We start from the raw sequence: 251,448 nt of genomic DNA, 5'->3' as shown, positions 1-251,448 counted from the left end.
ATTTCTTGCCAGGCAAAGACCGTCGGCGATGACGCCACAGATCTCACTGTGCAGCATCCCTTGGGCAACCTGGAGTTAAAAATAACTTTCCTTTGTGTGGTGGGAGGCAGCAGAGATGGGGTAATTTTAACTGCAGTTGTTACACCTTGTTCTGAGCCTTAATGAGGAAATCATGAAGTCCTACCCACTTCAGAACTTTTTGCTCCTAGTGATGAGGGTGGTGAATGCTGCATTTGAGACAGGTGACCCCTTACTGCCACATTATCTGGATGAGGTGCAGGGATTTCCCAGTTAGACAAAATCATTTCACAGCCAGGAAGTCCCACGGCTTTGGGAGAGCTGGTCCCAAGCTCGTGCCTCGGCTCCCGCATCCTGGCAGAGATCTGGCCCAGGCTCCCTCCCGCACCTCAGCCCTGCGAGTCTGGCTGAGACTCACGGTCCTGGGCTGGCAGTTCAGAAACAGAACTGCTCTGGGAACAGCACAGAGGAAAGGACTACTCCTTCAGGCCGTGTTAAATAGCTGAGCACATGGTGTCTTCCCTGATTGAATTAAATATAACAGTTAAATAGATAATTAAATATACGAATAGCTCAGTTGCTGAGCTACAAACTCAAATCCCTGTCTGTACCGAGATTGGACTGAAGCCAAGGGGCCTCGCTGCAAAGTGTATGTGCAGCTGCTGGCACTTGCTGGACTATGGCTTTGAAAAGCAAGTATCTTCCCAGCACACATGAAGGGAATCATAAGCATAACTCATAGAAGAGCTGATGACACCTCCCTGGGGAGATACCACTCAGGAGCACAGCACCAGTTTCTCTTCCCACTTTCCCAACAGCGATGCAGGGCTTGCCGTGCAGCCTTGGGCTGCTGCAGACTTAAATTGGTGCTTCCCTCGATGAAGCGCCAGCCTGGTGCCACCAAAGCTGTGAGCAGCGAGTTCTTCCTCATCGTGCACGAGTCCAAGAAGTGGGAGGTGCCAGGGCCAGGAGCAGCCCGTGCACCCGTCACACGGGTAGCCGGTAGCGCTGGCTGTGCCGCCCCCTGCTCGTCACCACCCATCACCTGGGCATCACAACCCTCACTGGCGGTGGTGAAAGAGATGCTGTGGATGTGCCCCAGTTTTGGCAGTCACCTGGGGCAGGCTCACCATCACCCCCTGCCAGCGGAGCGGTGAGGGTGGCAATGGCAAACACGGGCGTCCCAGCTTGGCCTGTGTTACTGGGGACTCCCACCCACGGCCAGGCAGAGAGGGACATGCAGCGGCACAGATGCCATTCTGCAGCTCTCCTGACACCGTGAGGGACAGGCGGAGGTAGTCATCTACCACCTCCTACCTTCCAAAGGGCCCCAGGACTTCAGGACTGCCTGGAAAACTGCAGATCAAGCTGCTCCGCTCCCGCAGCCAGAAGGCAGCTCACTGCGGTCTGCGGGAAGTGTAGGGGTGAGGAGTCTGGTTAAGATGTAGGTTGCTATCTTAAAATAATTTTTGCTAACACAGTGTTTTGTTTGCTACCGGGTGTGATTATTTGAAGATGCTTTGTTGTCAGCATCTGTCCCCGATCACAAATGAGTCTCTCTGTCCTTCTGGGACTCCACCATCACAATGACCTGGAAGAGAGACCGGACCTGGCTCCAGGCTCCGCCAGTCATCCTCTCCTCTGCCTTCCCTAGCACAAGGTTGTGTAATTATTTGTGTGATATGGAACAGCTTTAGCAGAAAAGCTTGGGAGACCTCTCCTCACCCACCACAAGAGTCTTGGGGAAGCAGAGCTCTCCCGAGGTGGGGGCACTCTGCCTTCACAGCCATGCAGCAAGCAGATCGTCCCACCTGCAAACTAGTTGAGATCAGACGATGTTGCCAAGGAGCTGTGCCCTGGGAACCACGGCCTCACTGCAGCCACCCCAGACACATGCAGCCCTCGGCGGGGACTTCAGCCCGTCCTCCCTTTGCGTTTCTGACAAGCTTCGACATGCTGGTCCCTGGGGTATTTGCTCCTCTCACTGCTTCCCTCTCCATCAGCGTATGGGGCCAGGCACTGATGAGGGGTCATGCCTTTCCCAAGGGAAAAGAGGACGTAGAAGACTAAAATGACCCTCTTGGGCTTGCGCAGGTATTTGAGTCCTTGCGCACGACCTTACTTTATTTTCCAGCCAGAATCATAAGTTGGGAAGTAACAGGAGCCGGCTCTTGCCCTCCACAAATACCCGCACACCAAACCTGGAAAGCTCCTTGCCGGAGCAGGGGGTGAAAGTGTAAATGTTCCCATCCTCATTTCTCCCTCAGCTGTGAATGTCAGAGCAGTGGCATAAAAATGCAGTAATATCCAGAGCCATCGCTGTGGTGGTATTTCTGACCGCCTGGAGCAGGATGGACCATAAATCTTGGGAGATAACACGTTGCCACAGAGACTTACAGCCAATTTTTCAGGCCTTAAAAGTCCAACTGCTGCTGGCACATCCAAACCAGCCCAGCCAGGGCTAGGCATTGCTAGCACAGAAAGCAGGAGGTTTGTGTTGTACCCATGAACACGGGGTGAGTATTCACTGCTTCCCCTACCGTGGTATTGTGGGAAACCCTACCAGGATCCAATCCACAACACAGTGAAATTGGGGTATTTGTTGTCAGGAGACTGAAAATATAACTGGTCTGAAGGGGAGACCGGGAAAAATTACAGATAGTAATTTTTGAACAGAAGCTTTGGATTATTGTTGGTGTATCACCTCTGGATCTGCAATGAGTTTATATCACTGAGGAAGATTTTACTCCCAGATAGATCATCAGGACCTGACCAGCCCCAGCTGGGATCCCACACCCTGCCCATGCCCCAGGATCCTATTTCAGCCCTGCCTGGGGCTGCTCATCCCTACTAGGGTGGGGAGAGGGGATGCTGGTCTTCAGCCCCACTGGGCTGGATTGACACCCCCACCCCCCACAACACTTGCCTACCCCTCTCCCCAGTGGGCAGAGTCCATGACCCTACTCAGGGGTGAGGGATGGAGCTGCCCTGATGGGGATGCTCCTGGCAGCCCTGACACTGCTCTCACTCAACCTAATGCTACTTGGGAATGGTCCTGGTAGTGCCAGGAGGTCACCTCCTCCCTCCTTGTCCTGCCTCTGCTTCATGACCCTGCTGCTGCTTCTCACTGCTGAGGGGTCCCTGCTGTCCCCTGTGGCAGGTCCATGTGCCTCTGGCTGGGTGCTGGCCCTCAGCAGAGGGTGCTGGATCTGCAGGAGCAGAGGGAGCTGCTTTCCTCTGGCTGGCCAGCACTTTCCCTGAAGCTCCTCTGGATGCCACCCTGCTCCTGTTGTGCCTCTCTGAGCCTGCCCCGTGGGGATTAGTCATGCTTGGCAGAGACCTTCACAGATGTGGGAATTACCCTCCACCCCACAGAGACAGGGACTTGTGTTGTGTCCGCTAACGCTGCGGGCCAGCTCTGCCTCTGTGTTACAAGCTTTCTGCAGCGCTGAAACCCTGAGCAAGGAGCAGCGTGCTGTTCTTCCAGCTCAGCTGTGGTGGAGCAGCACTTCTCATGAGCAACGCCGGCATGCCTGGAACGCAGGGCCTTACTTAGGAGAGAGGGGGGCAAACCCCTGGCACAGCCCAGCCCTGCCCGCACTGCGGCTGCTGGGCAGCATCCCCCAGGGATGCAACCCTTCCTCCTCCTCATCCCTCGCTTCCTTCTGACCCTTCCTTTGTTTCTCAGCTCCTGGGAGACCCTGCAGGTTAATTGCTTGGCCAGATCAATACACTTCCAGCTGTGCTTGGGCACTAATTGGCGAGGGGCTTGGTGGGTTGAATGTCCCGGGGGGGGCAGCAAGCGGCTCCTGGGCTCCTCGCGGCAGCAGTCGTGTTTTTGTCACCATGCACGTGGCTTTGTGCTGGGCCAGGCTGACCCCGCTCTGCATCGGGGGGCTTGCCAGCGTGGGAGTAAGTGCTGTGTGGGAAGCCCTGGCAGGCACAGGGGAGAGGCCAGCTCCGCTGTGTGGGGTGGCGTGTTCAGGGCTGGGGACTCGGTGGCCTGGGGGTGACTGCAGGCACAGGGATGCCCCTCTGTTTTGCAGCATCCTGTGCCTGTGGGGCTGCCCAGTCTGCATTTTGTTGCTGAAGAGCAGACAGACATGGACAGGCAGGTGCACAGGGTCTTTTGAAAGATTTAGCTCAGCTGTAGTTTGCCATCCAAAATCCTTTCTGTGCCTGGGGGACGGTGACCATCCCTGGCTGAGGTCTCTGAGCTCTCTGCACCAAAACCCAGAGACGCACCCGCAGTTGGAGCTGGTGGCCCCTGTGCTGGGGAAGGTGAGCTGCTGGCAGGGACATCAAAGGCACCTCAAGAGGTTGGTAGACTTTTTTTTCCCTTCTTGTTCTGCAAAGCAAATTTCCCTCGAAGACTCAGCTGGGCTGGGACCACGGTGCCGACGGGAGGCGTGGGTGGGTGTGCCGTGGGAGCAGCACGGCACGGGGGTGCTGTGTGGTGACACGGGCACACAGGGACGTGGCAGGGGTGCCACAGGGGACAGCATGGCATCTTGGGGAGGCTACAGGGCACAGGGCAGCTTGCCGCAGGATGGGTGTGAGTGTGTGTGGCTAAACAGTGAGTTGCTGTGCACTCCCAAGGGGTTCGGAACCCTGAAGCGGCTCTGCCTGCAGCCCCGCCGGTGGTGGCAGGGAGCAGGCTCACCCCGAGAACAGCTTTCCCATGTGCAGCGTTTCCCCCTGGCCGGAGCAGCCCTGGGTCCGTGCCGTGCTGATGCCAGAGGCTCCCACCCCAGCACTGCCAGGAGTCACTTGGCTCTAACGCGCTGCCGAAAACAAGACAGCACTGCAACCTGAGCAGATTTGCCGCACTGCCCCTAGCCAGCTCCTGTCCCGGCTGCCATGGGAGGGCTGTGGGGTGGGAGGATGGGAAAGTGCTGGTTCAGACTGAAACCCCTGGGGCCCTTCCAGCCGCCCACCGTCTGCATGCAGAGGGGAGCTGGCAGGGCATTCCTGGCTCCCAGGACAAGTATACAGTGAAGCCCCTCCTGCGCATCAGCTCAGCCCTCCTGTGTGGAGGAGGTTGTGGGAATGAGGTGGGCAGAGACCCGGGGTCCTTGGCTCTAAGCATTAAGCCGTTGCTCATCCCTCTCCCAGGGGTGTTTTAGCGTGTCTGCAAGCCCAGGCACCCGCTGGAGCCCCAGGACATGGTGCCTTACAGCTGTGCTGTTCCCTGCCGTCCCCCCACAGATGCAACGGGTGTTGGTGCTATGGCCCTGCCGGATGCCACAAACACCGGGTGCCCCAAGTGCGGGCAGAGGTGAGCCGCCACCCCGCGGGCCCAGACAAGGTCCCTTTCAGCCCTGGGAGAGGGAGAACAACGGGTGATGCCTCTGTCAGAGACGATTCAGCCGCTGGCACAAAGCGCAGACAGAGCCGAGCCGCATGCCGGTGCTGCCGCCGGCCGTGCACAGGCTGGTACCGGGCCACCGGGCTGAGCCCCAGCCGCTGCCTGCTGCCCTGAAAGGCTCTTTGTGGCCCTGGCTGCTGCGGCCGGACCCTGCGCCACCCATCTCTGTGCCCGCCACCGCAGCATGTGGATGCTTTGTGACTCTGACGCACTGCAGTCGTGCTCTGGTTTGCACCGTAACTGAAACCCATGCTGAAATCCTCCAGAAATCCCTTGGAGTGAAGACCAGAACACCAGCAACATGGGCTTTTTTTGGTTTGCTCTAGATGTGCCCGCTCTTGACCTATGCTGGGCAGAAGACCTGGTGTGACAGTGTCTGTGGTGTTATGCTCTCCCAGGACACTGCTGCCCCTGCATGCACATGTCCCATCTGGATGCCACACGTCCCACATGGTGCTGAGGGTCACCAGCTCCGTTCCCTAACAAAGCCACATGCCAGAGCCGCTCGTGTTGCCCTGAGGTCTGTGTCCAGGAGCTAACCTTGCAGCTTTGACCAGTGGCTTTGGGGCTTTGTTGCTGTTTGTTCCTCCATGGGATGGAGGATTTACTGCTAACCCTGTCGCTTGTGAGTACATGGGGCCTTACGTGGTCCTAGGCTGGGCTCAGTGGTGGTGTGTGCCTGGCACATGCAGGGGATTGCATCGGGGAGCAGAAATGGGGCAGATGTTCTGGTATCTGAGAATAACACTGGGCATTTTTCTGTCCCGTTTCAGGAAAATGTTGGTGCCCTGGAGGACTGTGTTTTCTGACTGCTGTTTCCCCTCTTCTGTAATTCTTTAGAAAAATCCAGGCATGCTAACTCCATTCCAGAAATGGAAAAAATTCGCCTGGATTCCCAGCCCAGCTGATAGCCAGGTCTCCAGGGAGGCAGGACACACGATACAGCCCTTGTGCCTGGCGTCTCGGGGGGGGGGGGATGCCTGCCAGGCTGAGCTCCTGCTCCCGGAAAACACTGCTCGGGTGCTGCCTCCCAGCCAGCGGAGACAGGACTGCCGACGTCGCAGAGATCTTTGAAATGTGCTTTTCAACAGGATTCATCCCGGTTCGATACAGCAGAGAGAAAGGGAATCCGCAGGGAATTACCCAGGGGCCTGTAGATGTCTGCTAGACTGCAGGGAGGATGAAAGCAGATGAGCTTTTTTTAGGACTCTGCTGAAACGCTGCTTAAGATCCACTCTCAGCAGTGCTTTGAGCTGAGCAGGCGGCTTTGATCCCGAGTGCGGTGGGAGAGCTCGCAGGAGCTCCTGTAGCACTGCAGCAGCGAGCAGCGGGCAGACAGGAGGTTTTGAGCTAATACCAGCATTCCCAAAGCGATCGCAACTGTTTTGGAGGATTTCTGTAAGCGAAGGCAACAAACAGGCAGAGCTGGATTTTCAGCCAGCTGGTAACCCGGTGGTGGATGTGTCTCAAGCTGTAACCCCACCAGTGCACATCGCACTCCCACAGCAGAATTTTTAAAACACCACATTCCTTAAAAGACCTAATTTTGGAGGTGTTATACGTGCTGGCAGTGGCAAAACCTACTGAAGCTTCTGCAGCAGCAGCCCGGGAGCAGCCAGGGGAAATGCAAGCATGGCTGCTTGGAGATGCTCCCCCCAGCCCGGGGGTCTGCGCCCTCGGGGACGAGCTGTGGGTCACCTCGCTGGGGCTGTGACCCCCCTGAAAGCCAGATCCTTGTCACCCTCCCACCCTTATGGGATCAGCCCTTTTCCAGCCTGATTACAGGCCTGGCTGGAAATGCAGACGACTCATGGTTTCGGTGTGAGTCACAGAAGGTTCGGCGGCTTTTCTCCCCTTGCAGCTCCAGGCTCTCAGGGCTGAAGCGGTTAGCTGGCAGCGTCAGCCTCCTCACCCCGAGGAAGCAGATCTGCAGCCCTTGTACTCGTGGAGGGAGGTTTGGATGTGTCCTGAGCAGGCTCAGGGGGAGCAAGTAAGAGAGCCAAGTGTTATTTTTAAGACCTTTCCTCTTTTGGGGGAAGAGCCCCCTGAGGTGGGTGGTGGGGAAACCGGGCTCCCCAGGGACCCCCAGCATGGGGAGATCTGCTCCCAGGGGCCCGGGCTTGGTGCCTGCCATGCTGCCTTGCCCGGCATCAAGGCGGGCAGAGCCGCTCGCCTCTCCTGGGGAGCGCAGAGACCTGCCAAACTTGCTCCCCTCCACCGGCAGGAGTTCTTGCCATGCCGGGTTTGCAGAGAGGAGGGTTTTTAATTCAGCAGACTGTTACAGCTGAGGGACACAGACAAACGCTCGCGTAGGCAAACCCTTCCTTGCGTCTGTCAGGCCAACGCAAGACCTCAGCTCTCCCTGCAAGCGTTGCCTCGTGCCGTTGGGGGCAGAAGCAGCAGTTCTGGTATGGAGAGAGTTGCCCCGGAGGTCGTGTAACATCTGGGAGGTAAGGGGAAGCCTGACTGGTCATGAAACACTTCAGAGAGGAAATGTCTTATCTGTGTGATACACGCCGCTGCCTTGTATTTGGTGTGCTGTGTTTGGTGAAAGCAGGGTGCTGTGCCAAGACAGAGACCTGCAGCTCTGTCCCCCAGCACGCAGGCACTGCTGTCAGACGTGCCCTCTGCTCCCCGGTCTCCTAAGCCAAGCGCCCAGCCAGCCACGCGTTCGAGCACTGAGCGCCCGCGGGGCTGGGCTGGGTGCTGGTGCTCCGGATGGACGAGCGCGGTTTGCTCGGGTACCACTGTGTCTGGGCTCCACAGCGTTTGCAGCATCTCCCAGCTCTGCAGCAGACAGGACCGTGCAGGAGTCCAGATGTCCCCCCATCCATCCTCCGCTTTGTAACCCTCCCTGCCTTTCCTCTGCCCATCACCCTGCTGCTGGCTGCCTCCCAGACCAGACCGCAGCAGAGATGGGCACCTCGGGCTCGGCTGGCTCTCCCAAGCTCCCTGCTCAGATTTGTCACCAAGGCTTCTGCATCCTCCAAGATTGTTCCCAGCCTTCAAAAATGCTGATAATACCCCTTAGGACTCAGAGGCTTAAAGAAGCTTGCCACAGTTGTAAACTGTGGGACCTGTCTTTTGTGTAAAACATTATTATTTTATTTTGTTTGTACTAAAAATAGCTTGGAAATGCTGTCGATGAATAGCTATGTAAACACATCCTGAAGCAACATGAAATATCTCAGGGTGAACCTCTGCAACAGGCACCACCGACGTCCTGCGTGGAAGCCCAGTGACCCCAGCACCACTTCTCCAGCTTCAGCATCGGTTTGTAACGTCATCACAACCCTCTGGTATAATAGCAGCCCTGTTATTTATGCTTAATCATCAGTTTATTTATAATATCTCTAAGCAAGCCCATTATTTATTGGGATAAAATTGGCTATCCAGAGAGGCTGAAGTCTGCACAGGATCAGGAGGAACGCATATACTCATTTTCTACTTCTGACACTATAAGCCTCCCAAAGGCGAAGGCTGTCAGTACCATTAGCAGACATTACTGCGCCACAGGAAGGCAATTACTGTGGGAGAACCATTTCTCCTGGGCTTAATGATTCACCAGCACATGTGAGTGCCATTAATCCCAAGGGAGCGGGGGCAGGTGCCCTCATGAACATGCTATTCCCTGCTCGAGCATTGCAGTGATGCTGGCGATGCTGTAGAGAGGTTCTGCCCTTCTCTGGGTATCTCAGAAAACACCCTGAGCAGGCACAGGGCTGCTCTGCAGCTCACGGGGGACAGGCACTTGAGCCGGACCGTGCTTTGGGCTTTTCCTGTGATACCTGCTACCCTGCAATGGGAATCCTTGCTCCCCTGGTGGGGTCTTTGCCGTTGAGCAGCAACAGCCATGCCATGCAGAGTCAGGAGATAAGCTCAGCACATCCACTCTCCTTTTAGGTGTTCAGGTAGCTCCTTAGACCCTCAGTGGTTCCCCGCAGGAGACATCACAGCTAGGCTTCACGGACAAAGTATCTCGAGCCCTCCCCTAACGGCAGCGCTGGCTGTGCCGCAGCCCCTGTGCTGGCTGCTGGGGCAGATCCTCCTCTCTGCCTTTGTGGCCATGGAGTATCCCGGCTACAGCAGTCGGGTCCTGCACGGGGCTGTTCTGCGCCGGCTGGTCCAGCACGCACAACACAAGCTGGAGCGGGCCGTGGAGTAGTTGGTTTGTAATGGAAATGTTGCCTGCAGAGCTCCTTCTGCTCCTCAGCAACACTCTGAAACTTCTGTACCTTGTATTATACATTTTGTATGAAAGCCTAGGTGATTTCTGAGCATAATAGCACAATTAAAGGTACGATGATACACACAGTAGCTTACACTGGGGCTGCAAACTGAAGAGATTCTCCTTCCCAGCAAAGGCTTGTACATTGGATTTACCGACTGCCTTCACAGAGTGAAGGTTTATAAGAAAAAATAAATAAAAGGCCTTTTTTCCCCCAAGCTTGAAAAGCCTGGTCAAAATCTGTGCTTCCTTGTTATTTATTGCCACAAAACATTTGTCTCACGTTTGTAATCACTGTTAGTGTCTTAAAGCCTAATTGCCTGAACTTTTCTGTTAGCAATGAGATAGTGCAATGACTCGTGCATCAACAATTAATTTATCCCATAGCAGCTTGTGGTGCCTCCTGCCTCCTCCTCCAGCTCCGTGTGCCCAGGAAGGGCCATTTGCTGGCTCACGGCGCATACAGCGGAGCTGTGGTGTGGGTGGTGATGGAGGTGAGGAAACCCGGGGGAGGAGTGGCTGTGGGGACCAGGAAGGCAAGCAGTGACACAGGGGAGACGAAGAGTTACACCAGCACGAATCTTTCTGCCACAGAGATCACGCCCAGGTAGGGAGGAAGTGCCCGTGGGCTGTTTTTCAGGGTTTCCAGGGCAGAGTGCCCTTGGGGCAGGCAGGGAGCTGAGATGCTGCTGCCCCTGGACACAGGGCTCAGCTGAAGGCTGTGGGTACACCCTGCTCGCCCCGTTGCGAGAGATGCTCTTGGTCATGTAACCCCCCAGGGCGAGCGGGTGCTCACACAGCCCCTGCAGCAACTCGATCTCGGGGCTCCCTTGGTAACAGCAAAGCCACGAGAAGGAGGAATTGCCCTCTGGCACGCTCCAAAAGGCAGCATGCCATAAAATTAATTACCCTCAGATTAGTTTTATTCCCCCTGTAAAATACATTTTGTGTCTAATCTTGGTAACGCAATGTCTCTTCACCAAGAGCCTGGCAGCGCGTTTCACTGCTGATGAGTAACGAGAGAGGCCTCGCTGTGACGGCGAGAGCTGCCCTGCTTGGCAGGCACATATGGTACCCTTTTTCTGGAGACATATTTTCCCCTGTCAGGCTGTTTTGAGCTTCTTTAACCTGAAATCACCAGCCCTTGTTTTACAACGCATCACGCGCTGCGTGAGATGCCGCCTCTCTGGCTCTGTAGCTGGTGGATGTGCCCTGGGGACGACGTGCCAGGCTGAGCTCAGGGTCCAGCCCTGGCTGCCCGCAGCCTGGGGGTACGTGTGGGGCTTGGCGCACTTCAGGAAAGCCTTCAGCCCACGGTCAGAGATTCATTGACATGTCTGCCCTCCAGAATAAGCCACAAGAGCCGTGTTAGACCAGGACAGGCTTCATTTCTCCTCATGGGCACCAACAGCCCATTTAAATCTATTTAAACTAGTCTGCAGAGAGGAGCATCTCTCCGTGCTACCTACAAAGCAGCCAGTGCTCTGCCGGCCCCATGTACAGAAAACCAAACAGTCATCGTTTCTTCACCAAAGGAAGGCAGACGAAATATTATTGCGTATGGGAAACCTTTGCTGAGAAGGAAAGACAAGCTTTTATGCATTGTATCAGGAAAGCCAACCCCCAAGAGAGGCTGCAGAACCAGCAAAACCGCTGCTCGCCCAGAGCTGCGGGGCAGAAGCTGCCTGTGCTCCTCGCACCCTGTGCCAGCTCTGCCTCCGGCCGTGCAGCATCCCCGGCCTCTGAGCCCCGCTGCTGCCTTCCGGGCTCTCCTCTCTGGCTCTGCTCACTGTCCCCTGCCATGAGACGATCCCAACCACAGATTACAATTTGGTTCACGTTTCGGTGGAGGGGGAGGAGGTTGTAGCGTCCGCGTTTCACTCCCGTCCTTGTTCCAGGATGAGTCACCAGGATGAAGGAGCTGAGCAACAGGCAAGAGGATAATTCGCCTTGTGATAGTGATTCAGTCTCTGCGGGGTGGTGACAGAGTGAGCAGAGCTATTGTTTCTCCCCATCAGCTGATGACAAAAGCATTCTTGCCCCTCTTATGACATTTCATTGTAGAAGAAGAAATACAACAGAGTGATGTGTAAAACAGTGATGAGTGAAGTCCCTGGTCCAGGGAACCTCCCCCGGCTCTCAGTCTCCCCTGAATGCCAGGGCAGCTTGCAGTGCAAACAGCCAGCCCCTCTCTTGCCCAGGGCTGCTGCTGCTGCTGCTGCTGCTGCTGCTGCTGCTGCACTGCGGGTCCCGGGAGCAGCTCGGTGCCCACGAGGGACAGGAGTTAGCTCAGCACCTGCAGACGGAGGAGCGTTCTGCTGTGGCAGCCCAGGAGTGCCACACCAGCTGCTCGTGCAGACTGCATCAGCAAATCCCTGCATCTGTATGTCACCCAGCATCACCTCAACGGAGTGGTTTATTAGGGACATGGCGCGGTCGTGCACTGTGAAGATGTTCTGGGGTTTGAACGGCTTCCCCACGAGGGATGGTCAGTAGCTTAGGATGGTTCTACAGACTGCAAAAATTAATGACCCAGGGTGAATATTATAGAAGTCTACTAAATACTGAGTGCTGTGACAAACAGGGAATGATCGTCCTGTGCCTCTTCTCATGTGAGGTTTGGAGGCATCAGGTGAAACTAGCAGCAGCCTGTTCACAACAACAAATGAGGAGTCTTTTTACAAAACCTGTAGAACTTTTTGCTGTGTGGCATAGAGGCTACTAAAATTTTACAAGGATTCAAAAAATTATTAATTGGATTCATGGAAGAAAATACCCAGTGGTCACTAATTCTAATACAATTCCACTATGAAGTGCCTGAATCAAGTGCCAGCAGATGTGGGGAGGACATGCAGGGGTCAGTTTTGCAAGCTCCCCTGGACACTAGCTCTCCCCTTGGCATGTGCTGGGGCGACACACCACTGGTCTGACTCACTGTGACTGTTTCCACGTCCCTTTGCCCAACATACGTGTGACGTTTATAGTTATTCATATAGTTACATATGCATAAATAATATGTGGACTTTCAAAAAAATACTGTCTGATCAGTTACCACTCCAAAATCCAGAATGACAAAATGAATATGAAGCTGAACTGGGAAAGCTTAAATCAGCATTTACCGACTTTAGCCTTTTCTTCTCCTGGTTCTTTACATTTTACATATTTTGCATTTGCATTTTAGATGAAGTCCTAGGAACTGCATGTAAGATTAATGCATGATTGATAGCAGCTTCAGGATATTCAGGCAGCAGTAATAAGTGTATTATTGACAGTGAATATTCATAGGGATAGATCAGCTTGGAGGATTAAAAGACACATCCTAGAGGGGTGGATATAATGGAAGTGGGGGCAATCAAGTAAATGAAGCAGAAAAGGTGTAGCTTTATTGGCCCTTCACAGTCACTGTCTGAGTCTCCTTCAGTTCACAATTACTGCTGTGGGAAGATAACAGCTATTAGCGGTGACTACAGATCCCTGGGCTCTTTGAAGTCCTGAACAATAGACCACAGGAGGTGCTATGGGACCTTCTTCATCTTCTCCCTCGTCTACACCATCCTGGGTCACGCAAACTGCTGACGGCTGTTTCCACCAGCGCTTTCCCAGCCGCCTTTGATCGCAGCTGCCCTTGTAATAGCTTCGAGGAATGGGTTTCATTTTGGTGGAATAAAAATAATTTGTTGCCTGATCGTATCAAAACAACCGCGAGGAAGGCAGTCCCTGTATTGGAGCGGAGAGCGGAGGTGAGCTCGTTCGGGCAGTGCCGAGATCCCGCCAGGGACCTTTCTGCCCTCCCGACCACCTGGTTCTGCTCAGTGACAGCGGCACCCCAGAGCCCAGGCTGGGATCGCCTCGGCCGTGGCTTTGTGTGAGCGTGACATAACGCTTTGGGCTCATCCTCAGATCCAACAGGCACAGTGAGATGCAGAGGGCGCAGGCAGCCAGCACTTATCTCTCAATTAAACCTGTAATCTAATAATAAAATCTCAAAATTAAAACCAACATGGCTCTTCAGTTCAAGTGTGTTTTCCTTAATTGCTAGCGACTTACAAAGAGATTCATCTTGTACACAACAAGAGCCAAAGATACACTTTAATTTCTCCATAACAGAAAACCACCATTTAACTGTTTGCCATGTGGTTTTGCTCTAATTTCATACCATTCCGATGTTAGAACACGGCAGCCCCATTTTTGCACGCCACATGGGTACAAGCAGATGTTTTGTTGGCATGCCCACTGCCAGCTAATTTAATTTGTTTTGTCTAAGGCTTTGCAGCACCGGTAATAAATGACTCATGCTGAGCATGGGGTTTTTGGGCTTTCCACGTGCAGAAACCATAGGAAGGCTGGAACTCTCCCTTCTACGTACCTGACACCTGCCAGGTGCTGCTCAGGACTTCCTGCACCCTTTTTGCACAACGTCCTTGTTATGGTCTAGGAGCCTGCATGAGTGCCTTTGCGGATAGGGAGATTGCTTTGGCCTCTTCGCAGGTGCTCTCTAAATTAGCCGGCTCTGAACGCAAAGGCAAAAACACCCTCTCCTTGGATCACAGAAAATAAGTCAGGAGGAAATTCATGGATCCTCAAACCTGATCGCTTAGTATCTCAAGCAACCGGATGAAGTAATCCCTTTCATAAACAGCGGGGCTTGGCCTGCACTGATGGATAGAAACCTTGTTTTAGAAAAAAAAATAAATCACAGCCTGAGTTTTAATTGTGGCCAGATGATGTCAATTTGTTCCTGCAGCAACACCAGCCTTGACAGCCCCCCTCACTCCTAGCTGCTCAGGTACCCGTGGGTATATAACCACCCTTGCTCTCACTTTTGTTTCTGTAAGTGAAGGTGTGAGACTGGTGGGAGCTTATCTGGGCTACCAGTTTGCTGTCTGGGTGAGTATGTGATGGGGTGACAGCAGCATTGTACAGTGCTGTAAGTACCATGGGAGGTAGCAGAGGGCTCTGCAACAGCCAGAAGTGGAACTGCCCCGTTGTGGTGTAATGGGGAGGCAGAAAAAGGTGTCTGACCCCTAAAACAGTGCTTTGCTGTAACTAGAGCAAGGTTGCCCTTTGAACAGTGCAAGTACAGATCTCCCGTGTGAGTGAATTGGTTTTAGATGTTGTTTGATTTACCTCCCCTTGCTATGTTCTGTGGAGTGATAGAAGGCATTTAACTCCAATTTTGCTTTCAACTTCAGCAGATCTCAGTGCCTCCTGAGTTGCAAGAAACTCAGAAACAAGCCCTTTGGGTCTCTAGGAAGTCTCTCCCCTGCCCCATCTCTGGGGCTGGGCTTGGGCCTGTTTTGTGCTGTGGGTGTTGCTTGTTCCCTCAGGGTCTCCCAAACCATGAGCCTGGAGATGCTCGGTGCATCTCTGACTCTGCCTGTCCCATGTTGCACCCCAAAAACTTTCTGAGCCTGATGGGTTCGGTCCCTTCCCAGGAAAGGGCTGCCTCCCTGGAGAGGACCGCAGGGAACGGGAGCACAGCAGTGCTGGCAAAGCCCCTCTCCCTCCTGGAGAGGGAAGCACTGGGTATACAGCTCCTCCTTGGCTAGCACCCACATTATTTATGTGTGTCTTTGCAGTATGCAAAGCTGGAGTTTGTGGGCAGAGCTGTATTGCAGTGTCTCCTTGCCTGAACCTCTTCTGCACCTCCCTGGACCAGCTGGGTCCCATGCGACCCTGTTTGCTCCTGTTCATCCTCCAGCCCCTGTGCTGGGTGCTGCCTATGTCACAGCTCTGCTCCATTCCTGCTGGGGGAACGGAGGAGTTAAGTGGGTAGAAAACAAGGATCCTCATCCCCAGCCATATAGCCCCAAATTTTGAAAACTTCAGGATAAGACAAACCATCTGTTGGAAGCTACTCGTACACCATAGCCTTGACTTTCAAGCTGAATCTACCTGTGTTTAGCCTGGAAAACTGTTCTCCTAGCCATCTGACACGATGTGAGTTCATGGCTCTGCTGGGAATCCTTGCTGTCAGACTTGCAATTCAATATGTTGGCTTCTAGCTCTCCAGGATAGTCATTGCCTGGCCTCCCCGGTCTCGTATGCTGCACTTCAGAATTTTCCTTCTGCCTCCACTTGCTCAACTGTTCAGCCATGCCTTTTCCCACACCCAGCATTGTTGTTCTAGAGAAATTAAAACTGCTTCTTTCTTGTGGACCTGGAAGACCTTTAGTTCTATCCCAGCGTCACTGTGGTACAGCCTTGCTTCTTTCCTTGTGCTCTCATGGCCAAAAATCCCAGTGTTATTTACTGATTAACTCTCGCTGCGAACCCAGCGCTGCCCACTGCTCCACCCCTCCATCTGGCCCTGGGCTGTGCAGCTTGGCAGGGTTCCCTCCCCCACTAGTTGGAAGTGGCTGTGTGGAATTTTTTGTGCTACCAGCAAGTGTGTTTTCCTCTTTATTTTGGGTTCGGTTTTCTCTAGGTTGTGCAGCACAGAGCTGCTTGGCTGCTGTCGGTGCTGCAAACAGCCCCTGTGGTCTGGAGCCGCCTGCAATTCTGCTGTGTAAGAGGTTTCCTCACATCCGTGTTACTCTGACTCTTCCCTGCTCCTGTTACTTTGCCAAAAGCCTGCCTTGCTTGAGAAACCAAGAGGATCCCGTCTTGTCCCGGGAAGTAGGACGTGGCAGGGCATTGGTGACCCTGCTCTGTGCTGGACCTGGCTTGGGGCACGTGCTGTCAGTGACCTGTGAACTAGCTGAACGTGGGCAGGTCTGTGGGTGGATGTTTGCCAGGAGGAGATAGGTGAGGAGCTGTTGGAAGGGGTCTGAGCTGTGATATGGTTTCTTGATGGGTAGCACTTGAGCTGGTCCCAGCAGCTCCCAACCTGGGGCAGGAGCTCACCCCTGGTAGCCTATACTATTATTAGTATTCCCTTCTTGAACCTTCTTCATCAAGATCTCTAGGTCTTTTCTTTGATTTCTTAGTACTGTGTGGACTTACACTTCAGTTTCTGAGTGGTATAAAGCTGTGTTTTGCTGAAGCATTTGAAAGCTTTGAGATGTTGCAAAAGCTCCTGCTGCCCAGGTGTGAAGCAGGTGGGGAGGACTGCCGCAGGTCTGGTCCTCCACTGTGGCTCCATGAGAAACCTGGCTCGCAGGGGATGGTGTGGAGCATGCTAGGCTGACAGCATGCATGCTGGAGGGCAGAACTGGGGTTCAAAATAATGACAAATTGGAGAAATCTGCAAATCTACACAGTATTTCTGCAATAGACTTGCAAAAACAGAAACTTTACTCAGACTTTGCTGACATCTGTTGCTGTCAAATGCCTTTTTGGCTTTGTGCTCCTGCGTTGCTGTAGGTGCTGTCCTGCAGGCAGGAGAACCTGTCCCTGATGGCAGCACGAGAGCTGTCTGGGGCATATGTTGTAGTGGGTGGCTTGTTGCGCAACCACCATGAGATGGCACAGGTGTTGCCTTCTGCACAGCTTTTGATTTTGTTCTTTTCACTGCCCTGGTGAAGAGCCTTGTGTTTCCTGGCACTGCTTGGGCTTTGCTACAGCACTCACCCTTCAAAATGCCCTGTTATTTCCAGGTTGCCCATCACCTCCCAGCTCAGTGAGTCAGACCCTCATTAGCTCCTGTCCCCTGCTGCTTTTTCCCCACTCTGCTGCTCTAATCCTGCTCTGAGCTGACAAGCAAAGCATGTTGAAACAGTGACTAGGATACGCTCCAGAAATAATGCTTCCCTTTTAAACCTTTGGTAATTTTCTTTGGTCATTCCCCAGAACTTCTGCTAAAGTCTAGTTGAGACCACAGTCTTCCCAGGATACTGACTACTACAACCTGCTGCCAGAAACCTCCCCATTAAAACCATTAGTGCTTGTATCTTCCATGCTGTATAAGTTAGGAACACAAAGTTAAAGTACATCTATGCTGATTGCAGTCAAACCAAAGGGAGGAATTACCTACTGTGTGTGCCTGAGCTCCTCAGCATGCTTGCTGGCAGGTGTGCAACCAGAAAACAGGCTGGGGGTTGTCCTGTGGATGTGGGGTGGCAAAGGACTGCAAGTGGCTTTACCAGTTGTAGGCACAGAGTTGTTTTTACCTGCTTACATTTGAGGGCTCACAGTCTGGGCTGGAGTTTTTTGTGACCCTTCTGGCTTACACCCGTTTGAGCGAGCGTCGCTCCAGCAAGGCGACTGCTGGCAAACTCAGTTTTGGCAGGAAAAGTTAACAATATAATTTCAGCTTTGTGGAGAGTTTCCTGGCAGGGTCTATTGGCTGTTTGAACCTAGAGAAGCTTATTAAAAGTGAGGGCTATCTGACAAGGCTGGTGTTGGTGTGATAGGCAAACTGAGCTTGTGTTCTCAAGAATGCTATGGAGGGGCCCAAACCAACATCCTTAAAATTTAGAATAACCTTTACCTGTATTAAATCTTTAACTGTCACTTTTATCAGCTTTGAGTTTAGCCTGAACCCCAGATTTAATTGCTTCCACACTACTTCAGATCTGTTAGCTTGTAGTTGTACATTGTTCAGAAAAAATAGTGCAAAAATCAGGATGTGAACTATTCAGCTCAAAGGCCTTGGCTCATTCTCATTCAAAAGCAACATGTGCTGACAAACATCAATGCACAATCAGAGCAAAGACCTGGGGAGTCACAATGCATTGCAGATGGGGCTGTGAGGCAGGAGGGGAGCAGCTTTCACTGGAGGGGATGCTGAGTTAGAGCCCTGAAGGGAGCAGCTGGGGGGGGAGCACTGCTCAGAGTCTCAAACTTTGCAGGTTTTCGTAGAATTTTGCAGCTCTGATATTCAGACAGTCACTGATTTCTGCTTGTTCACTTGATGTCTTAGAAGGTATTGCAAAAAAACTTATGTGGAGTGCTGCTTTGCTTAAAGAACAATACTAAGTATTCATGTAATAGTGACAAAAATGTGTTAAAGCATTCCTCTAGCATCATCTTACATATGCTAGTCCAGAAATGTCCCTTATTACATGGAGAATCCGGTGGTGGTACCTCTGCCATGTGGCATCCTGTTCCTGTGCGTTCATTATTTGCATGCTTTTGAGTTCTCATTCTCTTCAGTGTCTGTGTGAGGTAGGAGAGAAGGGGGAGAAATGAATAAATCAGAATAATGAGGAAGAAAATTTGCTCTACTTGCATTCAGAGTTTTGAACAGCCTATATGTAAGCCTTTTTGATGAAACCCAGAATGTATGAGTACTAGTTGTCAGCAAGGAACTGTATTAATAGACAATTGCAAAATATTCTTTCCACAGGAAAGGGCCTTGCAGCCTGAGGCAATATTTCCACAGTTTTCCAATGGCTCTGGTCACTTATAACGGGTTTTCTCTATTTTATGCAGCTGTGGTCTGGCACATTGTATGACAGGGAAAATTTTCAAGTTATGTTTTGCAGACACTGGGTTATTTAATAAGTCCTGTACAGACAGAATAATAGCTGCCTGTGTCTTTTTTTCTGAGTTGGAACAATTTCTTTCTCAAAACAGCAGGCTTTGAATGTCTGGTTTTTCTAAATACAGGATGATTCTGTCCTCTCTGATGTGTGAAAACATGCAATGAGTCTTTCCACCTCTGCTCTTAGCACACAAGACAAAGCATAAAGGCTCCTGGATTTTGTTTTCAGCTGACTTCTGCAGAGGTCAGGTAGTCAAGTCTTCTAATCCTTTTTGTGCCTCTATTTATGCCTGGGACACTTACCTACTTCCCACATGTTCTGAAAATAAGCACGGCAGGAGTTGGGATACTTGTGTTGAAGGTATAAAGAGCAAACGGCTGCTGCTTCCTTGTTGTGCTGGTCTGAGAACAGGCGCAGTGCCTGCGAGGGATGGCTTTGCGTGCAGCACCAGAGCGGTGTGCGTTCAGATCTGATGCTAGCGATGTGTGTCATCCTTCTAAGGTGTAGGTCTAGCTTTCAATACTGAGCTTTTATTTTATGACTTGATGAACGGAACTAACTACACTCAGTGCTGTAGCCAGCAGAAAATAGATGAGTAAACCCTGATCATGGCCAGATGATGGCCAAGATACGGTTTGCATAACGCTACAGCCTGCACCGGCAATTTTCTTAATGTGTGGGACATAACTATATCTTCAGGAAATCTCTCATTCCAACAAGGCAAAACCCCTAGGCAGTAATGCAGAAATAACAGGCCTGTATTGATCCAGGGAAGGGCAGCTCACCTCCCCGCAGGCTGGTTTGGTTTGTGCTTTGCCACGGCAGCTATTTGCTCCTGATCCTCCCTCCAGCATGTCAGGTTCCTGGAGCCCATCCTCAAAGTTGCGTGGGTGTAAGAGTGCAAAACCCTTATGTGGAAGAAAACTCCAAGGAATGAATAAATTAACAGGAATTCCACTACATCTTGATATGAAAACTTTTCTAGGGGGTAACTCCCCCTTCTTCTGTTTAAACTCACAGGAGAATGCCCCTGACTGGATTTGGGACTGATGTTTATCACTAGAACTGTCTTGAACTGTTTCCCCAGGCACTGACCCTCAGCAAGGTCCTGTGTCTTTGCCGGCAGGTTTGGATGTGCAATATACCATCCATCTCTAGTGCCATACTAATATGCAGTGAATGGCAAAACTATGCACTAAACCCACTGAAAATCCAAAGCAAAACATCCTCAAGGGTGTCCAGTTTCACCTGGTGTCAGAAAGGGAGTTTCTAAGTCAACACCAGTGCTGCTTGTCTAGAAAAAAAGAGCAAGTTAATTATTCCCTGCCTGACACAGAACTGGTTTTGCGTGATTTGCAGATTCTGATCCTTGTCTCCTTAATCTGCCTTTTTTCTCTCTCACCACCCACACAAAGCTTCTCTTTCTACCCACTTCTAGCTCCTGCGTGATGATACTAGTTATTACCTCCATTCATAGTGTGAGGCTCAAAATATTCTCTGACATCAGTCTCCTGCCGCGGTTGATGGAAGCAGCCCTGTGTGCTGGGCAGCTGGTGAGTGGCCCGTATCCCAGCAGCTGTCCTGACCTGCTGCATGGCCGCAGGCACTGACCACCAGCGAGGTCTATCCATCCAGCAGCACGGCAATTGCTGCTGTGCCCAGGGTGCTGCGCAGGCAGCGCAGCTGTATTGCCCTAGACAGGCAAAACTGGCAAAAAAAATAAAGTTAATTGACTAGCAGCCCTGGAGAAAGCCTTATTTTATGGATTCTGTTCAAAACTAATCCTTCCAGTAAAGACTTCTTTTTGTGAAAGTTCTTTAAAATGCCCCAGTGCATCGCTCCTCTGTGAACCAATGCCTGGAGGAGTGTGCCGGTATCTGTACAAATATGCACAGATACAGCAGCAAACAAATTTCAGTAGGAATAAGATTCATATACTTCTGTATATGTGAATTTTTGCTGACTTTAGTATACACCTCTGGTCAAAAAATATAGCTTATGGCTTGGACAAACCAGAAAACCCGTTTACTGTGGATTGCACAAAGGTGTTTTTCCATGAAAAAGCCATGGCAGAAGAGCATTTCTAATGGATCATTCTGCAGCTACTTCCTGTGCTCAGAACAGCTGAGTAAGCCTGTTTTATCTGTGTACAGCAGTTCAGAAAATGCATGTCACCTGGGAAACAATCTTAAGATACAGTATGGTCAGGCCAAATTCCAGGAGCAAGATGCTGATGAGCCTGTACCAGGGCAGTTTGTTGGAAGAGCTGTGTCTACCTCTTTGCTTCCAGAGAGGTGTGATGCTTCTGGGCTTAGACTAAAGGAGACCCTTGTTCACAGATGCTCTAACTTTAGAAGAAACTCCTCCAGCTGGAAAGTCAGATGGGAAGGGGACTGAGGTGGGAAGCAGGCAAGCAACAAATGATATTGCTATAGGAATCCAGGTGTACAACCTGCACTGCTGCTGTTGGCCCCAAAGAGCCGTGCTTGGATGGGGGAGATGATGCTTTGGTGTGAAAAGACTGACTGGACTATGGAGTGAAGCCTGAACTTGACTCAAATTTGTCTGTTTGGAGACTGGGCCAGTTGCACACAGCTGGCTTTGCACACCCACTCAGTGGTCTCTAAAAGCATCCCTCTTCAGATGTGATGAACCCCTCAGCTCCTGTTAGCTTTAGTGGCTGTGTGGGGGTTTGGGGCTTGATATTTTTTTTGACAGGGACACTGGGCTTCATGTTTCAGGTATTGTTATTGCATACTTAATGAAGTGGACTTTCAAGGTGCTACTTTTAATATTTATCCCACTGCAAACAGGTATGATCCTGTTCTGCTTTTTAAAGTCAACTGATAGAAAAGCTATTGCATGCACTTATGAGGTCCTCATCTTCAGTTTGTGTTTCTAGTGGGAAGTAAATGGTGATTCTAGTAGGAAGCCCTTGGTGATTCAACTCAAAGGTGTTTCTCTACCTGCTACCTTCTCATGTCTACTACAGACCAGAGTCAAGTTGCACTGATTTTGCCAAGGAGTTGCTTCTTCAGACAAAAATTAAAAGGAGAACTGGGGCTAGGACTTGAAGTTATTAATGTGAATTTACATACGAAAACTTGTTTTTAATAGCTTTCCACATCACAAAAATTTCTCACTGGAGAAATAGGTAACTTGATGAAATCACCTATTTGAATATTTTTCTGGTTCTCTGGGAGACTTAGTAGTTTGACATTGTAAAATATTTTGATATTAATTCAGCTGGCACTGCAGTGACTTACACATTGTTGAAGTAAGCACACAAGAAGGAAAATAAAAGAACAAAGATGCCTTGATGACATATGCAATTCTGTGAATACAATTACTAGAGGAGACCAATATGAAACTAAATTTCTCTATAAAGTAGATTTTTATTATTTTGCGAGATGGTTCTTTTACCAAAACCAACACATACCAGATTTTGTTTCCCAGATGTTTCCAGAGGCCTCTGCCAAGGTCATTCCTGCTGAGTGCAAGACAAGTGATGCAAGGAATTAATGGGCAGCAGAACAGAAAAATGCCGTGGTGCTTGCGGGGAAACACAATTACCCTGGACAAACCCTTGCTCTGCCCCACATGCTGCATGTGCATCTGCCTACTGGCTCCTGAAAAAGCAGCAAATGTTTCTCTTCCAAGAAGTGTTTATGTAACTGCTGCTCTAAGGGAAAGAAAACTTGTCACCAATTTAGAAACAAACCTGCAATTTCCATTTCCCCCTAGCCCTCTGAGAAAGGTTCAGGCCTGTTTGGGGAGGAGGGGGCAGCTCGCTTTGGTTTCTGGCACTTGCTGTTGCTGCAGAAATCTTCCCCTGATGTGTCCTGTCCTCAGGGAGTCCGGCCAGAGCAGATGGGACCCTCATCCTCTGTCCCATGGCAGGCTGCAACAAGTGCATTATGGAAACAGAGAGGTGATACCTGCTGAGTTTCCTTGTGTTACTTTTCCTTGTTGAAGCCTTTTGGCACTTTTGAGCTCCTCTGCATTTGCATTCAAGGCCTCCTGAAGGGTGGGTGCTGCTCTGCACCAATGGCTGGGAAAGCAAAATCTCTGCTCCGATGCTTCCCTAGCTGTCTAGCTTGTGCTTTGTCAAGTCTGGATGTAGTGTCACAGTGGAAGCTTGTGTACTTCTGATCATTGCTGTATCATTTCCAAAACTGTTGTTTCCCCAGCTGTTTGGCAGTTTCACTGTGACCACGAGAGATGGAGGCTGTTAACCAGCAGGAACAGAGGCATTGCCAAGAGATGGGGCTCAGGAGGTGGAAAACTTGTCCCAGATTGCTGAGTTTATAGATTAGGAGAAGAATTAATGTATGTATTTAATTGTCACTTCATTCTTCTGCCTGGGAGAGCTAAAGCTATGTATGGTATCACAGGCAAAGACAGCTCTGCCAGATGTGGGGGGGCCTTGGGGGACACAGCTTGGGACTGATGCTTGGATTGAAGGGCTTGAAGGCAGGGAATAACTGAGGGGCAAGTCCTACAGGCACACACAGCTTGCTGACCAGACCTTCCCACAGTGAGCTGCCTCACTGCAGCAGCAAAAGGACCTGCTGCTCAGACCCTGAGGACAACCTCTCATCAGATTCATAAACTGAATGCAGCTTCTCCATTGCTACCCTGTGCAATCAAGACCTGAAGAGACCTGGTGTGGGCAACGCCAGGAAAGGCTGAGGAAAGCTCAGGTCTCCTGCCTGAGTGTGGCAGTGGTGCTGGTATTACTAGCAAAGCTTTGCACTGAGGTTCTTGAGCTCTGGATGCTGCTAGCTCGTAGTTGCAGGAGCAGTGCAAGAGCTCCAGGCTGCCTTGACCAAAATCAAACTGGTTGAGCAGTGCTAGGTGTCCTGGTAGCTGCCTAATAGAGCAGAAGTGCTGGGTTTTTTTTTTTAAATGTTATTATTTAGCACAATGTTATTATGCTCAGTCTCTAAAAGCACTAGTGCTGGTGGAGCAAAAAATGTGAGTGCTCCTGCTCTCACCATTGCTGCGGCGCTGCAGGGATGGCTGCAGGACCACGTGGGGACACACAAAATGGCCCCATTTAGCTCAAACCCCTTTCTGCATATTAATGTCTTCTGTAGGACTGTACTTTTTTTAGGCTCAGTTCTGTAATTCTGAATTGTCAAGGCGTATTCATGACTAACTACATTTCTACTTAAGGCTAAATTATGATAGTAAAAGGCTTTTAAGTTACTAGCCTGACACAAAACACTACACCACTAGCAGGCAGCAGAAGGCTTAAATGAGCTTTGCAGACTCATGGAGATAAAAAGATGGTTACAAAGGGGATATAGCTTTTTGGATAAGGAGTGGACAGTCTGTATGACCACATTAGTTAACTCAATATGGCAAGCAACTGGCAAATATCCACAGCAAGCCATGAGGGAAGGACTGGGTGGTCAAAGATGTTGGGAAGTTTGGTCTCTGAAGGAGATGCAGAGGTCTCTGCACAGTTCCCACGCTTGTTCCAGACCAAGGATTGTTAATTTTCTGGCTATGCAATTAGCCTTGCTGCAAAAGCTCAGTGATGGATATTTTACCATGTCCCTTGGGAACCTGGTTCATTAGTTTATAATTTTAATTAAAATTGTGCTGCTTAATTTCTTTGAACTGTACTGACTTCACTGGAGTGGTGCCATTATCTCGCAGAACAGAAGGACACACCTGATGCTGGCTCAAAGCATTACTGTGTGCAGTCCCTAAGGAACGCCAGAAGGCCCATGCACATGCTGTTTGTGGGAGCATGTTCCTGCTACATGACTGGTGCCACCTCCTGCACCCAGCCACTGCACCTTTGGGTCCCTTTGCTGCTTCTCACCCACAAGTCATTAACTTCCTCGGTGCTGCAAGACACTTGACATGTCTTCAGCGGTGGACGAGCCAGATCAGAGACGCAAGGGGTGGCATGGCAGGCTGGGGTTGGGTGACCCCAGAGTGTGTTGCTGGTTGTGGACATGGGGGAGAGAATTAGCATACTGGTAAGGAACCCTCCTACACCTTAACTGGTGGTGCCTGGCTGATACCCAGCCACATCAGTCAAAAACTTTGCTGGAGATTAACAGGGGAGAGATGTATTAAGTGCTCTGCAGAGTCTGAACAATGAAATTAACCTACAAATGAGGAAAGAGCCTGTGCCAAGAGATTTTTATCTTCCATGAATGAGCTGGATACTGAAGGGCTCCTGGCTTTTATGAAAGGCAGGAAACTCAAGCTACTACTTTGAGCCAAGAGATCCGACCACTGTGAAGTGAGGTCTGTGTCATTAACTTGGCTAGATGGTCCAGAATGTGTCAGGACAAGGGCGGTGACTAATGCTGCTATAGAAATGCTCCCAAATTACTCGGGAGCAGCCACTCCTGGAGCACCCCCTGTCACCAAGGGGTCTGTGCCAGCAGCACCGGGCAACAGAGCACCTCTGCTGCTCACAGCCTTTTCCTGGCAGTGCTGCAGGTGCCACGGCTGTACCAGTGCTTTGGCACAGATTGAAGTGAAACCCTGCCCAAATGCAGGTGGAAAGAAGCAGGCAAGAAGAGCAGAGCGGTGTGTTTCTAGGGAATGGGATGACTTTGCCAGTGTGGGGGTGTCTGTGGCACTGTACCCACTACCCCACCCCTGCTCTTCACAAATGAATCCCTTTTGGTCAGTTTGGCTTCTTGCTCTTGCGGTGAGTGGGCTGCTGATGCACACCAGGTGTACCCCTGCCAGCCTGTGCTGCTGCTGTCGGTGGCTGAAATAAATGTTTCCTCTCTTGTGCATTTTTCCTTGTCTGTTTTAGAGAGGAATGAGGTCTCCTCTGTTTTTCTTTTGTAGCCTGAACTACCCAGCTGTTTAGTCCTTGCTGAAGCAGGCTGGGTTCCTGGTGGTACCCTCTGTCTGTTGAAATTAATCCAGCTCTCTTGAATGTAGGTGGCAGGAGCAGACTTCACTTACTGTGCTGGAAATACAAAGGAAATATCAAACTCAATGGCAAACCCTTAAGGACCTGTGGTAGTAATTCCTCTTTAGGCTCTCCTGTCTCTGCCAACGCTGTTTTTCATTGCCTCCCTTGTAGCCAGCACCTTCCTACTTTGTATCTTGTCTTTTAGCAGAAGCATCTTCAGTTTGCTAATCTCCCTTTGATGCTGTGGCTGCTTCTCTGAAGTCCAGAGAGATGAACTTTAAGGGGCTTCCTTTGGCCTTCAAAGGAAGAAAGAACAAAGTCTGACAAAATTTCTCTTTGCAAAGTCCACATTTAATGTTATTGTCTTTTTCATTATCTTGCACTATTTCAAACTTTGGTTTAAGACCTAGCTTTCCACTGCAGTTAGGCTAGTGGGCCTCAAGCTTACCTCATCACTTCTCCCTTCTTAAGTATAGGTATTGTTTTGCATTTCCCTAGCCATATGGTAATGTCCCAGACATCCTCAAATATTCTTCAGCTTCATGTGTCAGTTCACTATGTGAAACTGCTTTTTTCCTCATCTCTGGGCTGTGAAAAATAGCCAATTACATTATTTATTACATTTGTCCTATTGTTCATCTTGCCTTTTACCTCACTTTTCAACAGGAAGACAATAATGTTGAACATAAGCAAAGAGTTAACCTAGCTTGGGGTCATCCTGAGATCGGTATTTACCCTGTTTTCTCTGTAAAAAGATTCTCCCTTCTCCTTTCTTTGATCTACTTTTTCCTCTTCTAGCTGACTGAACTTTTCTGTTTGTTTAGTACTGTGAGGTGTCGTTTGATCTGAGGATTGCCAGAGGTGATAACCAAATGTTTTTGACCTGCTGTGTATTGGTACCTTTGCTTTTATTCCCTGTTCCATTCCACTTCAAGTCTCTGCATGCTCCAGCTACTCTTCTGAGGTGGTGGAGTGGGGACATGGGCTTGCAGTGCTGCTCCAGACCTTACCCCTTTTTCCATGAGATGTGAGTCCCAGAGCAGTTCAAGAGCTTTGCTTCTACTTTTTGGTCCCTGAATGCCTCAGCCTAGCTGATTTCTCATTTTCTAGAGTTGATAAATTTGCCTTTTGGAATTGGGCATTTGGAATCAGACCTATGTTTCTTAGAGGTTTGGTCTCAAATAATATGTGCTCAATTGATAATAGCTTATTTTTATCCATTCCCTTTTCACAAGTTCTGTCACTGGCATTATTGCTAGAGCGACTGTCACCATGTGTCCCTCTCACAGGTTACGTATACCTCATGGCATTGCAGTCTCCTGTCTTTGCAGTTCTTTGCATTCCCTTTGCGCTGCCTTCAGAACTGTCCTCATCTTTGTCTCTGCTTCCCAGGCAGATATATCCCCGTTCTCCTGTTCACTGCCCTCGGCTGGTGATTGCTTAACTCCTTTACTCTCCTGCCTGCACCAGCCCTGCCCTTTCATTTAGGGCTCAGCAGTTCATGGTCCATCAGCTGAGAGTGAAGCTTAGAAAGGAAAAGGCTTATTCACGCGGATCAGGTGATGGGGCACTCCTGCAAAGCCTGGCTTGGAGAACAAAGCATTTTTGGGGCTTGCCAAGTTGCCTCTAAGGCTGCAAAAACCACCTCCTGTGCAATTCCTTCCCTTAACAGAGGGGATTCAAACCTCCCCATGTAGCCATGGGGTGCACGTGGTTATGTAGGCACAGTGACATGTTTGTGGCTGCCATGCCTGTGGAGGAACTGGCAGAGAGGTTCACAGCTGGTTTTAGCTTCCTATCTATCAGCTTTAGCTAAAAATTAATATCATACAAGCTCGCACTGTACCCTCAAACTTGGGCAGCCAAAGCCTTCCCTTGTTGCACTTTGCAGATATTCACATTCTGGTTAAATAATTAATTGAGATGTTTCCATTGATTTAAAAGACTTCTGACTAAGCTGTTGGCATAGAGGGGGAAAACTGAAAGCCAGAGTCAGGGGGAATCAAGAATTCAACGGAAGCCTTTGAACCAGCTTTTGATTTACATATGAATAACGTTGATCTGCAAAGGGAATTGTGTCCAGCCATCCCCAACAGAGGCGCCAGGCAGGAGCTGGTTCCTTGCTGGGACTGCTCCCCCAGTTCCTACTAGGATAATTTTCCCTACCCTGCTTTCATGACTACCCTGCTTTCATGACCGTGTGTTTCTGCCCAGTTTTGCAGGATCTAATCCAGATATAAATTCCCTTGATCTCAGGGACACTGAACCACAGAGTCCAGAGTGACTGTGGTGCATAGAATAGGGACGGATGTGTAGTCCTGGAGGCCTGGGAGGTATCCCATGCTGATGTAGAAACAGATGCAGCAAGGAAGAGGTTAAGGTGCCTCAGTGCTTGTGCTGGTGGTGGGACCATCTTGCAGGGCCATTTGCTCTGCTGCGCTGGGACAAAGTGGTACTTCAGCTTCTTGTATGGCTGGTTGTCAGTTCTGTTGCTCCCAAAAGCAAAGGTGTCAGAGATGAGGGATCTTGCGGGTTTTTCCTTTACTTAGGAGGCACTCGAGCATAACGTATAGCCTATAAACTGCTTAGGAGACTCTAAGCTTTACTTACTGTTCCTTCTGGGGTAACCAGCGTCACATGCCTAGTCTGACTAATGCTTTTTAAAATGCAGTAGATTAAAGGTGAATGTGTTGTTTTGGATTTAGCAATGAAGTGACAGCATTTCTCATAGCTGTTCATGTACAGCTTGTCAGGGAAGATGAATACTTCCTCTTCCTGAAACCTGCCAGTCAGCCCTGAACGTGACAACAGCAGTTCAGTGATTACGTCTCTGCCCTCTTCACAGGCATCTGTACAACACATCTGGGTGCTGTTGTCCTAGCTTTGTGCTATGTGAAGATATATTAGCAAGTCAAAGCTATGAATTTTCATATACAGGTGTTTTTATTTTTCTGAATGTCACCTAGAAGATGTAGTCAGTAGGCTGGTTGTTTGCATTGTTACCTGGTAACATGAAATGGGGAAGTGGCCAAAGTTGTTTTGAGGAGTGTATGGGAAAAGAAGACTTGCAAATTGTCTGCCTGTCCCTGCGCAGGCTGGCGATCCCTCCCGAAAGGGGACTCTGCAGCTGTGTGCCTTAGCTCCCGGTTGCAGTAATGTTAACATTAGTGTAACCGAGGCTTCAACTGTGCTTTAATTACCAAATGGTCTGTGCAAGCCTTGTTTGCATCTGGATGTTGCTCCAGATCCCTCCAGTGCTGTGGGACGCTCAGCGTCATGTTTCCGAGTCCCAGCGCAGAAGGTAACAACCAGCGTTTTCAGACTGCACAGGCACCCTGCGTACTTAGCTCTTTCCTTTGTCGTCTGCCTTTTGCTGCTTCAAACTTTTCCACTTGCCCAAAAAATATTTTTGGTACTGATAGCTTTTAACCAAACTAAGTTTTGATTTGGGATTCCTTGCTTTGGTTGCAAGAAGAGTTTTTACTTAGGAGCACTCTGTGCCTACGGTGCGCTGCAGGACATCTCATCCCTGTCTTGCTGGAGCTGGTTCAGACTAACCCCACATTCACAGCAATTTATATTTAATCTGCTGTCCAGATCTAGTGCTTCTGAGCCACTTCAGCCCATGCGCCTCCTTCTCCTTCCTATTTTGGGCTTCTGGGTGTGCTTTGACGCTTCTTCTATGTAGCTCAGCCTTCCAAGCTTCAGCTTATGTGAAATCCCCAAGGCAGCCAGCTTATGTCACCATCATCCATCAGGGACAGCCACGAAGAAATCTGCAGCTCAGCAGAGCTGCTCTTGCTCCCATTCTTCTGGGAAGGGGTAATACAAGCTTAGTGAGAAGGCAGGCACGCTGCAGAGTTCCATATGCAACACTGTGACGTTTGGATGAAAGAAAATAATGTAAAACACAGATTTGTTACAAACCCTGCTTTTGGATATGTTACATAAAGCAATTATTTGCTCTTCTGTTAGAATAAAAAAATTAAGCCAAGCATCATGTGCAGAAGTGGTTCTTCTCTTAGCAATAGGAAATTACTTTGAGATGATGTGAAAGTGTCCTGCAGAGCTTGCCTGAGCATATGTCCAGGATACCGGACACAGACAATGCATGTCTCCTGCCTCTTCCTTTGGCGGAGCTTGACCTCATCCCATTCCCCTTCTGGCAGGGCCGCTGGAGGCTCTAAGTGACAAATCGCAGTTTTTTCTTGTTCTGCCAGAACTCTGAAGGGTGTTACCTGAAGGGCTGTTGTGCAGAAAGCCTAGCAACTTCTGTGTCCAGCTACAAACGTGCTGTCCCCGCACCTCGGCGAGCTCAGAGGACCATGCCCGGACCACAGTCACTCATTTCAGTGGAGTTTCGCATGCTGGAGGTCTGCTGGGTGGCCTTGCTCAAGTCACTTTGTGTCTCGGGTTGCCTCTTTCCCGCTCCTTGCCCTGCTAGCGTACAGGACAGGACTGCTCGGCAGTACAGAGGTGAGACAGCCCAGAGGTTCAGCTGGCCCTGTGGGCTCCTTGGCAGGTACCAACGAGAGCAGAAAGAGAGCACAAGACCGAGGCGTCGTGCAGTGACTCTTCTGCCTGTGTTGTCTAGTGCAGCAGAGACCTGATCTTCACAGGAGCAGGCTGCCACCACAGCAGAGGTGATGGAGTGTAACACCTCATGCTACAAATCAGGTAGCTATTATCTGCTTCTCAATCCCTTCTGGCCCTTACCAGATCTGTGTGCTATTTGTTTCCTAAACAGCCTTGTACCATGCTGTTAAATAACATGAGAATTTCATGCTTGAAGAGCTGGATGCAGGGCTGCTCTCTTAAATGACTGTTGTTCTGTGTTGCAAATTAACAAGATTGCACTGGGTTTGTAATCAACAACAATTAATTTGCCACAGAGATTGCAAGAGAAATCTTTAGCCCACATCACAGGCTCTCCTGATTCTTTTCACAGTGCAGAAAGCCACAGCTGCCAGTGCCTTGCACAGAAACACTCGCACAGCTCTTTTGCTCTACAGAACCATGAGGTGTCTGCAGGGCTCTGTCCCCCGAGCCAAAGGGAATAGCCTGGAGTTGAGTCCCACAGAAACCCTCTCTGCCCCCTGCAACCTTTGCATGCAGGCTCAGCCCCCACCTCCCCTCACTGGTGGGAGGATGAGCGGCTCCTGGGGTGCTCCCGGTAGCAGTGAGCTGCAGACAAGCCCGAACTCCCTGCAGATCCCACAGGGAGGATCACAGCATGCCCATTGCCTTCTTACCCTAACCTGGCACTTCTCTTTTCCTTGTGATGGAAAAAGCGACTAGAAATGCACCCTGCATCTGAGCCTCCATCCAGGGACCTACTGAACTTGTGCTGAGTTTCCTTTTAAAAAGGTTTGACATCCCTTCTGCCCCTCTGATCCTGCCCTTCCTGGGCCATGCTTCTGTAGCGAAACCCCTCCGTTAGCTCCACATTGAATCAAGGAGGTATCTACCCCCTGGATTGAAGGCACTTGTTAGTTTTGTTGCTTTGGGAACGTGCCATCCCTGGAGCAGGGCTTGGTGCTCTACCCCTCTGACAGCAGGGACCCAGCTGCTCAGCCAGCTGCTTGTGCAGATAAACATAACTTAAATATATCTCACTGCTATTACAATTATTTCATGATCAGTTATGTTCAAGTCCTTACAGAGACATCTTTATTATGTTAAATTAAAATTAATTAATTAAATCACTGATTCTGGGGAAAGATTAACATCTAAAAGCTGTGTAAGACTTACAGGGCTTGTCTGTTTAGTAGTGCTTCACTTGTTTGTAAAGACTTGATCTTGCGAAGTCAGGAATGAAACACGAAGTGCATCAGCCACAAATGAACTGGATGTAGGACCTGCACAGAGTTTGTACTCACTTCACCCATTGCTGGTAGTTGCCTGCTTCTTTTTTACTGGTGTGCCTGAACTGTCCTCAATATAAACTGGCTCAGGTGTCATAGTTGTCCAGGGAGCTGAAAGAGTCTCTAATCTATGTTCTCTATACCCACTAACTACAAAAGATGGAGCAGCACTGCACCTGAAGACTCTAGCTAAAATTGTACCAGCAATATGTTTGAAAGCAGATAATGTTGCTCCTGCAGAGGCCAACAGGAGATAATGGACAAACACCCTAATCAGCTTCTGAATGTGACTATTCAGTGTCCATGCTTTTCAAAGGGCTTTTGGAAGGAAACTTTCATGGTTGATCACTGTTTTTGTAACCTGCTCTCCTTCTGCTGTCTTCCTGCTTGTTCCCATATCAGCATCGATGTTCTGACAGCTCACAGGCTAGTGTTTTATTTCTGCCATTCCAGTTTTTCTCATGTACTGTTAGATCAAGGTGGCTGTCTGTCTCTTCCTTCACTGAATCTGCTATAATGTAAAAGTGACACTGACAGAAGGGTATTACCTCATCTATAAGTATTTATCAGCAAAATTTTCACTTACCCCAAAAGCAGAGTAACTCTCTGCTATCTGTGGGTGTCTGCACTGTGATGAGAACAGGGTTTTCTATCACTGTGAAAGCCACACACTGCAGGATGTGACATAGGTCAAATGCCCCAGAGTAATTCCGTCTTTACAGATCTCAAAAAGAGATTTGCATCCCACTGCACAGGCTTTCTCCAGGATTTTGATGCTTTCAGGCAAAACAGTCCCCATTTCTGGTGGAAACTTTCTTTGGAGAGGAACTCCAAGTAGCACTTGCACTGTGCAAAGGAAGCGTTACCCCAACTCTGCAGGAGATCAGGTTTGTTGTAAGCATGGGTAAGATCAGCTCAGTGCCACTTCCAGACACCCAGCACCCATGAGATCCAAACCCAAAGCAGGATCTATGCCTCCTGTCCTTGGGTACCTTTGGCTGACAAAAAGAAACATGAATTTGTTCTGATTTCCTCACGTGTCTCCTGCTTGTGTCAGACTTCAGACTGAAGCTGCAAATGCACCATGTCCACCAGATGTGATGTTGCACTGATACTGACTTTTAACTAAAAAAGTCTCCATTTGAGTCCCATAACCTGTAACTGCTATTTATCCCCTCATTTTCAGTTTCTTTATGGGCTTTGAAGTGGGGGAAGAACTTGCTACAGGAAGAATAATGGGGGAAAAACATCCACTCTTTCCCTTCAATTTACTTTTATCTCACAGGAAATAAATGACAGGCTGCAGCTGTCGGATAAGAAGGGGCAGTGTGTATTTATCATGTGTACGTCCCCTTTGATCGATAGTGTCTGCCCTGGCTCATGCTACTTGTGCAAAGTCACAAAATCCACGTCTCTCTTTTACCACCTTGTTTCTTCCCCCTGAGGGAAAACAACCTTGTAAATTCTTGTGGCTCTTTGGGGGGGGGGAAGGGGGGAGCATTGAATTCCCTGGTGGTGCAGCTGCTTTTCAGACTTCCCTCGTCCTCAGCAATGGTGGGTCTGTGCGCTGTTCAGCGCCAGGAACTGACAACTGCAGCACACCTGTTCTTTGACTGCAGAAGTTCACCTGAATATTTAATTACAGTATTTCATAACACATTTAGACAGGGCTAAGCAGGTACAGCTCCTTTGGCTCTGTGGGGTAGGTGTCTTGCTCTGGATCCAAGCTTGGCTGTTCATTTTTAAACATTAGAGTTCAGATGAAATTGCTTCCAGCTGCTTTCACAAAGCCCAAATATTGCCAGGGTCCCACATGATGTCCCTTTTCTGCCAGACTGTGGCCTCCTATAGAGAGTTCTTCAAAGACCAGTTTCAACAAAACTAAATTATTTTGGAATATAATTGCCTCTCACCCCCTTAAAATTCATTGTGCTCTAAAGAGTTTCCTGTAAATAGATCCCATTCTTTAGAGGAGCCACGTTATTCTGCAGTGCTGATGGAAGGCAGCCCTCGCTGGGCTCTGCTCCATTAGCAGTTCTTGGACAGGCAGTGCTTAAGTAGCTGGTTATGTGATAAAACGTCACGTTTCTTCTCCCCACCACTACCGCTTGTGCTGATATTCAGCTCCTGCAGGAAACCATATGGCTTCCAGCAGCCTACCCACATACCTGTACATGCCTACGCAGTCCATGAGTCACACTTACTGTTTGGATGCTCCCTGAGTCATGCTGAAAATCTGTGAAATTTCCACATCTATTTTCCGTGCAATCTTTTAAGAACTTTAGACAGTTATGCATAACCATTTGCATATGCATAGTTTTTCCCATTCTGCTCTTAGTTTCATGGGTAGAAATGCAATGGCACTTCTTATTTTGAAGAAAATCAAATCTAGAAGATTGCAGAGCACTGACTGCAGCTGGCTATGGGATCGAACTGCTAAAGCAAGAGCCTTTTGAAAATGTGCGTGTGGGGGGGGGCTTTAGGAGCAGAAAGTCCAACGCAAAAACCCATGAACAGGGTCAGATTCCCCACCTTGCTTGGTGGGTTTCTGTGTCCGAAGGCAGCTGCTGCGCTGCCTTGGGTGGGAAGCGGGCAGCCCGGAGCCTTTGCTGCTGCTCCGCTGAAGCCTGGAATGGACGGGGCACACTTGGAGTGCTCCAGCACATCCCAGGGACTGACCCACGCCAGAAGGGCAGGTGTCTATCTTCATGCTGTCAGCTCCTCAATTGCATGGACTCTAGCCTCAGACAAGTCTATCTGCCCCTTATCGGTTTCATTACGTGGTAATTTTCCCTCCTCAGCACAGTGTAGGCAACCTGTAAACTTTGCCTGTTGCTTTTTGCTGATGAAAGTAGAGGAAAGAGAGATTTTCCATCTTCTTCTGCAAAGGGCCAGCACTGGAGGTGCATTATGGCCCAAATTAAGAACAGCAGCCCTGAGGTTTGCTGCAGCAGTTATGAATGATGTCATGAGCCTGCCAGAAATGGAGCTATTTTTGCAGCTGTACCCCAAATGCTAGCAGCATTAGGTGTTAAGCAGAAAAATTTCACAGCTAATCTAAGGGAAAGGAATGTGTAGGTACGTTGTTCTGCTGCAGAGCACGTGAGTTGGCTGTTTACATTAAAACCATCCATGTCCCCTTGTAAGTGTACCCCAACTTAATGATAATTCTGTGGTCTAATACAGCCAGAAAAAAGTGGCAGAGGCCCCATGTAAGCATTTTGAAGAGCTGGAAGAAGCAATGTGAGATTGTAGAAAACTTCTTGCTGTAATTTAGCATAGTAAAATTGCCAGAAATATTCATTAGGGCAAACAATCTAGCTGCCTCCTCCGCTGTGAGAAAATATGTTATTTTACTCATCTGCCCAAAATGTTGCTCAGTGGAGGCAGGGACTTTCCTAGTGTTGCTGTACTGTTGTGAAGTGTGTCTGACCTGGAAAGCCGCACACGGGCACACAAAAACATTGTTACTTTAGACCCTTCCCACCCTCTGCTCAGATTGGTACTGGTTCAAAAAATTCACTCTGTGGAATTAAAAAAAAACCCAAACAAACCCATAGATGTTTTGAAAGAGTGTGCTTGTAAACCTGGATAACTTGCAATATAGTATTTAATCAAACAAGATTGATAATCAATAGTGACTGCCAGGAGTTACAGCGTGATGGCTGCTCTGGAATAAGTTTGTTTCAGCCCATTTCCCAGAGGGCAGGTGGAATGAGGGTAGGCAGTTTTGGTATTTCTTATCAATAATCTTATCTGAGACACTGAAGAGGAAGTGTTCGCACCATTCCATGGCAATGTTCAGGTGCTTTGTAAAAGAGCTTGAAGAAAGCTTTATTTTGGCTGCCTGCACGGCATCTGTTGTGGGAGATTACTGAGTTCAGAAATGGCAATACAGAGTCTTTCAAAAACTTTAAAGGCATTTTTATTTATATTTTAAAATCAGTTTTAATATTATTACAGTGAGCTGCAAGGTATACTATGTACAAATAGTTATAAGGACCACGGGTGCATGAGATGACAGGAGAGCTTCAAAAGAAAGCTTCACTGAAACTGCTTTGGTGCAGGGGGTGCTGGTGTGCTGAACCCCTGGTACAGCACTGCCAGGGGAACCGTTCTGCCTGCAAATGGTATATCACCACCAAATATACCGCTTCTTGAAATACTGGCAATAACATGCTAGCCAATAAGAAGAGGAATAAGATGTTGAAGTGTAAGCAGAGATGATATATCCTATCTCCTTTCACACGAGCAACAGAAATTTAGCTGAATGGTTGCTTTTAGGAAGAGCTGTTCCGCCAGTGCTGCTGGAGGTGTCAGTGTAACGTATGAGTCCACGTAACGTAGCTCCTTAGTAAGAAGAAAGTTTACAGGTTGTTTCTGGCAGAGTCAGCGACCACTTACAGAAAAATAAATGCCGTGGTGGAGTGCCCGTGTCCCAGGAAGCCTTCTGGCCGTCCCTGAGGGTCCCCGCTGTATGAGAGCGCACTGCACTTACCGGGCTGCCCAGGCACCGGGGCTGTTCCCATTCCCAAGGGGCATTTCTGAAACTGTCTCTGGGTCAAGCTGACAAAGCTTCAGTCATCTCAGCTGGTCAGGGGAACTTGGTCCCCAGCTGCACCTCCCAATAACTCCTAAGAAAAGCTGGTGTTCGCCTGCAGCCTTCCAGGACGAAGAGGCCACCAGGAGCAGCAAGCCTGGTACACCGTGTGTGCTAAGCCTGGGTGCCCCAGATCCCTGCCAGCTTGTGCTGCTCCATCAACACAAACTAACAGGGACTTATTTTGCACTTCCCACATGCCACCTCATCTCTCCTTCTAGCTGAGTGGTTTTCCTAAAATGGTCTGTGGAAGTCCTGGGCTGCTTTTAAGGGTATTGTAAAAGTGAACCAAGAAATTAAGGCTATTGTTTTATGAGCCTAAAAGTGACTCCCCGGGTCTCCACAGACATTGAAAAGCTTTTAGGGTCTGTAAAATGAAAAGCTGCGTTCTGCTTTCAATATATACGTTGCTGAAACTGGCGTGGTACGAGGCTGATGATTTAGCTCTGACTGTGGTGATTGTGGAGTGATTTCCTCGGCTTTAATAGTGACGCTGTTGTGAGTGAGGGATTGGACTCCGGCTGCCTGGGGCTGGCGGTCTGCTTTCCATTGTGGACACCAGCAATGAAATGGAGTTGGTCCACGTGTGGGCTGTTAAGACCTGCAGGGTATTTGGAGGAGTTTTATGTGTTTTCCACATTTTCAAAAGTACTTTTCATCCATCCAAAGAGTTTACAGAAATAACTTGCCGCAAAAATGTAAAAAGCAGCAAGTGTTTGTATTGTGTGGAAATGTTAATTTAAACTTACTGGGGCTAGACCACATAGTTTACTTACTAGCACTTACTGCATGGGTAGTGAAATTTCTGAAGTGCCGTGAGTCAATAAGGGCTGACAGGCAGCCGAGTCTCCTTCAGTCCCCTCGTTGGTGCAACTGGCCAGCAAGATGCCGTGGCCCAGCGCGGAGAGCACAGTGCCCAGTGTGCTGGGGCAGCATGGAGCAGGGTAGCAGCAGAATCAAACGCTTCCTGACTGCAGAAACACAAATGAAGTCCACAAGCAAGGAATGAAGCGAGTGAGATCTGAGGGGACCACTTTATTCTCATGCAACATCCCTTTGATGCTTGCAGTTCTGCAGGCCTGTATAAAAACCAGCCACGATGGGTATCTAGCAGTGAATTCTGGCCACAGATAGAAAGTAGCACACTTCAGTTGCTAATTCCTTGAAGGTATGAGCTGTTTCTGATATAAATATAAGCATGTGGCTCACTGTGCAGGGTCTACCCACAAAATTATCATTTTTAGTTACATTAAGCCAAAGCAGAGAAAAATGAAATCCGCAGAGGCAGAGATGCATCAGAAATTCACTGGAACTATGCCGAAGATGTACCCTGCTTAAGTAGCCTTAACAAACGATAATTAACACAGCCAGCATGTTTCATCATATTATTAAAAATATTAGAAACAGAGTTAGTTAATCCCATCTGAATTGTAATGTAATGCCATAAATAACGATATAGTTTTCTTTCTTTGGACTGCTGGTTTTATTTTAAATGATGGAACGCCTTCAGAGAGTCTAAATTAACTGTTCGCAATAAAACTGGATACTTCCTCCAGCATGTGATAGAATCATAATCAAATGAGATTTTAATTAATAATTGAGTAAATCCTTAGTGAGTTTCTGAAATGTGCGGCATGCTCTGCATCTGCATGATGCCAGGAGATCTGTCAGACTACTGAGCTGTTTCTGATTAGGAAAGTAAGTAGGAGTCCTTGAATCCAGACCAACAATGGTGGACTGAGCTCTCCTCTCAAGTCTACCCTTAGTGCACAGGCCTGGAAGTTCATAGCAATTCTGGAGCAAAAACATAAATTCAGCGCAGCTTTGATGTGTGTGTGAGAGAATTTACTGGAATAAAGCAAAACCAAAATCTACATCTTTGTACCCTGTTTCCCCTCAATACAGAGCAATTTCAATGCGGATGCAGCGTGAATCTGGCCGTGAAATCTACTTTTCTTGTTAACTTCATGATGCAGTCTTTGAGCATCCAAAGTAAAAGGCACCAAGCCTGTAGGACATGGAATTGAAAGGACACTGTGATGTGGGGCTTCAAGTCCCACCTTGAAACCAGCCTGGTGACTTGTCTACGCTTTTCTAGTTAGGAAGCAGCTCCAAACTTCACTGCTCTTGTCCCAGGAAGCCTTCTGCTTTCTGGGGGAGCCTTGTTCTTTTTCCTCAACAGCCCAGCCAACCTTAGGCCATCCTCTAAGGCACTCCACTCTGGTCATTATCCCAGGAGCCTTCCTGTGCATTCTCGTGTGAATTCACCTTTGCTGAACACAGATGGCTATGGCTATATGTTACTCTGGGCGAGGTCTCACTAGTGTTTTGTACAGGGCCATCAGGATAACGGTACCTGCTGAAAATTTCTCTCCTGAAGCCTGCGTCAGTCATCTCCCCTTTCATGGTCACATCTCAGTAAGGGCTCACAGTCATCCTGTGTTGAATACCCGCATTTCCTACCTTCCCACCTGCCTGGTACGACTTTGATCTCTACACTACTCAACTTCACAGCATTTCTTTTGCTATAGCTCTTCATGTCACCCCATGCTTCTTCTATAAGTCTGTCTCTGCAGAGTGTAAAGTATTTCCTGATGAAACAAAAGGGAAAATATTTTACCTCTAAGTCCTAGTCCACATGGTCTCTGCAACCAAAAATAAATAAAGGAACTTTGCTGCTGTTGGCATTAAGCAAATAGATAAATGTAAACCATTCCAAAAGAGGGGCCTGCACATCACCAAGTTAATGTTTTCTTCTGCCATGTTTCTAAATTATCAAGGGAATGGGATGAGAACTGCAAGCATACACCTGTCTTTCAACTTTTCTTGTCCTTATGAGTCAGTCTTGGTATCAGACAAACTAGTTACTCAGTGGACTCTGCTGTTGCAATAGTGTAGATCTGAGAAGGAATGTGGTACGGCCTCTGGTGATATCACTTTTTACCTTGCAAAAACCACAGTTGTGGTTAGTGGAAGATTCCTCCCCCCACCAAATGAAAATCCAAAAATAAGAAAGATTGATATATTATTTCAAAAGATGCTGTATTTTGAGGAGCAAATCAAATGGAAGGAACAGAAGCTCTCTGAGTATGTTTGATTATTGCACCCAGCTTCCCTGTAGCTTTCTGTAGCACACAGAAATCCTAGATCCTTGGACCCACCTGGAGAAGTTAGCTGTCCATGTCAGCCTTTGCCAGCAGCAGCAAAATGCTTAGGTCAGTGTGTTCAGAAGTAGTTCTGATTCTGAGAGTCTAATATGAACTCCCTGGGAACTTACCATCAGAAACTGTTAAAACTTCCATTGACCTCAACTTGCAATTTTATTTGATCAGGGAATTGGGACAAGATAAGTCATATGCAAGTTACAAAGCTTAAATGAGCTATGTATCATAGAGGATTTACGGAAGGGACGTTCTGGAATCTGCACGTGAATCAGTAACAGGTTCCTTTGGACTCTGGCAATCTCTTTTCTATTCAGTAAGAGTATACACAATACCAATAGGATTTAAAGGGTGGTTTTTACAAAACCCACATGAGGGCTCTCTGCAAAGTCCTTTCTTGGAAACAGAGCGTGTTTGCAAGGACTTTCTACACCTAAACACATAGGAAAATATAACAGACAAGCTGTGTAGGCGCTGCAGGATGCTTGCTGTTAAAAGGAGCTCAGCACCGCTGACTGCTCACTTCACCTGGAGCGAAGGGCAGGATGCATTAACTGTGGACAATTTCTGCAGCCCCTAGGTCCTCTTTATCAGTAGATCCCTGCATAGCTGGACACAGTTTTCCTGGTTTCCTCACTTCATCCAGAGTTGCTCCAGCTCTGCAGTTGTTCACTGGAGGACTCACCCCTCAGCTACAGTCACTGGCAGCCTCTCCCTCCTACAATGTAAATTATTCATTAAATTCCAAGCAAGACGAAACTTTTCTTGAATTCTCTAGCTGTATTCCCTTTTAGCACTACTATTTTCTTTCATATAGCTGTGAAACATACTCACCTTTATCCTCCCAAAGCTTCCACACAAACAGGGAGGAAGAAAAGCCATTAAAGGGAAGGTGTGCCTGATAATTCAATTACCTGCTCGAGACCATTGGTAATGCTGAGGGCCAGCTGAGCATGCTGGCTCCAGCAACAACTCTTCTCAACCGATTTCTTTGCAGAAAACTTCTACAATCTTGAGCAGAAGGGTGTGTGGAGGGACAGGAGAGAAGAAGCTTGTGACTTGGGTACCCATAGCTAGTAGCAGGCAGGGTGCTACAGAAGAAGCTATAGTTTGTGAAGCTACAGTTTGTCTGCTGTGCTCTTGCTAACAGCTCACAAATATGTGTTTCTCCAATTAGCTGGTGAACTCAAAAGGGAGGTGTTAGCATAGGAAGAGGGAACTTTAAACAAGCTGTCTGTCATTCCAGGAGAGAGAGAGAGAGAGGGGGGTTACTGTAAGAGCTCCACACACTCAGTGTGTTCCTGCAGTGTTTGGAAATACTCAATGTTTGGTGTGAGTGAGAATGTCTTAATACCTTGCAAGACAACTCTGTTTATTTGGAGAGAGATTCTTAGTTGTTAAAAGAAGGTACTTTCTGACAAGTAGGATTTTGATGACTATAAAACTCACTGGCAAACTCCCTTTCTAGTTTTTCTGCTCACGTAATCTAGCTATGTGTACCTGTCATCCCCAAATGCAAAGACTATTTGTTTCTTCAGGTGCATGTGATGGACAACGTGGTGGCAGCAGCCGTATGTAGATCTCGCCCTTGAGTAAGAGGCGCAATCCCATGCTCTCTGCTACAAATACTACATTGTTTGGGTTGGGAAAACAAAGGTATCTTGATGTGATATGCTGTGATGTCATTTTGCTGTGCGCTACTGGATCATGTGGTTCAGGCGCACCACTTTCTGTACTCCAGGGGTGGTTAGGCTTGTACCTAAGGGTCTGAGCTGGCACTAAGACAGTGGAAGGACTCCGGCCGAGGTGGCTCCTCCTGAGAGCAGCTGCCTGGAAATTAGCGCAGAGTAAACAGAGCTGTGGGTAGCGGCTCCACTTCAAGGCGTGCTGTGGACTGTGCCACGGAAATAAAGAAAAGGCACTAGAGTAAAAGGGGCTTCTGCACGTTCTGGGAGGTGGTGGTGCTTTGCATAGCCTGTGTCTGATTCCTACAGTGAGGTTTATCAGCACTTTCTTGTGTTTTTTCTGAATTAGATAATCTTGCTCTTTGGGGTGGATTTGTTATATGATCATGTGATGTGAAGAGTTAAATTTATTTTGAATAGATTTTGGTTGAATTGGGTAACACTTGACCAGTGTTCAATTCCCAAATTCCCAAAATTCCCAAATTAACTTTCTAAACACACCTCTTAGCATTTCATCAGGCAAAACCCAAAGCAACCGCTGCACTCCCAACAGGAAAACACTGCTGAAGAGCTTCTAACCCGCTCTTTGAGGGTTCACTTCTTGGGTCGGGTTTTCACACAGACAAACTCAGTCCATACAATACACCAACCTCTCTGCTTAATTTGCCTGGGAAAGTTAAAATAGGCAGGTTATATAATGATGTTTATCTTTACATCAGGAAGTCAACTAAGAAGCTGTTAAGCTGATATTATATAACACAGCCCTGATTATAGAAAGTGTGGAGGAAGATGATCTAGGTTGATGCATGTCATATTGGCAGTAATTGTTAATGGTTATAATTAATATTGTTTTGTACGCTTTTGTTTTTGATGTTTTGCGGCTTTCCAGAAGGCGTTGGAGCATTAGCAGCCAGGCACTGAACTGTAATTGTTTATAGAAATTCCAGTGACACTATTTGATGCATTAGGTAAATATATTTAAATAAAACATTCTAAATAATGAAATAGAACTCACACATAATTTCCTATAATGCTCTAGTTCCTGAGGTTGCTAGAATAACAAAACTCACTCTTTTGCAGGATTGTGAACTGTCCCAAACTGAATACATCTACCTTATTAGAAGAGCAAAAGAAAGATGACATGTCTTTATACACATGGCATACAATCCCTACTTGAACAAGAGCTCAAACAAAAGCACACAAACTGCACAATGATAGGAAAAATAATTGTTTGGGGTTTTTTTATTTAAAAAAAAGAGACCAGTTCTCTCTTATTCTCTCTGTAAACAGGAACACGTTCATCCTACTAGTCATACTCAGCTGGACTCTCTAACCCTACGAATAAAGGCATCCTTGTATTCTGATCCAGATCAAATTAACCTAAGACAAGTTTCCGTTATGAGGACAAACACTGAATATAGAGTTCACAAATTAAAAATATGAAGCTTGTATTACTGGGGAAACGATCTTCTCTGTATAAGAAAGATTAAAATCTGACAGAGATGTGTAAGATGATCCCATAAGAATTCTGTTGAGTAGGTTTAATTAAATAAGTTAAACTATGATTTTTAATAAAACTTTGATTTTAACAACTGGAATAAAATTGGATCTTTCTGTGTGTGATAGGCAGCAACTTATTTTACCCACAAGAACAAAGATGATAGAAAACAGTGAGCTCATATTTTGACTGTTAACAGTGTGTATGACAGGCACACGACTCATTGGGTTGTGTGACACAATAACTGCACAATGTAATGAAAAGAGTAGCTTTAATCTTTAGTAGCCTCAGGAAAATTAGCTATATGTAGTAGCTCTTGCAGAAAAAAGACATATGCCTCCACGCTTTCATTCAAGCAGAATGCTTCTGTAAGAAGTTTTTTGCATTTCTTACAACCCACAAAATTACGGATGATAAAGAAAAGGCACTCTCCTGAAACAGCTCCTGGAAGGTAAGGCTGTAGCACGTGATCCAGTCTTATCAGACAATCCAGATGAGTGGAAGCATAATGAACAAGCTAACTTCACTCAGGCTTCATTCCTTATTAGCCAGGGGAAATTAGGCTTCATTAGTTTTATTGCTTCCCCAGTTAGCTGTGAAGCGTTGCATTGAGTCTGCAGGGGAAGTGAAGTGAAAGCTTTTCTGCAGCTGTCAGAGATCCTTTTATGAGTAACAATTCCTAGTTCTGTATGAAAAAGGGAAATCATCTGCTCTGTATACTATGTAGTGACTTTGGGCATGAAACAGATGACAAACATAAGATAGGGTCAATTTTCTTGTGTTTTATTAGTAAGCCCAATATAAAAAAACTCTTGAGTTTTACTCATTATTCTTCAACCAGCAGCAATTCTTTTTGCTAAAGTTCATATTATTGATTCTAGCAATATACCACCTTATACACCAGTGTCCAGCTTGAATATGAATACATGTACCAGCACTTAATGATTTAGTCTACCTGCCTTCTGCTGTAACAGAGTTTGTCTGAGCTCGTTAGTATTGTATTTTCTTGGCCATGCTGGTAACTGTAACCTCTTGCAACATGCTGATGTCTGATGTCCTTTTTGTCCTGATTTTCAAATGGTTGTTGCTGTGTTGATTGGTGTGTTATGTGTGAATCTAGTGCATGTTTCTTGAAGTCTCCTGATGTGAGTTCATCATACTTCTCCAGTTGCTGTGTGGGGTGCCAGCTACAACACATCTTCTTACACTGTCATTTTGAGCAGTCCACGTGGTTGTCAACTTGTTCCAGTGGGACCCAAGGGGTCCACCAGGGAGCTGGTGTGAAGTCAGACCCCTCCACGTTGTGTTGCTCAGCCTGCGGCCAAAGCGTGACTGCTGCAAGACGCAAGAGCCTGACAGCATTCCCGTTCCTTGCGGTGGGGTGCCAGCCATAAAGGTGACATTTCTAGAGCGTAAAGAGCCATTTTCAAAGTGGGAGCTGGTGTACAATCAGGTACAAATCCCTGGCAGGGGTCACTCCTGTGACCATTTTCAGAGCAGGCAGCTGCCAATGAGCCCTGATGTAGTTTCTCAAAATGGGAAAGCACTGTCTCTGTTTTACTGTGGGTTTGTAAACTGGGTTTATTAGCCTCTCGCACAGGGCCTGCTCTTCCCTGTGTGCATGAACAGCATGGGCTAGGATCCGGTGGCTGTTATGGAAGTTCTTCCACATCTGGGCGACACGCACTGTGCTGGCCTCCTTGCTGTCAACAGCTGCCTGTTCCCATATCGCAATGCCCCCTAAGCACCCTCTCCTTGAAGAGGCAGAGCAACACTGTGTTGTAGCAAGCTGCCTGCTCCTGCCAGAGGTACCGAGGGTGTCACACAGGCTGCTGGCGGGGGTCACAAAAGAAGGGTTTTAACGGTGAGAGAGTGGCCTGCCGGTCAGATCCTCGTCCACTTCTGGAGCCAAGAGGGCTACAATGGTGACAGACTGCTTCTTGGTGTAATTGTGTGGAGTTCCTACGCCAAGGGTCTTTCTGGAGCACAGCCAGGATGCGTTGAACACAGCATAATGCTGACTTGTACGCTGACCACACCAGTGGTCAATTTAAGTACAAGCCTTTCTGTATGCTGCCTGTAATGGTTTGATTTAAATGATACTGCTTAAGCTGTGGCATAAATGACGCTCTGGTTCATACCCAGTTTTCCCCACACCTCCAAGGGAACGACACAATTTTTTGAAAACTGGAGCCTGAAAAGACAACGTGTAGTAAATGACGGTTTTGCAACACTGACTCTTACTGCAATGTGCTAGTAAAAATGCCATTTTCCACTCATGGGATATTTTCTATATGCACTGGAATTTCAAAACCACTTTATATACTGAAGTTTAACACTGTGCTTTCTGGTTCAACCATTTTCAATCAACAAATACACTCCTAGAACTGAAACAGAAGTGCCGGGAACTAACACCACTCTCTGAGGTACAATAAGGCTCACCTAATTGCTTCCTGGCTTGCTGATCCATCATCCTGACCCCCTCTTTGATGTTTTCTTTTTTTTTTCCTTTCCTGGAGCATTAGTAACAAGTGAGAAATGCTGTCTCAGGGTGTTATATATGGGATTATTTCTCTATCCTCAGCACAATGACTGTATGTAATGGGATTATCTCTTATTTAAAATAAAAAGCCTTGGAAACATCAAATCCTGTTTATGAAAAAGTAATTTCTTTATGGTGGTTCCTTTAATTGCAAACAAATTTTTTTTTGTTTTTTTTTGCTTTGTAATAATACCTTTTTGTCAGTCAGCAAAACCAACTTAACTGCTGCAGATGTCTCTTTTCTGCTAGCTAAATTTAGGCTGTTCTTCCTCTTCTTCTGTATATATATTTCTCTGGCATCAAGAGGACTATGGCCCCTTTAGAGTGCATTTATTGCTGTTGTAAACAGTGAGAACTGATGAGGCCAGATGATGGAGGCTTCTGCCAATGTTCGTTCTTAGCATGCTTCCATTTCAAAATATATGAACTGGTACCAGTTAGTGCCAAAACTCTGAAAGTACGAAAATACAACTAGAAAGGAGAAAATGGGAAATGTGTGTCAGCACTAAATGTATATTCTGTTTTTCTCAATGAGGTATGAGAACAATTTCGTGGTACATAGCTGTGGGAGGAGGAGAAACTCCTGGTGCAAATCTAAGTACAAAACATGGGAGTCAGTGGGGGTAGAGGGGGAGAAGAAGGTCCTTTTCTAGATCTGGGTTAGATTTGTTGCAGTGTAAGTTTTCTTTAAGATCAGGACTTTGCCACAGCCAAATCTAGTCCTGATTTTTAGACTTCCAATTTGCAAGAGTTGCCCAGAAGATTCTTTTTAGGTACCTGGGGTAAGCTCTTGTACATTTTTAGTTGTGTCTAAATCAAAAAAGTGTAAATGGAGATGCAAACATGGATCAAAAAAATCATATCAGCAGGATTTGCTTTGAACTTTCAAGTCTCTATCTGCCTCTCATATGCGCATACATACAGAGTTTGAAGTGTTTCAGATCTGAGGTTCTGGCTGATCATGGATCTGATTGAGAAATAAGTAACATTCCCCTCAGTACAAGCATTTGAGTTACCCCTAAATTCAACAGTTTTAATATACATTTTCCCTTTAATGGGCATCTAGAATATGCTGCAAAGATCATTTACCTCGTGCATGTTTCTATCCAGGTCACCCATTTCTGCGCTCTGTCTCCTCTTTACTATCGTGTAAAAAATTAAGCCGTTTGTATTGCCTTTGGAGGCACCTCGTTACCATTTCCATGCCAGTTTTGAGAAAGTAGCTTTCACGATTCTGATCGGTCCGTTACGTTAGCCTACACAGACCATTTCTTAAATTTTCAGATAAGCAAGGTTTTTCACGCTTTCTCCCATGACGTCCTTACGTTAACCTTATGCCCTCTACAGCAAAGCTATTTCTTTATCTTCCTTCAGATAAGCCCTTCCTCTCCATCTCATGCTGTTCTTCCCCAGGATGACCGAAGGAAAAGACCAGCCACAGGTGGATGCCCACGCTCCGTGTATTGCTTACGGCGTGGGCCGGTACCGTCCGTGAGGTACCTGCGATCCTGCCTGTCCCGTCGCCTCAGGCCATGCGAGGAGGCTGTCAGCTCCCTGGAGGGAGGAACACCTCCGGCTGTCTGCTCTGCAGTCCGCAGCACAACGGGCGCTGATCCCCGCCTGGGACTCTGCCGGGGTCAGTGCCAGCGCGGTTATTTAATCCGCTTTTGCCCATTAACTCCTACTAGGGGCATCTGGTCAACGGCAGTTGAAGGGGGATAACCGGTACTGCCAGGTAACTTTGGTGGCACACCGGGAGCTGTCCCTCCCGCCCGCCCGGAGCACCCGGGAGCGCCTCACGCCCGCAGCGGGGCGGCGGCCATCAGCGCCGGGGATGCTCGAGGGTGGGATTCGTCGGCGGGACCGTGCCGGTCCCGTTCCCGCCGGGGAGGCCGCACCATCTGTGCCGGTGGGAGGGAGGGACCTCGCCGCTGCCGGCCGCGGTCTGCCCGCCGCTGAGAGGCTGGGCGGAGCGGGGGAGGCTCAGCGCTGGGTAGCGGACGCCCCGCTCCCCGGGCCCCGCCGGTGCGCAGCGGGAGCTCCAGGCCCGCCGAGGGGCAGGGCGGCTCTCGGGGGCCACCGCCCCTTCCCAGGGGGCTGGGCGGAGCCAGGCGCGGCGCGCCGGCCCCTTTAAGGCGGGCGGCGAGCGCTCACCTTGCCTCCTCCCCCCCCCCCCCGCCCCGTCGACTAGGTACCGGCCCCGAGCCGAGCCGAGCCCTGATTGGGCGGCCGCTGGGCCCGGTCACGTGGGGGGGGGGCGCGCTCCCCACAGCCTCCAGGCCGCCATTTTGGCTGGAAAGTTTGGAATTTCCGAGCGGTGCGAGCGGGAGGCGGCGGGCGGCGTGAGTGCCCCAGCCCTGCCCGCCCCGGTACCGGCCCGGCCTGCCCCGCTGCATCGTCCGCCCCGGCTCGGTCCGGTCCGTGCCTCGTGGAGGCGCCGCGGCGGGCGCCGGTGGGAACCCCGAGCAGAGCCGCTTGTTCGCCGGCCGGCGGCTGTGCGGGTCGGTCGGTGGGTCGGTCGGTAGGTCGGTCAGGCGGGGCGGCCGCCCTCCCCCCCCCCCCCCCCGCGCCCGGCCGGCAGGGGGAGCCGCGCCGCCGCCCCCGCCGCGCCGCCCCGAGTCGGGCTCAAAGTTTGTGAGGCGGAGCACCGGCTGTCGGCGGAGCGCCGCGGCCCCGGAGCGCCATGCCCGTCAGGAAACAAGGTGAGCGCCGCACGCCGAGGGGCCCCGGCAGCTGCCGGAGTCGCTGCCTGACAGCTGCTGCTGCGGTGGCGGCGGGACGGGCGAGGAGGGGCGGCTGCCGGGAGTCGCCGGTCCGCGGGCTGTGCGAGCCCGCCGAGAGGCACGGTCCCGCCCGCTCTCCCCAGCTGCGAACAAAGGAGCTGCCGGGCCGGGCCGGGGCGGTCCTGAGCGCGGAGGCTTGTTGCTTCCCCGGCGCGTGCATCCCCGGTCCTCCTACCTGGTGCGCCGGGGTCACCGGTGTGTCTGGTCTCCGCTTGCAGATACCCAGCGAGCCCTGCGCCTCCTGGAGGAGTACCGCTCCAAGCTGAGCCAGGCGGAGGACCGGCAGCTGCGAAACTCCATAGAGCGTGTCATCAGCATCTTCCAAAGTAACCTTTTCCAGGCTTTGATAGGTAAAGGCTGACTTCTCTCACTTTGTGCTCAAGCCGATCGGTTCTTGCTTTTGCTGCTACTTGCAGTGTTAAGAAGGAAAGGTATTTTGCCTTTACGTTAGAAGCCATGTGCTTTTTGTCATTGTGTTTTTGTTTTGCATAGTAACACACGTGCTGTTACAGATCAGCAGTTTACTTGTTTCACATACTTTGAAGCTTTTGAGTGGCCCTAACTGCTTAAAACAGTTTTTTCTTCTGTGATTTGTTGTTGTAGATTACTTTACGTAGACTGTTTTTCCATGTACCTTTACTCACTTGAACAATTTTTAAGAAGTATTTTTTTTAGTCCCGTTGTAACAGGTTAATGAATGAGTTTGAATGGTTTTAATCTAAGGTAGGACTCGGGCAAATGTTTCTGCTGAAAAATCTCTGAAACATCACAAAGTGTGTATCTAAAGTGCAAAGTTAACTTAAAGTAAATGAGAAGAAAGCTCTAATGCTACAGTGATCTCTTTCTCCTTTGTTTGTTGCATATTAAAGTGTAGTAAAACACTACTAATTCTTAGTTTAGAGTACTTGTAGTGCTTCACTTAAAATGTTCCCATAAGTCTTGTTGAACTACTTACATATAATTTTGAATTTCCTGCATGGCTGTCTGCAAAAAAAACCCTGAGCTTAAATACAGAATCCTGACTTCATTTGGAAACTTCTGCAGGGAAGCAGTGAGAGTGGTTTCTCCTTGATTGATTGTCAGGATCTGCTAATGGCTGAAAGTGGTTTGTTAGTTTACCTTTAGGAGTAAAATTTGTAAAGTTCTGCATTCTCATCTTTTAACAAAGTAACCTGTGTCTGAATTGTGCTAATAACAAACACTGTTGCTAAACTTATTTGGCTTACTGCATAGTTAGTGTCATACAGATGTACTTTTTCCTTCATAGTACCAAAACTGCTTTGAATTTATGTTGTAGTGGAAACACAGGTACAGGCAAAACATAAATGTGCATTGCTGCGTGTGGAGTGTTTTCTTCTCCAGCATTTATTTCATCTCCTTATGCAGGTTTTCAGAAAATAGTACTCTTGCTATGTTTTTTTTTTTTTTTTTTTTGCTGTGTGAGTTCACGAAAGGTAGTTGTAAAAATAGGTCAGTTACAGAAGTCTTTACTTACAGGAACTCTGTGTGTTTCCCTTCAATACTCAGTTGATGCTAACCAACTCCATGATGAAAAACTAGACATAATCTTTGTGGGACATGTATGAACAGGATTCACTCATTGGTGGATCAGAATGTTGAAGTCTTACATCAGAAGCTTAATATACTGCAGTTGTGCTTTTTATTTTTACCTGGTAAATTTCAATGTTGACTACAATTTTTCTTATTCTGGGTGTGTATTTGTTTTGTTGGTGTTTATTTTTAAACTGTCTTGAAGATCCATTCAGTATTCCATTTTCTCCCTGTCATCGAATCAAATACTGATATATTAGCCTTTGATATTCTAACCTGCAAGGCATAGTTTCTTCTCATATCCACATATGGATTTTCATTGTTTTAATAACTCTACACCTAGTAGTAGTAGTAAACTTGAAACAGCAGGCAACTTCATGTGTGCTGGCTTCATTCTGCAAGAGCAGAAAATGGGAATGTGGTGTTGCCTGGGTGGGCCATGTGGCCTGTTTCCCGGTCTTGTAAGAAGTTTTATGTTGTGACCATATGACCCTATTTTTTGTTGAATTCAGTTCATCTGTGTGTGCATAATAGGTGTCATGATTCTTGGGTGTGTTGCATTAACTTTGCATTTACTAGTTCACTGAGTGATTGTTTATTACAGAGTGTATGTGTATGTTCCCAAACTGTTTGTCTGAAAGGTGATAACGCAGAAGGCTAGTACTTTGCAAGCAATTTATGCTGTCAGCTGGAGTCTCTAATTTTTAACCTGCTCCTTTCCACAGAAATATGTCAGGGGAGTTCTTGTTCATGGCAGGCTGCTCCTGGCTGTTGTTTTCCTGGAAAAATCTTTTTATGGTGTGACCACTGCATGATGGGGGTAAAGAGTGAGGGGACTCCTTGGGAAAGATGCTTTGGAGGCTGGCTGCAAGTACTGGGAAGACCTTCAGTCTGCTCCTGCCTGTCCTCTTTCCATGAAGATTTGGGAGCAGACTGGATGACTTAGTTGTGCTGCAGGTTCATATTACTTCATAGCAGATTTTTAAGTGTGCGTTTTAGAGGAGTTGTGATGTGTCCCCAGCTTAAATAGCCAATACTGTTCTGCCAGAAAGTTTCAAGCTCAACTTGCAAGTTATTTCTCATATGGATATTTCTTCCAGAAAGCATGCTACTTTTAGTTTCTGTTTGTTTTTTTTAATAATACTAAAAAAGAAAAAAAGCTTCATACATTTATTTTCTGCTTTTTCTGCCAAGTTACTGCACTATATCCAAGACCTGCCTGTCCATGATAGGTGAGAATGTTTGTGAAGGCTGCAGTCAGGATCTGCTGTCAACTTCGTGTATCTTTTTTAGCAGAATTTTTAACTTGGCAATCAAATGCTGTTCTTTCGAGGAAAAAATAGACATTACTTTATGCAAAGAAATGCATCTTTAGGTTTAAAATGGGGGAAACTAAATATTCCTGAAAACTATGCATTTTATCAATATTTTGCATATTTAGATATGTATGAAGGAATTAAAAGTTTGGGGTTTTTGGTGACTTTCCATTCGGATGCAGAAGAATGAATGGTGCTTTTTTTCTTATTTGAGCCTTTTTAATGTTGTCCTCTCTTTTATAATTCTATCAATAAAACTTTAGTTCAGCTATCTACAAACTTGACCTGGTTCTTAAATCATTTAAAGCCATAATTATATATTTGACTTAGAGCAGTAACTAGTCAGTGTGAACATCCAGTGTTATGAAATTGACGTTATTACAACAGTGTTAGATTTTAAGTGAAATAACTCTAAGAACTTCACATTTGGTTACCAATTTTGTTACTAATTTGACCTCCTTAAAACACTCTGTGAAAAAGCTCTTTTTTTATTTTCTATGTCTTCTGTAATGTGGTATTTCCCGTTGCCGTTGCTTCAACCAGCCAAGTGTAATGATGCCTAGTACTTTAAATGGATAGCAGTGGCCTGTAATTAAAATCAGCTTGAGACTAGTGACAGTTTTAAGTAAATTTCCTCCTGTGCAGTCTCAGAATTGTGTAGTATGTTTTGTGCTTGTGATTTCTTGGTTGTAGTTAAAATAGCTTGTTATTGATATTCTGATAATTGGTAAGGTGAGTCAGTTTATTAAGAGACCAAAGAAAGATATCTGCATACGGAGACATGGGATAGACTTAATTTCAGAATATTTATCTTCAAATAGTGTGGTAACAATTTTGCAGATAAGTTCTGCTTCTAATCTAGGCACTTCATTACCTTCTTGAAAAGGTACAGATATATGATGTGTTTATCTTTTTGAAAGTATAAGAGGAGGAACACTTGCATGCGTAAGTCTAACACTTCTGAGGGAAAAACATGAAGCAGATTTCTGTTTATACACATAATCTTTTTGTGTATTTAAAACCTGTTTTTAATGGGTTGTGTGCTGCAGTTGACCATATTGAAATAGTGTTCTAAAATTAAAAATATTACTAGTTATAGCTAGAAACATGAAGTAGTTTACTACTACAAAGATACTCCTTTTCCTGGCAATAATGAAGTCCATTTGCACAGGTATCAGAAAAAGGGAATTCTAAAAGAGTCTCTACAGACTCTGGCAATGGAGTTGGCTGTGCTGCCTTTCTTGCCTTGTCTGTGTTAAGTGTTGGTTTTTTGGTTGGGTGTTTTTTATATATTATTTTATAGCTATCTGTATAAAGACTTTTTGGTATAAAATGGCAACTTTGACTAGAGGAGGTTGAATGTGTAGAATTTCATATATGTAAGCAGTCTAATTTATTTCACTTGGAGTGCTTTTGCATGAAGGTTGCCTCAAGAATTGTGCTTGCATGCTGGCTATTCGTAATACTAAATATCCAGTGTGGGAAATTTTGAAGAAAAAAATGTAGTGGTTTCGGTAATCCTTACTGAACAAAAAACCAGCTCTCCCTTGGTAATCATTAAGGTTTTTTAACCATAACTTCAATTCATGACCTTTATGAATTGGACAGAATGTATTAAAAATGCTGTTAATATGTTTTTACACTCCAAAGAAAGAAGTCCTGTCTCTGAATTTTTTTTAAAATTGATGGCTGCATTAAGATAAACTCTTGCTCAGATTTATCAGCAGTCTGACTGGGACTGAAACGTCTAGGAATATAAAACATACTGTTCATCTTTCTCAGCTCTGTCCACGCTGGCTTTCTGAGCTGAATTAGGGAAACAACCCTAGATTTTAGTCTGAAGTAGACTGGATTGGGTCAGCACTCCTCAAAGTTAGTACCCTTTGGAGTGGGTTGGCCACATTTCTAATAGATGGCATGTGGCCCCGCTTCTCTGCACTGTGTGGCATCTCTAGACTTTCTTGCTCTCTTAGCTGCCTCTCAGTTATCCAGCGTGGAAATATTTTTTCATTCTTGCTAGCTAAATTAAAATAAAAAACAGTTAAAGCAGAAGCTCGTCTTCATAACAGAAACCAAAAGTACTTGCTCTGGGGGAAACTTCAGTATCAGTTTTTATTTCAGTGATATAGTTAGCTAATAGAACATATGGCATGATGACACAGTTAACTTTTAAAATCAGCGCAGGCCTCAGAATTTCATTTGTGAGTATGTGTCACTGCAAGTCAGCTCTTCAGTTAACTTGAGGAAGGCCACTTTGCGGACTGCTTCCCATTTTCTAAATATTACTGAGGCCCTAGTACAAGTTCTTTCAGACTCAGTTGAATAATATTTACATTAAGAATCCAGAAATTCTTGACAGTAAGTTGAGGATCTGGTTAGTAAGTGAATATTGGTTTTTGTTTTTTTTTCTTTTATTAGATGAAAGTTCAGAGAGAATTGGATCTTCTGTTATATTGGATACTACTGAAACTGTTTTACGTGCTAAATAGGGTGTTTTCCCATTGAAATCTTACCCTTGTTGCATTTTTGTGACTTTTGCCTCAGATTGCAACTTCTGTAATACCGTATCTTTGCTCGTATTTGAGGCTGAAACATCCATGGATATAATTCTTGCAACTTTGAGGTGTTTGCTTTTCAGACAATTTACCTAAGGATATACTATGGTTATGCTTACTATGGTCTTTTGAAACTTACGCAAAAGTTGGTCAGTTTTAGAGAGATTTGACCTGGGGTTGTGTCTTCAAAGGTAGTTAAGTACTTGATGATTTTAATGTATTTTTCTTTATCCAGATGAAGAGGAGGATAAAACATTTTAGTTGGTGTCTAGATGATTGGAATGTTAAGTCATTGTTAGTGTGCTTCTGCCATGTAGCTTGTTGTTACTTCAGAATATCCCAGTTTTTGGAAGAACTTCACTACTTCTTCAAGGAACCTAATAGTGAAACAACCTCATTGCTCCTCCATTTTAAAGCATTATTTACTGTTTTGTATGTATGTAATGCAGTTTGATAGTGTAGTAAGTTCTGGTGTGGTTGTGTGCTTGCTTTAAGTGTTTTTCATGCAGTATACGTGTGTGCCTGTGACAGTGTAATGTATTGAATTTTTGGGATTAGGTGCTGCTTTTGGTAGCCTAAAATAGCAAGTAAGACTAGTGTAAGTTGAGTAGCTAGTGGTATGCAGATAAATGGTATAGTGGCAACAGATTATCCTTGTGGTTATTATACTGACTGTGTATTCAGTGTTGAATAGCTGCACTGTAGAATTTATCAATTACAGTATTATTCTCTTCATAGGGTTACCATTAAAAGGGGCTATTGACTAGAAAACTTTGTCAATATATCTGCTGTTCATCAAGGGGCTGAAAAGAAAGTTGAAGTTGGGAATAATTGGTATCGTTTCCAGGTTCTGGGCAAGTTTATCTTCTGTCCTGTTCTTGCTTCCCTTTCTTTCCTATGTTCTTTCACCTGTGTTCCCTAGTTCTGATGTCTGTCTTCTCCTGTGCTGCTGCATACCTGGCTTTGCTCCTAATCTCCCTCAATGTTTGCTTTGGTGCTTGGGTACAGTGTAGAGGAAGGGGGGAAAGCTCAAGAGAGGATATTTAGTCTTAATCTCGGGCCTGCTTCCATGGTGATCCCAGCAGCAAGGGCGGAACATCTTGTTTAGCTCTGCAGCTGGAATGCCACGTGCCTCCTGTGCATCTGGCTGCCTGCGTTTTGAGGGGTGGTGTTTGTTTTGGTGCAGGTGGAATGAATTTTCAAAGAAACTGAACTCTAGCAGCTGACTAGTAGTCTCCTTGCACAGATGGCTTCCTCGATTATAACTGGGCCAAATCTGCAAGAAAGTTAAGAGACCACAGAAAGTGCAGGGCTGACACTAGAATAACCTCCTTACATTGATGTTCCTGCTCCAAATTATAGGAGTTTCTAGAGCTCTTTCGTAAAGCTTTTAATAGGAATCTTGTCATGTGTAAGTATCTTCCCAGCCATGTCCTCAAAAAAACTGATTTATTTTGGCTTGGAATTAAAAGGTTAGCCTAAGACAGAGGTGCAGTGAGGAAAACTTGTGGACAAATTGTAAAAGCATTGCAAATTGGAGTCCTGTTTTCAGATCCGTGTTAGAGTTTGGCTGCAGGAAATGTACAAGTGTTACCGCTGGTGGAGATGCCATCCTTGTGTTGCCACCAATGTCAGATAATTATCTTGGCATCTATGAGCTTACTGGTGGCAGAAGAAACCAGTGATTGTGCTGTCTCCTTTAAGCAGAGCTATGCACCTGTATGAAAGCCCAACTTGGAGTGTTGAGTGAACTCATCCCAAAAATAGTTTGAATTTCTTTTAATGCATTCATCTGGAGAGAAACCTCCACAGTCCTGTACTGGCACTATTTAGACGACATCCTGCAAATAAGATTTACTAGTAACACTTCCTTTGTCCCTGATGGGTTTTTGTTACCACTAAAGACAGTAGTGAAAACATCCTTTTAAGAAAAAAAAGTACATTGTTATACTGGCTGCTGATTTGCAACTGGGGTTGAGATATTTGGAGAGGCTGGATAACTGGGAGTTCACTTATAATTTGGGTTTGTTTTTTACACTTAGGTTGGTGACTAAGCACACATGAGGTGGTATTAAATGGAAAAGAGTTTGGACAGCAGAAGATCGTTGTGCCAATTTCTGGCTGTGCGATGACAACTTTAAGGTTTTCCTACCTCAGTTCTGAACATAGAGGAGAAGACACTGTGGATTTCTGAAGGAAAATTGGAAAGAGACCATGTAAAGATACGGTGAAGGAGTGATTAGTAAGCGAAGAGGAAAATATGAATGGTTTGGAAAACGCAAGTGGACAGGCTGGCAAGGAGTTGAATATGTCTCATTGTAAAAAGCAGCCAGAGGAATAAAAGCAAACAACTAGATTGGAGGTTAGATGAGGGTGGTTTCAGGAGCGTTTGTGTTAGAAGTGGAAAATAGCATCTTCTGGAATTTGAGCTAAGCAAAGAAGTGTGTGCAGAAGGGACACTTAAAGGGTAGGACACAACTACTGAAATGAGTCGAAGGGCTGAGGATGAGTAGTTGGGATGCTGCAGCTTGTAGCAAAGGATCTTGTAGAACAGAACACATGTGGCGAGAAAGTTGCACTGCAACTTGCAACTTTCACTTTTAAGAAGTCTTGATTGTACACAGCAGAGTTGGTTTAGGTTTTTACAGAAAAAAAACCTACCCTGAAAGGGGCTTTGCGTGAGTTGTGATGAGGCTGTTTTTCACTTTTCATAGTACGAATGCAAACACTTAGACTGGATACATGCATACTCCATGGCACGACACAACCAATGAATACACAAAGAGAATACTTAATTGACTCTAATCGTTGGCTTGGTAGATGGATATGAAGCTTTTCTTTGTGTTTGTATTTTCTTGTTGATTGCTAATCATATACATTTCAAGTCTTGTGTTAAATGGATATCTTAGTTTGATATAGCAGGTGAAGTAAGCATGCAGGATTGAGAATTCCTTAGAATTAGTAGAAGTTGCTTTACAACTGGAGAATGAAAGTCTGTAGCATTGGCAGACTCTGTTGCCTGTTCTGACAGTAATTATAATTCTACTTAAATTTTGTCTATGCATTCGTTATGTAGGGCTGCTAAGAAGTTGGTACATCTCAGATTGCCCTGAACTGAAATAACATGTTGACCTTTGTTTTCCTTTCCACTAGTGTTAAGACTTAAGTTTTTGGCACTTCAGGTGCTTTGGCAGGAAGCTCTAAAAAAGACAGGTGACTTTTCCACCCCCTTGGAATTAGAGAAGTACTTAATTTGTAATGGGATGACACCTCTTCCTGGACAATGCACAGATAGTCAAATTCTTAACAGACCTGTTTGTTTATGAAGTTACCCATATTTGAAAAAAACCAGGCACTTGCATGTGCCATGTTTGGATAAGCAAGTGTCTGAGAAGAGGCAAACCAATGAGAGATGACAAAGGGATTGCTTGCATGGATGGATTTTCAAGTGAAATACTAAACTGAAAGAAATCAATTTCTGAAAGAATTCATAAGCTCCTTGATTGCTTGCAAGCCAGAGGGAGCATGGTTACACTGAAACGTTCTTCTGAGCAAAGCTGATATTTAAATGCTTTGTGCTGTAAAGTCTGTATGTTGATGCAAATGTATCTAATGTTTTTTCTGACTTGCTGACTTTGGCTGAAATTGGTTTTGCTGTTGGAACACCTATCGGAAAGGAATACCTCATTGATGCCAGTGCAGAATTAACTATATAGCTGGAGCACATAAATCCTGGTCCTGCTGCCATGCAGATGGACTTCGACAGGCTGGAGAAATAGGCTGACAGAAACCTCATGGACTTCAACAAGGAGAACTGCAAAGTCCAGCACCTGGGGAGGAACAATCCCACGTACCAAATATGCTGTGTGCCACTCAGCTGGAAGGCAGCTTTGCAGAAAAGGACCTGGGGGTCCTGATGGACACCAAGCTGAACATGAGCAAGCAGCGTGCCCTTGTGGCAAAGACAATGAGTAATATCGTGGGCTGCATTAAATAAAGTATTGCCAGCAGGTTGAGGGAGGCGACCCTTCCCATTTGCTTTTTAGAATGCAAAATATGGATTTAGTGTTTATAAAAAAAAATGAGTAAACAGAAAACAAACACAAACTTCCTGAACTTGCTCATGCACATAGATGTTAAATACATTAAAACTGAAAATCTTCAAATGAGGATACAATTCATACAGCATATAGAAATGTGGTTGTTAACTTCATGTATTTTGTGGTAGCAATTTACAGCTTCGTGCAGCGTGTGATGTACAGGCAACAGTTCACTGTTTTACATGCACAGTGTCCAGTGCAGTTTGTTGTAGTAAATGTGTCAGTGTTTTAGTCCATGAAATGTTAAGCTTGTGTGGAATTTCCTGGCATTTATTTAAGAAAAAACACCTATAACCCATGAATGGTCAAGATGCTTAAAGTGTAAAAATGCAAAGCCTAAAACTAGTAAGTTACTGTGATGATCAAAGGACTGCTTTTAATTTTTTTTAAAAATACTTTTGATAAGTAGTAAATGCCAATGAAATTTTAGTGATTCTCTTTATACCATAACATTAAAGGTTCAATATCAGAAACCTAAAGAACAACATAATGTAAAAATCGAAGTGAGTGGCTTAATACTTGTTAGAAAGCCAAACCTTATTAAAATATGGGCAGGAAAGAATGGGGAACAGCAGATTGAGTGGCACAGGGAATCCTTCCTGTGGAGATGTATGGTGTTGATGGTTTCTTGCTCCTCACTGCTATGTTTTCTTGAGGTTATTTTTGTTAACATACTCTGTGCTTCATTCTTTCTTCATTACTTTGCAGTTCCATGTTAAATTTGAATTTCTTGTATTTTGTGTGTGTGTTACATATACTGGATGCTTGTTCTTCATTCTGTTTTTGCCCAAACTGTTTTTGCCTAGTTCTCAAGGTTTGTTGCCTTTGACCAGTGATTAGCAGTTGGTGAGTTGTTTATAGCCTTGAGGCCTCTGATATCACCCTTTGCCTTTATTTTCAAGCCCTCTGCTGTCATTCTATGCTTGTGCTCCTCCATGCGGCTTTTTATTCTGAGGTCATATGTGATTCATTCCCTACAGAATAACTACGTGTTGTTGGTATCAGTTACAGAAATACACAGACACTCTTATTTGTATATACAATCTGTGTGTGTGTGTACTTATGTATAGTTTTTCCTTAGCTTCAAATAATTGTGTGATATAACACCTATTGGTTTTACATATATTTATGTGTAATATATATGGAATATATAGCATTTATATTCAAATTTATATATTCAAATATTATGTATAAGCTATGTGTATTTTATATTTATAAAAATAGGTGTTACATCACACAATTGTCTGAAGCTACGTAAAAGGTATACAAATTAGATAAGTCAACTGGTCTTTAGCTTGTCCAGCTCTAACAGCAGTTATCTAAAACAAAGCTCCAGGCAGGTCAAGACAAGTCCAGAGGTCTGGTTATTAGCTTAGCTCGAGGCTTGTGGCCTGTTGAAAGCAAAGCCAACATCTTGTTTATGGGGTTACACCATTCTCTTAAGAAAATGCAAGTATAGATATCCCATCTTTGACTTGCTAAGTTACAGTTGTCAGAAGGTTCATGCGTAAGTGAATGCAGAGAATAATTCTGCTCAGTTTTATTAATAACTAGCTGACTATACTAGAATAACATATTCCTTTCTGCAGGAAAGGTATAGGTGGAAAGCTTGGCTTGACAATGAGATTTTTAGGACGTGCACTGATCTTAAGTTATCCTGATTACAAGTGTACTCTCTGTTGAATTTATAGCAGAAAGTATCAGATGCTCCACATACCAGTAGAAATGGCAAGCAGAGGCCTTATGTCTGATTTCTAAGGAGCAGGGAAGAAATCTATCTGAAGGAATGGTGTCATGTTGCTGGTTGGAATCCTTGTCCTCGGAGACAGATAATCTAGTCAGGATTGATGTAGGCTCCTGAAGTGCCATCAAATATACTTAATTTAGGAGACGTTTTAAGAATTTGTTTGCTTCTGCTGTTGTTTTAATTACTGTGTTGTGGTTTTTAGGGAACCTGAAACTCCCTTGTGAAGTTGATTAGGGTTTCAATTTATGTTCAGTAGATAAGTCTTGTTTGCTTTAAGAGTGAACGGTTTTAGCTTTTAGTGTATCGCATTACTGGTGAATGAGCCTGTTCGAAGACAAAACTGAGTGGAGAATATGAGAAGGGGGGGAAAAATACGCACCAGCAAACTGCTTGTAGTTGGTCAACTTCTCCTGTAATGAATACTGAAAAAAATGCTGTGTTTGTCAACACTGCTTAGTTTTTCGCATTACTAATAAGAAAAATAATTTTCTTTTTCATCTCTTAAGTGTTCTTTTCAGAACTGGGAATCTGTCACTTGGTTTGTATAGACTTTTATTCTTGTTGCAATCAAACATATTGCCGATTTGGCTTCTTAATGTGGTTTTACTTCTAAGCTGACATAATTCCAGCGTGATTTTCTGTGTTGCCTACCATTCATCGCTTTTTATCACTTTGGCTTTCCCGCAATTTTGTGCTCCTGTTTTTTGAGTGTCAGTCAGCTGCTCTTTTAAAGTTCCCCTCTAGTTAGAAATGTTCCCCATCTATGTTTTCTTTTACTGTTGTGTGATAGCTGATTTGAGCTATTTTTCTGTAACTCAGTTTTCTGTAACTCAGTTTGAGAGATGATCTGTCTTGGAATTAATATGGGAGGAAGGGGTTGGGATATGAAAAAAACACATCTAGGTTGAAGAGGGAATCTAAATATAAATGTAAACTAAAAAAAATAGTATTTTATCACCTGGTGTTTGTAAGAATTAGGAAAATGTTAGAACTTTTCATATGCTAATAATGCATTCCCAGTTTAATATGACTTCAGTAGGTATTTAAGTGTGTTCATGTGATGAAATATTTTTGTGAGCTGATAGATAGCAGTAGACCAGAAGAAGAAACTTTTTAGGTTGAATTTAGTATGACCTGAGTTTCTGGCTGTGTAAAAAAAAAAAAAAAAAAAAAAAAAAAAAAAAAAAAGTAAATGTCCAGCATTCATTCCTTGTGGACCTATCACATTCAGGGTGCGTAGACCGCTTGTCTGTACTCATAAGTACTTAATGTTTGCATTCTGAATAGTAAAAATGTAATTTTTTTTTTTTTTTTTTTAAATAGGAAGATATCATTTAGACACTAAGTTCATAGGAACTGTTTCTGTGGCTTTGGAGCAAGTTCAGGATAAACAGAAACCAATCCCCATATGAAGTGGTGTATATATTTCTGACCTCTTTCAATAGTAAGTCTATTGTGGTGCTCTTCATAGAGGAGTAGAGAAGATGTATGGGAAATAATGTGCTTTTTGAAACAAGTCATTCTGCAGTATGAATAAATGGCTACCTCCACTGGCAGGGACTTAAAAGAACAGTAGCAGAATTGAGAATCTGTGCCCTAGATTTCTGTTGCAAAACAGTCGCACAAATAACCCCTTCCCATAAATAATGTAGTACTCTTCCTGGCTTGGTTGCTGTGGATTGCAGCTATAGAATCAACTTAAACCACTGCCTATTTTAATATACAAAGTACTCTCTGTTGGGGGGGGATCTTTACTTGCTGTACTTGATTGATGTATTAATGTTAATGCAGCTACAAGACCAATTTGCAACTGAGGGAGCTAATGTGAAAGATAGATTTAAAGGCAATTTGTATCTCTTAGGCTGCTTTGCTCCTGTATATCTAGGTCATTTAACATCTTCTGCAACCCTCACTGCTATTTCTTCCAATCAGCAGCGCTAAGAGCAAGTATAACTTTAAAAATTAATGTAAGCAGTTGATAGGAATTTGACTCTTGCTCAGAGAAAAGATACAAATGGAATTTGAGAATTGCAGTTTTCTGAACAGGTAGAGAGGAGGAGTGCAATGTCTGCATAAAAAAAAAAAATCTAAGACTGGAACACCAGCAACAGTAAGACTTCTCTTATTTGTGTGATCTTTCTTTTGTGGTGCAGCTCTATAAAGGAATTATTGTGCCTCTGTTATTGACTGTGGGCAGCTGCTGAAAAGCTACAAGATTCTGCAGATTAGAGTCCTCCTTATTCATGGCTGGGTCCTATTTACTTCTTGAGCTAACAGTATCTGTATGTTTGTCTTCTATGAAGCTGGTGTAATTAAAAACATGAGTTTTCAACTCCTGTTCAGCAGATTTTTACTTTGAATAAGAGACTAAAAGGTTTATAAGACAGCTTCTTCATTTGTCTGCTCTTCCCTTAGCTTATACCTTTACAGATTTTTTTTTTTTTTTTAGTGTGAGTGTTTACGGATGTGATTACAGCTGTGGTAGCAAGTTTCATAGGCTTATACTTCCATAGAAAAGCCTTTGATGCTTCTTTAGACTGTTATTTGTATTAGTGCTTCATGTAGTGGATAGGATGTCAAGAAAAAAAACTATCGCAGTCAGATTCTTGTTCCCCAGAAGTTTCCAGTTGAGTCTTCAGAGTTATAGAAAAAGCTGTTTATTAGTTCATAACTATGACTTGTAATTCATACTGTTAAAGCTTCATCCTATTTGCAGATGACCCATCCTGATCAATCTCCTTTTCCCTAACTTCTTGCCACTTCTCTCTTGCTGATTTCATCGGTATACTTATATTTTCCACAAAAAATATATACACCACAAAAATGGCCACCTAAAATGCCTTTGAACATTAGATTTCAGATAATCAAAGGCTATATTGGCTGAAATTATGTATACCATAACTTGAAGCATAGACACCCCTCCCTTCCAGTATTCCACTGCAGTTATTCCATATGCTTCTGTTGTTCCTGCTGCAGAAGCCCAAAGTGAGTGGGGACACGTAGACCCTGAGATATAGGGCATAGAGAGTGAGTTGTGTATCCTGTGGGGAGGTTCATGTGATGTTGGTCATACAGCTTCATCTGTAATAGGTAGAGTAGTAGATATCTAATTTATTTTGCAGGAGGAAGATGATGTTAAAATCAGAATGTTATAGTAACTATAAAGCCTGACTGCTCAATTTTTTCATATCTTTAGATATTCAAGAATTTTATGAAGTGACCTTATTGGACAATCCAAAATGTATTGATCGCTCTCAGCCATCTGAACCAATACAGCCTGTGAATACCTGGGACTTCTCCAGCCTTCCAAGCACAACAGTGACATCAGAAACACTGCCGAGCAGCCTTAGCCCAAGTGTAGAGGTATGATACAGAAATCGCTGTTTTATTTTTCTTGTTGAAATTATTAGCTCAACATTGTTTTCTACATTTCCTTCATTTTATAAAATATTTATTTCTGTAGAAAACTTACATTAAGATCAATAATCATAGGGGATTTAATTATTGAAATGCTTAATAAGATGTGTGCATTTTGCTTAGTCAAAAATTTATAAACTTGTTTGTCAAATATACCATTAAGTGACAATTAAATTGGATTTATGCTCTGAATTTGGAACCTTCCTGACAGACTTAGTATGCCTATTCTCATCCATACTGATGACTCTTCAGTCATCACTTCATTAATAATTTGAGAAATGTGAAGCTGTATCTTTCTGATTGTAAACTTTTCAATCTGTTCATAAGAAATTCTCTGCTACTTAGCTGTGTTTTGGAAGGACTTTTTTTTTTTTTTTTGAAAACTGCATGAATCCAGTTGTCACTAGTGAGTGGTGAGAAAGCTGAGCAGGGAAATACACTTTGATGTATATTTTCACTAAATCAACATCTCCTTGCCCAAGTTCAAGTTACAGTGTTGATTGATGATGATTTTTTTTTGCATCAGGACTATTATTTGTCTGCAGAGAGGTGAACTTTGTTTCGATTGTGCCCTCAATACTGACAACATTGGAAAAGGTGTATGAACTTCTCAGTAATAAGCGAAGGCACTGTGCTGTGATGATACATTTTGATGAGATGGTAATAGAGCTCAGGAAGAGCACTGGGGGAGACCAGCCAAAAGGACTAGTGCTGCAGCCTGTAGGGAAGCTTGTACTACCCAGCAAGATAAAGTGGTTAGGATGCCTTACTGAGTCAGCTTTATCAGAGGCTGTTTGGACTGTATAAGAAAGTCTGCTTAGCTGCAGAACGTAAACAATAGTGTGCCATGCTAGTGAGTTTGTGCAGTTAAAAAAAAAAGTTCTTGTGCTTATTGTAGCTTTCTGAAATTTGTTATATTGAAGCTAGTATGAAATATGTCAGAAATGCCTTAAAAGAAACTGTAGAGGAAATCCAAGAGTTGTGCTGTGTTCGCTCAGAAAGTAGAAAATGGCTAGTAGGTAAAAGATCAGCTTTTTAGCCTAGCCAGGGACAACAGTTATATATTGCCAAGAACACTCATTAAGATGTCTACATGAAAAAAGCTGAGCAGCCTAGGTATACTATATTTTTCAGGTTTGTAGGTAATTGAGTACTAAGAGATTAAAAGTCTAGTTGAACTTGCAGTGTAGGAATGAATTATTTTCCTTTGACTTGTGTGAATCTTGATTATACACTGAAAAACTTAAATTATATGTCTCTTTGGAATCTTAGTTACCTGAAATTGCATTAAGAAGGCCACTGTCATCATAGTCACCTTAGGGAAAATTTTCTCTAAGAATTGTTATCTCTGGACAAAATGGAGTAATGCAGGGTAAATTGGAAATGGAAAACACCATTGTGCTATTTATTTGTATGACATCACCTAAATCTTAAGCTTAGAGCTGTAGAACTTCTCTTTTTGAATATATGGTGAAAACGGAGTTTCTTAGAAGCAGAAGCAAAATGGACTAGACAATAGGGTAGGCAAGGATAGACAAAGTTTATTTTGTCTACTGAGGTGTTTTGAAATAAGCTGGCTCTAATACATTTCTCGTTTGCATGTGCAAAGAACTTAATGGGGCAATTTAAGAGTCATTACAGTTGCCCTTAGTCACAGAGGATGGACACAGTTCCAAAAAATTGCAGATGGCCAAGCACTATCTTTTAAAAAGGGTGTCTATAGGAGCAAGGCAGGAAGGGAGGATCCAAATTTAACAGGTACAGGGAATGATTCTTCAGGATTTTTGTAGCTCCTTGAGAGCAATAAAGGAGCCAGATAATAGCTATTATAGTTGTTGATAACAGTTTTGTCAAACTTAGTTTCTTTCTAATGTGGTGATAATTCTTGTGGTAGAAAGAAACAGTAAATGTGGTAAATTCTGACTTCAGTTAGTCTGTTAAACCATGCCAAAAGTTTATCTCTTGATATATCTGTTAAAGTTTCTAAAAAATGCATTCTAGTTTGAGTTATTAGTGAAAATATCCTGATTAAATTGTAAATTAAACCATGGGAGGAGCATGGTGTGTTGCTGCTTCAGAAGCTAAAACTGGAATGAAGCCTTGAGCAGTTGAACTAATTAAAGGGCAGGCTCTAGTTGAAGTACAGTGTCCTGCACTTCGGTTGTACTTCAGTAGTGCCCATAGAAGTTGAATAGTTAAGAAGTGGTTTCTCAGGAAAGATCTGGGTCATTTTTCAATCTCAAGGTGAGTCAACCATGTCGTGTTAATACATGAAAAGAAACACTTTATTGACTTAAGAATGTGGTGTAAAACTGTTCTGTTCTACTTGGTCTGCATAAGGCTTTGCTGGAGATATTATTAAATTTAAGGTAGTACAGTGCAAAAAAAAGAAATCTAGAGGCATTTAAATGCTTGGAAGAGATTGACAAGGAAGATCTAAATCTTGAAAAGAAATGGTGACTGGTGAAAAGATTTCGTGCTGCTTAAAAGAATTGAAGACTTCATTGGGAAACAGAATTTTCCTGTGTTTGTAGGCAAATGTAAAAAAGGAAGATAATATTCTGTGTCTATACAGTATGTATTAGACTTACACTATAGTAATGGGCTTAGGAAAAATGTTTTAAATAGCTGCACATGGGCAGTCTCCCTTATTGATGGTCTTTAAAGGCAGCATAACTGTCTAAAATGGCTTAAATGTGGGGTTTTTTTTTCTTTCCCTCCCCCTAATACACCTTGGAACAGTGTAATGGATTTGAGGATTTATGTCCCCACCAAGCCATTTTGTTGTTTTTAAATGTACTCCTAATTCCAGCAGGTAGGATTGTGAAGCAAATATCTGCTGCTGTGAGATTTGTGTTAGTTTTCCAACTGCAGCACACAATTTGTGTTTCCCCTACAGGGGAAACCTGCTGAAATCTGACGTACAGGATAGGACATACTATTAAATTCAGGCTTTATGATTATTCTCCCCCTGGCCCCCTCCAGAAACTGGGAAGTTTGTCCTATAGAAGTTTGCTTATTTTGCTACCAAGAAGTCCACAATAAGAAAGACTAACTTACTAGCTAAAAGGGTAGTGTTGTTCTGTGTTGTTCTAAATTTTACATGAAGACGCATGTGAAGGTGTAATTTAATTATGAAGCTGCATCTTTAGTTTTTATTTTCATGTGTTAGTAGACTGCCAGGAGTACAGGGACTTGTCCATGACAACAGGCACGTGATCGTGGCAAGATCACAAACGTGTTGAAGAATGGCCTAATTCGGGAAATCTCACCATAGACATAAGTGTATGTTCTCAGCTGAACTGTTGGCTTGGTGATGCAACTGCTCCTCCAGTACAGTCCGGTGGTCATGGTGTATAGTGTTACCTAACAGAAGCTGATATAGTGTGGATTACTTTGTTATTTTCCTAAGTGGCTCAGATTTGAACATTTATGACAAATCCACCTGTCTTCCTTCAGATTTTTTTGTCTCAAGTATCATGTGAAAGACAGTTGTTTGACCTTCAGTATGTGAAGGTCAGATGTTATATTTACTGTTAGTATTTAAAAGCATAATTGCATATATTGGTGTTGTTGCTAGTTTATGTGAAAATGAACCCAAACTTTTCTCACAGTCTCTCACCTACAGTAAATGTTACCTTGTATTTAATTAGTTAGAATGCTGGTTCCACATTATGGTTGTAAAGGTGGACAATTTTGAAGAGTTATAGTTCAATGTTGGTTTCATTAGCTTTTTCTAGTATCTGTGAGCGTCTTAGTTTAGCTTTCAAATATATATGAAAATTGTTACAGTAAACATATAATCTTGTACATATTATTGTCCTTAATTCTTTCTTCAGTGGCTGAGGTTTTTTTCTTCATATACCTGTAAGGCAATACCTTTCCCTTAATGTTTTGAAATTGAATAAAAATTGAGGAGAAATTCTTATGTATTGACAGTTTATATTCCACATACTTATGTGTAGTACAGGATAAATGATGTTTTTATCCTGTAAAACCTAATGCATTTTGGTTTCAATAATATGCTTATTTTTTAGATACTTAGGGGTGGGGTTTTTTATATTTGGCTTTAATCAACCCAAGGGCATAACAATTCTAGTACAGCCTATGTTTTATCTGATGATTTGTTTTGCTTGCTGAAACTTACTAGAAATTGGAGGGAACTTGAATTTAGTATATCTTATTTTGTTCACTGCCAGTTTTTTTTTAACAGAAACTGTCACTTTTTAGATTTAAAGTGCTGCTGCCCAATTCAATATTAGTTCATTAACCAGATATAACCTGATCTGCATACCAGATGCACTTTGAGGTTATTTTCACTCTATTCTATTGCTTGCCAGGCTGGTAGGACTGTAGTTGATGAGAATGGGGACAGGTTTTTTCTTGCTTGCAAATTGTTAGCCTTGCAAGTAATACATTTCAACCCTGTTTCTTTTACCTTAATGATATATTTTTGCTGTAGTTACTCTGGGCCAAATGAGTATTCTTGCAGCTGACACTTTGATGGTATATGTGAGAGTTGCTTGAGAGTGAGAATATAATGCTTCCCTAAAGTGATTAAGGATTGTATTACAAGAACTTTCTGCACAGCTGACTTTGGGAATGACTTTTTAGCAGTGTGTGCTTGTGTATATACATAGAATAGTGGTATACAAGCTTTGGTTGCCTGAGGACTTTTAACGGGATGTAGCCTAGTTCTGCTTTTGCCTTCCTACTTCTGGATCAAAAGACTGGAGTTTGTAATCCCCATAGGTATTGTATTAGAGAAAGTTAGAGCAGCAGATTGCAGTTTTACTGTTCACAGCAATCTGTTTTCTTCTCCATGCTTTGTATTTTCTGGAACCTTATTTGACAGTTTTATTTGTTTTAATCTCCAGTACAAGATGATGAGGCCAAAAAAAAAATATATTCAAGGCAGTGATAAGCATGAAAGGAATGTTAATCCTTTCAGTACTAGGGACTAGCAAAAAAAAAAAAGATTCAGTTTCAAAAGGACAGAAGGTGCATACCTTTTTCCTCATGTGCATTAAATACTGAGTTTTAAGTGTGCGTTGGCAAAGCAGCTAACAGATCTAAAGCAAGTTCTCTTAACAGTAGTAGTCGTGTGGGAGAATGTGTGCACGAGGGAGCAGTCTTCTAAGCTGTTTGCTGTGATCTGTAGTGCCATCTGTAGGTGGGACAACTTGTGTTTGAGTGAAGCTAATCTGTTTCACCTACAATGTGGGAACTGGTTTTGTTTGCAAAGCAAGCAGTAATGTCTTTTTAACCTTTGCAAGATTTTGATAGTTTTGTGTAACTTAGTAAGATGAGCTGACATAGTCTATAGGACAGAACTTTGGATGTATGGTTTCTAGTGGAATGAAAAAATCTGTGTTTAATCAGTAGCAGTTTGTATTCAAAATGGAATGGTGCATCAAGCAGTTAATCGGGATCTTAGAAGGAGATACCTGCAAATGTAGAGCACATTATTAAAGCAGCAGGATCCTCTAGTTCTGTTTTTCTGTTTCTGAATTTTAACTGCACTATCCTCACTTGACCTTAACAACTACAGTCAGTCATATCTGTCGTAGTAACGAGATGTTCATGGGAAAATCCCAGATCTGTTGCACTGTCTTCAAATACCTTCTTTGCCTTAATATTTATAAAGATTCAGTACTGGCTAGCTTGATGATATGCTGTGTCTGCTTGCTGTACTCCCTGTTACTATACTGTTCCTTTATGCTTGTATCTGTATGTGTGTATCGCCCATTATTTATATTGGTGCCTTTTCTGCAAAAATGGTGTCCTTGTTTTATCTGAGCACCTAATAGTATATAGTCTTGGGTCACTCAGAGCTCAATTGCTTTCTCTGTGTTAATTTTACAGTGGGAAAATTATATTCACCTTGCTATGTATTTTGCATTCAATTCTTGAAATCTAAGCTGTTTGTACAAATAGAAGAGTATAAGTCTTGAACCAAAGCTAAGAAAGTCTTTCAGGGCAGGCTTCTGGTCAAACTGAATGCAAAAGCAAACAAACCAACCTGCCCCATTCTACTCAGTTCAGAATGCATACAGAAGCAATAAAACCCTGCTATTTCTAAAAAGTTATCTTTCTCAATTCAGAAGTAAATAGAGAATTTACAAAAAAATTATCTGAATTTGGTATCTAATTACGTTTTTTCATTACTTGTAATAATTACGTCTTGCAGCCAGGTTCAAAGGTAGCTAGGTAAATTAGGTTACAGCATCTTACAACTTTAATGCTTCCTTTACTAAAGGAGCTGAGAAAATGCTTACAGTGATGATAGTGCTTGATCTTTACTGAGTCTTTGAAATGTCTCCTCGAATATGCCGAGGTTGGGCAATTGACGTACCCTCGTACAGCTGAGCTGAGCTTGCTTCTCTGGTTACACTTGTGACAGCTCTGTGTTATGCAGGTTTTTCCTCATAAAATCTGAGAGCAAATTAGCATTTCAATAACAATATGTACTTTTAAATTTGTGGATAGATGAAGAAATTATTTATCTGTAAAATCAGTATTTTCCAAAGCATTGCTTTCATTTGCATGATTTATTTCTATGTATGGTTTATCTGTGCCTGAATTTTCCTTGAGTTATCTGATGACTTTGTAGATAGAATCTCTCACACTGGAAAAATAATAAGCCTGTGAAGGCACAGAAAGTGACTGCCAAACATAACTTGAAAGAATTGGTAGATCATTTAAGGCAAGAAAAAGTCTTTGTGTTTCTCACATGAAAATCATCCTTTGTTTCTTAATGCCACAAATAGTGGTGAATGAAAATGCACTTTTTCATTCTTGCTAGACTGTATAGAATAGCTGTTGCTGATTGTTACTGAGAACACTTGAAGCTGACAGGACAGAAAGGTTTGTTTTCAGTAAGTATGAATAACATGAACAGATCACAATGCTTCTTGCAAATTCAGTGCAATAATAGTGATTTTAATGGCTAACAGTACTGTGTGGAAATATCTTACTCTTTAGTGCATTAAAAATGAGGCTTTTTGTATGTTTCATTATTTTGATTCTAGTTCTGGTATGTCCTTTAATATTGTTCTTTTGCTCCTCACTATACAATTTAAAGAAAAGAAGGTCCTAAGTTATTTTATTAAATCGTTTAATTGCAGTATTTTTAGTTCTGGTTTTCTTACCTACTTCTCATTTTGAAAAAAACCTGTTTCTTCTGATCTCCAAAATTTAACACATGCTCGCTCATTCAAGGAGTTTTAAAGTTTGTCTTCAAGAAGCTATATTATTGTTTCTTATGACAAAGCTAAACCTCATGAATGTTTGAGTCAGTCTCTTTTGGATCTATTTATTCTATGTGCAGTATTTCCTATGAAAAGTCTGCAGAAACTGCTTTTGGGCTAGGAAAAACTTCTTTATTTACAGTGCTGTCTTCTTTGACTGCTTATCCATCTGTTTACTATATGTATGAAAATGTGTATTGGTATTTGCTACAAATTTTTTTGCTCTGTCAGTGTGATGTGTGATTGGTGTGTCTCTTTTTACCCTCATTTTTTCTTTCCTGTGTGGAGAAACTGTTGTTTGTGCTTAGCTGAAGGAGAGTCTTGACAGAGCTGTGCAGGCAGTTACCAGGAGAGGCTTTTAATTCATCACGGTGGTGCACTGATGGGTAAAGGACTCTGATGTAGCTTGGTTGTACATGCTATTCTGACTTGTGCAGTGGATGTGTTACTACTTTTCAAGCATGCTTGTTGAGACTTTCTCTCTGTGCCCTCTGCTCTGAAGTGGTTAGAGTGCCTGTTCATGGTGCGCAGTCAGACCCATGAATCCTCAACCTAGAAATGCCTCTTCCCCACCTCTCTGGATTGGTTGCTTTTCCTTATCTCATAGTCTTCATTGGCAGCTTGAAAGAAATTGTGTGCTTTCTGTGATAAGAGTAATGGGCCTCAGGTCTTGTTAAAGGGATGATAGTGAGTGGGAGGGGGAAGAAAATGATGTAATGATCATCCTTAGTTCTGAAAGAATCCCACAGAAGGCAAGAGAATAAAAAATTGAGAGAAAAGAAGAAAGTGATTGACCCTGAACGTAAGCAGTTGTAGCCAGGATTAGTCTGAAGAAGCTTAATCTTGAACCAAGGTGGCTGAGAGAATTTTGACTGATGAGAAAGTATCACTGATCTTCGCCCTTCACAGAGTGTGAGGGACAGACAGAGTTTGTGTGTGCTATTGGGGCTCCTAAAGCGAAGTTTGCGCAAGAAACATGTGCAGACTAACTGTGTGTCTTGGACTAGTCATTGAAGATGTTTCTGGGTGAGACACTGAACATGTGTCAAGTCACCTAAAAATGCATTTCCTCAGTTTCCCTTACATTTTGGATGCTCGTGCTTTGTTATTCTCTGAACTTCAGTCTTCCCTACAGAACGCTTGGGAAATTCAAGGATAATTTGTATGTGGGGTAGCATTCAGCTATGAGAGTAATATTTTTTTTCTTCCCCTTTTCTGACCAAGAGGAAAATTCTAGCAGCTTAAGTGGTGCTTTTCTGCTTTCTGAAGTCAGAACTTTTAGACTTCTGAGTTGAGTGTTATCAATCTAAAAGATGCATTTTTTTCCCATTGATGCTTTGCAGCAGTGAAAACTTCACCTAGGTGTTCATAATAGAAATTCTTCACAGACTGTATGGACAATGTAAAAAGGAAAAGTATCTGACTTGACTTGACATACAAGGTAAAAATCCTGGTCTTGATGGCTGAATGGTATAAGATTTACCTTGAATATCCATTCAAGCTGAACGAAGTTGTTTTTAATAGCATGCAATCAAACTTTTCTTCTTTAATGGTTGGGGGTTTTTGGTGTGTGGTTTGGTTTTGGCTGTGGGTTTTTTTTTTTTTTTTTTAAATTGGAGAAGGATTTTGTAATGTCCTCATTTTCCTTCTTATCCTGCAAAGGTACCACCTGCCCACAAAATAAAATGGATAAGAATAGTTCCTTATTTCTTAACTTTTTCTTTTCTGGCCTCTACCCCCACCCCTCTACTGTATATGTGGTAGAGCCAGGGAATCAGGTGGAGTAAAGTGGCAGAAAACCTAAAGGGAGTAGTAAAAATGCTCTAGATACATACTTAGTATACTCTAGAGTTGTTTGCTGATGCAAAACATAATCAGTTTGATTAGTTGTACATCTCGGGCTAAAAGCAAAATGATGCAGATGAGATTTAATAGTTTTGAAATTATGTATTGAATTTTTTTCAGTATACTTCATTGTGTTTGTAGTGAAGGTGTTAGTGGGAGACCTAATAGGACAAGATAGTGGAAACTGAGTTAACTAGTTGCTTTCAATGCCTCTTGTGGGAAATGAATGTAATAAGGTTTTTACTGATGTATGAAACTGTCAATTTAGTGTTTCATAGTACATAGCAGGTTTTTTTGTGCCCAAGTGTTTGGCTTTTCCCAGCTGTGCTAATTAGGCTGAGAAGACAATGCCTGTGCATACAAACTTTGCCTTGTGACTGCATTACAGCCTTACAAAAGGAAATGAAATTCTAGGTTAATTCAAGGCTCAAAATAGCGTTTCTCTTGTAATATGCATTACTCTTTCCTTGCCACTTTCTTCTCTCCCTGTTCTACATGGAATATTCCATTCATTACAGCCTAAGAAATCAGTTATTTTGCAGTCTGCAAATGCTGAAATGACGTTAGAGGAGGAATACTTGCTTGCAACCAAAACTATTTTTGAACAAACGCTTCTTTTTAGAAATTGTAACCAGCTAAGAAAAGCTGAATTGAGATTTTTTTTTTTTTTTGCTGCAAAATAATTTTGTATTGCATTTCATCAAATGATTCCCTGTGATGCTCATGTGTTAGGTAATCCTGAAAGAGGAGTATATGAAATAGAATATGAGGAGGTACTTAACTGGTATGGAATAGGATTTGGCATCTTTTGTAGGATATTTTCAAGGATAAGTTTAAGTTTTTCAGACATAGATAATCAAAATAGGTTAAGAATCTTTCATGAAACTTAAAGTGTTTGTATTTTAGCCTGCTTTTTTTTTTTCTCCATCGTGTTTCTACCTCTGAATGAATCCAAAGGGAAACCTGGCATGCATTCTTCTGTTTTGACTATTAAATAAGTGTGCTTTTTCTCATTCTGTTGAGATGGTGTTTGGCTGTGATTGAAAATAAACCTTTTAAATGTTTGGAAAGTACCTGCTATGCTGAAACAATGGATTGCTTATGCATTGTAACAACAAAGGTAAGATGATAAAGCTTTTGATTAATGCCTACAATCTTGGAAGTTCTTGTTGAATCTTTCTTCCAGTTTTTGTCTACCGGTAATGAAAATGCCTTGATGGTTTTCTAGTGTTGATTTTTTTTTTAACTTTAACTGCACAGATTGCCAAAACAAATTCTGTAGTTGTTGCTAAGAACAATCATAGATATTAATTCTTCTAGGAGCTAATTATGCACATATTGAAAAACTCAAGTGTAGTAGAATGATGAATTTTTCTTGTAATTCTGCATTAAGACTCTTTCCTATAAAAATTCACTCTCTTAAATAATAGTTTGCTCTTTATTCCAGAATGAGGAATTCCAAGTGATGTTTTACATAACCTTTATCAGGACATGTTTAAAATAATCATCAAACAGAAGATGATGAATCTGGGAAGTCCTGTTGGGGATGGATATGTTTCAAGATGCTTTGTTATTTTTGACATCTTGCTGCTTTGAGATGAAGACACCCAGATAGCTTAGTGTCATTATTTCTGTGCTAGATAAAGTGTTATGTCTGATTGTTTTTAATACAGTCCACTTTTAACTGCTGAAGATAAAATCTGATGCATAAACAGAATGTATTAGTAGTGTACTTGTGAAATATTGACTTGGTGAGTTTGGTTTTTGGAAGCTTTTTATTTTCCTGCAAGTGGCAAACTGTTGTTTCATATTTCTACCTTTTCCCTGGATGATCAAATAGTTGCAGGTTTAATTTTTTTTAATAAGCTACTTCTAGCATTCTTCTGGATAATTTGAAACCGTAAAACTTGTTCATATAAATATCCTTCTAAAGAAGTATAATAAAATTGAATATCTTTGAGAATATTATGTAGGTTTAGTGATAGCTTTTATAAAACAAAAGGTCAAGATGCTTATCGGTCTGTTTGACACAAGGAAGCATAGGCTGATTGGAATGGGTGAAGTTATCTTGTCTCTCACCAGCAAATGAGTCTTTCTGGTGTCTGAACTGTCAGGGTGTTTTCTGGAAGTGAAACATACCCTTTTAAATCATGTTTGATTAATAACATTCATTCGTGGCATTTCTGCTTTATTTCTTTTAGAATATTCTCTTTTATACTGTGAGATTTGGATTGGATATTAATTCCTCGACTTCGGTTATATATGAATCTTAATTTTGTTGTACTAATTTTTTTAAAGAAGGGAGGGGCAGTGCTGTCACTTTTATAGTTAAACTGTTCAACTTTAGGGTTTTCTTGTGCATTTGTTTACCTTCCTATATCTACTTGTCTAAGAGCAAAAAGACAACTTATGGCAAGTTAAGCCAACAGAAAACATACTCTGAGGGGGGGAAAGTATTGTTTTTCTAGTATGATTAGCCTAGCTCTGAGTGCTAAGCAAGTAAGACTGCTCACAGAAATGCAGATCTTCCTCTCTGCATAGCATAGTCTTAGGTGGGCTTAGACTGATCATGCATTTCCAGCTGGAGTTATCAGCACTTAATCCTTCCTGCCTGTTTCATGGGAAGTTTTGGCCTCATTTAACTAAATGCTGCTGTAGTACCTTGCAGCTTCAACAGAAGCTGTTTATTTAAAGTGGGTCTCATAAAAGAACTGTTTGCTTCCCTGTGAACATGTGTGCATCTGATGACTTGAAAGGTGTTGTATAATGAAAAATACATTCATTGGTTTTATGTGTAAACCTATTTCTCAAACGTAAAGGAAAATGAATGCATATAAGGCAATTTTGAAATCACTGTTAAATGTACGATGTGATTAGTAATAGTGTTAAATGCTTCACCTTTCTCCACCTTGAGTCAAGGAGCACATGAAACAATTCATTGTTGCTCTTTATTTCTGAATAGAGAAGAATTTGGTCATCGAGATCAATTTTTTTCATGAATTTGAGAAATCTTTTATAATTTGATCTTTGATAATTCTGTTTTACTTAATTCAGAATTAAGATCTAGTCATGATGGGTGAACAGGTCCTTAAACTACGTTGTCCTGTCTTCTGAGGTCTAACTGGTTTACCCTAATCTAGCGCAAAGAATACTGATTAATACAGTATTTTTTTTTCTCCTTATGTGGGCACATTTGGTTTGATGTAGGTAGGCAAATTTGCATCACTGCAACCATGGATACTATTAAGAGCAGGCACGTGGGCTGAGCTTACAGTAATGATTTTTATTTAAGTAACAGTTTTAAATGAGTTCATGGCACTTAATGATTTTTCATATTCTATATTTTTAATTTTTCCAGAAAAGGAATTTTTGAGCAGACACTCTTACCTTGCTTGTTCAGTAGTATACTTCCAGTAAAACAGTTTAAGTGATATCAAATTTCTTCAAAAAATATTTCTAGTAAGACTAGTGCAAAAGAATGATTGTTTTATACCATTTTTATTTCAAAATACTAAGCAGCACGCTGCTTGGACTATATCAGAGCAGTATCGGTCTAGTCCAGTACCTTGTGTTTCTGACAGTCTAAGGTATCTTGGGAGAGGGGAAGCGTGTATGATGCATCAGCCTGTTACCAAGGGAGAAAGATGAAGGTTTTTTCCAAATTGTTAAACTTGTCATGAGTCCCCATAGATTCTGGGTCACCTCTGTTCTGGGTGAGCACGGTGACGTGGCTGTGTAAGGTTGGGAGGCTGCATGGTGCCTGAACACAGGAGCACAACTACAGCCAGCATGGCTGAAATTGGAAAGATGACACCAAATTTGTGTGATTCATGCACATTTCCTCACTTGGTTGTGCAGTGTACTGTAGCTCAGAGTCCCATTGTTATTGTCAGTTTTAAGAATTTCCCTCAACTTAAGTGAATTATGCCTCCTTGCCTACCAGTTGCAAGTGCAAAAGGGTGTGGCAGTTTTTTGCATTGGAAGCAATCTAGTCCAACTACCTGCTTAAAGCAGGGTCAGCATCAATGTCAGACCCCGTTACTTAAGGCTTTGATGAGGTTTTGTAAACCACCTCACCCTGTCTTAGTTTAAGGTTGTCTCTCTTCCTGCTGTGCACAACAAGGGTCAAACTTTTTCTTGGTAACCTCCTCTTAGACATTAGAAGGCTTCTACTAGCTCTTGCAAAGCCATCTTTTGTCCAGGTTGAACAAGGCTCGTTCCCTGAACCTCATTGGGCTTCAGCCACCTGACCCATATTGGTGACTCTCCACTGTACTTACTCCTATATTCTAGATATGATCTAACAAGTGCTTGAAAAAGCATAAGGAGATGTTACAATTCAAGTTCTAACCTTCTGGAGGTACTGTGTGCGTAAAAAAACCTGATATTGGTAGGAAATAAAATGCGATACAGGCAATTGTGTGAAAATGGAAACAATTAAAACTTAAGCTTTTACTTATAAACTTGATGCAGATCTTACTTGGTGGACCCAAAGGAGGGTGCTGTCTTAAAGTGGAGGAACAAAATATAGAATTTTGTGAATTTAAAATTCTAGAAGAGATGGAACCACAGTTATATGGGAAATTATTACATTAAAAGCTTAAGAAATACCATGAGTGCTAAATAGTCCAAAACAGCTCTTCCAAGTTGGCATATGTGAATTATGTGTCATGATGGGTTTTGGCAAGGAACTTAATTTTGCCAACATTCCACGACCTCACTAAAAAGCAAATTGCTTTCCAAACGTATTTGATTGGATTGCATAAAATCATAGTTATCTGGTGAGCCAATTGAGTTGTGCTAATAATACACCACTTGGCTTTGATACACCATCTGGTTATAGTGTTGAAGAAATGTGTGCAGAATCAGTCATGATTAAAAAAAGTGAAGAAAAAAAATGGTGCATTACTAACATTGGCAGTATCAGCAGATGGTATGACGTTGCTGTTGTGTATAATCCTGAAGTATAAAGCAATGCCAAAGAGAAAGCTGCCTACTAGATAGTTGGTAAGTGTCAAAATCAAGGGTGGTTGTCTGCAGACTAAAGGATTGGCTAACTTTCATTTGGAATAGGAGACCAAGTATGTGAGTAATGTGTGCTATAGATGAGTTTAAAGGGTATTTTACAAAACCAATGAGGAGTACAAGTAGAGAATACTGATCTTGTGGTCATGCCAGGAGAAACAATGACCCAACTGTGTGTATTTGTGGTTGTGAACAAGCCTTTAAAAAGTTTCACATTTTAATACACAGAATGGACCTTGGCAGGGGTGATGCTTCTAACCCCTACGTGGCAAATAAAGAAGCCAGCGCAACACAAGATAGCACGAGAGTGGTTAAATCTAGAGGTTGTAGCTAAAGAACTTAAGAAATACTAGATTTTGGATTTCATGGATGGAACTGAAGGTGGCTTATCTGAGTTTTGAAGATGAATAAGCCTGAAGGTGATGAGCAAGGACACCAAGAGTGACGAAGAAATTAAAGGTGGTAGAGAGTGACACTGGAAATGATATGCAAAATCTGAAAAGCTGTATTAAGAAAGCATGAGAAAATATAATTAGTAAAAGTTTATGTTCTTACTGTATATTGATTACAAGGATATAATGAGCTTTCTGAATTTAACTTCTTTAAGGGCTTCTCTTAAATTCAGAGTTATGTTTCTCTTAACGTCTTGTTTAGTACTCTCCCAGCCACCAACAGTTTAGGACTTAAGGACTTCATGTAGTAATCTTCAGGTCTCTTACATGGTTTGTCTAGTCTCACCAAAATGCATGTAAAATACAAAACAAAGGTGTAAATTTGTGGCATATTTGTGCTTCATATGCAGAGCCTCTCCAGCTATAATCTTTGTTTACATGTGTTTGCTCTTTCTAAATGACTGCAAGTATGCAGGGTAATTTCATTGGTAAACTAAAAGCTATTAGAATTGTGTAGTTTTTCAGGCAGAAACATCAGTGAAACTTATATTTGTTTGAATTTGTGTGCTCAAAGAAACTGGATACCACATATCTGAGGTGTTTATATGAGGGTGATGAATTTTACATGAAGCTCTTAAGTATGAGCTTAAGCACAAAGACTCATTTTCCCTCCTGTTTTAAAAGTAAAACCTGCTAATTAATGCTAGAAATAAGTGACAAATGAGTTGTATTTGGTTATTGCACCAGTTCTGGGCATGTTTGGTTAGGAATTGATTGAAGAGCAGATAAAACAAATGCCTGTAAAATATCAATATTTCTAGCAGTTGAATTGTACAACTTGTGGACCGATTCTGAGAATATGGTATGGAATATCTTTAGGTTGGAGATGCTGAATACAACAGTGAAAAAGGAGAATAACTCTCTGAAATGAATCCTATAAATAAGATCACTTCAAAACATTTTCGCAACTCCATTTGCCTTCCTGGAACTGTGTGGGTTTATTTCAGAGGAGCTGATGATCATAACCTGACTAATTTTCCAGGTAGGATTAATGGGAACAGAGCGGCGAAGCATTCATTCCTGATCAGTTTTGCTTTTTTGTCCTTGTATACCATGGGAGAAAAATTCAGTCTGTGCCTTCATGAGTGTCAGTGAACTGATCTGTCAGGTTGCTGCTACTGAGAGTGCTTCTACCTCCTTCACTACTTGCCTACTAGGAACCTAGTAGAACCTGGTGTGCTTTTCTGCTGGCTAATGGGTGAAAGCAGCTCATCGAAAAATCTAATGAGTGCTAGAGCTATTAAAAGGTAGCTGCTGGGATGGAGAGTTGGAAAGTATTGAGCAGTTACATTGACTCAGTTGCCTGTGAAAAGGCAGGTAAAATGGTAAGACTTAACAGCTCAACACTTCTGGAGGGAGAAGGGGAAGAGACTAGTGATTCTCTCTGCAGTGGAATCAAAATGTTTGATCTGTTTGGCTGCTCCGCATGAAACTGGACCCTCAGAATGAACAGCTTTGGCGCAGTTTCCTGTTGTAATGAAAACAGTGGGAGAAAACAGTGGGTGAATAAACGTAGGGTTGTTCATAGTTGGACATATGGTCTCCAACATGATTCCTTCAGTAGGCAGAGGTATTTAGATTTCTTGATGGCAAAAACCCAAAAGGCTGCTTCTCTTACTTCAAGTGAGATTTCAGGATGGCTGAGCTCACTGGCTGATTATCTGGTATGGCACTAGTCAGTTTGGTTTTACTAGCTGGCACTGTGCTTGATCACTTCTCTTGTGAACATAGGAAGTTGCACCGGGGCTTTGTTAACATGAGGTGTGGTTTTTTTGCACTTTATTCGAGGCTTAATCATAGCCTGATTTATTGTCAGTGGGCATTACTCATACTTTCATAAGTGGTGATAACATCACTTGAATCTTATTCCTAGGACTGGTATTTACCAGAACAATAAAAGTAAAACATTGAAGACCTATTCAGGTAAAGACTGTGACTGTTTAGGTGATACTCAGCCTTGTAAGTTTTTTGATTTTTTTTGAAGAGGTGATTCTTTGAAGACCGTACCCTGCCACGTCTTGAGTTTGGAAGAAGGAAGGACACACTTTAATGAAATTCTAATGTATACTAAAAGTGTAACTGAGGGCTGCTGTCTTAAAGGTCAATGTGGGCAGGAATCATCAGCATTTTCTGAACTCATCTAAATGCCCAACAGAGAATGAACAGTCCTTGGGGTGTTCTAGTGGCAAACCCATATTGCTTGGAAGAATGATTCCCTCCCCTCCATTGTGTAAAAACACAAGAATGATAATTACTTCCTTCTTTCAGTCTTTGTGTGTACTCTAACAGTGCGTTTACTTGTGCCCACATATGTGTTGAGGACATTTTTGCTCCTTCCTTATCTTGGTGGGGCCGAGTGTGCCAGCCACCATTCAGTTTATCTCAAATGTGCCGTTGAGATGGAGCACTCCATTGCGGTGAATTTTCATTGCTGTGTGGTCTATTCTTTCTTTTCTATTAGAAAAATAGTCAATGTGATTGTTGCATTTAGCCACCCACATTTGGGGTGCCTTTATTACCTAGTGAGACACCACTGCTGAGGAATGCTTTGTTTGCATGTTGTGTAGTGATAGATGATGTGTAAGTGCTGTAGCTCAGGCTCCAGAGCTTTTACCTTAAGCAGACTCATAAGGTTCTCCTGGGCTCTCAGCTGCTGGGGTGGTGGGTTGGCCAGATGTGGTAGCAGTGAACATGGAACTGAACAGTCATGCTTCTTGCATTCTTGCACTTGGTTTTTATCTATGTTTGTAGTAAGTCTGTTGAAATCGTTGGACTGTTATAATGATGAACTTGGTCCATTTTTCTTTTGTAATTAAAAGATGGCCTTTCACTATTTTACACTCATTACTTCCTTGAAAATACATGGTAATTCAAAATTGTGCATGTTTGACTCGTAGTATATTCCTATGTCTCTTTCTAAATGTTTTACCCAGAAGGAGACTTCTTTCTTATTCTTCAATTTGCTATTTTTCTATTTGGGGAAAAAAATTTAAAATTCATTCACGTGGTAAAAAGCACCTATTTATTACATGGCTGAGTCTGAATATCTACTTTGATTGCTTTAGTTTAGAAAAGTGCAATAATAGTTAAATCATGTACAGTTTTCAAAAACCAAAACAAACAACCCCCCAAACAAAAACCCAGCCCAAAATGAGAAGAAATGTCTGTTATAATCCTGCAGTTTATTTGAAAAAAAACAAAACAAAATAATGAAAAAAAACCCAAACACAAAACCAAACCACCTTTCTGCTGCTACTTGTAATTAAGATCGATAATAACTTAACTCTCACTCAAGAAGGCAAAAATAGGACCATTTTATTACATGAAACTTTTTTTTACGTGCTGCTTTCATTTTCTTTCAGTCTAAGAAAATGGCTAGGGAATACTTTAGCTAGCCACTGAATTTTTAATTGAAGCTTGACTCTTTATATGCTATAAAAATCCTAGTTAAGATGAGGAGGAGTGGTTAACTTAGTGACCTGTTATTAGTAAATGCATCTTAAAAGCTGGTTGTAGAAAATTTCCTGGAAATAAGCATCACTTCTTGTGTGGCAAGAAATGCATCAGTTTTTCTATTTCCTCACTTCTAGTAGGTTGTTTATAGATCAGGTGTACACAACTGGTTTTATGCAAGTAACTGGAATTCAGGTGACTGGAGAGAAGCTTGAGGTTGCGCTAGAAGCAGCATGGTCTTTATAACTCTGTTCCTGATCTTATTTTGATTGGTTGTGAAATACTCTTTGGAGACCATCAGGGTATTCTGAGGAGATGGAAGAGTACTGTTTTCTACAGTGTTACATGAGTGCCACTCCAAACTGTGCGTGTGTAGCTGGAAGTACTATCAGAGCAGTAAGGGAAGTGCTGTCGGGGGGGGGGGGGGGGAGAAGCTGGAAGAGCTTGTCTTGAATGACATAGGGAATATGTTTCCAAAATGGAAAGATGGCAATAACTTTTCAAATGAGGAGATGTTGAAATGGGAACAATAAGAGTTAAGCCAAAATAAATTAAAGCTGGAAATCAAAAGGTTCCTTGCTGCTAAAGTAATTGGTTCAATAAAAGCCTTTTATAACAGTAATGTAGATAACAAGCTCATTATGATGTAGCTGGATGACTTTAAAGATCATATGAAGTTGTTTATTAAGGGCTTAGGTTGTTTGAGAGACCTAGCAGAAAAATCTGTCTCACTTTACATAATTTTGAAGGAAAAGCATCAGATTGGGTTGCGTCCAAAAACGAGGATTGCTAGTCTTCTAAAATAACGTAAGCACTGTTCATAGCTTATTCTAATGTAACTCTCCTGTCAAAAGGATTGTGAGAGTACATATCTGATAATGTTAAACAGGAAAGTTAATTTCAAAATAGGATTGTTTGAACTGCCTAAGTACTCACTGGCAATCTAAACCCCTTTACTTTTTGCTCCCATTAACTAAAGTGTTTCTTTATGTATTCATTCAGAGAATAATATAAAAATGAGGTTTTGTGCATCAGTTCACCAGTGCACAGCGATTTAGAAACAGCATGTTGGAACAACTTTGGTAGCAGATTGTGACTATAATGCAAGAAATTAAAAACTTCCTGGCAGAATCAACTTGTACTTTTTCTGGTTTTGTCTTTGCTTCGGTTCTGATGCTTGGATATCGTAGTGGATTTTTTTTTTAAGTTTGTCTTTGTAGGCTGTGAAGTGTATTTCTGTAAAATGAAGACTTTGGAAAGAGGAATAGAATTGCTTTTCTGTTGCAATGCTGCTGTTAGCAAGCGGAGACGCTTTGGAGCAGAACTGGAGAAACGCTGCCCTCTGCTGCTCGCAGAGTGCCTGTCTCGGGTTAGCAAAAGCAGGACAGTGCGGGGATCTACACTGCCGAGAACTTGGCAAGGCGCTCTCAGCCTTACGAGATCTGAAATATGTGAGGAGGTACTTCTGAAAGGTAGGGAAGATCACAGAATTGTGGTATTAGCTTTCAGATTACAGAGCTAGAATTAAGTTGTTGGTTTGCTGATCGTGAAGCTGTAAAATCTTGGTTGATCTTACTGTATTTTTTTAATATTCCTGTATTATTTTGGGAATTCTTTTATAAAGTTACTATCTTTCCAAATCTGCTACAAAAATATGCATGTTGTAATTTTTGTTAAAATTGGATTATTCCAGCCCTCATTAGCCTAGGTAATGATTTCCTGTAATATCAGAACTGACAACACTAAACCATTTTTGTTTTGGTGATCTGTTTGTTTTTTTCTAGGAAGTGTTTTAAAGGGCTTTTGCAAACTGACATGTACTGTTTGTATCCTTTTCCTTAATTTAAACTTGTGTGTCCTCAGCAATCTGAGTACTATGACAGTGTCTTCAACTCTGTGTAATGAATTCCCTTATAACATCAAATAAATATACTAGAAATGTGAACACTTTGACCTGCCTTTTGTACCGTATGGCTTATGTGGACGCTACAGTGCACAAGTGTGTTAAACCTTTAGTAATTTTCTTTCCCTTTTCCCTTTTCATTGTTCCTGTTTGTCATTGTATTAGCATCTCTTCAACCAATATTCAAGAGGCTCAGTGGAAGCCTTGAGTTGATCTGAGTCTCTGATGTTCTGCCAGTAGTAGGTGATGCAAATTCAATCCTTCAGTGTACAAATACTCTTTAAAAATTAAGCATGAGTTCAGATAGCAAGGATCTCTCCCATCTTGAACTTCCTACTCTCCAGCTGATTTGGTATTGCTAAAGGAGCTGAGTGTGCTGTTGCCCATAATGTAAGTAGCAATAATTATGCCTTGGTTAACTCTTTCTGCTTTTCTTTGTGCCGGAATGTTCTCCGGAAACCACTGATATATCCCATCTCTCTCATGTGCAGCAACACTTTTCTTCCTCTTTACTGCTTTCTGTTGGTTTAGTTCAGTTGTCCCCTGTATTCGTATTGGGCAATATGTAACAGAATTTGCAGAAATGAAGTCTTAGCTGATTTCACAACAGATAGCTTGTACAGGTTTAAAATATGCTTCAAGCAAAATACTTTTATTTTTTTCTAAGAGTTAATCTCTTAGCACTGGTTTAGTTGACAGAAGTCCTTCTCACATTTTTTGGTTTTCATGCTTTTGCTCAAGTACCAAGCATTAAGACCACCACTTTGACCAGAGTTGGAAATATAATTTGGAAAGGAAATTATAGGACTGTACTGGACATGAGTTTTTCAGGTTCAGAGTTGCTCTTTAAAGATTTTTCTTGGGTTTTTTTTTTAAAAAAAAACAACCCCCCCAAAAAACTTCCCAAAAACTCTTACCTGAAATAAGGATACTATCTTTGAATTCCTTGATTGCCTCACAGCCTCTTTTCAGTGGTGGAAGTGGCATAAAAACCGAAATGAAGGGAACTGAGGTTTGCTTTGTTGTGACCTGACTGCTTCATTGATGGATCAGATTGTGATGCTGTGGGGAGAGAAGAAAAGTGTTCTGCTTCCGAAGTGCCCACACTCCTATCAAAAGTACGTTTTCCATTAGGTTAGCGTGAGATGTAATTCTTATGTACTACCTGAAGTCCCCTTCAGATATATAAAATGTCTGGTTAATGACTAAAAAGGAGTTCTTTGAACAAAATAACAATAATGCAAAATTCTTCATTTCCTCTGAACAGTTGGTTCACGGAAACTGAGGAGAGTATAATGTATGGAAAAACATGTATAGGATGAGACCAACAACTTCAGGTAGCTTAGGATTCTGTTTCTGAGTGTGACTGGTAATTGATTTTAAGGAAAATATTGTAGTAAAGGACAAGTGCCCACTTCAGCTGCTGTCCCACTCCAGTAGGCAGCTTCTTAAAGATTTCCTGAGATAGTGATTGCACTTGTACATTTTTATTAGACTTTGGTCTACATTTGATTTACTGTTTTGTAGCTCCTTTTTGAACATTCAATGACCTTGGCAATGAGTTCTACAGTAGTTTCTTTTGTTTGCTTTAAAACATCTGCTGGATAATTTAATTGTCTGCAAATGCCTGTGTTGTCTTAAATAGTTAATTGCTTGTTATTTGCCTCTTCTATGCCATTCATCTTTTTGAAGATCTCCTATCCTGTTCCCATACTCAGCTGCTTGCTTTATAAGGCGGAGAGCTGTGTCAGTTTATTCTCAAATGGACACCACTGAGTATCTTTATCCTTGCTGTTAGTCTCTGTACTTTTTTGATTTTTGTTGCTACTTTTCTCAGAGGAGATGACCAGAAATGTTTTCAGCAGGCAAGATTTGTGAACACCTCAAAAATTATACAGAGAAATAATACTTTCTGGCTTTCTCGAAGTTTGTTTCTTGAAAATTAGAACTCTGTTCTTCTGAGCTAATAGATTTTCTCCACTTGATGGTTTAAAAACTCCTCTATCTTTTTAGTTAAGATACTCTTTTCTAGGTGTTTTAAAGGCAACAGAGGTGAGAGGGAAGGGGAGAACGACCTACATTTGCTGTAACATACTGTCACATTCACTCAGGTATTTGGGTCCTAACTCTGAAGTAATTTCAAACCTGAAATAGGGCACTATTTTCTGCAGCAAGGTATTGCATCTTGCTAAAATGTACTAAGAAAGAATATTCAGTTTTGAAGAGTTGTGCAATTAGTTTGTCAACAGCTGCTGGTGTTTCTTAAGGACTAATGTATGCGTTGCCCTAGATTCCTGCTGAAGTACTGTGGTTTAGAAACATGTTTTATATGCAGGGGCTCTAGGGTTGAAAAGTAGGATTGAGTCTAGGATCAATATTTTGAAAGTTTGCTTCGTAAACTGTGGATACAAATCTAAACCAAAGTTAAGTTCAATTTAAGCTGCCAACATTGCAAATGTTTTAGTAAGCTTAAAAACAATGATTTAATATTCATGTGCTTTAATAGTTGTGAGTTAATAATAAACAAATACTTGTAACCTGTTTCTGAAGATTACTTTCAGCAGATTCAGACCTCATTGCCAGTCAAAGTACCTACGGTTATGTTTTTACTGTTTTGTTCCTTGTGCCTTCCCTCAAATAACGACGTTTTGGAGGAGGGAAGAAGTAGAATTTGAAAATATTAGTAAGTGAAATATAACCAAAGTAGACTGGAGTAAGCTTGTGGTCAGGGTCATGGCACTTGGTAATAATAAAGTATGTAAAGCATCACTATTTGAATTCTTGGCAAAGTTTGGCTTTAATTTGACAGCGATTTTTACTGTGAGAAGTGTTTTAATTTGTGTTAGCTAGCATTAAGATAGTTTAGCCTGCTATAAGAAAATGCAATTTGAGATTCCTTTGTTCAGGTTCAGTTCAAGTAGCAGTCCTCACATTTCTTACTTAAGCTGTTCTGTCACGGTGATTAAGTTGTAAGTTGTGTGTTCAGTTTTAAAAGGCATAACACCACCCTCACCCCTCAGCCTTTTTCAGCTTGTTAATTACTTATTTCCAAGCTCTGAGAGTGTTACTGCACTGGCTACCATAGTAATGAGCACTGCATAAGACAATGAATCTAATAACAGAAATACTTGGAAAAATACTTTTTAAAAACTGGAGAGAATTGACACTCACTTCTTAGCAATATTGGCTCTACCCTAAACTGCTTACTCAGCCTGCTGTCCCTCGTAACTATTAGCTGGTTTTTGGTACCGCTGTTATTCCCAGTACCAGTGCATGGGTTTGTTCTGTCCTTGTTGAGCTTCGTGAACTGCCTTCTGACCCAGTTCTCCAGGTCAGAGGTCTGTGTTAACGTCCTGCAATTTTTTGTGTTAGCCACTTTAACTACCAGTGTCAGCTGTCAGTTTACTTGGGGTGTGCTGTATGTCATCATGCCAGCAACTAGCGAAAATGTTGAGTGATATGGGCCCCAGTATCTGTCCTTCGGATCCTCAGCTTGTTACAGCTGCTAGCCAGGTATCATGCTATCGGTCACTTCTTGAGCCTGGTTGTCCAGCAAATTTTTCAACCCGTGTAACAGGCTGTCCAGCCTATGAGTCCTTATCTTTTAGATGAGAAGGCTTAAAGAGGCTCTGTCAAAGCCTCTTTTGCCTTTCAAAGCCTTGATCTCTGCCTGTCTTTACTGTGCCTTCTTGCAACTCTCCCCTTTACCTTTTAGTTTCCAAGAAAATGGTGGGAGGGCCAGTGGCCTGCAGGGACCTTGTTGTCTTCAGCCCCAATAGCAGTCTTCCTTGTCTGTTCTCAGTTAATAGCAAAGTGTAAATCGCCAGTATCCTTCCCCTCTGGATTGAGATGGCAATCTTAGTCCTTTCCTGTAAGAGGATTTGCATTTTAAGATGGAGAAAGTGATGGAGTTGCAATGAATTGAAACCGTAGGCTAGGAAATTTTTATCTGTTGGAGTGGAGTAGTAGCATTATGGATATTTTCCCTTTTAGAGTAAGGAGTAATTTCTGGTTTTGAAATGGTCAAATCTATTTAGAATGACAGAAGAAGTATACCATGGGAATTTCCCCTTTAAGCATTGTACCAACTTTGTATGAAAAGGTCTTTTTGAAAACAGTTGTTTCTTATAGAACCTAGTGACAGCCCTCTGTGTTCTCAGAAATGTATGGCAGATACTTGAGTATCAGCAGAGGAGTTTTGCTGCCTAGATGCTGTCCTGCTCTCAGTAAACTATTTTATAATTGAGATGTGATCTGTTTTCAACTGTGTTTTAAGCAGTGGGACTGAAGGACTGATTTGTGTTTGTCTGTGGGAACAACCAGCTCACTGTCTGCAGTAGAAGAAAAAAGAAACACAGTTATTAGTATTGTGCAAGCACTTCATTTCCACTGGCTATGAGAAGCTCTTAGCCTGTACTCTGTTGCTGCTACATCAAAGCAGTAGAGCAGAAACATGTCAAATTGCAGTCTTTTCTTGATGTTGTGTTAAGGAAGCATGAACGGCTATTGAAATGAATCTGGAGTAGTATGAGCCTTCACCAGATAAAAGGCATTTATTAGTAGTATAGTTCCTCTCCTTCATTTTCACTTTATTTTTTACCTGTGTGCCCTTATTTTTCCAGTGGAGGCACAGATGTTTGATTAATGCTTTAAGAGTTACTCAGCAGCAGAGCTACATTTTTGACTATATTGCATAGACTGTTTAAAAGGTATTCCACTATTGAAAACTACTGCTCCAAAAGGAACTTTTTGAAAAAGATAGGATGGGATGACTCAGATTATTAGCAATCCTTCAATAGCTGAAGGATCTTTGTATGTTATCCATTCTGGAATAAACCTTGAAGATGTCGTCTACCTTTCCTCCCATCTACATGCATGCCCCCTTCCCTCCCAATAGTTTCTGCATGATAGTCTGAATCAAACTAGCCTTCTGTCTCAGCCAAATAGATGCTTAAGGAAAATGATGTTTTGGAGGATATGCTTAGCCTAGTCAGCCTGGGTCCTACAGAGAATAATCCAAAGTGATAAATTAGATACTTGCTCCAGCCTGGTCTTCACACTGGGGAGAGTAGTCCCAGCTAATCACACCCTGCTGGATTCAATCTTTCCCACTGAGAATGGCCTTTAAAGTATAACCTCATTTGGCTAATAATCTTTATCACTTGAGTTTAGAGTCCATCCACTTAAAATACAAACTGGGTAGAAGTTTCATTGACAGTGTGGAGAAGGGATGAGACAAGGGTGTAAAGCTTTTGGGTCTTTCAAGAAGGTCTGTTACTTAATGGGCTTTTGTAGTTTATCAGCTTTATCTTTGGGTCTGTCCTTTGCTAGAAATCTTTTTCACGGTTGGGTGGAACTGTCTAGGGTTAAATACATAGACTTTTTTCCTCCTCAGTGGACAGATGGGAGCAACACATCAAAGGCAACTTTAGAATAATCACATATGTTTATTCTAAGAGTGGTTTCAGCAATGTTTTTGAATGCAAGGATCTTGTAGTTCTTAATTTTAAAGGACTTTTCAGGTCAGACTGGCACTGGGTTTGGCTGGGATGGAGTTAATTTTCTTCACAGCAGCCCATATGGTGCTGTGTTTTAGATTGTGACAAACTGTTGATTAACATTCCAATGTTTTAGCTGTTGCTGAATAGTGCTCACACAGTGTTAAGGCCTCCTCTGTTTCTCACTCTGCTGCTCCAGCAAGTAAGCTGGGGGTGGGCAAGAGGTTGTGAGGGGACACAGCTGGACCATCTGACCCAAATTGACTGAAAAGATACTCCATATTTTTTAACATCATGCTCAGCAATAAAACTGGGGGGAAGTCTTTCCAAAGTAGCTGTTGCTCAGGTTGGCCATCGGTCTGTTGGTGGGAGGTGGGTGGTCATTTGGCTTGCATCACTTGTATGTGTGGTTGGGGTTTTTTTCCCCCCTTATTTATCCTGACCTATGAGGTTTTCCCTTTGCTTTTGCCCTTCCGATTCTCTCCCTCCTCTCTCTGGCAGGCAGTGAGTGAGTGACTGAGTGGCCGCTTACCTGTGATCCAGGGTCAACCCACCACAGACTGTTTCTAGGCATGTTAAATACGTTTGAAGTAATGCAGTACTCTGATTTTTTTAGGATTTCCTAGTTATATTCTAATCACAGCACAGTGTATCCAGAATACAGTCACCCTTTTCTTTTTCCTCACAGATGTTACCAATATAATTAATTTAATTTTCTGCAGTGAATTTTACAGAGGAGGTCAGGCAGGCTTCAGTCTGTCTTCTGCATTTACATCCTCTTTATTATGCCAAACTTGAAGTCTTGCGACAGGAACCATTTATTTTCAGTCCTTTCCTAGTCTGTTTTGAAGACGTTCTCTGGATTTTGGTGGTTTCCATGTAGTGAAAAGTAACGTTAGATTTTTGGATTTCATAGTAGTCATACCGGCCGTTTCTGTAACCTCTCGCTAATTATCGGCAGCTTCCTGCGTGGACACTGAAGATGTAAAGGTGTCTTCCAGTAGTGCTAAAATACTTTCAAAACATCAGAAGAAGGGGAAGACATTCCACTCTGGGCCTTTTTAATTCCAGAACATGAAATGGCTTACAAAGCGTGACTTTCTATAACTTCTTGTCAGGGTGTGCTACCATTTTAATATAAGCTACTATATAGCATTTTACTATACTTCCTTCTCTTTGCTATTCTTAGTATCTTTTTATATAAATTCTGCTTGTTGTTGCTTAGGCAGCCTTCCCCCCTCCTTGCTCTCCCTTCCTTAGGTGGGGATTTTTTGATATTTATTCCCTTGCCAGCTACCTACTTTTAAGAAACTTGCAAATGATCGATACCCTCAGACACCTCTATCCCTCCAGTAAATTTGGCTGAAAATAACCTATAGTGTTAGAATTACTGAGAGACAAGGGCTGACACCTGAATTATATCATTAAATATCTTTGTAATCACACTTTAAGTACATAGGACCTCTATTGAGTGGTAATTGTCAGGAAGGTCTGGTTTTGGGTTTATTTTTTTAAAGTTTTGCATCTGAATGCTCTTATTTTGAAGCCTGATTATTTTTGCATATAGAGGACATCATAACACAGACACCTCTGGGTTTTTTCTCTAATACGGCATTATATTTTCCTCCTCTGTTTTGGACTGAAGAGAACTCCAAAAGCAAGTTTATAAAAATGCCCCACTCAGTTGGGAAGGAAAGTATTCTTGTCTGGTTTTGGCTTGACTTATCAAGGCTTATGAAGGAAGGACCTTATCGGAGTGATGTCCCAGATCTGTCTTCTACTTAACAATTTAAGACTTGGAATAAACTGGGAGAAAAATCACAAACACCCACTGAAAAGTTTCTATTCATAGGACATGTTCTGGCCTTAAATGCCATTGCAGGACAAGTTTTAAAAAATACAACTATTAATCAAATTTCTCTTTCCAAAGTAATGTTTCACCTTCCTTCTGAAGCTAATGGACTGTGGTATTCTTCAAGATTTTGGAAACTTAAGACACAGACAGATGTATTGACAATCTCCTAATTGTCCCAGAAAGCATCTTTCTGTTGTTGGTGTCAAAACAATAGAAAGGATTCCCTCAATTTTTGAGTTTGGTGATGATTATTTTCAGGACATATGGGTCAGATTGAGTGGGTACTGCAAATTTTGTATACAAGAGTAGTAAGCTCCTTAAGAGCAGCACATCAAGATTCTGAACTGGAGGTACGACAGTGGCTGCCAGTTTAACTCCTGCAGATGTGTTTACCTGCCAAGCTCCCAAAAAAAGTGCTTCTAAGGCAGGGATACCTGTTAAAGAGACCCTTTAGAAGGGGAATTTTTGGCTCAGAGTTTTCAGTAAATAAACCTGTTTGTCTGAAAGAACTGTGCAAATTATTTTTCTGGCAACTTAGGAGTGGGCAGGAACAAGCAGTACGTTTTTGGTTGCTTTCTCAAAATTGGTTTGGATGCTCATCTGATACTTCAGGGAGCAAGAGCTGCAAAGTCAGAGACTTTCATAGGTGCTGATAGATGCAGTTTGCACCAGACATCGATTGTTATGAAACTAGTGTTCAAATTTCATTTACCTTATAGAAAATGCTTATAAAATTACTACTCCTTGAGTAAGGAATTGTTACAACCATTACATTAGAGCTGTCTGTTAGTATGAGGTAATCTTAATCCAGTATCCAAGCTGCTTTACAGAGACTAATTTTGGAATTCTAAGTATTCTGTCAAGACCACACAGACTAAGATTATGCTGGATAGAGGTTAGAATAGGTTTATTAGATTTAAACAATTCTGCTGAAATGCCTTTTTTTTTTTTTTCCCCCCTCCCCTTTTCTTTTTTTGATTGGATTGTATTAAGTATCCTGGAATTAAACCAGTTCAGGCTTTGGGGAAGAGGGACCTAAACTGGAGTCCCACCAGCTTGACAGGTGCGTGCAGTGACACTTGAGGGACATGTTCTGTCTGAAGAACTGTGAAGGTTAGTATAGCCTTTTACCCTTCAGTTTGGCAGTCCGAACAGTTGGTATATTTGTCAACTTAAACCTTGATTTACTAATTTCATTAAAAGCTCCAGGTCTTACTGTTTACGAGATGGCTCTTTCCTATCCTGTGTTGTATTGAGGATATGGGTGGAACACACAGATTGATGAAATGGGTACTCTGTGTGTTCAATCAAGAATAGTTGGCAAGCGCTGAACAGAAGCGTTAAGTTCCTGAAAGTGTTGTAGTATGGCTTTTTGATAACTCTTGTTTCTCTCTATCTTAAATTCTACTGCTTGAGGAGACTTGGAAGTAGGAGCTTTCTTATTTATGATAATAACAAAATTAGTCTTGCTCACTAATTAAAGATCTTAATGATGTTGATATTTTTATTTTGCACATGGGAATCATGCATAAAGATGGGTTATTGCCAAGTAAACATTTAAACAAAACTTGAAATAAAGGCAATTCATTTTATGTAGTGTTTACATACGAATGAAACCAGTCACTTTTGTTGGTAATAATTTTGAGTAAATATGAGGTTTTTAAAGTTGTGAATTAGTTTCTTTAGATTGTTCTGTTTAAAACTGTTGTTTTAATATTTATATAATGTCAAGTGGAAGCATCCTGTGCAAGAAGAAAATTTAGGTTTTTGGTTTCCTGTATTCAGTGAACGCTGATGTGTTGTTGACTGTCTGTATGTCAGCATTGGATGAAATCCTGGCACTGTATCTTGCAATCTCCCAGTTTAAAAATTGCTGCTTTTGTATAATCAGCATGAAAACAGTGGGCTCTGACTGTAAGAGCTCACGCTTGTATGTGATAACACAAAATAAAAACCTCATAAACAGGGAGGGAGTATTGATAGATAGTTAAGGAGTTAAGGCCATATTCTTATCATCAATGGCTTAGTCATTGTGTTAATAATTTTTTGTGTGATTTGAAATGTTAATACAACCTTCAATTTGCATCAGAGCAATAGTTAAATAAGTGGGGATATGTATATAGTGATAGGACAAGGAGTAGTGGTTTTAAACTGAAGGAGAGTAGATTTAGATTAGATGTTAGAAAGAAATTCTTTACTGTGAGAGTGATGAGACACTGGACCAGGTTGCCCAGAGAGGTTGTGGATGCCCCATCCCTGGAAGCGTTTAAGACCAGGCTGGATGGGGCTTTGGGCTACGTCATCTAGTGGAGAGTGTCCCTGCCCATGGCAGGGGGGTTGGAAATAGGTGGTCTTTAAGGTCCCTTCCTTTCTGTGATTTTGTGTCTCTTTTAAGCTCAAAAGTAGATTTCCAAATATTCTCTGTTCCAAAAGTTTCTCTATATGATAACACACTATATGTTCATATTTCAGAAAGCTTTATGTTCACAACTGTGTATTTAAAAAGCCCTTGAGTATAAATAATTGTTTTGAACAAATGAGACCTTCATTACAGTTAAATCTCTGGATTTAGTCAGTAAAATATTTAAGAATATATTGTAATTTCACAAGCTTAAATATTGTATTTTTTCATCTTTTATAGAGATCAAGACAATTTTTTAGTGTAACCAATTTATTTGTTTACAGCTGCGAATATATGGCTTGAAAGATTGGGATGTTTTATGTAGTCTTCATCAACAATGTAGATGTAATTGCCTGAAGTTACTTAAGCTTTCTCTTCTTTATTGTATCTTACTGATGGAATCCTTTGTACACGTGTAGACTATATCTTCCTCTTATTGATTCTTCTATGCCCGTGGCACATTAGAGCTTATATTTTCTGCATAGCAAAAAGCTATTTCCGCAATGTTCAACAACTGCTTTTGGCTCTTTGACTTTATTTGTTGTCATGAAATTGCCATACATTCGTCTGTATTATTTTGGTGAGAAATTAAATTATTACAGTGTGATTAGAGGTGTAGAAGTCAGACGGATTGTCGATCTGTGGTGCATCGAAAAGGTTGTTTTGTGGGATAGGAACATTCTTGTGTTTGTCAAGAGATGGTACTCTGTGACTGTTTTCCTTGTGCTTTTTTTCCTTTATGTGTGGTGTTTGAGTATGTGTTTGGTTGTGCTCTGCCCTGTTTCTTCAAACAAGAGACTGTGTACTGTGACCCCCACAGCCAGCTGAAGGAAAATAAAGGGGGGGTTTTAGGTTCTTCCATCATTCTATTATACTTAGGGCTACCCTTGGATTTGAATATTCGTGCAAGAAAAAAATGAACCTAACTTGGCTAAATAAAGAAGATATATTTTTTGTTGTTGGGTTTTTAATAAACTGTTTCTTTTCCCCTGATGATTAAGCAGAGTGTTAGAGATTTTTCTTTAGTCCTGCTGCTGTCCCTGTACTTGCATGCAGAAGATGACCTACTGTGGGAAATTATGTCTAAGGCTATCTGGTGAAAAATTGTAGGTCATAGCACATGGTGGAAAGAAAACTATGCTTATTAGTATGGAAATTCTGTCATCTGTAGTCCTTGGATATTCTACCAAGAAAGAGGTCCTCATGCAAATGAAGTTTATTTTGAGGTTTACTGTGGGCTGAGTTACACATTTCTCTCCAGACATCTTGCCTTAGTTTTGGTTTCATCAATCTGCACATGTATATAAAGATGACTGTCTCAGTATAATTCATGAAGTTATTCAGTTCTGAGCTGTGTGGATACCAGTTTTACACTACATTAAACTTTCTGCCTCAGAGGGTGCTTATCAGGTAAACCAAATGAAGTAAAAGAGAGATGAGAGAAGGCTGCTACAGGTGTAAATTTAAGTGAACAGTAACTTCCTAAAGAGGGGGGAATCTAACAAGACTTCTCTGGAGGTCTTATGCTTTTTTACAATGCTGCTCGGTACAATTACAAATAGAAGTGATGGCTACCATTATTTCATTGAAGCTTTTTGCAAAGGTTTGTTAGCTTATGGTACAAGAGCAATCACAGAAGATTTGTTTTTGATCAAATTCTGTAATGCAATTTGTTAAAACATATAAATACATCAAAACCCTGCAGGGACACTTATACTTTTAAAAAAGGAAATAGTTTGAATCCTTATAGGACTTGATTAAAAACAAAAAAAACCTCCAAGCAAACCATTTTAGAAAGAATTTTGTGTTTTGTTCTTTGTTGTGTGCTAACAAGTCTAACAAATCTTAAGGAGGCTGTGACCGAATTTACTTCAGTTCTAAGGAAGAAAAAAAAAGCTTTTTTTCTTCAAGTGGTTTTGTTTAAGTGTTCACATGTACAGTTGCTTGAAATGACATACCTTACCGAGAGCTCCGCATAACCAAATTGATGCGTAGTCCAGATTATAAATGACTTCCTAGAGACAACTGGGGAAAAAATAGCAGCTTCTGATTTCATTGTGTGCTGAAGTTGGAGAATATTCGTGTATTTCTGTAACTGGTTTTTTGTTGCTTTTGGTAGACCATTAGGAGTTGTACTCAGCAGTTAAAGAACATTTTTTAACACGTGTCAAATAACCTTGAATTTTTAATGTTTGAAAATGAGGATTAAATATCACATAGCCATTCATTTTGTGGTCTGCTGACATTTCCTTGAAAAAGCTAGCGTAAACTGCAGATCAGCAAATTCCCTGCTGTTAAGCTTACAACTTCCCTGGTTTTATAATTATGTACAGCTGATTTTAAAACAGGTTTTCACATGCTCATTGGTGCAGTGCGAAAGCACCTTGCAGGAAGTGTTGGGTTTATCTATCGGCTGTGTAACGAGTCCCTTGCTGCAACATCTTGCCCCTCCCCTAAGCAACCAGCATCCACTGAGCATAGTGGCTCTGCTAGAGTTGCTTCTGTTTTCATGGAGGAGATAGCAGACCTCACACTGCAGCAGGTGGAGCTGCCTTGGTGGATCTAACCCTGGGTTCTGGCTGAGAGGATCCGAACGGTACTTTGGGGCCGTGAGACAGTTGTCACGTCAAGCTGACGCTAACATAATTAAATATAAAGCTGACTCAAAAAATTTAAAAATGGACACAGGATTTTTTCTTTGCTTCTTTTTTACGATCTGGTTTCTAACTTGAAGCAAATTTTTTCTTTTCCTGAAGGATTCAAGCTATTTTATATAAAGGTTTATTTTTGAACACTATGGACTTAGATTAAATGTCAAATACAGGCAGCAAGCAGCGCTTACAGAGGCATTTTTCTGGAATCTCAGTCACGGATCGATTGAAGTGCACAGGGTCTGAAAAAATGTCTCCTAGCATAAAAAACTTGGATTGTTTTTCTCCGATGCTATGCCACTGTAAAGTAGCATGTACCAACAACACAATATCTTTAATGTTTGGATGTAAGGTGGGTCTATAAAAGGACTTTCCTGGAAATGTAAGCTGCATTTAGTGAATGATTGCCATTATGTCTAATGTAACTGTACCTTAAATTTCTGATTAAATAGTGTGTATTTTGTTCCATGCCTTACTCTATTATCAGAGCTCTTGGTGATTATGACAGAAGTAATGAATTATCATGCCTACTGTTTAAAGATCCCTTTGAACAACGTTTTGAATTTACTGAATGCCGCATGTAAAATGTCGTCATTCTCCATTAATCAGCATTAATCATCATGTAATCAGTTTATTGCACTTGGCTTTCATTTTCTTCAGCTGTAGAGAATTAAATACACAGGAGACTTGCACTGAGGTGCAGGGCTGGAAATGCCTCCTGACATCATATGGATGGAAGCAATTGTTAGTGGCAGGTTTGGGTTTAACAATGCCCTCGGGCATTTAGTCATTTTAGGACTACATCAACTGTTTAGGTTTCAGAGTAATAAAACATAATAATTTGGTAATCCTCAGAAAAGTAAACAGAATATATTCAATGTCTTGTCAAAAATGTTTTTTCCAGTAAAATTAATGCCCAGTGTGAAGGATATGATGAGAACACTAAGTACTGGGAAGCATCTTTAATTTTTAAGGGATATGGGTGTGAAGTTACTTTTGAGACAGAGATTCAGAAATCTTTCTCTTCAAAACTTATTTTGCATATTTGGTGTTTCCAAGTCAGTGTTTATTGTTTTTAACAAAAAGTACTTGAATTAGATTTTTATTTTATAAATTGGGAACAGTTTTGTGTGTGTGTGTACACATATACATACATATGTGTGTGTTGTGTGTGATGCATTTTTAGATATATATCACAAAAAGTTGATGTTGAATAAATGTCACCTAGGTTGGGAGAGAGGAATCTGAATTTTATGGATCTTTAGATAGTGTGAATGATTTATTATGAAACTTAAAGTTGAATATTTCCAGGAGGGAAGAATTTGCCTTGTTTTGAATCCACTTCTTTCATGTGTCCAAAGTGTTTTTTTCAGCTGAAAATGTGTATATATTTATTGATGCAATTTGGAAACTTTTTGCTATAAAATTAAGATTTCTTTCCTTTTTGTGGAACTTCATGTCCCTCTTATTTTTAAGATATTCTCATGTTTAAATAATAAACTTGGGAAGAAAGCCATGGCACGCAAATACTATCTTGATTTTCATGTTGCCAGTTCAACTGCAGAGGAGAGATGCTGTTCGCTTTAAGACAAAACTAAAAATATCCAGCAAATATCCAGAATCCACTTTAGGCATTTTGTGTCGGATCTGAGCGATGGCGGCATTTTCCCCTGCACTCGCGCGTCAGCGGCTCTTTCTGTCTGTCGGAACGCATTAGCGACTCCTCACCTTGCTCCGATTCGGCTCACCCCGGCCCCCCGGGCGCAACCTGCCCCGCGGAGGCGGCAGCGTACGCGGGGCGGCGGGGGGTTCCGCGGGGCAGGGCGCTGCTGGGCCGACTGGGAGCTCCGCGGCCCGAGCTGGGAGACCCGCGGCCGCAGGGAGCTCCGCCGCCGGCACCTGCCTCTCTGCCGGGCCTGGGAGGAGGAGGGGAGGTCAAGCGCTTCGTACAAATCACAGTCGGCAGAATTCTTTATTAACGTCATTTGGCAGCATGCTAAGCGGTGGTGTATCTTGCAGACCAGTAGTTTCTTGAGCCCAATTAATTTAGCAATGTTGTGTTTTAAAATATCTTAAGATTATTTATGCATAGGCTTTAATTATCTTCAAATAAACATGTATTGCTGTTACGACAGCGTGGGTACTCTACACTATGTACATCCCCAATGAATGGAAGGATTTAGGTTTAAATAGTTGTGACCTGCTGGTAATGCAGAGAGATTTTGCACTAGGCACTTTCCTTTTCTTGAAGAAAAGTTAGAGGGTTGTATTTCACTAAAAATAAAATACTCTTGTCCTCCGAGAAGATAGCCTTTGAATACTGAGTCAATATTTAAATGACTGTTAAGCAGTAATTCAGGATAACCTCTTCAGTCCTTTACATAAAGAAACAATCTCTTACAAGTAATCCTATGAAATTTACATTTTCCTGCTGTGTTTTGACCACATATGAAAAGAACATTCACAATCTGACTGTTCTGTTTTTGATATCTTTTCCTTGGCATTCTGGAACAGGTGAACTTCTTCACTACAAATATTTCTGGTGTTTTTGTGAATTTATATATACTTATCTTAAATTGTTGTATCAGTTCTGGATATCCATGGCATGAAGCATTACATAAATACTTATATTTAACACTAGCTGGGCATTTTGACATTTGGTGGAACACTGCGACCTAAATAAACATGTTCTATGCAGTTTCATTCAAGATACAATGTCAGACTGAAACTGTCCAAGGGGGGTGAAATGCCTTATGTTTTTGTCTTAGCTGTAATTATTAAAGGAAAACAGTGTTTTTGAGAATGAAGCAGTTAGTTACTCAAAGTACTGAACTTGTGTTTTAAAAACCCCAAAGACCAAAAAATTTGCTCTAGTATTTCAAGTCATTCAGTTTTACATATGTTGAGGCCTAAGCTGAAAATAATACCCTATGTCCTAATCTATGGTAAGTGAAGAAGTTCTGAAAATACACAAACACATGTCCTCTTTTCTTACATGACTGAAGTGTCCTTTGTTAGCCACAGGCTACAGCTTTTCAGTGTGAATTGCTGTTCACCTGCAAAGAGACTTTATTTGGCTCTTGTAATCTGCCTGGTTCTTACAAATGAAAAGTTTTCAGATTAACTTGAGTTCTGCAATAGTGGAGCATACCTTTTGTGTCCTTTTCCTCCATTTGGAAGGCACTATTAATTTCCTAAGTGCTAGTTTCTGGTTTAGCACTTCTACTAGTCTACAGGGAAGACTGGTACAAAATGCATTAGCATCTTAGTATGCTATTCATTTTTGGATTAGTTTTGTTTTAGCAAGATTGGCTGTATTGTTGCTTTTGTTGTTAGACCTGTTGGAGCTTATTTTCTGCTGAATGGTATCTTCATGTCAGAGTTGTGAAGGTTGGTTTGGGGGGAGATGGGAGGTTTAGATTTAGATTTTTCTACTCATCTGCTTTTGACATACTGTATCCTAGTCCTTTTATGCACAAGTGGAGGCGTTGAATGTCAAACAGTTTTCCCAACAACTTCAGTTGCTGGAATTATCTCGTGAAGGGTCATTTCAGATCTTCTGAAAGTGGAGCAGTGACTGAACAAGGACAAGTATTGAAACTTGGGGAGCCAGGTGCAAATGGTCCAAAGCCACTTTGTTTTATCATACTGCCTGCTCATACTGCATCAGAGGGGGTCTGACCCTGTGAGCTTCTGTATATTTGTCAAATTCAGATTAAATTTACTTTCTAAAGTCCTCATTCTTAACCTCTTTCAAAACATGGGTTGAACTTGCACAGTGAAGATTAAAACTTATCTGGGGACAGACTGTATAAGCCAGGCTGTGTGTTTTCCTGGGTTTTGTTTGTAATTTTTGTTGTTTGAGGTGCGCAGTAACTTGGGAGTAGTATTGCTGCATGGGTTGGGAGGGTTAAAATCTGGAGAAGGGAAACGAGAAGGTCAACTTAGGAACTTCTGTTGTTTTTTAAGTGTCCTTTCACTCTGTTATATTAAAGCTGGTTTAGCACTGATTTTTTTTTTCTTTGTGCATAGAGAAGATACATTACTGTGGTTTCAAATTTCTTTTCACATCAGACAGCTGATTGGTGTGTATGTCTGATATGAATTGGATTTTGATACACATCCCATTTTGAAGAGAACTGTAGTTACTGCTGCCTTCCATTTTGTCATTAAATTATCTGGTAGTTAAGGACATTCTTGCATAATTAATTTTCTGTCCATGAACATGGCATTCTGTATGGCTTGAATCTCTGGAATAAGGGCATTGCATGCTGTTGTGGATATGGGTCACCAGTTTAGGGCTGGGGTTTGTTTAAGTGTTCTTTAAATAATTTCATTTCTTTCATTTCTGTTTCAGTAAGATTTCTCATTGGAGGTTCTTTAAAAAAACCTTTAAAACCACAACTTAATTATCTCTAGGGGGTAGATTAAGTATGAATCTGTTTGAAATATCTTCTTTTTAAAATGTAGGTAACAGCTTAGGCAGACTAAAGTGAACCTTTTTAAGGATGAGTTTCCTAAAACTTTTCTTTGCTTTTTGTGTGAACAGGTGATCTATAATCTGAAAAACGGTGCTATAAAATGTCCAGAAAATCCTTGTTTGTCCTGCAGATTGTTGCAGATAGTCTGTTCATCCTTATTTTTGTCAAACTCTGCCTGGCCTGGGAACAGGAGCAGAGAGGCCATGGGCCTGAACAATTAACACAATGATTTCACTGCAGTGATTTTGGACCATCTTCTTGTGTGATGTAAACTGGCATTAGTTTATTAAAGTAAATGGATTTTTCAGTAAATAATGTAGTCCATAGTGTTTGGTGACAGTTCAAAACTCATTGAAGGTATAATCTAGCCTGAAGAAATCTTGTTAACTATGTTGCATCAGTTGTATACCTGCAACTGAATCCTTTGGGGCAGTATCTGTCAGATGTCTGTGTTAAATATTTAGCTCTTGGTTGCTTTGGACTATAAATTATGATTATAAAGTATACAGCAGCCCTTAAAGCTTTGTAAAAATAGTTAAATTGCTTGGCTACTACCTGAGTGCTGGGAAACTTCTGAGATGTGCAGCTGAGGCACTCCATCTGCAAGTTCAGAGCTGCTTTGCCACACCTGCCTCTCTTTCTTGTCTTTGATCTATCTTGCCCATTGCTGGGTTGTCCCTTCTAATCTAGGGTCTCCTTGGAGCTTGGATTTGGGTGCAGGATTGGATTCTCTTGGTTGTACGCAGAGAAATGGAGTTGGGCTGATCTTATTCTCTACCTGCTTTTCTCACTATTATGCCAGCACTGCTGCATGTCTCACCTTGTTGTGAGCCACTTTAGGGAATTAAAGAAAATCTAATATTGCTGGAAGAGGGAACAAACATTCTGCTAGATTAGCTTGCTGAGCTTGCTCACCATCTGATGTGTGCTAGCAGCAAGGGGCAGGGAGACATACAGCTCAACTAAGAGGGATTGGATAGGTCCTTTGGACAGTAGCTGCCCTTGGAGTGAGCTAGGCTGTGTTGTGAAACAGTATCTTTAGACTCCTGTGGAGGGTAACTTGCAGCGGCTTTTGCTTCATATGCAGCAGCAGAATTAACTTAGTGTGGCTGAAACAGTTGACTGAATCCTTGTTTAAGGGATGGCAGCTCCTGGCAGAGGAAAGGAATAGGTAATTTTGGATGGTGGCTGTTGGACCATGCTATATCACTGGAATACACTACCTCAGTCAAGAGGCATGGTATTTCAGACGTGATGATCCATAGTAAAGTACTGTGAAACACTTCCACTTCTATGGAGAATTGGCTGTTATAAGATACAGTAATTTGCTTTACTTGAAGCACTTTCCTTGCCCTTTGCAGAAATTACTTTTGAGCGTAGTGCGGTACCTTTCAGAATAAGTAGTGTTATGGATGTTCTGTTTTCATGCACTACTTGTCCTTGTCTTCTATTTGCACTTTGAAACATTATCCTGTAAGTATTTCAGTTAGTGTATTTTAAACATGAATTCTGTTTTTGTTGGGGGGGGTGTGTGTGTTTGTTTGGGGGGGGGGTTGTTTTGTTTCAAGTTGGGAAATATTTTGCAAATAATAGTAAAGTCAGTCTTGTATATTGCATCAAAATCCAATTAGCACTTCACATTTAAGATTTTTTTTTAGAAGCTTGTAGCCCATGTCAGTGCCTTGTATGAGACAGCATCCTTTACTGCAACATTTGTAATGTTTAATCTAAATTATAATGATATACTGATCTATTAAAACTTCATATGTACTATGTTGTTGTAAGTGCTGATACATTGTATGATGTAAATGCATGTTTCTTAGTGAAATCTAGAGCCTGCTTACACTGAGGCATGTCCAAATGCCTGTTTCTAACAAATGTTTCCAGTTTCAGGAAAAAAAATCAAGGTAATTCTGTGCTTTGCCTAAAGGTGTTGACTGTTCTGTAAAGGAAGTTTAATTTTGATTGACCTGTGACTATTTTATTATTAAAATCCAAACTGGAATGATCCACTTCTAGCTTTCCACAGGGTCTTGTCTGAGATGAACTGGGAACTTAATCCACTTTCAGGTCTCATTTTCCTGTATTTCCTAGTCAAATCAAAGCTTGAGATCTGGCAGGGAAATCTTGGATCACAGGTCCAGCCAAATACTGCCTTCACCAGTGGAGCAGGCTTCTTTAAGCTAGCAGAATTTCTGCTTTCTCTGCTGTATTGCAAGATATTTTCTGTGCTTCTTGCAGCTCTACTGTTTATTTTTTGTAATTTCCAATGTGATTGTTATTTATGCATTGATGATGTTCACTTGTATTTTTGGCCAACACTGTTCTTTAAACAAAAAAAATAAGTCTTCATGTAAGACAGGCACACAATGGTGTGTGAGCAGAAAATGAACGGGTTAAGCGTTACAGGTAACTGATGGATCATTTCAAGCAATTTCTTTCTAGTTTATCCTGTCAACTTTATAACTTTGTGATATTGCAGGGCTTTTCTGTGAAGGGTAACCTGAAATTGTACTTGCATGTAACTGTTAGCAGGGTTAGTTGTCATACACTGTTTATCAGGTACTGCCTTGGTGTAGTGTTCCTGTGCTTATAGACAAATGGGTTACTTGCACTCATCTACTGAATTACGGAGTATAAATGACTTACCAAGAAGATGACTATTTTTGACTTAAACTGTAGTACGTAGATCTTAGAATTCTTTAAGCACCTTCTCCTCCCCTCCCCGCTGTAAATGTTTTCTATCCTAAGTGTACTTTAATAATAGGAATAGCTTTTTCCAAGTTGAAAATGATTATATGTTTAGAAGGCTTTTCTGTTCCTTTAATGACATAACATGCTTTCCATGTAAACTAGTAACAACTAGGTGTGTACTCTGGAGTATAGTTGTAGTGTGTGAAAGTGAATGTGGTTATAAAATGTTGAGGTGCATCTTATGGACACAATAAACCCTGCTGGAATAAGGTCACATGACTTCAGCTTTCAACTTTAGTTTTAACTAGCAATAAACTGCATGGACTTCCTAAAGTGCCTCAGAACTGTCTGAGAATACCAAGGTGAAACTGGGGTGAAGCTTATATTTAAGTTTTTTGGTAATGTGAGCCCATGTTAGCTCTGGAGTTTGGAGGTGCTGAATGAGCAGGTAACTCTGCAGTCCAGAGGATGCGTCAATATTATGTATGCTCCTGATTTCATTAATAACTTTTGGTAGGGATCTGCTGGTGTGGATACAGCACAGTCTGACTAGAACGCATCCCTGGTGGTGAAGTAATAGGTTCTGTTTTTTTAAATGGAATACAAATGAATAAGACTGAGACTGAATAATGTCTTGTGTTTCTGTTTGAAGACTTACTTGTTGAGGAAGCTTAATCTGTCTAGTAACAAAGCCACATTTTATTTTTTTCATAATGAAGCTAGCAATAGTGAATTGCTATATTGATACCCCAGTATAAAAGCTGAAACTCTGTAGCTGACAAAACCCACTTTTGGCAGATGTGCTAAATTGGAAGTATGGAAAAAATCTTTTGAGGCTGATAGTTTTTAAAGGCAGGTCAAGGTTGATAAATCCGGTTGATATTGAGAGTTTCTGCTATTAGTGAATGATGTAGTGTTAAAAGTGTTTGTAAGAAAAAACACTTTAATGGAAAAGTTCTTTGGAAAAGAGTTTGGGGACATATTACTGTATGCAAATAGGCAAAAGAAAATTAGGTAGCTTTATAATAGTTCTAGATGGGACTAAAAACTCTGAAACATTTTTAGACAACATCACTCTTTAAACTGAAAATACTAATTAAACTTTTATTTCTAGATTTTATTGTCTTGAAGTCAGCAAGGTCAGATAGAAATAGTTATTTTTCTGACTTAGGTTTTCTGGATAACCTTTTCACATTTCTGTGGTGGACTGATCTTTTTCTATAATTGTTTTCTTCAGAAATACCGCTACCAGGATGAAGATACACCTCCACAAGAGCACAGTTCTCCACACATTACAAATGAGGTGACAGGTCCAGAGCTGGTTCATGTATCAGAGAAGAATCTGTCACAGATTGAGAATGTCCATGGATTTGTTTCCCATTCTCATATTTCACCAGTAAAGGTAGGCATTTTTAAAGTTATAATAAGAGCGAACTGTTTTGATCTCCTTTCTAGGGATATAATTTTGTGGCGGGGGGGGGAAATAGATGAGATACACCTGCTCCTGTGTGTTTATGAAACTGTTCATTTGTAAAATTCACTTTGTAGATGTTAAGGCATTGCATGATACTGCCAGGCAGTCTCTGCAAACAAGTGAGACTTGTCTCTAGAGTGTTATATGGGACCTCTAATTATCTGTTTTAATTGAGCTTTATCTAACTACCGTGACTTGTAAAGACACTGATGCAAAACCCAGAACAGTGTTACAGAAATAGATATGAATGACTTTACTCTGCCTTCCTCTGCTCAGATGTGATCTAAGCTGAAAAAGTTTTAGTTTTCTTGTGGTGTGTTGAATATACAACTCTACTGCACGGTTCTGCAAGAAAGAAACCACATCTCATTTAAACTATTCTGGAAATAGAGTTAAGCAGTGTGTAAGTATAACTACAAAATGTAGTGAGGCCTTTTCAAAATACTGTGTATCTTAAGTCTCTGAGGAGGATTACCGTTATCTTTCACAAATTGGTATGTGCTGGGAAGTCACCATTTGATAGTAAAGAATGTGTATAAGAGAAATATCATCATGCAATTTGTTACTATTTATACCATACATCTAACTGTTTTCAAGTGACTATTAATTTCAAAGCAATACATGGTAGAACTGAAATTTTTCTGATTTTTTTTTTTTTATGTGAAAACTGGGGTGGGTGCTTCAGGTTTCAGGTTTTTTATCATCATTTTGTGGAACTTTGAATTCTGATGCTAAGTTGGCTGCTGGCTTGATTCTCTCCTGAAGAAGTTAACAACTTTGCATAGATCATTTATAAGCAGAATCTGAGGTCTAGGTATTTGGAGAGAGGGGTGCATCCCTGGTTTCATAGGCCCTGGGAATCCTGATGGGACCTTTTAGAGTAAAATCCTTTTGAGCTCATAAAATTTCTTTTCAATCAAATGATGATTTGCTAAAGACATTGGAATAAATGCTGTTGAAACTTGAACTTGAGTATGTCAGGAGGAAACCAGGGTTGCTACTGTGTTATTAGCATAGCTGGTCCTTCCTTTTTTTGTCCTGATGATCTGCAAGATGTTCATAGTTTTGGCCTATCTCATGATGAAGATCAGTTTAGCAGCAACAGCTTTGAGTTAAGAGTTCTTTGTGTAATTTATTTGGTATGTTGGCTTGATGCACTGTGTAGGGACCAGGTCTTGGCTAATATACAAGATCTTGATTAGCTTTGTTCAGTAGTACATTTACTTAAGGAAAGTAAATGTAATAGAGGATGTTGTGTTTATTACATAAAATAATAAGAGAAGTTTTTTTAAAAATAGAAATGTTAAGTGCACTTGAAATTTCAAATACAGAGTTATTAGTTTGAAGAACAACTGTAAACAGTGGGTTTATGATCATATGCTGCTTTTTAAGAAATGCTGCGGAGGGCAGTACAATCAGATTTTGAGGAATACCTTTTTTTTAGCAAGCCCTCTGCAATCCAGAACAATAATACGGAACATGAATAGAAGATAGTAAAGAAGGGAGATGCCTAGTTTTAACTAGTTTAATTTTTGTTCTTGAGAAGCTTTCACATTTTCTAGGACTTAAAGCAGCTTTTACAACTTGCTTGGACAGGTGGGTGGTTTTCAAAGAGCCACTTTCAATGACCAGGAAAAAAAAGTGGATCCCAAATTTTTGCAGGATGAGCATGTGACTACTGTTTATCAAATGTTCCACATTAACTACTGTAGTAACTCAAGGTGGTTTACCTTATTGACAGAGAGGTGGGCTGCCCCAGATTCAGGTTGAGGTGAGATATTGCATGTTTGCAATTAGGGTGAAATAACTGATACTAGCTGTACTGATTTAAAGTTTAAACTTGAGACGGGGCTTACAGGTTTTGCCTGGTTAGGGTGGAGTTTTGTCAGTTTAGGAAGAAATGTATACTTTGTACATCTCAAGCATCAAAGCAGTGAACTTGACCTGGGAGATTTTGTGTCCCCAGTTCCCTATTTACTACTGTGTGAAGTGGAACTCTTCTTAATTCTGTAAAACAGCTTTTTTGAAGTTTGACTATTTTCACAATCTGTTCATGATTCTCTACCATTCAACATTCAAGTCCTTCACAAATATTCTGTCCCAGACATTTAAATAATATTTTCAGGTATGTAGGCAGCTAGTACTAGCATTTCTTCAGTATGAGGTTTCAAAATTCCTCATAGAAACTTGTGATTACAATGTGTTATGAAATAAAATGTGATTGAGTTGAACTGACTTTGATGCAATTGAAGCAATACATTGCTACCAAGATTGACCACTAGATGGTGATGCTACAAAAGGATTTATTTCAATTGTTAAACTGATTTTAGCTTCTCTATTGTATCTTCAGATTGTTTTTTTTAATTTAACATTTGTTTTTGTTAAATAGCTCCAACTGAGTGAAATCTGTCATAGATAAGATACCAAACAAATTTTTAAAATGTGGGGTGTAAGTTGGAGTTTTCTGTCAAGGAAAAAAGCTTTGAGTAATAGATTATTACAAGGCTTTAAAATAATGGCTCATGATATAATAGATTATTACAAGGCTTTAAAATAATGGCTCATGATATAATAAGACAAAAACAAAACTATCTTAAATTGCAGTATTCTTCATTTAAAGTAATCTGTGCATGAAAAAATATTTATAGCTCTATATTTGTGATATAGCATGGCATTTCAGTATTGAAGTGTAGATCCCAGTTGGGGCTTGTATATATTTCTGTATTATGTTTGTGTATTATATGTTGGTATTTGGGGCTATTAATTCACTGGTAATACAGAAGCTCCAAAGGAAACATGCAATAATTTGTAAACTACGAAATGTATCTTGTATGGGAAAGATACACCATGACTAGTTTGATAAATGTTAATCTTTATCCTGCTCTGTAATAAATTCTTAATATTGCAGTAGTCACCGCAGTTCCACTATATCCACAATTCCCATTCAAAATTTGTATGAGGCTGTTCTTAGAGAGTTTTCCAAGTATTTGATAAATTTATAAATAATATGGTGTGGCTGCCTGCAGTAACAGGAAGCTAGACTTACTGATTTAGAAAAATCTGTTCAGTTCTCTTTTTCATTAACCAAATTTCTTTTCCTGATCTGTCTCTGGAGATTTTCACCATAATGCCAATCTTCAGCAGGTGTGAGAAGCACTTGCACTTGGTTTGTTCCTTACACACATAGCCAACATTGAACAGCAGAGCATAAATGTTTTGGTTGGAACATTGTACTAGCTTTATTAGTCTAGTAAGGTATTTCAAACTGCTTATTCATGCTATACAGTAAAATTTTAATTTAATAGGTATTCTACTGGTTAGATATTGGGCATCTTTAGAATAGCTTTGTGCAATCATCAATGAAGTACTAGAACAATCAAGGAATTGTGAGAAACAGGCTTGGGGGCAAATATGTTAATCTTTAACTTAGAGTTACATAATTATGGACTCTTGAACATATTTCATTCAACACAGCTGGCTACTTCACTGTTCTCCCATGTTCAGAAATGATGAACTTTGTACAGATGGTGCTGGGAAAAGACAATACAGAGCAGGTCAGGCTTCAGATAACGCATTAAAAATCCCTACTTCCCTATATCAAAGATCTTTTTTTAAAAAATGTTTTAGACTTGTAGATTAATGCTGCTTGCCTATTTCAAGCACAGTGGTGGAGTCTTTTGTGGTTATATAAACTTATTTCAGTGAAGAAAACTATGACTTCATAATACTGTGTCAGTAAATGCAAATTAGTTACTGTTTTCCTATCTTTGAACAGTGAAGTATTTCAAACTAAGATGAAATACTGTTCCCCATTCAAAAAAGATGAAAGTTCTACCCCCACATTTTAACTACAAGAATCTTTTTGCCCAAGTGAAGCATCTGGTGCTGGGTTTGAAACTAATCTCATAATACGTTGAATACCTTTGAAGCAGTATCTTTGCCCCATGTGAGTGCCTCTCTGCTTTATCTGTGCTTACCCTGCAGTCAGAGCTGGGAGAAATTAAACTTATTCAGGCTCAGTTTGCATTAGGGTGAAAGCAGTCCTTTATTAAAATAAAAACTGTGAAGTGGAGTTTACCTTCTTTGACTTCATGAATCTCTGAACTGTTGGTGCTTGGGATGGTGTAGCAGGAAGGATTACTCTATGCTTACTCTGTTAGCTACTGAGACAGGCATTGGGTTAGTTGGGCATTTTATTTGACCTAGTGCTGTGATCATGTGCTTGTTGGGTAGGAAGTAAGCTCTTTCAGCCTTACCTTTCCTTTTGCTTAGAAGTCGTGGCCCCTGTTTCTGTGCCAGACACCCCATACTTAGTGTAGTGTATTCATTGTTTCAAAAAAGTTGCTGAAAGTATGTATCAGTGGTACCCAAACCTTGTAGGTGACTGGCTTTGTAGTCCTAGTACGGCAGTCCAGTTGACTACATGCACTGTAGTTTTACTCTGTGAAATAAATGTCTTGTGCCCACTTAGTGTATGCCTGCTTTTTTTCACATCTTTAGACATCTTTGGAAAAGTATTTCCAGGACCTAATGGTATTTAAGCTGAATGGTTTTAAATTAACTCTGATATGAAACTGCTTATCTATTAGTGCTGCAATGCTGTGTAACAGTCTACTTAAACTGACTGTGGTATCACAGGAGTAAAACATAGCAAGGTGGTACTTGTTCTTACAAGCATCCAGAAGGGAGAGGAGAAATGAGAACTCACTCTCATTTCTGTACTGGCAAAGCACAGTGAAACTATTCTAAAGAGCAGAATCAATGTGTATGTGGAGAAAGTACAGATGAGAAAGCAATGAAAGCATTGTAAAGAGAAGTTCTGTGGCACAAATGTGCATAAAGATCATCTTGTTGATGGAGGTTTCTAGGTTTTCTTAGATGCACATAATAGAATTCCTCAAAAAAAACCTTCAGAGAAATTTAAGCTGCCATGGAATAAGAAAAAAAACCAAAACAACCCACCACTTGGGATTTAATTGTTTTAAAAAAACCACCAACAAAAAGAAAGTAAAGGATAAGAAGGAAGATCAATAATCATGATGGATGGAGGTTACCAGAAGCATCTCAGAAGAACTTGTGTTCTCATTGCATCATCTCAGAGGAATGAGAGTTCAGGGTTATAATAGATTAATGGAATAACCATCTCAGTAGTCAAGTTACAGTCAAAAAGGCAAATGGAATACGAGGAATATCTGGAGAAGCAAATGGGAATAAAACTGCATTATTTTATCACTCTAGAAATCTGCTCTGTGTTATCTTGATGAAGAAAGCATATCAATCTACAAATGGTTCATAGGAGAAGGAGTAAGTGGTCAGAGGCGGGGGCAGTCTCTATACAATGAAAGATCAATCAGTTTGACTCCTCAGTTTGAGAAAGAGCTGAGTCAGGAGATATCAATAAAACTACAGTCACTAAGGTTGAGTCACTAAAATAATGAAAATTACTAGGGAATGGTTATTTCAGAAATATAAATTTATATTCAGAAATATAAACTAGCAGGTGATAGCTGTTTTATAGCCCCTAAACATAGTGATTTACAGTCAGCTTCTGACTCTAGAATAATCTTTCAGCTACTGATAGTCTTTTGGTTTTTAGCTAGGCCAATAAAGGTATTACAGCATACATTGCTTGTCTCTTCTACCCTTGTTATTCAACTGGAAGCAAGCACCTTTATTTAACTGCTTCCCGTTAATCTGTATGGGAAATAACTGCTTGTATAAATGGGCATATACACACATGCTTCCTTTAATGCAGGACAACCTCCTTTCCCTGTGAACCTGAGTCTTGTGTAATAAGCTTAATAGGTTCCCTTCTCTTTATCTCCTGGTGTTTTCCCTCCAACTCATGTTAGGTGAGATTACCATGAAGATGAAGATGGTATTTCCATTTAGAAATTAAAGATCGGTTGACATGTAATTTGCAAGATTGGTTATAATTGTAAGAAAGTTACTTTTTTCTAAATGGAGACCTTTCTAAAGATTTATGAAATCTTCAGCAGGAAGGCAGTACCTCTGGAGTTAGGAACATACCTAGAATAATGGAAATTATAAAGAAAAACTTGAACATACCCTTAGAAGTACTCATTTTTAGACTAGCATCATACTTTGGTGGTCACTTTTGAGAGGAGTGCTATAATCTTTAATTAAAATGCCTTGCCAAGTTCTTCATAGGTAACTACTCTTGAACTTCCTGTAACTGAAGAATATACAAATATCTGCAAAGGTGTCAGTTTGTGTCCTATAGTAAGAAGCAGTTGACCAAATCTGCCCCTTTCTCAGTATGGATCTGCTCAACAAATTCTTGTCAACAGACAAGAAAAACTGTAACAGATGGACCATGGGTTAATCCAAACATTAGAACAACCTAAGATACAGTAATCAACATCAAGTCTTCTTAATAACTGGTTATACTCTGTTCGCCTGAGATTTTCCCTGAGCTGTCAGTGCAGTTGGGTTCATTTTCATGACTGAAGAAAGGCCAAAGAAACTTGCATTAAACACAGGATGTTTTTATCAGTCTGGCGTGCCAAAAAGATGGGCAGGAGATTCATGAACAGGGTACGGAAGACCAGGCAATTTAATCTGCTCAGATTGGTAGGTTGTCTGAGGTGTAGTATGAGTAGTAATGTAATAATCTTTTATATTCAATATTTATACTAAAATGTGTCATTATAGAATAATCCTGCTGGGGTGTTTACGTATAAGGTAGTTTCAGCAGTAAAATATCTACTTTTTTTTACTGACCATGCAAATCACACTTGATCAAGTGCTATCCTTTCTGTCCTATCTCTCAACTAAAAGCTAAGATCAGCTTTCTAATGTATCTTAGCAGAAAGGGTTAACAATTTCTTTTTCCACAGTGTCCAATTTGACTAGTGTACTCCTGGGCTTTGGCTTAGAATATTGCATATGCTTATTAATGAGACTTAAATTTGTTATGCCAGTAAAAATTTATTAAATACAAAATTCTGAAAAGTGTAAAAAGTAAACATGAGTTTATATCTGCATTTTCAGTGGTGTGTTTTGTTCCCCTGCCTGGAGAGTTAAAGTTGTAAAGTTTTGTATTTGAGTATTTAAATTGAGTTCTGCGCATTTCTTTTGTCTCTTTTTCTGGTAAAAACCTAAATGATACTGAAAATAAAATAAGTCTTTGCCATTATTTTAGGTGGTTCTTGAATTTTCTTTATTAAGTATATCAGTTCATTTCTTTAGGATCTGTTCTTATTTTAGCCAATATTATGGTTAGCAGGATGGTAATAAAACTAATATAAGACTTTTCAAATGCTTCAGGGGTTTTGTTGTTATTGTTTAAAAAGGGTAATTGAGATATAACTGCTGTTTGCATCCACAGTTTTTGTTGCTGTGCATTTTTAGTTTCAAGGTATGCATGCTACTTGTAAAGGTATGTCCAGGAAAACTTTGTCTTTGAGATTAAAATATGGCATTATGTCATGTTTCAACTTGTCCCAGCAAGCCGATAATAAGAATTGTCTCAGGTACAAAGTTAGAGGAACTTTATTCCAAGTATTTGATGTTAATTTTTAAGTTCACCCTTGTTTTTACTCCCACCCATTGCTTTTTCTAACTGCACAAGCAACCATTCTTCTAGTCTGGACTCCATTACATTATGCTGATGTTGTGCCATCTCTAGAGTTATGCCTTTATCTTCAGGTTGCTTTGTAACTTGTAAAAAATGAGAATTTGTCTCATCACCACAGTACAGGCTCCTTCTACAAATAACCACAACTGTATCTTCTTAGGCATCAGCAAATCTTGCTCAATATCACTGACATCCATATGGAGTGTAGGTGACACAGATTGCTGTCTTGTATCACCAGCATGATTGCATAACCTCTTCCTGAAGTACTTTTTGGATTTCTGTCTCCTTTGAAATTAAATCATCATAGCCTCACTTTCAGGATTTTTTTTTTCTCCCATATGAGCCTTTCCTGAAGTGCTGATTTCTAAAGTCTCTTTGTCAGTGATGCCACGGTTGATTGTTGGCTGGGTGGGAATCATCCCTGAAAGAAGCTGCCTTAAAATGCAGCAAACCTGTCTCATCTTCAGACAGATGGATATAACAACAAGAAAAATAGGTACTTGGTGGATTCCTTATCTGTGTATTGCGTTGTTTACTTTCAGAATTTTAAACAATACTCCCCTAAGTGAGCCTCAGTTTAGACCATATGGAGAGATATATATATGTGTGTGTGTTAAAAAAAAAAAAATTCTTAAAGATTTTTTGAAAGTTATACTAATATTCTTGTTCTCTCAGATCTTTTAAAAATGTACAGCAGTGTTGACATACAAGGCCATGTGAAGAAAAAAGTAAAAAATATTTTCACTTTGACTCTTTATAAAAAGACTCAGAATTCAAAGCATGTGACTTGTAGTTTGTTCCAAACATCTTCAGTCATAGCCATAGGGATTAAGAAATTTCTCCAGTAATAAATTCATAGGCATTTTTCAGACTAGGTATTTTCTTCAAGTTTGGAAAAAGGCAGGGCTCAGGTAGGGCTGCAGTCTTCGCATGAAAAGAATTCACATTATAAAAAGCTTGTGCAGTTAAAAAGATCATTGCATCTGCTATGTCTCAGGCATTTCTTTATCTCCATTATTTATCTTATGAACGTAGCTTTGAGGACACTGCACAAGTCAGACTGAGTTTCATATAACTTAAACTGATAAGCCATTGTATTTTATGAATATTAATAAAGTCTGTCTGAAAGATGTACTCAGAATATTTGTATGTGATATGTTATTGAGCTGTACTAGTGACTAGAAGTAAATGGTGCTTTGATCTTATTACCACAGTTTTAAATTACTGTACTTATTATTTCTGCTTGTAATGTAAGCTGTCAGGAAAAATTTGTTACACAGAATAGGATTGCTGTCAGTAAGAATTTAAGCAAAAGAGTATATTGCACCAAAAAGAAGTATATGGGGGAATTTGGTAATCACCAGTAAAATGCACATCATGCAGTAGATTTGTAGAATCATTGTGTTGTAACTTGTGGCAGCTTTGTAAGGAACGCTTATACCTTTGTTCATCATGTTGAGAATTTCCTTTGTTTTGAAAATCTTTGCCCTAGTGTTATGATTGTGACTGTGAGAGCATTTTGTATATAAAAAAAAATATACCACAAACAGTTTTGATAACTCTGCTGGATTTTTGGAGGCAAGTTTGTAGTGAAAGCCTTGATACTTAGCCTTGATACTTAACTGATTTTCCAGGTAATCTCTTACATGTGAGCTGGAGGATTTTTTGTAAAAGAACTGACTATAAAAATTTGAATGGTGAACTCTGTAAGATAAATTGAATTCTTATGATCTTTAGTTACTGTGTGACTTACCCTTTTTTTACTGTAGAGAGAGCAGAGAAAATGCACACTTAGAGCAGTGATACTCTTGTGATTTGCATTGAAATAAATTTTTTTGAAAGTTCAGTAGAATTTCAGTAAGAATTTTTCATTTTTTGCCAATTCTTGTACTTTGGAGAAGTAATGTTTTCATATTTACTGATTTTGTATTATGCTTACAGTATTCATGGAATTTTGGAAATAGATGTTATGATCATGACACATTAATCATAGAGTAAGAATAAGAGTGTTGACTTCTGGTGTTTAATCTTAATATCCCTAATCTTGCTGCTTAAAAAAACCCCAACACCACAGCCCCACTAGGCACTCATTGGTACAGAGCACAAAATGACTGTTTTGTGGCACAGTATCTTCCCTCTGTAGTTGTTTTTTTGTTGGGGGGGAGAAAGGAACCAGCAAACACTTCTGTCTTGAATATTTTTTCTGAACATGTTGTTAAGGTCTTTTTACTCTGTGAAACATTTTCAGAAAGACAAAATCAGCAAACAAGTGCTATCATACTGCCTGCTCCCTGTTTTGTTCGGTTCAGGTTTATAATTTATGCAAGCAAGGAAGTGAAAAGATGCTATTGGATCTTACTACAGGCAGTGATTGAAACTTGGTTATTTTTGATCCATGCTTTCTCCACCCAGTAGCTGTTATCATGCACCACCATCCTCATAGCTGTGAATTTGTAACATGGTACTGTACCTGCTACCCAGTTTCTCTTAAATAGCTGTTGTCAGCTAGGAAGAGAAAACAAGCTTTTGATCCTGTAGGTTCTGAGAAAGGAAAAATAAGGAAAACATTTGCTTGCCTTTTTTTTTTTTTAAATTGCTCAAGATTATGCTCATTACTATAATCACAGGTACAGAAGGGATGTAGGGAGTGGAAAAGCTCAGAAGAAAAATAGCATCAGCTATCAAGAATTTTGTTTTCCTGGTTTGTAAATGATGCTGCTGTAATTCTATCTGCATTTTTTTCCCCCCCTGCTCATTCACCACTCAGCAGCTGGTAGGGAAGTAAGACTGCCTGGCAACCACCTGCAGAGCTGCAGAGATGAATTACATTTTCGGAAATAACACACTCCTCTATTCTCGCGCCAATCGAGGCAACACTAGCTCAAGCCACAGTTCTGTAGGCCCAAAGCACAAGCAGTGGGCAAAGAAAGGCTCGACAGATGAGTTACGGAATGAGCCTTCCCGTTGGCAGCAGATAGTTGCATTTTTCACTCGGAGACATGGTTTCATTGACTGCATTTCTGTCGCTGCCAGCTCCACCCAGGTAATATGCCACTTGTTGAAATTATTGTGTCTGCATGTTTTCTGGTTGCTTGCTAGTCAGAAATAGAAATTATTTCTATGTGCATGCTTTCATATCATCTCTGATTTATGAATGGTGTTTTCTGTCTGCTTTCATTTTCATATTTTACAGAGCATTGTACATTAAAGCATGAAAATGGAAATACTAAATGAGGTCTGATTTTTGTTTATTTTCCAAGTGATGAGCCTCCAACAAATTTAGATCTGAGGCATTTTAATGAAATAGTGAAATACTGAAAAATGTAGCTTGCATTGTACTGCCTAGCTCTGGAGGAGAATAACGTAGTTAAGAAATGCCAATGCCATAGCTGTAGTAAGATGACAAGTCAAAGACTGCGTATTTCCTGGTTACGGAATTGTGTTTAAAGGATTAAATAATTTAAAGTCTTAATTATATGTAGCACAACAAATTTTAGTGTGTATCAGTTTTCTGGGTTTTTTGGCTGCTGATAATCCATAAATAAGATTAAGGAATGCCTTCCTCACATGCAGAATATACTTTTAATAGTCCAGTCTGTAAGCTAAAAAAAAAAAGACGACATTTTTCAACTTAACTGTCAATCTGCTCTAAGTGCTGTTTTTCTTAATCATCATAGAAAGTCAGGTAAAAGGAGGCAAGTCAAATTTTAAGTGTGTGAATTTGGGGTGAGTTCTTAAGGTTGATATTGAGAGAAGTTTAAACTTATTCGTGTTAGCAAATGAGTATTTCTTTGGATAATAGGACAAAGAAAGATCTAAGATTGACATGTCAGCATTATTTAAAAATGTGAGATGAGATTTTTTTTTGCTTACTGTCAAACTAAATTCAGCTTTAGTCAAGATGTCATTTAACCTGAAGTACTACAAAAACTTGGAAAAAACAGAAAAAAATTGTTACCCTCAGCCACTGTAATATTAAGATAATTTGTATCTGTTGGTAATTGTTTCAAAGTTGATAAACTGGCACTTCCTCTGAAGTTTGCTTATTGTTACCTTTTTTTTTTTTTGCTTGTGAATTTGGAGTAAACAATGAATAGGAGATCTTAGAGGGGGGGTTTCACTTCCTTGTTGCAAATGTATATGAATGTCGAGGCAGGATCCTGTAGTTTCTGTAATGGACCATTATACAACTCTAAGTGATGAATTAGGTAGACATAATAGCTTTTAAGTACTGTTATTTTTTTAAAAGTCAAAACATACAGTATTAACCTTTTGAATAAATATTACGGTTGCTCTTATTTGTTTAATGCTTGAACAAATAATGTTGGGATGCATGAAACTTGCAGTTGGGCTGACTAGTCAGGACTAGAAATTTGCTGATAAATAAAATACTGAATAGCCTCTGCTTTGAGTGTGGATTGGACCAGATAAAGATCCTGAGATCCCTTCAAACCAAAGCTGTGATTCTGTGAATATCCCAGTGTTTATTCTATTTTTCTGCTATGAAAAAGAGAGCTTACCTCTGTGAAAGCCTGCCAATTTTTTTCTGTGTGTGTGTGACAGTTCTTCTGTTAAAAGGAACTGCTTATGCATGTTCATGGCCAGGAGGAGGGGAAAAAACCATCAAATATTTTCAAGTGGTTGTTAAAAAAAACAACAACACCTTAATGAGCATATTCAGAAATAATGCACTGAAAATGTTAGAGCTTGTTGAAGCCTCTTCCTCTGGAAAGATGCTGCACTATCCTCATACCTTATCCACCCATTGCAGCTGTTCTAGCCTCAGGGAGGGAAAAAGACATTTAGAGATTGCTCACTGTGGTGCAATTTTGTTTTTCAGTTCTTCTCAGTTTTTGTTCTGTGATGTAGTATTCTGAAAATTCTTGATGACTTTTATTTGTTCATTTAAGATACAGCCCCATCACTTGAATGTAATCACATTTCCAGAGTCCAAATAAATAATTAGATGTGATGTACTCCTCTAACCTTGTCTGTTGAAGTTCTAATTGTGATGGTGGGCTTTCTATAGTCTTATTCTCGTGGCATCATGATTTTCAAGACATAGAAAATCAAAATGGTTTTTAAAGTACTGGTCTCCTGCTTTCCTTGTGAATCTGCTACACAGCACCCATGTTTAGCTATCCCTTCGTTTGCTTGGCTTTCTTGGATGGGGTGGTATGGCACAGCACGGAATGGTGATACTTGCTTAGTTCCCCCCATTAGCAGTGAAAGGGGAAATGACTCCTGGACGCAAGGCTGCCTGCCCAGATCCTGCTCTGGGGCTCCTGCCCAGCAAGGTGGCAAGAGGACTTTTGCTGAAGAAGGGACTTTACATTCCAGGGTAAGGTATTTTCTGAGTAGGGGATTTGGTACCCTAAAGAAGCAAGGAAGAAGTTGGTGATGGATACAGTAGCGCTGCTTTTTGTTGTAGTTACCACTAGGTTTTTGCCCAAAAGAATACATTCGTGCACAAATGCATTGTGGCATGGAGTAGTAGTCAGGAGTGAAAGGCTACTGTAAAAAGCCACAGCACCCTGAAGACTAGCAATCCATTTTCAAACATTAAAGGTGCCTTATTTACTAGTATTGCCCCTTTTAAATGTTATTAGAAAATTCAAATCGCCCTTCTCTCATCAGAAAAAGGCAGCAGTGGAAACAGATGGTGTGAACAGATAAGCGGTCATTCTGAATCTCTGCTGGTGTCCTGCCCTAGCCAAGGTCTCCAGGGTGCTCTGCATAGAACTTGAGGTGGTTGTAGTGATTTGTAGATTTCGTGTTACTTACAAAGAGTTCCGTGATCAGACACTGCAGTCAGTTTGTAATGCAGCTGTATGTCCCATTGGGTTAATACCTGTTCCATGTGCAGTGGTGAACTGCTGTAGGGGTAGCAATGCCTTCCTGCCCTGCTAACCTCACCTGCCTGCTTTACGAGTCTGGGGAAGCTGATTTAACATTCTCAGGCTTTTGAGGCCTTTATTGTTTCTTCCTTCTGCATTCCCTGTGATGAGTGAGTTATTCAATTATAGTGGGTCCTTCAATTTTTGTCAGCAAATTTATTAATGTTTTTAATAAAAGCCAAATCTGTGGCATAAAATGAAAGATAAGGATAAAAACAAACATATGACAAATTGATGCTGTCAGAAGGGTAAATAACTAAGCTGTGAGCTTAGTAAATATATGGTTATGCAAATGAAAAATACTGGGTAACTTGAAGTGCTGTCCTAACAAGAAATATGCATGTTACATCAACAGAGATAACTATCCAGGGCAGTTCTTTCCCCCAAAGTCTGAGGGCATTATAGCAGAGATAAAAATCGCATGAATTTGTTCTCTAGAGGAATGCGTTAATATGCATTCTTTACTCTTACAGAGTCAACCACTGGGCTCTTGGAGTAATGAGTAAATGTGCTCCTTCCTCCCCAAACCCATGTGTGTAGCTGTAATGGTGGCATGTGGTGTGTGTTAGTTCAGTTAATCACTTGCAGCACGGTGGTGGTGATAAGAACTGAACCAGTGCTCCAGCTACCTGCAGGTACTGCTTGCTGCCAGGGGGTGTTAGGTTCTGCTTTCTCTCACCTGTTCTCTCACAGCTGTTATTCTGTCTCACTCAGAGTTGGTCACAGAATTCCTTCATATTCCTGTCCCATTGTATCTCAAGAAAATTACATTTTTCCAGACTGAGTCAGAGTTCAGGTAAGCAAAGGAGAAGGTGACACAGAATGTTTTGCTTTTGGAGTACTACTGCTACTGCAGGGGCTTTCTGTCTACATCGTGCCCAGGACCCTGAACCTTCAGGCAAGGCAGGCACTGGATCCCCTTTTAACCCATTGTCTTCAACTCCAGCTAATAACTTGGGTGGACTAACAGGGTCTTGCCACATGAAGCCAAGTGCATGGAAGCCTGTGAAAGAGGTAGGACTCTTTAGGTCTGTTATATAACTCTGCTAATTTATTTTGTATTGTGATAGTTGCCCTCTCAGTTGAGGCTTGTATTGATTGACAAAGTGTTTTGAAAGTCAAATACAGGCCAGTCTGTCTTTCACCAGCTGTCAGCTTACTAAACAGCTCTAGCATGGCTCCTGTGGTATACCATTTCTGTTTTGCTGCCAAAGCTGCTGTATATGTTTCAGTTAATACAATTATGAAGTAAATGACTGTGACAGAACCACTGCATGTGAAGTGAACACCGTCTTCTTCCTGTTCTTCTATTTTGGTCTACAACATCAAGAGCTCTCTCAATTATGATTAAGGATATGCAGGATGTTTCTTTTACTTTGAAGAAGCTAATGTAACAGAAATGTCAGATGTTTTTATAAAACATGAGTTTGTCTTTTAGAATGATCTGCATCCATGTTTGAGAGCTGACATGCTATCATGTGTTGTGTAACTTAAGACTTTTAGTTTATACCTGGCTCAGAATCTTGGCAAACTTTGTGTCCACAGCCTTTCTGGGATTTAGAGTAACTCAAGGAGAGACACTGTTGTCCTGTTAAACAGGAGGAACTGAAGTCTTTATGTGCATACTAGCTATGCAGTCTCTTTTGAGAAGAAAATGGTTCTCTTTTCTAGAACCTGTGATGGGGCCAGTGTTTTCCCCAATACTCTAAAACAGAGGAGGTACTTGAATTTGTCTTTATGAATAACAATTACTTCATAAAATTTTCAGTGAAGCAGGAAGGCTGTTGAGCTCTGTTTTTTATCTTTTTTTTTTTCTTTCCTGAAAAGCATGTTATATAGTTCAGTTTTCTGAATCATTGAATAATTTTATCTTTTTGTCAGAATCTTTTTTCCCTAGTTCTCAGAAGTGTTTCTACGCTGTGTAAAAACCACTCAGTGTTAAGTAAACTCCTAGTCCCTGATGGGTAATTTGTATTTCTCTGTTCCTTCCTTAGCCTCATCTGAGTTTCGTAGTGTGATTTTTATTGTCACATAATAACCAGTGATTCCTGTTTCATATGTCTTATTCTGCCATCTCTTGAGACCAGTTTTCTTTATTCTACTGATACATTTGAGACCTCCATATTACACCTTTACACTGAGTCGACCTCCCAAGTATTTCACTGCACGGAAACAAATACGCATTCTGGAGCTGTTGGAAAATGCCAGATGTGCATATCTGTAGATCCCTTTATAAAAGATGCCTTTGTAAGGCATGAACTCTTTTTGCCTAAGCCTACCTGTTTGGGCTACGCACACAACTTTTGCCATCACAAGGGCATGACAGTCTGATTGAAGAATGTGTCTTTCACTACTCTCCTTGGGAGTGAGTTCAAATTAGTGTTTGACATGCCACTGTTTGCCAAACTTCAAGCACATTGTGAAGCATTTCCAGCACAGTTCATTTTTTTTGTATTACTTTGGCAATCCATAAAAGATGAAAAAGTCGGAAAAACTTCCACCTCTTCATGTGTGGCATCTCGTGTGCAATTGAAATGAAGTGCCTCATCCTTGTTTATTAGTATAACCGCATCATTCACACTTTGCTTATCATGTAATGCTCTGTAAAACGAGTCCCAGTGGATGCTTTCCTCCCTTGAGAAAGGATACTTCCTTTAACGCTGTTTCTGATGTGCCTTCCCAAATTTCATTTAGGTGAAGACTGCATAGTTCCGTATATGATTTCAGGAACATTAAAGGTTTCTCCAGTTAGAAAACAAGAGAAATCCTCCTGATCAGTTGGGACTATTGCTGCAACTGACCCTTTGCTAACCAAGCACTGTAATGAAATTCTAGCAGATGGAAGTCTAACAGGGCAGTGTAGTTGCAATGCTGGTCTTGGACATAGGCAACAACAACAATAGTATCAAACACATCAGTAGACTTTGAGAAAGACGTAACCACCCTGTCAGATGTTACGTTCATATTAAGCCAGCACTCTCAATCCCTCCATTTTTTCCCTTACAAAAATGGATAGGAGCATTCCTGTTTCACATCAAAAGACTGATAACCTTGTGCCATCTGTCAAGGAGGCTCAGAAAACTAATACAGAGGTCAAATTCAGTACTGAGACCTGACTTCTTGTTAATACCACCACCACCTAGTAAGTCTTCCCTGAATTCTGTATGTGCCTTTTTAAGGACCTGCCTTTTCTGGTTTTGCCCGAGGTAGCATTAGCAACAGTCATTTCTATACCAGTCAAAATTAATTGGGTCAATAGTCTCTCTGAAAGCAGTCTGTCATGACCAAAATAAAATAAAATATTGTCCTGTCTTTGATAGAAAGCTGCAGTCTCTTTTAAACTAAACTTTTTTGTTTTCTTGGGATCATCACTGACCACTTCAAGCAGTCACCTCTTGCTATTAGCTTGAGTTTCTTCCAGGAGCTGCTTGGACTCCAAGACAATAAGCCCAATAGTGCTTCCTGACTCTCCTGAGCAGCGTATGTTCTCTGTACCTCATTCATGTTTTACAAATGTTACCTACTGGTAGCTGCTGCTAGAATAGATGCTGAAGTTGTTAAAATTATGTTCTAATTTCCACTTGACCAACATGGCTGATTCTTACCTTCTGGTGGGTAGAAGCCATCTGTTCCACACTGACATGCATTTAAGAAAACTTAGACATTTTTCTTTGGGGAGGTGGGGTAGGAGGAGGCTCTTGTTTCAGTGGACTATGATCCTTTTTTCTTGCCTTTTTTTAAGATCCTCTGGTGTATCATGACCATATGGTGGTTTTATCCCCTAAAAAAATGTCAGGAATCCCAAAACTTGTACAGTTCTGTCACTTGCATTTTGAAAGACTTAAGGCTCCCTTCCATGTACCAGGTTTTTGTGCACACACAAGGCTCAATATCAAAAAAAGCACTCAAGTACTGCAGTCAATGTGAAGCGAGGATTTCCTTCAGTGTCTAACTTTTATAATTTTAAAAAGTCTTTGCCACCAACCAAAGCACTTCTGGGCTTGTTTTCCAGTTTGGTATTCCTCAGGGTGTCTCTGTGCTGTTATTGCTATTCCATGTGACTTTGGTTGTCAGTATTGAATTTCATCTCGCTGCCTGTAACCCACTTCTCTAACATATCAGCCTTGCTCTACAGCTTGTTTCTGTTGTGTATTTGCTGCTGCTCTTTTTTCTTTTTTTTTTTTTGTGGTGTTTAGCTGCACATTAGGATGTAGCTGAGCTGATGTGTTCTCCAGACAAATAACAGGCATTTATGACTCGTTTTCTCTCCCTTGTAAGCTGATCTTGGCATTTATGAATTTTCAGTCTTTTGCTCCATTAAACTGTTTCCAGCGCATATCCTCATCCCTTGCAACGGTCTCCTTTGTGAAATGATACATCTAGGCAATGATTTAAATAAAACCAGAATGATTTAAATAAAACCAAATGACTGTATCCATATTTTTCATAGAAAGGAAGAAAGGGTCAGGACACAATTTAAATTTTACCAGGAAACTGGTAAAATAGAAATGCTTATTCATCTATTTCATGTTCTTGTAGTCAGGTTAAGAGTACTCTTTTCTTAAGTTGCCAGTGGTTTTTAAAGTGTGCAGAAGTTGGTATTATTGTTATTGGAGACTAGTATCTATGTAGTTGTGCCATTCTTCTAATGACTTCAGGTATTTTATGGGATGCAGGTGTAGTACAGGATTTTGCTTTGACCATGGAATCTTCAGTCTCTTCCCACAGCTTTGTGTGGTATTTACTGGAAACTGTTGTATTGTGGCAATGTTTTGGATGAGTCTTCTAGCCTCTTCTCCTTCATTTTCTTTATCAGTGCTTCCTCACAGTGTGTATGTTTGCTTATTTAAAATGGTTTGTTTAAGACTCATGCCTGTAGAAGTTAGTTGAGCAGCCTGTATTATGTGCCTCCCAGGTAGTAGCATTTGTTTTTCATAACAGAGTAGGGAGCAGAGTAAAGATTGCTTGTGCTTCTTGTGTACAGTTCTACTTCAAAGAAAAGTTAATTTAGTAAGTAAATTGTAGTTGTTTTTCTTAACTAACTGTACCTGACTATACTGTGTGATGTAGCAGGTGAGAAGGGAGTCAGTTTTCCCTTTGGAGAAGGGGAGAGAGGGAAGTTTGGATCCTGTCTGTAGCATGTACAGTCTCCAGTCTGAAATCCTGGCCTGAAAAGGGATCCTGATAAATTAGGAGTGTTGAGAAAACAGTTTATAACTGTAGGTTGTGTTCAGGAAGATCTGCTTTAAAATTAGAAACTTAAGAACCTCTGCTTAGTTCAACCAAAGGAAAGTCAGGAGATGATTTAATCACAGACTATAAGCAGATAGGGATGGATTTGAGAAACTAGAAAGCTTGTTTGTTTATTAGGAAAGGGCATCTGTATTCTAAGTTAGGGAACTGAAGCTAGGCAAATTTATACAGAAAACTTAAAGAAGACTATTAATATAATAGTTTTAAAAGCTTAGTTGGACATGATGTAACTGCCAAGTCAGGGTAATAAATTAGTATTTCCTTTGTAAAAAGCATAATGACAAATAAAGTATGTACTTGAAAATGTCAAAATACATCACAGAATCTCTGATTCAACATCTAATATAATGACTTTAAACTGCGATTTGGAAGCTGTAAAATGCTGGAAAGTAGTTTATATTTCTTAAAAACTGTCTTATTGCATCCCTTTACTACTGCTTTTAATTTTTATTTTGACTATAATTTTTGTTACTCTTTTAAAAAGATGAACAGCATGGGGGAAAATTCTGTGTACAGCTTTTTAGAATTTGAGCACATTAAGCCTCATTACAGAGGAGCACTTTAGTTAGATGCTAAATCAAGTGGTATGCAAATTGGCTGTGGAATACTGCTCATCAAGATGGTGATAGTACAGACCTAAGACTGTTCCCAGGTAAGTGGGGAATGCTAAAGTAGATGCCTATCACTGAGCAAAAAACGAGTGAGGGCTGTCCCACCTTTGAGCTTGGAGTAGTTCCTTTGACTCATTTTACTGTATTTAAAAATAATAAGATTCAGGTGTCAATAGAAGAGAGTTTAAAGTAATGTGGTATGAGGCATAGGTGATCGATGGATGACGACATTTATTCAGAATTTGTTAAGGACCTTGTGCTTAATATGGCTGAACTGTCTGTTGTGTTGTGTGTGACCTTTTTGTTTAAACTGTCTGGGTATTCCTAGAATAAAAATTTTTAAAAAAGGCAAATATGATGCCATTTTTAGAAGGAGCTAAGCTGTACTGTCTGAGACTACAGCTGAGCAGGTCTGATTTCCTTATTGTACAAACTTTGAGAAATTCTTTATTATTTAAAAAGAATTAACAGGTGGATGGATAAACAGATATTCTGAAGAGAAGTCAGCTTGTCTTTGTAAGGAGAAAATAGGGACACGCAGATCCTCCAGGCTTCTTTGAAACATGTAGATAAAAAGCTATGTGGGAACATGTGGTCATCAGAAGGTTGTTATAATGGTTCTTGGATCAAAGGCTGTTAAAATAAATGATGCCATGAGATAAAGGGGAAGGGTGTTCTGTAGCTTTTTCAGTTGATTAAAACAGATCCCTTCAACTGGGGCTGGATTCCCTGAAGGTCGTATTTGTGCCTGATCTGTGGGATGGGGAGGGGTGCAGTACGGGAAGCTGTGAGGCAGAGATTGATTTTTTTTTTTAATTATTTTTATATTCAGGTTAACTAAACTATCTGCAGAAAATAGCAGACAAAAGTGAATGAATGATGGTGTGATTTAGCTCCAGCTGGTAACTAAGTATCATGCAGCTGCTTGCTTGCCCCTGACCTCCCTCTGCCCCACTGGGGTAGGGAGGAGAATGGAAAAAAAAAAGCAAAAAGAACCCCAAACTTATAGGTTGAGTTAAAGACAGTGTAATAGGATAATTTTTTTTTAATATATATAAAATTTTATAAAAACCAAGTGATGCACAAGTGCAATTGCTTACCACCTGTGGAGAAAAAAAAACACAAACCACCTGATGCCTGGTCTGTTTTGGAGCAGTGATCTCACCTCCCAGCTAGCTTCCCCGGTTATATATGGAGCATGATGTGATATGGTATGGAATATCCCTCCCAACTCTTTGTGCACCCCCAGCCAACTCGCTGGTAGGGTGGTGTGAGGAGCAGAAGAGGTCTTGACTCTGTGTAAACACTGCTCAGCAAGAATGAAAACATCTCTATATTATCAACACTGTTCTCAGCACAAATCCGAAACCTAGCCTCATACACTAGCTACTATGATAGAACGTTGAGCTATCACAGCCAACTGGGCACAAAAATAGCTGGTGACAAGCGTTGTACAGTAATGAATGAGGAAGAGTTAGAAGGATAATCCTGCGTGTGTGTATATAGTGATAAGCTATAAATGAAGTATTTCTATTCCCGAAAGAGATTTTGGAGTTGTCACTGATGGTTCTCTGAAAATGTCACCTTAGTACTTTACAGTAGTGAAAAAGGTGAATGAGATGTCAGATATTACTAAAGAAGCAGAGAATAATACAGAACATGACACCAAGCATATATCTTGTGTATCTGTATTTTGAATTTTATGTGGGGTTCCATTTGCCTTGTCTTAGGATATAGCACAAGTAAAAAAAGACAAGAGTACTAAAGCATTAAGAGAAATAATCTAGTTATCTATAGGGACAGTTAATTTAAAAATAAGCAAAAAACATCCCTGAGGGAGAACACAATAGAGACTTTTAAAATAAAGAATGAAATTAAGAACGTTCTCGATTCAAATAATATATTAGTCCTCCAATTCTAAATCTGTAACAACTGTCCTGTAAAACTTCTGCTAAATTATGATGGTCCCTGCCACAAAATGCAGTGGAGAAGAAAAGGTTCAAAAAGAGAATGACTTCAAAATGGAATTAAGTGGGTCTGCAAAGGGCAGGTGGCAGGTAGCTATTACAGACAGTGGTTCAGGAAGACCTTGACTGTCAGGTTCTGGGTTGGTTTTCTAGGAAAATTACTGGGCATATGTCTAATGCCTAGTTGCCCATCTGTCAGTTTTGGCTATTAGTAAGATTCTTGACCAGTTCAGCCTTTATTCTCCTCTAGTATGGCAGTTTTTGCTGTTTGTGTGGAGTGTGTTGGTTTTTTTTTTAGTGGAGAGGGACGCGCACTATCAGAATAATTTGTCTGTGTCTGTAGTTCACTGTGTTATTTGATATCTCTGAATAAATTACACTAGGGAAAAAACCAAACCCTGGATAAATTTCTAGAGGATGTTATCAAGCTTGATGATAATGTAGATTTTATGCAGGGAATCGAATCTCAGTGTGTTGCTTGCTGATCATGATCATCTGACCTAGAGATATCAGAGTCTCCTAAGAAAATGTCATCTGATAGATTCATCCCGAGTGATGTATCAGTCATGAGATGATCAGAGTGGCAGGAATTAATCTTGAAACGTATCTGGGAAGGGCTAGTGGTGAGATTCATAGTTTCACAGAACATGATTAGGGGAACAACTAACAGGTGAATTCCCTACTGTTGTCCTTAGGTATGACTAAATTAGAAACATTCTAGTTATCTTGCTATGCCTTCTTCTAAGGACAGTAGGTATATGGCTGTGCGTCTTATAGAATCATAGAATCTTCTCATAATGTAATTGGGAAATGGCAGGAGTGTTGGCAGTTTGCTTTTTTCCTGGTGTTAATTTCTATACCATATGTTATTACTTTCACCTATTTTCTTGTAATGCAGGACTTAGAAAATTTATTTGACAGCTGCTAATTTGGGTTTAACCCTCAGTAACCAGCATAAAAGATGCATTTTGTTTTCTGGTTCTTGAAATTTAAAGCAAAGTTTCTATTTATAGCATTGCCACCTAATTTGTTTTTACATATCCATGAGTCCACTTTCTTCTTTCATAGTTTTCAGTGATAATCTTTCATTTGTTTCACCCCTGTTTCTTTACCTGCTCATTTTTATCTGTGTTGCACTGCTCAAGTTTTATCAATTTTTGTCCTTCAACTTCAGCAAAGTAATCAGATGAAGTAGAACATACCGTAAAATACAATTTTCTACTTACATTTTTGCTTGCTGGAAAAGAAAAATACTGGGATGTCTGTCAATCTGGTGCTGTCCTTCCAGCAGCGGCCAGAGTGGAGAGCTAGGGAAGAGTATAAACCCAGGACAGATAGGTATGATGCTTCCTCTGAGGGCTTTCAGAGCTTCTGCCTGTTCCAGTTTAGGGATTCCAAGAGCTGGAGATGACTTGTGTGTTTAATAACCCTGAATCAATGCGTTTTCATGGACTTGGCCAGCCTTTTTGTAATGGCAAGGATTCAACAGTGAAAGAACAGCTTCAGCTTGTTTGTAGCCTGATGAGGGGAGGAGAGTTGGGGCTATGGCACCTGTTCTTGTGCATTTTGTTCAAAGATTTTTTTTTATGCAAAACAGTACTAGAAACAGTATTCAGGTTGTTTTTAAGGAAATAACCTTCTCAAGACCTGACCACTGTTCCAAAAGTGTGGCTAGAGGTACATTTAACTTGGTGTGTTGTCATTCTGACAACACAAGAATGAAGAAAATCTTTTTTGAGTACTTGTGGTAGGGAGGTAAATAAACGCAGTCTGTGACCTCCCTTCTTTTTTCCTTTAAACTGTTTAGCATCCAAAGATTTTTTTGATGTCTTAGTTTCTTGGTGTTCAATCTTTAGTAGAATTGTGTTATAGTGTTGTTGGAATCATAAAATGAAACTGCAAAATTTTCTTTAAATAGTTTGTAATCTTTGCTTTTCCTGAATTGTAAATTCAGAAGTCCTAGTTCCACTTCATGGGACGGACCGGCTGTTTTTATATGGAACCCGGAGTGACTGGCTCAGGTTTCCAGCTCTGCTTGAGCAGTTAAGCAGCTTCTGCATTGGCTAGGTATGGGTGCACTGTAATTGTGTGTGTTCAGAGTTGCTAAAAATAAATTGATCAAATCTGACCTGTGTTTCTCTGGTGCAATTTAACCTAAAATCCAGATAAAATGCCTATGGATAATTACAGACCATAAGTCAGTTTATCTGTAAACCTTGTTTTTTAAAAACATGCTGGTTTTAGTCAACACTGTAAACTTAAAATTATGCATATATGTTTGTTTTCCCATTGCAAAGTTGCATAAGGCTATATTCTTTCCGAAGTTATACTGAAAAGTGCTAGAATCTTTAGAAATTTTTAGCAAACAGCATTGTAAGAAAAATATCAGTCTTTATTTACTTGTGGAGTGAACCTTTGTTCAGGTAATACTAGGCATTAAACCTGTTATAACTTTTATAGTATTTTAATTTGCTGATGCCAATGAGTGTTTGACACTACAGAAAAGGTACCTATTTTGCTGAAATGTTGCAGGGCTCCTATGACTCATTCTAGAGCCTGGATGTGTTGTATAATGGTACTTATTTTGAGATTGTGTTATAACTGCATGTTGTCATGGAAGCAAGTCTGAGGAGCTTCCAGTGTTTCCATGGTGTAAGAATGAATAAAATCAGATGAGGTACCTAGCTAGTAATTGCATGGTGAAGACTTTAAACCTTAGCTCTGAGCAATGAAAAGGCGAAGCATCTGGATAGCAATATAAAGCTATCAGAACTGTAGTGAAAGTAATAGTCTGTTTGGGAAGAATTCAGCATGTGTAAAGACAAAATGCTAATGTGTGTGTGAAGCCTTTTGTAAATGAAGTAAGGAGTGGCTTTACTGTAAAGCTACTTGATGCCTAAATCAAGTTACTAATTTTCCAAATTTTTCTGACATTTACATCCTGAAAAAGCGAATGGATTTTAATGAATGGGTTGCTATAGATGGTTTTTCTTGTGTGGTTTGCTGTTCATTAATGTGAGATAAATGACTTTCTGCTCATGCCCAGTGGTTTAGGGCAAATTTCTTTATTTTTATAAAGAGATTTTTAGGACAGATAATAGATTACTCACAGAATAATACAGTTGTCAATAAAATAAATACTTGTCTTAAAATGGAAAGCTCTAGTTTGGATTCACTGACTTTCTTCAAATCACTTCGTTACTCATTCTTTTAAGACTGTACCCTTCAGTACTTGGAGGGCAGTGGGGTGCTATAATTAAGCGAACCTGAATGTTTCTTATCCTAAAGAAAAAACTTACTGTGCTTTAGATAAGATGAGGTTAATATGCATCATTTTCATATTTTATGAATAATGTTTCTTATAGATTTACTCAATTAAAAAAAATCCCCAACAAAGAAAAGACTTTGGAGCAGAGTAGTGGGGTAGTTTTGAGAGTTACCAGATGCCTTTCTAGTATTGAGAGAGATCGCGTACTAGTATTGGAGCTAGCTAGATACAGTTAATCTTTGCTATTTGACTGAATTATAAAGAACAAAATAAACATGAGGAGGGTTTAATTATTCCCTGAATAATTTAGGAATGATTAGAAATTATGTGTTCCGAGCGCTTATAACTAGTGTGATATCTATTAAAGCATGTAAACAGTAACCGACCTTTATTGTTGTATTTTGATTTAATAGTGTTTTCAGGAGTGAACAGAGTCTGTTGCAGGTCAGGTTCCTACCACAGCATACTCTTTCTACTGTGGATTTAAAAAACTAAAATATTGACACCCTAGAGCTGCCATTATTTTTCTATAATGAAGTCTTAGAACACATTTTCTCTGCCTGGTCTCTTTCTGATGCTGAAACCCTGCTTGAGCTTATTTGTGGGCTCTTTAGCATTATAATGAAAGCTACTATTTTTAAGGCTGATGTTATTTAAATGGAGCTTTCTAGCCCTTGCTTTAAGTTGCAAATTAAATGCATTAAATTCATTCTCAATAGCACTTACGAACCTAAATGAGGAGCCTTGTAATTCTGTTTTGAGCTTAGGGTGCTGGATTGCTTGGTGAATACAGATGACTAACCTGCTGCATAGGGTTTAGTGCTAGACATTTGTTTCGTATTTGAAAAACAGAAGTCACAAATTACCTTTATTAAAACTAATGTTACCCATTTTTGCACATTTTGTATATTATGAATTTGAAATATGACTGAGATTCAACCATTTAAGCAGTCCTGGAGATATTTGGCAGGACAAATCAGTTTGAGTGAAGTACATCTTTCTGAATACCAGACATAAGTGAACAGCGGTGGACTCCTTTCTATGAAACCTTGTCTGTGAAATTAAATCAACTCTATGAGGGTCCATTTTTAGATCCTGACAGGGAGAGGAGAGGTTGGTTGCTGAAACTATTGTTCTGTCGAGACTATTGTTCTTATTTGCATAAAATTCTTAGCACCTGAAAGTTTTACTCATCAACCAACTGCTGGATACTGTGTGAAAGCTCTGGTGAGAGTTTTGTAGTTCCAGATTCCCCATTTGTGCTTTATGGGTGTCCATTTATCTTGTACACAAACCACTACTTTTGCTACACAGTAGAACTTCATCCCACAAACCACTGGATAGTCTGTCTTGTCCTATATTGTCGCTTATGGTTGAGGCATTTTTTAATTATTATTATTTTCTGCACTAAACATTTGCTTACTAGACCTCACCAAGTGAGTGTCTTTCTGCCCCTGCCTTTGCTGCTTTACTTCTGCTTGGGTAATCATGGTGCAAACTCTTCCTCACTGGATTGTTTTCATAGAGGAAGATTGCAATAAAGAATTGACAGTAAATAAATTGCTTATTTGTCTTTAAATCAGTTCAGGTTACAGTCACCATCTGTGATTTTACTGATACACTGCTTTTGTTGTTTTTCCCCTTCAAAGCTATTTATTTATGTTTTAAGTTCAGAGTTTTAAGTTCATTTGAGTTCATTGTAAAATGCTGTGGGGTCTGAGGAGGAAACTAGGTTAGAGAATCAATTTGTTGACTGAGTTAAAAAAAAAAAAAAGGCAACCAAACAGATGCACTAGATATGATTAAACTGTAGGGGTTATTAGCTGTGTGTCTTTAAAATACAGTGCTCATAGATATGATTTTCAAGAGCAATGGTTTACTCTGAAAAAAGTGAGATCTAAAGTAAAGTCACAGGCATTCAGCCTAGTCTTTTTAATCTACAAGGGCTGGGTGGGTAAACCTTTTCCTTACTGGGATCCAGAAGAACTTTCATATCTTTATATTTACCTGAATTGATGTTAAAGCTCCAAGATGGCTTGCCTGTCTTCAAAATCTCTTAGTAAAACCATTATGTACTGACCCACTCATCTTCATGTCTACATACCCTGACAGGCTTCAGGCTCAGCTTCTTCATTTCTGTGCTTTTTGTCCAAACTCGCCTTGGAGACACCTGGATAGCATCCAGGTGGAGATCTAGGTGGTTTTATTCCTTCATTCTTGTGAGACCGTGGGAATAGTCTTTGCTCAATCATGGCAAGGAATAGGGGGAGCCCTTGAGAGGGGTAGGAGGGTCTGAAGCCAACAATTCTTCATCCTTATATCAGTGCAGAATGATAAGCAGGTTTCATTGTAACCACCCATAGGTTGAGACCATCATAATTAAGCTTATCATTTACCCTAGCCAGTCTCTCCTAAGGTTGTGTTTATGGTAAATCAAGTTACTGTTGAAAACCAGTATGGAGTATGCTGACTTGGATAGGAGAATCTGAACACCACCCCCACCTCCATGAAGTACACGTGATACAAATGCTGTCATAAATTTATAAGCATGAGCGGCGAGCTGAAAAAGTGCGTGTATTTTAAATAATTTGGGGTTTAGTCACTGTGTATGAAACAGATATGGTGTCCATATCAAAACTGGAGAATTACTGTACTAACATGCTGAGCAATGTGGGCAGGTGAGTTTGAGTTCATTGAGTGGGAAGTGCATTTTTAAAGCAAAGTAATGATCTGTTGATGAGAGAGAACCGTTCTCACAGGAAAGAAATAACAAACCTGGAGAGAGGGGAAAATCTTGAGTCATGCTTATCTGGTACTCTTTTTTTTTTTTTGGTGGTTCTGCTTCCCATCCTCTGTATTCAGCATATTTTACCCTCTAGAGTAGCTTATCAGCAATGGCAGTACTCATGCCTGGGTAGAATTGGGTCTTGTGTCTTTGCAGTTCTCAAAATTCAGGTGCATGCAGCATATTAGTGTGTCTGATTATGTTATATGCTGTTTTGATATATGAACGTTGTTTGGAATTTCAAGCCAATGCTTAAATGATTGCTTATATTCAGAGAGTTCTATACTTTTTTAGCTCTTGTGAAATGTGGTAATTTTTTATTTCATTTCTGTGAAATGCTGTTTTGGCAGTAGGGAAATACTTGTGGTATGTTTTATTTCCAAATCCCCTTGGCGCTACATTTAGTTTAAAGTCCTGGAGAAATACACTTAGGAAAAATATGGATGTCTTAAACTTATTGCTTAACAACTCAAGTCACTGTCATCATGGTACTAAGGACCTGCCTGGGCCACAGGCTGGCACGGACTTAAGGAGGAATATGGCGAACACGGTACATCAGCGTTAAAGCTAGCTGTGTGCTCAGGTTTAGGTGCTCTGGGCAGCATACAGCGAATGTTGATTGTGAATGAGGATGGATGGCAATTGTGCTTTGGCCTTATGACCGTTAGACTCCACCAAACAGCCTGTAAATCTCTGAAGGTATGTTTAGATGAGTATTGACTTTCGTGATTTTTGAGGAAGATGGATGCAAAGTTGTTAAAATAGCAGCTTTGCTAGTGAAATGTCCTGTGGCATTCTAAGATGTAGTGCAGAGAAAAGATGCAAAACTACACTGCCAGACCTTAAATTATGTATTTCTAGAAAGCAAACAAGGCTTTTATATTCCGCTTTGTCACTGGGTATTGAATCAAAATTGTTTCTTTGTACCACTTTTAAAGTTGTGTTCAATTTGGAAGATATTCATTACCTCTTCTTGAAAGTACGAAATAAAATATAGGCTTGCTTTCATCAGTCGAATCATATTAACAGAAGTTGCTGATTTTGTGGTATCTGCTTGAAGGCAATGGAAGGGGTGAACTGCAGAATTATTTCTGGAGGATTCTCCCAGCTTTTAGAATTGCTTTTTGAAGTCACGGAAGTTGGTTATTGAAGCTTTAAAACAGACCTTTGCAGTAGACATTGCTGGTCAAATATTAGTGCTGTTTTCCTTTTCCACAGGTGGTGGTGTTATCCAGCTATTGAGTGGGTGTTAGAGGATGTGAAAAGAAATGATTCTTGAACAAATACTACTTGTGAAAGATGACTGGCACTTTAACAGATTGCTGCAAAGAAGTGTGCACTGTACATTTGGTGTAGTAATTTAAAAGAATGAAATATTGATGATTCAGCTTTGCGTTAGCAACAGATTGTTCAGAGTTAGTATGTAATACAAAAGGACAACCTGATCCTGAACCCCTTCTGGTTATAAAAAAAATCACTTAGTGCTTGATATTAGAGTGGAGCAGTTCATACAAGTACTTAATACAGTCTGCAGAGAACACTTGTGGGTTGAGGCTTTCTGCAGTCAAAAGATGATCTGCCAAACCTGTTCAGCTTCAGTTACATAACTGCTTTTTCTTGCCTTGAATTATGCATATGTCCCACTGCTTCGGCAGAGATTTTTTTTTTCCTACCAGTGCAACTGCAAGACAGGCTCTGCCTTACCTCATGTGTGTAATTGAGCAGAATGACTGTCAAATATATGATTAATCTCTTTTAATATCATTCTTCTTGCCTTCTCTACTTTTTTCCCTTGGTTTTTTTTTGCTGTTTTCTGTTTTCATTTTGTTTACACCATGATTGCTCTAGATAAGCCTTACTATGCTTTGATTATGTATTCCTTTCCTCTTCGTATGTATTTTTGACCAAGATGTTATATTCACTTTCCATACTTGCATAACACTAAATTTCCATGCAACCTAAGCTTTTTCACTGGAGATTGCCCTGACAGACCATGCAGCCCTGGTTGAGTTAGGTGTTCTGCCTGTACCTCCTGTTCCTTGGCTGTGTTTTGGTGCTTGAACTGTTGCTCTTGGAACTACAAGTGTCTTCAAGTTTTTGTTTTCGTTTAGTTATTGATATCTTACTGATATCATCTCAAGGACCAAAGGCACGAGGGCTTCCAGAAAGAGGCTTGAGGCATAAGGGCTTCCACTTATCTGCTACATCATCTTCATTCTTTTGCCACTGAAGTCAACATGTCTGAAAGTACACTGGAGAGATGTGAATTCCTTTGTCTCGTCTTTTGCCTTGCGTCTTCCTCTTTGTTGTTTAGAGGAGAATATAGGAAGCCAGACAACTGGGTCTCCAAGAATATGGTATCCAGCATCCCCTCCCCTTGTCCTCACTTTCTTACTTAGTGCACTTCAAAGACGATGTTCCTTTTGACATAGGAATATCACCTATTTTGGGATTTGTTATGTACACAAGACAAAAGCCTTATACCCAAACCCCCTTGCTTCTTCCTTTCCTCATTTTAGTAATTAGACAATGGCATGCTGGGTAGAAAATAGAATATTGATATGCAGGTAAAATGGGTGGTATGAATGCAGCCTGCTAAACCTCAAGCAATCTTGATAACATTTCTGGAAAAAAAAATGTTTGTGATCTACAAAAGCAGCCACTTGGCACACTGTTGCCAAAGAGGATGCTGATAGAGAGGCTTTGACAGAAGACCCAGCCTCTGCCTGCATAATCCCTGCAGGCTGAGGTGCCTCAGTTGCTCAGTATTAACGCATCTGTGGAAATTTCTCAGAGGAGAAGTTAGTTGTGATTTGCTGGTTTTGAACTTTTTACCTATCTGCACACTGACAACGTGCTTATCTCCCTCTGCCTTTGCCCTTCAATAATAAAATCTAGAGATTCTTGGGTTGTCTAGCACAGGACAACCTGGGTGCCTCTGCCCATAGGTATTGGTGGGACAGAGTCTTCCAGCTCCCCACTGCTTCAAAGGCAAAAGACATACCTACCATAAACATGCACAAGTCTGCAAATGTTTGTATGACCAACACATTTCCAGCTTCCTGTCACTGGCCAGAAACCTTTCTGTCTCTGCATTTATGAATATTGCGTTAATGATGTGTTATGCAGCTCTTGATTACATCCATTCTGGGTAGAAGATGAGACATGGCAGCTCTTGGTGATTAGAGGAGCATCTGTCAGTTCCTATTTATCTCTTAATATCCATGCTATAAATAACTGGAAATGTTTGTACATAGGTCTGTATTTCTAGTTTTTTGTTCTGTGTGTAAAAATTATGCTGACTCATATTATTTAAATATTCCGATTTGCTGTGGTAAAGTGTACAGTGAGAGGGAGGAGAACCATGTTTTAGTGCTATGAACTGATGAAATCTCTCCATTTTATCCAAATACAGTACAGCTGATCTAATCAAGCTTTGGTTCCTATGGGCTGGTGTCCTTCATTCCTATCATACCCAGTGCCAGATACTCAGATTCACAGCATATTTGTAGAACAGACCCATAGGGCAAGAGGCAGATGGTGTGTGCTGTGGCTGGTCCAGAGCTGTGCAAATGCTGGTTGTGTCCCCGCTGTCGAGAAGACTGCATGACCGCTGACTTGAGCCTGCTTCTGCCTTCTGTGAGGCTAGGAATACAGGCGTGTCTATTTAGCTGTAAATTTTCATGTAGACTCAGGGAAATTAACTTCTGATACTTACCTCTTTTTAGAATGATTAATTCAGAATTGGCTAGTAAAGTTAAATATTCAACAGCATGATTAAATCAAAATAGCTCCTCGTGTGGTTGGTGGTTCTTTGGGGGGGGGTAGGAGTTGTTGTGGAGCTTTTTTGTTTTGAAAATTGGGGTAAAAATGTAATATTGAGATCATGCATCCATAGCATTAAAAACTGAATGAATAAAATAATAAAGAACTTGGGTTCATTTGAATGTCTCTTTTCTTTTCCTTTTTTTAGCTTTTAATTTAAATCATTTGCACTTTAAAATTGTGGTCTCACAGTCCTACTGTATTTCATGGAAATGCAACTTTTAAAATTACTGAAACAAAGTAATTCTTGTTATTGTTATGGTCTGAACAAATTTTGTTTTCTTTGATGAAAGTTTACTGTTGCAATCTTGTACAATGTATCTACCCATTCACAAATCATATACCTTTCATCATAAACTTCTTTAAATTCATTAGTTTTCAGCCTCTATAAAGTGTTCAGAAAAGTAGAGGAATTGGTATATTAAAATTTTCTAGATGTAAACCTTGGAGAAGTTTTGATGTGGTTTTAGGGATAGTAGGAGCTTATGGAAGAAAGAAAATTACTATAACCTTTCATAGCTTCTTTTTAATGAAGTCAGATGACTTTTGCCATCTATTCAATAATTTGTGCATTGTATTGATTATTTATCCCCAGCAAATTGACTGTCGTGTGGTGGTTCAATGGTGTTCTTTAAATAGAGTGAGAGAGTGCACAACATGCAGTACATGACTCAGTGTTTCTTCCTATGACTATCATCTAGAAAACAAACATATTTTGAACTTTCTCAGGAAGCAATATTTTCCCCTGCCTCACTTTTTTTTTTTAATTTTTTCCAAAAAGAACTATTTGTGTTGCTAGTTTCATGACTGCTAACTGTCATGACTACAGATACTGTGGCACTACAGATGATGGTGAAATGGGAATGCTCAAGCTCACCGATTTAGCAAGGAGCCCGAGAATGGAAATACATCAAAATTTTCCTATGCTGCCAAAGCAGCCTTTCCAGCATCAGCAGCAGGCGCTGAGCATTCATACATCTTTTAGTTCATCCACGTTGCCGGTGTCCTCCAAACACAGAGGAAAATTTATAAACCTACGTGACAGTGTAAAAAAGAGTCCTACAAAAAGCACAGCAAAAGTAAAAGCTGCTAGTGGTTGGGTGTCTGATGGCTCGTGTTCTAATTGTTCTTTAGAAAAGGTATGTATTGTGCTAGGTATTTATAAATGTGTATTTTTGGTGCAAACTGTATAAAGTATGTCACTTTTTCTTTCTGTAGTTTTATCCCTGCTATTTCTAGAGACTTAATGTTATTTAATTTTCTTTTGTATTTTAATCGCTAGAAATCAAAGTAGTAGTAATTGAAATTGGTCTGGTAAAGAAATACTTCTGTTCGGTGTTTTCTTAAGATTGTTGCACTGTATACAGTGTGGGGTTTTTATAGTAATTTCTTGAAAATGAGGAAAGTCTGGTTTGCTTGATTTTTGTTCTCCAAAATATGTCTTTTAGTACTTGACAAATAGCAGCATTATGGAATTTGCTGATTTAGTTGACCTGCTTTGGAATGTGTATGGTGCTATGATAATTTCAGGTTAGTCAGTATTTCCTCACAGAAGAGAGTTATTTGTGATGAGAAAATGGGTGTATTCTTCCTTTTCACAACATCTAGACTTAGTGTTACATTTGGAGGCACTCCTTTTAATTGATCACTAAAAGATATTATTATCTTAGCTTTTTTAAACATATCACTTAAATCATCATTTTTTGTTTATAAATATTAGAAATACCATCCTTACACTTTAAAAAAGAATTACTTGAGATTTATTGTCCTGTTGTAACAGAATGGCTTTTCATTGTAGGTGTTAGCACATTTATTTAGGCTGACAGACTCTGTTAAAGTGAGTTATTGTTCAAGTCATGCATTCCTATAGATAAGTGTATCATACTTGTGTGCTATAGTTCATATATATTCAAAACAAGGGTTTTAACTGGCCTGTTGCTTTCTTTGTAGTTTAAGTAAATTGATGTCCATGTAAACCAGAATTATTAAATGTAGTCAGAGATACCTTTATTTGAAACTATTTTGAGGACAAGCTTTTGTTTTTCAGAATACTTTAGCATCTTAATTTGGAATATTCCTAAAAATTACAAATGTTTCTTGAAGATTCCTGGGAAGCAGAGTAGTGAAAGCGATACCCTGAGCTGATCTCACAGATGCCTGTACCATATAATAATTTCCAGACTGATTACATGCCATACTAAAATAAAATCAGCATTCTTCTATTATAATGATGTTCCAGGTTGTCTTGCTCTGGTTAGAAATCTTTAATTTCTTGTATTGTTCTTGCCTGTGGTAGCCTTAGTGCCCACATCAATGCTGTATTCCATGAAATGCTTAAGTGAAGACAGTTGTGCCTTCATTTGGATTTGCACATCCTTTGAAAGTGGTTGCCAGTGGCGTCATCTCTTTCCTGGCCCACCTGGTAGTGGAGGAGACCCAAAAGGAACATTGCCAGGAGGCTTGGAGGAGCAGGGAACAACTTTTAAGAGTCAGTGGATACTAAACCAACAGCACAAGGGGAAAATGCAATGACAGTACTAATAGCTTATGAGACTGGAACCTGAAAGAATAAAAGGACTTTGAACAATGTCAGGTTTAAAACAATAAGGATAAAAATTGCAACAGGTTGGAAGAGTTCTTGAAGCATTTGGGAACAAGAAGCCCAGAGGGAGATGGGAGTTAAGAATTGAGAAAAGGAAGGAAGCAGGAAAAGCAAGCTGCCGTTTGGTGCGGGGAGAGGGGTGCGGATTGTTTGGCCCATAAGGAAATTAACTATGATTGTGTCAGTTATTTTGCTAAGTCAAAGGGCAAAGGAGTGTGGTCAGTATCTAAGACTAACTTTGATTTGGTTTTAACCTTTTATTGCAGGTGTTGTAACTGTAAAGCTGGAATTTTTCTGAGCTGTGAGCAGGTAGCTTGTCAGCCTTAATGTTGTGTTATATTTGATATGTAATATGTGTATATCTGAAACTTTGGTTAACAGAATTTTTTACTGTGTGCACACATGGGAAGCTGCTTACTTTGGAACAGGGCAGACTTGAAGGGGTGGCTTATTTTTTTTGCGTATATAGGGCTGAGTGATCGCTCAAGCAATTTAATTTGACCTGTCCTCTAAAGGTTGCATTGTTCTTCCAGTAACTGGAGGTTTGTTGCACTGAGCGTTTCCTGCATCTTTTGCAAAACGTGTATAATCATTTTCTAGACCAATTCTCCCCCACCCTCCCTTTTTAACAGTTGAAAGATTGTGCTGTTTCTACAGAGGTGAGGGTGTTTAAATAACAGTAGTAATAATCTTTCAAGATATCAAATATATCTTGTTCTTACATCTTTCAATAACTTGAACATTTTTTCACCAGCTGTTCATTTTGGGTAGATTGAGCTGAAAAAACCCTGTAGGAATAGCATATGTACATTTAATAGGGGTTCCTACTCTAGGGCTGTTTCAGGGTTTTTTTTAATATTTGCTTTTACCACTTAATTTGGTGTATGCTCTTGGTCTATGTTGCTTTGTGTTTTAAAGGATCTCAAACATTTAAAATATGGTTAATATTTTAATGTTCTGGGTTTTGGGTTCACTTTCAGGATTTAGTGTTTTCTTTTGCCATTATGCTTCATTATACTAAAAGATCACAAGAATGTCTTGGAACAACTATGTTGCAAGAGCTTTGATCTGCTGTTCAGCTTGTAATTTTGATGATAGTTGCTAGTAGTTTATGTTCCTGACAACTTGTTGACAACTAGTGTATGTTAACATCTCAAAATTATTTGAGTCAATGTTTTGCTCAAAATGCTATTTGTAATCTTGTTCTCTTGCAGCGTAAGTGTCAGTAGTTTTCCTGGTTAGTGTTTTAATGAAAATTCGTAAGACCAAAATTCTTCTAAGTTGGAAGGTTTATGGTAAGCCTGTATGAGGATCTTTGAGAGGTAGATCGAATCTGTTGAGGATCATTCCGCCCATTTGACTAAAAGATTTTCTTTGATTTTTTTTTTTTTTGGCTGGTTTCGAAACCTTAATGTACTTCTGATTTTTTTCCACTTTACCAAAAAAGACTATTAACTTTTTTCAGTGCTACCAATTTTAGCCACTGTTTCCCTGCTTTTGCCCGCTGTTGTATAATGGTGAAGGGCTTCTGTTGTGAAACCAGCCCACAAAAAGCCTGAGTCCGTCCACTGATGTGAACAGGTTTTCTGTTGGACCCCAAAGCCTTGTTACTCTACTGGAAGGTGAGTAACTTGGTATGAATAAGCAATGAGAGTCACTACTTCAGGTTCTCTGACATCAGCACGTTGCTAGGGATATATTGCCGGATACAGCATGGTTAAAGATGGTTGTCTTCAGTGGTGGTTATGGTCTCCAAATCCATAGGCTATTTCAGAATTTTTTTAAGCTGTTAGATTTGAATCTTGTTTGTTTTAAAATGCTTTTCTAGTTTTCATTATTTTTGACATTTTGTTGGTGATTTTTAGCCCACAGAAGCTGTTCCTTCCTCTTCTCCCATTGTCCCTGTGATCCCTGTCCCACCAGTCCCTGCTGAGACCACTGTCATCCCATCCACCATACCACAGGTTTTTATTCCTCTTTTTTTTAAATTTGTTCAACTTTTATTTATTCAATTTATTTCATTGTTTTGCTTAAATTCATGTTTTGGTACACTAAAGTTTCATTCTAATTTTTGTTTGTTTTATAGTAGCTCTTAGTCCATTTAAAACATGTATATTTTCATATGGAAGTGTATTAGTAAATTGTGAAATAACTAAAGAAAAAAACCTGAAAGAATGGAAAGAAGCAAGAGGATATTTTGTGTTCTCACTTAATAATTTTAGAGCTATTTAACCCTTACTAAAGTGTTATTGCTTTATTTATAGACAACTGTCTTGTCTCATATACAAATACTTAATAAATGTCTTTGATCGATTGCACTTGCATGACGTTTCTTCTGTTCTCCAGCCATTTGTTGGTATTAGTGTATTTAGGGGCATTTAGAACATAAAAGGTTTTAGTTTTTTTGGTTTGATTTTTTTATCTCTCTATTCTTAACATATTTGACTCATAGATTGTGCTTCTCTTCTGGATCTTCATCCTTTAGGTCACATAATGCTAATACACAAAACCCAACCCATCAAGACAAGTGAAAGCAGTAAACATGAGTTAACATTAATATCTTGCATGTAACTTGAAATTTGTGACCACAGCATGGCAAGCTATGGAATAATTTATAATAGGTAGCAGGTTGGGGGGGTTTTTTGCACGTAGAATTACATTCTGCTTTTATTTTTTGTAACTTTCACTGCAAAATCTCAAAAGATGGGTGCATGCCTTCTGAAAAGATGGGTCACTTTGTGGAATCATTTGGTGTCAGATATTTATTAACTTTAAAAGGGAATTAATCTATCCAGAATATTACTGGGATATTTTTCTAGTATACACATCAGTATTTTTTTCTTAATGTCAGCTTTCATGCTATGTGGCTAAACTCGCAACAAGTGGTAATCTTTTTTAATCTCTGCTACATTGCTAAATTTTACATGATCCAGTAATTATCAACCGTTCTTACAGTTGGCTGTTTTATAGTGCAATTTCTAGTGGATGTGTATTTACACAATCCGTCACCTGTACTTTTCCCAACAGGCAGTCCAGAGATCTGATTAGTTTCAGAACTATTTCCTCTTTATAGAGGGAGTCTGCCCACATCAGGACTTGAGGCAGAGTAGTGCAACCAGTGGACTTTTCTGTCAGCCTTGATGGATAAAGATAACTGAGTCTCCAGTAGCATTTACTTTCCAGGAATTGCCAGTAGGCTAAACTTAATTGAAAATAAAATAATTAGTGCTATATGTATTTATATTTTCTTTGACTGCTGTTGCTGTGGTAGTGTTAATGTCCATTGACGATGCTGAATTACAAGCAGAAGAGTAAGAATTGAGTGGTCTGTGCCTCTGACTTCTGAGCGCATATCAATGTCTGCAGGAGTTAGTGATACAATTCTGCATCATATGTGATTCCAAGCAGTTAGAAAATACCACAGAAAGTTATAATCAACTTTGGATTTGGCAGATGCATTTTTGTGCAATAGATACATCTTTCTGTTTTGTTAGTCACTTTACCCCTAAGGCAAACCCTTAGTCTGCTTGTAAACGAACTTGTCAAATGGTTTTTAAATATTTGAACAAGCCCTGGCGCAGAAGCTTGAAAGTGTTAGGTAATTTGGAGAGCTCTTGCATAACAGCCCAAAATAACAGATCTTCCTTCCAAAAACATTTGATATGTTGAGTTGGATGTTGGCCCTGTGTCTTTGCAGTGTCCAGGCATACCTTTGGAATGCCTGGCACAAAGCTTTTCTCCTTCCCACTTGGAAATGATGGTAAATTATTGCTTCTTGATGGAGAATTCAGATAAATGCAGGAGTGTTAGGAGCAATCACTTAACTAATGGAGGCTGTTTTGCATCGGTTGGCTAGTTTGCGTTGCAAATGTACTGTTCACATAGGAACCTTACCTACTAATAGCAATTTGCTTTTAGCTAGTCTTCCTCTTCTTTTTGTAAGACATTAAAGAACACTTATCAGCCTCAAGAAAAGGATTAATGGGAAACCAGCTTTACTGGCACTGGTTTTGTTGAATATACTTGGATATTACAGAATCCTAACATTAAATAAAAATAAATTCCAAAATTGACTGAAATGCAAAGAACATGACTGAACTTTCAAAATTAATCCTTGTTCTGTTTCCTATTTATAAATTAAAAAATCTTTTCATAGTTGCTACACAAGTATAAAACAAATGTATGTATATTGTTCTTTTGTAGATCTAGTGAGAATTAAACTTCTAATGCCTCACATTCAGCCAGGTTCTTTTTAATACAATGTTTTGTTAAAATCATGTTAATTGTATAGCTCTTACAGGGATGGTGATGCATAATTTAATTGACTGGTATTTTTAATACAGGGTCTTATTTTTAAATCTTATGTTAAAAGAACTTGCACTTGAATAAGCAGAAATTGGAATGGAAGTTAATGGCAGAAAATGGTTGTGGGGGATAGCGTTGTTCTGACAGATATTTTTATTGTGATACTAGTATTTGATTTCTGCACTGTGTAAAGCTTGCCTAGGCTTCTACTGAGACAATTGCTCGGTGAGAAAGGTGCTTCCTGGCATCTTGACAGTCAGAAGTGTCATCCTTTTTGTTTCCCTTTTTCAATAGTCTATTCTGTTAACTTGCATCGATACCACCTGATTTTAGTACTTTTTAAATGATACAGGCCTAATTTCTGACACAGCAACCTGATACCAAATTGATGACTCCTGTCTAGTGATGGTAGATTATTCATCTCAGTTTTTTGTAAGGAACTTCTGAGTCATCGCTTACTCCTAGCTTTTGGGAGCTTTGAAGTCATGAATTCTTCGGAAGTATGTTGTTGTCGTGGCAATTAAACTAAAATGCAGAATATGAATAGGTTAATGTAATTGCCATGTTTTTGTAGGTCTTAAGTTTATCTTTGAATGAGTTTAATACTAGCTTCTATTGCAGCCTGTTAAACTGTCCCTAAATTTATTTCCACGCACACGTAAGAGATTTAAAAAAAAAAATTCTTAATTTTAAATATAATGGATTTTCATACCTATTTAAAAAAAATCTGATCTTCATTAAAGCAGTAAGGAGATTAACATTGCTTTATGCCACTGAGTTTGCAGTTCCCACTGAACTTAATACATCAACAGTATTTGGAGTCAGGAATACATCTGCACACGTTTTTTTGTTGTTCTTAAAGCAGGCTAGATGCTACCTATTTTAAAGGCAGATAATTGATGCAAAAATAGGAAACCTGTTTATTTGGAAGCGTTTCAGATAAATGCCACCAGTCTGTATGAATTTTCTTTCAGTTAAACCCACATTTTTCACAGAAAAATTCTCAGTAACATCAGAGAGTAGAAGTGGTAGCTTATTCTATCAGTTCCTGGCCAGGAAGAATGCTATCCTAATTTATATTTCTGTAGCAGTAATCTCTGACTGCTTATGGCTTGTGAATCTATAACAATTTTGTGATGGAAGTACATGCTGCTGTGCAGTAGATGAATGTCTGCTGTAGATTTGCTTTCACCGGTGAGTTTTGTATATTCTTCATAAGTTTGCTTTTCTCTAAGTTTCCATTTTGCAAATTGAAGGGGGGGAAGGAAGTCTTCCTGCTAGGAAGAAAGAGGAATCAAATCCACCAAAATTTGTTTTTAAGTTATTGGCTGGTAAAGCAATGTCTGAATGTCATACCACAAGTACTAGGGTAACTGATGTGATGTCGAATGATAGCATGACTCAGTTTTTCTTTTGAAAAACAAGGTAATAAATGACAGAACTTGTATATAAAACACGAGCTCAAAGTTTTGGAAGAGTGTGATTTCGTGGAATGAAAACAATTTGTTCAGGGTAGAAACAAGTGTTTCAGAAGGTGAATTTTTGAGATTCTAAAGCTGAGGCTACCTTTTAACAGAACTTTGAGAAATACAGCAAATTAAATGTTGTATAATTATCACTAGTATTGCTTTCTCTTATGCTGTGTAATTTATTTTTTGTTAAAGGCAAATCCTCCTCCAGTGCTGGTGAATACAGATTCTTTGGAGACTCCAACATATGTAAGCCTACACTTGCTTTCAATTATAACATTAGATAATGTTTTATGTATGTAGTTGTTTAAGTCTGTTACTGTTTAATAAAACCTCTTTTACCTCTCTGGTGCTTGATTTTGTCAGCTGTCCTGATGGTTACTTGAAGTGCTTAAATAACTGTTTCATGAAGGGGGGGAAAAAAAAAGTAGATTGCAGGTGGAAGCTTCTGTGTGAGTACCACCGTGTGACAGTGAAAAACATGGTTGGTTGAGGTTGCAGAGGTTCAGTGTTCAGAGAACAATCTGTTTCCTCAACTGTGCAGGCAGATGCTTTAGTATTTATTGTGCCACTATTACTGCACTTCTCATAAAAACACTTCGTAATGCAGTGGCTGTACTTAAGATGTTAGTGCTCCAAAAGTTCATAAAAACGTGTTTGTTCTGTTTGAAACATTAAGGTAATAAGTGTAGTTATGTGGAGGCTAAAATTTGTGTTTGTTAGTGTGGTTTTTGAGAGAGGAATACCACTGGCAAATAGAGGCATCAGAGGCTTTGGCATGTAAGTTAGTCTGGCATAGGTTTCAGGGCTGAGTTTTCCTCCTGCATCTTCCTCCTACAGTTACTTAAATCCCACTTGCTTGTTGTTTTCCTGAGCAGTGTTAATGTCTGTACTAGTTGCTTTATGTTATGTTTATTCTAAGTGCTGGTATTACCAAGCAAAGAGTAAATCTTGTCCTTGTCAAAAGCATTTGTAACTTAACAACATTCTAGAAAGAAGCTGTGATAGCTCAATGCAGACAAAAGTGTGACTTAAGTTTAAGCAGAAGACAAAAGATTAGTGTAGTGACATAATTGAGTCCTGAATGAAATAATGATGAATCCGACTAAAAGATCACAGCAGTAGCATGCAGTGTGTGTGGCCATTCTCATAGAATCACAAACTGGTTTGGATTGGAAGGGATCTCAAAGATCATCCAGTTCCAACCCCCCTGCCATGGGCTGGGACACCCTTCACTAGACCAGGTTGCTCAAAGCCCCATCCAACCTGGCCTTGAACGCTTCTTTTATTGATTTGACGCAGATACGGTTTAGAAAAGCATACCGAAGGTGGGGTGTCTTTGTGCACACACCAAGAAGAAAAGTGATTAATAAATACACATTCATGTTTCAGAAAGGTCCCATCTGATAGAGGCAGATGGAGGACAGTAGGTAGTAGAAACAGGAAGGGAAAATAGCATTAACAGAACAAATTGGTGCTCAAAATTTTTAAGCTAAATTACCGGTTTGTGGTGAATGTGAAACAAACAAGCCCAAAACTATCTGTAATCTAATGTACTCCTTAAGCATAGGAGGTTGAGTAAAGGAATATGCTTCTAGGTTCCGAAGTAGCTAATAGAATTGTTAAGTAATGTAAAATCATACTGGTGAAGTAACTGCATCATGAATCTACAAAAATGTTACCTATTAAAGCTTTTTCTGTTGAAAGAAGAAAAAAGCAAAGAACAAAGCTCAAGTTGGTGGCACATGAAAAGATTAACTGTACCAACAAAATGAACTTCAGCACAGCCAAAAGGCTCTTAACTAAATTCTGCTGAACTACTAATGGATTTTCACATTCAAAGAAGATTGCTGTGGCATAATTACAGCATTTGTACAGAACTTCCTTCATCCAGGGGAAGTCCCTGCAAATAAAGCTTGGCTTAGTGGGTCTGAGATTACTTCAAAACTTGCAAAAGGTAGAATAGGACAGTGATTTTTATCATTTCACTTATCCTTGCTCCTGTCTCTGCTAATGTTTGGTTTGTTAGATAAAATCAATGCAAAGGTAAATTAAAAAAAGGGGGAGGGCACTATGGAATTAAGCTAAAAAAAAAGATAAAAAACATGGTGATTCTTTTTTGCTCCTGTTTATCTAGATGATATTTTTAAAGTGGTTTTGTACATGGAAATAAACAAGAGATTGCTTAAGTATATTAGCATTGACTTTGCCTAATGGGAATAGGGGAATGATTCTTGTGCTGGTTATTTAAAAAAAAACCAGAAAACCAAAACAAAACACAGACTGATCAGTCACCATGAACCATTTCCCAGGTACTGTAATACTAGATGACTGGTTCAGTTAGCACATGTTGTCATTCTTGTAGATAATAGCTCAAGGTCTAAGCTAACATAAAAACTTCTTGATCACAGTGGCTTCTATTGTGTTAGTGTAGTAATAGATACAGTGTCATGTATTCAGAAGGTCAAGAGCTCTTCCCTTTTTAATGGAGAAATATCATGTGTTAAAACCACAGTATCTTTTCCACTGAGCAAACTACTAAGGACGTATCATTTTTGAGGTACTGTGCAATGAAGAAGATAATAATCTGTTCTGTCTGGAATGGACATGGCTTCTATTGTATTAAGGGGAAATATAATTAGAGATTGAGGAAAAACTGTAATGAGGGATAAATGAGCTTGATATTAGACACCCTGTGAAAGTTGTGGCATCTTCAGCTTTTGGAGCTTTTAAATATGTTAAATAAACATATGACGAATGATGTAGATGTGATCTTAATTTTGTTTGGGGTGAATTAAAGTCCCTTTTTTTAATTCTCTGCTAGAAAACTGTACAGATTTTAAAATACTTTCTTCTATACATATATATTTGTGTCTTTATAAAATGTTGAATAGTATGTTAAGAGTATAGAACATTACCAGAAATAGAATATATCAAGAATAGACAAGGTGCTTTGTAAAATAATAGTATAAATGCTATTTCTTGTTAAATGTTTCATCCTAAAAGGCTTGAAATAGGGAATTGCCTGTAGCTGCATGTTGTAGGTATCTGTGAAAGAAAGAATTTGAGTTACAAGATATCTTAGTAATTGGGGGGGGGGGGGAAAATCTCAAATGTTACTTTGATATTAAATATGGTTAAGAATTTGATATTTAATAGTTTTCACTTAGTTTAGATATTTGTTACTTTCGTTATTTGATTCTGTCCTAGTTCTGTAGACAGCAAAGAATGTGGGTATCCTTTCTAACTTAAGAATGACAAGGCTAGTTCTAGTATTTGGGTTTTTGCATCTAGCTTTATAAAACTTTCTTCTAAACTCTTCTTCTGGTTTTGGTTCTGTTTTAATTTGTTGATCTTTAGCATGTATGTAACACGATAAGTAGTAATATAAACCGTTGTTAAATGTTGCTTTAGAAGGGTCTTACGCATTTCTAGTGAGAAATGGTATGAAGCATCAGTTTTTGATTTGTCCTGCCCCACGAGGAACAACAGTTTGAAAATACTGCTCTATTCTTCTATGCAATTTCTTCTCTACCCCACACCACCTTCTTTTTTTTTAGTTCCAACTTGCTGTACGGCCTCCAAGGACTGTGTAGAACAGTCTGCTCTCTGAAACTTTAACTTTTAAACTCATACAAAAAGAGTGTCTGATTCACATACAGAGCAGCATGAAAATCACACGTCCCCTCTAAGCTCAGTGATCAGTGTGAATCAGCTGAGATTTGATGGGCATGAACCTCCAGCCAAGCAAACTGTGTCGTGTAAAGTATAAAATCCTCTAAGTCTCACTTTGCTTTCTTTATAGGTCAATGGCACGGATGCAGATTATGAGTATGAAGAAATTACTCTTGAAAGGGTAACATGATCGATGTCTTTCTGTACTCTGTTTTAGATGGGATTTATGAAACTTTCTTGATACTGCTAAATGGCAATCCAAAACAATTCTTAGGTAGATTATATAATCTAAAGAAAAAAATACACCCGGTTTCTGGAGCAGGAATAGAAGTTTTTATTAATATCCTTGACCACTAGGAGTAAAATGGGGGAAGGATCTCCCTGAGACATACTGCATTTAATGTTATTATCTAGGCTTGTAGAAAGTAGTAACACAAATTATGATTTCATTTCCTATATTGCCAATTATGATAGACTCTTATTTACACCATTAAGTTTTATATTGAGAATCAGGCTTCCTGTTGAGAATACAAGTGTGGCACCTTGTCGTACGCATTGCTTTGTTAGGTTTGCGATGTAGAGATCCGTCTCGGTTCTCTTTTCTTGAGCTGCACTGTTAACAAAAAGAAAGCAAGAGATGGTTATATTTGATACCTGTGCAGTTCTTGGTGGTTACTGAGAGGGTGAAGAGGTCTTTCAGTTGATAGTAAGGGCAGGCAGCCTTTGAAGAGAAAATGTCAGTCTGAGTCTCTGCATCTGTGAGGATATATTACCTCTGTGACACAAATTACTTGGGGGCTTCTCTGGGAAAAATAATTTGTCACTAAATTTAATGAGGAGCAAGTATTCGTCTGAATAATCTCAAAGATTCCTGCTAGAGAGGGAAGTTTCTATCTCGTTCATGAAGTTCACATCAGTGAGAAAACTGTGGGGTTGGAACTGTATCTCTTACAGTTACACAATGACTTTATGGTCTCCTTACTTCTATGAAAATAAGTATAATTATATTTTATATAAGGTTATATGTCATACACTGCTTAAAGTATCTTTTGATATTTTTTATCAGGGAAAATGATATAGATTTGGTTCTGTATAGATATACTAGAATATCTTACCTCAAAAAAGATGTGTAATTTTTTTTCCCCTCTACCTTTAGGGAAATTCAGGACTTGGCTTTAGCATTGCGGGTGGTACAGACAACCCACATATTGGGGATGATTCAAGTATTTTCATTACAAAAATTATAGCCGGGGGCGCAGCTGCACAGGATGGAAGATTACGGTATGATGACTTTCTGTGTTGGGTTGCTAAATGTTTATTATTATATTTTCAAACAGTGGATAGAACACTTCCTGTTACTTTCAGTAGTTTTATCATGCTACATTACTTTTTAAATAAGTTTTGTCTTACAAAAGTATTTTGTAAATAATGAAAAATGTTTGAGTCGACCAATTTTATTTTTTCCCCCACCCAATAAAATCTGCGGTTAAGTGAAATTAAGTGAACTTTACCTTTCCTATTTGGTGGTATAAATTGCTTATGCCGTATGTTCTGTAGTCCTTAATTCAATATACAAAGGAAAAGCTTAGACAGGTAGGATAGGTAACTCTTGGTTATCCATGTGCATATTTTCTGATCTGTGAGATAGTTGAGCTTAACAGCAGCCCTCTTTTATGCTTGGCATAATTCTGTGTTTTAATTTTTCAAAAACGCTACTCATGTTCAAAAGCCATATTTTTTTGTTTACATTAATGGAGTACTCCTCCTCCAGTATACCGTATTTTCTTATTTAGTTGTGGACTGATACCACTACTTGACTCCTACTGAGGAAATGTTGGCATGTTACTAGATGGTAGCAAGTGATATTTGCAACTTCCTTTGAAGAGTACTGTTAGAAGTTAATAACAAATTGCATTAATTAATTATTTTCTAATCCAGAACAGTCTATAAGTATACTCCTGTATCACTGTTTGGGGAAAAAACCCACATCCGACTGTAGGACTGGCTTTTTTCTCTTGTGTTGTCAAAAACTTACCCTATCACTTTTGGCACAAATGCCTGATGCGTTACGGTTTTTAGTCCTAATAAGCTTATTTCAAAGCTTTATTTTAGCTTGTTGGCCATTGTTGGAGGTACATCTGGCAGAACATGGTGACAGGTGGGTCAGGCATTCTACTTAGTGTAATGAGAGCTTGGTGTTACTACAGCAACATGTTAAACGAAGTGGAAGGCCAGTGATTAAACAGCTTGTGAAAAGCAGGAATGGAGGTTGATTTGTTCACATCATGGCTTAAAACTAGCGTGTTCTCATTGTGTGCCTCCTAGTTTCTGAATTTTTTAATTCTTTCTTATAGCCTAAACAAAAGGTAGTTTGTACAAAGCTCTGTTCAAAATAGTGTTTAAATTAAACACGTGTAAAGATGATAGCCTCTTCAGCTGTGAACAAAATACTCCCTTTAAATGTTTTCTAATGATCCTTGGTTTATTTTTAAGCATTAATAATGAATTTTAGAGCATTGTCTTGAATCAATATAATTTTGAAGGAAAATCTGTGTATATTAATGTGTTTACACGTATGTTAGTGTATTGTCGATAAAATACGAGGCTTCTAATGCGTGCGCTCTGTATAACACAACAGCTGAACATGAATGTTGCTGTCTGTAGGGTTAATGATTGTATTCTACGAGTAAATGAGGTGGATGTTCGTGATGTGACACACAGCAAAGCAGTTGAAGCATTGAAAGAAGCGGGATCAATTGTACGATTGTATGTCAAAAGAAGAAAACCAGTTACAGAAAAAATAGTGGAAATCAAACTTGTAAAAGGCCCTAAAGGTACGTAGGAGGTATAAAGCTTCTGTTTCACAAGAAGGCTAGAGTTGACAATAGATTTTTTTGCATTTATTTTTTGAAATTAAATAGTACCTTGCATGTGAAGTTCTAGGAAATGCAGACTAATGAAAAATAAGATAAAGGCATCTCAAATGCTTCTGAATTTTTATCTGTATGTCTTGAAACTGTTCTTGTAGAATGCATTTTTTTGTTTCAAATGATAAAAATGTGTTTCTAATATTATTTAGTATTTTTAAAGTACATTACAAATGAGAGTAAAATATTTCATTGAAATGAAACCTAGAAAGGATCTTTGAGAGACTAAAAAAACCAGAGAAAGTATTATTTTATTTCTGTGTGGATAAATGTTGGACAGTGTTTCTTTAAATATCATTGGTTATGCTGTAGTGCTGCTGTGTGCATCTTTTCACAAGGCATGAAATGATTTAGCTTTTGACTTTCAGAACTTCTGTAAATGTTAAGTCTTTTCCAGAACTTTCTGGAAAATTATGTAGTTCACTTGGAAAGGCATCCAGTATTGCTTAAGCCAGAACCTAATATTTTTGTCTATGTGCGATACAAATACCATTGTTATTTATATAATAATTTGAATCTAATGAATGCGAAGAGATTTCTTGAGTAATGATGTTGTCTTCAAGCAGGTCTTGGTTTCAGTATTGCTGGTGGTGTAGGAAATCAGCATATACCTGGAGACAACAGCATCTATGTAACCAAAATCATTGAAGGCGGGGCAGCACATAAAGATGGCAAACTTCAGATCGGGGACAAACTTTTAGCCGTAAGTAGGAGCTGCATTTTTTTTTATGGTTCTTCACTTTTAGGCCCAGTAAGGGTGTGATTCACTTTGTGGTTAAGCTGTCTGCCGGTAGACTGTTATTTCATAGAAATGGGTAAAAAAATTGATATTGCCAGGAAATCAGTGATGAAAATTAACTCTGCAGTGTTCAACACATGAGGAAATCTGAAATCTGTTTAACAACACTGCTAAGCATCTCCTGTGTAACTTTTATATAACCATTTATGCCTGTGGCACATGAATCCTGGTAAAGACTCTCAATGCCAGTGTGCTCCAGCAGCTTTCAGTGAACGTCCTGTGAAAACATGCATTTCTGTGTGTTGAGAATTTGTTGGTTTTTTTTATCTTTAGGTGAACAGTGTTTGCTTAGAAGAAGTTACTCATGAAGAAGCAGTGACTGCCTTAAAGAACACATCTGACTTTGTCTATCTGAGAGTTGCAAAACCCACCAGCATGTTCATGAATGACAGTTATGCCCCTCCTGACATCACAAACTGTAAGTTCAGCTTATCTTTGAAATTTATTTTTTTTTCCCTTTAAGGCTTTAACATACCCCATTTTTAGTATTTTAACAGTTTCGAGCTTTTTACAATTAAGACAGTGTGAAAATCTGATATGACAAAGCTGATTAATCAGCGAAATTGTGCTAAACAGAACATCCTATAGCTTGTGTACTGAAAAAACAGCAACAATGGCGCTCTTAGTGTGTTGCTGACAGTGCTGTGGCCTAGTCCGAGTGACTCGATGTTTCTCATCACTTGGTGATGAGTACAAGGACAACATGTGCCTTGTTCTCCTGGAGGCTGCAAGGAGTAACCAGCAACGCACTGCACAGATGTTCAGTGTCCTGTGAACTGAGCAAAAGACAATACTGTGTCAGGTAGAGGTTAGTGATGTTCTGCCTTTTTTTTCCTGTTTTCCTCCTTTTTCATAAGCTGCACATATTTGAATAAACTGGACAGGGAGGAGGGGGAAGATCTTGACTTCTGGTACCTGCCTGCGAATGTATTGCAAAATTTCATGTTAACTTACTTGAAATCTGACTTCAGTTTTGACATAATTGTTGATAATTCAAGTGGAAATTGAAGGCTGTATTGAAAATAGTTACAAGAATTTCTTCTTGACATAAGGGTACCACTTACAGGAGTCTTTTTGAAATCAAACATCCAAATCGGGAAGGTTCAGGGCTGAACTACAATGCAAAAAAAAATAAACTAACTTAATGTACAGTTTCTTCAAGGTATTATTACTATTTAGTATTTGGAGAAAGGGATGAGAATGATATAACTGTATCTTTCCAAGATGACCAGTTTTACTCATCTTGTTGCATAAAATGGTTCTGGGGGAAGAGTTATTTTGGGTTGTTTTGTTTCCTGCTGTTAGATACAAGTAATTGATATTTAACAGTGATCAGAGAGTACTTCATATGAAAAAAGGAACACTTTTGGACTGAAAAGCCACTGATGTAATCTGAAACAGTATGTAAAGAACATCAACAAAAATGCAGCACAATAAAGGGTTGAAGTACCTTATAACCCATCATTTATTGGTGATAGCTACAGTGTCTTTATTCGTAAGCTTATTGAATTACAGTTTGGAGCTAATTAGGTTTTATGTCTTCACTGTCTTACTAGAAGGGTGTTCTTGAAGGCTCCGTTCTTTGACATAAAACTAATTTTCAGCCTTCACTTACTCATCGCCACTTCTATACTCTATATATGGTTAGAGAGCAGCCATTTTTCCTTAGGGTATCTAGTTTGTCCAATAATTCAACCTTTCCCACTGTTTCCTTAAGACAGACTACTTTTTTTCTCCCCATCGTAACTGACGTATGTTTCACCTTGAGTTTGGATTTTCTGGAACAGAGGTAACCTGATTTGTACGTAGTGTTCCTGGTAGTGTTGCAGTAATGCAATTACACTGCTGTGGATGGTGATGTGGGCTGAAGTGCTGTCTGTACTTTTGAGTAGATTTTCTGGGTTTTGTTTCATTTAGCTGCAGTTTTAAGTTCTCTGTTTGAAGTTACTGTGTTGTTTTACACTGTTCCTGGTAGACTTTTGTCAACAGTTAACCAAAGAACATTCTTCTGCAAAGTGCTCAGTCCTTTGATGAGACTTGAGTCTGTTTTCCTTACAACAGGAAAGCCTTTCCTACCCAAAGCTTCATACACTAGTGCAGCTGACGTGGAGACACTGGATCTACTGACTGAATTTTGCACACAGAATAGATCCATAGGTCTTGCCTGAGGTGTTTAATTCAAGGAAATCAGTTTAACCTTTTCTAAATCTTTCACTTACCAGAAACAACTGCATATGGCTAAGATGTTAGATGCTATTTTTCTAATTCAGGGCAGAACAAAAGCTTTTTCAGGACTCCTCAATATTTTCACATTTACAATGGCATTTTTAAACGGAGATACCAGTCTCCTGGAAGGCTATTGCTCCTTTATAAAGGAGTACTATAACCTTACAATTAGAAAGCCTCCACTTTCTGTAAGGAGCTGCTCAATTAAATAGAACTCATACCAAAAAATAGTGGCTCCTGTACATACTATTTCAGAAACTGATGTTTTCAGGGCCAACATTTCAAGGTTGGTTTGCACTTTCGTTCTCATCTCAGATGAGGCCTTCAAAAGTGATGCTGCGTTTGGCAGAGCAGTACCTGGCTCAGGTACTTACTCATTGTGAGTGTTGAAACAGTTACTAGTCTTCCTTCTTTACCTACTCACTTGCAGCTCTTTTGAGACATGTATTTGCAATCCTTTGGATTTCTGTCTATCAGAATCTTCTTCTACACATTATTAGGAGTTCAGGCCCATCACACAGGAGGAGTAATGTATTCCTTTCACTACTGAATCTCTTAATTTCACACAGAGATTGCCTATAGACATGCCCATTACAAATGATTTTAAGGTAATAGAAACTTTGTCTGCTACCTGAGTATATATGTAGACTGCTCACTGCCCAGATCTCCCCTCGGTTGTTCTTTTTTAATGTGTGTGGTTTTTTAAACACACATTTTATCAGAAACATCTAAAAGCACAGAATGCAGTACTTACCAGCTTACTATCTGTACTGTCTGCAGAACATGCCATAGGTTGCTCATTATGCTAACTCTTGTGGACATGGTAGTTCATTAAAAAGTCCACAAATCACCAAATTCAGAGTTCGGTTGTCTAAGACCTTTTCTCTGGAACTGGTCTAGTTTAGTTATAAGGCTGCCTCACTTCCTCTGGTGATGGGGATTTCAAATACAGCGCTAAGGATACTGAAAAACTGTATGAGAACCAGGTTTACCAATTTTGGTATCTAGGTTTTCAGCAAAATCCCATTTCTTTTGAAACTCCTGTAGTAAGAGTACTAGCTACGCAATAGTACAGTCTTGTCAGGTGGTCTGATGGCACAAAAGATGGGACAAAGTAAGTCAGCATCCATATAGATAATTAAATCATTTGCTATTTGATATTTCTTTGGGATTAGAGTTTTGAATTGAGGAACATTTGATCAAGAGGTTTCTGAGATTCTGATTTATGGGAGTGTTTATTGAGAAGAGTACAGATCCTGCCAGCATAATTCTTTGTGCAACTGGGGCTGAAAGTTGACCTCCATCATTTGATATTTATCAGAGTGAGTGAATACCTTCTGGCTGCCCATAGGGGAAATTAATGTTGAAAATCTTGTTAAAAAAGAGTTAGGCCTCTCTGAGACCAGAGCATTTAGCAGGGAATGAATGTGGAAAAAATAGCTCATGGTTATGTGCTGTAGCTTTAGAGACTGGTACTGTGAGCAATGAAAGCTTGACCACAACCATCGACAGTCTGGAATAGGTGATTGCTATGCCTGTTTCTGTTGCTTCTGTGAGATTTTTCTTTTAACCTTTGAGGTGCAGATTGCTAGTTTAAACAGTTACTTTACAGTGCTATTTTCTGACTCAAGAAGAATGCAATTATGAAAGATTGTTCTTTCTGAGCACATTGTCATTTGAGTACTGCTCTCTTGTGCATGAGACACTGAAGGACAAGAATTTCCATGTATGGGAAACATGGAAATTTAAAAAAAAAAAAAAAAAAACAAAAAAACCCCCAACAACAAACAAAAACCACAAAAACAAACAAAAAAACCCCCAACAAACCACAAACCCGTATGCTCATTGTGCTGCTGTTCCTCTGCATACTGTAGATAGGGTGGTCCTGTGGACCAATGCCACCCAGCTGGCTAGCACCGTTGCCAGCTAATCTGATTTGTGGCTCTAATAATCATAGCTATCAGGCTTCTGTGGTAGGTCATATGGCAGTAGGGAATGTAAATTACCTCAGTAATCTATATGTAAATGTTGGTCATTAAATGGTTCCCGGAACAAATGTCCGGTAATTTGTTGGTGTAAATGCTTTAAAGTTAGTTAGTTAAAATATTACTAAGAAGGTCTAGAACTTGTTATTCAAAACCACCACCATTACCTGTACAGTGCATACTGTAGAATATCAAAGTCAGAAAAGTATCTACAGAGTTTTTGAGAGGCAGAGGACTTGCTTCCTAAACAGGCCTCCTTTGAAGACATTATTAATGATGCATTTTTGACTCCTAGCCACTTTTAAAGTATTTGTCCTTTGTGTGCGTGCATGCATTGCTAGCGTATTTCCACCCTGCATTGAGAAATAAAATACTGCAAGGTAGGGAACAGTCATTTTCCTCAATAGACATATTAATGCCTTATTGTTCCTTAAATGGCATAAATACGGGAAGAGAAGAATATGTTGGTAACAGTAAGTTACAATAGAGTTTTAATTTCATTTCCCATTGTAGAGATTGTACTTGTGATTGGTGTCCTCAGTTTGCAGACAATAAGGAAATAATAAGCAATCTTCCATTTTCTTTTTGTGTAGAACTGTGTTTAGGGGGTTGGATTTGGAAATGGAGTTTCTCCTTAGGAGTCTTTGACTTGTCCTGTCAAAGCAAGTTCATTTTAGGCATGTAATTTTCTGTTCATCCAAAACACAGGTCCTTTATCAGTTACATCAGTAATAATATTTACTTGAAAGTAGAAGTTTAGACCTGATTTAGAATTCAGAAAGTGATGGCTTGCTTTTTATTTCTATCATGTTCCTCATGAATATTCTTCAAGTATAATCTCCAGCAAAAAGTTTTTGGAAAGGCACAGGCATGGTTTTTTGCAGGAACTCCATGGAGAGCCTTTTTATGCCTTGTAGATTTGCTTCCCTAGCGCAGAGAATACCAGCCTTGAAAAAGGACCTGACTTTTATAAGCACGTACCATACGTAGAAGTTTATAAATGATGTAGCCAGTGCTGATGTGGAACAGTCCACAGGTGTGCAATAATAAACTGTTATGTTCCTTGAGAGCTGAGTTTTAGCTACATGGTGAAAGGATACAAAATTTTAAAGAGTAAGAATACGTGATAGTATTAGATGATATGTATGTTTCTGAATGTGATCCAGTTAAAAGCTTTAGGAACCTTAAAAACAATCAAATGAAAAGCACTGTAAGTCAATGAACATAGAATTTGTAATGAAAAATCTAATTACCTCCTACAAAATATGCATCGTTATTGCTACCACTGACTTGTTAAAAGCAATTATAAATTCATTTTCTGAAATGAGAAGATTTAATGCATGAACAGAATGTACACAGCTGCTATACTGAGCTGCAGTTGTTTGAAATTTTTTTAATCAAAACCATTTTCCGCTAATTGGAAAAGAGCTCGTAAAGTCTGCATTCCATTTTTTTGTGCTTTAGCTGTAAAATTTTGAGGAAAAGCAGAATAACTGTATTTATGTACAGTAGTCATTTTTTAAAGTATCACTTGCTTTAAACAAGTGTGTACAGTGACATGGAAATATACTTGTGTATTAAAATACATATATTATTTTCAATTGAAATGTAAATATTGCTGTGTGGTTTGGTAATAATTGTGAAAATCTATTGCCAAAACTCCTATGTGGCTAAAAGACAAGTTTTGAAATTGGCAGTAACTGTCCAAATCTGTTACCAGGGCATAGAGGCTGCATTTTATGCCATGGGGCAGACAGAAAGAATAAAGTGATGGGATCTATAGTCTCTGAATCCTTGCAGGGAGCAGAAAGATGAAGGTGCAATGTATATGTTACAGCTGTTCTAAAAAATGCTTTCAAGAGTCATGTGTCTTGAACAACTCCTAATTATTAGGGAATCCTCAAATATGAATGCTTTTGTTGATCACTTGGTTTTAACAAAAGCAGCGTTCTCCTTGCTGTAGGCCTCGTGAAGCTACCTTGAGAAAGCTTCCTTTTGTCTGTGTTGTGCCCAGGTGGCCAAGAAGGCCAATGGCATCCTGGCTCATATCAGAAATACCATGGCCAGCAAGACTAGGGGAGGGATCATCCCCCTCTACTTGGCACTGATGAGGCCACACCTTGAGTACAGTGTTCAGTTTTGGGGCCCTCACTACAAGAAGGACATTGAGGTGCTGTAGGGCATCCAAAGAGGGCAGTGAAGCTGGTGAAGGGTCTAGAGCACAAGTCACATGAGGAGCGGCTGAGGGAACTGGAGTTGTTTAACCTGGAGAAGAGGAGGCTGAGGGAAGACCTTATCGCTCTCTACAACTACCTGAAAAGAGGTTGTAGTGGGGAGGAGAACAGAAAAACAACGGCAAAGCCTCGAGGGTTGGGATAAGGGCAGTTTACTGGGACAGCAAGGGAGAGGGAAAACAATCAACAACAGTGCTGATAACAGATAGTAACAATGGGTGATAACAGAGAATGATTTACCGACCCTACAACTGACCAACCGGATGCTCAACCCTTCCCGGAGTCACACCAAGCCTGCACCTGCCCGACTAGCCCCCTTTTATGGTAAGCATGATGTCACATGGTATGGAATAGCCCCTGGCCAGCTTGGCTCACCTGTCCTGGCTCCTTGTGACATTAACTCTATCCTTGCCAGAACCAGGACAGTGAGGTAGGTGTTGGTCTCTTCTCCCAAGTAACAAGTGATAAAACAAGAGGAAATGGCCTTAAATTGCACCGGGGAGGTTTAGATTGGATATTAGGAAAAATTTCTTCACTGAAAGGTTGTCAAGCATTGGAACAGGCTGCCCAGGGAAGTGGCTGAGGCGCTATCCCTGGAGGAATTTAAAATCTGTGTAGATGTGGTGCTTAGGGACATGGTTTAGTGGTGGACTTGACAGTGTTAGGTTAATGGTTGGACTGGGTGATGGTATTTTGCAACCTCAATGATTCTATGATTCTAAAGTCAACTTTAAAAACAGATAAATCTCCAGACTGTCCACATGGGCTTCAGCTATCCACAATGTCTGTTTCTAAAAAAGGGAGAGTTTTTTGAGACACAATCAAACTGAAAAATTTGCTTACTAACTTAGAGTGAGGAAACTGGGGAATGTGTAGATGTGACACAGTATTTTAGAACTATGATATTTACAGTGTATCACTTGAACTGTTATATTTCAGTTTTAGAAGAGGTCACACCTTATAATACTTTGTCAAATTCAGTTTCTCCAGCTATTTTTTTTTTTTAATTGACTTAATGCTTTTTTTTTATTTCTTTCTTCCCACTCTTTGAAGCTTATTCTCAGCCAGTGGATAACCATATCACTCCATCTGCCTACTTGGGACAGTCTCTGCCCCCAGCATCACCGGGCCGATACTCGCCAATTCCCAAGGGAATGCTTGGAGATGATGAGATTACCAGGTAATGAATAAGCAAAGCTACATGGCAAATCAGTTAACCAGTGAAGCTTATAAAATGTGTTTGTGGGCAAAATACTGGTGACTAGAATATTTTATTTCAAGAAATAAAAGCAAATCATTAGTTTCTTAACACTTGTAAACATTTATGTAAGGAGAAGACTACATATTTTTATGTATATACAGACACATATACACACACACACACAGAGCATTTATCAGCCCAGGAATACTATTAAAATCAGAATGCCCTGCCAAAGTGCTCCGAGAGTTGACAGAGCTTTTTAGGAGGGTAGTATGAGCAGACTAGAGATTATTTCTTATTGTGAAGCCAGCAATCTTTTTTCTTTTTTTTCCCCACAGATAAGGGTTTGTTTTGATGGATTAGTAAATCCAGAAAGGCTGGAGAGCTCTTAATCCTTTCCCATTAACAGACCATTCATTCCTTCACTGATTCAGTGGATTGTATTAATCTTTTGTTCATCATCACTGATAAAGGAAAGCTCTTGTAATTTTGTTACCCTTCTGCTCTGCAAGTATACGGATGTTATACTGCATTTTCAGAATGTTGTTACTGATTCTGTGTCAGAGCATCATCTGATATGGATAATGTCACTCAGTTTCTGAGGCAGGGTCCACCCAGGACTGAAACATAAGTGGTATAATAAATTGGAGAATTTATTTTAGTGTATGAGAAGGTAAGAGAGCCTTGGATATGTTTTCAGTTATTTTTAACTTAGGTGAACATATAAGCCAAAGTGATTCTGTCCTGCTGATAGTATTGCTTTCCTTTAAAATTACTGTTAAGGGAGGTTTTTGGATTTCTTCTGAAACGCAAGGGCTATTCAGAGAAGGCTTTAGGTGATTTTCTTTAAATTACCTTCCCATTTTCCACTCACTCTATCTCAAAAAGAGGCTTAGAAATTTTGAGTAATATTTTAAGATACTGTGTATTATGTTCTCTAACTGCAGCATTTTTGTTAATGCATTAGTGTGAGCCACAGCAATATACATAGGTTTTCACAATGTCATTTATTTGTAATAAAATAGTACTCTAAAAGGATGGGTATAACAGTTGATAGGAGATGAAATTGTAAGAATTTGACACCAAGTTGATTTAAGAGCTAATGCAAAAATGGAGTGATTTTAAAAGATTGGACTAGATGATATTTTTGTTTGTTTTGGAAAAATGCAGCTACTTAGTTTTTCCCTATAAATTAATAATTAATAACTCCAAATACTTAAGAACAGCCATTAATTGTTCTTTAGTGCTCTCTAGTGATTTTTCAAATGCAGTGCACAGTTGCTCTGCTTTATTAGAAAGATCTGTTTCTGAAATAATTTATGCCTTTCTTGTATTGGATCAAGTAGCAGACTGGTAGATTTTTGGAAGGACTGTTTTTTGCATTAGAAGTAGACTGGCCTGTCTTAACTTGATCAGTGTTTCTTCTTTCCTCTCCTCATCCAAGCCAGGCAGGGGTCCTATAAAAAGAATGCAACAACTTGGTTTGTTTAACTTTTTCAATTGCTGTTGCTGTCAATAAATTGCACATCTATTTGAGCATACCATAAATTCTGTTGGGTGTGGGTTTTTTTTCCGAAAGGGCTTATGCGTACTTCTTAAATTGTTCTTTGCTATATTTATTGTTTGACCAACTGAAATTAAAGCAGTAAGGACATATTTTTCATTATTGGTGTTTCTATTAGAATTTGTTCTTTAAGTTTCAGAGAGGGAAGATAGTACTTTTTTGCTCGCTATTACCATTAGGTAAAATAAGACTGTGAGCTATACTGAGGCTCTTGAACAATATGGGAAGTGTTAAGTAATGACATTTAGTGCTGAATAACATTGTAACATAATAGGAATTTATAGTATATACACACTTAGCAATTTTTGAGTGCACCTAACAACAAGCAGAATTGAAAGCATACAAATAATAGAAGCTATTATTTTCATAGTCTAAGCTTTGGTGGGGAGGACTGGGGGCAGAGGGTAGGACACACAGCATTGTTACCTTAAGAAATGCATAACTTTACCTAAATTTGCAACACTATCTCTCTCAAAAAACTTAGCTTTCTAATTGTTTATTTTACTTTTACTCATGACTAGTGACCAAGATCTCGTATTCCTTTCATTCAGGGAGCCTAGAAAGGTCGTCCTGCATCGAGGATCAACAGGTCTTGGCTTCAACATTGTTGGAGGAGAAGATGGAGAAGGAATTTTCATCTCTTTCATACTTGCAGGAGGGCCAGCTGACCTGAGTGGAGAGCTTAGGAAAGGAGATCGTATAATTTCTGTAGGATTCCTTGATTCTTTTATTTAAACAACAAAAGTTTTCCCCTCCCTGGATATTCATGCTAGCTAGTATGATTTATATGCAAAGAATATAATTAACTGAGCTAAATTTGAGTCAGTGGAACAGATTCCAAGATACTTCCAAAGTATCTTTGAGGACTTCAGCCTTGCCTCAGTTTATCTGTAATCTGATTACAATAGTGCTTTCCTGTCTCAGATACATATTTTTTTTTCAGTGAAGACATTAACTTACTGTAGTCTGGTAGCTGAGGTGTGCATGTATAAATTGAAAGAATGCAGGCTTCAGAAATAAGCTTTTAATGAGATGGAGACACTTGGCAGTAGTGTCTAAAACTGGGTGCTTCCTGGAGTAAGTATTAAACTCCCTGTTGTGTTAAACAGATTCATCTCATTACCTGCCTAAGGGCTTTTTCTCTTTAGTACTGAAGGTCATAAGATTTTGTGTGGTTTTGTGAAATAATTTATGGAGAATCATTTCTTTGGACAGTTACATTGTAATTTGGTAGTTATTTAAGAGGGAAAAATAATTTTGGCTTGGCTATTACTAAAATGCTGATATTGAAGTGCACCTTTATTTTAGTTTAAACTACAAGAACCACTTTTGGTCTAAAATGTGACACATGTTTTTGCAGATTTTAAAATGGTGTCAGAAAAAAAAAAAAGAAGCATTGAAAACAAGGCTAGACAATTTCATGGAGAGTGTGCTCTGGCACCAGGTGTTAAACATAATGGTCTGTAGGTATCCTTTGGCTAAGGAGATCCCTGAAGCTCTAGTGTAGAAAGGTGAGGTGAATCATCATGGAAAGTAACATTCTCTGTGTCTCCTTAAAAAGAAAGAAAAAGATCTTAAAAGGAAAATTGACCTAGCAAATACAAATTCATTAAGTCATACACTATGACAATTACAGTATTTCTTAACAGAGGGGTGTATATGAGAGAGTATTTATTGACTTTGGATTTCAGTAAGGATTAGTAATCTTTGTATTAACTAGTGTTAATGTTGGAAACAGGGAAAACTCACATGGCACAGAAACTGTTCTGTGATGATAAATACAAGCACAAACATTTTGATAGAGTTTTTTTGTATCTCTTGTAGGTAAATGGAGTAGATCTAAAAGCAGCAACCCATGAACAGGCAGCAGCAGCGCTGAAGAATGCAGGTCAAGCAGTAACTATCGTAGCTCAGTACCGTCCAGAAGGTAAGGGTTACCTTATACATTCAGAACTTGGTAGAAATACCATGTTGTTACTTTTGTCTTTACCCTTTTATTTGGTGGTTTTATTTTCCTTAGTGGTAGGAGGACAAAAGACTAATTCCTTCTCTGTTGTAGATGACCTAAGGAGACCATCAGGTTTTCATTCCTCTGTTTTATACTGAGCTGGTATTTCTGTTTATCCAGCAATTTCTTCTGGTCCAGATTAGACTGCAGCTGATGCCTATTAACCATCCTTATGTGTTCTGCAGAAGCCAAATAATACTGCCTCATCACAAGACACATTTGTTCTCTTGTGTTTCTGCAGCACATTTGAAATGCCTTTGTCTATTTGAGATTTTAAAAATTCAGTAGTCTAAAATTATATGCTTACTTTGGGTCTGTAAACACATATATTATTGTGTTTATATATAATAAGACATTTTGGTCTCTTACTGTGAACTGTGATGATAAACAGCTTTCTCCGATTTTGCTAATTTGGATGGCCCATCACTAAATCTTCCTTGCAGTGACTTGTCTGCTTAAACCTTTCCTTTAACAGTACTGGCAAGGGTAAGTGTAGGTGTTTATCAAGACTGGATATTGAGCAGGACTGCTGCCTTCATCTGAAATTTTTTAGGTAACTGACTGCAGCACACTTTTCTTCATTTATTTCTTCTCTTCTATCATCTTTCTCTTATCCTGTCCTCCCCAAGTCTTTGAAATGTTAGCTTTCACATTCCCCTCCTCCTCCACTCGCATCAACATCATGTATCTCCACTGACCGAGGAACTCTGTCAGTAATAAGGCCAACCAATTTGTTTGTGTCTAGTTCATGGTCGAATCCCTGAAGCCAGCCAGTGTTCCCAATGCCAGTATTGTCCTGAGAGGGTGTGCATCCTGATCACGTGTTGAATCTGTAGATTGCTCTGTGCCAGGATTCGTGTTCTAGGAATGCTCACTGTGAGAATTCCTTTTAGGAAGAAGAGTAAGGTCAGCATTGGGTCTGGAATATTTGCTTTGGCTTTGTGTCAGAATTGTCAAATATTTCTGTTGATACACATTTGGCCTATGCTCTGCTTAGCTCTTCAGTGTTGTAACAGGTGGGTCAGCCTGTTACACCTTCTTGCTCCTTGCATAGGGATCCCTTACTTTAGTGAGAAATAAAACTTGTGGTTTTATTTGCCCGTAAGTTGTCCTTTGAGCATCTGTCCACTTTTTTGTTCAAAGAGGCATTCTTGATCGCTACTTCTTTTGCCAGGAAGGTATGTTGCGATGTGGCTGCTGGTAGCAGAACAAATGTTTCTCTGGGAGAATATATCCCAGAACAGAACTGCTTTCCCTGTCCGTCCGTTCCCCCGCCCGTTGCCAAAAAATGTATCCAGACTTCATGCAAAAGCAGTAGTTTTTCAATCCTCTCTTCTTGCGATTCAGGCTTTAAAAAGAAAAGAATCCAGTCATACTCTGAAAGTTGGAGCTTTCTTTTCCTAGGCATTTTGAATGGTTCCTGCTCTTTCTGCACTGGAAATAACGGCTTTCTTCGCTACCACTTGTCCAAGTAGATAACTTAATTTCTTGAAACATGTATGGAGGTGCTTGACTGACTGATGGGATTTTGAGTCATTGCCCAGAGATTTGCCCAGAGCAACATATGCTGCCTCTTAGAAATTTCTCAACGCCTGTCACTTGTAGACTTCAAACCTAGAGCTGTACTCAGTCTTTCATGACTACTGAAGCATTCAGAACAAGACTGCATGCATTTGAGCTGTATTGAGAGTGTGGTTCTCAAAGAATTATAGGGCCCATTTGAGAGACTGCATGTAGGAGATGTTACGTGAATTATCGCAGATTATGGGCAGACATCTGACCCATTATTCAAAGAAAGGTTTGTATTATATTTTGGTCTGCGTGACCATCTGTCTTGCAGAAATAGTGCTTAAAATCTCCATTTAGAGTGAAGAAGTTGGAACCACGTTAGGGCTTACTCTCCCCTTTTGAAGTATGCCATGAAGAAAAACTGTAACTAGGAGACAGAGATCCAATCTAGTTTGGAGGCAAAGTATGAATTGACACATGGCCAACCTACCTCAGAAAGCTCAAGTTACTACTGTCAGACTGTTTCACATCTCTGCTTGCCTTTTTCTTACTCCTTGTAAAAAGAGGTTGAATAGCACTCCAGCTGTCAGCTTTTTTCAGTCTGGTGTGGAAGGTAAGTTGAATCAGATATTCACTGTTCATATCTTAGAGATTAGTAAAGGGAATATTTCCTTGAAGAGTACTGTTTAGTATCAGAGGAAAGCAGTCTGTTTGAAATTTGACTTTTGAAACATAAAATATCATCCGTGTGATTGAGTGTACTTGGTAAAAGTGTGTATGTTCTTTGATCATCTTCAGATTTCCTACATTATAGCTGTGGATGGTCATGTTTTCCCCTCACTTGATTCATTTAAGCTGGCGAATTTCATTTTTATGTATATATAATTATCTCTACTTTTTGTTCATGCCATTCAAAAAAAGGTTAACCATTATTAAAATGAAGAGTTCATAAAAGTATTGTTCATCATTGGTGTTTCTCAAATGTTTTGATAAAGATGAAGAGCATCAGTTATAACTGCTTGTATTGCATACGTATTATATTTATATTTATAAATCCAGCAGGATTTTGTAAAAGATGCTGACAGCTAGGGCAGATCAAGGAGACTCTAGACATCCATCAGGGCTCATTATAACTGGATAAATAGATTTGGTATGATAGGAGCATTTGGAAGACACTTGGGACCAGCTCACCTCACTCTCTGTAATTGTATATGACTGTATGTTCATAGGTGTGATAGGGAATGCTAATTTATGTTTTTTATATCCTACCACATTAACTCTATCAGAAATTCCCTGTTTGTCTTTCACCTCAGATTTCTGGGAAAAGAGGATTCTTTCAAGCAGAAACAGAAAAGCCTGAGTAGGCTGTAGAAAAAAATTAATCTTCGGAAACCCTTTATCATGGAAAGGGTTGAATTTTCTGATTCTCTCACTTCAAATCCAATTAGACAACATGGTTTATCAAACAGTAGTTACTGGACGTATGGGGCAGACTAATATGATACTGCTTTTCTTATATCCAGGCTCAAATTACATAACTGCTGACTTTTTTTTTCCCCCTTAAATCTCCAAAATGTTCCTTGGTTATAAAACCGGGTGAAAACAGATGTGATCTCATTCCTAAAAATATCCTTCTGGGCATTCATTTAGTTTCCAGCAATGTTCAGTAAATTTGAGAGATGCCTCCTGCTATACTGAATCGGGTTTCAGCAACTTACCTGTGCTCTTTGAGATAGCTGAAAGCCAAATAAGGAATGTGAAGGTATTCTGCTGTTAACAAATGGGACTTGCACATCAGGTACCACTTTTGTACTGCCACAGTTGTAGTCAATTGGCTTCTGCTTTCTCCTTGTAGATTCCACATTTTATCTTGCAACTTATCTAGGAGATGTAGTTGTAACCTGTTGAGTCACCTCAACAGGTTCTACTTGTACATACTTTTGTGGTACGGACACAGACACGTGTGTATACAAAATCTCCCTAGTTACAGAGGACACTGGGTTTGAACCTGCTGAGGCTGGATGCTGCAGAGGAGAGGTCCATGGTAGGAGGAGAAGAGCAGAAGTTTGGGAAATGGGAATTATCCTGTAGAATTGTGGTGGGCAAGTCAGGATGTCATTCTTATTTTCCTCTTTGTTTGGAAGCTTTTCCTTATTCCCCCACCTGTACTACAAATTTCTATCTCCTTTTGAGATATTAATTTGTTTTGCCATGAGTTCCACTGGAAATGAAGTACCATGACCTGCAGCAGTTTTAAAGAAGGTGATGTTGCTGCAGTACACAAAAGCATTTTCATTTGTAGACGTTTCTGAGCCATTTCATTTTCCTGTTGCTCCCTGACTCTGCAGACACACCTCCGTGCCACACTGCCGTCTCCCTTCTTTGGGTTTTCTGCAGATGTAGAGTGGCAAGGAAAAATTGTCATATTAGTGCAGAAGAATGAGAGGAAGCTCTAGGCAATTTATATATATATATATCTCTCTATATCTATATATATATATATCTATCTATCTCTCCTGGGAGTGGGGATTCAGAGATGGTCGGAATTGTATCCATGCTACGTAGCAGGGATACAGGAGCATGAGAGTCTTGGTGCTTGAAAGGAATGTAGTGAGGGGAGGAGCAGCAAGGAGGAAGTATAGGACTGTCCAGAGGTGCACAGCTGTTGGAGAGCTCTCCCGTCATTTCACAGTGACATTTCCATTGTTGTGTCCATTCAAATTAACAGGTCATCCAAAACATTCTTATGTGTATTGAGGCTGACATAATAATAGTACTACCTCAAAATTCAGAATTTCTGAAAGGTGAGATTTTGCCATTTTGAAAAGGTATGAGGTGCCGGTAGGCTACCATAATTGTCTTATAGCTTGAGTGCATTTAAGTGTTTGAAAATAAGAAAAACAGCCAAAAAGTACGAAAATATGTTTGATTGAAATTGGATAGAAAATAATTTTGTGGATTAAATTATTTTTGTTTCTCAAGGACCCACCTGACATACGAAAAACACCCTATAACTTTAACTAGCACGGCAGTCTCTTTTCATGAGTTATCAGCTGCCTGTTATTTAGAATTTAGAATCTACATTGATCTTCTCTTTGTAATTCAGCTGATCTAGTCCATCTCTATATATCCATTTCTTTTCTGGAAGTAGTAAGATGTTTAAGTGATCAGAGTAGCTCCATGTACTTAGATGATTGGGTAGATCAGTGTAAGATTAGGAGAAAGTGGAGCCAAAACCTCAAGATTTTAAGGTATTTTTTAAAAAACCTCTGCTTGTGAACATACATTGTTCATATAGGCAGTTAATACACATTTTTCTCTCAGCTTTATTGAAGGAACCAAGTGGTTCTCCATTGTAAAATGTATTCAAGATGTATGGTTCAATTAAAACTCCTCATACTTTGTTAGCCAGATTTTTAGATGAATTTTCATGGATTTTTGTTTTGTTTTGTTTTAAAGGAACATATTCCTCTACTGAAAATAAGATCCAAGTATGACAACTTTCTATTTTTCATTCTCTCTTGTCTTTAAAACAGATGAGTCAGGGGCGGGGGGGTGGGATGAGGGTAGAAGCTTTGTTAGAGCTTACCTTTCAATGGCCAGCATTTGGCCAATTTTTCTGTTTGTGACACTTCATCTGTGCACTGTTTTCTAGTGGAATTTAAAACAGAATAACTAAGCTCTGTGAAACAGTAGCACTTTCATGTGTGTAAGCTAAGACTATTTTCTGAGCATTTGTCTTGAAATATATTGTAAGTCTTCTGTTTGTAGAAGTCCAGCTGGAGTAGCAGAAAGCCAATAATGCTTTTGCAAAATGTAGTTTTCAGTATTTATTTTGTATCAGGAGGATGAACTTTCCCTTGCTTTCTAGCTGAGAACATGGATTGTCTTAAAGGCAGTTTAAAAGATCAGTACATACCAATTTCTTAAGATGAAAAATTCTTTACACAAAAAAAAAGTTTATCTTGTTTTGGGGTATGTGATCTCTAATCTTCCAAATTTTTGTTCCTGCTTGTTTTATACCTTGTTCTACTCATCTACAAGTAATCCAGATTAGTCAATTAAAGTATCTTTAAAATCGGGCCCATTAAGATTAGAAGAAGGGTTCTGCTATATATAGTCCTGATAGATGGTATAAAGCGGCTTACACATGTTTTAATCCTTTAAAACCTCACTCCTGCTCTTTAATATAATAAATAAAATTGTTTGTCTTTGAGAATAGTTCAGCCTTTTACAAGTTGTGAATGCATGGTAAACCTTCAACAACATTTTTGGTGAATTCACTTCAACAATGACTGGACCCAGTCTCTTTCAGAGTTTTGCAGGCTCTGCGGGATATGTTCTTAACTAAATACAAATGCAATTTTTCTAATCTATTTTGAAATTCCATGGCCTAGTCTTTCAAGTGATTAACGAGGTACAAGCTCATTACACATTAGAGTGCGTGAGAGCCACCAATAGCATGTGGAACACATTGTGGTCTCTCTCAGGTCCTCTTAAGATAAAACAATAAGCATTGAAGCAAAGTAATGTCTCCTCAAAAATCATTTATGATGTTTTTATTGTGGTCCATACATTTTAATAGGTAACCTCTTTGCTAGTGATTTTGAGTGGTTGTACTAAACAGGCTATACTCCACAGCCTCCTCCACCAACTGAAATTTATGCTACAGTCGGTAACAAGAAAAGATGTGCGAAGCATGAATGGTACCTATGAATTTATCAGATACTAGTACAGAAAATCAAGGGATGGTAGTAGTATATGACCAGAACTTATAAATACAACTTCAGCTGTGGCAGTCCTGCCTCTCAAGCTTAAAACTGAAAACAAATGGAAGGTCAATACAAGATCAATGTAGTGGTGGCCATCCAAACTTACTGCCAGGCTCCATTTCTCAGTTTGTTTGTTTGGAGGCACCATAAAAAGGAAAATTGAGTAATCTGAGAGTGGAGAAAAGAGTATAAATTAGTAGTTTTATAAAATTTTCAGCACAAGCGTCCTGCTTTAACAGATCCAATGGGTCCTGCTAAAGGAGGACTTTCCGCAGACAGATGGGAAGAGGGAAGCAAGGGGTGTACTTTTTTAATTAAACTGAACTTTTTCAGCTCTTTGTGGGTTCAGTATATGCAAGAATCTCTGCTTCTCAGTGCTGTGCTGCCATCTGTTCCCTGTACACACATCCATGCTTCCATGAGTTGCTTTTCCTTCTGCCATGTTTCCTGAATTTTTCGTAGTCTTCTGCTCTTTTGCCCCACTTGCTAGAACATGTGTTCCAGACCAAATTAATTTTCATTGCAGCCTCTTTTTTTCTCATCCCCTATCTGTATAGACTATTCACCATGTATCTGTGTTTATCATTGTTCTCTTGTTGCCCTCTAGATAGGCAGTCCAGGAGAGTTTCACTGCTCAGACCCTTTCTCTGAAGTTTTCATTTCTGTTAAAATAAACATTGAGATTGAAAACATTACAGTTTTCTAGGTAAAATCCGTTTAGGAGCTCAGGAGCAAAGGAATCTTTCAGGATTTCCTAATCTTCCCTTCCGTGCCAGCCCCCACTCCTTTTTGTTCATTGCTGTGCAATCTGTGCAGACATGCAATAGAGCAGATTTATTCTAGTTTTACACCATCTGCTTATCCAGTATAATTTTGAAGTTTAAACTTGAGCCCAGATGTATCCATCCAATGTTCTTAACAACTGATTATGTGTAAACCAGAGTAGGCTTTGGGTTTGGGGTTTTTTTTTTTCCTTTGGTGATGATGGGGTACTGTTGGATAAATGCCATGAATCGAAGCAGCAGATGCTTGCTCTTTCTCAGGCTTTATGTTATGATAGCAAGGTACTATTCCCTCACTGCCCCCTAAACTTATTGGAAACTTTGAGAAAATTCTAGCCAAGAAAAGATACCATTATTCTTATGAACTTATTTGATTGCATTTCATGTTAGTCATGCTGCCTATTACCCTTTATTTGATGTATAGCATCAGCAGCTTTCCTAAATTTCAAAACATTAGAAGAGATCCTGAGTTAAGTCCCATTCACTGCCATTGTATATACATCAGGTTTCAGATCCTGGTCAAATTCCTACCTGAAAAGTTTAAGAGTTTGGATTGCGTGCTTTGGCTTTTGTTTTTAATTTCATGTGGGGGTGGGGGGGCTGTTCTTGTGCCACCATAGTTCTTATTGAAATACTACTTCAGAATTTCAATATTTTGATGGCTGTGGAAATTGGAAGCATGTTGTAGATGGAGTTCCCATGACCAGCATACTTCATTTGCATTAAAGTCAGTTTTGCTTTTTCATTTAAATAGCTGATGTCCTTTCTGTTTGGTTACCCTGATCACATTTGACCAGACATCAGTCATATTCCTTCTCAGCCAAGCTCTTCATTTCCCCTTAACCAAGAAAGCAGAGTGTCCTTTTTATCTTGTTCACTGGGCCTGTTCCAGCTCCAAATTTCTGGAATGTTGAAGTGGCAAAATAAAACTTTTTTTTAAAGTTTTATATTTATATGTGCATTGTATGGCTTTGTCACAGCCATGTGACATTTTATGGTGCTGTTCACTGTGATTTAGGGGAAAAAATATGATCAATTTTGTCATATACTCTATATGTAATATTATGCATAAACACCCACTGCCCCCCCACTAAGAAAGACCAGAATTGCAAAGAAAACAGTTCTCTGGCATTTGGGAGAATTTAGTGATGATAAGCTGAATGAAAAAGGTAATTTAAACATAAAATGAAATTCTATACATTGAAAATACTGGAAGATGGGAGAGTACTTGAAGGAAAGGTATCACTCTGTGCTTGCCTAGTTCTCCTCCCTAAATACTTGTTATCTCATCAGTGCAAGTATGAAGCTAAGATTGTGGTTTTAGTTTTATCCAGTACTTCTGCTTTTACGTTATTTTAGCTAAGGGGTTTCTTACAAAGTCACCTATGTCCGGTATACCCATTATATGAAGTCTTTCATTAGTGTAAATGTGATGCCATTTCTCTAATTTGTTTGCCTTTTTTTTTTTTTTGCATTTCATAAGTACTAAAGTATTACTGCAGGGATTGATTAAAAACAGGTGTGTAGGTAGTTTTCTGGTGCTTCTGTAATCAAATAAAATTGCATTTTGTATCAATTGCATTTGATACACATGCATTTTGGATATGAGTCTCTAATCTTGCTACCACGTGTTGGCTATTGATGTTCCCCTCTTTTAGAGCACGTAAGATGGAGCAGTGATGGACAGTCTTCTGACTGCTGTCCTGCAACTACTTTTCTACATTTTGTAAACGACCAGATGATATCAGTAGTCCTCAGTTTAATAAGAGATTGAAGGTGCTAAAGACAGTCGATGTCTAACTCTTCTTAATCATAGAGGCAGAAAAGTAATCACTCCTAGACTGATTAGCAGAGTTCACACTTTGCTTTATAATGCCAAAGTTGAACCAAGCCTAATTAGTCAACAGAGGATGGGTGCTGATCCTGTGGGCACCAAACTGATACTGCTTTTCTGATGCTATCAGGAGTCCTGCTGTTGTCTTATTTTCTGTCACCAGATTTATTTTCATTACCACTGTATCTAATACCAAGCTTTCTTTTTTAAAAACCAAGATCCTGTCTACTTTTCAGCTCCAAACGCCATGATTTTGAGATTTCTATCCATCCTGTTCCTCCTAAAACCTTCTGTAAGAGGAATATAACTCAAATTTTTAGCTTACATCAGAGGAGCTCACCAGATTCCATCTGCACAGAGCATTTAAGCTTTTCCTAAATATGGCATCTCTTGGCACCCCTTCTTTTTGAACATAGAGTCTTCTCAGTCCCAGCCCATTAGTTTCCTTTTTTGCTTTATCAGTATGGCAAGAACCTCACAGTAGAAACTATTCTCCTTCTTACTCCCACAGATGTCCCTGTCACTCATTCATCGCTCACTTCCCAGGAGTTCTGATGAGAAAAATTAAATTACTCCAGAAAACTGCAAGACCAGCAACTTAAAGATGAAATATAGGATAGAGTGAAGCAATAGTAAAGAATAGCCTCCCCTGTTAACTCTTACATACTACATGCTACATAGGAGGAAATATCATTCTTCTAACAGATGGCACTTGATACTTTCTTAACAGAAATTTGTAGTCTTTTCCAGTAGCTATTGCAAAGAACTGCAGGTATTTTTGGTACTGAACAGGCTGTAGCACAAGAAAATGGTTGGATTATCTGGTCTTTTCCATGCTTACTTCCCTTTCACACAGGGGGCATAAAAAAAATCTCTTATGTGAGATGTCTCAGCTACCATTTTTGTATGTTTGAAGTTTAGAGCTTTAATCTTCCAAAACACCCAAGAAACTGGTAAGGGGCTTACAAGATCATTTCTCAAGTCTAAATGAGTAAAACGAGGTGACTTACCTAAGGCCATGCAGTGCAGCAGTAGCAGAAGACGACTGTTCTTTCTCTGCATCTGGGCCCTTCCCCTGAGGGATATTGCTTTCTAAAAAATGTCCTTTCATTACGTTCCTCTTAAGTTACCATCCTGTCATCTATAATTCTTTTGCTATTAGTGATAGCATTGGTAGTGGTGGAAATGATGTTTTTGTTTCTCTTTTCAAACAACCTCATCAATCTGATTTAGTGCTGATAAATTATTTGATCTGGACTTTAGTTGTAAAAAGGCACTTTGCTCTTTTAAAAACTAAGATACTATCTTAAAAACTACTAGCTTTCGGTTTTAAAAGACAAAAGTCAGGGTTATTTAAGAGACTGTTCATATTGTCATAATCTGGATAGGGTTAATTATAGTTGCTATTGGTGGAGATTTATAGTTACCTTGACGAATGAAGTGATATACCAGAAACTGGTTCACAGAATATTCTTCTGTAACTTAATTTTACTTTTTTTTTTCTTCTCTGGTTAATCTGTAAGCTTTGATGTTCACTATCTGATGAATGTGTGGCGAGAAAGTGCTGCGGAATGTAACATGATAAATTGTTCATGGTATTTAGATGACTGTTGAAGGAACCTTAGTTCAGAGATTTCCTGAAGATTTTTGCATTTTAGAGCCCTCTCTATCAATCTTGCACTTCCTGAGTAAATTTGGTGCCCGCAGGGAATAAGAGTGCAGCTAAGGAGAGCAGCACATTACCCAGTTCAGCAGCTGCTTGCTGCACACACCCTGGTTCTCCTGGTGTTGACTTGTTCTAATCTGGCATCACGTGGTCTTCTGGCGAAGGCGGTGGCTGCAGAACCTTTCCTTTAACTGAAAGGTTTTACAAGTGGATCTGTTGATCCTGAAGTCTAAACTATTCAGCTGAAGGAAAAACTTGTTTTGAGTTCATGTTTTATGCTGACAGCATGTAAGTACCTCACTTCAGGAAATGTTTGTCCTGAAGAAGCTATTACTATTATACTGCCTGCCTTTGTAGCTAAAATCAAATGCATTTAGCTTAGTTTTATTAGTACACAGTGCTGCTTAAGAACACAATCCGTTTTTCCAGGATTAACATTGCACATAATTCTATAGAGGGAGTTTGAATCTCTAGTGCAGTTTACAAGTGGATCGAGATTCATGCCAGAGTTCTGGATTTTTTTTTTTTCCCCCTTTCCTGAGCTCCCCTGGGAACATTGTCTCATTCAGAAAATGTTTTTGTGTATTTCTACCTTATCCTAAATTGTTTATCTAATTCCAGTCCAGTAATGTTAAAGTATCTGTTCAATACTATTTTTTCAGGCACTTCTAATTCCCATTTCTTAAAATCTAAAATATATAGTGCTTGATTATAAACATATGTATATCAGATGTATGTTCTAAAGTTTTCTTTTTCTCATGGTTTAAAACTTATTTGTATCAGTTTATTACTATAAAAATTATAATTGTTAGTAGAAATGCTTGTTTTAATTAGTGGAAAAAATAGTTACTGTGAACTATAGAGTAAAAACATGAAATTTTTAAGTATGGATATGGATATTTGCTTCTGCTTATTTGCTCTGTTTAATCACAATTATTTCAAATTTTATTTCAGTTAATATTGATAAATGTAAAACTTCACACAGCTTTTAATTACAAAACATAGTGCTTAATAAAAATGTTGAGTATGAGAGTTGGTTTTTTTTTCTTGCGTTAAAGCTGTAACAAATGCTTATTCTTGGGGATTTTCAGCATTCTTGTGAGTAATGTAATTGCTAAAGTTCAGAGGACATTAATTGCTGTGCCTGTCTTTCTTACAGAATACAGTCGTTTTGAAGCTAAAATACATGATTTACGGGAACAGATGATGAACAGTAGCATTAGTTCAGGATCAGGATCTTTGCGAACCAGCCAGAAGAGATCCCTATATGTCAGGTAATCGTCTTTTTTACAGTCTTTCTAGTGTGTTTTTCTGCTTTTTTGTAGACTTAGTATTTCTGTATTTGCATTTTTATACAATTATTTACTCATTATTGAACTTAACTGATATTTATTTGCAAAATACATTAAAAATAAAACTTAATTTAGATTGATTAATGTAATATAGCTGAAAAATATGTACTAGCCCTGAGATACACTAACTTAAAGAATAAATACATGTTTTTGCTGAAGGATTATTGTCTCACTGACAGGTGGGACAAAAAGCAAGTAATAGCACCAGTCTAAAGTTCATACAGGGTATGTGAAGCCTTGACTTAATTCAGTTTGTCGTTTTTGTGACAGTATTCTTCATGTTCTCCCATGTTCTTGCATTCAGATTTATAGTCTCCCTTTATTTAAGCTTTCACAGATTTCAATCTTATTTCCTTCAACTTACTTTACTTGTATTCTCAGCTTGCATTAAGAAATCTTATTTCTATGTCCAGTAGTGTTTTGTTATAGAACACTTTCCATGGTAACCAAGAGAGCAAATGCATCAAAGAACTGAATATTCTTCATTAATTTATGCATATGGAATTAAACATAAAGGAGGCTAAAAGGAAATGGAAATATAAAAGAGCATGAAGCAGTTAAGAAAATAGGTGGTTTCACAGGGAAACTGTGGCAAGGTGCAGCTCATTAATGTGCCAACTAACTCCTACATCGGTTATCATATACTGATAAAGCATGAAGCTTATGGAATGTGAGTAAAAGGATTGCATTTTTAAAAATAAATTGTTTTTTGAGCTCCCTGATGGAGATCATCTCCGGACTGAATAAGGGCTGGCAAGGGCCAGAACATTTTAGTAGAGCAGGTAAGGCTTCAGTAGTGCTGGTGCTTGGGTTAAACTTGGTTTAAAATGTTGTAGGACCTCACTGGCTTACCTGCTAAAATGCAAGGCTTAGGTGCTATTGACTTTTCCCATCCAAAGCAGATACTATTTTGTTCGTGGTGCTGTATCTATTGAGCTATGGGAAAGAAAGCAAGTCTTACACAAGGCAGTTACTTGAGTAATTGCATATCTATGCTCAGAAAAGTTTGTCCTTTGCAAGCTATTTCTGAAGGCTTTGAAACAAATGTGGCAAATTACTTGTACAGGGTTTCTGTTTAGATTGACTATAGCATTTTAGCCCGTATATTCTGACCTATTATTTTAGTAGCCTTATCTGGATTCTGGTTTTGCAGAGCTGATCTTGGTTGGGGTTTTGTTGCGGTTTTTTTATGGGTTGCTTTTTTTTGTTGTTTTGGTTTTTGTGGTTTTTTTGGTTTTTTTGTTTTTTTACTATGTCTGCCTTAAATATTTTTGGGAGTCAGATTTTAAATATCTAAGGACAAATACCTCAAATACTAAGGATAAGTGCTTGAATAACGGTTATCCATGTCTTAGAATTTCCACAGGTAGCTGTACATATGGATATTGTGTTGAGATCTTACTTTGCACAATCCCAAGATTTATCGCTTTAGCCCTCATCGTATAACTAAGCCTAAACAATTCTAAATGCTTTTATTTTGCTTGGTTAGCTATAGCCTGATTAGGTTCTAAACCGCTTATGTTCACACATTGGTCTGGTATTTTAAGCCACTGACAAGTATTTTGTGTTTATGTAGCTTTTATTCCTCCATGAAGTTGTTATCTGTAAAGGATTGAGGTTGAACTGATTTTGCCAGCAGCCTTCTCCAGGTTGTTGGCAGCAGTCTCGTGGAGACTGGTGATTCCTTTTACTAAGTCCCAAAAACCTTTATTGGAATCAACTTATTACTAAGTCAGAACAAAAATCTAAAATGCAAAAATTCTTCAGGAAAAGGAGTCTTCCACCCACATCTCTTAACAGAGAGTGCTGCTAGGGCTTTTGAGATCCACTCTTGTCACCACACCAAGAGGTGCCAAAGACTGGTAGGCAACTTGACATACACAGGGTGGGTTCACATCTGTTCTGTCTGGTTTCTGATGTAATTTTGACCTCACTGAAGTAAGTTTTATGATTTTTTTTTTTCACATAATGCTAGATACTGACAGAACTTGTTAGTTATCCAGCTTATGTCTTATTATAAGCCGCTCTGGTATGATTGTTCTGTACTTTTAATTGTACCAATTCACAGGCAATTTTAGTAACTGAAGCTATCTTTTTTTTTTTTTTTTTCCTTTTCTGTAATATTTGGTTTTGGATATGCCTTAAAGGATCCCAGTTATGTAATGTAATGCTGAATTGAATGGTAAATCTAACAGTAAAATGTTTATAGGCATTCAAGCACAATTGTAGAAAATCTATCAAATAAAAATACTCTAAAAATAATAATCACTGGTGATTTCTCAAAATCATGGTAACAAAATAGCAAATGAAACCAGATACATCATTGTGGCCCTGTAATTGTGTTTGCCTGAAAAAACAATTTGAGATAAAATGGCAGATTTTTCTTCTTAATCGTAGCTGTATCAATAATGATGAATAGCAATATAACAAACAATCCTTGAGGGCAATAAAAATATAGCAATTCAGCAGCAGCTAACTCTTTGCACATCTAATTCTCTCTCTCTCCCCAGCTAATTAAGATGTACTGATTTAATGGGCTTCTCTTATTTTTGCTTTATATGGCTTTTGATCTTTATTCTAAGATGAGAGAGATTCTTTCATACAGTATTGGTTTTGCATGTGAACTACATCTATACCCTCTCCTCCTTCATCTGCAGATTCAAAAAGCATATGTGAAAAAGTGAGATATTTCCACGGTATCAAGTTTCTATGATAGTATGTTGACAGGGAGTAAATTTGTTCCATATTTTATCTTATCTTGTATGCCAAATCTTACTCTGTGCAATGTCTGTAGAATTCAAAATTGAAAATTTCTTTTAACTCTGTGCATTTTTCTGACCAGCATGATACATTTACAAATGCAAACAACAGTGCTGATTCCTGCTTGGATTAGAGCAGAAAATAGTTACATCTCCAAGTGGAAGAAACTTTACAGTTTTGAAATCATTAGGAAATTTTAACTAAATGCATTGAAAAATAAGATCTGGCCTGAAAAGTTTACTTGCCTACAGGAGGAGCTTGATTGGGCATCCCTAGGTAATTCTGGTAGTTCAAACATCTGGCTTCAAACAGCTTTCCCAAAAACTCAGGGAGAAAAAGAACCTTCATTCATTCTGAAGTGGTAAGATTAATTCATGTTTTGTGAAATAAGGCATGGAGATGCTTTTGCTGTAGGAGTTCCTGATTGCTTTGTTCAGCAAGCATTCCTTCTTTTAGGGTATTCTTCAGTAAAACTTGATCAGTAGCCTATGATACTGCAAGTAGTGAGTGTGGCCAGGTAAAAAGACATTCTGGAGAATTTGGCACTGTTAACACAGCCATTAAATTTTTGGCTTTGAAGCATAAACACTCATGAAACATGCAACTTCAGTTTCTGTAGACTTAGAATTATAGAATTGTTTAGGTTGGAAAAGACCTTTAAGATCATCAAGTCCAACCATTAACCTAACACAGCCAAGTCCACCACTAAACCATGTCCCAGAGCACCACATCTACACGGCTTTTAAATACCTCCGGGGATGGTGACTTCGCAGGGCAGCCTGTTCCAATGTTTGACAACCCTTTTGGTGAATAATTTTTTTGTAATATCCAATCTAAACCTCCCCTCACTACAGCCTCCTTTCAGGTAGTTGTAGAGAGTGAGAAGATCTCCCCTCAGCCTCCTTTTCTCCAGGCCTTTTCTCAACCCCAGTTCCCTCAGTTGCTCCTCATGTGACTTGTGCTCTAGACCCTTCACCAGCTTTGTTGCCCTTCCTTGGATGCCCTACAGCACCTCAATGTCCTTCTTGTAAGTGAAGGAACCAAGTTACCTTTTTAGTGCTGCTAGTTGTTGTGCAATACAAGGTGAAATGACAGGAAGGACTTGATGCTTTCTCTGTAAAATAATTTTTATGGCTCATGTGAATTTAAGTAGAACTTTAGAGTAAATACTGTGGGACTGCATTCAAAGCAGTAGTTGATCAGGAATACCAAATTTCTTTTTAAGTAAGTTAACGTTTATAACTTACACTAAATAAATGTATACATGGTACTGTTAATTGTATTAGAAGACTCCGTACAGGGAGTTAATAAGAGATATTTTTTATATACTAGTCTGTAGATAAATATGTCATCTTGGCTGTGAAGTGAGTTCTCATTTGACGACTTGCCAGGCATACAGGAAAAGCCATGTTTATCAGTTGGAATCAAAAGAGATTTTTGTTAATTCTGTTTGCTTTTTGGCTCATTTATTTGATTGTTACCAGTTCCTGGTGTTCCTATAAATTTTAGCTGCATAATTTTATCACTACTGTGTGACACCCTAGTTGGTCTTATTATAAAACTGTCTTTGTCAACTTTTACTTTTCCCCCCCAATAAAATTATTTATCTTCACGTGACCTCACCAGAGGAAAAGAGTTTGATGAAACTGCCTTTCATTGTGCAAAAACTATTCAGTGTAACCATTTATCTAGTTTGAAAAGCGTATGTTGATAATACATGTTTTTATCCATTTTTGCTTCCATTTCACTCCTGTGTAATTTTTCTCATGCAGTCAATATTTATTAATGCGGTTAGGCCGAGCTCACTGCTCATATAAGTTTATATTCAAACTGAAACTTGAAAATTAAAAGTAGTGCTGGTAGAAATCATTGCTTGAATGCAAACAAGAATTCTCAGAAAATAAATTTCATGATGCATTTAATTCAGTGAAAATGTAAACAACTTGAATCTGCATTAAAAATACATAATGGATTATGTGCAATTCATTTTGAAACACAGAATGATGTTTGTCCACAGTGCTTCTTGAACAAACACGTGCAGAATAAATCTGGAGGAATAACTAGTATGTGTATCATTTTCTTATCTGCAGTATTTGGACTATTTCGAAGAAAATAAGAATTCTGGGGTTTTGTTGTTTTGGTTTTTTTTTTCTTTTTTAAAGAATGTGGATATCTCAACTATTGCCAATACTTATCTTGTTTGCAGAAGCAAAATTGAACAAACATTTGTATTTGCTCTGAACAGAGATTAAAGTACAAGTCTTACACACAGCAATGTTATGGTATTAAACTGAAAGATGTTATCATGGAGGTTGCACTACAGAAATAAGGTGATATTTCAACCTCCAAGTGTTTTCAAAATTGAAAGCCTGAATTTTTTAATAAATTTTGCAAATTAAAAGTATTGCACATTAAAGTATAAGGCTTTTGTGTGTAATGAGAGTAAATATTTCAAATCCATTTTAAAATGTCTGTCTTGTTCTAGACTTTTTAGAAAATATTTATTAAAACCTTTATATCGTTATGAAAAGTTTTGATACTTTTTATGGCCCCAAAAAGGCATGGTGTCTTACCAACTCTGATTTTGCAGTAGACCTTATGCTAAAGATGAATTGATCTGACAGAAAATGTTGAATTTTTTCCCTGTAAGCAATTTGACATTTGGTTATGAGCAAATACAGTTCAAACCCGAAGAAATACACTCTGTGCTTTAGAAGGGCAAAATTCACAAATCTAAAATACATTTTGGAGCAAATAGTTACAACTTACAGGTGCTTACATGGGTTAAAAAGACTGAGACATTAAAAATCTAGCAAAAAAGGTACATAAAACTAGTGTTCAGGAAGAACAAGGCAAAGGACACCATTTTAAATCATGATGTTGTCATCTGTTGTTGCTACTTTCCTAAGGTTGAGATGGATTTGGTATCAAGTCTCTAAATCAAGATAGCGTATCATTTTGAAAATGCATCATGGACAAACTCATGAGCTTGTGGATGAAATAAGGTTGAGGATTTTTTTGTCCTGTGTCATGCAGGCACTTCTCACTTTACATAGGTGAGGTTCATACATTTTTTTTCAAATGTAAAATTAGAGTCCTTTCTAAGGCATAATCTTAGAAATATATCTTACAGTTTGGTAAGAAGCTGCTGTCATCATTCATTTCCATGTCTTCACTAAACCCGTGATTGTGCTGGGAGAAACATTCTGCAAGTCTCTTCAGTTCCTCAGGGAAGCGATCCAGATATAAAATGATCCAACAGGGTGAAAAGAAATTAATTTTAACCCCAATCAGTTCCACAGTATGGTGCACTGCATGTCTTTCCAGACAATTGTGCATTCATAAGTGAGAAGGGAGACAGAATCAGTACAAAGCAGGCATGGATGTGGGTCTGGATAATAGTGGACTTGCATAAACAAACCTTGCTGGCAAAGGGAATGTTAATAAAACTGTAGCCATGCAGCTGGTGTTCAGGTATTGCTAGTGCCTATTGTTGAAAACAGGCCTACTTTAGAAAAAAGAATGAGATTCTCTTGAAATGGTTGGAAATTTTCCAAAAGAATGCACATAAAGTTCTTTGCCTTCAGGTGCTGCAGCAGCAGAGTTGTGTTCAGATCATATTTCTAAGCTTTTTTTTTCCCTGCCACCCTGTGAGCAGGATATCAACTTTTACTTTAAAGACAGTAATTTTTAATAAAATAATTCTAATTTGTAGCTTGGTATAAAACAATGTACGTTACAGAACTTTTCACAGTGCTGTATGCTTCAAATACGTGCCTTTTCTTCCCTAGGCTGACATGTAACTTGCTCTGTGCAAAGTACTTACGGGATTGCAGGAGGCATCTTCTGTGGACCTTTTGCAAAGTGCTAGAGTTCTCATTCATTAAACCTTCTGTGTGCATGAATACAGTACTATACTATATATTCTCTGTGCGTGTGTATATATGACAGAGCAAGAATGCAATCAGTGTTCTTATTTTAAGCAAGTGTCAGAATGATGTAGTTGGTTGTTAGCAGCACCAGCAGCTTCATATTTTGTGCTATTCATACTCCCTTGTGTTTTTATTGCTTTTTCTATGTTTATTTTTTCTTTTCAATGTAGAGCTCTTTTTGATTATGACAAGACTAAAGATAGCGGCCTTCCAAGTCAAGGATTGAACTTCAAATTTGGCGATATTCTCCATGTCATTAATGCTTCTGATGATGAATGGTGGCAAGCACGGCAGGTAACTCCAGATGGAGAAAGCGATGAAATTGGAGTTATCCCAAGCAAACGCAGGTATGTCATGATATTTTGTTGACTTTGAGGTGTCTGCTATTAAATATCTGATACAATTATTATAAATATTGCATTTGCTTCTCTTTGTTGTTAATTCTGTACCACATCAGCCTCTTAGCTTTGTTTGGGTTTTTTAAAATAATCTGCAGTGGGATTCTGACTAACTCAGTGAGAAGTTTGTTAAAATCCTATTTAGCCTTAGGAGTTGTGTGCTGAAGTTGATAAAGGTGGTCCAAGTCCATTTCTCTGTTCTCACTGTAAGCAAGTTATGGGTTTAATAACATTACACTATTTACATATGAAAAGGTGCAAAGTAAATTTTGTTCGAATCATGACACTATCATGAATTCTTTCTACCCAAAACCTGGGAAACCAAATGTCTGTCTTTGGTGGCCAGAGTAAACGGAAACAGGGTGTTCACTGGCATATCGGAGACTCAAATAAGAGATTGGGTGCTCTGAATCTTGATATCTGCTGTTGACTGGTAATTGAGGCTGCTCACTTAGTGGGACAAGCTTTTTCTTGCTCACCCCCCCACGCCCCCCATTTGTTGAACCTATATATAATCACAAAATACTCCAATACTCTCAAAGGTCATCACTTGAGAAATAATACCCTACTTTTCCAATACAGTCTGCCACTAGCAGGCTGCCATTTTCTGAAGGTGTCATCAGCAACAAAAATCTGTACTAAAAAAGTACACCTATATGCTGACATCGTAACAAGTACTAACTGGAAGTCCTGGAATTTTGCTGATTTAACTTTTTTTGTGTATATTTTTGTGGTAGAGTTGAGAAAAAAGAACGAGCCCGTTTAAAGACAGTGAAATTCAATTCCAAAGCAAGAGGAGATAAAGGGGTGAGTTCATGAAGTACTAATTACACCTGACATTGTGAATAGTAGCATTTTTCAGTGGTTTATCTATGCAGATTCAGCTTCAAGTTTTTTTGGTGAGAAGATTAAATTTTGTCAAATAGAAATAATTCTGAGTACCAAAGCTAACTTTGGTAGTAAACCATTGCCAAAACACTGTCAGTTGTATGAAGAATGAGCTTAGAAATACATATTGTCATTAATACTGTAATGTAATAGGAATTATAGGTACTAATCAAGTATTGAGCAATGCCATTTCTAACAGCTCTGCAAGTGCTGTTTATAAAGCAGTTTATTCCTTTAGTATGGATTGTGCTGCTGGACTCCCTTTTTTGGGGAGAGGCTTACTACCAATTTTCAGAAAAAGTAGTAATACGTTATTTTCTTTAAAGTTTTTAAATTCATATAGAAAGCAAGGAAGTAGAACTCAGCAGGGTCCCTATGATATAATGAGATTTTTATGATGTACACAGTTACGCAGACAGCATAAAGTAACTTCTTTGTTAGGATTATGGATGCAGAAGCTTTAAAGAATTTCATGCACGGGGGTAGGCCAACAAAAACTCAAGGCTAGCACAATGGCTGACCAGAATCAGTCCCCATCTCACAGCTGGTTTATCTCACCACCACACTCTATTGGTGCAAATACTGATGTGGCTGTACTCAAGTCATGTAAAATAGCAAATGCAGATGAAAAATAACCCAATCCAAAAGAAATCCTAGTTTTAATTTTAGTCAATCCCTTGGTGCAGTTCTCTGCATCATATGCAATCTCTGTCCCAGTACACGTGATGGGAATGAGTGGTGAGAAACCAGGATAGCTACTTAAGTAGTAACAGGAATGTTTGTAGCCAAAATTACAGCAATTTTGTAATGGTAAAGCAGCCAATTTTGTTTTATTTTGAGGGTGAGGCTTTTTTGCAATGTTTTGGTCATTTTGAAATTTGAGAAACAATTTTACAACCTTGCAGTTTCTACTAATAGTATATAACTAGTAATTTGAAGACTTAGATATATGCATTTTAGATGTAAGAGCCTTCTAAAGCAATAATATATTACCATTTCTTAAAATCTGAAACATGCTTTAAGCTTCTGTGGAAGCCGTTTCTTAAATAGTGATTATTTTTTTAATGGTGCTAATGTTGTAACATTAGTCATCATTATTCTAGATCCCAAAGACTCTTTTGAGTCATATATTTCAGTTACAATGTTTTTATAACTTCAAAAACCACATATATGAAGTATTAAAGCTTCAATACTTTATGCTGATAGTGTAGGACTTCATGCTTTCAAGACTGCCAAATCCATACATACATCCCTCTATTACATGGCAAAGTTTCCAGTTTAGTTTATTAATGAATAAAAAGTCTTGGTTGTTTCTTTAAGTATTTGCTTAAAAGGAAATCAATATCTCTAGTTATTTTCTGATGAACAATTACAGTACTGCCTTGAGGATTCACTGGATTATTTGCAGGTGTTTTCTGTTTTGGTACAGTCATATTTTGGTATTGGAATAAAACATTATCAACTGATGTGGGAATTTTTAACCTGATCATTTTTATAATTTGGGTTCACTTTTCAGAAGTCACATAAAGAAAATGGCTTAAATACTTTAAATCATTTTCATTACATTAAGTAATTTTTCAAATGTTATGTTCTTTGAAAGATAATTGCATGGTTTTGTAGTTTGTCTACCAATAAACTGCAAACAGTTAATTAATGATGTATTTGAAGTAGCATTTTGACGATAGCAGAGTTAGTGCACAGTCACTGTGCGCTAGCATAGCACCAAAGACATGCATGGAATACTGAGTGGAAAAGCAACTACGCTTGCCATTGATACAGAACTGCAGTTCTTTTTCTTTAGTAACATTTCATTTTGCAAACACGCTTACACTGTTCACAATCTTTTGCTTCAGCTGTAAATGTTTTAACATTATGGTTTCTCCTTAAAATATTCTTCCTGTTTTTGTCATGGTGATGTTTTTCCCAGTAAGTTGTCTGCACCCTGTATGTCCTCACAGACTGTGTGCCTTCCTGTGTCTGTATACAATATTCCTCCGTGGACAGGTTGAAATACTAGCTTTGTACAATTCTTCAAAATTTCTGCATTAAACCCTTAAAGAATAACCATAGTGATAGCAAACATTAAAACCCATGTTCCTTTCATTTTAAGGAAAGCTAAAACATCTGGAGCAGAAATGGTTACATTTTTTTGTTTGTTCCTTTCATATAAACATTTATCTCACTCTCTGTGCTGCTTCTGTTTTAATACATTCTTGCTTATGATGCCTGTTTATGATTTGCAGTGGGCTTATGAAAAATTTAATACAATTACTATGCATTTTCAACTAATAAGCGATTCTCTCTAGCTTTTTGTAATCATGGTATCTTTGAAAAATAATCTTTTTGCTAACCTTTTATACAAAATCAGTATAATATTACTTTTATTTTCACTTATTTTTTGGCAATGGAACTGACTCTGACCATTATATGTGCAGTATATTAAAATTTAATATTAGTTCAGTAAGATTTACTGTACAGTTAAAATAATTATTGTTATGAAGTATCTTCAAAACTAAAGTGAAGAACCTGATCATGTTTTATGAAGTACCACTCGTTTTATTTTGACTATGTAAAATAGTCTCACCACCTCAGTTAAACTGCACCATTTTAGCTTTGTTACATTTATTTCCCTATTCTTTTGCCCAAACTGAGGGACTTGTTCATATGGAACAATTATATAGATGTGAGACTTCCACTTTTTGAAATTCAAGTTACAGTATTTTTCAGTATACTCAGCAAAGATCTACTCCTCTGGGTGTATTTCTTTGTTACCCTTGTTCTGTAGATTACATTAATCGTTCCGGTTATGAGAAATCAATTGCAATGACTTGTTGACTTCAGATAAAGAAGGTCAGGAGGACTATAACCTAAAACCTTGCCCGTGCCAGCTATGGTTCCTGCAAGCATATGTTGGCTTGAAACCAGTTCTTTTGTCCATAAGCCAGGTTGATAATTTACGAATTCTTACAGTGGAATGACAGTTTTAGTCACACACCGATGCCAGCCCATTAAAGGTTTTCTGGAGCTCTTGCTTAACATAGTATTGCTACTTCCAGAGCTTAATGTCACTGGTTGTGCTCCCATGCTACCATGTGCCTCTTTAATACCTGATAATTTTAAGTAATTTTTAAAAAAAAAAACAATGGTAATGAAAATATCACTGGATGTTTCAGTATCTGATATTGCCAAGCAAGTCTGTATTAAAACAGATGGCCAGAAGGATTGTTAATACTGTAGCAGGATGCAGCTTGTATGTTGCACTATAGGCATTCTCTTTAGCAAGGCCAAATGTTAGTTTTGTAATTGTACCAAAGAAGGTGGCCCACTGTTTGGAAAAAAAAACAAAAAACCTTTGTCCTTTTGAGCCCCAGTTATGACTACATTTCATTCTTTACTTCATGCTGGTAGAAAAGATAATATATGTTTTTGCAACTGTATTGCATATAATAGAGGAAGATGAGCTCACCCTGGCTGAAGACAATTACTTGAAAGTTAACATGCTCCAGATTTTAGAAATAGCTGTTAATAGTGTCTTTAATGTATGAATTGAAAATATTTTTGAGTTTTTTTTAAGTACCTTTTAAAAAATGGTTCTGCAGAAGTTTTATTACTTCCTGCAGCACATGGGCTCTGCTTGGCTTAGAAATAAACAGTTCCCCTGCAGCACAGGGTCTCAAAACCAAGTGGGCATTTTCTTACTTTTGCCATCCTTCCCATAATAGAGTTTATGCAAACCAAATGACAAAAATGTGGCAAATTTCATGTCTTGGCAAAACTGGTTAGATGATTCAATTATGCCTAAAGATGAAAAGAAATTTCAGCTGGCTTCAAGTTAGCTGTCTTAGTTCTAGTTCTGGGCATAATTGCAATAAAAATGTTACTGATTTGTTTAGATGTTCAGTTCCTTTATTGACTTAGAACAGTAAATTAAAGGTGCTGTAGTCACATAATGTCTTCAGCAGAAGATGTGACAGATATTAACTAAATTCTGTGTTACATCTGTAGACATACCTATATTTCTATGAAAATACATTGATGCTCTCCATCACTTAGACAAGGAGCACAATAATAGTTTGTGTGGTGGATATGTATATGTCTGTATAGGTAGCTCTAGAAGTTTTCATCACAACTGAGATGCAGAAATTCTTCAGCAATACAAGTAGTTAATGTCAAAAGTTGCTGAAGAACATCCTTGAACATACTGGGATTTTTCTGTGGTAATTCTCTGTAAAGGCACCCTTGAAAACACAATTGCCACAGTAAACAAATGAAATTAATGTGTATCTTTGGAAAGTTAATCTTGGTATTTGGATGCAGATTTACTTAGAGCAAAGTCATTTCTTTCAGTGAACTTGCAATGAATTGCAATTGTGAAAGACTGAAACAAATACAGCTTTTGGGTTTTTTTTTATTGTTTGGATATTTTAGCTAGACACGTTTCTTTTTTCTTTTTTTCCTATTTCACTCTTAGTTTTATCATAAAAGCATTTGGTACAATACCAGCTTTTATCTTCCATTTTACTGTATGATATATTATTTAGCAGTTGTCACCAAAGTATTTACAGTTTTGCCTTTGCAAATGGGTAACAATGGCAAATACTTCTGGTGTGCTGTTGTGATGTCAGCTGTTTGCAAAAGCACGTGTAAAGCCTCAGCAGTTTATTAAAACTGTAACCCCTATATTAGATAATACCAGTGGTTTATTTGACTTTGAGTTCATTATGGTTTGGCTATCTTATAGCAGCCTAGTTTTTCACATCTTCTTACACTCCCAGGAAGCCTAAAGTTGTGAAATATATGTTGGGCCACATAGGATGAACCAACCTGCCGGTTCCCTCAGTAGCAAGCATGTGAAGTACGGAGGGTGTGAGCAAAGCCATGATCCCGATTTCTGTTTTTAATGAGCTAAGAAGATAGCGTTAAACTGAAATATGCACTGCATAATGTGGTTACAGGAGTCAGCTTCCACAAAGCTGCTGGTCTGGGCCTTTGTTCACACAGACATTAGACATCCTTTGTTTTGCCCCTCCTTCTCTTCTTCAGCAGTCATTCAATGACAAGCGTAAAAAGAACCTCTTTTCCCGAAAATTTCCCTTCTACAAGAACAAGGACCAGAGTGAGCAGGAAACCAGTGATATTGACCGTAAGTATGTGGCATTTGATGGAGAGCGAAGCACACGTAGAAGGGCCTGCTAGATTGCAGTAGGGTGTTACCATGGAGACAGTTTCATGAGCTGCAACAGGCTATTGAGCTTGAGGTGCCGATGACAAACCAATCTACACAATCAATAAAACCGTTTGTTTGCTGTCACAGTAAAATTTAACCCAAGAGTATCCCAGTTTGGAATAAACTGGGTAATACTGTTGAGTAACAGTGTGTGCATAACTGGAGGAGATAACAGCCTTCCAGCGCTGTCAGTGATGGTTCCTCACTTCTGACTTGGAGGAGAGCACACAGCAACCAAGAAAGCTTACCAGCTTCTGAATCAGTCCCTTTAGACTGGTTGCTTCAAAGTCATTCCATTCTAATTTGGGTTTTCTAATGAAGAGATTTTCCTAATGAATGCTTTGATGCTTTGATTTTCATCATTGTTGCCAGCACTAAAAAAAAAAAAAAAAAAGTGTCTTCTCAAAAAGCAATTGCATAAGTTTGCTAATTCAGACCAGGTCTGCTAAAAACTCTGTTCTCTGCCATTTGCATCAGTGATTACACTTCACGTGCCAGTCAGGTCAAATCTTACAGACTCATCTTCTCCTGTGATGTTCTGGGAACTGTCTCCTGTCGTAGCGCCAATTTTATATATTACTGACAATTATTTTCTTTGTGATTGTCTTTTTATTGCTTGCCCTCTGGGGACTACTCTGCAGGAGGTCCCTGACGACATGGGATCAAAAGGCCTGAGTAAGTGATCAAAATACTCCCAAGTTATTTTAACCTCCATCTGAAAAATTACTACTTTTTTTTTTTTTAAACAGGTCTCTTTGAGACTGGTGCTCTACTGGCATAAGGAGGTTGATTCTAAAAATGTTTCAAAGCTTTTTCTAGTTTGTAATGTTCTGGAGGTTTTTGCTTTCAGGAACGTGTTACTTTAATTCATGTGACTATCACAATAGATGGTTTTTTTGCTGTTGTTCAGAAGCTTACCAGCGCTTCCTTGTTTGTCCTTAATAGTACTATGTTTTTAAATTTGGTGATTTTTTTTTTTGTTACTTTTATCTTGTCTTTGTGGTTTTATTTATTTAAAAATAACCTATGGCTTTTTACAGCAATAGTACAACCATTGCCATAATACTTTAACTAGTTACAGTTTTCAATCCTCTCTCTAGGTGACTGACATTTACAGCTACTTAAAACAAACAAAAAACTTTGATTAAGAAACGTCATGAGAGTTTTTCTGCCTGACTTGAACTCTTATGATGCTTTTAGAGCAGGTAGAGGGGTAGCTAGTAGGAGACACATTAGCATTTGTTGTATTTCCTGCAGAAATGTTAACTACTTGAATACAGTAAGATTCAGAAGATGCTGAGTACTTTTAACAGACCTGTTTGTGTACACAGACACCACCACTGTACTAAAATGACAAATAAATAGTCAAGACCTTGCTTTCATCACAGATATTAAACACATATATTGTTATGTGTTTATGGAATAGCAGAATTAGTCACTAACGATAAAGCTCGTTAAAGATAACTTTTCTTCCCAGGGCTTAACTTATGCACGATGTTCCCAAAATGACACCTAAGAAGCAGTGTACTTCTATGCTCAGCCTCAATCATGAAATAAAAATAGTAGTAGCTGTAACATTAGTTGTCCATTTCTGTAATGGCCAGTTTCAAGGAAATTCTTGGTCTAGAGCAGAAGACCTTAGCAACCATTATGGCTGTATGGTTTAGAGCAGAAGATCAAAAGCAGCCTTTATGGCCTCATGATCGTACCTAGTTCAAACTGTGCTATGGTCCAGAACTGGCACTAAGTGATTCTGTTACAAAAACAAATGGGTTCTGGCCTGTTTGTCAGCACAGTCAGACTTTTTGAAACTGCCTTACCACACTTAATACAAGCTGTGTTACCAGGGCTCTGCAAGACTGCTGCTCTGTCTGGCATTTTAGGCTTTACCTCTTCACCAGTTGTGCCCATTATCAGACTACTGCAACACTCGTATTCTCAATTGACAGTATCTCCCTTTCATGTTCTACCACAAGGCTTTTAAACATCACTGTTTACCTCTTCCATGCCAATGGGGACATTCTTTGTCCAAGAAAACAAAATAGTAGATCCAAATTGCTGGTACTCGCAGACTTGAGGACATATTTGTCTGTTTTCCTGCACAGAAATGAAATGAGGGAGTTCAGTCTAGCCAGAGATTTGTGGTTTAAAGATATTCACTTTATCCAAAAATACTGTAAAAGATTAATTAGTTTGTGTGCAATGACAGCTTTTTAAAATGTTTATTAATCACTAGAAGCAAACTTGCTTCAGAACTGTATTCTTACTTCTAGAGTCCCCTTGGTTCCTTCTCTTCAATCTTGTAGGGGAAGAACCTCACTGAATTTAATGTATTATAAAGGCTCCTCATGACAATATACATTATCGTATGCAGTTAGGTACATAATGTCAAGGTAATTGTATTTAATTTGCATAGGTCAATGATAAACTTCTTTATGCAGTCTTAACCTGTGAATGTTAGTATTTTTCATTACAAATAGACACACTCATTGGGTGGCATGAAAATTGATTCTGTACAATAAAGTTCAGCAATATCAAAGTTCATATTTGTTCACCAGATTTGTAGAATTTTCAAGTGACAGAATAGATTGATACCTGAAATTCTTCAATTGCATTAATTTTTATCACGAACGTATTTAACACAGTTACATAGCCTAAAATAGTAACTATAAACACCTTGTAGCTACTGAAGTATTTTACTATGCAAAAGGCATTAAATAGGTAGTTCAGAATAAAAGTCAGAGGCTTTTGAAAACTAGAGCATTACGGGGAGGGGGAGGAGGAAATTAAAATCTTAATTCTGCCTTGCACTTCAAGTAAACTATTTAATAGACAATAGGAAAGTGTCTATTACTGAACGTGCTACACTATATTTCCTGCAATATGTTCCAGTATTTTCTGCTTCTAGTCTCTGAATATAATCAATCAATTGCCTGCATAAAAGTTGAAATGCATAATCCCATAGTTATTGCACAACAAAATTCATCTTGAAGTGAAAACCTAAACATTGCAGGGTTACATGGGAACTATGAATTAGTGTACTTTTCGTAATCTTATTTTGATGTGCTATTTAATGTTTTTCTTTTTATTAACATCCATTCCTTTCGTATGAAATTAAGCTTGATCCTGAGAGCTATGAGAAGTACCTTAAAACTTTTATATGCAGTATGTATTGATTTCAGCATTTTGATATCAGTATTGTCTTTCATCTGGATTATTTTGTGTCAATTTGCTTTCTTTTGGACTCATGCCATTAGTGTGTGTTCCTTATTTTTTTCCCATTGTGTTGCAATTTCAGAGCATGTAACCTCTAATGCCAGCGATAGTGAAAGTAGTTACCGTAAGTGTTTTTCAGTTCTTTATTTATTTAGAATCTTTGTTTAGTAGCTCTTTCTTTGGTTTTGTTTGTCTGTCTTTTCTGGGTATTTACATGTTAAATAGAACTTCTGGTCACCTTCAGGTGAAATCCATATTCATGTATTTGGTGGGGTACTGCAAATTCTGCTGTGTCTTTGTTTTTATACAACTGACTAGAGAGAATCATTGCAAACCTCCTTTATGGATATTTTTATTGTGATCTGTGATTTTCTTAGTTCAGCTTAATTTTAATAAATTCCAATTCTTTATAATTATGTGAGCTAGATAGACTTATTAAAACCTAAATGTAGATTTAATGCTGACAAATAATTATATGTAGTTGAGCTTAATACTGGAAGCATAACTAAACTCTGTAATCCGTTAAATAGTGCAGTAACGATCTACAGTTTTTCACAACTGATACTCAGATTTAACATGTATAGGTTTGTAATGAAAGTAAAGATAAGCAAACATGTATTTACCCTTGCTTTCAGCTTTCATTTATCTATTTTGTCAAGTGTGGGTGCTTAGTATGAATTGTCTTAAAAGCATACGACACACGTTCAGTGCTGGAGTCAGTTATGATAAATTGGCACGCTAGGCACGCATGCACATTCTCTCTCTGAAGACATAATATCCTTTAAATACTAGACTGAGTTAGCTTTTTTACTAGCCCAGGCTACAGTGCTATTTACTATTATCCAAGGTACGGTAGTACTGCCTGTTCACAGTGGGGAATATACTGCATGATGCTGCTCTACAGTGCTTTAAAATGTCTTAAGCCAGAGCCAGAACTTCAGTCCCACTGGTCATTTCCATGGAACAATTCCTCAGTAAGCTTGCAGTGTCCAGACCTGGAACCCGGGATAGAGCAGAGCAGGAAAATGGAAAAGTTGAGGATTTGAAGAGGAAAACAAAAAGAAGGAACAGTAAAAGTTACGCAGCGTGGCACTGAGTGGCTCACTCATCAGTTCCTGGTTGCCTGCAAACTGTGTAATGGGCACTTCAGAAACAGATATTATTTATGTTAGGGTAATAAGGAAGATTTGTTCAGAAGCTGTAGATCTTCTCAGAGGGAGTGATCCACGTTTTTTTCTTCCAGATGATTACACTTAAGGAGAGAATTTATACATGTATATAAAAAACTCACAGTGTCGTAAACTGTAATTGAAAAGAAACCAATTCGGGGAAGCATTTGTGCTCCCCAAGAATAACACAAAACTGAGCATGTATGGAAGTTGCCTTTGCACATATGACAAACTTACAAATTTTAACCATTTTTAATGACAATTTAATGACACGAGTTTGCTGCTTTCCTCTCTTCCCCTACATCCCAAGGTTTTTTTCAGACCTTGCTTTATTTATGTTTAAAGCTCATTATTGGTACTACTAGTTAGTTTTTTACTCCGTTGTTGCTTGAGAAGCCCTGATTTTATTATGAATGTCGTGGATTTGCTTATCTGAACGTGTAATTCCAAGCACTTTTTATTAAAATTATTTTTTTAATTTCTTCTTACTGCTGTCTAATATGAAAGTTATCTTGATTACAGATGAGTACGGTTGTTCAAAAGGTTCATTCTATTAATATTCATTTTTCCAAAGTATTGAAAAGCAGTGACAATATATACTTTTTGCCCTCAGTCAGGGGATGCTTTTACTTGTTATTATCTCTTTAGTAGTTTGCTTAATTAATTTTTGACCTTAGAGCAATGCGACTTCTCCAAAGTATCTAATTATATGTGAGCTGGATCTTTCATAGATAAGTAGATAAATTGATAGCTTTTTCTCTCCCAAGCCCAAAAAAAGGGTTCTGAAAGTATATACTGTCCTTCTAAAATCCATTTGCATGAGTGACTTTTTAAGACATTAAAATGTACAGGTTGCATGGGTTTGTGTCTGTCTTAACATATTCCTCACTTGCAATAACTTAAAAATTTAGAAATGTTCATTCATGTATTGCTGTAGTACCGTTTGAATGGAAATTTATTGCAAATAAGAGAAATATTTCTCTTAATGAAATTGTAAATTTTAGATTTAAAAGGTCAATGGTATTTGCTGTGAAATAAAGAATAGATATATAGAAGCAATATATGAATTTATAAAAGCCTTCATCTGCCATCTGTTTCTGTACAGCTGTGGTATAGCATTGGTATGTTCCTTTGCCTGTTATAAGTATGGCTTATGAACTCCAAAGAACGTTCTAAAATCACACAAGTGAGTCATTGAAGGACTGTATTTTATTCTAAGTTCATAGGAATGTCATATAATTTGAACGTGTATCTTCAGAATTATAAAGTCTCTGCTGTCATGGAGTTAATTTTTAGTGATTCCATTGCAAGAAATCTTACTCAGAGACATCTTGCTAGGCTAGAAATAATCTTTTAGAGAGATGGCAACTGAGGTATATTTCAGATGCTTTCACTAACATTTAAAAAGCTTACAGCTGTCAAAGGTCAAATTTCAGTTATTTTAGTTTCATTCACTGCTGATGTGCTTTCTGGAGCTGAGAACAATACAAAGCATTCTTTGTTTTCAAGTTCATGCTCAAAAAATTCATTAATATAGTAATAGTTATTTAGTATATACAATCATAATGTTTTATTTTGTAGAATTAGAGTGGTTAATGGTACTTATATAAATGCCACTTCATGATAAAGTTAATGGAAGAGATGGACACCTTGATGTACGTAGTTGTCAGCCCTGTAGAAATATAGAAAAATGTTATTGTAAGTGCTGCCTTCAAAGTATGGAGAATGTTCGTGATGAAGGTGGCATTGCCTCTAGCAGTGAATGACAGCATGCATGCATTTCATTCAGGGAAATGTGTATAACAGCATTTCAGTAATGCTTTAAAATTCTTCTTGTGCTTGATGTCAGTTTGACATGCTAACATAAACCAGGAAATTATTTATACTGTATGTGTCTTATGCTTTAAAATTTTGTGTTTGGCTTATCTTTGTGATTTTTATAATTCATCACTCTTGAAAAATGTCCTTCATCAGTATCATTGTAATGCTTATTATTGAGGAATGTCTGTATTGTTATAGTTCATTTAATGACTCAATTTAAATATGTTGGTTTAGAAAAAAAAATCTATATATGTATTTGCATTTTCATTTTAGGTGGCCAAGAGGAGTATGTCTTGTCATATGAGCCAGTCAATCAACAAGAAGGTTTGTAGATCTCACTCAGTATAAAATAAATATCATCTGAATTATCAGAATGCTTCATGTGCCTTTTGTACTGAGCACCACGATAAACTTCTTCACTGTTTTGAACTTGTTACCATTATTCGAATGAATAAATTATAAAGGCATAAATTATTAAATGTAATTGCTAAATTATTTAGTGTACAATCCAAAGGTGTGCTACTTAAAATAACTTATTATTTGTAGTTTACATTGCATAAAGAAAATATGGTATGTTTAACAGTTTGATCAGTGTGAGCCCAGAAATTATAGATTTCTTCTGTTTCATATTGCTTTAGCATTCTTACTCTTGCAGTTCCTTTTCTCTATCACAGTAAAAAGTGTGTCATAGATCCTTTGTTTATTTTAGCAAGCTTTAATTGAAATGTCTCTAAAACATGGCAGTCTTCCATTTCTGTATGGGCTTCTTGTATGGCTAATTTGGTTAGCTATTGCCAGAATATTGCAAATAAGGCGTCAGTTGAAGTAAATACACATCATGTATTTACATGAATTTTGACTATCAAGATTTCATTTTTGGTTTCATGCATTGAGAGTCAGGACCCAGTTGCTTTTAATATCTAGGTAAGCGTAGCTTAAAGCGAGGGATGTGGAGGTTTGTTACCTTCAAAGGAGCAGCTCTGTAGGTATGCACACCAGAGGGTCTCACAAAATGAGAAACATCTTTTTAGCTGGCATTAGCCTCCCAGATTCTGACAACTTAATGGTTTAAGTGAGAGCGATAGTAGTATCAAGTGAATTAGTTTCAAGGTTGAAGAGAGAAAGATGTGAATGAGACTTTGCGCAAGCCGATGGTTTAGTAACTACCATGTTGTAAAACTAAAGATTTTAGAAAGCCAAGTGCTTTGGCATTTAAATACATGAGTGTAATTCCCTTGGAGTCTAACATAGTGTAAGGAGAAGACCAAAAAAGAACCAGCACCTCGTACCTTTGCTTAGGTGCAGTAATACATGCCCTACACGTTATCTGCATTTGTCTGCTAATTCAGTTTCACAGTATTTTTATCTATTTTTAAGAAGCCCAGAGGAATAAACAACTGTAAGGACCTAAACAGATTTAAAGGTGCTTGGATTTGAGACACTAGTGGGCCACCCTTAGTCTTTAAGCAGAGATGTTTATTGTTAAATTAACAGATTGGCAGTTACTGGATCCCAGACATTCCTTTCGTTAATATATTAATACCTCTGAAAGGAAATAGTTCCAAGAGTCAAATTAAAATATATTTTATAGGTCAGACTTTATTTAATTTGGACTTATTTGCACAATAAAGACAGATTGAACCTAGAAATAAAACTTATACATCTGAATTTATGTGCTAATGCTAGGATAGTTAGACATTACTGCGTTCATGGTTCTTGCAGTATAATCAGGTATTTTCTGCTTGAGCTTAATTTACAACCAAAACTACTTTATAACTTTATAAAAAAATTAAACTGCTTTTAAAATATACCATACTTCATTTTATTAAGGGTGTTAATAGTTACAGAAGCTATATGTAGTTGAGTCTTTTCCTATATGAATATTTAAGTTGTGGTCTTACAGGAAGAGCAGCAGCTTCTCCCAACACAGCACTAGAATGTCACAAACTCTGCTACTGCTTAGGTACCTCCTAAGTGAAAAGATTTTCAAACTTCCTCCTTCTGCTGTTTTCATTAGAAGGAAGGATGTTACTTTGTGAAAAGATTTTTTTTTTTTTCCAAAGACATTTAAGGCATCTTTGATTCCCCAGGAAAAGGATTTGAAAGTGAAGATCTAACATCTTAACTATCCCTATGGTGTTAATTGATATGCATTCTTCAGTGTGTTTTTCTTCTCTATAGGAGTACATATTCTTTTAGGTATTAAAACCATTACCATGTGTTAAAGCTTATTTTGCTGAAGTGTGTAAGTTACCAATCATACTGAAATGGAACTGATGTTATTCCTTTATGTTTAATAGTCAGTTACACTCGACCCGTGATTGTGTTGGGACCCATGAAAGACAGAATAAATGATGATTTGATCTCAGAATTTCCAGACAAATTTGGCTCATGTGTTCCACGTAAGTCTGAGCAAATACTAAAGCAATTCTATGTGATTTTTTGTGTTTTGTTAATAGACATCCTCTGTATGTTGAGTTAAAAAAAAATTAATATATTGTCTAAACTTTATAGAGCTATCTTAGTTGTCAGTCATTTCTTGGCTTGTGACAATTTTGCAGTATAAATGGGAGAATATTTTTGGATATTGTAGGGGAAAAAAATCACTTGTTTTCATTTTGCTTTAAAAATTACTGGTTTATATTTAAAGATACTACTAGACCAAAACGAGATTATGAGGTGGATGGACGTGATTACCATTTTGTCACTTCTCGAGAGCAAATGGAGAAGGATATTCAGGATCACAAATTCATTGAAGCTGGCCAGTACAACAATCATCTTTATGGAACAAGTGTCCAATCAGTGCGAGAAGTAGCAGAAAAGGTAAGTCAGTGTCAGTTACTTTCATTTACTGAGGTGATTATCTGACTCTGCTGACAGGGGAAAAGAGAAGAATGGCAAGAAGCCATTAGGAACCCTCTGACTTCTAAAAGAAACTAGAAACAAAGTGCATTGTCACAAATGCATTTAGGGAAATAATAATTTGGAGTAATGAAGAGCATCGTGATTAAATTATGGGAAAACAGCAACCATAGTTTGTGCCTTCTTAGAAAACAGAGAAGAAGTAATTGGAATTACAGGTTAATTAACCTAACTAACATACATAGATCATTAATTAAGAATAGTGGTGGTGCAGGTGATTAATATGATGATCCATTTGATATAGACTAGTGCAGAAGAAAACTTGTAAAATTGTTATTCTTTGTGCCCTTCATGGATTTAGCTGACAGAGGGAAATGAGTGAGTGGAATAAACTCAATTTTTGAAAGACATTTTCTATAACTACCATTAAATTTTGAAGACTGACTTTACTATTTCTGTCTTGAACAGATTTTAATTAACTATTTCTTGCAAAATCTAAATATTTCTAAATTCAAAGTGAAGTTTAGTTGAGTTCTCAGAGAGTGGGAAGCAGGAAGCATGTTTCTTGGCGTACGATGCTTGTTTTTAAAGAAAATTTTTTGGTGAAAATTCTTTGAAAATGTCTGAGTAGTGTTCTGCTTACACTTAAGGTGCATTTACAGCAGACAATGTTATCTGATACGTATGACAGAAGAAACAGCTATTTTCTAGGTGGGAACTCACAAGCATGAGCACTTAAAGTCTGGACATGTGGAGGGTAACCTGTGTGACATAGGAGTTAGTGGTTAGTCCTCTGGATAACAGCGTAGACCATTTTGGCCAAATGACTGAGTATTGTTATTTCTGGCAAGTGTTATTTACTGGAGTGAAAAACAGGGAGAACACGATGAGATTCTGTGGTTCATGTGATGAAGTTTTCTTCTGCTGTCTTTCTCACCCTGTGGAATAGAACATGGCCCTGTGGTACATAGCAAGAAAAGTAAAGAAAATTAATTACAAAATTGTTAAAGTAAATGAACAGTGCTTTGTATGGGAGACTGAATGAAGTTGTGAAACTATCCTATGTGGTTAAATGATGAAACTATTTATTGAACAGCTTCAACTTTATAACCCTGTCAGCAGTTGCTTCACCTGGTAGCCCAGTTAGAATCCTTCGGTTCCATCCTAGACCTGAAATTGGCTGTTGTCTTTTGCCCATCTAGTGGATTAGTAAGGTACAAACCGATTCTCAATCTTTTATAAATTGACATGAAGAGCAAATTACTACCAGATGTCTCCATGGTATTAAATCTCTTGCACAGCCTCCATGGCACTTTGGGGAGATGCAGTAATTTCTCAGTTCCAGCTAACATTATTTTTCTGGGAAACAACAGCCTGTCCTTCAGAACTTGACATTCAGAATCGTGACGGGGCTGCAAAATGGTTGATCTGGGGCTGCTCCCTCTTTGTATTCCTCTTTGTCTTGCTTAAGAGATGAGTCCCTTCAGTGGGTCTTATTACTGGGGTACAAAAGATGATTTCTAAGTTTTCTGTGATGAATTTAGGGGCAGATACAACAGAAGTGACTGCTACTACCCCAAAAGTACCAGACATAGTATTCTTGCAATAACTTTAAATTGTGCTTATTCACCCATGCTTGCAGCTGATACTCCTGTCTCATTTCCTTACCTGTAATGGACACAGCTAAAGGTGCTTTCTGATGCCATTGTTCAGTTCTTGTAAAAGGCACCGAGTGCTGTGCTGTTTCTCAATCAGAATGCAGTGCAAGTAAGGAACTAAAAAATATGTAAAATATTGTTTAAATGCACCATACAGAGAGCAAAATAGCTTCCCTAGATGAAAACATGATAATTTTTTCATGAAGTGTTTGCGTTTCTTTTCCTTGTCTTCCAAATCTTCCCTTGAAAGTAATTTTTCATATTTTCTTTGGAATTGTTAGCAGCTTGCAAATCTCTGTGTCTGAGGCCACTGTTAGTGCATGTTCACTATCAATTTTGAATAAACTGTCACAGTTACATTCCATAAGGTCCAGCACAGCTGCTGTGCTGGCAATCCAGTCCTCCACCCTTTGCCCAGAATCCTTTGTCATCTGGCATAAGTTGTTGGGCCAAGCACAGCAAATACTAAATGTTTTATTCACAAAAGGGAAATGGACCAGGTAATGCTCTTAATTCTCAATTCCCGGAGCATGTGCCACGTTTAAAGAGAAACCATTTGAAAGATGTGGACAGGTCCGCACATGTAGTAAAATACTCTGCTAAAACATACAAACACCTTTCTTAAATGATACCGGTCAGCATCCAGATCCATGGACTGTGTGTGGGAAACAGCTATCATCAGCAAGCAGATACATATTGTTCATGTGAGAGGAACACTTCTATCCTCTTCAAGGATTCCTGAAATAAAATTCTGTGATTTTGTTGTGCAAGAGATCAAATGTAAAAGATCGTAACAACCTCTTCTGCCAGGAAGCAGAAACGTGTCAGTCATTTCAGACTGCAGTCACTTGTTCTTCAGTGTGCCCTCTGGGAATGATCTCCCAGGAGTTCAGGAGGTAACTCAAGTAACCTTTGGTTTTATGGTGCTTGTGGGTTTTGTATCCTGACTTACAGAATTCTGCCATTAATGTTGGTCTCCTGCTAAAGAAAAAGCCTTTCTTATTTTAGTCACCTGACAGTGGTTTTCTGTTCCTCTCCTCGATCCCTTTCTAAAATGGTGGTATGCCAGATTACTGCTATGCGACTCAGGAAAGAAATAAAAATGTGCATGGTGGAAATGAGCGTATTGGAGATGAGAGGAGCTGAGGAACAGGAAGAGCCTTTGAGATGAGATATCCCAAAGAGCTGGAAAATTGTTTATAGGGGAAAATAGAGGTGAGGAGAAAAGCAGCCCTACCACATTGTCTTCCAGCTGCCCAAGGAATGGTGAAGTTGTATTTGTTTCTCAAGAGACAAAAAAATAATTAGCTCAAATTGTATTCAGCAGGTAAAACTTGGATTTCTGGTGTGTGATACCTGGGAGGAGGAGAGTGCTTGTATTCAGTTCCATCTAATGGTTCTGATGGTGGCATATTTCCCTGCCATCAAGGGTGGTTACTGAACTGCAGCTGTGGCATGGCCACCTCCCTAAGCAAGTTATTAACAACAATAAAAAAATATTTTGGAGGTGTGGTTGAAGTACGGCTGTTCCACTGGATGATTGGGCTGCAGCCTCTGGTGGAGAAAGGAAGGAAGAAGGGTCAGGAGCATCTGGACTGATTTATGACCCCAACAGAGGAGCACTGTGGCACCTTGGGCTGGAGTTGTGAAATTATAATATCATTGATGCATATGCTCTAATTTTGTTAGCTTCAATGGAGACGTGTTTTCTCTTCTAAAATCTCAGCTATGCATACCTGTGACTTAAACTTAGTGCCATTTTCTCTTCTCTCTCAATTTTTAGGGTAAACATTGCATTCTTGATGTTTCTGGTAATGCGATCAAAAGGTTGCAGATTGCCCAGCTGTACCCAATCTCCATTTTTATTAAACCCAAGACAGTGGAAAATATCATGTGAGTAAAAGTAAAGTACCGCAGGCTGAATTGTTTTGAGACTGTCATTGTATTTGAAAGCCAGTTGCAAGTTATGTGAAGACAATTGTAATACTTGTTTTAAACAGTATTTAATTACCTGAGTTTAATTTCTAGGGACTTTGAGATGAGGTTTCTAATCCAAATTGAAGTGCTTGAGAATAAATGTCACTGTGTTAAATTCCATGCAACATAGTGTCAGAACACCTCATTCCCACTACAATCTTTGCTTCGGTGTGTCATTTAGGAGACTGCCTCTTCTTAGGGGTAATACTCAGACAACAGTTTAAAACCTTATTTCAAAAGACCCCAAGTATTTGATAGTATTTTTTAAATGTACAATGTTTTCAATTTCAGGGAAATGAATAAACGCTTAACAGAAGAGCAAGCCAGGAAGACATTTGAGAGAGCCATGAAACTGGAGCAAGAATTTACTGAACACTTCACAGGTGTGTTTTGCTTGGGACTGTTCCCTTGCCAAGAGTTGAAATTTTATTGCTTGCTGTAAAATAGTAATTGCCTCACCACTGAGATAAGGCTGGACTTTGTTTTCCGGCTGATAGGTGATTGTTTTGAGGCATAGCGCCATCTTACTACTTCTAAGATGGTGCTTAGTACTGATTTCAATTTGATAAATTAATTCAATATATACAAAAATTTATTGGGAGCTTAATTTAGATTTTAAAACCTGTGAGACTTCTATCATTTTCCTAGATATTGTAATGCAGATGTTTGCTTTCTTGATATATCATGTGCTTAAAGCTTTTAATTTGCAGAGCTGAGATTGCCCAGTAAAGCTCCCTGTAGAAAATGATTGATTTCCTTTCTTTTTTTAAATCAGACAGTAAAGTTTGGTAATTAATTAAGCCTCTGGAAACTGGGCACTACAGCATTATAGTACTTAGCAAATCAAATTAGCATATGCCATGGACCTAAGTGTAACAGCAAGGGATGGGCAGCAAGCACTCACACTCTGCTAGTTGTTTGCATTGTGGCTTGCAGGAGATTGATCAGGTCAGGATTTTCAGGACAGAAATGAGCCTTCCCTATTCCTGTCCTAGATAGACACTCACTCCTTTCCTTCCTATTATGTTCCCTTTTGCAGCGTTTCAGTGTTTGCTGCCTCATTTACCTCCTTTCTCTGACATGACTCCTTTGCCCCAGTCCTCCTTCCACATCTTACACGGGCAGAGCTGTGAGTGCAGCAGTCTGGTCCACCTGGGTGGAGGCACAGGAAGGGGTGGTGCCTTCACATGGGAGGAAGATAGAGGAATCAGTAGACCCAGTCTTTCCACTGACTTGTTCTCTACGTTGTGTACTACCCACACAATGAAGAACTCAATTCCATCCCTTCTTGCTTGCCTCCTGCCCTCCCTGCAGCCTCGCAGCTGTCAGTTTATCCCAATACTGCATCTAGCTCTCCCACTCTTCCCATAGCACGCTGTCTGTACCCAGAAAGTTATGGGACTCTCAATGTATATTGCAAATTCTTCCTATTATAGAGTCCATTACCAAATGACCTGCAAATGTGTCAGGTTTGTTGTTCAGAAAACAAGTAAGTTTATTTTCATGTATCTTAAATATTAGTAGCTGGTATTCCCCCAGGATGTCTCAGGGCATTTATAGGGCACTTTTTCAAGAAATTAAAGGACATAATTCAAGATGTTTCAAAAGCTTATGGGCCTTTTTAAGAGCCCTCGTGCTCAGAGCCATGTTTCTTCTCAGAAGTATGAGGCTTATTGACAAAGGAAGATAGCAATGGTCAGGCTTCTGTCCCTGACAATCCAGTTCAGGGTAGAAAGGCTTCTCTGAATCTGTTTGAGATAATTGAAGACATCACAAATCCCACTTAATGCTTACAATTTGGAGGCTCCCATCCATATGAGTCAGCTGGTAGAACAGAATGTGTGAGCATTCCCTAATCTGTTAAAAAGTATCACATCGTGTGGGCTAACTGAAATTAACTTCACAAGCAGGTTAAGTTTAAACAGATTTAAACTTTGCACTGAAGCACCTGAAGGCTGCGTCCATCTTCTGTTTTGAGGGTATTGAGCTTTGAAAGAGGTGTGGTTAAACATAGCTGGAGAGAAATAAAATACTGAAGCTTATGGCTATTTGCATTGCAAAGACATTTCTAAATCTTTCTAATGCACCGTTGTGCTGTGAACGTTATACTTGACCTAGAATAATTGAACAGCCTCCTCCCACGGGCACTGTGACAATGGGCTGCAGATGGGCAGAGAGTTTTTAAGAGATGGCAATGAGGAGTAGGAATAAAAAGGAAGTAATTTGCGTGAAAGCAAAGCTTAGAAGCAGCAGAAATGTGTTAATGCACAAAAGAGTGAGTCTGGCCTGCCTCCAAAATTATCGTTCATGCTAAACTTTGTTTCTTGGATTATCGACACTGAGGTGGCGATCCTAATTAAAAAGAAGTTGCTATCTCACTATGATTGCTTTTTCAGACTGAAGCATAGTAAGAACAGCTCAAATTTCATCTTCATTCTCACCAGACCATACTTTACTCTGATATGTCAAAACACATCCATATTACTAATTATTTTCTAGCCTTGGAGAAAATATATCTAATTTACACCATCTGAATATAAATTGCACTTTTAACTTTATAAGGAAGTCTGTTCTCTATAAAACTTGAATCTGTTGGCTGGGCAACAAACTCCATGAGTTCCTCCTCTTTTTGACCAAAAGCGAAGGTAGTGCTAGCAGGTAGAAATCCCAAGGTCAGCCAGCCTTGCCGTGAAGTGTCAGGATCCAGCGGAGGAGTTCGCCAGTCTGCATTACACCAAGCCTGACTCAGCCTGACTGCATGAGGACATAGCCCTGTATTCTATCTCGCCTTGTGTTGGAAACACATATGAAAGTTGGACCAAAAAGAATACTGGAGGATGCGAATTGGCTCAGGCAAACTCTTAACGTGGTTAGCAAAAGCAAAAAAACCTCCTCAGTTGTATGTGTATACTTGTAGTAAAGTGAAAACCACTTCCTAACCCCAAGCCTCTGAGTGGGAGAGGTGGTGCTGTGTGTGTCCTGCAGTGCCATCAACAATGTGCTTCACTCCAGCACAGAAACCAGAAGTCTCAGTGGGTGTCCATTCCTTCAGCAATCTAAAATCCTCTTGCCACTCAGAGAAAAGAACGGCTTGGCTTGGAACATCTTGGTTTCTGTACAGAGCTAGGAAGGGTGATTGCTGATTGCCACATTGTGTTTTGCAGCTATCGTCCAAGGAGACACACTGGAAGAAATCTACAACCAAGTGAAACAGATCATAGAGGAACAGTCTGGGCCTTACATCTGGGTTCCAGCAAAGGAAAAATTATGAAAACAGATTTTTATTTTTCATTTTCTAACTGACATCACCTACTACATCTGACGACTCTTAAGCCCTTCCAGTGGAGCCTGCCTCTAGTTCTTTCCAGCGTGGTTCATACCTTAACATTCACATTCTGCAGTTCCCATAATGCTCTACATTTGGTGTCTCTCTTAGTTTAAATAATTTGTATTATTGTGTGTTGTTGGTTTGCCATTTTTCAAACATGACAGTGGAATGGCCTGACCAGCTATTAGTTTGGGGTGGGGGTGGGAGGGAATTGCTTGGTAAAATTCCTTAATGTTTAAGGGAAAGTAACTTTCAAAGATTTTTCAAAAAAGCTTTATAGACATTCTTTTAAAATTTCATAACAATTGAAAGAAAAGTTGTATTCAAGGAAGTTGTAAATCATGAGTAACTTTGCACGCTTAACTTTAATAGCATGGTTCGGTCAGGGCAATCAATTTCAGGTTTTATTTTCTGAGTTAAATTCTATTCTCACAGTATTTTATTTTTTTTCCTTTCCAGGCAGTTAGAGAGAAACTTTCAAGTTTTGAGTTAACGTTTTCATTAACTCCCATTACTATTCCTCAAGGGGTATTCATTTTCATAATTTCATATGGATATTCGTATAATCTATTTTTTCATTTTTTTGCCAATAAAATTGCTAGGGACAAAGATGTGTAATGTTTTTAATCTTCCTCGTGAAACACTATTTATAGTGTCTTACAGAAATTGTTTATAGATAATGGTCATCACACTTTTTGAGCCTAAAATATGTTTAGGTGCTAGGAAACCTTGTATTTTTCAGAGGAATGCCAAATTTCCATTGGCAGTAATACAGAAAACAGCTGCAGAGATGGTCATTAGGGCAATGAGAGAATGATTCGTAGCCTAAAAATGTGTGTGTTCTTAGAGGTCAGATTTTAATGAATATTTTACCCACGATAACTGCCTATTTTGTTATAATAAATATATATATATTAAACTTTCTTTAACTAAACTCTGTAACTATGGGAATTATTTTCTTTACATAGTTGCGCACACGTATAAATATATATATATATAAAATATATATTTTTCTTTTACCACCTACTCCTAGCTTTTTGTTTTGAATAAAAATACAAATTAGAATTTACCTTCCTTAATCATGAGAAATCAAATGGGCTATGGTGGCTGGGCATAAAGTCCAGGGAATATTAGTTACAAGAAAAAAAATACACGCAAGTTCTCCTCTTTTCTACGGAATTTCAGGTGTTTGTCTTCCCCTTCCCCTCCCCTCTGTAATATGCATGTCTTAACCAAAGGGAGAATTCAGAGTCAACAATGCATTTTATTTTTCTTATGTGTTCATCTCTGATTGCATAGGCACAAGATCTTCCATTTGCAATGCACAAACTTCTGTGCCGAATGTTATAAATACATTGTACCAAAACATGGAACTACCTTCAGTAATGAAATTCTCTAATTCCCGTATTCTTTGGTACCTGCCATTGCTTGTTTGAAACTGTTTATAAGAGGGATGTACTTATGGCAGTCACGGGGCAGTCACACAACCAAATTAGCTTTGGTTTGTAAAGAATTACCAACACTATCCATTCCATTTGTTAGAAAGAGGAGAACAGCTAATAAACTTTATTGTACAATATATTTGTCAAGTGTGTTTTTAATCAAAAGAAATACAGGTGTTGTAGCATTTTAAAATAATTGACTCAAACTGTAAATGAAAATAATGTGTTAGAGGAACACTAGTGACCAGATTGGGGCTGGAGAAGTTATTTCCTTAAAAGCAGGTTTAAACTTGGGACACAATTACTGCTGGTGTTATGTGGACTGCTTATAAGACTTACAGTGAGTGCAAAGCTGCTGGTGTATGGCCCAGAGTAATTTTTGGTTTTATAATTGGTGAAGTAGGTATGCTGTCTTTGAGACTCTTGTCTATGGAAGTGCAAGGTGTGTAAGATTGATGCAACTTCTGATAAATAATGTCGTATATTTATAAACGAGCTAAAAGTGTATGATAGTCTGCCTCTTTGAAAGTGACTGATTATCTGAGGTGTATAGTGAGACATCTTAAAACAGACCAACTTTAAAAAAAACAAAACACAACCTAAATCTCAGCTATGAAATCTGCAAACCATAATAATGTTTGAGATCTCTATAATGTACACACTTTTTAACCTCTTGTTTTTTTTTTTAAATGATTAGCTGAGTAGGTATGTGAGGAATTACTCTTTCATATATTGGAGTGCCTGAATAACTTTTCACAGGACTTTTCTCCCAGGCTTTTGTCCTGTACTAGCCAGGTGTCACCAAATGCTGCGCTCAGAGTGAAGTGCACAGTAGTCACCTTGCACGGTTGCCATGCTAGAGTGAAAACAAGTCTGGGATCAAGAAAAGCCAAAGGACTCTGGGGTATCTTCTTTGTGGTTTTGGTTTTGCTTGTTTCAGATGTTGCCCTTGAGCCCTGGCAGAAAAGTAGATTCTGACAGCCCCTGATGCTCCTAGTTGACTTGTTTTCTATATCTTGTAATTTTTAGGATTTTGCGTTAATTAGTGTTTTTCAGGATCTCATTTTTCCAGTATTGGGTGCTGATATGTCTTTGATTCTTGGGAATGCTTTACTTTTTTGTATTTTAAAGATGCGTTTTACAATATGTGTACTTCTCTTAAGGCTTCCAATTTAATGACTAGAGTAATTAGGAAATCCAAATGGTGTCGTACTGATGCATTAGCACCCTACTTTTGCTGCCCCAGTGAAGGCACCATGGGTTTCCTTCCCTACCTGATAACCCAGCTTTTTGTAACTGCTATACAGAAGCATGCTTGATGAAGTATTTGCTGCTCTCTGTTACTATTTTAAGTTGTTATATTAATCATTTCCTTTGTGGGCATTTTTGCTAAATTGTGCTGAAAAATAGATTAAGAAATCTAGTATCTCCTTAAAGCATAGATATTCATAGAGTTATGAATAAAATAGGAAAATGAGCTAAATTATCACGAACTGTGCTTGTGTGATGGTTTAGAGGGGGTTGCATTCTCCTGTACAAAAAGGCTGCTCCTTTACCTTCTGAACCATTCCTGCAGAGGATCGGAGGAACCACAGGAGAGGCCTGGTACCAAATTCATTTATTAATCTTGCCCTTGCAGTCTTAAGCGACTAGGGTTAGGGCTGTTCATCAGTCTTGTCATCTATATACTGTACGTAAGCCTTGCTGTGTCTGAGGGCCTGAGAGGTTAATCTGGCCAGTGAGAAGGGCAGAGGAGAAATCCCAATAACAGATCCTCCCAGAAATTTGGAAGGACTCCAGTGGTGCCAGGTAATTCTTAAGCACTTTAGACAGCAAAGGGACACTCATTCCTGATGGGCTAAGCAGCCAAGAATCAGGGTTCAGCCGTAAGGTTTTGTTTCAGGTCTGGAAGGGTCATTACCTGTTTTATTTTTTTTAAGTTCTAAACTTGAAATTGCAATTAATTAACTTACTCAGCTGTTGTCTTGCAGGTGCTAGTAGATGTTAAAACTAGCAGCCTGGCCAAATTGCAGTCAAGCAGCTAAGTAACTACCTCCTGAAAGCATCCATGTGGCATGACTGGATGTATAGACTGTATATCTGAAGGATGCGTACAGGTGTCTTGTTTGTGTGTGCTCTCGTAGAAGACCGTAAAGATGCATGCATGGGGATTCACGGTGGAACACAGCCGTTCTTTTTCTGGTAGCTGGGTGCTGAGCTGAGAAATGGCAGGCAGCAGAGCAAAGCAGCATTACCTGGCTTTTATCTGAGCAAAGTGTTACAGGCAGCTGCAGTTCATTGGCTAATGAGAAATGAAGAGAAGGGCAGCACAAATGAGTGTTGCTCTGTGAAAGCTACTCTAAAAGTCACAGCAGCTTTTAACAGAGCTATTGTCAGCAGAGTTTTTATTCTTTCTGCAAGAGAGAAGCCTTCCTGGGCCTTCTCTAAAACCTTAAAAAAAATCAAACTAGTTCAGCTATTTCATAGCACTTGCTATTAAATTTTGGGAGATGTTCACTTCACACGCACTGTACCACCTGTAGAGTGTTCAGGCTTCACTATTGTAAAAGCCAGGGTTTCTTTTTACAGCTTTATGAAATTCATGACAATGCTGAGAATGTGGCAAAAAGGTGATTATCAGCTCTGTCAGATAAAGTGCTTAGCTTGAATCTGCTTTTGCTTCCTGAGCCCCAACACATAGGGAATACATAGAACTCATACCTAAAATGAGGATTTCTTTACACAGCCCTGCCTTACCCCAATGAGTCGGTGTGCAGCTGTTTATCCAAGTCTGTAGGTGGTGCTCAAGCAGTAATAACCTCACTGGTGCCTCAGATATTTTGCAATTTCCTAGTCTGATTTTTTTTTTTTGCAAGTGTAGAGGTGGTGTGAAGAGAGGTAGGCTTTTTTCCCTGTAGTCACTATGAGGTGACGTGTGCCAAGGTAAGCAAGATAAATTGTTGAACAAAGTGCACCTGCAACTGAATACTGCTGATTTTCACCAAAGAGCAGGCTGGGGAGAGCACGCTTGCAGAAGCGTTGATCTCTGCAGGTTCTGAAGGCTGGAAAAAGCACAAATCCCAAAATTTTCACCATGAAGAGCTCCAGAGATGTCTTCTGTCTTCTCTTCTTTCATGCTGGTAAGTGCCCTCCAAAAACTTTTGCTGTGGCATGGTGTCTTTGGGGTTGACCTCTATGTGATGTGAGAGCGCAGAGGGAAACTACAACCATTTCAGAACCAATGTCATATGGCCAGGAAAAGAAATAGGAAGAATAGAGAAAATAGAAAAGGAGTAGAAAAAGCTGCATTGAACACCATGTACATGTCTTGACTCATTGGTGTCAAATGTTGTATTTCCTCAGCACTGAATCTACTTCTTCTGGTTAGTGGTGTCTGTTTCTCACAAGTGTGAACAGTTCTATGACATTTATTTTGTAAAAATAGAAATAATTGCCTTATTCCACTTATACTCTGTGTGACATGTTGGCTTTCTCCTGTCACTCCTGAATTCTAATGGCAAATGCTTTTAATTTCACCAGATGCATTTCTGAAGCACAAAAAGAAATGATCCTAGCTTATTCTGTTTTTACATTATTTCTGTTGAAAGCTCTTGATAGTGTATTAATAGCTGTATTAATAGCCATTTGATAAGATGTTACAGAATGTAGTACTGTTAATTTCAGCAGAGGAGTTAATTGGATTTTTATGAGTGATTGTTATGTGTGTGTTTAGGACCTCGAGTGTATTGCAAATGGAAGTTGCCAGCTCCTGCCATTTCATGCTTTATGTATATCTACAGATAGACAGAACGGCCAAAATTGTGAATAAACTTGGGTTCAGAGACTGACTTACTGTTCTGAGATGTTCTTGGTTGGCAGTAGGAAGAGAGGTAGCTGCAGACCTTGTCTGTGCTCGAGCCTGCTTCAGATGGCTTGACTCAGAAGGAAGGAAACAGGAATTGCCCAGGATCTGGCTTTCCTGTAACAGCAAAGTTCGGCAGTTTGGAAAGGGACAAATTAATTACCTCTTTTAGATGAGTGAAAAAAAAAGCAACTGATTCGTGCTGTTTCACTATTTTGGCTGAAATACGGAGCCAAATGAGCTTTGTTTCATGTTTCAGGTGTATATGACTAATGATTTCTATATACAACTTGTGCATTATCTCCTGTGTCTTTATATCTAAAACCAGACTGCTGAGGCTGAAGAATGGCACTTAGCTGTACATACTGAGTTGCCAAGACCCCAGTTTAATTTCCATTTGCTTGTGTTTAGCAGAAGAAAATCCCAAGCCCCTTTATTAGTGAAAACCTAGGTTCTTCCTCCTACCCCAAGAAATTAACGGTGAAAATTTCACCCAGGCAGATTAGGCAGATGTTCAGTTTCTATGAGGTGCCTTTTTACCACGACTCTGTTGTGCCTTTCTGCTAAACATCTCTTGGTTCTCAGAATTCCTGCAACTCAGAGGTGGGTAGTTGTTTCTCCCTCTACTAGCACATGCTGCCATGAAAACCTCCTGTAAGCTTTCCAAGCCTGACTTAACGTTTGTTGACAGCAGTAGAGTTGGCTCTGAGTTGCAGTAGAACAGCAAGCCAAACCCTCTGTTTCAGTATTGGGTGAAAAACAAGCTTTCTGGCATCCAGGATCTTGTTTAGTCTGCAGCCATCAAGTCAGAAAATGTGCGCGGCTGCTACTGAGCACTAGTGGAGTAATTTTACCTTGCAAAGTTAGATGTGGTATCTCAACTGCATGACAGTGGTGGGGAAGTAGAGGGCCAGTCAGAGTTTTTAGAAAACCACATGACAAATAACTTAATGGACTCCAACTTAAAAATCGAAATTGTAGAAAAGCAATGGAAGGTGGTGCCCCCTGCTTAGAAAAATGATCTGTGCCTGTTGATCACCATAAATCATACTTGCATGTGCATTTTATGTAGAGCAGCACCGTTTGCGCGTGATGACACATCCTTACAAAAGCAACAAAGTGTTTGTAGCTTTGGCGCTTAGAAGGGTAGTGTTTGGACCTGCTGAAAGACACCTTTCCTCACTGATTAACAGAATCTCCACTACTAAACTTGAGTCTTTTCATTCATGGAACCACCCTCCCCTTTTCTTGACTGTGGAAACGACCTCTTATGAAAGAGTGTTTTGATTGGACAAGTTTACTTTTCTAGTTTTCATAATAAGTCTAGTGGCAAGGCTCTTGAGCACTTAAGATTGCTTTTTTTTTTTTATTTGGACCAAAAAGGGCAGGACTCCAGGTACGAACTAGCAATGCCTGAGACAGAGTTGTCTTTGGACAGTCTCTGGTTTTGTAGCGTATCATTTTAAATAATAATTTTAAACACTTTTGACTCAAAAGATGATGTATCCTGCAAGGTTTTAAGAATAGTCTGGATGCCCTGACCTGCTTGGTACCCGTATTTCTTATGTCACAAACAAATGCCATCAGGTTTCAGTGTCTGAGCCTGTCCTGTTCACAGTCCAAAAACCTTCAGTATTCATGTTAGTCTGAATGAAAGTGGGAACCATATCTCTCTAAAGACTCAGTTTTGAAAGAGCCCTGATTTCTTTCTGTTTTGGGACGAGGAACAGAATGAAAGGTTGGCTCTTCAGAAACCTTTAAATGGTAAGCTGTGTTACAAAGGCACCAATGTGTTTTATAATATTTTTCTCTTGGTGGTGTGTTTGCAGCTCTCAGCCTGGAACGTGTCCGCTGGTGCACTGTCTCTGAGCAAGAACTTTCCAAGTGTAATGATATGAGTAAGGCCTTTGGTGGGGCTGGCATCCGCCCCCCTCTGGAGTGTACAAAAGGGGGATCAGCTGCTAACTGTACCCAGATGATAAAGGTGAGTTGTGAGTGACAGCAGCATTACTGGTTTAATTTGCCCACGTGCCTAATGATAATCCAGGGGCAATGTACACAGCTCTGTGGTGAGTGTCTGATGATTCAGGCAGCTGACAATATGCCTCTTGGCATTCATGCCTCTGAAAAATGAAAGCATACTTTCTTTTTTTAAAAAAAATACATAAAGGTATACATACAAACCTGAATGTCAGAATGGCCCTGTGTTGTCTATTTGGCTAGTCACATATGGTCAGTCATTAAGAACACAGCACAGGTCTTAAATATTTCCTCCCAAATGCTAATCTTTGATTTGGCAATTGTGTCAGATTTATTTAGCAGATATTTAAGAGGGGATGGAGCCGTAAGATGCAGACAGTAGTTAAAGCTGTGCAGCTGAGCCTGTAAGTAGATTGTATTTCGATAAACTCTGGATCAAACTCCCATTTCAGGGTCCCATCGTTGAAGTTGCTGCATGTACAGATGAGATGAGTGTAAAGCCAAATCAAATCTCCCAATACGGAGTATGAGAGGGACAAAGCAGCAAGTAGGGTGAGCAAAGGGCATGCAAACCCAGCTGTGTTAATTCAGCTGCCCAGAGCATGTTCAGTTTCCAAAAGGAGCACAGCTCTGGGGAAGGTTTTAAAGACTGTAAACATATGGCTTTGCAAAATGATATATGGAGAATAATCCCCTCCTTAGGAGGGGGTGGGAGGCAACAAGTGGATATTGAAGGAAATGTGGAGGCAGGTAATCATGGTTGTCTTCACTGGCAGAGCGTGGGGGAAAGGGAGGATGGCTGGCTGTGTCAATAAATAATATTCTTTATATATCCTGTGTGGGCATGCCCAAAAATCAGGGTTTGTGGAGGAGATGCAGCCTGTCAAGGCCAAGAGGTTCGGAGCCAGGAAACGAGGCCCAGCATAGAAGTTTGAAGGGAGATGAGGCAGGCGGTTGTGTGGCCAGAAAAAAGCAACAAATTTCTGAAATTGGTATCTTGTACTTTTTTTGTTAACAGAAGCAGAAGGGTTGTTTGACTACCAAAACTACCATATTGCCTCTTCATAAATACTGTTCTTGAGTGAGGGAACCAAGACTGTAGTGAAGAATGTTAGGAGCAGATACCGATACATACGTGGATCTTACCTCGGGATTAGACAGGAAATACTTAATGTCGCATCTCCCTAAAACCACTTGGCTGATTGCTGCATTCCACAGAGGGACCTGTGAGGCTCTGCAAAGCAGGGTATTAAAAGGGCTGATGAATGTCTGCTCCTGAAATACAGGGCACACAGAATTGCATTTGTAAGCCATTGCAAGCAGCAGGCACCTGTCTAAAACCTTGGATTCCTATAAAACTTGATTAGCCAAACTCAGAAACCTGCAGGCGGATAGCTGGAGGCTTTCTGATAAAATGAATTTTCGCTGTAAGGCTTCAGATGAGGCTTTGTCCTTGAGACCTCTTTTTTTTTTTTTTAATTTCTTGTGCTAACAATCTGCTAAATGTTTAAGCTGGCCTTCTCTGTGTAGGACTGCGTGGAACCCTTGAGTCCGCATCTGTGCTGAACTCTGCTCTTTGAGGGCAAAACAGGAGTGGGACGCAATGGCTGAAGAGGCAGAGATAGGCTGTTTTATAACACTACATAACTTGGACTTAGTCCTGTGAATGTGTTAGCACATGGATAAAGTAAAAAAACCTTTTTCTTTGAAGGTGTTTAAAAATTGAGAAATGTCTAAATATTAAACTAGGGAACCTGGCAATATTTAATGTGACCAGAGCTGTTCTTCAGCAGGACTTCAAACACTTCTGTAGGTAATTCTCAAACGTTGAGACACACAGAAATGAAGTCCCTCTGAAAATAAACAACAGGGTATTACCATTGTACATGTACTTATCAAAAAAATCATATGTGGAATAATTCCATGCTTTTGCTAAATGTATTGGCAAATGCTTGCTACAGAAAAAACAAAATGCCTGTACAGTTGCTGATAAGCCACCTCAGCAGTGATAGCATTTAAAGGAGAGGTCAGTAGCTTGTAAGCTACTTCGCGTTAAACAATACGCATTTTTTCTGTCTTGTTCTGTTATTTACACACAAGCTATTGATAGGAGACTCAGCTTTTCAATCAGAAAAGTGCTATCTCACATGGAAGTACAGTCCTTGTCCTTGTCTTCTGTGGCTGGCCCTTCCCATTTTATCTGCTCTCTTTCCTGTCCGCCGCCAGTTGTAGAGGCTCATTTTGTTCTCCCTGAGGGTGAGGTCCTTCTAACTCCCACCTTCTGTTCTTCCTCTCACTGCCAGGTGTCCCTTCGAAACAACAGGACGTAGTTGATTCCTAAACTGTCGTCCTTGTTCTGACTGTCACTGGTGGTATATCAGATCTGGTTATTCCAGAAAGTTTGTGTCTGTTCTTTAAGATGCAAGTATCTCCCAACCCCAACTACTCTCCAGGTTCCCTTGGAGCTCTGATCAGCTCTTATTCATGAGAAGCAACTCTCAGGACATCTATTGTTTCAGCTAATTAATGAATATCATCTTTTTTTCTCCTTTGAGCTAAATAAAATATTTCAATTTATATGGCAACTTCAGATCTGATTTAGGTATCAACATCAGCGTATTACCTATGCTCTCACATCATCCCTTAAAAAATTGTCAAGCTTTTTATGTGGCTCAGTCTGTGGAAAATTGCTGTGGTATACTAGGCAGCACAGTCCTAGCCCTACCCTAACCCATGCTCAGCAAACTGCCAATGGATTGGTAAACTAAATTACCCCTTCCAGTGCCGAACCAGAGGTTAAGCAAACTGATAAGAAACTTAGAATCTGCTTAGAAATGCAAAATGTCAAGCTGCTGATTATTTCCTCAGCAGTACCTTGTGTCTGTGCGAGATGCACTCTCCTGGCTTCTACTAGGTCCAGTGCACTGTGAGAGCTGGGTTCAGCTGATTAGAGTGTGCTTAGGAGTTCACTGGTCCTTGCTGCTGTGGGAAGTCCTGTCCTGTGCTGTCCAAAACAATTCTGCTTCTATAGCAGGATTCCAGCCTGCTGAGGTACAAGCCAGCATGCTTTAAGGTTGCTTTTGAGTACATGTTGGCATTCAGATTTTGCAGCCCCAGAAGACATTACTTCATGTTCTCTGTGTATGACCTCAAAAATATATTTATTTAAATCTTCAAGCCTTGGTGCACTAGCTATAGAGATGAATGAAACTCAAAATTGATGGGCCTTAAGATTCTTCACAGAGCTGCAGGATCCATTTCTAAGATTCCTTTGGACTATGAAGACTAGTGAGGCCATCATGGTCCAGGGCTGGTTTCTGCGTTATTTCTGAAGGAAGGTGGTTTTGAAGTTCTAAAATCCCTCTTGGTAATTGTTCTGCAGAAATTTGTGTGCCCTTAAAAGAACATTTTGGAGAAAAGAAAACTCACAAGTGCAGATTAAGGGGCCTCTTCTCTTAAATTCGTGAGTACTCCGCCTCTGGCTGTTGAGAAATACTGATTATTAAGCTTCAACCTGTATTCTGCCCTTGTGTCCACACAGGATGATTTGGCAGATGCAGTGACGCTGGATGGTCGTTTGATTTACCAGGCTGGAAAGGAGCATGGTCTGAAACCTGTGGTTGGGGAAGTATATGATCAAGGTATATTCTGACTAAATAACTTCTGGATTACTTAATATGAGCTTTTTCTTGTGCATTTTTAGTGTTTCCATTTTACGTTGGGCTCCTCCTCTTGAAGACTCTAACAGTAGGTAATGGTCGGGTTCCCTCTTGGATGTCCTACCCGTAACAGAATGTGGGGGGGGAATAGGAGACGCAGGGCTGTGGCAGCGTCTGTCCTGAAGCAGTTAGGTCAGAACAGCCATTCCTGTAATAGGTTTGGTGGGTTGGTTTTTGGTTTAGGTTGTTTTGTTGGGTTTTTTTACGGTCTCATTGCTTACTGTTCTCTGTTCCATACTTTGCAGATAAATTAATGAATTGCAAAGCATAAATTGTTACTAGGTTTATCTCTCAAACCCATAAATTAGACTAATTAGATTTTATTTTTAATTGTGTATATGATTATGTGCTGGAAGAAAGGAAGTGATTGATTCTGCTCCTTATCTGGGTGTCCTTAAGCTTTGAGTTCCTTTCAAGAGAGAGGCAGTAATTTAGTGGTGACTTGTCATCCTGACTAAGGGCTCAGTATCAATATGTTTGTGTGGTTCAGAGCTGGAAGGTGTCCCCCACAACTTTCAGAGACCCAAGAGGAGGAAGAGCTCTGGAAGCAGTCTGCAGGCAGTGGTGTCCCACCGTTCTATTGTGAGACAGAGGTGGATGTGGTTTGCAGCTGGGTCTTAGTGTGATCTAGCCACGGCATCCCAAAAGTGTCTGTTGGGCTCAGTGCCCAGGGACCTGGGTCACCTGCAGCAGCCCCCTGCACTGCTAACCACATCATGACCCTGGTGAGGGGACTGTACTGTAGTTTCTCAAAACCAAATGGGCCTCATGAGCTGCCTAGGTCATGTCAGGTTATGAGCTCAAATCAGAGAAAAGTGAATTAAATTTAATGATTTCTAATCTAAGTAAAGTCAGATTGAATGACCTTATGGTCACTCCAGACACTAAACTCTTGACTCGGAGTTACATCAAACTGTAAAACAAAGAGAATGAAATCAGCTGTACTGCTCCAGTGACATCAACTTGCTATGTTGTGTCAAAATTAAGATGAAATTAGTAGACAACTGGGGAATAATTTTTTTTTCACTATTAATTATATTGATTTCAATTCAATCAAAATATATTTAGAATCATAGAAAACTCCTTCTTGGAAGGAACCTCTGGATGTCTTTCATCCCACCTCCTTTTCAAAGCAGGGTGACCTTCAAAGTTAGAGCAGATTGTCTGTGGCCCTTAACTGAGACATTTCACACTGGAAAGATCATGGAGGACATTCACTCACAGTCAGCAGGTTTTCACCAAGGATGTGAATGATGTAATTCGCCTGGGGGTAGGGGAGCCACAAAAGGCCACAAGTTAGTGTATGTCCCTGTAATGCTGCTGCGAGACTACTGTGCTTCTCTTTCTTCCTACGCTGCAGAGATTGGAACTTCCTATTACGCCGTGGCTGTGGTAAGGAAGAGCTCCAACATCACCATCCACAGCCTGAGGGGCGTCAGTTCATGTCACACAGGCATCAACAGAACTGCAGGCTGGGATGTGCCAGTGGGTTATCTAATTGACAGCGGGCGCCTGGCAGCAATGGGATGTGACCTTCCGAAAGGTAAGAGTCATGGGGAAAGATCTGTTCATCGGCAATGCCTTTCCATCTGGTCTCGGGACCCTGTGCGTGGACAGAAATGTGTGGTTTTGTTCCTTGGCTTTGCTGCTCCTTGTAAGATGGAATGGACCTAACGTAGGTCTGATGAAGACTGCGGGGTTTGTTTGGTTTTTTTAAACTTGGAAATAATATTTTAAGAACAAAATTACTTGTCCCTTCAAAATGTTTTTTAGAGATGTACTGTGTAGATCTTTTAAAATGAGATTGTCAGATCTTTTTTATTCATACCTAAATTGTTCTCATTCTAATTTCACATGTAGCTGTAAGTGACTATTTCAGTGCAAGCTGCGTTCCTGGAGCAAATGGCGCAAACTATCCAAAGTCCCTCTGTCAGCTCTGCAAAGGGGACTCAGCGGGGCAGAACAAATGTGCACAAAGTTCCCAAGAGCAATACTATGGCTACAGTGGGGCTTTCAGGTAAAAATCATGGCTCTATCAGATTTTTTTTATTGCTATGCTCTATCCATAGCCATCATGTCCAGGCCTCACTGACAGGAAACTGAAGGCAGAGAACTTCCATTTGATTTTGTTAGGAATTCTGCTATTATGTTAGGACAACCATGCTTTAAACCTTGACACTGAACAAAAGTAATTCTAAAACCCCTCTTTCAGGTATTAATACCTGAGTATTAAAACCAAATGGATATTTAGCACTTATACTGGGTGGGGAAATCCCGTGGCTGTTTGCTTTGTGTCAAAAGCTGCTGGACAAGCCTGTTTGTTTTGGCAGGCTCTATCCTCCCCAGTAAAACCTGATGACCCTTGGAGTCTGAGTGCTGAACTGCCGCCCTACTCAGCTATTTCAGTCATGCTACCTCAGTTGCACTGAATTACCGAGTTCTTCTGCCCTCCATTTTTGCACACCAACCTTTCCCTTATGTTCCTTCTTGCTGTCTGCGTGCTGTGTTGCAGCTCCCCATCCCTGAGTAATAGCATTGACCGAGCAAGGGCAGAATTTGCTCGTCTTGAAACATTTGCTCCTTTCTGCGTATTCCCCAAAGGAGTGCCTTAGAGAACTCTCCTGGACAAAGGAGGTCATCGTGTTTGTCCCAGGCAGCACTGAACACGCTGTCCATGTTCACCAAACGACAGTGATAGTTTACTTCATGCTCTAACAGCCACTAGTCTCTGCCTTGAGCAAAACTCTCAGCACAAGGAAATAGGTCAGTGTCTGTGGCTGATGGAACATAGCATACAGCCCTCTGGCCATCAGCCAGCACTGTCCAGTGCATGGGAGCTCTGCTTTGTAATGCATCTTTGTGGTTGGGTTTATATTTATTAGGTGTTTGGCTGAAAGTGCTGGAGAAGTTGCTTTTGTGAAGCACAACACAGTGCCTGAAAATACAGATGGTGAGTAATCCAGAGGCTTGTTGAGTAGTGGCTGCAAGGTCTGTAGTGCAGTGTCTACAATGACAGTACAATGTCAAATGTTTGATTTATTTTGAATTGAGGAATCAGCAAAAAATGATCTAATAGCAAAAACAGATGTACCCACAGATGTGTGCACTAGGAGATAGAGGACTCCATATGATCCTTTTTTTTTTTTTTAATAGTTTTTTTATATAGTAAAGGTTAGAGTTGGAATCTTAGGCCTCTTCTGGAAAGAGAGCTTGAACAGCACTAAGCTCTTAGTTTTACACAGATCTGGGCTGTTACATTGCTCCTGCCTACCCTGGGATTCCAGCAGAGACTAGCAGAAAGTTAACAAGACGTGGCCTGCCCTGTCTGGCACTTTGTGAAATGTACCTCATGCATAACATTCCTTCAATATCATGGGCCTGTCTGACCATCATTTACAGGGGAAAAAAACAAAAAATGTTGCATGTGATCCTAGACTTAGGGGTGCGCTTGATGCTGCTGCAGACCCCAATACAGTTCAATGCAGTATCACAAGTGTTAAGCTGTTTATTGTCTTATCAGAGATATTAAAGGACCAGCAGAAGTATGGGGTATATTGTGCAGTCAGGAATAGTTCAGAGATGCTCAGGAGATGTGCGTTCTGCTCCACAAATGCATGTAACGCTTAGAGCGGACATGGAGCCAGAAGCATCAGCCCCACCTGATGTCTGTTCCATAAGCATGTTCCGTCTGATTTCAGGAAGAAGTCTTTCTTCATGGGCCCAGCAGCTTCGCTCCCAGGACTTCCAGCTTCTGTGCCGCAACGGCAGCACGGCTGATGTGACGGAGTGGAGAACCTGCCACCTGGCCCGAATCCCAGCTCGTGCTGTGGTCGTGCGGCCTGACACAGATGGAACAGTTGTCTTCCAGCTCCTGAACCAGGGACAAGTAGGACACCATTTTTTCATCAGTGCGTTGCATTTTAGAAAGGTTCTCCCACCTGTCTTGCTGAACTGAAGACAGGGTATCTGGGCACCTTCAACTCTGTGGGGTTTGAAGGGGTTTGGGATGTCACATGTCCCATGCAGAGGGATGTGTGACAAGTGTATTTTTCTTTCTTAACATTACAGCAAAGATTTAGTGAGGTAGGCACCAAGTTTCAGATGTTTGACTCTGCAGCCTACAGTGCCCAGAATCTTCTGTTCAGAGACTCCACCACAGAGCTTGTTGCAATCACAGCACAGAATTACCAGGCGTGGCTGGGTGATGAGTATCTTCATGCCATGCAAGCCCTGAGCTGCAACCCCAACAGTAAGTTGTCTTTAGATTCCTATTCATAACCAAGAACAAAGACAGCCGATAACAGAGACCGTCTTTATTCTGCTTTATTTACTTCTGACTCTTGGAGGGTTATGGCAAGATGGGAGTCTAATATTTGAGTATGGAAAGAGAAAGGTCACTTTTTGACCTAGAAACAGTAGCACATTGCAGAATACTTTCCTGTGCAAACTGGTCCGCTTTGTGTTATAAAATGCAGGCATTTTCTACCCTTTCTGGTGTATGAGACAAATTAATCTTGGGAAGCTGCTACTGCTAGCTGGTACTCCATTTCTTACCTGCTAGCAAAGGGAAATAGTAACGTGTTGCTGCGTAAATCCTCAGGTAGCCAATAAAGAATGGACAAATGGGTTCTTAGCAGAGAATTTTCTCCAGAAGCTGAAGAAACCCTCAGTTGCTCTTTATTGAAGTGCTATGGTGTTTTATACTATTGGAAAAATGGAGAAATTACTTGATGTGCATTCTGGCAAAGAATCCCTGCCTTGTGAAGCTTAATAGTCATGGCAGCTGGGCCTCCCAGACATGCTCTGTGCTGTGGGAGAGCCCCCCACCTCCCAGACTTGTCTCTTCTGGGGGTTGCTTAGTGACTCTCAGGTATGAGGAAGCCTGTGTTCAGGGTGGATTGTTGCTGCGCTCAACGAACACATTATGGCTGCACTTAATGGCCAGCAATCGTAGGAGTTCTTGTTCTGGTGTGGATAGATTTGCAGTGTGGACATGCTGCTAATGTGGAGAGCTCTGTGGTTTCCTAATCAGGTGTAAGTCTGAGCTGGAAAGAAGCACAGATGTAAACGTTTTTAATAACATGTATGGTACATAAGTGGCAGTCAACAGTGTGTATCCCGCCTTGTCTATTACAAAGAAAGTGAACTGTAGTATTTTCTCTCCAATTTTGTGCAGCGTTGCCAGAAAGTCTGAACTGGTGTGTTGTATCCACCGAGGAGATTTGGAAATGTGGTGAAATGGCTGTTGCCTTTAAGAAAAAGAATCTGAAACCAGCAATTCAGTGTATTTCAGCCCAGACAAAGGAACAATGCATGGAGCTGATCCAGGTAGGCTGCTACAATCCTTGTGCAACAAACCAAATTAACACAACAAGCTGCGCTCTGCTGGGTAGGTAGGGTCAGAGATACACACGCTTAGCTGGCCGGTAGGAATACTGGATTTCAAGGAGGTGATCTGTAGCTCCCATGGTATGGAGGGGCCTGAACCCTGGTGATCCTCAGTTGTGATGAGGGCACTGTTGCCCATCTAGCTCAAGCCTGTATGTTGAAATCTCCTGTCTCCATTTCACTGATGATGCTTTATGCAGGTTTTGAGGGTTCTTTTTAGGAGTGTATTGCTCTTCTGCTGTCAGGCTTGCCCTTTGAGATGCAACAGCTGTGATGCTAGAGGTGTCATCATTGTAACAGAAAGAAGGTATCTGCTGTTTTTTTCACAGAAATCCTAATTTTTATTTTTTTTTTTTTCAGAAAAAGGAAAGTGATGTTGTAGTTCTGGGTGGAGCTGATATTTACACAGCTGGGAAGACATATGGCCTTGTACCAGCTGCTGGAGAAAGTTACTCTGGTAAGAAGGTCAGGAAACATAAATATAGACCTTATTTTTCCAGGTTGTTTGAAAACAGCTCTCAATGCAGAGCCTCTGTTCCCTAGCCCTGCTGGGAAAGCTGTTTTCAAAGCAAATGATAATTATTATCCTCACATCATGGATAGAGGAGGAAATAAGTATGGGATGGGTTCCTACAGTGAGTTTGTGGCAACTTTTATCTGTCCTGCTGCAGGACCAGGTTGAGTCTTTGGCAGTTTTGAGTCTTGTACCTCTTTATTTGTCTTTTCAATTCTGAAAAAAAATATTTACAATGGAAAAAATTAGTACTCATAAAATCAAAGTATTTTTAACAGAAGCACAAATACAGAAATTACACAGTAGATTGTAGTTAGAAACAAATTCTTCCTGTCAATGTGGCTGTGTCAGAGTCACTGATGAAAAGAGGGCCTGTGTCCACTGTGTCACCAAGGCAGAATTTCAATATGCTGCAAAACTCATGGAAATTTTAATACGGGTGTGAGGTTTTCGCATAAAAATAACTTCTTAAAGCAGTTTTGCGTAGTCACTAATGACCCAAAAGTTGTTTTTCCGAGGGATGTATTTGTCAGAGCTGGTGATAACAAGAACACTTTCATGTTTGTCTCTAGATTGTTCAGTTCAAGTGCGTAGCAGTACCACTATACAGGCTGTAAGTGAATGCAACAGGGTGAAGTAGTAGAAGTGAAGAGTAATTAAGTGTACGTTCGTACTTCCTGGCTAGCTGATTGTTGGTGCAATTGAAGTTGGCACCATGTGAGTGTAATAGATCTGTAGATGATCGTTAAGCAGTGGGAATGCTTAACGGAAGCTGCAATGTGGGGTTTTTTTGTTTGTTTTGTTTTTTCTGCAAGCTGATGACAACAGCAATGCATACTACGCTGTGGTATTAGTGAAACGAAATCCATCCAATGCGTTCACCATCAGTGACCTGAAAGGGAAGAAGTCCTGCCACACAGGACTGGGGAGAACCGCTGGGTGGAATATCCCCATTGGTATACTAATTAAGAGGGGCATTATTAAGACCAGAGACTGTAATATTCCCCAAGGTAAGACAACAGTATTATGTATCAAAAATACAGTAACAGTCTAATTATAAACTTTCATTAGGGAAGTAATTTTGGTATTTCATAGCACTATATTAGAGCTTATCTGTTTGTGAAGGGATGTTGTGCTTTTAATGTGACGATTTGAAATTTTAAGTTTGCACCAGAGTAGACTAATGGAGGGGTCATACTGAGAATGTTACATCTAACACAAAAGTGTTCCTTTCCCTCTTTTTTAATCACAAAATCATTGGCTAATTTAGGTTAGAAGGGACCTTTGGAGCTCATCTAGTCCAACCAACTGCTCATAGGTCCAGTTAGATCAGATTGCCCAGGGCCATGTCCAGGCAGGTTTTGAGTAACTCCTAGGATGGAGATTACGCACAACCTCTCTGGACCCCGTCCCAGTGTTTGACCATCCTCTATATAAAGAATTTTCTTTTTTTGTATCTAATCAGAATTTTCCTTCTCATAACTTTGGTCTGTTGCTTCTCATCCTTTTGCTCTGCATCTCTGAGGAGGATCTGGCTCTGTTGTCGTGAAAAACCCACTATGTCAATGAAGACAGCAATACACTCTTAGTTGTCTTATCTCCAGGCTGACCAAACCCAGCTCTCAGCCTGGTACGTCATGTGCTCCAGCTCTCTGAGCATCCTACTCTCCTTCCACTGTATTCGCTCTAGAATGTCAATGTCCTTCTAACACCGGGAGCTCAAAACTTGGCACAGATGTCAGAGGAGAATAATCACTTCCCCTGACTGCTCCACTAACACAACACAGTAAGCCATTAGCCTTCGTTGGCACAAAAGCATGCTGCTGACTCTTGGTCAACAAGGATACCCAGTCCTTTTTATTTTTTTTTTTTTCCCCACAGCTGTTTTTCAGCCTGCTAGCACCAGTCTTTCATGGTCTTACTCCATCCCAAAAGCAGGATTCTGCATTCGCCTTTGAACTCTGAGGTTCCTGTCAGCCTGTTTCTCCAGCCTGTCCAGATCCATCTCAATGGCAGCCCTGGCCTCCAGTGTATCAAACTGCCAAAGTTTATTCTGGTTTTCAGAAATGCATTTGAAGAATCCATTGCTTTTTTGTATTTTATCAATTTCAAGCTTACCTATGGTCTTGAAAATCCTGCTGCCTCGGCTCTTGCTTGAGGATATTGACCCAAGTCAGATATCAATAATAGGATAGTCATGGAAACTCACACTGTCTATACAGACGTATCCCCCTCTAGGTAGTACTTCCAGCTCTGGGATGTCATTGCAGTACATGATGCATCCCTGTCCTGAATTTTATTGCATTTATTTTCAAGATGTATTTAGTAATGGAGCAATGTAGCACAACAAGGGAAGAATCTATGACCATTGGACTCCAGATTTGAATTTTGTTTGCCTATTTCCTGTCTCCCGGGAAGCTCTTTGGTCTCATTAATAATCAGCTAAGTGGTGCTTTGAGAATATTTTAGAAGCTGTAGTTTGTGAATTCCAGTAAGGCAGCTGAACTCATCTTTCTAGCGTTCTACTGAAACCTGTATTGGTTCTTACTTGATGACAGTGTAACTCCTTTCTTGTGAAGAGCTCACACTTTTCAGTCCTTACATTGGTTTGTCTGTCTTTCCCCAGCGGTGAGCGAGTTTTTCTCTGCCAGTTGCGTACCTTCAGCTAAGCAGGACAATTACCCATCAAAACTCTGTCAACTCTGTATTGGAGATGATAGTGGAAACAATAAATGCAGTGCAAGCACCCAAGAACGTTATTACAGCTACAGTGGAGCTTTCAGGTAATTAACACATATGGTTGTTACTTAGTCTGTCAGCTTGTCAAAATGCAAGGAGGAACTATTTTTCATCCTAGTCAGCAAACTCTGGTTACTGTTGGTACAGCTAGATGGCATGTGCTGTAAATGAAGTGAGATGTGTCCCCAGATGTCTTCAGCAATACAGGTATGTCATAAGGCATTACATTAGATCATGTCAAAGCCTTTTTGCCAGCTTCCTGGCACGCAACCAACCAGATGACCCACAGCCAAATCCATGTCTCTGTTTACAGAGCAATGGACACCCACCTAGTGAGGACCAAGTGGATTGTCATCAGTCCCCCCCAGTCCTGCTTTCATCTAGTGTGACAGACAGTCTGCCACTCTGAGTGGTCGGGTCATCCATAAAGAGCTTTAGCAGGGAAGCAGGCAAATAGTAGCCAGAATCTGGCTGCTGTAAGTCCATGCCGAGAGGGACAGGCTAGTGATGGGGAGCCAGGAGTGGGTCTTCACGGTCCTTACTCATCGGTGGCTGCGTGTGAAGGCAAGTTTCTGAACAGCACAACCAACTACGGCCAATGTTCAAATATCAAGTCCTCTTCCAAACAAGATGTGTTAAAGGTACAGAGGGAAAATAGCATAAAATGGAATAAATGCTTTGTGTAACAGCAGACTTCTACATATAGGGCCATGCCCAGAGACTGTGAAACTCTTAGTTGTGGAAGTAGCACTTCCTTTTCCTGACCTTCACCTCGATGTAATGGTGCATGTAACAGAGCTGGCAGTCAGCCATCTTTTTCCTTCAGGGGAGGAGGCTTCAACAGCAGCTGCCTGGTAAATATTGGAAGTGCTAGACTGGGAGAACTACTTCTTGCAAATCTAGTTGTGTCCAGCTGCTCTGCTGCGGTACTTGCCTTGCAGGCAAACTCCAGATCCTCTGTGGTACTTCACAGATTATCAGAGCAAGCTACCAGTCACCCAATAAGCAACAAATGCTGTTACAGGGTGTATGAGCCTTGCTCATATTCTAAGGTCATGCATTGATATTGCCCAGACAGCCCGAACTTTATATGGAGATCACTTTTTTCTAATAGAGAAGATGTTTAAATACTTAAAAATTTCCACGTCACTCAATGAATTAAAAGGTTAGGATTTGGGTGAAAAATAGAAAGTCACAACCTTCTGCAAGGTAGGGATGGGTCTGGCTGTGATACTCAGGTGGTCCTCTCTGAAAGAAGAATGAGTTGTGGAAAGTGACTGATACGAGCTTCAAGTTCAGCATCAGATTTCCAGATTCCTTCAGCTCTGGATATCTTCAGACTAACCTGACTAGAGGTATGAGAGCTCATTCAGTTTGTGTATATCCCACTACCTGGGGTGAATTAAACTGCGCAGAGTACTGAAGAATCTATTGGGATCAGCCTTTTCTGATGGGGAATGCACTGAACAGCACCTCCCGTGTCCTCTGTTCTCTGCATGACAGTGTCAGCTGTGGGGTGACAAGAACTTTGATTGCAGCTGCTTATGTTAAACCAGGTACATGTGAAACATGTATTTTTGGTAACTGTTAGCAATAATAATTTCCCCTCACATTTTGTACTACCTAAACCATGCTTAGTTACAGCGTTATATCTTCTTGATTGGTGGGTTTAATGATCTTGGTTTTGGAAATACTTCTTGAAAACATGTAGAATAAACTATGAGGTACCACCACTAAACTGTTACCCAGCGATCCTCTGCCAGCACACACTACCCAAAATACCTGGGAAGTCAGATCTCTCTGCTAGCTTGCCCAGCTCACTGTTTTGAGGTTGATTTTAGTTATGTGTTCCTTGCTGTCTGAAGCGAGTGCCACGCTTTCCTTCTGTCTGCTGACTCTTTATTTCAGGCCAAGCAAAAATCTCCTAACAGTCTGTGGTGCCTCTTGTATTGTGCGCTAGACGCCACCACAGTATAACATGGGAAACAGCAAATGCTGGTAAGGGTGCCTTGTTCTACACCTTCACCCTGAAACACTGTGATGGAAAACCACAGTTGTAGGAGAGGAGGACATTTTAGGGTGCCCTTGGCATGTCGGGCTGCTTCTAACTCAGAAAATGAGAGGAAACTGAGTTTCTGGAACAGTACTGTCAGAGCCTGCTGTGAGAGTAACTAGGTATCTCCACTGTACAGGGCAGTAAAAGCAGTGTCTGTACTAGCACCAAGGTCACTCTAACTTGGAAAGAAAAGAGGGGGGAAAAAAGTATACGAGTGAGTGTGCACATATGTAGAATCTGATAAAGTCTTGGGTTGTGTGCTCAAATTATTTTATTCAAAAAAGTCTTAATGACATATACTTTGTACATGATTTAGAAGGGAGTGAAAGTGTTAGCAGATGGGGAATACTGCACTGAGTATCCCATAGTATATCTTCTTTTTCTTTGCTCATCTAATGTTGGCTTTTTCTGTTGTTTCTCACACTGTATTAAATCAAAATTTTCTGCTGTATTGCTCTCTTAAAATTCTTAATTCAGAATATTTTTTAATATTTTGCAAAGATGTTGGTTTTCTCTCAAGATGCTTCATTTCTCTTGTTTTGCTTATTACCTTAGGGTCCGGTGCATTGTTTGCAGGAATGTATGTAAGAAAAATTGAATTCTAAACCTATTGTTTATTGGAAAAAAGTGTGGTTCACATAAAGATGCTTTGAATTGAATTTTTATCTCTCATTTCCTAAAGGTGCCTGGCACAGGACTCTGGGGATGTGGCCTTTGTGAAGCACTCGACAGTGTTTGAGAACACGGACGGTAAAGAGTTTTTGCATTTCTCATTATTATAATTCAGTAATTTTTTGAGAAGGTTTTTGCTCTAAAGTATTCAATGAGTGACAATGACCACTTTCCTTTTTTTAGGTAAGAATACTGATAGTTGGGCCCAAAACTTGAAGTCCAGTGATTTCCAGTTACTGTGTCCAAATGGTGCCCGTGCTGAAGTCAACCAGTTTGCTGAGTGTCACCTGGCTCGGGTGCCAGCTCAGGCCATTATGGTTCACCCAGACACCAGCCGTTTTGCTCTATATGGACTGCTGGACAAAGCCCAGGTATTAACAATCCATTTATTCTATGGGGGAGTTACGTGTGGTCTAATGCAGACCAGGGATAAAGATAACAGGACCACACTGCTACATTATGTCCCCTGCATCGTGGGATGGGCAGATGTGCACTGTGCAGAGCCCTGTTGTTGGAGTGGGATGAAGAAGGTAAAATACAACCTGTGTAATTCTCCTAGTAAAACCACCCTGCCGCACGAGGGATTTCAACTTTTTGCCCAGCCACTGGTTTCGGTAGTAATTTTCCTAGAGCTTAAGGTGTTTTCCCAAACTGCATGACTTTGAAGTCTACAAGAAATAGAGTACGTGCTAACGCTTTTTCCATCCTGGAATTTTCCTAGGAATGTGACAGAACATTGCTAGGTCTATTTCTGCTGCAGCCACATACATGGTAAACCATCCAGGCAGAGCATGCGTGGCTGCCACAGCTGGGTTCCTGTCGGTACTGAAGTTTACCAGTTCAGAAGCAGTACTGGCTGTCTCCACGCTAGGCTTCAGTCATTTCTGTAGCACCTGTGCAGCCAAACCCTAAATTACACAACAATATTTAGAGAGAAGAATTTTTTAAAAATTGGAAAATAGTAACTAAAACCAAAAACAAAATCACAAGTGGTGTTCTTGTAATTGCCAGTGGCAGAATTCTGTATCTAATCTACTGGAGCACCTAAAAGCAAACTCATAATAGAGATTCTGCAATTGTGTATGAACTTCTCATCTGCAGAACCGTTCCTATCATCTTTCATGTTGTACGAGAGGAATGAGGCACTTAATCTTGCAAAATACTGAACATTTTGCATTGTTTTCAGGTCTACTTTGGAAATAGCAGCAATGGAAATGGATTCAAAATGTTTGATTCTTCAACTTTTCAAGGAAAAAACTTGATCTTTAAGGATTCTGCTGTTGCGATTGTGCCAGTAGAAGAGAGGAGGACATATGCAGAATGGCTGGGGAATGAATATATTGAGTCCCTTGAAGGGATGCAAACGCCACAGTGCTCTGGGGCAGGTAATAAGATAAGACAATACCTACTCGTGACTACTGTCTTTCCTTTTCTTATTTTATGTCAGATAAAAGGCTTGGACTAGCATGGTCCAAACGGCAACTTCCAGGCCACCTCTGCCCTACCACCTTCTCTTCAGATAAGCTGCTGTTTGGAGAACATGTCGTGCTAATGTTTGTGTGCCTCTTCCTGCCTCTTGCTGGGCAAGTGCTTAACAGCACTTGCTCATCGGGGGGTGGGGGGGGTGTCAGGGGGAGGGCTGGAAGCTGCCCCTGTCCATGTGGATGTGGTGGAATTTGGGGCGGAAGCCAGCAATACAGTGTCAGCATGGTTTTACAAGATCAGTCCAAAACTGGAGCATCTCTGCCATTGCTGCTGATGTTGCACTGCCCTGGGCTGGAGGATTCCCAGGTGCTGCTAGATGGATACTGGGTTTCTGACCTGTAGAAGAATATCTGCATCTTGGAAGGCGGTATCAAAAATCTTGTCTAGTGAATCCTCTCTGGCCTCCTGGCTGGTTACATTCAGACTCTTGCATCCCTGCTAATCCCATCCTGCCCTTGCTGGGGGCAACGGTTTCTCCTGAGCTCTGCTGCCAGAAGAGGTAAGTGCACAGAGGACTCTCTGTGGACAGAGATAACCTGCAGCCCAGAATACAGCTTCTGCCATGGACAAGGTCCTCCACTTCCAGTAGAAAAGAAAATAGGGGAAATCTCCAAAGTCACTGGATGAAAAAGGTGGCCAGAGGGACCTGGAAGGATGACCTGTTGGCAGAGGAAAGAACAAAGCCAGATGCGTGCATCCACTGAGCTTGTTGACTTTCCCCAACCAGTGTGCTCGCTGCTTGAGAGATGTCATCTGCCCTGTCATCTTTAATTTGATGCAATCTCCATCAAGAAACTTGTGGCTGTCCTTCTAGATGGGGTTAACTGAGTGCCTGTGCATGAAACTTGTATTTGCTGTTAGTGAAACAAACACTTCTGATTAACTATTTCTGTATCTACTGGCTTGTAGCATTTGGTTTTTATTTTTGTCCATAGCTGCAGTAACAACAAATGTTGCTGTGCTGCTGGCTGGCAGCATCCTCCTGACTACACCTACCACCTCATGATCCTGGGATGAAAAGACATTCACCATAATAAAAAACTTGGTAAAACTAGACTATAATAATAATGTAAATAAATGAAAAAAATAAACAGAAGTAATTACAATTTATCCAGACTTTGGCCTGATAGCTAAACTACCTGGGTTTAAGAGGGAAAGAGATAAAATATGGCCTCCCGCTATTTAATTTTAAATTTGAGCTGTGTCTGCAGCAGCGAGTAGTGACACAGTGTGTCGGTGCTGAAACTCAAAATTTTAGCGGATTTAAGTCCCTGGGGCTGAGCTCTGCTCCTGTCAGCCAGGGATCCGTGACACCTCTGGCCATGTAGTTGAAGCCTCTTGGCCATGACTTTCAGTCTGTATACCTTTGAATGTGCTGCGTTAGGTTTTATCTGCTCAATACATAGCTGATGTATTAGATACATGCTCCATGTGTTTGTGTGGATTTTTGCCACGTTTGGATCGTTTCTGCCTTGCAGAGTTTTTAAAATAGGACGTATAGCTAGATCTCCATGTCCTTTGAGTTTGTGAGGCTGTAATGTTGTCATTACCCCGTTACCAGGCCTTGCTCCGTTCCTTAGAGAGCCCCTGGAGGAGCCTTCGTCCTCCCCTTCTCTGCATCACTTGTGCAAATGTTTGGATTCATCACCTCGCTGCTTCCAGGGAATGAATTGCACAATAATTTCATGTTCACATTTTCCTCCTACACCACTACAGAAAAGCAGTTTAAAACAAACAAACAATTTCAAACTTGTCTAATGAAGGGGTAGCACTGTCTTGTTAGGAGCCCGGAGCGGTTCCATGTATAGATATAGATATACCCGCGCTGTTCTAAATTTCTTCTTGGCAACCCGTCACCCACAGTCGGTGCCTGCAGCTGTCCTCCTCCCTGCGCTACTCCTGGGCTCTCATCAGTGACGAAATAATTAACGCTTCACGTGCCGTCGCAGTCGGACGCGGCGCTGGGCCGGGCGGAGGCGGCGGGGCCGCGCGAGCCGCGGGGCGGATGACGCTGCGCATGCGCGCCGGGTTCCCGCTGCGACGCCTCGGCCGGCGGACGCGCGCCCCCTGGCGGGGCGGGGGTGGCAGGCGGCGCCGCCATGGGCGCCCGGGGGCTGTGGGCGCTGCTGGCCGCGCTGCGGGCGGGCTGGTGCCTGCTGCCGCAGGCCGGCTACCTGCACCCCGACGAGTTCTTCCAGTCGCCCGAGGTGATGGCAGGTAAGGCGGCGGGCGCTGCCGGGAGGGGCGGGGCTGGGGCGGGCCGGCCCCGCGGTGCCCACTTGCCCGGCGGGGCGCTGGGCACCGGCCGCCGCCCCTCGGCGGGAGCGAGAGGGACGGTCCGGTCTGGGCTGGGCCGGTCCGGTCCGGTCCTGGTGCGCTGGGCTGGAGAGACCCCGAGGGTGCGTTTCCCCTTGCAGCCTGCGGCGCGGGTTCGCGGGGGATGTGAAGCTGTGCCGTGCCGCGCAGCCTGCAGGCAGGTATCTCTCATATGCCGCCGTCCTGAGCTTCGGCGTTCGTCCTGCGCTGCGAACTGCAGCCTGCTCTTTGCGCAGCCACCTGCACTGAGCAGCCCGCTCCCTGCTCCCCTTTTGTTAGAAGCGATTCCTGCGAGCAGGGTAGGGGCGGATCTGCCGTGCCGGGGGCTGGGATTCTGCTCCGTGCGGGCCGAGCCCTACCGCCGGCATGGCGGCTTTTTTTTTCACGGAGCTTTGTAAAAATGATGGGATACTCCTAAAAATGTCGAGGTTGGCACCAGTCTCAGAAGTTTCGGGAATGCTCTGCATCCTCTTATTCTAAGTTGTATCCCTCATGCCGAATTGCTGAATAAAATATATTATGTATGTATGTACGGGTTTTTTTTTTCTTTTTTTCTTCCTTTGTAGGAGATATTTTAAACCTACAGGTCTATTATCCTTGGGAGTTCCTTTCCAGCTCTCCTTGCAGAACAGTTGTTTTCCCATTAATGACATCTGGAGTTACCTACTGGGTGATCAAGTCTTTGCAGCAGCTGGACATATGTTCAAACTGCATCAACAGCTACACCCTTCTTGTATCACCTCGCCTTCTCTTTACAATCTTTTCTTTCATACTAGACTATAGTGTTTATCGATTAGCTCCTCTCTGGGACGGGGATCCATGGAAAGCGCTGGTACTTCTTGCCGGATCATATGTCACTCTGGTGTTTTATACGAGAACGTTTACCAACACGCTTGAAGGACTTCTTTTTGCTCTTCTGATGGTATTGGTTTCCTCGAAGAAGTCTGATGGCAGCTTAGGGGAGCCCACAAGCAGCCCTCTCATAGGTATTATAACAACTGCTGGGTTTTTCAACAGGCCAACGTTTTTAGCATTTGCTCTAATGCCCCTGCTTTACTGGGCAGGTTTAATTGTTGACTCTCAAAAGAGCATTAAAACTGTCATAAACCACTTCTTGAAGCTTGTCCTATGTGCATGTTTTACTGCCATTGTTTTCATAACAGCCGACACCTTCTATTTTACCTCCATGGGCTTAGACAACCTCTACAGCATTAAAAAGAGCAGCCTATTTAATGTAATAGGTCAATTAAATGAGAAAATGGTAGTAACTCCTTTCAATTTTCTCAGCTATAATCTTAATCCTCATAATCTTGCACTGCATGGAAGTCACCCACGAGTTATGCATTTTACAGTCAATGGAATAATGCTCTTTGGGATCTTACATATTCTGGCCATTGGTGCCGGTTTTAAAATGTTAAAGAAATATATCCATCAATTAATATGGGTCAAATCACATTACCATGGCTCACCGGGGCTGTTAGTGCATTCTGAGGGCAGCCCAACATTACTGCTGTTTTATTTTGTCCCTTTGGCATTTCTCTCCCTATTCAGTCACCAAGAACCTCGGTTTCTCATTCCTCTCATCTTGCCATTAGTCCTGTTCAGCACATCACAGAACAGAGCTGTGAAATGGAAATACATTGTTATTATTTTCAATGTTCTTGGGGCTTTTCTCTTTGGGTGCTTACACCAGGGAGGACTGATACCTTGTTTGTTTCACTTGGAGCAACTCATGCATTCCCCAAAGTCCTCAAACCATCCAAGACACTATACTCTACTCTTTGCTCACACCTACATGCCTCCTAGGTCTCTGCTTAATATCCAGAAGAGAGACAAGCATATAGAAGTCATTGATATGGCTGGGTCTGAAGAAGAAACCCTCTGCCGAACAGTGGAGCAACGAGCAAACAATTTTATTTGCGATGACTGTCACGTTTTTGTTATAATCCCTGGTACAGTCAGAGCCACAATTACAAAATGCGGCGTCTCGTTCAAGAATGAGACGTTGATATTTCCACACTTATCGATGGAAGATCCACCACAAATCCCCTTCCTGTTCAGTGGAAATTGGAGAAGTCAGTTAGGACTATACATCCTTCAGCTAGACAGAGATCAGCAGAGCCTTTAGATTTTAGGAGAACAATGTTTTAGTTTTTCACTTCGCTTGGGTGCTCCCCAAAGGTGCTGTGAGACCTTCCTCTTCACAGCGCCACCTTCAACACAAGTAGAGGCACTGAGAGCTCTCTTGAGTCTCTATATTCCCTTTCATGCTCTTACACTCACCAGTATAGCCCGTTCTGGATAGAACCTGCTTAAAATTTGAATTATTCAGCCGCTGTGGTGTTTCATATGAATTTGTGTGATTTTCCTGATGAGAGAGGATGAAATCAGAGCCCACCAAAACTGTGATTCAAGCTTAACTCTTTCCATGTGAGATTTATTTTTCAAAGTTCTTATAATCTCTGACAGAGAGTTTGTGGATTGTGTGTTTTTTACTGATAATAGGCATTAACTCAGCTGCTGAAGAGAGGTTACAGGACTAGACAAAAGCCGGTCTGACTCAATAAGGTTTTATTTTTATGCTCTTAAAAGTTCAGAGCCTCCTCTCAGTCATTAGACCAGATTGCAGTCACAATATAGGTACCAGCACTGTAATGTTGCCAGATGTGGCTCTTGGGTCACTCTGTCTTGAAAAATCCCGAGAGTTGATCTGGCAGAATCTGATTTAGAATACAGAAGATGTCTCAGCCCAAGTACTTGTGCTAAATCCTAAAATCCAAGCTTTATTTTGCCTGTTTATCATTTCTTGCCACAGTTCCATTCTTGTGGATGCACTACATACATATTACATACAGCTGCATTTTGATGGCATTAAGCTCGTCCGTTGTTTAGCTGTGCAGACGGGGCAGTCGTTCCCTTGCGTGCTCCTGCTGCATGTCTCATGGCTCTCATGGCTCGAGCACTGGCGATGGTGCAGAGCAGGCCCTGCGGTGAGCATGTCCAAGGAGCTGCACAGACAGAAAACGGGTAACTCACAGGGACTTGATCCTTTGTACGCACTTGGCCAGATGGATCTCCGAAGTGGCTTACTGTGGGGTGAGAGATCCACTAGTTCTGTTGTAGGTGAGTGTGTGAGGATCTGAGGGAGGAGCCGCATCCCCTGCACCCCCTTTCAGTAACAGCGCCCCATTAAATCAGCTTAGTGACAATGACAGATCTCATCCTGGCTCTCTGTTGGAGAGAAGTTTGTTTTTCAAGCGGGATACAAATAACCCAAGCTTCAGCTAATAGTGATCTATATGCTCAGTAGTATAGCACAACTAACAATTTTCCGTTCTGTCTGCATGAACTTCTGGATCCAAAACATCCCGACATGGAGGGAGATACTAATTTGGCATATGCATTGTAGGTCAAGCCTCTCTCTATGAACGAATCTGACACTTGAATTTTTCCAGCTCACAAAGGCAGTAACGCTTTTTTGCAGTTCCTCATCCACACAGCTTCACTTAAGGTCTTATGAGCCAGCTTTGCAAGAGACAAGAATGCCAGGGTCTAAAGGTAAGCTGGGAAAAAATCCCTGTGTGAAGGATTTCCCTCTATCTTCCAGACTAGATTTTGACTGTGTGAAGGATTTCCCTCTATCTTCCAAACTAGATTTTGAAGGAACATAGCTCTTGCTCTCTTGCAAAGCATTTTGTGTTGCCTTCCCTACATGTTCATCCCACATCCTTCATCCCTCATTATTGACAGGCCTGTAAACTAAAGGTGCATGTTTTGGGGGGAGGTAGGGGGAGAGGGGGTGCATGTATGTTTGTACTGATGACTCACAAAGTAGTTATGAAAGCATCGTGACACCAAATGTATTTTCCAAGTTAATTTCCTTTTTGCTCTCTTACATTGTGATGACTGCCATGTACCACAGCCGGTATTCCGTGTCCTGCTTACTGTTTTCAGCTTTCTTAAATAGCTTCTTTTAAATTTTGAAAATTATTTTCATAAAACTTATGATCTCTGGCAATCTTGAAGCTCTTCAGGGATGTGATGGAGCACCATTCCCATGGCACGATGACTTCTCTACTGCTGCACAGGTAACCTGTGATAAAGCCAGGAAGAGAACCTGGACTACAAATACTAATTCAGACTGAAAATACACTGCGTTTGTCTCACCAGCTAGACCTTTATCATTTACACCATAGATCCAGTTTTTCCATCTATGCACACCTAAGTCTTTGTTGGTGGGAGGTTTAATTTTACCAGCAATGCTGGAAACTGTGTATCTATCTCAGATAATTTGCATGGTTCTTTTCACCTGGGGCGATACACAGAATGGAAATCATCCTCCCCAGGTAACTAAGCATCTAGTCAGCTGGACTAAATAGTGAAACATACTATGAAGGGTAACTGCTTCAGTCTCGTATGTTGTTAGATACAGCAACGTAAGTCAACCAGCCCAGTGCATAACATATGCTGGATACATTTTTCCATATTTATAGTTAGGATGGGTCTATTGGTCATTTTCCCCCCCCACCCCATCTATTGGTCATTTTCCCCCCCACCCCAAACCCTTCTTGCTACCATAGGCTTGAGGTGTGCTTTTAGGATAGCAACTGAATCTTTTACCTACCTGTAAAATAGGCGATTATCCTATCCATCCCCATCGACAGTTAGAGCTCTTTTTGTACTGAGGTTGCAATATAAATGTAGAGTATTACTGTTGTATAGACAGAAATCGTTAAATGGACTCCAGTGAGAAATGTTTTTATTTCAAGTTTCTTATCAAGCATTTAAAGTGACAATCTTCACAGTATTCTGGATGATGTTTAATGTGAGTCTGCCTTCTGCCTGTTACTGAGTACTGTGGAAAGTGTAAACTGACTTTGAAATGAAAATCCATCGTACCAATAAGCAGCACGCTTCACGTTTTCCTGCCTGGACTCAGGAACCACTCGTGGCTGTACGCTATGGAAAAGCGGCGTCAGTCCGCGCCTCGCGCTCCGCGTCACGCAGGCCGGGGTATCGCTGGGGTCCTCCGTGGCTGGCGCCGCACGCCAGGGGAGGCTGCTGGGGCCCGGCTGTCACCAGCAGCCGTCACCGAGGCGCTGGGGCCCGTTCACCCGCCAGCTCTAACGCACTCGTGCTCCTGCGCTTGGCGCGGGGAAGCGGTCGCCGTTTCCTTCTGCTCCCCGGCGGGATGCTGCACCGGCCGCGGCTCCGCAGCTGCCTTCCCCCTCGGCGCGGCGGTCAGGGCGCTGCTCCGGGGCGGCCGCCTCGGCCAGGCCCGCGCCCGGGGGGCCACGGCCAGCCCCGCGCCCGAGCGCCGTCCTTGAGCTCCCCGAGGAAGGCGTCGCGTAGGCGAAACAGGCGAGGGCCCAGGCCCCGCGCCGCCTGGCGAGCACCGAGCTGCCCGCGGGTGATGGCGGCGGCGGTGAGGCGGGCGGCGGCGCGGATGGGCCGCGACTCGGAGAGCTTCTCGATCAGCCGCGGGTTGCTGAGGAGCGCGAACAGCACCCGCCGCAGCACCATCCTGCGCCGCTCTCGCGAGAGCCGCCCCGCCCGCTCTCGCGAGACGTCGCTGCGGCGCCCCGCCCGCTCTCGCGAGGGCCGTGGCCCGCCTCGCCATTGGCTGTTCGCCTAGCCGCTGCAGGTCGCGTGCGCGGGGGCCGCGGGGCGGGAAGGCGCTGAGGGGCGGCGGCGGCGGCGGCGCTGCTGAGGGGCGGCGGGGCCGCCATGTGCTCCGGGGGGACGCTGAGCATCCTGCGCAGCGACTCCTACGCTGACCTCAGCCAGTACCGGGACCAGCACTTCCGGGTGAGCGGGGCGCCGCCGCTGCTACCGGGGGCGGGGGCTGCGCGGTCCGCCTGGGCCCGGGCCCGATTGCGGGCCCACCGTGGGGTAACGCTGTCGTTGCGGCTCAGGGGACGCGGTACGACCAGGAGCGGCTGCTGAGGAAGAGCTGCACGCTGTACGTGGGGAACCTCTCCTTCTACACCACGGAGGAACAGATCCACGAGCTTTTCGGCAAGAGCGGAGACATCAAGAAGGTCATCATGGGGCTGGACAAAGTGAAGAAAACCGCCTGCGGCTTCTGCTTCGTGGAGTATCCTTCTGCGGGCCCGGCCCTGCTGCCCCGCGGCCGCGGGCAGGGGGACGAGGCCCTGCGCTGGGACGGTGGCTGGTGGTGCCGCCCGCAGGCCGCCGTGGCGGTGGGCAGGAGCGGCCCGGGCGGGGGTGAGCTGAAATGTAGGCTCTGAGTCACGGGAAGATTAGCCGGGGATACAGTTATTGGGTTGCTACAGCGTCTGTGGGAGTCCTGGGCGAGAGAGGGCAAGCATAACTGCACGTCGAGTGGGAGTTAGTAGATTGCTTTCACTGTGATATTTTAAGCCAGATACTTTCTAGATAGTTGGCTTCTGCAGTAAAAGTATACTCTCAGTGCCTGGGTGAAGAGGCACTTTTCATTTCTTTTCATACAAACATACACATAAAGTTTCTGTTGGTATTTTGCATCCCTGTCATGTGTTGACTTTATTACCTGCAAGTCTCTTTGAAGATCATTCTGTTACTGGTTCCAGCGAAATCACCGAAATGGTGAAGGTTTGCAGCATGAACAGAGCGTGTATGGGGCTTCTCGTTCTTTCTTTAGTAATAGAGCCTTATGCTTTTAAGGGTGAGTGTGGTTAAAGGACCTGATTCAATATATGCATTTTTAATATGCTTGAATTCCTGTACATTGCTGTGTTTCACTAGCAGTTTTCTCAGCCCATGTAGCTTCATAAAAGCAGTTGCTTTTAAAAGTAACTGAGCAGGAACCTGATTCAACCAAACGTGGTTTTGTAGCCTATTTCATGTTGTTCTTTTTCCCATGTGTTGAAAATAAAGCCCATTTTTTTCGTTAACTTATACCTAAGGTATTATGCAAGAGGAGATGCTGAAAACGCAATGCGATACATCAATGGAACTAGACTTGATGATAGAATCATAAGGACAGACTGGGATGCAGGATTTAAGGAGGGTAGACAGTATGGTCGTGGAAGATCAGGGGGCCAGGTAGGTTGTTGTACTGCCTAGTTTTTAAGGGACTGGTGGCTTTGCCAAATCATTGCTTTTTGAATGAACACACTCGGAACAACTTCAGAAATAGCAGCTTAGGAATTATTGTTTAAGATAGCTCTATACATTAGTCTGTAAGACGTCAGTGATTCATTAAGAATGAATAACTTTTTCATATATTTCACTGAAAGTACTTCTAAAAGATGCTTGGGGAGATAATGCTTATAAATAAGCCCAGGGAATATAAGGTGGTCAAGAACACAAAGGACAGCACTTAGCTTACCTAAAGTTGAGCAGGTAGCAGATGCTTTTACTGCTGAAGCATGACGCTAGCCATCCTCACTGTGCCTGCCTTGATTAGAGAGCGTCCCTGGACATTATTAAAAGGGAAGTTAGTTTATGCTGTATTCTGGGCTTCTCCATGATGCACTTTGTCTTCTATTTTGCCAGTCAGCTCCTTGTGGCCACTTAGATGATGTGAACTCACTTTGACTGTATTCTGATGATGTAATAGTTTTTGAGAAACTGTTTTGCCTTGTCTTTACTGGACTTTCCTTTTTTTTCCTCCTTCGTAAGGTCCGAGATGAATATCGGCAAGACTATGATGCTGGAAGAGGTGGCTATGGCAAAACTGTCCAATGTCAGTGAATAATGAATGACTCATCAGCCTCACAGGAGAACTAAATTTGCATTGTAAATGTCACCAGGCACAAAGTAGGTCTGTTGCACACAAATTTATGTAGTTAGAAGTTCATAGAAACTACTATCCTCATTCCTGTGATGACATAGTATGTTCAATATCTCTTTTGTTTTAACACCAGGATCCAAAGCATTGCAGAGTACATGAATACAGAGGATCTGGGAGCAAGGTTTTGAGCAATAGTATGTGTGAGGCTTTTGTCTCTAAATCCTGCTGTAACTCTACTAAAAGGAACAAAGGCTTAATGGTGTGGTGCTTTTTTCACTGGCAAAACTTGATTATCCTATCACTGGGTTTTGTTTACATTGGTATCACAGGGTGGAGAGCGGCAATAAAGGAGGATTGATGTATGTTTCAGAGATGAAAGAAAAGCAGAGAGCCTGAAAAGGAAGTGGAATTTCTAGGGAACTTTTCCAATTTCTAGGGAAGACTTAAAGTTGCAGACTTTCTGGAGTTACTGAATGAGCATGCTTTTGCACTGATGCTGTTCCTAGCACACCTACATGAACTGCCACAGTAAAACAAGATTGGTGAGCCCAGGAATCATAAAGTGAGAAGCAAGCCTAGCAGAGAGCTGAAAACAGACCCTTGCAGTTTTCTACAAAGTATAATTTGATTCCACGACATTGCATGATTCAGAACCATTTTGCTTTGTGGGATACAGAGAACAGCAAGTGTAGGAATTGCAATACTGGTTATTTTCACAGTTGGAGCAGTAGTATTTTGGTCCTGTCTGGTAGCTCTCTACAGCCTTAATATTTGAGGAACAGTATCTTTCCTGTACCTGCAAGGGCGGCATGAAGCCAAGTTGTACAGTTACCCCCAAAAATGGGACGTTTTTTGTGTGTGAGAAAGTTTGTTCTCAAGATAGATCTTCTTTTTGAGAAACTATTTCAAAGGTAAAAATAAAAAAAGATGAGTTTTGGGAGGAGCCTTACTTTGTGCTGAGCATGGGGTAAGAATGGTAAAACAATTGCAGGACTGTATAGATTTATTTTCCCCCCTGCTCTGTATCTTATTAATAATGCTTATTAATAATTTATATGATGGGATTTTGATGTACTGCAGATATAGAAATAAAATTAATTAGTGATCCCAACATTTGTGAAATTGACCTGCTCAAATGAAAGAGTTTGAAAGGAACTGTTACAGGGCTTTGGATTTATTTTTTTTTTAATGGACTTCTGCATACTTTGGAAATGGTAATTCATAGTTTTTTCCAAATACCTTGTTGTCCATGACTCCTTAAAAACCTTAAAAATACCAGGTATGTAAAAGTTGATCTTTACTCACTGAAGATGTTGTTGGAAATCTGGATGTGTTTCTTGTGTCAGTTAGTCACAACTGTTACTGTAAGTTGGAAATACAGTGAGGTAGAACAACTGCAATGAGACACTGCTTAATTAGGAAGTGAGGATTTGGGTGAGCTTTGGGGTTTTTTGGCAGATAGACTAAAACTAGATTTTTCAGGATCACTTGGTGCTGGTCTGCGAACAAGACTTTGAACAAAGTTACCTTTTTCTATATAGTACATTTGATTATGAGTCTACAGCCAGTAATCTGCTCTAGGAAATATCTGAAGTTTATTTTTCATTGTATTAATTTTGTATAAAAAACTGTTACCAAAACTCTTAAGTCACTTTCAAATAAAGCTGCAAAATTAAAATGGATTGTTTTTTTATTTTTTTTAAGAATGAGTGAGAGAAAGGAGTTATATTCAGACTCTTGCCCACATCCTTTATTCTAGTATCTTTTAAGATGGAGAGAGTGGATATTCCTTCCCTTTGACTGGGTTTTCAGTCTTGTTCAGTTCTTAACTGGATACTGAAAGATGTTTGGTTAATGCTCTTCATTCAGGTACTTCTTGGATTGCAGAAGAGAAGTTAAATTATTTAGTGATGTTGAAGTGGACGTGAAAGTCCTTGGTGTGTAACAAGTAGTTTTCAAGGTATGCTTCCTTATAAAAATCAGGTTTAAAATTATTTTTTGTTGTAAGTGCTGCAAGACAATCATTCTCAAATGCAATGGAGGTGATAGGAAGCTTTTACCTCAAAGCCAGCCATACACATCACTGTCTTTTGCTGCATATGTCCAATGTGTATGGAAAGTCTTTGTTTTAAAGTGAGATTTTCCATTTTGAGAGAGGTTTCCATTGAAATGGGATTTAAAAGCACGTGATACATCAGGTGAAGTCTTAGTATCTCAAAAGTGCAGAAGAAATTGCTTGAACATGGTTTGATTTTTGCCTTCCCTAATTGAAATCAGGTGTGGCTCTGCTGAAGCTACTGCTTAACTAAAGTAAATGAATTAAGTCTTTAAAACTTCACTGTAGATTGTCTTTAACTTTCTTAACATGCCAATTCATTGTGATTTGGTTCTCTTGGAAGTATAGGTTCTTTTGTGATTTTTTTCTGACATGACAGTTCATTATGATTATATGCACTTTCACAGAAGTTTAAGCTCTATGTTAGCTCTTCTAAACACTTGTTCTTCATAATTAGGTACTTTAACGGAATAGTATCCATAAAGGAATACAGCATCTGAGTGAAAGCTTAGATATGCCTTGATGGAAGAGCGGCTGTTACAAATTAAGGCAGCAAGAGCTTCAGCCTCTCTCTGACTCTCGTGCAGGCTCATGGTGGGTTGATTTACATCCCTCTCTTTGGCACCAATATCTGCAAATAAGACTTGTATTCACAGCATTTGAGTCTTTGTATTACAGTGTAAAAATCAGTAAAGTGTAAATTGGAGCATTAACGGCCTTAGTTTTCAAGGACTGACAAAATAATCCCTGTTACCAATGTACCCCGGCAGGTGAGTTTCAAGGTGTTTTTTATATTGATTAGGTTACTTACTACCCTGTACAGCAACCAAGTTCCTGCTTGGGTTGGTGCCAGTGCAACCACCACTGGTATTAGTGTAATGGTTCTTTCTGCACATATGATTCTGAAAGACAAAATGATTGAAGTATTTAAGCTAATATCCATCTTCCATATCTTGTCTGATTAGGCTTCTTGTGAAGGTAAAAATTGATGAAGAACTCTACTAAAATCAACCTGACTTGTCAAAAACAATACTAGTGAAAGGGAAGTCCACAGGGACTGAACATGTAATAAACTTGTCTATTTGAGTTTCTAAAGCACAAATTGCACCTTACGCTACAGCATATAAATGATAGAGAATTAGAGTGGACACTTTCTTTGCAGTCTCTGGGATTTCTGCTCGTAGTTGAGTGTATTTGGTATTTTCAGGTAAGTATGATATGACTACAGGTGAAGTACCAAAAAATTGGTGAAGACCACAGAGAGAAGCGTCCTGGGCTTCAAAACGTCTTACCATGTTTGGGAAGTAATGGCTAATTTATCAACTGTCTTCTTTCATATGCCTCCTGCCTGTTCCTATCTAAACAAGGCTTTGCGCAAGGGATTGGATGTACTCAGAGCTGCTCTGTAGTAATGCACACAACTCTTCTGCTCTCTTTTTTGGGATAACTAGATGGTGTAAATGTTTCTCACAGCATGGGGGAGTCTCTCTGCCCTTGTCTGGCTAAGACCAGTGTTGAGTCCCAGCTTGTGACTGGCAGGTGTTATCTCCGTTACTGCTCCATCTCTTTTTCTGTCCCGTGTAGACAGAGGAAGGTTATTCGAGGTTGGCTGTGTTTGTATCCCAAGGTTTCAGTAATGGTGCAAACTGAAAACAGGCCTTGCTCCTTTCTCTGAAACGTGCACTATCCAGACTGGATGAGAGAAGCCACAGTAAAGGAAAGGGACAGTTTGTTTTTGGGGGTCATCTCTTCAATTTTTAAGAATTAATTTATGAATTGTATGCTGAAGTAAAATGCTTCTAGCATAAAGCTCCTTCAAGGTTCATTTTCAGACCTTAAACTGATTGAACTTTAGAGATTGAGAGCTTACTTTCTTCCACGTCCAGACATAACCATCAGCACTGCACAAGGAGAGAACAGAAGTTTAAGTTGAGGAAATTGGTCGTCATCTGGTGTATTCCAGAGCCTTGTACAGCCCATAAGAGGTATGTACATGCGCAGTTAGGACTCTGGACTTTGGGCGTCTGAAGTTCCCAGTACGGTTTCCCATTATAACTCGTCATGATCAATTGTAGAAAACAGAATTTGAGAGAAAAATAGATCACAAAACACTTACATTATATCACCAGCACATATAATTTACTCTAAGCTTGGCCCAGAGAGCTCTTTTCCCGGTCCTACTTTCTTAATGCTTCGCAGTTACATTTTGTTTTCTATAGCACACTGTGGATCAGGATTGAGCAGTCTTCACTGTAATTTCCGGGCAAATGATCTAGGTCTGGAGAATCCATAAAAATACAGTATTTGTATATTAAGGCTGTATAACTTCACCCAATATCTGCACCACAAAGGTAGAAATGGTGTATTACGTCCCTGTCAGTTGAAGACAGAGTTACATGAAGAAGAAAGTTTGCTGGCCTTCAGAAACTGCTTTCTGAAAGCAGGAGAAATCCGTTCTTGTGTCAGGGTGCCACAGGTTATGAAGATTACCTTCCTGCCACTCTGTTTCCCAATCTGCTCTTCAAGACAAAGATGTACTTTACTTCAGTGAGGTAATATTCTCCAAGATTATTTTAGCTTCTGCTTGAAGATTGAGTGTCTATTAGAGTTTCTTAAGGGGGGGGGGGAGATAAATAGGTATCCAAACTCTTCTTTGCAATGCTTACTAAATAGTATGTTTAGATCTGACACAAATAATCTTTCCCTTTAGCAGAGCTGTGAAATTTGAGTTTCAAACACGAGGAGCAGCAGAAGTAAAATGACGGATGGCTCCCTCTAGTGACTACAAAATTAGTAAACTTTTATATTCTGACATAGCGAAGATGGTTGCTGAAAGCTGTTCTGTGCAGCATGCTGCATATTGCTTTGGTTTGTGTTGTAAAAATGGACAAAGAACTAATTTTCAGCTGTAGACCAATTTTTCAGAGTGGAGGCAACTAGAAATCAGGATTTGTGGGTTTGTAGCTTATCACTGTTTCTCTATTTAGCAACAGCTTAGTTGTCTTTTATACTGGATATTGCAATATGCTGTCTGTGGTGGCTTCTTTTCCTGCCCCCAGCAACCCTTTTCAGATTTTGCCAAAAGCACACCTGTGATATTGAAGGAGGGCTTGACTCTTGGATGCCCAATCCATGCTTCACAACCTCCCATTAATTTTATTTTGTGTAACTGTGCCAGCAAATCCCCTTGTGTCAAAAATCAGGAGCAGGATATGAAATAAAGTTCTGTATTACACACAAAGTAAATGTGTGCAGCCTGACAAGAAGTAGACAGGATCTTAAATGTCTAATTTGTTTATGTGGAGTTACAGTAATCCTCCAGGCACTTTGCAGGCTTTAACATCATCTGCTTCAGAGTATCTCTGTGGGAAAGTGCCCTTTTTTATCTTACGGATTTTTGATCTGAGGCATAGGGGGCTTATGCTGTGTGTGACAAGCCTGTGGTGGATGAGGATTTGAGCCTCTCGGTCTCCTCAATCCTAGCTCTGACAAGACTGTCTTTCCTACCTGTGCTAAGGTATTTCATGACACAGTAACGTGTGAGTGTAAGGAAGACACACAAGTACACCTCTCACGCATGGTTTGGAAAAGATCAGCAGTACTTGTTGGATATAGATCAGATCTTTTCATCCATTTTTACAAAATAATCATAAATATCTTAAGAACAAAGTGGAATGAATCCTTTCCATGCAGGACTGACATTACTTGCTTCATATTGATACCTTCCAAAGCAGTTGCAGGCATCTTTGCTTAAGTGTTCCACTAGTTGGATGGTACTGCTGTACCATTTTACAGCTAGGAAACAGTTGAGTAAAGACTATGTTTAAAACTTTACTCTTTCATTTCCTTCCCAGAAGCATCTTCACGTGGATTTCTAGAGGGTGCTTCTCAATGGGAACAGACTGCATGGCTTTTCGTGTGAATCCCTCAGCAGGATGGAGGGTCTTGGTGTTCATTGCATTTTTGTGCTGTGGCTAAGTTGGGCAGAAACAGTAATCTAAGAGTGCATGACCTGAATGAAATGTAGGTTTTATTTTTTTTTCACATTTGAAGGCCAAATATGAGTTATTCCTGGTGTACGATTTTATTTATTTGAAGGTGCTACAGCAGACACTTGCCTTTGAATCTCTTTTCTTGAGTGTTCAGCAAGAGCAGCAGTTCTGGTTGAGTGTTCCTCCCAGAAGTTTTCTCTGTTCTCCAGTGCTCATCTCTGGCTATGTAAAACCTGCTTGTATTTTGTTCTGTTATCCTCCAGTGAAGTCTAGACAAAGCCAGTTGCTTCTGCCCTGACAGGAAAATCTACCACTGTCCCAGAAGCTGTGTGAGGGCTGAGTCAGGATTTCAGACACCAAGTTGCATAGAGAGAAACTGAAATACCTTCCATCAAAAAATAGCGTGAATTAAGCATTACTCAGTTAATGACTGGGAAGACATCTTTCTTGAGTGCCTTGAGGATGAATATGTTTTTGAAAATAAGATTATATCTTAAGTAATTTTGTTGGTGTTAATTTTATTTAATGAGAGCTACCTCTGATTTCCTTTTCAAGGTGGGCCATTTTGATTCCTCTGGGACTGATTTTTTCAATTAGGTCAGTATTGAACCACAATTTGTGTTATTTCAGATATAGTTAAAAGACATTTGTTTTCAAATTGTGTTCTGAAGAAAAAAAAGGGGAAATATAATTTGCTATTTTGATATTTTTCCAGTTACATGCAACATAAATATAGTGTATATTAGCCTGATTCATTCAGCTTGTAATTAAGTTTCTGGACAATGAAGTTTTTCTCTTCTGTGCCAATCTCTCCCTGCAAGTCACAATTTGAAAAGGAGATTCTGGTTTTCTAGTTAGGTAAGAATATATTAAGTATTAATAATAGATATTTGTCTTTAGATCTGTAGCTCACAGGCAGTTTGAATTGCTTCAAACTGAACTTTTTGTTACAATTTTCTGACTTTATTACTTTAAAATAACAGTCTTATTATTTTATACTTTGTGTCTTTAAATATTTTTATGGGGAATTTTTCTGACTTTAAAAAGTATTGCTAGTCTGTTCAGCTTAATTTGATTGTAAGTTGGTGCTTTTTGTTGTGTGTTTGGTGTTCAGTAATATCACTGTTTTGCAACATCTTAAATTACTTTTTGTGAAAACAAAGCCCCTGTCAGCTTGTCACGCTGCCACAAGATGTCATGAGAAGCCGTGTCTCACTTCACGATGGGTGTGCTCTGCAAGTCCTCGCAGTCAGCTAAGTCGAGTGGTTGTTGTGGAACACTGTGGTCTGAAAGCATCTCATTTCACCGTACAGCTAATGCAGTGTCTCAATTTCTTGAAGAAACTCTTTGATATTAGGATTCTGCTTGAAACAAAAGTGACTAGTGACTGATTAAACTATCTTCTAACATACCCTGAAGTAGCAGAGGTAGGAGTGCCTTAAGGTTTCTGAGATGTAACATGCCTTGTAACACCAAGCACTGTAGAACTGAAAGGTTCTGTATGTAGTAACCAGAATGGTGCTCACTGGCAAAGGACTGGTTTGTGGTTTGTTTTTTGTAAGCTTTTTTTTTTTTTCCCCTCTGAATTTACTCCAGTAAGAAGAGAAATGTTTCCAGGAACTAGAAAGGACTTGTTCCCATTAAATCCAGGAATGTCACATAGTCTCTGCACTTTTGCTAGTGCTTTTAAATTCCCAGCTGAATTTCCTCTCTGAAATCTACGTATGAGCTTGAAATAGCCTTCAAGCAGCAACCTTGTAATGTTCCATCCTGCATAACTGTAAGGAGAAGATGTTTGGTGTTGTCAAAGTTTGCTAGAGGGAAACTCGGAAGACAGTTGTAAGTTACTCAGATCTCACACACGCACCTTGAGTCATGGTGGAGTTTTTGGTGAATTGTTTAGAGTGCAGTCTTGTCAGGAACTTAGTTTTGTCTTCCCTGAGTTCAGTGAGGTCTGTGTGCAAAGTGCTAACGTACTGAATGTGCTTTAAATGAACTTCATTGAACTTATTTCTCCATAAACTATGAAACATGCCAGGAGAATTCTTGAAAGGTCATGTGGGAGCAGTATTGACTCCTGAATTGTATCTCAAAGTGAGTCAGGGCAGCTGAGCAAAACAGTGTCACAAAAACTAACCACAGCTTTTTGGTAGGAGAGATTCAAAATCCCTCAGGGTAAGTGTCCAAAATCAGTTGCAGGACAATATTTTTCTCAGAATCCAAGGCCGTGAGGGCCAACAAATACTACTTGGTCTACGGAGTTTGACAGAGAGGAGAGAGCAGAAGGCTGACAGGATGTGAAAAGCGAGGGAAGATTCCAACTGATTTGTACTGATCCAGTAATTCAGATTCTAGGCACAAAATGGTCACCAAGGCAAAGTTAATAAAACATTAAAAGAGGCCCAGTAGCCTGAAGAAATACATATTGTCCATCAACAGTCCCCGGATACGGTGTTGATTCTGTGTTTGATAATGTATTTTCCCCTAAAGATATTTTATTGAACTAAAACTGGCGTGAGACTGAGTTTGTTATGATTGATTCATTCCCTATTAGAAAACAAAATCACTTTGATGTACATGAACCAGCGGTGCTGTTTCTCGTTGTGCTCTGTGAATTGTCTTCCCGGTTGAGCCAAGAACTTCACAGGCTGGAGTACTCTGTGAGCGGTGCACGTCTCAGCAGGCACAGCACATTTCTTATTGTCAATATGGAGATGAATAGAACTGACAACTAAATAATTTTAATTTCTTTCTAGGAAAGAATGAGCCAGGGGTCCAACTTCAGACAAATCTGAAGGTAATTAACTATTCCCAGCCCCAGAGCTGTCCTGAGAAGAGAGAAAACATATCGTACAAAGCTGTGTGCTTGAAGTACCAAAGCTTTAAGGTGTTCAGGATTGTGATGGACTCTGTCTGTAGAGTTTGATGGGCAGCAGTGGAGAGAGCATATTTTCACTGGATATTTGCAGAAGGATGTGTCTATCCCACCCATTGAAGGAGGATCAGTGTTATATCTGGTAAAGGCTTCGGAGCACGCAGACAGCTGTAGTGTGACTGCCTTCTGTGTAGAGGATCAGGGTGCTTTTCCCTGCACACATGGCACTGTAACAAAGCTCATGATTTTCCTTTTTTAATGGTTATGGCAAGTGCCTGCTCTGTTCAGGAAGAGAGTTTCATTACAGCTGTTAAGTCTAGGGGAATTTAATATGTTCTATGCGTATACAGATACAACCGCACACAATTTAGTCTGGGTTGAAGTTAATGTGAGGGTATTGGAATCTTTATTTCAGTTTTTGATAGTTTAAGTCTTAATAAATTTGAAGTGAATATTTTAGTGCATATAAAATGCAGAATTGCCTCTCAATAATTACTTTTTCACTGTTAGCCAGAAGTTTATACTGGGCTATGCAATTTAGCAATGAAGTTCTCCTCTCTTAGCTGCATATCATTACAATCCTAGGAAATTAACTTTGTGATTTCCAAAATACACGGATACCTGAACAAAGTGCAGTGTAAGTATACTGTAATAGGGCTTTTTTTGAAAGCAAGTTTTAATTTATTTTTTAAGTTCTGAAGTGTAATGGATTTTCTAATTTAGAAAGTGTATAATACAAACTCATTTTGTGTTAGGAACCCTTTAAAATAATTCTAAACATTTCTAAACATTTTTTATTGCCAGATATGTTGTTGCCATAACTGCTGTCAGTGGCGGTGTAACTTACAGTAGAGGTGTGAGCGATTGAAACTGCAAAGGAATAGTGGTGACAAAAGCTAGAAATAAAGCATCATTTTCTATTCAGCCTTCCTTTTAAATGGAGGAAAAGTATTCCACGTTTATAAGGATTATATTGTTGCTTTTCAGACATGATTCAAAGATACATATCCAAAGAGGGAAAGTATGAAACGTCATTGTATCAGGAATTCTAGTTCCATTTGAATAGGAAATGTTCTATTTATGATCCTTAAAGAAAGCCTTCAGGTCATGAACAGCATTTCCATTTGTGGAGAAAAATGTAAGAATAGTTTTCTGAAAGCCTGTATAAAATGAACATTCCCTTTTGAACCCTTTTTTCATTCAATTTCTGGGCACATTGAAAAAATCATTGAAGAATTAATACAAGCTATGTGAAAAAATAACATAAAAAACCTTCAGTGAAATTCCAATGTTTTTTGCAGTATTCACAGTTTAGTTTTTGAGTGAAATAACTGTTGATTTCAATAGGCCTGAACTCATTAGTTGAATATACCTGCTTTTCCTTTCATTTACTCCAGGGTGGATAAAGAGTGAATTCGCAGACCTTGGTGACATTACTAGGAAGTAATGGACCTAGGAAGGGAATGGGTGAACAGAGTGTCTGCTGTTGTATGTGAGGGATATTTTTTTAAGAGCGAAGGATCTCGGTTTCTGGATTTGAATGTACTATAAACCTGGACACTAGAATATTTCTGCGAAGTGTGTGCAACACTTGAACTTCTAAAACTTTACTTGTATGAGGTTATTATCTTTATGCACGCACATCCTATGATGAACAGGGACAGGAAAATACCAGTGAAAAGCAGGCTTTTTTCATCTACTGCTGTATTTACATTTTCATAATCTGAGAATGTTGCACATTCGCAACGGTGGAAAAGGGACCGTGATGATGATGATGCAACATACATATCAACAATGATGTCAGTGCTGCATGACAGCATATTTGTCTTTTAAGTTCTGTTTGTCATTTTAAAGATTTACTAGCATGTCTTGATTTTTGTAGCAGGTTGATTAGATTATGGACTAACTCTGGTAGGAACAGAGATGCTCTGAGCTGTATTGCTTCTGGGCATGAACTGGTTGATCGTTGTGGCACTGGGCTGTGCTCTGTGGCCTCAATCTTTCATGTCAGCCGCAGCACAGGGATCTGCAGGGATGACAACCATTACTCCTGAACTGTTTTCCTTTTTAATTCATTACAGTCTTTATGCTGGTTCTTACAGCCTAATGTATCAATGTATTAGAGAAACATGAATATTTGGGGTTTCGTCATGAAGCCAGGTAATCAGGAGGTGATTTTATATTAAATCAATGTGATTCATACTTTTCTTGCAAAACTCCGGAGTTAAGCATCTTAGGTCTTCTCTTAAATGCAGAAAGAAAACACTTCAATGTTTGCCAAGAAACTGAGGTGCTTTGTTTAAAATGATGTGAAGGAAAAGGTGTAGATGTCTTGCAATTTTTACCTATTTCTTGGCTAAGCTGTATGTGTTCACTTATTGATAGCAAATTCCCTGTTTTCTGTGATTACAAAGTTTACTGAAAGTAGCCTAACATCCTTCCTATAAAGGAGACGGAGGCAATCCCATTCTCGAAAGCGACATTCGGCTGTTTCCTCTCCTCTTGTGGTAAAAGACTGTATGCAGCTGTAATGCAGCTGTTCTGAGTGCAGTGGGGAGCACAGAGGCAACCTGCTTCAATGCACAGCCCACATCTGTCCTTGGAAAAATTCAAAGTGACAGGAAGCATGCCGAGGCCATATGTCAGCAAAGCTGAGTTCAGAACAGGCTGCATTGCGGGCATAGGTTTAATTTCTAGCACAATTTTTGAGGCAGTTGAGTCTGGATGATTAAGAACAACAGTTTCCTTCTCTGAATTACCACTATGTGTCAGCAGCTGTTTGAGAACTTTGAGGAAACTTGGAAGTATCTTCCCCAGAAGCCCATGTTTAACTCTCACACAACTGTCAGGACTTACTGTACTTCATTTTTGTGTGTGTGTTACCTGCTTTATATGTTAAAGAATCAAGAATTTGTAAGTGCTGCTTTTTTTGGCTCTTTGCAACTGTGATCTGTACTGAAGGGACGTTTCCTCTGTGAGTGATCTGGTATCTCCAGTATCACTCCTGTGAGACCTGGCATGTGGACAGTACATTGTCTTTAAAACACTTCATCAGTTCTTAATCCCTTTTGAGTTTTGGAGCACTGAAATGAATTGACTGTTTGAATGTATTTAGCTAAACAATAGCTTAATGTGAGAAAGATGGAGCTTTTTGATGTGATTCTTAACCAAGAAAACAGAATGCTCCTTTTCTATTTATCTAATTGAAGGAGCAGTATAAATCAAATAGGAAAAGCTGAAATTGTTCATTTCAGTCCTTGGTTGACCTGCATCAGGCAGAGATTAATTTCACAGAACAGTTGAAATTAGATGGGACAACTCAGGACCATCCAGTTCAGCTCCCTGCTTAAAGCAGGGTCACCTAAAGCAGGTTGCCCAGGGCCATTTCCAGTCACGTTTTAAACATTTAAACAGGGTGGAGACTCCACGACATCTCTGGGCAACCTGTTCCAGTGTCTGCGCACCTGCACATAAAGTCTTTTCTTGTGTTCACAGGGAGTTTCGTGTGCTTTAATTTGTGCTCATTACCTCTTGTCCTGTCACTGAGCACTACTGAGAAGAGTCTGACTCTGTCTTCTTTACACCCTTACATCAGGTATTTATACACATAGATAAGATCCCCCTGAGCCTTCACTTCTCCAGGGTGAACAGTCCCAGCTCTCTCAGCCTCTCCTTTTATGACAGATGCTCCAGTCCCTCAATCATCTTTATGGCCCTTCATTGAACCACTCAAGTGTGTCCTTGTCTCTTGCACTGGGCAGCCCAGCACTGGACCCAGCACTCCAGATCTGGCCTCACCAGGGCTGAGTGGAGAGGAAGGATCACTCACCTCCCTTGATGCGCTGGCACTGCTCTGCAGCCCAGGACACCGCCGGCCTTCCTTGCTGTGACCGCGCGTTGCTGATATTTCTTTGACAGAACCTTCTGTTCTTGACAAAATTCCCAGGGATGTCAGGGCTGCAGAGTTATTCCTTTGGTTTTTTTCATGGCTTTTTTTTTTATAAACATGATTATGGTTAAAAATTTTCTTACATGCTACAAAACTGCAGCGTAGGCTTATGGTGTTCACAGTAAATGCTCAGCTTAAACTGTGCAATTAAAGAAAATCAAAACCACAGATTGTGAGGTGAATTCTATTTATATTTTAATATTGGTAAAATATTTACAGTTCTGTTATGGATTTATTTGGTTTTAGAAAGCAAGAAAATGATTCAGTTTGGAAAACACTGGAAATTTTTCTTTAGAATTGTTGAAAAAGCACATTTTTTATAAATATCAAAGTGTACCTCCATCACCCATATAGTATGTTTTTATTTCTTTTCTGTGTCTTTCTCAGTTCTCTGTAAGAACTATTTCATAACTGAGGAATTGGTTCCAAATAACTATGATGGCAACTTTGAAAATATGTTATCAGTCAGTTTTGTATGTGGATTTTCTATGTTTTTTGAAAGCAGTGCTGAAATTTCAAGCATTGTGACTTGTTGCTGAAGAACCTTTACTGCTTCTCCTTGTTTTCTTTCAGTGTCTGTGCCCTAACAGCTTACCTGCTAGCAGAATGTCCTTCCCTGCTTAAATTACTCCTGTATATTCTTCAGTTTATGTTCCAAGTTGCATGGATGATATATCACGTTTAATTGCTCTTCTTCTCTGCATCAATGTAATTTGCTGTGCCTTCTGTGGAAAAGGCACAGAAGAACTGTGTATCACTGCCTTGCTGTGATTTGACTTTGTGAATGTCAGAGCTACCAAATGTGTGCTGTATTCTGCCTCGGAGTCGCAGTTTTAACTTAACTGGGGTAACCCTGATGGTGCTGGAGCTGCTGGGTGCTGTGACGTACCCCTCAACTGTATTCGTAACTCTGCCTTTGGTTGCCTGCAGTCCTACAAAGAGCGTTCCTAGTAATGAATGGTGCTGACTATCAACAATTCACCTTGCTGTTGGTGTAAGGCCTGTGGTATCTTCCCAAATAGTACACTCATGGTCAGGATAGCCCCTGGGTGGTTGTTAATACTTAGTTAAAATTAGGCGAAATATTTTCTATTCTGAGAAATTTATTTTTCTGCCCTTTGTGACATGTTTGGCTCTGGCCGGTATGTTCTGCTTGCATCCTGTGCTATTTTTAGTAATGTCGATTATCCTTCTCCCCACTTCTGTTGCAAAACAGAATGACATGTATTTTTACTGGTACGTGCTACTTTCACACATGGTTTCAGTTTCACCAGTGATCAAAACCAGATGGATCAGTTGTGTGTGAGGACTAGTTTAATCTGAGTGCTGCTGGGCTAATTGGAGTGAACTAGTGGATGTGTTCCTTCCTTTTTCTTATGCACTTGAACGAGTGAGTCATTTTAAATTGGACCTTGTCTTTCTGTTTTCCTCCCCGGAGAAGAGGCAAAAAAGGAGAGCACATAGTTTTTGACAGATCTGAATTTGGTGATTTTCTTGGGAGAACTGTTTTCTCTGTAAGAGGCATTTCATGGGCTGTTTTGAGTGCATCAGCCAGGGACCTGCCAGAAACAGTGCTAATTCCAGGAGCATCGGCGGACAGCAGAAGTCTCTGTTCAGAGCTTCCGGCAATGG

The 251,448-nt window shown here is 40.3% G+C and overlaps 4 protein-coding genes across 17 annotated transcripts; all 4 read left to right on the top strand.

Annotated features, from left to right (window-relative positions):
* The first annotated feature begins 47,483 nt into the window (after window positions 1–47,483).
* DLG1 (discs large MAGUK scaffold protein 1) lies at window positions 47,484–204,612 on the top strand. Of its 12 annotated transcripts, XM_075761189.1 has the most exons (26): window positions 47,485–47,932; window positions 48,232–48,363; window positions 62,479–62,645; window positions 103,445–103,609; window positions 139,355–139,453; window positions 143,459–143,512; window positions 147,069–147,119; window positions 148,095–148,219; window positions 149,603–149,772; window positions 150,432–150,568; window positions 150,938–151,082; window positions 158,163–158,289; window positions 160,426–160,582; window positions 161,699–161,801; window positions 173,605–173,719; window positions 180,660–180,836; window positions 181,625–181,694; window positions 186,819–186,918; window positions 190,301–190,342; window positions 191,895–191,930; window positions 193,482–193,532; window positions 195,509–195,610; window positions 195,859–196,031; window positions 199,512–199,621; window positions 199,997–200,088; window positions 202,870–204,612. In XM_075761189.1, the coding sequence occupies exons 1-26, from the start codon at window positions 47,914–47,916 to the stop codon at window positions 202,974–202,976; spliced, it is 2,826 nt and encodes a 941-aa protein (XP_075617304.1). In that variant the 5' UTR covers window positions 47,485–47,913; the 3' UTR covers window positions 202,977–204,612. The 12 variants fall into 12 exon arrangements, with proteins under 12 accessions (XP_075617305.1, XP_075617304.1, XP_075617302.1 ...); XM_075761190.1 differs by lacking the exons at window positions 139,355–139,453; window positions 186,819–186,918 and adding an exon at window positions 187,644–187,677 and having other exon boundaries at window positions 47,484–47,932; XM_075761184.1 differs by lacking the exons at window positions 186,819–186,918; window positions 190,301–190,342 and adding an exon at window positions 187,644–187,677 and having other exon boundaries at window positions 47,486–47,932.
* A 1,840-nt stretch (window positions 204,613–206,452) lies between these two features.
* MELTF (melanotransferrin) lies at window positions 206,453–227,996 on the top strand. Of its 3 annotated transcripts, XM_010303876.2 has the most exons (16): window positions 206,458–207,615; window positions 210,167–210,321; window positions 213,859–213,958; window positions 215,397–215,579; window positions 215,897–216,053; window positions 216,919–216,986; window positions 217,735–217,922; window positions 218,105–218,285; window positions 219,213–219,364; window positions 219,785–219,881; window positions 220,754–220,948; window positions 222,565–222,721; window positions 225,416–225,483; window positions 225,589–225,776; window positions 226,592–226,790; window positions 227,826–227,996. In XM_010303876.2, exons 1-16 carry the CDS (start codon window positions 207,570–207,572, stop codon window positions 227,894–227,896), a joined length of 2,205 nt encoding a protein of 734 aa, XP_010302178.1. In that variant the 5' UTR covers window positions 206,458–207,569; the 3' UTR covers window positions 227,897–227,996. The 3 variants fall into 3 exon arrangements, with proteins under 3 accessions (XP_075617308.1, XP_010302178.1, XP_010302177.1); XM_010303875.2 differs by having other exon boundaries at window positions 226,592–227,996; XM_075761193.1 differs by lacking the exons at window positions 226,592–226,790; window positions 227,826–227,996 and having other exon boundaries at window positions 206,453–207,615; window positions 225,589–226,064.
* Window positions 227,997–228,887: 891 nt separating this feature from the next.
* PIGZ (phosphatidylinositol glycan anchor biosynthesis class Z) lies at window positions 228,888–231,450 on the top strand. The gene is made up of 2 exons (XM_075761194.1): window positions 228,888–229,107; window positions 229,773–231,450. Exons 1-2 carry the CDS (start codon window positions 228,990–228,992, stop codon window positions 231,332–231,334), a joined length of 1,680 nt encoding a protein of 559 aa, XP_075617309.1. The 5' UTR covers window positions 228,888–228,989; the 3' UTR covers window positions 231,335–231,450.
* A 3,379-nt stretch (window positions 231,451–234,829) lies between these two features.
* NCBP2 (nuclear cap binding protein subunit 2) lies at window positions 234,830–238,622 on the top strand. Its single transcript, XM_075761195.1, has 4 exons — window positions 234,830–235,014; window positions 235,122–235,303; window positions 236,115–236,253; window positions 236,833–238,622. The coding sequence occupies exons 1-4, from the start codon at window positions 234,934–234,936 to the stop codon at window positions 236,902–236,904; spliced, it is 474 nt and encodes a 157-aa protein (XP_075617310.1). The 5' UTR covers window positions 234,830–234,933; the 3' UTR covers window positions 236,905–238,622.
* Window positions 238,623–251,448: the final 12,826 nt, after the last annotated feature.

Source organism: Balearica regulorum, chromosome 9, assembly GCF_011004875.1.
Source record: "Balearica regulorum gibbericeps isolate bBalReg1 chromosome 9, bBalReg1.pri, whole genome shotgun sequence".
NCBI lineage: Eukaryota > Metazoa > Chordata > Aves > Gruiformes > Gruidae > Balearica > Balearica regulorum.
This window is presented reverse-complemented; position numbering and strand designations above follow the sequence as displayed.

What these genes read in the sequence shown, in the direction of transcription:
- MELTF (XM_075761193.1), top strand. Translation starts at nt 207,570, where the DNA reads ATGAAGAGCTCCAGAGATGTCTTCTGTCTTCTCTTCTTTCATGCTG. An exon ending in GGGATGTGACCTTCCGAAAG is followed by an intron (nt 215,580 to 215,896) that starts GTAAGAGTCATG and finishes TTTCACATGTAG; the next exon opens with CTGTAAGTGACTATTTCAGT. An exon ending in AGCTACAGTGGAGCTTTCAG is followed by an intron (nt 222,722 to 225,415) that starts GTAATTAACACA and finishes CATTTCCTAAAG; the next exon opens with GTGCCTGGCACAGGACTCTG.
- DLG1 (XM_075761189.1), top strand. An exon ending in CTTTGGAGACTCCAACATAT is followed by an intron (nt 143,513 to 147,068) that starts GTAAGCCTACAC and finishes CTTTCTTTATAG; the next exon opens with GTCAATGGCACGGATGCAGA. An exon ending in GGAAACCAGTGATATTGACC is followed by an intron (nt 186,919 to 190,300) that starts GTAAGTATGTGG and finishes TTGCAATTTCAG; the next exon opens with AGCATGTAACCTCTAATGCC.
- PIGZ (XM_075761194.1), top strand. Translation starts at nt 228,990, where the DNA reads ATGGGCGCCCGGGGGCTGTGGGCGCTGCTGGCCGCGCTGCGGGCGGGC. An exon ending in GTCGCCCGAGGTGATGGCAG is followed by an intron (nt 229,108 to 229,772) that starts GTAAGGCGGCGG and finishes CTTCCTTTGTAG; the next exon opens with GAGATATTTTAAACCTACAG.
- NCBP2 (XM_075761195.1), top strand. Translation starts at nt 234,934, where the DNA reads ATGTGCTCCGGGGGGACGCTGAGCATCCTGCGCAGCGACTCCTACGCT. An exon ending in ACCGGGACCAGCACTTCCGG is followed by an intron (nt 235,015 to 235,121) that starts GTGAGCGGGGCG and finishes GTTGCGGCTCAG; the next exon opens with GGGACGCGGTACGACCAGGA. An exon ending in TGCGGCTTCTGCTTCGTGGA is followed by an intron (nt 235,304 to 236,114) that starts GTATCCTTCTGC and finishes CTTATACCTAAG; the next exon opens with GTATTATGCAAGAGGAGATG.